This window comes from Haliotis rufescens, unplaced genomic scaffold, assembly GCF_023055435.1.
Source record: "Haliotis rufescens isolate VD_foot unplaced genomic scaffold, xgHalRufe1.0.p SCAF_2, whole genome shotgun sequence".
Taxonomy (NCBI): Eukaryota; Metazoa; Mollusca; class Gastropoda; order Lepetellida; family Haliotidae; genus Haliotis; species Haliotis rufescens.
The window spans coordinates 11,190,319-11,440,990 of NW_025963890.1; the positions used below are offsets into that span (position 1 = coordinate 11,190,319).

The 250,672-nt window shown below is 40.3% G+C and overlaps 6 protein-coding genes and 1 long non-coding RNA gene across 19 annotated transcripts; 4 read left to right on the forward strand and 3 right to left on the reverse strand.

Moving 5' to 3' along the window:
• The first annotated feature begins 89,951 nt into the window (after positions 1 to 89,951).
• Positions 89,952 to 95,784, forward strand: LOC124136126 (cytochrome c oxidase subunit 6C-like). The gene is made up of 4 exons (XM_046501934.1): positions 89,952 to 90,059; positions 93,139 to 93,287; positions 94,295 to 94,415; positions 95,677 to 95,784. The coding sequence occupies exons 2-3, from the start codon at positions 93,139 to 93,141 to the stop codon at positions 94,392 to 94,394; spliced, it is 249 nt and encodes an 82-aa protein (XP_046357890.1). The 5' UTR covers positions 89,952 to 90,059; the 3' UTR covers positions 94,395 to 94,415; positions 95,677 to 95,784.
• A 3,092-nt stretch (positions 95,785 to 98,876) lies between these two features.
• On the reverse strand, positions 98,877 to 121,290 carry LOC124136225. Of its 2 annotated transcripts, XM_048399635.1 has the most exons (5): positions 119,381 to 121,290; positions 109,529 to 109,713; positions 108,209 to 108,301; positions 107,745 to 107,803; positions 98,877 to 104,576 (listed from the first exon to the last, which is right to left on the reverse strand). In XM_048399635.1, the coding sequence occupies exons 1-4, from the start codon at positions 121,216 to 121,218 to the stop codon at positions 107,781 to 107,783; spliced, it is 2,139 nt and encodes a 712-aa protein (XP_048255592.1). In that variant the 5' UTR covers positions 121,219 to 121,290; the 3' UTR covers positions 98,877 to 104,576; positions 107,745 to 107,780. The 2 variants fall into 2 exon arrangements, with proteins under 2 accessions (XP_048255592.1, XP_048255591.1); XM_048399634.1 differs by lacking the exon at positions 107,745 to 107,803.
• Positions 121,291 to 132,409: 11,119 nt separating this feature from the next.
• LOC124136125 lies at positions 132,410 to 156,680 on the reverse strand. Of its 2 annotated transcripts, none has more exons than XM_046501932.2 (3): positions 156,071 to 156,680; positions 134,398 to 134,498; positions 132,410 to 133,614 (listed from the first exon to the last, which is right to left on the reverse strand). In XM_046501932.2, exons 1-3 carry the CDS (start codon positions 156,325 to 156,327, stop codon positions 133,340 to 133,342), a joined length of 633 nt encoding a protein of 210 aa, XP_046357888.1. In that variant the 5' UTR covers positions 156,328 to 156,680; the 3' UTR covers positions 132,410 to 133,339. The 2 variants fall into 2 exon arrangements, with proteins under 2 accessions (XP_046357888.1, XP_046357889.1); XM_046501933.2 differs by lacking the exon at positions 156,071 to 156,680 and adding an exon at positions 139,087 to 139,561.
• Positions 156,681 to 173,866: 17,186 nt separating this feature from the next.
• LOC125371673 (steroid 17-alpha-hydroxylase/17,20 lyase-like) lies at positions 173,867 to 188,835 on the forward strand. The gene is made up of 3 exons (XM_048399636.1): positions 173,867 to 173,922; positions 186,413 to 186,540; positions 186,867 to 188,835. Exons 1-3 carry the CDS (start codon positions 173,920 to 173,922, stop codon positions 187,075 to 187,077), a joined length of 342 nt encoding a protein of 113 aa, XP_048255593.1. The 5' UTR covers positions 173,867 to 173,919; the 3' UTR covers positions 187,078 to 188,835.
• On the forward strand, positions 182,241 to 186,161 carry LOC124136124. Its single transcript, XR_007222158.1, has 6 exons — positions 182,241 to 182,491; positions 184,077 to 184,666; positions 184,968 to 185,180; positions 185,324 to 185,442; positions 185,648 to 185,762; positions 185,943 to 186,161. It is a non-coding gene; the product is annotated as an uncharacterized LOC124136124 (long non-coding RNA).
• A 2,775-nt stretch (positions 188,836 to 191,610) lies between the features above and the next one.
• Positions 191,611 to 231,971, reverse strand: LOC124136123 (protein Hook homolog 3-like). Of its 9 annotated transcripts, XM_046501927.2 has the most exons (24): positions 231,822 to 231,971; positions 229,770 to 229,855; positions 227,261 to 227,333; positions 225,145 to 225,195; positions 224,809 to 224,860; positions 222,585 to 222,733; positions 221,927 to 221,983; positions 220,687 to 220,770; positions 220,318 to 220,412; positions 220,012 to 220,091; positions 219,175 to 219,239; positions 218,611 to 218,694; positions 218,288 to 218,330; positions 218,035 to 218,120; positions 216,994 to 217,158; positions 216,101 to 216,261; positions 208,010 to 208,150; positions 206,705 to 207,008; positions 204,337 to 204,444; positions 203,888 to 203,959; positions 203,087 to 203,223; positions 201,076 to 201,091; positions 198,305 to 198,330; positions 191,611 to 194,411 (listed from the first exon to the last, which is right to left on the reverse strand). In XM_046501927.2, the coding sequence occupies exons 1-22, from the start codon at positions 231,858 to 231,860 to the stop codon at positions 201,079 to 201,081; spliced, it is 2,145 nt and encodes a 714-aa protein (XP_046357883.2). In that variant the 5' UTR covers positions 231,861 to 231,971; the 3' UTR covers positions 191,611 to 194,411; positions 198,305 to 198,330; positions 201,076 to 201,078. The 9 variants fall into 9 exon arrangements, 8 of the variants coding, with proteins under 8 accessions (XP_046357883.2, XP_046357878.2, XP_046357882.2 ...); XR_006861304.2 differs by lacking the exon at positions 201,076 to 201,091 and having other exon boundaries at positions 198,305 to 199,750; XM_046501922.2 differs by lacking the exon at positions 201,076 to 201,091.
• A 2,164-nt stretch (positions 231,972 to 234,135) lies between these two features.
• LOC124136122 (E3 ubiquitin-protein ligase RNF170-like) lies at positions 234,136 to 243,589 on the forward strand. 3 transcript variants are annotated; one of them, XM_046501918.2, is made up of 5 exons: positions 234,136 to 234,212; positions 237,521 to 237,720; positions 238,366 to 238,439; positions 239,792 to 239,911; positions 240,563 to 243,589. In XM_046501918.2, exons 1-5 carry the CDS (start codon positions 234,151 to 234,153, stop codon positions 240,884 to 240,886), a joined length of 780 nt encoding a protein of 259 aa, XP_046357874.2. In that variant the 5' UTR covers positions 234,136 to 234,150; the 3' UTR covers positions 240,887 to 243,589. The 3 variants fall into 3 exon arrangements, with proteins under 3 accessions (XP_046357874.2, XP_046357873.2, XP_046357875.2); XM_046501917.2 differs by lacking the exon at positions 234,136 to 234,212 and adding an exon at positions 234,233 to 234,591; XM_046501919.2 differs by lacking the exon at positions 234,136 to 234,212 and adding an exon at positions 235,312 to 235,483.
• The last annotated feature ends 7,083 nt before the right edge of the window (positions 243,590 to 250,672 follow it).

The following is a 250,672-nucleotide window of genomic DNA, read 5'->3' on the forward strand; positions in this document are numbered from 1 at the left end:
TTACGCTGTGTGTGTTACGACTGTCCTAGCGCTACACGCGTCGTTATGCCATGTTACACTGTGTGTGTTACGACTGTCCTAGCGCTACAAGCGTCGTTATGCCATGTTACACTGTGTGTGTTACGACTGTCCTAGCGCTACATGGGTGTATGTGTTAAAGTGTATGTGTTATAATTGTTGTAGCGACATATATGTCGTTATTCCATGTTACAACACATGAGTATTCTTCTGTCCTAGTGCTACTTAGGTCGTAATTCCATGTTAAAGTATGTGTGTCACGACTGTCCTAGTGCTACTTAGGTCGTAATTCCATATTAAAGTATGTGTGTCACGACTGTCCTAGTGCTACTTAGGTCGTAATTCCATGTTAAAGTTTGTGTGTCACGACTGTCCTAGCGCTACTTAGGTCGTAATTCCATGTTAAAGAATGTGTGTCACGACTGTCCTAGTGCTACTTAGGTCGTAGTTCCATGTTAAAGTATGTGTGTCACGACTGTCCTAGTGCTACTTAGGTCGTAATTCCATGTTAAAGTATGTGTGTCACGACTGTCCTAGCGCTTCTTAGGTCGTAATTCCATGTTAAAGTATGTGTGTCACGACTTTCCTAGTGCTACTTAGGTCGTAATTCCATGTTAAAGTATGTGTGTCACGACTGTCCTAGTGCTACTTAGGTCGTAATTCCATGTTAAAGTATGTGTGTCACGACTGTCCTTGTGCTACTTAGGTCGTAATTCCATGTTAAAGTATGTGTGTCACGACTGTCCTAGTGCTGCTTAGGTCGTTATTCCATGTTAAAGTATGTGTGTCACGACTGTCCTAGTGCTACTTAGAGCGTAATTCCATGTTAAGGTATGTGTGTCACGACTGTCCTAGTGCTACTTAGGTCGTTATTCCATGTTAAAGTATGTGTGTCACGACTGTCCTAGTGCTACTTAGGTCGTAATTCCATGTTAAAGTATGTGTGTCACGACTGTCCTAGTGATGATACTTAGGTCGTAATTCCATGTTGAAGTATGTGTTTCACGACTGTCCTAGCGCTACTTAGGTCGTAATTCCATGTTAAAGTATGTGTGTCACGACTGTCCTAGTGCTACTAAGGTCGTTATTCCATGTTGAAGTATGTGTGTCACGACTGTCCTAGTGCTACTTAGGTCGTTATTCCATGTTAAAGTATGTGTGTCACGACTGTCCTAGTGCTACTTAGGTCGTAATTCCATGTTAAAGTATGTGTGTCACGACTGTCCTAGTGCTACTTAGGTCGTTATTCCATGTTAAAGTATGTGTGTCACGACTGTCCTAGTGCTACTTAGGTCGTAATTCCATGTTAAAGTATGTGTGTCACGACTGTCCTAGTGCTACTTAGAGCGTAATTCCATGTTAAAGTATGTGTGTCACGACTTTCCTAGTGCTACTTAGGTCGTAATTCCATGTTAAAGTATGTGTGTCACGACTGTCCTAGTGCTACTTAGGTCGTAATTCCATGTTAAAGTATGTGTTTCACGACTGTCCTAGTGCTACTTAGGTCGTAATTCCATGTTAAAGTATGTGTGTCACGACTGTCCTAGTGCTACTTAGGTCGTTATTCCATGTTAAAGTATGTGTGTCACGACTGTCCTAGTGCTACTTAGGTCGTAATTCCATGTTAAGGTATGTGTGTCACGACTGTCCTAGTGCTACTTAGGTCGTAATTCCATGTTAAAGTATGTGTGTCACGACTGTCCTAGTGCTACTTACGTCGTAATTCCATGTTAAAGTATGTGTGTCACGGCTGTCCTAGTGATGATACTTAGGTCGTAATTCCATGTTGAAGTATGTGTGTCACGACTGTCCTAGTGCTACTTAGGTCGTAATTCCATGTTAAAGTATGTGTTTCACGACTGTCCTAGTGCTACTTAGGTCGTAATTCCATGTTAAAGTATGTGTGTCACGACTGTCCTAGTGCTACTTAGGTCGTTATTCCATGTTAAAGTATGTGTGTCACGACTGTCCTTGTGCTACTTAGGTCGTAATTCCATGTTAAAGTATGTGTGTCACGACTGTCCTAGTGCTACTTAGGTCGTAGTTCCATGTTAAAGTATGTGTGTCACGACTGTCCTAGTGCTACTTAGGTCGTAATTCCATGTTAAAGTATGTGTGTCACGACTGTCCTAGTGCTACTTAGGTCGTAATTCCATGTTAAAGTATGTGTGTCACGACTTTCCTAGTGCTACTTAGGTCGTAATTCCATGTTAAAGTATGTGTGTCACGACTGTCCTAGTGCTACTTAGGTCGTTATTCCATGTTAAAGTATGTGTGTCACGACTGTCCTAGCGCTTCTTAGGTCGTAATTCCATGTTAAAGTATGTGTGTCACGACTGTCCTAGCGCTTCTTAGGTCGTAATTCCATGTTAAAGTATGTGTGTCACGACTGTCCTAGTGCTACTTAGGTCGTAATTCCATGTTAAAGTATGTGTGTCACGACTGTCCTAGTGCTACTTAGGTCGTAATTCCATGTTAAAGTATGTGTGTCACGACTGTCCTAGTGCTTCTTAGGTCGTTATTCCATGTTAAAGTATGTGTGTCACGACTGTCCTAGTGCTACTTAGGTCGTAATTCCATGTTAAAGTATGTGTGTCACGACTGTCCTAGTGCTACTTACGTCGTAATTCCATGTTAAAGTATGTGTGTCACGACTGTCCTAGTGCTTCTTAGGTCGTAATTCCATGTTAAAGTATGTGTGTCACGACTGTCCTAGTGCTACTTAGGTCGTAATTCCATGTTAAAGTATGCGTGTCACGACTGTCCTAGCGCCTCATGGTTCGTTATTCCATGTTACAGTTTATGAGTTACGATGGGATTATTTTATTTGTATTGTTAGGGAGGACACTTGTTCACATACCGGTATCAACATGGATTATGTCACAGTTTTCTATATCAATAAATTGCAATATTAATGGTACAAGACCTTACTTGCGTATTTCAACTTTTTGCTTGTTTGATGAATGTTTTAGAATCTGTACCGAAACGTGGCATTAAAACAAAAAAATGAAAGTTGAAGTCCATGATTGAATCCTGTCTTCATCATCGTTTTCCCTGTCCCAATGTACGCCCTAGTTTCTAATGTCTATATGATATCTGCATGTAACGTCGTGGACCGAATGATACAGTATGATATCTAAATGTAATGTCATGGACCATCTACAACAGCGTGACATCTACATGCAATGCCATGGACCATCTACAACAGCATGACATCTACATACAATGCCAAAAGCCATCTGCAACAGCATGACATCTACATGCAATGTCAAGGGCCATCTACAACAGCATGACATCTACATACAATGTCAAGGGCCATCTACAACAGCATGACATCTATATACAATGTCAAGGGCCATCTACAACAGCATGACATCTATATACAATGTCAAGGGCCATCTACAACAGCATGACATCTACATGCAATGTCATGGACCGAATGTTACAGTATGATATCTACATACAATGTCAAGGGCCATCTACAACAGCATGACATCTACATGCAATGCCATGGACCATCTACAACAGCATGACATCTACATACAATGCCAAAAGCCATCTGCAACAGCATGACATGTACATGTAACGTCATGGACCGAATGTTACAGTATGATAACTACATGTAACGTCGTGGACCGAATGATACAGTATGATATCTAAATGTAATGTCATGGACAATCTACAACAGCATGACATCTACATGCAATGCCATGGACCATCTACAACAGCATGACATCTACATACAATGCCAAAAGCCATCTGCAACAGCATGACATCTGCATGCAATGTCAAGGGCCATCTACAACAGCATGATATCTATATACAATGTCAAGGGCCATCTACAACAGCATGACATATACATGCAATACCATGGACCATCTACAGCATGACATCTACATACAATGCCAAAAGCCATCTGCAACAGCATGACATGTACATGCAATGTCAAGGGCCATCTACAACAGCATGATATCTACATGTAATGTCATGGACCATATACAACAGCATGACATCTACATGCAATGCCAAGGGCCATCTACAACAGCATGACATCTACATGTAACGTCATGGACCGAATGTTACAGTATGATAACTACATGTAACGTCGTGGACCGAATGATACAGTATGACATCTACATACAATGCCAAAAGCCATCTGCAACAGCATGACATCTATATACAATGTCAAGGGCCATCTACAACAGCATGACATATACATGCAATATCATGGACCGAATGTTACAGTATGATATCTACATACAATGTCAAGGGCCATCTACAACAGCATGACATCTACATGTAATGTCATAGACCATCTACAACAGCATGACATCTACATGCAATGCCAAGGGCCATCTACAACAGCATGACATCTACATGTAACGTCATGGACCGAATGTTACAGTATGATAACTACATGTAATGTCGTGGACCGAATGTTACAGTATGATATCTACATACAATGTCAAGGGCCATCTACAACAGCATGACATCTACATGTAATGTCATGGACCATCTACAACAGCATGACATCTACATACAATGCCAAAAGCCATCTGCAACAGCATGACATCTACATACAATGCCAAAAGCCATCTGCAACAGCATGACATCTGCATGCAATGTCAAGGGCCATCTACAACAGCATGATATCTATATACAATGTCAAGGGCCATCTACAACAGCATGACATATACATGCAATACCATGGACCATCTACAGCATGACATCTACATACAATGCCAAAAGCCATCTGCAACAGCATGACATGTACATGCAATGTCAAGGGCCATCTACAACAGCATGATATCTACATGTAATGTCATGGACCATATACAACAGCATGACATCTACATGCAATGCCAAGGGCCATCTACAACAGCATGACATCTACATGTAACGTCATGGACCGAATGTTACAGTATGATAACTACATGTAACGTCGTGGACCGAATGATACAGTATGACATCTACATACAATGCCAAAAGCCATCTGCAACAGCATGACATCTATATACAATGTCAAGGGCCATCTACAACAGCATGACATATACATGCAATGTCATGGACCGAATGTTACAGTATGATATCTACATACAATGTCAAGGGCCATCTACAACAGCATGACATCTACATGTAATGTCATAGACCATCTACAACAGCATGACATCTACATGCAATGCCAAGGGCCATCTACAACAGCATGACATCTACATGTAACGTCATGGACCGAATGTTACAGTATGATAACTACATGTAATGTCGTGGACCGAATGTTACAGTATGATATCTACATACAATGTCAAGGGCCATCTACAACAGCATGACATCTACATGTAATGTCATGGACCATCTACAACAGCATGACGTCTACATGCAATGTCAAGGGCCATCTACAACAGCATGACATCTACATGTAGCGTCATGGACCATCTACAACAGCATGATATCTATATGTAACGTGTAACGGGATTATATCTACGTGTACTGACATTGGCCTTTTCGGCGGCATGGTATCTACATTTAAGGTCATGGACCATCAATGATTACATCGCATCTATCTGAACCATCTCTGCATTCAGGACCGTGCCAATCATGATTCATAACTTGACAATTACAAATCAGATGACGATTGTTGTAACAGTTTAAATAAATTTCGGCTATAACCTAAATGTTTCTTAAATCTACAAATATGAAGTTGTCGCAGGATTGTATAAATTAGATTCAAGTATTATTTCGACACTGGAAAATACATTTATCAGGTTACATGTAACAATGTTATAAGATTATTAGTGGATTCTGTTGTAGATTAGTAGATATATCGGTTCTCATTACTGCATGATTGTCGAAATAAATGTTAGCATTAGGTGTCGGATGACCAACACGACTGACTAACTCAATGAAGGACGGCTCCGAAGAAATGTCTCTCCTCTATTACAAGGTCGTCGTTTCACAAAGCGATATTAGCAATAGGTCAGTCTTAACTCTACTAATAGCAAAGGCTTACGTTAGCGGTAGCTCAACAGTGGCTGTTAGGCCAAGGCACTGACTGTTGAGGATATCTTCATATCAGTCAATGCTGCGGTAGACAGTTAACCCATTTTATAAAGGGAATGTTTACTGCAGGTTTAACACCATTCCTTGTCATTGTGCTTACAGCCAGGCAAACCTTCAGATACAGCCCTCTATTGAGTACAGAGGCTCTGCAGGGAAAGAAGATATACCAAGTACCCGTGTATGGTGTGAGTGAGTATATTTTACGCAATTTCACCAATTTCCAGCAACATCACGGCGAGAGACACCCGAAATGGACTTCACACATCGTACACATATGGGAAATCGAACCTGGGGCTTTGGTGTGATTAGCGAACACTTTAATAACAAGGCTCCCTCACAGCCCCTATTATCTTAAACGCCGATTAAACTGGGTATAGGGCTCTGTCCTCGTTGACTTTGTGTCCCGGTAGCCCCGACGGATGTGATCGTTGCAGTGGTCAGGTCCTCCGTGATATTTACACCTGAAAAACGTTAAGCACTGGTTACTTTGGAGATAACACCTGATTTATCATCCACAACTGGCTTCAACGTGAGATATCGATTGGGTGAGATCAAGGGATATCTCCTTGGAGATAACTCTACAATGAAGTTGTATCACAATGCATTGCAGACTATCAAATGACATCGCTGGTCCCTCTGTCGGAAGCTCTTTAGCTTACCTTTTTACACTCAAGACACGAGTTATTATTGTTTACAAACTGAATTCGTTGAAAGTATGATTGTGAATGATAAATACAATCTTTCCCGCGTGTCTTTTGATACTAAGCCTCATAGTTTTAACTTTAATCGACTCGTGTTGATAGAATTGATATCAAAAGAAACTCGGATGAGAAGCTCTATGTGTTTTGCAGAGTTGCCGGTGTTATTCAGTATTCGATGCCCAGAAATTTCCTTTGGACACATAATGCTTATTGACATTGTGAAATACCAACGCTATCAGCGATTTTCCGTTGCACTCGTGAACTTACACATGTGTGAAACAGAAACAAAAGATGACGTCATAATCTTTCGAGAAAAGTACACCCCACTAGTCAGCAGAATTTTTGGGGAAAATAAATGCTGTTCCGATAAATATTGATCAAACTTAATATATAATTAATTTGGTATCCATTTTGTCAATCCGAATAATTCTTTCTTACAAATTTGGACAGTTTATTCGTATTGAAAGTGAAATATTCTCAGGACCCCCTTCCATTGAACAACCTTTAATTTGTCAGATTTGTTAGAAGTTGACAGATGATAAGTTATGGATAACAACAAATAATAAGGATTCATTATCCGTTGTGTCATCTTTGTAAACCTTTGTCTACCAATCAGATTACATCACACACACTATCTTTCATTTTATTTTTTAGATGAACATATCTGAGGTTGAATATTCAAATTATATTTGTAATTCACTTTCTCAAACCTTAAAGCTTTGAGGGACACGTTAAGAAAGTTACTTGTTTCGTTAATGTTGAAACGCGTTATTACTGTGCAATCCTTAAACAAAAGCTACGTTGTATTTACCGTCGACACTGACTTTCCCCAAGTATCCCCCCAACCATCTCCCCGAAAATTGTAAAAAAGCTAATGACATATTTTGTTCATATTAGAATTAATCAAATCAAACATCGTAAGTATTTGCATTACCATCCACTGTAATATTGGTGAAGAAAGTTCAGAAATCTTAACGTTATCACACTTTTACTAATCATCTAGACATTGCAAGCTATTCCTAACGACCTTATAATAATATTCCCCACACAACAAATGACACATCATCGATAAGTCATAAACAAATTTTAATGACTTGCAGAATTATACCACCCCTCTCATGATAGTTTTTCGACGACATGATAATTATACTAAATATCCAAAATGAGCTTTTTTCCTGGGAGAGGCAATGTTTTGTCATTAAACAGTTGGATGGAACTGGATACCTACCCCAGCCCCTCCCCAGTGATTTAAAATCATTTTAATTCGGGGTAGTGCCGTCCACCTTGAGGTAATATTGAAATTGATTTGCAGCCCTGGGACCACGAAAGTATTGTAAAAGAGACTATGTGTCTCCATATTAATGAGAGTTTAATGGACTTGAACGTCGCTGTCTCGATCTCCAAGGAAGCCTTTATTGGAATATCGTGGAAATAATATTATATTGTTTTACACTTCATATACAGTTGCCTTGATATACCTGAAAAAGATTAAATCAAATTTAAGAAGATTTGATATACGTTTTTAACATTTTATAAAATTAGAAACAAAAGCAACTTGCTTTTGGCATTAAATAAGTAGTCAGTTAGTAGATATTTTGTTAGCTATTCCATACTAACTCAGGCTAAGTAAATGCAATAACCAAAATAATTTGTCTAATAAATGAGGCTAAGAAAATGCAAAATCCAAAATTCTTTTGAATAGGCCCGTATACAGCTTCAGACGAATCCAGGCCAACAAACCTGATCTTGTCCTTTTTGATAAATCCAATGAAATCTTTTATATCATTGAATTTTCTGTCTCGCTTGGCAGTAATGTGATTGACAAGATACAGGAAAAACATGGCAAATACGCGGACCTCGCTTTCTAAATGTCACGCTTGCATCCCAAGTACCAAGTTGTCCGACTCCCCATTGTTCTCGGGGCCTTAGGTTTGGTACCTCCCAATCTGTTGACTGACATTGGGAGAGTACCCTGGTTTGCTACCCTTCTGACAATCTGGGTAATGCAGAAGGCGAAAAGGTCTGGGTGGGTTTGACAAGGCAGCTCTTCCTGGGAGAGGTCCCATTCGCTGTCTTCGCTGTGTTGAGAGGGGGCAAGGGCCCTGAGATGATGATGAGCCTAACCAGCCTGACTGTGCCAGGATCACCCAAACCATCCGTGCTGCATTTTTTATTTTAATCTGTAAATAATAATAATAATAATAATAGTATTAAAAAAAAGGGAATGGTGATGATGTTTACTACATATGTTTACTTGAATAATCCCAGGAAAGAGTTTTTCAAGTATCGCTTTAAACACGGGCCATTGGATCCTATAGAATACAAAACGCCAACGCCAGCTCATCCGCCAAAACAGATTTCACTGGGCGCTAAAAGCAAAACAGCGGTGTCAACTACATGAACGGATCATTGAAAATCAGCGATGACACCATGTGCTCGCGAACAATCGTGCAACTGTAGACATGAATGAAAAATCAGAGAAAATTCCTGCATGGTTTTCAGTTTATATGACATCACACTTGAAGCTGTTTGTGTTGTGCGTTTGTACCTTATATTATAATGCCAAAGCATTCTCTATTATTCTTTTGTCAATCATTCAACAGAAAAGTTTGGGTAACATAGTTATTGAAATATTTGCGCATCTCCCTGAAGAACCGGGTTCGGTCACAGGAGGGCTAGTATATTGCTGAAAGCTGTGTATACATGTAACAAGTTGTTTTTTCTCTGAGCGATGAAATGGACCTAACACAATTGATTACGTAGAAATCCTCATTTTAAATATCTTAGAAAATATCAAATACTATGAATTCAGTCCCGCGGACGTAATAAATATCATATATACTGTACTTAACATACGTTGATATATTGGGAGATGAGATAGGGCAATATCATTTATCGCACAGCATAAGGCGTACCTTCTCGATGAGGAGTCAATACAATGGTCAATGCTACCCTGACGTGAGATGGCAGACTCTCATATTTTGATCCCGGTCTTTCCTGTCTCTATCCAAAAGTATCTTTTAATAGACTGCGCGTCTCCCTTAAATGAATGGTTCTTAAAGATTGGCCACGGAAAAGTAATTTCTGTCCCATCGCTAGGAATGATTAAATGGCCATCTTCAAAAGGGACTGATTTCTAAACATCTCTTCGCAGTTGCGTTCTCCCGCTAAGATGCAAACCTTGGGACGTAATGAAAATGGGACGCCCCATGCCTAGATACCATTAGCAACACTAAGCGACAGGAAAAGCAAATAAGAAACCTAGAAAAGATGGCTAGAAAGAAAGAGAGACGTTTTCTGTCTTGAAATAAGCGTGTCCCGTAGACTGAATTAGTCTGGAGTCCATTAAGAGAAATAGGCAATTTTAAGTAATCCCAGTTAAAGTTACTAGGGAATAGAGAACATTCGCAGGTAAATATGTTCCAGATCGTGATTTGAGAATAGCGTCTACCTAGAGCGTTATCATTAATTCTGTCAATCTCCGCTAGAAATAATCCCTGGTATGAGGCTTGGGGCCATTGTGTTAGCATTGTTTACACTGGCTTAGCATTTATCTTCAAGGTCATTAAGCCCAATCAGACAGTCCAATAGAATCGGCACGGACAGGATCACAAGAAGTTAGTTACATCTCTTTTTCTTCATGCCGTTTTTCAAAGTCTTGATTTCAGGTGGAGGTTTATAGGTATTATACGGTGTGGTGTGATTATCCATCGTCAGATTATTTTATGTGACAAAGAAGGGAACATATTAATGTTCTTGGACATTAGCGTGAAGTTAAAAAAGTGTATGTTTTATTTAACTTTGATGACATCTTTCCAACCCAGATGCCACACCGTGTGTGTTTTTGAGAATAGGATTTGGTTGGGAATTCATGAAATGACATTCTGCTATTTGATAATTTATGAAATGATGTTCTACTATTTCGCAATACCAAATAGAGAATTCATGAAATGACGTTCTAATATTTCGCAATAGCAAATAGAGAATTCATGAAATGACGTTCTACTATTCAACAATGTTCTAAGACAGTGGGAAGTAATGTCGTTACATTGTTGGATATATTCCTATGAGAAGACAAATTACGCTTACATATACCCCATAAAAACATTCAACATTGAAGTGCGACACTGGGAATTTATGAAATGTACATTACTCTATAGTGTTTATATTTATCCCATTTTGGATAGACAAAATGATGTTATACTGGCTGATAAAGTCCTCTCTTAAAGTGTATTTAATAAAACCTCTGAAATAGAACACCTTAAAGAAAATCATCATTACCGATACCATAGACCCTACTAGAAAAACAAACAAATCCTTTGATAATTCTACACCATGTAAGACAACTTTCGACTGAAACATCCAGTAATATTATATACAGTAACACAACACACCCAGACAATCGTTGACCTCCCACGCGTGTCATGTGATCTTTCATGATCACGTGGACCACACAATATCCAAGGTCTCTTAAACAAATACACTAGCCAAGTGGACCAAGTGTTCTACATCATTGCAAACCAACGATACCAAGCTGATACCGTAACAAACCGCAATTGTGACTGATATAAGTTTATCAATGTGCAAGGTTTGATGATGCTTAAGAGGATAATATATTTGTTGGACAAATCAACAGGTTACAGGCGGGTACCATCTAAGAGATGGCGGATTATTGATTATAAATCAAGGCATAGGATGTAGGAGTATGGTCAGACCAATATCAGATGACAGATTGGCTTGTCTCAGAAGATTGCGCCCCCAATAGCAGCCCGGACTCTGGATACGTTGTTTCAAGCTTGGTTGGACAGCAGTTCTTGTTTTTTTACTGTAGATATCACAATACATTCATTAAACACTGCCTTAGCGTAATTACCTATATTTGTAGTTAGAAGGCATGAACTTATAGATCATGTATGGTAATAGAGGAAGTGGCAGAACATCTAAAGGTGGACATTTTGGTATAGATTGACGGGACGAGATGGAAAATGATTATAAGAAAAGGACAGTAAAGAGTAAAAACTATACTTGACAGACTGCTTCCTGGGGTTAATCAGTGTAATTTCATATCCGATATTTATGTGTAAATATTTCTCAATGTAAAAATTAAAGTCAGGAAAGTTCTTGAAAATTTGAAATATTGAATCTACATTGTGAAAAGGATAATGTGTTATCAGATAAAAAATACACATTTTGGAACAGCACTAAAATCTTAATCGTTAAAATCACGGATCGTTAAAAGTATGATAAGTATGGGGACATCGATTTTGAAAGTCTGGCTTGCGCCACTAGTACCAAGTTGTCCTACTCCCCATTGTTCTCGGTGCCTTAGGTTTGTTTTCCAGCCATCTGGTGACTGACATTCGGAGAGTAGCCGCGTTTACAGCCGGGAACACAGCCATACTGACTATCTGGGTAATACAGAAGACTGCAGTGTTGGGGAGTCTTCACATTATCCGAAAAGTCCTGAGTGGGTTCGACTTGGCAGTGCTTCCTGGGAGAAGTCCCATTCGCTGTCTTGGTTGCGCGGAGAGGGGGCAAGAACCCTGAGCTGATGATGAGCCTAGCGAGGATCACCCAAACCCTCTTGATTTTTATTTTAATCTGTTAATAATAGTGAGTGAGTGAGTTGGGTTTAACGCCGCTTTTAACAGTATTCCAGTCATATCGCGGCGTGTCAGCTTAATGTGAGAGGAAACCCCGAAGTGGTGTAGGTCTCAGACGTTTACCACTTCGGTGAAACCCACGAGCACGGGTATGGTGCTGACAAACCTAGAACTATAATCGGGGCGAACCTGGATTCGAACCCACAACAATAGGCAGAGAAGTCCCATTTGCTGTCTGGTCTTCGTGTAAAGGGGCAAGGGCACTGAGCTGATGATGAGCCTAACAAGCCTGAGCGTGCCAGGATCACCCAAACCCTCTTTGCTGCATTTTTATTTTAATCTGTAAATAATATTAATTTTACACGGGGAAAAGCACGGGATCATATGATACAAGTCAGAATAAGGAATTGCATCAGACGAATGTTCTCCCAATGGCTACCATAAATCGTTTTGAAAGCTTGACTGGGACCTTGACTGTTGTAATCCAGATCAAACAACTTCGAGCAAGAGTCATATGACGCTCTTTGAAATCCTTGCAGAAAGAAAATGATCAATTGTGTCTCTCAAGTTGTGAAATGTAGACACCAAAGTTAAGGCTGGAGCTGCAGGAACATTGCTCGATATGAAATGGAAAGTTGACTGTTTGAAACTTGAAGTCATCCCTCTTGTCGTAAAAGCCTTGTGGACAGTTTCTGTCACTCTGAATCGTTATGCATAGACTTAAATATGAAACAGATGAGGCGGTTTCACTGGACTCTTTTATTTCGAGTTGGAAATCTGTTGAAGGGAATTGTCAATTTGACAACCATTGAACGATATAATATCGTCGATATACCTGAAGCTTAAGTTATAATTATTGACCAAATTCCCTTGTTTTGATTTTGCCAGATTTGAGCAGACATTCTGACTTGTATGCATAGGAGGAAACACAATTTGTGCCCATGAGGATGTCAACTTTGCAAATATGTCCAATCTCCAGATTTCGCAAAGTTGTTATCTATGAGGAAGTACAGCATTTCGCATATTGTTTTCTCGGGAAACATCAGACGGCATTTTTGCTTTCATTTGTGACAAATTGTACCGAACCTTTGATGATATGTGTGTAACTGTGTCTATGGTCACGACGTTTAGAGACAAATGCACCATGGATCATATGGGCCAATGTGTCTTCATTGATAATGGAACTTCTAATAACCATACAAATAAAGTGTTAGGTATAATCTACACAAAGTAAATGCAATGTATTCAGTCTACAATAAATCTCGCTCATCATGCCGAGGGCACATGGATACTATGTCTGAAGTCATTTCTTGTGTCCTCTCCTCATTATATTGCTAGAAGTGTTTTGCTATAAACAGCACTAATTAACTCGTCTACATTATTTCATTCATAGTTCTTGTCACGTCGAATCTCCTTGAAAACTGGACATATATGCAGTATTAATCAATTGTTTATTATGCTGGGGTTATTTATCATCAAAATAGTTTTATATTTTGAACATCGTCGGTCATGAGATTATGCAATAAAACGAGTGATCATATTTATTGATTTCATCACGTACATTTCATCCGCATAAACAGAGTTGGTCATAATTAGGTATCTTGCCAAACACGACAATTCCTCTAGTAACGTGTATTTCACATGTAATATAATTTCAAATTACGATCTTCCTAAAACATTTTTTGTGTGTTCATGTGAGTAAGTTGAACGACACTATTTCTCATTGACTTTCTGGTCTGGTGACCGTTGATGTTCTTTTAATAGGAACTCATTTTATTGTCTGTAAAATGTAATAAAGCCTAGTTTTTAGGGCTTCGTACGTAATGATGGCAAGTATTCACTCAATGTGTATAGTTTTATACTGTCTGAAAAGTTACAAGAAAAACACGTACATACCAACTACCTTCCTGGCAGGCATTGTGGGTACAGTATGTTGGCAGCCACCCATGGTGAAATAAAGTCAACCGAAACCACTTTTAGCCTTATGATTTAACACAGGCGAATCGCGATGATAAACATGTCTCCGATGAATTGAATGGACATGAATTGTCTATTTAAAGCTATACAGATTACCTCAACAGTTAGGCTAGCTGTCCGGTGTGTGTGTGTGTGTGTGTGTGTGTGTGAGGATCGAATTGATATGTTTATTCAGAATCTTATCTTTCACTTTATATCCACTTTAATTTGAGTCAAATATGTTAGGAGATTTTGTTGCAGATTCTATCAAGTTGACCGTCGATATACAATGTATCTGTGTGGATAATTAATCATCTGGTCTTGTTCTGTAAAATGCAGTGAATCAAGATAAATGTGGCATTTGCCGATGATGTGTTTGCCATGTCATAAAATCTTCAACGACAACTGCTGTGTACGTTTCGTTAAACGGAAAAGAAATGCTATCATTTTTTCACATTACGTGAAGTTCTAATACTAAGTTGATGGTTAAGCTACTTTTGTCGTAGACACTTGTGAACATACAGGTAAATGTCACGAATGCTGCAAAAACTAGTTATAAATCCTTGATGGTATTTCTACAAAAGCAAATTAATTTGACAAACATTGAAACAATCGATATGCGTCACTAACATAATGTTTCGAAAGGTCACGATATAAATCGAGTGGTTACTCACAGCACAATACGTGTTGAAATAGTATAAAATAATTCATTATCCATGAATCAACACTGACTAAAGAAAATCTCATTTTTAAGCGATAGACAAAACTTGTCCATCGAACAGAATACACAATTTTTGTCAACGCATGCATTTATTATACCTCTTTGTCCTTTGCACTGAATGCATCGAAAGCATACACACCCAAACAAAACAACGAGTCCGCAATACATATAATAGCGTGTGACGAATACCCAAGGTACGCCATGTCCCCCGGTTAATTTTCTAACAATTAGATTATATGTGTAATTCTCTATAAACTCAATATAAGATAGAAGAAAGACATAATTACTTTAATTGTAAGCCTTTGAGACAACACGTTTACCAACGGCTAGGACGGTTGTTTCATCGGGGAAAACAGACTTCCACGCCGTGTCTGCTATAGGACTGTCGTGCAGTACACGGGACTAATGGCGGAAATAATTGTTTTTTAAAAGGTGGAAATGTTTCTCTGAACAGGAGCATTGGGTTAGCTTTATCGATTCTGGCTGTCAGGTTGTCCGTGTTTTGTAGTGCTATCGGTGTAGTATGCTGTGTGTCAAAAGTCAGTGAGTTGGAATGGCTCAAGCCCGCTTTTGAACAGTATTTCGGTAATACCACGTTGTGTTGGAGGTCCTCCCAAAGTGATGCAGGTCATTGACGTTTACCACTTTGGTGCAAACCACGAGCACGATGCTGACAAACCGGGAATAAGATCAGGTTGAATCTGGGATTCGAACCCTGCGAAGTGCGGCACCTTTGGATACTGGGCAAACCGTGACCGAGTGTCGAAATAGCGTTAATATGTTCATTCTGCTTGTTTGGCATGCTAATGCAATTCAATGAAACAAGGTGTCCTTTTCGTAATCTTGGGTAATAAGGGGTAGGTTTTGGGAATGTGTCTTTTCTTTTTCATATTTGGTCCAAATGTAAGGGTAGAATTTATGTACCTGAAAGGCACTTCCCAGTTGATACACACATTTATGTCAAAACACCCGTTATGTCGAAGATCACAACGAAAAGTGAAGTTACCCATAGGTATGATCACTTTCTCCAGGAAATTCGGCGGTGTTAACATTGGTATTAAGTGTCGGCTTAAATGTAATTGTACAGTCAGTCATGTTACAGAGTTTTGACATTGGATTGTGTTACCGTCCAATCAGTGTCAGCGACCGAGTGTAACATAGAAGCTGTTTTTCAATCTTTCTGAAGATTGTCGCCAGTTCCCCATTTTGGACAACAACATCCCACAAATGAGTATTTGTATTTGTGGCCTAATGACGAAGAGTTTGACGTTGTGACAGGGGCCAAAGAAAGGGAACAGAGAGACGGCTCAGGAAATGGCCTAAGAGAGAAACAGAGAGTCAGTTCAGGGAATCTATTTGGGTGAGTGAGTGAGTGGGTATGGTTTTACGCCGCTACTAGCAATATTCCAGCAATATCATGGCGGGGAACACCAGAAATGGGCCTCACACATTGTGCTCATGTCGGGAATCGAACCCGGGCCTTCGGTGTGACGAGCGAACGCTTTAACAACTAGGCTACCCGACTGCCCCGAATCTATTTGGACAGACAACAGAGAGACAGTACAGGAATAGATTGAGACAGGGAACAGAGAGAACGGGGAATGACCCAGGACAGAGAACAGGGAGTCAGTTCAGGGAAAGGTAGACAGAGAACAGAGAGACAGTAGATGACTGGATTGAGACGGAGCACAGAGAGTCCAGGGAATAATCTAAGACAGACAACAGTTCGACTGTAGATGAAATGGCCTGAGACTGGGAACAGAGAGACGGTACAGGAATGGACTGAGACCGACAACAGAGTGTCCAAGGAATGGTCTAAGGCAGAAAACAGAGAGACAGTACATGGAATGGCCAAAAACGGGGAACAGAGAGACAGTTCCGATAATGGCCTAAGATACATAACAGATCGACACTTAACGCGACGGTGGGGCGATCGACAATGTATAATACTAAGAGTCTTGAGAGTTTCCATAAACAAAACTAACACAGTCCAGAGATCGACTATGGACAAAGGGCCGAGCCAGTCCAGAGAACTTCCGTGGACAAAGGCCAGTGACAGTGTAGACAGGCAGTATAGAGAATAAGGAAGAATGATGCCATAGAAAACATATAATCAAACTAATGAATACTTGACGTTGACGTTGACAGGATAGTACAGAGATTACTAGAGCAGATAGACAGTCAGAAACCGACACAGAACCCGCTTGTGCCCTGCTGAGTATTCATGGTGTAGGAAAGGCAATGCAAAAACACAGTACATCATAAATACAACATTGTCAGTGCTCGGAACTCGTGGGATGGTTTTTACGGAGTCCTGAGACGACCGGTAATGCCAAACAAATATGTCCACAAATTTAAGCTGCTAATGCCTCTACTCAGTGTTCGTTCTCATTTGTTAGAGTAGTGACAATGGACTTTTCCCAAGGCCTAAATCCTTCTCTAAGCTTCTGATGGCAGTTGTCAGTGTACGGAGACCGGGACCCTCCCCGGGGATGCCTAATCCCCCCATCACTAGCTGATCAGCTGGAGGATGGGATGGCTCATCGTGGGACACGATCTGTCAGTACCATGTCCGAACTCCCTATTACCCCCATTATAACTAGTTCGCAGCGCAGATACTTCTCTCGTGTCACGCTCCCTTCTCGCCATGTGATGCGCTGCGCGTGTTTGTTTCGTCGGGCTTGATACGGACAACGGTTGGCGCTGGCAGGTTGTGTTTCGAGCTATGCCGGTGTGGTATTGACCACGCGCGTGATTGACAGTGCTTTGTTAAAGACATGTTCCCTGTCTGTCCTGGTGCTCGCGGTGCGTCTGACGAGTTTGATATATCACACTTTGCTCACTTGACTTCACATTAACTGTATGTGTGTGATTAACGACAATGTCCATTTGGAAGGAATCCACTGTATAATATTCATGGAAGTAACGCTCGTAAAAGAACGTTTAGAGTGGGTTGTCTATAGTCTGCAGAGTCTCTCAAACTTAATGCCTGCGAAGAGCTGAATTAGAATTGATTTTCAGCAACCCAGCCTTGTCTGACATGTCATCGTATCCCAACTGCGTAGATCGATGCTCATGATGTCAATCACTGGATTGTCTGGTCCAGACTCGATTATTTACGGACTGGGACCTTCATTTCTGTTGATATGTTCTGAACATTTATGTCATGAACTTCAGTTGCGGCTGCCTGACAAGCAACATGACAGTATATCTGTTATAACATCTGCTTTCTCCTGCTACAAAGATTCATTAAAATTATACCGTGACATGTCAACGAGGACTAGATTGATTTCACCGATAATCGCCCATCTTCCATTCTTGTGACTACTGCTAGGTGAGCGAGTGGTATTCAGTATGAGATTTTTGTGATTCATATACATTTTGCGTGTTAGTGTTTTCGGTGCGTATGAAGCGTCTGTAATGTCAATTCTCCAACCATGCTCTGGAAAAGAAAGGGCGACAAGTACACCAACACAACCTCCTCGCTTCGACATTGTATACTCGAAGGAAAGAGTAACTATTCTCCTGGTCTAATTATCGTATTGGTTTTTTTTAAACTTTTGAACACTCATCTTCATTTGTTTAATGACTTGACAAATTCATTTAAAAGTGTCAAATGTAACATTTTGTGTAAAAGCAATTGATATTTAATATCAAGTAATTTCTGTGTTGTCTACGCATGTTATAGGGATTTTCTTAAATTCCCCCGATAAAGATGCTCAGCGGTCTGAGATATATAACTTTTGTGCAGAGGGTTGCTAACATCTCCTCCATGAAGACCAAAACCAAAACTCCTTTAAAATCTAAATTTGGACGAGATTGTATGTTCATTTTGTATATGTTTGTTTGCTACAAATGTTGAGACTTTGCTATTAGTGCTTGATCAAAGTGTCTTACATATGCGCTTAGTCAAAAGGGACAGATGAGTCAACAAGTATTGTTCCATTTTACATATTCAAAATCTTTATCGAAACAATGAGTTTCCCATGTAAATAGCATGGTACGATATCTCATTTATGTAAGACCATACAAGCGATAGAACACTTTCCATATTCGAAAGAACTCTCTGCGGAAAGCAGAGTCGATTGTACGATTCCGACAATATCATTAGCATGTGCGTCGGACATTATTTCTGTCACTGATGCGTCAAACCTAGAAATGTCCTCCACATGTCAACCACAAAAAGCTTTACTGAGGCCTTGAGTGTTGTAAAATTGTTGTAAGACAACCCCAATCAATGCATGAAACAACAGCAGCAGCACCTCGCAGTTGTTTTCATTATTGTTACTTCTAATGTTGTTATCATTATTATCATCATGATCATCTTCATTAGTATTAGAAGTATTAATGAGCAGATATTTTATCAAGAGGGAAGCTATACGTGTACCTTACTCTGAGACCTAGCTACATAAAAACCGCATGAGAAAAAAGTCTTTAATGTCATCGAAAGGACAGTTCTCTGAAGATCCTTACATCCGACATAACACATTTAACTTTTTGCAATCTTTACAAAGGTAATATCTCATAAGAAAATCAATAATTTCGCCCGTATGTTCGAGTAACTGATATGCCCTACAAAAAAACTCTCCGTGCATGAATAGCACATATTCAAATATATTTGCTTCTTAGAATGTCTTTTTAAAATAAGATATAACTCCAGTGTAATAAATTCACTGGACGACAAAAGCGTTGTTTCCTTTTCACAGTACCTGAAATTCCAGTGTGCGGATATCGTGGTAAGGGATGGTACACGTGTCAGTATATATATATACCATCCCTTGTATAAAGAAGAGGTTTGTATAGGATTTTGACCTATGAAGTTCCGGGGTAGATTATGTCTTCAGCAACCCATACGTGCCGTAGAAGGCTACTATGCTTGTCGTAAGAGGCGACTAACGGGATCGGGTTGCCAGGCTCGCTGACTTGGTTGATGCATGTCATTGTATCCCAATTGCGTGGATCGATGCTCATGATATCAATCATTGGATTGTCTGGTCCAGACTCGATTATTTACAGAACCTGTTGGTCATTTAATCACAGGTGACTCCTCGATTGTTGACAATAACATTTGCCAGTTATTCCAATAGGACCAAAACATCATGAGCAACCTCCTACCAATCGGGATCTCAACTTTAAAATCATTATGGATGTGCAAAATTTGTGTTAAAGGAGAAGATGAACGTGTTTTTGAAATGTCTTTCAGAGTGGGTTAAGTCAGTGCGTATTGTTGTCATTGGTAGAATGCACAAATTAAAAACGAGGAAACATAATTGGAATTAACCCATTCTGTCCCAGCCAGCTGCCATCCAAAGTATAGCTGCCCTACATGGCAAGTTTGTATTTATTCCCACTGACAAAGCCTCAAATAACCTAATCATTATATGTAAGCATCAAGAAATTAATTTTTTTATCAAAGAATATGGTATAAGTGACACACAAAACATTAACACATATAAAGCCAATATGTTAACCGAGGAAGACATTTGTCAAAAACAAGCATCAGTACACAACTGTTGACTTGACTCATGTCCATTCCTCTTTTGTAATTGTTTGTCTCAGAAATGAACCAAGTTAAATTGTGTCAAAACATTAATTTTTCAACCATTTACACTGCGATCCCAAATGACAAACTTAAGGGAAAACTTCATCCCCAGATCCGTGGGTCAGTTGTCACTACACGTGTTAATCATGATGTCAATCACTTAATTGTCAGGTCCAGACTCGATTATTTACAGACCGGCGTCATATAGCTGGAATATTGCTGAGTGCGGTGTTAAACAACAACAAAAACGAAAACATATCTATCTTCGAAGGTTCGGAACAATTTGTCAAAAATGAAAGCAATTGTCATCTGAAGTTAACTGAGAGAACACTATGTGAAATACTTCCTTCTTGCTAACAAGTAAAAGTTAGGAATAAGACATTTAGGTAGGTATCCTTATATGTATATTTCTTTATGCATATGAATCGGAGCTTCTGCACGGATTAGCAAATTCAAATCAAGGAAGGCTATACTTAAGCTTCAGGTATATCGATTATCTGAAAGCGTTCAAAAATAGTGAAAAAGCCCTTCTTTATACAAGGAATGGTACACGTGTCAATATATAAATACTGACACGTGTACCATCCCTTGCCACGATATCCTCACACTGGAATTTCAGGTACTGTGAAAAAGGACGTATCAGTGACAAAACTTATATCCGATGCAGTTCCCTATTTTGACTTGTACCATAGGTACCGGTGTTTCTTCAAATGAAAAACTGATTTGCGTTTGTACGTGTATGTGACGGGTGCAGCAGGTGGGGCAGGATACACTCACCGTTTCGCGAGCACCTGTTATCATCACTATTTGAGAGTGATTCATAAACACATGTTTTTCATACAGTCGGAATCGTACAATCAAGTCCGCTAATATTTTCTTACGATTATGAAAATTGTTTTGTCGTTTTTATTCAGATAATCAATGCGGGGGTGTGAGCCCAATCCAATAGGAACGGCTTCGGGGAAATTATGCAGCTACTAACATTACGAATTTTTTCTTTTGTTTCGCATTATTCACTGTCATGTAGATTCAATTTGCATCGCCTTCCTTGTAAGCTTTTGTTTAGACGCAATACTTTTCCATCTTGAAGTTTCTTTTTCTCTGTAACTTTACTATATCGACATAGAAATTGAATCCAATTCCCAGTGAAAGTTTGCAAGCAATGTTAATGGCATACTTGCTTATACAATGAAACAACGCGTGTAATGTAAGACAGCTTCTGAATTAGCTAAGAATTTCTGTTCAAGACGTGATATTTTCTTTTACTTTAGGTTATTTTTGTTTGCAGTAACTGAACTAACACCATTTCTTGGCAATTCCCTTTTGTCAACTGTAAAAGGACCATATTTTCGTACGTACGTTAATAACTTTCATACAAAGTTAAGACAATGTTAGACAGTTTGACTATGACCATTTGTTTGTGCATGTTGATTTCGATACAGGCAGTTTGCACATGACGGGATACAAAGGTAACAAAATAATAGAGACACCAATGGACAGGCAATGAAGGGACAAGACGTAGCCCAGAAACGCCGTTAGAAAGTAAAAATACTTTAGGTCAGCAAATATTTATTAACTCTTTGAAAATTTAAATGTTTTATATACACTGATATCTGGGTTTGTGTTTTCCCCTCTACTGCCTATATGGGTGTATTTAAATATAATAATTTCCATCAATGTCAGTACCAGTTCATTACAATTCTTTAATCACAGTCGGGAAGAGTACATTTAAGTTTTATTTCTAAAGTATTTGTAGACATTGACAAATTCCTGATTTCAGCTATTTTCGTTGTACACAGAAATTGTTTGAGTTTATAAAGATTAGGCCACAAATAACATTTTCTGGTATATATCTACTACGGATTTTGTCGCAGGCTTGACATTCAAATAAATAGTGGAACTCGTCAGCAATAAGTGTCGAGTTACAAAGGGTACAGATTCTTTCTGCTCTGGGTATACCCAACCAACGGCCATTCTCTACAGGTAAATTATGGTTACATGTTCTTAAAGTTAGAAGAGGGAAAGACATTGTTTTTGAAAGGAGGTGGTATTTTTCTAAGGATTGGACAGATTTATGTTATTTATAGTAAGTTCCTTTGGAACTATTGTACATAGTAGCCATTGTGATAATTTAATAGGTTATCATGCATTTCCAGTTTGTGCCAACATCAATTACTCTTTCAGCTATGGTTATGTGAAGAGGGAAATGCGGGAGCAGTTTTTTTTATATTGTATGACCGGTTTTAAATTCAGTTAAATAATGGTTATAGTTATATGGAATTATGGGAACAATCAATGGAGAGAGCACGATTGTAGAGAATATAGTTTTTCGTCTAGATTCTTTTTCAAGTGAACACAAGTTAGCGGATATTTATCGACATGTCTATTTTGAACAGAAAGTGATTTCTTTTATACTTCAGATAAGAAATATTGTATAGTATGTTTACTACCATTTCATAAATGTTAACATACTACAATACTACAAGGTTTCGCCAATATGTTAGTCTACACATTACCAATATGTTTTTCTACATATAGGTTTCACCAATATGTTAGTCTACAAATTACCAATATGTTCTTCTCCATACATGTTCCAAACGGATGTCCTTCTACATATTACCAATATGTTCTTCTACATACATGTTCCACCAATATGTTCTTCTACATATTACCAATATGTTCTTCTACATACATGTTCCACCAATATGTTCTTCTACATATTACCAATATGTTCTTCTACATACATGTTCCACCAATATGTTCTTCTACATATTACCAATATGTTCTTCTACATACATGTTCCACCAATATGTTCTTCTACATACATGTTCCACCAATATGTTCTTCTACATATTACCAATATGTTCTTCTACATACATGTTCCACCAATATGTTCTTCTACATATTACCAATATGTTCTTCTACATATAGGTTCCACCAATATGTTCTTCTATATACATGTTCCACCAATATGTCCTTCTACATATATGTTCTACCGATATGTCCTTCTACATATTACCAATATGTTCTTCTACATATATGTTATACCAAAATGTTCTTCTACATACATGTTCCAACAATATGTTCTTCTACATACATGTTCTACCGATATAGTTCAATCCTTCAAAGTATGAGTTTGAAGTTAGTTGCTGACTGTTATGTGGTGCCATGTAAGTAAGTGTATTACAGTGCACCCGACACCGTACAATACAGAGACTGGTCGGAGTAACATGGTTATTGGGGAATAAGATTGTTATACAATCCCAGAAATTCAAGAAAGAAACATATTTAAGACGTATTAGTATCTGATGACAAGGGCAATCAAACGTTCATTATATGTCGTTACACATGGTCGTGTCATTACCCTGTTCATGTTATATCGGATGTCAAGAGTAATCAAGACACGATGGTTCATGTCATTAATATCAACGTGATCGGCTGTGTTAGAAAGGCAAAGCGTTGGGTATATTTTCCTTACTTTGTAACAATTTCAACCTAATTTGACAAGCAGAAACCTTAATTTAAATAAAGATTATTGTACATTGCCCCGTTGCATGTCTGATAGTATAGAAATACAGCCCGCGTTTTGTGCGTACATATCATGTGTATTTCAGTCTAGTTGGTGTAAACACATCTTACCCTTTATCGAAAAGTCTTCTTGTGATCGTTAAATGTCACAAGGATTTGATATCAAAGAACATCTTCGGTTTGATTAAGCTTTGTGCTCTGTTGATATCGGAGTAATGGCCATTGGTTATGTGTTATTACAGTCTTAACTTGTGCGGGTTAGCAAACAACGACAAAAGAACCTCCACACAACACAACACTTTAAAATCTACAGAATTTTGTTCTAAATCTTAACACAGTTTTTCAAATGAATGTTTCAGTGTTGAAATAACGAGAAATTACAAATTAACAGTCTCTTTTCAGTGTGTGGTGCTCAAACTACTTACTGGGTCACATTTTATTCAAACATATCTGACATGAATAGCTTCATATATCGGAGTGTGACATGCAACAAATAGTATAATATTGATACGGAATAATTGATAAGTAAACTATGCCTTTCTTTATGTTGCTTGATATAAACTCTTACTTTAGCGAGTGAGAATGGTTGTTTTTTCGTTTTGCTCTATTCCAGCAAAATCACGAAGTGGGATTTACACATTGTACCCAAAAGGGGAATCGAGTCCGGGTCTTCGGTGTGACGAGCGAACGCCCCCTTTACACGGCGTCCAGACAGCGAATGGGAGTTCTCCCAGTTAGCGCTGCCTAGTCAACCCACCCAGAACTTCTCGGAGAATGTGAATAATCCCCAACACTGCAGCCTTCTGCATTACCCAGATTGTCAGAAGGGCTGTATTCCTGGTAGCAAACCAGGGTACTCTGCCAATGTCAGTCAACAGATTGGGAGGTACCAAATCTAAGTCACCGAGAATAATGAGGAGTCCGGACAACTTGGTACTTGTATGCAAGCGTGACATTTCGAAAGCGAAATGTCAAAGGGGACAATGATAGAAAAGATTTCATTGGATTTATGTTCAGGGTTGTTGGCCTGGATACGTCTGAGGCTGTAAATGGGCCTATTCCAAAGAATTTTGGATTTATCATTTTCCATGACGCCCTCTACATATTCCGGGTCGTACCATGGGTGGACCTCTGTGTCAAAACCACAAGCATGGCGAAGACGGTAATAAAATGATCGAGCTACACCACCATGTCGTTTAAGATACTGTGTTTGTGCCAAAGCTGGGCATTCACTGACAATGTGTTGGACAGTCTCATTAAATTCATTGCAAATTCTACATTTTTATATTTACGTTTTGATGCAAAATCACACATTGACGGGTTCGAGTGGGAAGTGACTGGTCCTGAGCAGCAAACAGAAAGCCTTCTGTTTCACTTTTCAGGCCAGACGACTTCATCCAAGCAAAGGACTCTGCAGGATTGCTGATCTTCTCAACACACTGCCCATAAACTCGATGCAGTGGTCGTTCAGATAGCCTCTCCTTTAAAAACTGAGTCTGGGCCGACTGGATATGGCACTTCGCTTGGTTGACACTCATTTCTGTACCGTCCAGGAGTACAGAACCATCAACAAAATCAACACCGACATTGAGATTATGTCCCACATCCTTGGCTCGTTTTAGAAAACTGTGGAATACCTTGTTCTCATCATGAGTCTTGACATGCTTCACAAGAGGATCATCACACAAATAAATGTGTGCAAAAGTGCGCAAAACAGTTCTATCATGAAGAGCCCCAACGTTAATCAAACCTCGTCCTCCCATAATGATTGGTAAATATAAGCGATTGAGGGAAGAGCGAGGGTGGTAGGATCTATTGTCTGACATGATTCTTCGTGTGAGGGTGTCAATATCCCGAATTTCTTGTTTCGTCCAATCAACAACACCAAAATAATATGAAAGGTCGTGTACAGCAAACGTATTTGTGGCTTTTACTTTAATGCCAGCGTTCAGCTCTGCACTCAAGTCTACATTTGTACTCTGCACGAAGTTTGTCCTTGATATGGGCAGTCTGGAGTTTGTCCCTAATCTGCATCCCTAAGTACGTATAGGCCTGACCTTCCACGGAATGGTCAATAACTCCTCCTCCAAGTGAACTGACTAATCCTCCCTCTTCTACCTTTCCACGTTTCAGATGAAGAATGTTGCATTTGTCGAGTCCAAAGGACATGCCGATATCATTAGAAAAGGACTCGACAAGGCGAATCTGCTTGTTTAGTGTGGATCCTCCATTGGCAACAAGTTCAAGGTCATTCATGTAAAGGAGGTGAGTAAGGGGTGTTGGCGATTTTTATGCTGAGGAGGTCCAGGATGATAACCTTCCTCTTTGCTTAGCAAAAAGCTTAAAAGATTTAATGACAAACAGAAAAGCAAAGGACTGAAAGAATCGCCCTGAAATATTCCCCTCCTAATAGAAATGGGTTCCGATGTCACCACCTGCCCCTGCGAATATATCTCAAGTTGAGATGACCAGAAATTCATTAAAGACTTGAGTAAAACAAGTAGTCGCCCGGGGAGGTCAATACATTCCAGTGACCTCAAAATCCATTCGTGAGGTACAGAATCTTAAGCTTTTCTGTACGTAAGTACATTTTCTGAACCAGCAATTGATCCTTACAACCTTACTCCCTTTCTGGCTCCTTTCTGCTCCATGTAGATAATCTCATTCGAAGTGTAGTACGATGACACGAGATCTGTAAGACACCCTGTAAATAGTTTGTACTGTGTGTTCAAACAAGTAACTGGGCGGAAGTTTTTAGGGTCAGTCAGATCACCTTTCTTTGGGAGAAGTATTGTTCGCCCTTTGCAGAACCAAGGCGGAACATCCCCTGCATCCTCAAGAGAATTAAAACAGTGAAGTAATGGCGTTTGGTCACAAGGGAACAGTTTCCAATACAGGTTTCGAATACCATCAGCCCCTGGCGCCGTATTAGATTTGGACTTTTTAATGACATTTTTAGGCAATCAGGTGTAATGAAACACACCAATGGTGACCTTAATTTTTCATGTACACTAGTATTGTAATCCTCTACCCATGGTTCATCGAGGTTATAGTTGCCGGGTATAGACCACAACTGTTTCAAAAAGCTTCACTGGAATCCATGGTGGGTCTTGTCTCATCACTCTCATTCGTTGCATTTAATTGCCTGTAAAATTGTTTTTCATTTGATTTAAACAATTTATCTTGTTTTACGAAATTATTATTATTATTATTATTATTATTATTATTATTATTATTATTATTATTTGTGAAAACATCTTATGCAATTGGGATAGTTTCAAATGTTCTTTAAGAATATATTTCAGATATAGCTAAGTATCTTATTGCAAATCACCGATTACAGTAGATTGAGACATATGAAGAGTCTTACAAACTTTAAGAAAGAAATGCCTATGAAACCATTAATAATTCTCACATCATACAGAGTCGCTCCTCTCGAATATCTAATGTAATGCAATCTGAAACCTCACATATTCTTTCGAATGCATTAGTCGATGTGTGATCAGTTTCAAAGCATTTCTGCACCCTTTTTTTCGACCAATTCTAATGTCACATTTGTAGATTGCATTCAAAAGCTGTAGTATCCATGAAGACAGGATTGTCTTATGAATGTTAACTTCCTTTTTTCATTCGAATGCGACGTTTCGGCACAGGTGCTTCCTTGACAAAGGTAACACCTGAGCCAAAACGTCTTATTGAAACATATAGAAGTTGAGATTCATTAGCCAACCCTGTCTTCTATTCTACTGCCCCTATTTCAGCGATTCACGTGACAAGAAAGTAAAATTCTACTATAATAATGTCCTTCGTGGTATTTTAACACATATTTAGTCAACATACATAATGTCGACCATATTTAGTTTGATAAGTGTTAGATTCGCCATATCCCCTATTCCTATAGATAGATTATTAAACTCACATGTGTGACATACTGATTTTACGAAAAGAGTGTCAGAATTCTTATATTTCGTGAATACGTGAATTCTTACACGAGTTTCGTAAAATCAGTATGACACACATGTGAGTGTGTATATTTCTTTATTACCCATCATTTCTTAATCCTTTTGAGGTCCCATTTAGAACGATGCACTGACCACCAAAGCTTTCCTAAAAAAAACCACAATTTGACGTCAACAATCTTCAGCTTTGACATCGTTTTTAGTGTGACATCATTCCGACTTTACGTCAAAATAAGATGAGAATGACGTCAACAATGCCGTCCTTATGACGGAAACAATGCACTGTAGAGCGAGAAGTGATATTTGCACAAGTGTACATCCGATTTTTATGAACTCGGTTATTTCTAATCATATGGGTAATAAATCCTTCTATTAGTGTGTATGATAAGCCAATAAATCTATTCGTCCAACTTTTAGATATATAAGTGATTCTTCATATTTCCGATTATGTTATATCCGAGGTGTACGACATGTTCATGTAATGTTTTGTTTTGTTTGTTTGTTTGTTGTTCAACGCCAAACTCAGCAATATTCCAGCTGTATGACGTCAGTCTGTAAATAATGAGTCTGGACCAGACAATCCAGTGATTGGTGGACGTGTGGAGGACATTACAAAATTTGACGCATCAGTGACAAAACTTATCCAGTGATTGTCATCAAGGGTAGTATTCAGATAGCAGATAACAGATGTGAGTATTCACATAAATAATAACAGAACAACCAACGAGTTACGAGGAAATACGGAATATCTGTACGGATGAATGCAGGGTGTTAATCCCGAGTCTTTTGGATTATCTGAGTTTCAGGTAGGTTATTCTATATATTACTCATTGACATGAAAATAAAACGAATGGAATGTCACCCTACATAATCTTTACAGGCTGCCTTTGGTTCAGAATGTAATTAGGTCATGACGTCATGACGTCTAGCCTTATGGGTAATCAATGGTAATTGTGTACTGATACACCCGTTTTGAGCAAAAACCTTCTGTTGCCGACAATCTACTCCTTCAAAATGGATTCTATTAGGCGTAGTGTTGGGGATACAGTATGGACCATCCCCGTGGTCTGGTGGTCTACCCGGACAGGGGAGGGTCAGTGGTTCGATCCCCGGCCGCGTACCTAAAGACTTAAAACATGGTACTGGTCGGCTCATATACTGTGTCTGAGTGGGGTCTACCGTGATAATACCGGCAAGGTATCTCAATAGACTAGCACTATAAACCGGACATTAATCCGGACTTGTACAAGCACAAACAAGCACATGAATGCACGTCGCGTTATGAGTGCAATAAGTTTGAACGCGATGATTCACCCCATTTCACATCATCTGAAACAGTACGATCTCTACGTGTTGTGAGATGTGTTCCCTTCTTTGATACACAAACATAACCGTGATTCCCATGTGAATCGCTTACGTGTCATCTGTACATTTTTATAAGTTATAAATTTAAAAAATCGCAGGAAGTCAGAATGGTAATGTGAGGAAGGATTATGAACCTCGGATTTTTACTTTTATATATTTATCATGAGGAATTCCACGTGATGAATGTTAGGAAAGGCAAGTAAATACTTGGGAGAACACATTGCAAACTTACATCCAGATGTGTTTCACTTGAACAATCATTTAACCGCTACAAATCTATTATATACCTGAATAAAACCAAATGAAGGTGTGCTTGTATTATTATCGATAACATGGATAAATATAGCTATAATATAAAGTATAACTATATGAAATTTATTTTTAAAAGGGATATTTGTTAAGATGTGTAAATCATAAAATAGACAAACAGAAAGAATTAGATATCCGCTATTTTAACCAAAGGTGTCAATTTGCAAATCCTGACGTTTTTTTGACAAATTCGAAAATGTTGACCTGTCTTATGAACTGAAACCAAGCGAGAGATATTCGAATAAAAGAGATATTTTACAAATTAGCAAAATATTTATTTGTCCTATTATAATAAACGATGCCTAATTGTCATTTATTCAAATTATAAAAATATTATTTCGGTTTAATAACGGTTTCAGAACAAAATGTTCGGTTGTCTTATCAGAATAAGCGGTAATTCATTCTACTGTGATAAGACTGTCACTGCCATGGACATGTAGATGTCGTTTCGGGGGGTTGTTAAAGGATGTAAGCAACTATCTATTATCTACTCAGTGTTCCTCCAGACATGGCCGCACCCACATATCTGAAACAATTGTTTATAGTGATGCCTTACTTGTCTTGTCGACCATTTAGAAGCGTTACGTGTTAATATTTCTTAAAAGTGGAATAAAACGCAATTTTATCCCGTATCTTTTACCCACATAACACTAAATATGCACATTGGATATCTCCAAATATGTTACAACGTTCAGTGAACAGGTATCTCAGACATGTTTACACAAACCGTTTTAGATGTAAATAATATATTTAAGAAGTTATATATTCATTTACTTCTTCATCCCGCTGGTTGCCTTGCCAACATGGTTAAACACATTTGGTTTATCGTTTATTTACTTTTTGTTCGTTACATAATGATACATACTGGTTCACTGCACTGTAGGATATAAAAATGGTCAGGTGTCAATTGATCGCAACATGTTAAAAGACGAAAACGTAAAACAAAATTTCATATTGGCATTTTTGAAATCATCATTGACTATTTTATATGAGACAAGTAAGTTAACTGTTGTTTTATTTCTGTAATTTCTGGGACAGAGGTGAAATAAATTGAAATAAATTGTTTAATTGTAATTAGAAATATAATTATGCCGTACGTCTTTCCGTTTCTCTGTAATTATGATGTTATGTTTACCAACATTCACGGTAATTGCGACACCACTCTTTAATTCATATTTGAACTTCTTGCCATAATCGTTTTGCCACTGATCATTCCCACAGTAAATAAACAATCTATATAGTAAATACAGGTTAACGCATGCTCTGTTGATACATCCATACCGACCACTCTCAAAAGAATCCCCCTTTCAAATAGTTAAGGAAATTCACATACCCACAAACTACAACACACACAAATTTAGCTTTGTTGACGAAATATGCAAGGGTCATTATGTAGTAGGCAATATATGTTCCAGTATATTCATCTATACAGCATGCTTGGCACATAAACACCTGTTATAACTCTTAACGTTATGTCTGGTTCCACTGTGTCAATAATTACTTTCGAGATATGATATCCGAATATACTTGTCAAGATGAATTTCTTTAGATTGACATTATCTGACATTTGAAATGATGTCCCAAAGGTCGATCGTTCTACAGTTGTCTTCTTATAAAAAGGAATAAACCTATTATTTCTTGCGACTGCAAGAAGGAACTATGAACTGTAATTAATGTTCAGTGTAATTATTTCTTCTCTAGAAATTTTGTTCTTTCAAAATTCAAAGCCAAGACTTAACTTCATCTTTTAGTGCATTGTGTTACAGCTGTTGGGATTATAACCTTAGGCCTACTACTTTCAGGACATGAATAAGATCAATAAGTAAGCAAGAACAGTAAAACGTTACACTGAGAAAAAAAAGCCCAGTGAATTCGATTAACTTAATTAGTAAGGTTAGTAAATAGCGAATTTACTATCCTGCCTTGTAGATTGCACAAACATGCTGACGGTTAGTAAATATTTCTTAATAATTTAGTATAATTCACTCCTTAAACCACTCGAGCTCTGTACAACATGTGTTAAGAATGTAAACATATACAAGACATGTATAGGAATCCTAAACGGTATGCTAGTTTGATGTGTTTTGTCTAAAAACGTTTAGAAATGAGCTATCGCCTCATAGCCTAAACACAAAATCCCCATAATCCTATCAAGTTGAGAATTAAACACATTCAGATCTCGACATGTTTAGAATTTATGAACACCTTTAAACATGTTCAGAACTTAAACATGTTTAACATAGTGCATATCATCAGGGTATGTCAAATATGGATGTCAAACATTGTCTGTTTTGACTGCCGGAGTGAACAGAGTTTGTAATAAGGGCATAATTAAGAAAACATGTAACGTTTCTGGGGAGGACCTTCCAATTTTGTAAACTCTTTGATGTAGTTTTAGTTTCTGCCCTCTTGATTTGTCAGAGAAAAAAGTAATTGTCTTAGAGGCTTTCGTGGTCGCAACAACGTGATACGAACAGGTCATTGACCTTATGACTTGAGGATTGGGTAACTGCTAATTATTATCTCCTGTGTGCTAGACTATCCAGGTAGAAGGAAGCGAGTTAAAGATCAACCCCATATATCAATATGCCTGCGAATCTGCACAATACAGCGATGTAAGAATCGAATAAATGCCAACATATCAATACTTGATTATAAAGAAAAATGAACATCTCATTCTAAAATAGGCGCTTGAAGTCATGACATCCTCTGATCGTATTTCATAATCCCTTCATGTACTAGTATGTAATTCTTGCACAATGCATTCAATATGGCTACTTGCATTAAAAAAATATTTTCTCTATCGCATGAAAAGATAAGAGTCTCTTTTGTCAGAATACCAACACAATGATTGTAAATGGCGGAGATAGCTTTTTGAACTGTTATTTCCAAGAATACATGACAGGTCGGTTTAGCTATAACATTGCGCTCATTATTGAATGATCAAGTTGTAACAGAAGATGCATTAATGAGTTCTTGATGATACAACAAGTATCAGAGTCCTCTGGTTGAGGGTATTGGGTTTTACTGAATACTTGTCATCAACCTAAAAGCTTAAGACGCTGGAATATTAGTATGTATTACTTCTAATTTAGACAGTTTTTTTATTTACCAATGAAATCATACCTCTTACTGATATTAAGAATATGTTTCCAGAACATGATGACAATAGCCATTACATGCACAGTTGGAATGACAGTCTGAAAGCAGAGGTGGGCCGGTCATGTTTTCGGTCGATAAGCATGCACAGGTGAGAACTGCCAACAAAGGTTACCTGCTGAAGTAATCAATGTACATCTGAGATTTACCAGTGGGAAGCAATGTTAGCCATTATCACGACCCTTACAGGGAGAGCGGGATAACGTCTCTCCCAGAAAACAATCACTGAGCTGTGCGTATAATTAAAAGAAGTCCGTGTCCTCATCGTAGAGGAAATAAGGATTGTTTGTCAGACGAGTGTGGTGATCAGATACCAGTACTAGTTATCAATGAGAATCTTCCCGTACCTTTTTGTCGAAACTAATTTAAATATTTAAAGTTTGCTTAATAATTAAGAATTAACTTATCTTTGTGGCACTTTGTGATTTTAAAAGTTCATAGAGTCACAATCTCCAACGTTCATACAGTTTAGCTCTCATTCTGGGAAGGTTCATACGCCAATGAATTCACACAAAGTAAAGTCAATTCTTATAAGTGTTCATATCCCAATGTTGCACCTCGAAGGATGTAGACACAATTTCATTTAGTAGGTATGACTTCATGTTTACAATGTGAGCCATACAACAACCATCTGCATAACGGACAAAAATAGTTCCTAAAAAAGGGAGACATGAGCGTATGTATATCCTAATTGTTCAACGGAAAATATTTTGTAGTTTGGTAACATGAAATAGAGTTAATAATATCGTCATTATATGAGCAATGTATGTCAAGAAGTATCTCTAAGCCTGTCATAGTGACAGAGCGCAGTAATACATTTACTTCAAATCAAGAAGGTTAAAATGGCTGACACTATCAACACGACGGGGGACATCTCCCATTTGTCAATGAAGCTATGGCGACTAGGTGTTAGTCCATATTGATCAACTGGTCGATCATTAAGAGGTGATTATAAAGATGTGTGGAATAGATATTTAAGTAAATTCCTAGATTGCTGAAGAATATCAATGACTGTCACTGTCAGCCAAGGCCCGGATGGAGTCGATAGTTTTGGTGTGCATTTCTTCATTGTGTTAACTAGGATGGTACGTAGCGAGGACATTCCATTAGTTTAATACCTCTCCCAAGGCATTCTAAAACATGTATGCACCGCCGTCATATAGCTGGAATATTGCTGAGTGCGGCGTTAAACAACAAACCAACCAACCAACTAAAACATGTATGCAAGGATTTCCCAGGGTTTCCCTGGGAATATGGTCAGACAGTGTCCTGTGACCAATATATGAATGTCAAATATGTTGTTCATACGCTTATGGTCATGTGACCGGCCTCTCGTCCAATGGAAAAGTCGTATATCGTATGCACTTCAGATTTAAAATTTGTTTCCTTATCGTTGTATTTTTACCTATTTGCATATCTTACCATTTAAAAGCCATATAAAAGTACCGTTTTGCATCTAATTTTACTTATTACGATTTATAACCGATTAGATTGATATTTGTTTAAATTGATAACATCATGCATAAGCTACATAACAAACGATTATCGGGTTTTCATGCATGTAATACTTTATTTATGTAGCTGTGCATACATAATTTAATTTATTCTTTTAAAGTTTATATATGACAGCATTTTTCGCAAAGAACTGGTGTCATTGCTGATTTCTGCAACTTTCACCCTATATTGCATTTCACGCCCAATGAAGTTTCGGCAGATAATCGAGGCTGAATATTCTCTGGCGTTGACAATTTATATAATACACACATTACTGCGTTAGATCAAAATATGATTGAATGTACACGAACTTAATTCATATTTGTATTACTTCTGATCTATTAATGCACTGCTTAACCTAAATACATACTTTTCCTTGCATATATACAGTTTTCTTTGTGATCACTGTTATGAGGTATAATAAACTATTCATAACAAAACTAATTAATCATCATGTCTCTGTGTCTATTCCAATATTTCTGCATTGAAGATCTCAAAAGTTATCTTGCGAATTACTAGTCGGTAGCTCTTTAGCATAATGTAGTAACAATTAGTAATATTTACATGCTTGTCTGTTCGAATCTTTGATTCGGCCTGTTTGTGACCCGTGATTGGTCCTCTTGAATTTATCCAAGTCGTAAACGTCCAAGGGATTTACTCCCGCATCAAGCCGTCATATTATTGAAAGAGGCGTTGTTTAGATTCACTCATTTCACTCACTAATCATATCCATTCGAAACTAAACCGGTCACCTACAGGTCGTTGCGTCCTAACAAAGAATTGTTAATCTGGCATCGTATTTTCGCATAATGAGAATAACCAACTATAATAATAACTACCCAGTAAATAGATGGTGTAAGTCCCGAGCTTTTGACGAGGGATTAGATAATAACAAAGACGGAGGATCAGTCAGTTTACTTGGGGGAGGAGTTATTGACCATCTCGTGGAAGGTCAGGCATATACGTCCTGAGGGATGCAGGTTAGGGACAAACTCCAGAATGCCAAAATCAAAGAAAAACTTCAAGTATGAACACACAATGCCATTTAGACAGTGGTCAAATGTAACAGATGTTTTGTTTGGGATAACACTTTCTTTGTAAAGTACAGATTCTCGTACTTTTTGGGGTTGAACACACAATGCCATTTAGAAAGTAGCTTACAATGTCATTTAGAAAGTATCTTTCTAGTGAGTGAGTGAGTGAGTATGGATTTACGCCGCTTTTAGCAATATTCCAGCAATATCACGGCGGGGGACACCAGAAATGGGCTTCACACATTGTACCAATGTCGGGAATCGAACCCGGGTCTTCGACGTGACGAGCGAACGCTTTAACCACTAGGCTACCCGACCGCCCCAAGTAACTTTCTAAATGACATTATGTGTTCATAATGTGTTCATAATGACATTATGTGCTTTCGGCCATGGGAGCCGTGCCACTTTACACTTGTCAGAGGGGCACAAATTACATGATCTAGACTACCAGTTGTCGGACTTTCATTTTTGTGGAAGCCTCTGTGGCTGAGTGGGTTAGATCGCTGTCTTTGTGTGCTGGCGAATAGGTGCCTCACTCTGGCAGCGTGGGTTCGAATCCCAGACGGGACTCAACCCAAAAAGGAACGAGAATCTGTACTTTACAAAGTGTTATAACAAATATAACATTTGTTAAACTTCAAGTAGAATAAGCCGCAAATACTTATGATGTACCCTTCCTTTCGTATTCTTTTGGTGTTGTTCTTTGAACGAAACAAGAAATTCAGGGTATTGACAAACTCACACGAAGAATCATGTCAGACAATAGATCCCACCACCCTCGCTCTTCCCTTTTCGCTTCAATTTACCAGTTACAAAGGGAGGGAGTGGTTTGATTAACTTCGAGGCTCTTCGTGATTTTGTTTTGTGCTCTTTGCAGACGTTTATTTGTCTGATAATCCTCTTGTGAAGCATGTTAAGACTCATGATGAGAACAAGGTATTCCACAGTTTCCTTAAACGAGCCAAGGATGTGGCACATACTCCCAATGTCAATGTTGATTTTGTTGATGGTTCTGTACTGCTGGACGGTACAAAAATTAGTGTCAACCAAGCGAAGTGCCATATCAAATCGGACCAGACTTTTTTTCCAAGGAGAGGCTAACTTAACGAATTTATGTGCAGTGTGTTGAGATCAGCAGCCCTGCAGAGTCCTTCGCTTGGATAAAGTCGACTGGCCTGAAAAGTGATACTGAAGGCCTACTCGAAACCGTCCACGTGTGATTTTGCATCATTATGTAAATATGAAATATAGATTATGCAATGAATTTATTGAGACTGGCCAACATATTGTCAGTGGGTGTCCAGTGTTGGCACAAACACAATATCTTTTAAAAGCGACATGATGGGGTGGCTCGATCATTTTTATTAACGTCTTCGCCATGGTTGTTGCTTTGATACAGAGGTCAATCTATGGAAAATTAGAGGGCGCCATGGAAAATGATAAATACAAAATTATTTGGAATAGGACCGTATACAGCCCCAGACGTATCTAGGCCAACAAACCTGATCTTGTCCTTTTCCATAAATCCAGTGATAACATATAATTGAATTCTCTGTCTCTTTCTACACTAAAGTGATTGACACGATTCAGGAAAAACATGGCAAATATGCGGACCTCGCTTTCGAAATATCACGCTTGCATCCCAATACTAAGTTGCCCGACTCCCCATTGTTCTCGGTGCCTTAGCTTTGGTACCTCCCACTCTGTTGACTGACATTGGGAGAGAACCCGGGATTGCTGCCAGGAACACAATCTGGGTAAGGCTGCAGTGTTGGGGAGGAGTCTTTACATTCTCCGAAACGTTCTGGGTAGGTTTGACTAGGCAGCGCTTCCTGGGAGAAGTCTCATTCGCTATAGGGCTGCCCTGAGCTGATGATGAGCCTCGCCAGACTGTTCCAGGACCACCCGAACCCTCTCTGCTGCATGTATTTATATACAATAATATCTCTCCTGATGAATATGCGACCCACGATGCCTGTGAGGCGATAGAACGTTAACGGTCACATTTCCATCTCGTCCTACCTGTACCCATTCACCGGTTACTCATTCACAGAGGCATATTTCGAGCACAGTCACTTGCCTAAGGAGACACCACATGCGCTTCAGTGATGTGCAGAACCGAAGCCCTAGAAACTATTAGGATTCAAGCTATCGACTGAACCTCCCAAATACCGTGCACCCATCCCGCGACAACTTCACCTGATTTGTGACCTGTGTTCTGTACACATGACCACATGCATCCACGCAGTTATCGTTGTGTGTATATTGTATAGTTGTGTATATATGATTATTGTTTATATCTTTGCGTTTGGAAATACGCGATGTTTTATCGTTAATTATATTCCCATCTACCATACTTCGTGCCTATATTAATATGCTGTTTCAAGAACTATCGTCAAAAATATTGTATCAGTTATAATTATAATTATGACAAACCAAATTAGCTTTTAGCAATAATATGTATACTCCACTGACGTCTCTACATATGTTATTTTGCCAATCTGCATTCTGTAATCAAGTTTGTAATATTGTTTTATAGCTGAAGTGGTATTAATATAAGCACGTTGTGCTTGTTTGCCAATCTATTTTTTTCTGCAAATAAATGTGTTTAGATCAATAAGTTTGTAATAACCACTCTAATACGTGTACTGAGCTACAGCTTTTAGAGAAATACTGCCGCACGTTGAAACAAATTGTTTAAAATGTTGCCAATTTATACCACAGCTATGATGGATGTGTGTCAGTTAACGTGCTGACATCCCAGCAAGGCAACAATCACATGACTGAAGCTCTCCATATTGTTTCTTCTAAGCATCGGATTTAGAATGATTAATAATTATGAAAGTAGAGCTTTTGATCGAATCCATTATACCAACATGGGCACAGAATGGGCCCGACCAGCTTCTAGAATCCTAAACACTCTCGCCGATTGTGCATTCTAGGACAAACACGGGAAAAATCAATCCGCGTGGTTTCGGGCCATCTGCGCCCCGTCCCAGGACGGTGCCGACATTGTCTACGCTCCAGATGCGGGGATGGAGAAAGTTGCCCGACGAAGGGGAAGAGGAAAGCATATGGGGGACATTTGGGGGTCAAGAGAAAGGTGGTAGGTTGCAGGACCAACACTCAACATATGCAGGGGGTACGAGATGAGGTCGAAGAATGAATGTTGGGGCAATTAGACGCTCAAGAGCAGTGTGACGGTATAGGCATGGCTGGTTTGGATGGCGTTGATTGCTTATACGGACGAACATACTCTTGGGACGTGGTTAGGGGGTTTGTACAGAATAGGTCATTGTCAGGGCAGTGGGGAGGGTGAAGAGAGTTGGGTTTGGGAATCGATTCTGTCTGACAATATGGTTGAGTAAACCCCGAGTCAAGGTCACCTGCGGGGGTTGAGGGTTTCTTTGAAGAGCAGTGTGGGGCTCATTGAGCCAGGCCTTAGGCCCCTCGGGTGCTGAGTGCGTGAGTGAGTCAGTCAGTCAGTATGCCCAGGGTCATGAACAAGGATTATTTACGTATATATAGCTTTTGAAGAGGGCTTTATTTTCTGGGGATGTTTCCAGTTTCCGTATAAAGGGCCAGTGACAATATGATAGAGATATGTATGAAATATGCATATTTTTATCATATACAGTGTAGGATGCAATATTGTGGATGTAGGTATGCAATATGCATATCGTTAACCATATACAGGTACGATTCAATATGCATATCGTTAATCATATACAGGGTAGGATGTCAATATGGTAGAGGTAGGTATGCAATATGCATATCATTAACTATATTCTGGGTAGGATGTCAATATTGTAGAGGTACATGTAAGTATGCAATATGCATATCGTAAACTATATACAGGGTAGGATGCAATATTGTGGAGGTAGGTATGCAATATGCTTATCATTAACCATATACAGGGTAGGATGCAATATTGTGGAGGTAGGTATGCAATATACATATCGTTAACCATAAACAGGGTAGGATGTCAATATGGTAGAGGTAGGTATGCAATATGCATATGATTAACCATATACAGGGTAGGATGTCAATATGGTAGAGGTTAGTATGCAATATGCATATGGTTAACCATATATAGGGCAGGATGTCAATATGGTAGAGGTAGGTATGCAATATGCATAGTGTTAACCATATACAGGTTAGAATACAATATGCATACGGTTAACCATATACAGGGTAGGATGCCAATATGGCAGAGGTAAGTATCCAATATGAATATCGTTAACCATATACAATGTAGGTTATCAGTATGGTAGATATAGGTATGCAATATGCATGGTGTTGACCATATACAGGGTAGGTTATCAATGCGGTAGGGCATGTTGGTGGTCAGGCTCGCTGACTTGATCCCAAAGGTTCGAATATTTACATGCAGCCGCCATATAGCTAGGATATTGTTGAGTAAGGCGTTAAACAACAAACAAAATGATAATCAGAAATGAGCCGAATGGGCGTGTGAATTTCGATATCATCCGATTTGCTTTGCTTGCTGTAATATTTTACATTAGCCGCATCATGAATTTTCATCCATAAATACTAATCTTAATACAGAGAAAAACGACCCTTCAACCATCCATCTAACTGAACTGATCACAGTTAGAATTAGAATTCTTCATAAGACATGACGGGTATGTTGCTTTGTGTAGAGTTATTAGTAATGATAATGACGAGTATATATCGTATAACCGACCCTTGCCTCTCATCCATAATGCCCATTGCAATGAAATAGAACTATGTGGATAGGATGTCAATCAAATGTATACATACTTCAGCATTATGTAGTATAGCCGTATCATGTTGCCTTGTTCTTCATGTAGCAGCTTCCATACACAGGAATCGTTGGTTTCATTTTGTCACACGTATGGAGGCAATAAGATTCTTGTTACACTCCTACTGAAGAAAACTTCCTCGAGGGTGATATAATGAAGGCAACAGAAGAATATAAACTGTGGAGATGGTAACTTGCTGTTGATTTAAGAAGATTTAAGAAGAAAGTTAAGGATATATGATATGACAGTCTTTTTTTTACTTTACGTTCTTTTCTCGCGTTGACATTTCGTGGCTTTGTTTTTGAGCTGATTTTGAATTTAATGACTTCGTGAAGATGACGTCATTTCATGAAAAGTTATGAAAAGTGTTTTACTCATAGTCCTATGACCTTTTAAGCAAAATTAATGAAGGGATTTTGAATCATGTATACTCTAAAGGCCAGCGAAGACATCCAATCACACTGGCCCGCCAATACGAAATATACATGCAGTGCATTCAAGCTAACTATGGTAGTTTGTATCACTTTGCAAAACAAATATCAACATTTGTTTGGTTTATTTAATTTGTACTAATATATATTTGTTTCTCGCCTTGCTTATTTAAATGTTCCTCAAGATATCTAGAGATACATCACGTTTAACGAATCATGCACTATTGATATGCTATAATTGTTGTTAAATCTGTTGATATAAAGCAAACCTACTGTTCCTGTGGTAGTCTTGTTTCCTAATGAAGGGCAGATGGTTTAAGTAATGTTATATAAGCATAACAACAGAAGGCAATGACGATACGCCAGGCTATGTTTCATTTGATTACACAAGCCCAGATCTGAGGAGCAGACTAAACACGCTGATTTTCACACCCACCCTATCCCCCAACCCAACGGGAAAACCTAATGGATAAAGCGTTCGCTCGCCCCGCCGAAGTCTTGTTTTCGATACACACACATTGCTGAAATATTGCAGAATATAATGACACACAATCCTATCAACTCACTCCTCTCGCACTCTCTTTAACAAAGAAAGTCTAGTTCAATCAATGAATTGTGTGTTACATAACTAAAAAAAAATTAAATAATAATCCACGAGTTCAGACCGACTTTCTTACATAAGATGAACAATTTTATTTTTTTAAAGTCATTATTCAACCTAACACAGTTTTGTATGGCTCGGCTTTATAAAATCCCACACAGATTCTTAGACCAGCGCTGATATTACTGTATTTCATGGGCACTGATATGTTTACACATGAAGAGTCTTGAGCATGGGGTGTTCAGGGAGACTAACTTTTCTATGTTTTCATCAGATTATCCGCATTATCTCCTATCAAATTACCAGACACTGCCTTATCCCAGACTTGGAAGGCCGCGTAAGGCTGTCGGATGACGCTTGGCAGTGGTACTGTCAGTTGAAGTGATTTTCTATGTAATTATCCGGACCTAGGACATTAAATTATGAGTGTTGTGTATCACTTTATGGTGCTCAAACAATCACATCACAGTGTTTCTAATCTAATCGACCCATGCGGATAAATACCACAGAATATCACCCATACAGTTTTGACATAAACTGCTCTTGCTGGGGAAAAATGTGACTACGATTATGACATTTGGGCCAGATTACGGAGACAGTCAATGAGCTAATTGGTCGGCTTTCACCACGGAGTCTATGAACAAGGCCTTCTGTCTAGGGACGGCTACCACTTCGTCAGTTTGCGACGATGTAGCGGTGTCGGTGGTGTAGCTGGGCAACGTCTTCCATCAAGATGTCACGACTGTCGTTGACGTTTTCTGAGTAACATCACAGATATCTCCCATTTGCATGTTCACGGGATCTAAGACATGTTTTTAGTGTCAGATGTGTATAACGTCCTCCACAACACAGAGTCTCAAGTGGTCAAAGATTGTCAAAGACGTTGACGTCAACAATAGACCCTCTTGTTGACTCTAAGCCAAAGTAGATAAGTTAAGAAATGGCCATTTCCTGTAAAATAAATCACTCGACTCGATACTTGTGAGCATGTGTACCGCGGAGACAGAGATTCAGCCTGTTTGCATATTTGTCGAATACTTTCTTTTGTAAGGTGTTCAGGACGCGTGGAAAAGTCGGAGCAGGTTCTCGTCATGTCCAGTCACGACAAAGCGTTACCAAATACAGGGCAGTTAAGGAGAAGGTTTAACCATGCATTTTTGAGGAAGGTTATAAGGAAAGGGGCTAATAGGGTCGGGTCACTAAAACGTGGATAAGGACGTCATCGAAAAATATCGCATACCTCTTAGGAGAGTGTTGTGTATTTATAACGTAGTTTATTAGCGGTAGTGTGCTACGTATGCTTGTGTGTACGTATACGTTGAGTGTAATAGCATTAATGTTAAGTTATGAGGACTAGCGGGAGTGTATTTATTACGAGAACTTGCGGTGGTGTTTTAGTTACGTGGCCTAGCGGTAATGTATTAATTAAGGGAACTAGCGGTTTGTATTGGTTACGTGGACCAGCGGTAGTGTATTCATTACCCGTACAACTAGTAGTAGTCTGTCCATTATTTAGCCTGGGGGTAGTGTTTAGTTACGTGGGCGAGTGCTAGTGCCACCGGTGGGGCAGGATACGCTCATCTGTAGGCTAACACCTGGTATCATCACCATTTGATAGTGACTCATAGACACATGCTTAGGATATATTCGAACTCGAACAATTAGGTAAATAGCAGTGCAGTGATAAATGCTTTTAGTAGAGATTTCATATGATTATGAAAAGGGTTTTGTCGCTTTTATTTAATTACACGGACTATTAGGAGGTAGTGTATTAGTTACTTGGGCAAGAGGTAGTGTATCAGTTACCTGGGCAAGAGGTAGTGTATTAGTTACTTGGGCAAGAGGAAGTGTATTAGTTACTTGGGCAAGAGGTAGTGTATCAGTTTCTTGGGCAAGAGGTAGTGTATCAGTTACTTGGGCAAGAGGTAGTGTATCAGTTACTTGGGCAAGAGGTAGTGTATTAGTTACTTGGGCAAGAGGTAGTGTATTAGTTACTTGGGCAAGAGGTAGTGTATTAGTTACTTGGGCAAGAGGTAGTGTATCAGTTACTTGGGCAAGAGGTAGTGTATTAGTTACTTGGGCAAGAGGTAGTGTATTAGTTACTTGGGCAAGAGGTAGTGTATCAGTTACTTGGGCAAGAGGTAGTGTATTAGTTACTTGGGCAAGAGGTAGTGTATTAGTTACTTGGGCAAGAGGTAGTGTATTAGTTACTTGGGCAAGAGGTAGTGTATCAGTTACTTGGGCAAGAGGTAGTGTATTAGTTACTTGGGCAAGAGGTAGTGTATTAGTTACTTGGGCAAGAGGTAGTGTATTAGTTACTTGGGCAAGAGGTAGTGTATCAGTTACTTGGGCAAGAGGTAGTGTATTAGTTACTTGGGCAAGAGGTAGTGTATTAGTTACTTGGGCAAGAGGTAGTGTACTAGTTACTGCGACTGGTTGTGGTGTATTAAGAATTATAATTGGCAGTAGCAACAGTATTAGCAACAGTAGCATTAGTAGTAGCTGTAGTAGTAGAGTTTTATGCTTAGTCCTATTAACTGTTTAACTCTCTGAACGAGGGCGGTTGGGTGATCCAGTGTTTTAGCATTCACGCGTCACGCTGAATGCCCGGGATTGATTCCTCACATGCGTACGATGTGCGAAGCCTGTTTTTGAAGCCCCGTCGTGATAACGCTGGAATATTGCTAAAATCGGCGGGAAACCATACTCCCACTTACTCCTTTGGACGAATACACCATATATATCCCCAGTAAACCATGCACAATAAGAGCCAACTAATATGCGCTTTGAATAATGCGACTCTGTCTTAGCTGGAAGTTTGTTATCATGTCCGATGGCCTGGATCGTTGTTCATGCTTTCAGGCACTGGTATATCTGGCCCACACTTGAATACTGGACCAGTATATCTGGCCCACACTCGAATACTGGTATATCTGGCCAACACTCGAATATCTACACGCTGTTATGACATTTCTGCAAAATCAGTTCGACCTAATATATTTACCCATTCACTTTTATATGTCGCTGATATACACATGTGACAACGATGCTAATGTGAATATGAACGCAATTATTCAATCCTTTGTCTTATCCTTCTGTATTATATCACTGTAAGCCAAAACTATCCCATCATTCAATTTTAACAAAGTAACTGGAACCTTGTCATTATGTGTGATAAATTATACTCATTTGATTTCCAAAACGCAGGTTTATGAAATCCTAGTCGAACATGAAACACAATGTCTTGTTACCTCCTCGCGTCCTTCCTAAAAAGACATTTTTCATGTCACGGGGTGTGATTTGAAGTTAAAGCTATTACCATACACTTCGTGGCATTTTGAAAACTTGAGTTCCAGAAATTTATCTGGCTTCTTTTCCCTCGATGATTCTTAGTAAATCGCTTTCCAGAGTATTCATAATCTTCGACATCAGATCGTTCCAGAAATCAGTAATCACTTAACCTGCAATTTTCTTGTAACGAGGTAGGCGAGAAGAAAAAGTGAAGTTTCGGCGGGAATGGCGTCTCAGCGGAATAATTGTCTTTAAGGAAAAAAATCATTCGGGGCAAATGCAATGCGAGAAAATTCTATGTTGTTTAATTACTAGGTCTTATTAGGTCTAAGAGTGTCTTGGAGCCAGGGTTCCGTTCCAGAAAGGGTTTTCATTTTGCCATGACTCCCCCGAGTTAAACACATCCTGAAATTGAATATAATTGTGATCGGGATGGTACGAGGCTTGGCTTGATGGATCCCAGATGGGAGGCTACTACCCCGCCTGAATTTGCGTTCGGACTGTCAAATTCTGACATGCTGCGGAACAACTATATATCGATTTACTGGAATAAATGACATTATCATTCTCTCATTCTACATCTGTCCAAGAAATTCCACCCAAATATTGCAAAATTAGTAGCATACCGCTTTTTCGTACGAAATCTTACCCAAAAAACTTTCCTTCTCAAGCAGAGATTGTGCAAAGTCGACATTTTTTGGTTCTTGAAATTGTAGCAACCGCGACAACTTTGCCGAGTATTAAATAAGCCACCAAGTCCTAAACTAATTGAAATAACATGTCCTAGAAACTATGGCTGACAAAGAACAGAAATTAGTTTCTTTAAGTCCAGGAGGGCCGATGGTTGGGAAGAAGAGTCCCGCGAGCCGTGGGCTGCTGGCGAGAGAGCTGGATCAATACACATGCTTCGGGGCAGGTCTGTCCATCCCGTTCCGAGTCGGTCGGTTGCGACAGCTAAGTAAATAGGCGAAGCTCTTCAAGTGGAGCAACGTCATCGTCCATTACCCCGACGTACACGTCGCCTCCCTAATGTACCAACAACATGGGTGATTTTAGGCTGAAAGCCCCGAGTGACATGTTCCAATAGGTCACTCGGTTGTAGTGTTTCTCTGTGTTCTCATTACCAAAACTTTCCTGGTAGTCTCCGGGGCTAATTTGAGCCCGATTAATTTTGGTCAAATTTTAGGCATCTGTGCGAATTCTCTGATCCTTCTCTGTCCTTCCCCTGTGTTTTCCGGTCGTGTTTTAACAAGATTTTGTAATAGCACCCAATTTGCTGTTACCATAGCAACTGACAAATCTCCGGGACGGTAAAAAGTGCCTCGTAGAGTCGAAGGATTGATCCACCATTGAGGGGAAGGTGGACTCTGAAGACGCTTGCTAATGCAACACGAGCACCAAAGAGCAAAGCTGTACACATACACGCCTTTCTCGAGCTGCACGTGCAGCACGGGTCTCGGGCCGGTGTTCGGCGGACGAACATCTGCGGGATTAGCGTCAGTCTAGAAGAGACTCCATTATCGATGACGGGCCGGGAAAGTCCGACCATCGAGAAAGCAATTTCATTCCTCAATGATCGGATGATGTAGACAACTGGGGACATAATGGCAGCGTGGACGCCCGGGCGGACGACGGACAGCGGTAGGGCCTCGGGAAACCCTTCCTTCTCCGCTGTGTCGAAAACTAACGAGACGAGTGAAGACGGTGAAGCGACTCTGTTACAAGTTTTTCTGTTTCGGGAGGTTTCAGGCAATTACAATCAGCTTTGGAAGGCTTTTAAGCAGCTTTCCAGCTAATCATGTCTCACGATTTTTTTTATCAGTTATAGAACTGCTGCGCGTGGATATTAGTTTAATCTCTATAAACTGTCACAAACTTATCATCGGTGTGCAAATATTTGTCTTGTTATCAAATTGTAATTTTAGGGAGTATCATGTTTGGAATAAAATGTTTCTCTATTCAGGGAAGATATCATGAAGATCAATAGCAAATATTAATAATTTACTGACCGTTATTGCACAGCACGTCTGTAGGGGGAAATTCTATTGAAACGCATTCATTCAACTAACAACATTCGAAGCAGATCGCCAAGAATGACATCACCACATGGTTTGTATTAGGAAAAGAAAGCATAAGATTGTTATAATGCCGGCCCCTCTGTATTGCTTACAAGAACTTTCAACAAACGGTCATGCATGATAGAACCACAACATTGAGATTCTGGGTTAGGTACGGTGCCCAGTAACAAATGCTTGTCGTAAAAGGCGACCAAATCGACCGGGTTGTCAGGCTCGGTTTTTGCGCGTCATCATACCCCGATGGCGTGGATCTTTGCTCACAATATCGATCACTGGATTTTCTTGTCCAGTCCAGACTCGATTATATAGCTGGGATATTTTTTGAGTGCGGCGTAAAACAACACAGCATGATAGAACGGGAAAGCAGTCTCAGGTAGAAAAAGATACTTCACCCCGTTAAGCCCTAGTACCATCATATCAGCTGGGATACAAAACTTGAATTAATATGTTAGAAATCGAATTAAGCCGTAACTACTTGAATACCCCACTGCCCTGAGCTCATGAAGTCGGCATTGATCAAAGTCGTCACTGTCCAACGGCACATTAAGTAAGCCAGGTCAGCAACGAGAGTTATTCTCTCAAGCTCTCGCCTTAGCGTTCTGCCTATTCAGCCATTGTGAACCGCGTAGAAGCGTCACTTGGAGTAATCTTTGAAAGTAATTTCTTTCCTTGATAGTCGACTGCAGGTATTCGCACAGGCTGCTGAGGTGAAAACTAACTTCGCCCGGCCTGAGCGTACCATCCATAAACTCTGTACCATCCATACACATACAAGTTATGGATAAATTACGGAAGCGTTTTAGGGTCATTTGCTTTTATATTTTTTCTTGAAATTTCATGACACCAAATTGAAGTTTGAGGTGCTATGTTGAAATTGTCTTGAAATTTACGCTTATGTATTTTTAAATTTCAAGACAATTTTCACGATACTATTCTATTCTCTTGTTCTACTGCTGCTTGAAGTCCCGTGTCCTATCTACAGCTGTATGAAGTTCCATGTCTCATTCAACAGCTTCATGAAATCCCATGTCTTTTGCCACAGCTGAAGAAAGTCTCATCTCTAATTCAACAGCTGTATGAAGTCCAGTGTCTTATTCTACAGCTTTATGAAGTCCATGTCCTATTCTACAGCTGGATGAAAAAGTCCCATGTCTTAGCCAGTTCCCTTCGACTGATTTACACACCTGAGCAACAAATATCAGAGACCAGTGAAACCGCCTCATCTGTTTCATATTTATATGTATATACACAAAGTTTCAGAGTGACAAAGAATTATCTACAAGACTGCATGACAAGGGGGATAACTTCTACTTTCCAATAGTCAGTTTTCCCTTCATGTCAAGCAAAATACTCCAGCGGCTCCAACCGTTGGCGTCCACATTTTCACAACGATTTCTAAGACCGTTATGCGACTCTTTCTCAAAAGTTGTTTTATTAGGGTTACAACATTTAAGTCCTCAGTAAAACTTTCAAAACGGTTTAAAAAAAACAGTTCCAAAAATGGTGACCGATGCAATTCCTCATTTTGACTTGTGCGATATGTTCCCGTGTTCTTTCAGGTGAATAATTGATTTAGTTGTGTTTGTAATGGGTGCCACCGCTGGTGCAGGATACGCTCACCTAATCGCGAGCCCTGATATCATCACAATTTCATAGTTATTCATAAACACATGCTTATGATATAGTGGGAAGCGTACAAATGAATCTGTTTTCAGTAGACATTTCTTGTGATTATGGAAATGGTTTTGTCGCTTTTATTTTTTATTATACATCTGTATCCAATGTCTTATTCTACAGCTGTGGCCGCCATTGTTGTCTAGTTGATAAAGCATCTGCTCGGGGTGCGGAATGTCGGGGGTTCGATCCCCGCCCGCGTCTTTCCAAAAGATGTCAAAAGATGGCACCTGTTGTTTCCTTCCTGGAGCTCGGCATAAAGGAAGTTAACCAACAATTGGTTGGCTTGGAATCAGTATACTGTGTCTGAGTGGGGTATCCGTGTTAAACTGCGGCATGGTTTCTCAGTGGGCTGACACTCTAATACCAATATTATCCGGACTAGTACAAGTAACCATACATACACAGAGGTTTTGTTCTACAGCTGTATGGAGTATCATGTTTTATTCCAGTCAATTCTTATTCTACACTATTCATTTTATACCAGCCCATCGGGATCTTTCTACAATTATTTCAAGGCACCCTTTTCCAGATTCATCCTGCTCTTAAAAAAGACATACCATGTAATGCGCGACCTCTGTGCACCCATCACCCAAACCACCCCGCCCTACTCCCACCCCTTTTTGATCTCCATCAACCCAACAAGCACTACATACGACCAACCATGTCCTACTCACCCTCCCATCTCCACCCAAACCAAACCCTTCCCCTCCCTGGCTCGTCTCCCACAGTCTTCCACAAATACATCCAACCCACTTGCACTGTGCGACCACAAGCCCTACATTTACTCTAAAGTTGAACGTCGTGAGTACATCAAGTTCATAAACAATACTTGAATATGTATGTTTCTGAATCATGTCTCCGCCTACTGCCAACACTACTCACTTTCTATCTTCCCGATACCTACTCATGTCTGTAACGACGCTGTCTAACTTACCACACAATATATAGTTAAATGTATTGGTTATGACTCACACGTCTACTGATGTATGTCTTTTTCATGTTTTGGCTTTGCGACGACTAGATGAACTCATTGGTTTATGAATCATACAGTTCTGCCCCTCCCATGTGTTGCCAACATCCCCAGGGACGTCGATGTAGACCCCGCACTGATATATATATATATATATATATATCACATGTATATGTCATATGTCACTGAAATATATATCCATATATCAATCACAACCGTCTTATCCCCGAAACAACATTTCATCAGTCGGCCTAATACACCCATATCCACTTAGCCACCTAACCTCCCAACCCCCACACCACCTAGACGACACGTACACGCCATCCCCTTTATCCCCAACTCTCTACCCTCCCCCCGACCACGTTCATACACACAAACACACCCCCTCCTCAAGTCCTGAACTCCCACGTCGTTTAGATCACACGATGTTATGCATTTATGCAAAGATATGATACGTGAAAAGATACATACCTGTTACATACATGTTCCTACATATTTACATATGCACACAGCACATCGAAGCCACACCCCATTCTGCCTCACCCTCCCCTCTCCCATCCCTTCTCCCATCGTACTGTTGATCATCCTGCGGCTGTAATGTAGTGTACAGATCGTGGATGTGTGATTGCCAGAGACGGGAGATTGAAGGAGCGCGTCCGTTAAGTAGTTCTATTGCACTCCGGAGACGGCCTATCACTCACAATGGCCAGGCAATGATCTCTATCGCTCTTCCTTGCTGAATGAGTGATCACTGTGATCATAGGCTAGCAGGACTGACCAATAGGCCCTGAAACAATTCCGGAACACTTGGTTCTAATCTGCCATGAATGATACCTTTTGATTCAGATTCAATCCTTAAGGTTCCCTGGAACACTGGAAAATGAACGCCGTGACACAATATCATTGCAGATCTATCGATTCCATTCGGAAGATTTGAAACTCACTTTTCTGAAAAATTGTTCCGAAGAATTAAAATCGCAGGAATATAAATCACATTCTGATTTCTTTGTGAGGAGCACCAGCGGAAATGTAATGACATGGAATTAATAAAAGGGATGAGCACGGTAAAACAAGTCCTTATAATGTTAGCCTTCGGTTAACGTACTTGGGTTAATTCATTGTCGATATACTTTTATCCTGTGATTAAAAGAATATAGATGCTGGGCAGTTATTTACACTGCGACTGACCTGATGGTATTAACATGAGATATGAAAGGTCTGGTTTACCACGTACACAACTGTGAGCGACGTACTGAAACTCCTGATACATTATTGTCTCAGGTTTGTACCAGATACTGGCTTCTTTCTGGAATACCAGGAAGCCTCAGCCATGACGTCCGCTAACGTTGTGGTCAGCTTTTGGGCTTCTTGTCGCGACACGTAGTTTGTAGGTTATTGTCTCACACAGATTAATGTGGTACAACACGCCACAGCTCACTATACCATGACCGGTACATATGGGAATATCTAGGACCGGGTACATCTAGTTTCATCTTACAACCAGGTACATCTAGTTTCATCTTTCAACCAGGTAAATATAGTTTCATCTTACAACCAGGTAAATATAGTTTCGTCTTACAACCTGGTACATTTAGTATCATCTTACAACCAGGTACATTTAGTTTCATCTTACAACCAGGTAAATATAGTTTCATCTTACAACCAGGTAAATATAGTTTCATCTTACAACCAGGTAAATATAGTTTCATCTTACAACCAGGTAAATATAGTTTCATCTTTCAACCAGGTACATTTAGTTTCATCTTTCAACCAGGTTCATTTAGTTTCATCTTACAACCAGGTACATCTAGTTTCATCTTACAACCAGGTAAATATAGTTTCATCTTACAACCAGGTACATTTAGTTCATCTTACAACCTGGTACATCTAGTTTTATCTTACAACCAGGTACATCTAGTTTCATCTTACAACCAGGTAAATATAGTTTCATCTTACAACCAGGTAAATATAGTTTCATCTTACAACCAGGTACATTTAGTTTCATCTTACAACCTGGTACATCTAGTTTTATCTTACAACCAGGTACATCTAGTTTCATCTTACAACCAGGTAAATATAGTTACATCTGACAACCAGGTACATCCAGTTTCATCTTTCAACCAGGTACATCTAGTTTCATCTGACAACCAGGTACATCTAGTTTCATCTGACAACCAGGTACATCCAGTTTCATCTTTCAACCTGGTACATTAAGTTTCATCTGACAACCAGGTACATCTAGTTTCATCTTACAACCTGGTACATCTAGTTTCATCTTACAACCAGGTACATTAAGTTTTATCTTACAACCAGGTAAATATAGTTTCATCTTACAACCAGGTAAATAAACTGTTATCTTACAACCAGGTACATTTAGTTTCATCTTTCAACCAGATACATTTAGTTTCCTCTTACAAACAGGTGCGTCTTGTTTCATCATTCAACCAGGTACATCTTAGTTTATGTTACAAATGGGTACATCTGGTTTCATTTTACAACCAGGTATGTTTACTGGGGGGAGTCGCATTGATATTAAGTCGCATTTTTGGCTAGGGGTCTGCAGTCGTATCAATTTGGAGACATTAATTTCCATATTTACAGTAGTCCTTCTTACAACCTAGTGCATCTAGCTTCATGTTACGGCCAGGTACATCCAGTTTCATCTTACAACCAGGTGCTTCCATATTCATCTGACAACCAGGTACACCCAGTTTCATCTTACAACCAGGTGCTTCCATGTTCATCTGACAACTAGATACACCCAGCTTCATCTGTCAACCAGGTACATCTAGTACAACCGGATGTGTCTTGTTTCATCTTTCAACCAGGTATATCTAGTTCATTCTTACAACCATGTGCGTCTAGTCTCATCTTACAACCAGGTACATCCAGCTTCATCTTACAACCAGGTACATCCCGTTTCATCTGACAACCAGGTACATCCCGTTTCATCTGAAAACCAGGTACATCTAGTACAACCAGGTGCGTCTTGTTTTATCCTTCAACCAGATATATCTACTACAATCAGGTAATCAATTCAGCGTACAGCCATGTACTCTGGTTTCATTTTACAACTATGCACTTTCGCTCCTTCACGCAGTTTATCAGTGCATTACTGATAGAAGTGACGTCATGCCGAGGAATTGGCGACACATTTACACCATATATATGGCTCTGTAATATGCTCTCATTTTGACGCATTCATGAACTACAACATGATATTTGTTAACCACAGTTTAGTATTGGTTGATAGGTTAATAGGTTTATAAATAGTGACTATTTCTCTTGGCGAATTGACATCTGTAAATAGCTTGTAAAATGGGAAAAGTCTTAAATTCCGAACATTGGGATCTCTTATCAGGTGTTTATGTACAGTAACACGGTCCTTAATTCGTTTCCAGTTTCGCCAATGTAATTTGTGCACAACCGGTACAATCCATAACAGAAATCACATTTCTGCGGTACGTCATATTACTTTTAACCTCACATATGTTATCATTTTAGAATGAAAATATAGCATCCCCAATTATTAGGGACATGTGGTATACCACAATTGGTAACGGTATTTTCTAATTGAATAGATTTATAACTTAAGGTATACTTTTTACATTCTCGCACTTATTTAAACAACCTTTCATCTGTTCGCTTCGCTGACATATAAGAGCGCACAACAGGCATAAGATTGGTTTTATTATAAGTAGTTACAAACGGAATATTCCTGTAGTCCTTGGGGGGGCGGTCGGGTAGCCTAGTGGTTAAAGCGTTCGCTCGTCACGCCGAAGACCCGGGTTCGATTCCCGACATGGGTACAATGTGTGAAGCCCATTTCTGGTGTCCCCCGCCGTGATATTGCTGGAATATTGCTAAAAGCGGCGTAAAACCATACTCACTCACTCACTCACTCACTGTAGTCCTTGGTCTGCGTTTTCGTTTTCGTCAATTCTTGTCTTGGTGTTTCTTTATATTTTTCAATGGCACCTATTGTTAGCTCTGACGAGTATCCATGCAGTTTCACGTGGGAAGTTAGTTCCACCAGACGTGATCACGTGGTTCTGTACCTGGAGCAATATAGCATCTTCTCCTTGCCATACACTAGGGAGTCCTCATCCTTTTGCGGCGAGGATTGAAACTGTAGATTCTGACGAGAGTCTGTGTCTGTAAAACATATCAATCTTAATTGTATTATCAACTTAATAACCCTGTCTCTGAAAATGCAATCTCTTGTTAGTTCGTTTCCATTGTGAATTATATTGAAGGACGTAGTATTTGAGATATCATAAAACTTCTATATCTACTTGAGACTTGAAAGCCAAATGATAAAATAGTCACCAGTCTACATTGACCTCGAACATACTCTGCAAAGGAATCGTTAAATGTTTGGAGTACATTGTTCCTCGCAGGTAGCCCATGAGTAGGGTGACGTATGTAGGAGCCATGGTGGTGCCGACCGCCTCCGTGGTCTTGTGGTAGAGCGTCCGCCCGGAGAGCGGAAGGTCCAGGGTTCGATCCCGGGCCGCGTCATACAAAAAGACGTTAAAAGATTGTACTTGTTGTTACCCTGTCTGGCGCTCGGCATTAAGGGGCTAAAACAAGGACTGGTCGGCTCGGAGTCAGTATACTGTGTCTGAGTGGGGTATTCGTGTTAAACTGCGGCATGGTATCTCAGTGAGCTAGCACTATAAATCGGCATCAGTCCGGACTAGTACAAGCAGCCACACATACACGTGCATGCACGTCACTATATAAGTGCAATAATCTTGGACGCGACGTTTAACCCAATTTCACCTCACCTCACATGGCGGTGCCTTTTATTTGTTGATGTCCCGTTAAATGCAAATGTATTGTTCTGCTATATCAACTGCAAGAGGAATTCTTTTGAGAAACTTTCGTCAATCTCCTCCGGATGTTTTCGTATCCAGTATGAGATAGCATCTAACCCTTAATCAAGAGGAATATTAGTTATATAAACTTGCAACATCAAAGGTTGCCAATATTGCATTTTCTAGAGTACGTTTTGGTAGATGATACCGTCTCTCATGTTGCTCGGTACTTTCTTAGCTGACGGCGTCAGACTGATTTCCATGAGATTACTGAGGTGCTGGGTTGGGCAACTGGGTCCCCTGACGATAGATCGTATGGTCAGATCGCTTGGCTCTTCTATTAAGAAAGCCATAATATTGTCTACTATCCACAGTTATTCCATTTATAAATTTTAGTTTTGAAGTATTGAAGCCTTTTTCATCTCGTACCTAATGACGTTTACATTTCAACAACTACCTGTATCAAGCCACTCGATGAGATACATTAGATACATACCAGATTAGCCAAATGTCAGTTAGGTGATTTTTTATTTTGTTTGTTGTTTAACATCGCACTCAGCAATATTACAGGTATGTGAGACGGTCTGTAAATAATCGAGTCAGGACCAGATAATCCCGTGATTAACATCATGAGCATCGATCCACCCAATTGGAATACGATGACATGCATCCACCAAGTCAGCGGGCATGACCACCCGATCCCGTTAGTCGCCTTTTACGTAAAGCAAAGTCGCCTTTACGACAAGCATGGGTTGCTGAAGACCAATTATACCCCGGATCTTCACGGGTAGGTGATGTTTGAAGACATGCGTGCACGGTTACGTGATTAAGGATCTGAGAGTAAGCGTGCTGTGAAAGATAAATTATTTGAGGGTGGCCAAACGGGAAGATATGTTACGTTAGCTGGCTGTGTCAGTGTCATTTCCTACCCGGAACTCCAAGGTTATTTTTGATATTGATGACATGAGCGCCAACTCAGAGAGATAGTGAGCTTACATCGTTTAGTGCCCATATTCTGCCAAGGCCGAGACAGTATTATTGAAATCATGCGTGAAACCTTCACATTGTCTCGGTGTAATTAGTGTCACCATTAACTGCTAAAATGTTACATATAAAAGTTGAACCATCAGACCAAGAAACTGCTATTGGAGGGACATTAATCAAATTACCTTGGACTGCAATTAGGCCAGCCAAGTCCCTTTAATCCGCTATCAGTATTCCAGTTACAACACGACTTGTCAGCCTAATTTTGAGAAAGCCATAAGTTGAAATCCTCCAGTAGGGGGACATTATGTTGGTATCCCAAGGATCATAAACTGGGCGAATCTTGGACCATCGGATTCTGCCATGACTAATGAGCCCTACATGGAGAGTTGTAAAGACTTAAGGCCACTGCGCGCCCCAAGCTTCTGATGTAGAGGTGATAGTTTAAGGCGGTAGGGCAGGACATCCATACCCTTGTCGCGAACACCTGGTGTCATCACGGATTTTCAGTGATCCATTCATGTAATTGTCACCGCTACTTTGCCTTTTACACCCAATGGAATCAGTTTCGACGGATAAGCCAGACTGGTTGTTCTCTGCTGTTGGCGTTTTAAATCAACTGATATTATGTTAACTTGAAACAGGCATGTTGTTGGTATGTGTTTGATAACGTTTGACGATGCTATTTATCATCTTTTCCTTTCATTTTCTTAACTTTTGAAATAGATATACGTGGCACAATGTTAAAAGTATATATTTGCTAATAACAATAATAAGATACGAAATTCCAATATTTACCAAATTGTGTATTTACTTAATTATTTCTTCTTTTCTTCTCCTCTTGTTTCTATACAGAAAAGCAGAATAAAATTCAACGATATTTTCAAGGATTAGAACATTCAACTGTCACTCGATTTCACCCGATAGTTAGGGGCATAGTTGTCAAAAAACCTTGAAAACACCCCTAAACAAGCGGTACTGCATTTTAACGGATGTGTCACAAATTATTTTCCTCTCCTGTTTGGGAACATTCCTCTAGGACTAATCTGAACGTGTTTTTATTTCAACGTGTACCAAAAACTGCTCACAAACATCCTCGCTCAACTTGACGAATTAAAAGGTAATGAGTTGCGACCGAATGACTGGGCGGTGTTTCAGATGTGTTGTATTGTGGGCCTAGTGCCTGCACACGTTCGCCAGAATCTTCGACCACACATTTCTTTCTCTTCTTTTTTCTGTTGTTCATTAATTCCGTGGAGACATACATTTTTCAGCATTCTCTTTATTTTGGAGGTAAGTTGGCACTAAACGAAGAGGCTCGTCCTGCAAGATTTCCCCTCCCGTAATTGAACGTTTGAATGGTGTGTTAGTTTCTGGCAAACACTGGCTGGGCCTTGCATGGGGAGTAAAAAGCATGGCATTGACAGTGCATACCTATTGTGAGTGAATGAGTTGGGTTTAACGCCGATTTGTAGCTCAGTGATATCGATCGTCATGCTTATTATTGATGAGGGCGTATTGTCGATAACAGCGTGTTGTCGATAAACCATCATCAGTGGATCCTGTAGCTGTTGAAGAATCTCGTTCCTTTTGGGCAGAAATAGTGCCGATTCAATGTTAGATTTAATTCTTTATGATTATGGAAAGGGTTTTGAATTAAATATCCATAGATATGACAAGTATAGCGAGTCTTACCCTTTTCGCGAGCACCCAGTGTCATCAATGATTTTCAGTGATCCATTCATATTATATTCACCTTTATTTTTCCGTTTACACCCAATGAAACCTGTTTCGGCGGTTAATCGAGACAGGGCATTCTCTGGGATTGACTTTTTAAAGTGAGAGATATTGAGTGAATGGTGCTTAGCCCTGAAAATCAGTATACTGTAGACCAACTTAGCGTTGTTTACGTAAAAGAGCCAGACTCAGGGAGAAGGTAGCCACGCAGTCACGTGAGACACAGCAGGAGGTAGTCAGACTACGTATTATTCGTACACCGGAGTTACACTCATACACTCGAGTGTATTCGGGGACTATGCGCGAAAGCTGCATGCTAGTTTTATATATGTTTGTACACTTCTACGTCCCTTGATAAAACCATATCGGCACCATACCCGTGCTCGTGGGTTTCAACAAAGCGATAAACGTCTGAGGCTTGTATCACTTTGTACCACATTTAGCTGAAACGCCGTGACATAACTGGAATACTGTTCAAAGCGATGTTAAACCCATGTTTAGGACCGCCATCTTGTCTTCCAAATCTGTTTTCAGCAATGAATAAGCTTTTGAGAACTGTTTTTACCTGAATCATCTAAATGGGAATTCTTTTGTATGATATTATCAGATATGATAGTATTACTTCGGTGGAGGGCCCGTGAAGATCCGGGGTAGAATTGGTCTTCAGCAACCCATGCTTGTCGTAAAAGGCGACTATGCTTGTCGTAATGGGATCGGGTGGTCAGGCTCGCTAACTTGATTGATGCATGTCATCGTATCCCAATTGGGTGGATTGATGCTCGTGATGTCAATCACTTGATTGTCTGGTCCAGACTTGATTATTTACAGACCGCCGTCACATAGCTGGAATATTGCTGAGTGAAGCTTTAAACAACTAATAAACAAAACTTCGGTGGAGAATTACAATGTCATGTATTTGAAGAGAAAAATGGTTATCTCTTTCCCGGGCTGAAAGTAATGGAGTCTGAACAAGATAAAGCAGAGGCTGATAGCATGAGCAACGGTCCACGATGTCGGTGTATGTTGACAATAAATTAACCTGGTCACATATCGTGTCCATCTGGACATCGTTTGTGTTGACTATTTCGAGATGACATATCCCGGCCAGGAATCGCCACGTGTGCACTCTTTTACGAGAACTAAACTCATAGACTGAACAATGACGGCTGTTGTATCATCTCCCTGCGCGCATCGATATGTGCATTTCTATATATAGTCACATACATAAATAAAATCATCTAAATAATCTTCTATAATCATGAAAAAGCTCTACTTGAAGCCATTGTGCGATTTCGACTATACAATAAGCATGTGTTTTTGAATCACTGTCACATAGTGATAATACCAGGTGTTCGCCTACAGATGAGCGTATCCTGCCCCACCGGTGGCACTAGCACTCGCCCACGTAACTAAACACTACCCCCAGGCTAAGTAATGAACAGACTACTACTAGTTGTACGGGTAATGAATACACTACCGCTGGTCCACGTAACCAATACAAACCGCTAGTTCCCTTAATTAATATATTACCGCTAGGCCACGGAACTAAAACACCACCGCAAGTTCTCGTAATAAATACACTCCCGCTAGTCCTCATAACTTAACATTAATGCTATTATACTCAACGTATACGTACACACAAGCATACGTAGCACACTACCGCTAATAAACTACGTTATAAATACACAACACTCTCCTAAGAGGTATGCGATATTTTTCGATGACGTCCTTATCCACGTTTTAGTGACCCGACCCTATTAGCCACTTTCCTTATAACCTTCCTCAAAAATGCATGGTTAAACCTTCTCCTTAACTGCCCTGTATTTGGTAACGCTTTGTCATGACTGGACATGACGAGAACCTGCTCCGACTTTTCCACGCGTCCTGAACACCTTACAAAAGAAAGTATTCGACAAATATGCAAACAGGCTGAATCTCTGTCTCCGCGGTACACATGCTCACAAGAACGAGTCGAGTGATCTATTTTACAGGAAATGGCAATTTCTTAACTTATCTACTTTGGCTTAGAGTCAACAAGAGGGTCTATTGTTGACGTCAACGTCAACGAAAAGGTAAGCGCATCCTGCTCCAAGGAGTGGGCCCCGTTATAAACACATGCAATGGCATGTCAGTTGTTCACCTGAAACAAAATGACACAAGACACAAGTTCTTTCAGAACATTGAGTTAGAGAATATTGGTTTCGGTCGCAGTCAGCAATATGTCCCTGCGGCCTGTAAATAAATAATCGAGTCAGGTCAACCAGTGGTGGAAAGTATGAACAACGTTCAAATCCGTCGGAGTGCATTGACACATAATCGTCCAGGTCAGACACTGCAATAAACGAAGTGCCACACAAACATTTCCACAATTACTTTGACGAGAACTAAACTCATACACCGTGCAATGACGGCTGTTGTATCATTCCTTGCATGCCTATATAAACGTAGTTCTATATATAGTCACATATATAGAAAAAAAGCATCCAAAATGGGTCCAATGTACGATTCCGAGTATATCATAAGCATGTGTTTGTGAATGACTGAATTAATGACCAAGTGTTCGTGAAAGTCGGTGGCACCCGTTCCAAACACATGCAAAACTATGTCAATTGTTCACCTAAAACACAGCACGTGAACATAATGGTACAAGTGAAAATTGGGAATTGGGACATATTTTTTTATTGTGTGTGTGTCTGTCTCTATGTGTGTCCGTCTGTGTGTGTGCGTGTCTCTGTGTGTATATGCGTCTGTCTGTGTGTTTGTCTGTGTGTGCGTGTCTGTGTGTGTCCGTCTGTATATATGTGCGTGTCTCTGTGTGTATATGGGTTTGTGTGTCTGTGTGTGCGTGTCTGTATGTGTATGTGCGTTTGTCTGTGTGTGTATATGTGCGTCGGTGTGTCTGTCTGTCTGTGTGTGCGTGTCTGTATGTGCATGTGTGTCTGTCTGCGTGTGGATACTCACGCACCAATAACCAATGATCGGAAATAAGAATAACTTATTATAATTTTGACAATGGTAGGTGCTGGTTTTGGAAAAAGACTACACAGACCTTGTCGGCAGAAAGATCCTAGTACATTGTAATTTAAAGATGACGTCTTAATTCCAGGTTGATGCGTTTTCAAAGCTCCGTAATCCAAGGCGCGGTATTCCGTTGACCTACTGGCGCTACGGTTATCAAAACTCCTGAATGTTAACGTAGACTTAGGACTTCTCAGCGGTAAGATAGCTTTGAAGAACGAGGCTCTTGGTGGCTATTGTTTGGAACAAGCTCTTTCTCGGTAGGCGCGGGAGGGTGGATAACATTTCGCAGTTTCGAGGTATAATTATAACTGTTACATTCCTTCCTTGTCCGTATCGCCGCGAATAGCTGCATGATTGATGACGCGTCGTTAAGCAACAATTACTCACTCCTTGACCCCACCAGGATCCAAGGATCATCCCGATTATAATCTATGATTTGTCAGCACCATACCCGTCTCGCAGGTTTCACCCTAAGGTAAACGTCTAAGACCTACGTCACGTCACTTTAGGATTAACTCCAGTAATAATCCGCACGACATGATGTAACTGCATTGATGTTCAAAGTACGGTTAAATCTCTCTTTAAATCAGATGAAAACCAGTGGGCAGTTTTTTATGGGTGAAGCATTCCAAAGAGTGAGAACAGATCCATTCGGGGAATGATCTCCGAGGACAACGATTTTGTCAGGTGTTGCTGTGTTGGGGACGAAGGACAGAAAACATCTAACAAGGAGAAGAAAACATCGTATGGAAAAACTGGAACTTAATTTCAAAACAATCTGACTGGGGAAAACTGACAAGTTTTATTTGTTATATATTTACTTGAAAAAGTATATACAAATTATCTAGAGCAGAAATATTGCTGAGTGTGGCGTTAAACAAAAAACAAACAAAAACACTCCTCCACATACAGATCATGATGATGCATGTCATTGTATCCAAATTGCGTGGGTCTATGCTCACGATGTCAATAACTGGATTGTCTGGTCCGGACTCGATTATTTACAGAACGCCGTCATTTAGCTGGAATACTGCGGAGTGCGGCGTTAAAGAACAAACAAACAAACAAACAGATCATGATGAACAATCTAGACCCGGTGGAGAATCCAGTGCAGAAGATGTCCCCATTGCACTATGCTAGTCACTAGAGCTGATTGAAGCGGAATGGGTTAAAGAGCGTCATACGACTCTTGCTAAAACATGTTTGATCAAGTTTACAACATTCAAATACTCATCAAAAACTTTCAATGCAATTCCCAATGCGAACAATTGACATGCCAGTGCATGTGTTTGTGACGGGTGCCACCGATGGAGCATGATGCGCCCACCCTTTTCGAGAACATCTGTTTTCACTATTTGACGGTGATTAACAAACACATGCTTATGAATTAGTCGGAATCGTACAATGGACTCTGCTCCTAATAAAAATTTCTTCTGATTATGGAAAAGGGTTTTGATGCTTTTATTTATATAAGAGACTATATACAGAAATACGCCGACAAGGAGATAGAATGATACAACAACTGTCATTGTACGGTGTATGAGTTTAGTTCTCGTCAAAATGATTATGGAAATGTTTTTGTGGCACTTTGTTTATTGCAATGTCTGACCTTGCCGATTGTGTGTCAATGCACTCCGACGGATCTGAACGTTGTTCATACTTTCCACCACTGGTTGACCTGACTCAATTATTTATTTAAAGCCCGCAGAGACATATTGCTGACTGCGACCCAAACCAATATTCTCTTACTCAATGTTCTGAAAGAAAGACTCCTTCGTTCCTCCTACCACAATAAACAATATAAAGCCTAATCAAAGCTTTCAATGCAATTCCCAATTTTCACTTGTACCATTTGTTTCAGGTGAACAATTGACATGCCATTGCATGTGTTTGTAACGGGTGCCACTCTTTGGAACAGGTTGCGCTCACCTTTTCGAAAACACCTGGTTTCACAAATTGACAGTGGTTCATAAACACACGCTTATGAATTAGTCGGACACTGCTTCTAGTAGATGTTTTCATGATTATGGAAAAGCGTTTCAATGCTTTTATTTATATATGTGACTATATATAGAAATATACATATTGACGTGAGCAAGGAGATAGGGGGCGGTACAGTGTATCAGTTTAGTTCTCGTAAAATAGGGGGCGGTCGGGTAGCCTAGTGGTTAAAGCGTTCGCTCGTCACGCCGAAGACCCGGGTTCAATTCCCGACATGGGTACAATGTGTGAAGCCCATTTCTGGTGTCCCCCGCCATGATATTGCTGGAATATTGCTAAAAGCGGCGTAAAACCATACTCACTCACTCACTCGTAAAATAGTGTCCACGTGGCGATTCCCAGAAAGAATATGTCAGCAGTACCATACATCTCGTAATAGTCTCGAATATATATTTACAGGCCGCAGGTATATATAGCTTGAATAGATTGCTGACTGCGACATTTTTTCTGCATTCTCTCACTCAATGTTCTGAAACAGAAACGCCACCATACCGACTACTACAATAAACAATATAGGTCTGATGCTTAGCTCTCGTTTGTTTGTACAACTTGAACAACGTGTTGTATGCTCAGAAGCGAACAGATCCCCTGTGTGCAACACAAGATCGATAGAACAAGTAAATCCACGCGGCACATTTGAGAATGTTGTCCTACACGGGAACTGCTCTCACTATATATGAATGTTCGCGCTCACAGGCAGTGTACAGTACCTTTCGTGCTGCAGCAGAAACTTGTCCTTAAGTCATGACACTGTGTGTTCACAGAAGCATGGTAAGAATGGACAGCCATGAATGTACGGTACCTGACGCAAATTATTCCTCAACTTGGTCAAAAGAAACATATTGCTCCACCACATAAACAGTCCTGGTCCCTACACGAACAGAGGTAGATTTAGATGTAGTTCATGACATTTTTTAATGCACACTACACTAATTTCTGTCTTCTGTCTTCTGATGTTTTGCTAATGATATAGCTAGCTAGAGTTGCATCATTTTTGCCTGGTTTTAATTAAATGTTTATATTCCGCGGGACAGGGCCGTATGGTTGGTTGAAACGACCTGCAGGTGTTATGTGAATGATCGGTTAAAGTTCGTATAACAATTGAAACAATTGTTCAGGGGTCCACTATGTCACTTTTACACAAACACATCGTCTTTTACAAGTTGTTAACCTTGTCAATACGTTTTCACAATATTACTGCAGTGAAAATTTAATCCGCACCATTTGACCGTTTAAGTTCGGATCAGGAGGGACAAATGGTCCGGATTAAAACATTTTTTAGAGTAAGGAATCATAAGGTGTGTTTGTTTGTTTGTTTGTTTGTTTGTTTGTTTGTTTGTTTAACACCGCATTCCGCTATATTCCAGTTATGCGAGGACGGTCTGTAAATAATCGAGTGTGGACCAAGCCATCCAGTGATTGATATCATGAGCATCGATCTACGCAATTGGGATGACATGCATCAACCAAGTCACCGAGCCTAACAACACGATCCCTTTAGTCGTCTCTTACGACAAGCGTGGGTTGCTGAAGACCAATTCCAAGCAACCCATGCTTGTAAGGGGTGACTTACGCGACAGGGTGGGGCGTAGTAATGTGTCTTTCATCATATACAGATGTTTCGAAAAGTAATTATCTGGATTTCCAGAGCATTAACGGAATTTCACTGTTTACTCGGAATAAACTGTCAGTTTTAAAACGATATATTGTCATATTGTGGAACTGTTGATTTTCTCTTAGTAAGAGCACCGGACAAACACGCCATCTTTGTAATGCTGACAGAAGCACCCCACAGACCTGATGAAATGAAATCACAAACTTTCGGGAGGCTAGAAGTTCAACGATGGCTCGTCACATTGACGACCCGGGTTCGAGTCCTAACATGGGCATGTAGAAATCCTATTTTTGGTGTTTTTGTCGATCTTGTAAAGCAGGATGCGTTAATAGATTTATAACATGGTGAGATTTTTCTATGTTTATGAATAATTTATAAGACTCCTCTTTAATGTATTGCGGTTGAGTGACAATGAGAAACAATTAATTTACATGAAAGAAATCGACTATTATGAGCGTTTCTTTTAAGGGCAGGTTTTCCAATAGCTCTCTGCTTTTCAATAGTGTTTGTTAAATGGCTCGGTTGGGGAAAATATTCAATTTGAATTTTATCCCACGTTTGAGAAATGATAGTTTAGGCCATCGAATGAGTAGACAATAACAACGAAACGCCTAAACGAACGTGACGCCTCGTGCCAATCAGCCGTAGTGTGCTACCTGTGTAATGGGGTGTCTGAATGTTGTTGTTTGTAGGGTCCTAAATAGATTGCTACATATATATTTTAAATCAGGTGTCGGTTTATGTTTTTTAAAGCATTATGATGGCAGCAAGTGTCAAGATGAGCTGTTAAAAGGAAAACTTTTTAGAATTTCTGATTTAATGTATTGCCGTATACGGGCATAGCAAGCAAACACACTGAGTTAATGTGCCAACTTTGTGATAGAAGTGTGATGACTGAATATATCATATATATCATGTTTGCCACAAAAACACAAATGTGGTACACATATCAAGTTCCAACAGTGAAATGATAAGTGTTGGATTTTATGGAGGTTTCAAATAGAGAGACTCACATTTAATAAATGAGTGAGTGTGGTTGTTCGCCGGCTTTAGCAATATTCCAGCGATATCACGACGGGGACACCAGAAATTGGCTTCACACATTGTACCCACGTGGGGAATGGACCCGGCGTAACAAGCGAAAGGCTTTAACCTCTAGGCTACCCGACCGCCCCATCAAGTTAATAAAATCATTTACAGCATTCTGAATAGTCATATACTGTTACAACTATGAAATACAGTGATACAGCTAGAGTGAGATGTCACACCTATAGTATATAGTTGTAGCGATCCAGAAACCTATGATCGTAGGTTCGAATCCCGGTTCGCCCCGATTATGTTTCTAGGTTTGTCAGCACCACACCCATGCTCGCGGGTTTCACCGAGGTGGTAAACGTCCGATACCTGCATCACTTCGGGCTTTCCTCCCACATTAAGCTGACACGTCGTGATATAACTGGAATACTGTTAAAAGCGGCGTTAAACCCAACTCACTCACTCACTCACCCATGATCGACAGTGTTACAACAATATTGTTATGTTACATCTATAGCACCGTGTAATATAACACATATACTCTCCAAAAAAAGAAACGCACAGGTAGTATGTAGTTCATTGAACCTGACTACACAAAACATCCAGTATATAAACTGGATAAATGTTATTGGAAAATTTTGGTGGTCTGATATTTGGCAAACGGTGCTTGAAAACGCAGCCATTGTCGATATGCAATGTCTTAAACGGCATTGTTTTCACGCTTGTTAAAAAATATCATGGAGGAAAATAGTAAAGCAAAATGCACGTGCAAGGTATGGCATTCGTAACTCGTGGTAGTGTCTATAAAAAGGCAAGCAAAAGTCAATCAATTTGTCATTCAATTATCAAAGGTTCGAACATGCCGCTGCCGTTCGGAACATCGCCATAGGACGAATCCAAAGAGGCGAATCGCAGTCTTCTGTTGCACGTCACTTCAACGTCCATCACAGCACCATTTGCCGCCTTTGTGACCGATACACACAGTTCAATTCCACTGCAGACCGTCCGAGAACCGGCCGTCCAAGAGTTACCACCCCTGCACAGGATCTCTACATTCGACTGTTCCACCTACGTCATCGCAATTCCACAGCTACCGAGACCGCAGGACGCATCCCTGGTTTGAGGAGGATATCGGACCAGACTGTCAGGAACCATGTTTGCGAGGCTGGAATCCGACCCAGAAGACCAGTTATCGTCCCTGTTTTGCAACAGATGCATCGACAGCGACGCTTGCGTTGGTGTCATACCTTGCAGCCTTGAAATTTGATAAACTGGAGACGAGTGTGGTTTAGCGATGAACGATTTCTTCTTCACCGGCGAGATGGAAGACAACGTGTTTATCGTCGTCGAAATGAGTGTTTTGCCCCACATTATGTACGTCAATTGGACAAATTCGGTGGCGGTAGTGTCATGGTGTAGGGGGCATATTCTACACCATGAGATCTGACTTGGTTGTGGTACCGGGACATTTGACAGCAAATTGCTACATGAATCAAATTTTTCAACCTCACCTCTTTCAATCATTGACCCGCACACAGCTCGTGTCACCTTAGACTACTTTCATAATGCCAACATCAACGTCTTGTCCTGGCCGTCGAGATCTCCAGATCTCAACCCAATCGAACACCTCTGGGATGACCTGGATCTGGCGTGTATGTCAACGTCATAACAAGCCGCAGACACTCCCACAACTGGCCAACGCGTTACAGGCCGAATGGCGCAGAATTCCGCAGAACAGAATTCGTACACTTATCCAGTCAGTGCCGAGGAGATGCAGAGCCGTGATTGCTGTCCGGTGCGGTCACACGAGATACAGAGTTCAGCGCCACTTCTCAATGCCTTTGTACAATGACAACATGTGATTATCAAGTTCCAAAATTTCGTATTTGTTTCAATGATGTTTAATTAAATATATCGACTTTATTAGGTACAATAAATTTACTAAAAATCTACCTGTGCGTTTCTTTTTTGGAAGAGTGTATAGAGTGGTATCCTCATTGAATACAGTGTTACATCATGGCACACCTTTTCATAGATAGCATACAATGTTACACCTATTGTATGAAATGTTACAACAATAGTATCCCGTGTTACTGCTATAGTATAGTGTTACATCTATAACCAATAGTGTGTCGGTTATAACATAGCGTAACACCCACAGTTTGCAGTGGTTTTGTTTGTTGTTTAACGCCGCACTCAGCAATATTCCAGCCATATGACGGCGGTCTGTAAATAATCGAGTCTGTACCAGACAATCCAGTGATTGAAATAAAGAGCATCGATCCACGCAATTGGGATACGATGATATGCATCAACCAAGTCAACTAGCCTGACCACCCGATCCCGTTAGTCGCCGATTATGACAAACGTATTGCTGAAGACCTATTCTAACCCGGACCTTCACGGGTCGTTTTCAGTGGTACATATATGTTATGCAGTGTTACAAGTGAAGCAGACAGTGTTACACCTTTAGTATCGGGTTACGTTATTTGGTGATGCACTCAGCAATATTCCAGCGCCAAAATGTATAGTGTATACAAAACATATTATCATTCCTAGAATAATCTTCCGTATCATCTTTTGTACTTAAATACCATCATTAAATCAATTACGGTGTGACGTAAAACATTAACGACACGCAAAAGAAATAGTTATTTATTTATCCCGTTAACGAAAAAACGTATTTACTGTAAGGATGGTAATATTGTAAAAGTGTCATTTTTAATCTAATCGGAATCATTTTTCTCAAAACTGTCATAACGCCGTGCAATATGATAGAAGTGTGGTTTCTACATGAGTTCCCAATTCTGTTGCTTCCCATTAAGCTCCCGATCTCTCCACTAGCCTTCATGGGCGTGACATTGCGCATGATCATAGCGGAAGTTCATCCGTTAATACATTTGCACGTGGCGCGCATTTCCGGTCGTCAGACGTAAAGATAGATCTGAAAAGGGCATAATTAGCTGTCTTGGAGTGCAATTCTGAAAACGTCGAATTAATCAAAGAAAACACGGTGTGTCATATTTTGCGTGTGTAGTAAATATTGTTTCCGATAGAACCACTGTGTTCATTAATCTAAACGAGAGCTCTAATGGCGTTGATTACACATTCAAACAAAATGGAACTACTATACCAACTACAATGTACATGTTGTTTTATGAAGGGACCGGACCTCTGACGAGACATGGAGTATGTTGCGTTCGATTTGTAGTGACAATAAACATGGTTACCAATTTTGTTGTGTTTTGTTAAAGACGTACACAAATTATCATTCATGAAAGCTAATAAATCGTACGGTTTCCTCTCTCAAGTTTCTTCAGTCCCAAAGCACTATTATGTCACAACAAAGTGACGCCTCAAACGGCGGCCCTCAGTGTGACGGGCGAACACAATGCCAGAGAAAGGACACACCTTCGTTATATCATCTAAATCCATACCTTGTCACATGTGAAGAAGACCCAAAGACGATCAACATTCTGAGCGTGTAAGTTGGGTTCGATACCGCTTTCAACTGAACAGAATTGTGGTCTCAGCATCCCTCTCCAGTGTTCGTTTGTTTGTTTGTTATTTAACGCCGCACTGAGCAATATTCCAGCTATATGACGGCGGTCTGTAAATATTCCAGTCTGGGCCAGACTATCCAGTGATTAATATCATGAGTATCGATCCACGCATTTGGAATCGATGACATGCATCAACCAAGTCAGCGAGCCTGACCACCCGATCCAGTTAGTCGCCTTTTACGACAAGCATTGTCACCTTTCACGGCAAGCATGGGTTGCTGAAGACCTACGGGTCTAATAGGGTCAGGGATTTACCGGACACATTATATTGTGTCATATACACATAAATATTGAGAGCGAACGCAAATATTTGAAACTACGACTGACACAGAATGCAAGGATTCACAAAAGCCAAGTTTTTTAAGAACCATGCAAGTATATATATCGAAAGGAAAGCAAGTTACCTACTATCGTTATCGCTGAGGTGGATGATGTGTACATGTACATCATTGCCGCAACAAGAGATTGTTGCAATAAAGTTTCAACGTTCAACGCCCGAGATCAACCAGTCGCATTTCATGTACAACAATAGCCAACTTCTTTCTTTGTTAAGAGTTTCAGATATCTGATATTGTAGCTAAAATGGATAGAATTATCATTAAAACGCCCGTACATGAATGTTGTCAGAAATGAGCGGGCCACTGTAACTTGATAATGCCCTCATATTGCTTGACGACGGGCCATTTTCACGCCCGTTGTTAGATGACGTGAAAGGATAGGATAGGTGACGTCACGTTCAATAATGACATCATCTGGTTTGTTCTATGACGTTTCCATAATTGTAAAAGTGGGTCAGTGACATGCGTGTTGATTGCAGTAAATGTTTCAAAACCGATATTGTTGTTTCTTTCCATCCATGTTAGCTATAATAACGGTAACGCTATTTTTCAGGGCATTATCATTTGCAGAAGCCCTCGGGCAGTTAATGGAAGACCTCGGGCTTCTGCAAATGATAATGCCCTGAAAAATAGCGTTACCCTTATATCAATACCACTACCTTAAAGGTTATACACAAGAGTGATAGTTCTGGAATTTATGTATATTTCTTCTCGAAAGATAAAAATCAGCATCTGTCGAAACAGTAATAAAACACATTTAAAACAGTTGAATTGACCTTTAAATACGGGGCGGTATTTTGGGGAGCGAGATTCAGGCAGTCGTCAGGGAACATTTGTGGTAAAGAAATGACCTATTCTCCCTATTCAAGTATCAATTGATAAGCCAATTTATGATGCACCAAATTCCATTCACCCAATTGCGTAGAACGATGCTCATGATGTCAACCACTGGATTGACTCGATTATGTACAGACCACTGTCATATAGCTGGAATATTGCGTTAAAAAACAAACAAACATTATTATTATACACCGGTCATGGATCAGTGTGCAATCGATTTTCATTCTCAGCTCCCTCTGGAGTACCTAACCCAAGCTTGCTATGAGGCGCTAAAAGGTTACCAGGTCACATTACCCTATCATTCTACCGGGTACCCATTCACTGCATTACGTGACACAATACTTGTATATTAATCATAAATGTTAGCGTTTTCTTTCTTATGCAAATAAGGAAGATATTTCAGAACATGTTTTTGAGGTAGGAAGCATACCAATTAATGTGTAGAACAATCAGGTTATACTGTAAAATTAAAATAAAAATCATCTCGTCTTAACAAAAATTATTGATAACTAAAAAATTATTTTGATGTTGGTGATATGGCTTTATTAGGTTTGTCAGTGTTTCAAGTGTGTACACAGGATTCCACAGATGTATGTATGTATGTATGTATGTATGTATGTATGTATGTCGTACATTAACATAGAAAATTTCAGGATAAATAAGGTTACCTGATACGTGACACTGTATATTGTGTTCTACCAATGCATTTCCAACTTATCATGCATGTCTTCACAACATTAAATCGCCTAGATGCTGAACTTGTACTATGACCTATGTCCTTTCAGAGATATACATAATCGCTTCCTGTCAACAACATGTAATATTATAAAAAACACGGATTCTTTAAGCATTATATGCGAAGGCAGTGTAAAAATCAAACCTGACTGCATTATTATCCCAACATGCTAGAGCCATACTTATCCTTCCCTCGGAGAGCATCAACTATATGTTCTGAAGATCACGACCTGAGTCCTCTAACTAAATAAGCATTTCATGTCTCTTTACACAAAATACCTAAAAATGTCGCACGTGGGTTATTTTCGCTTTCAGCGACCGTTCGATAAAAATAGAAGCTTGCCGACTCGCTTTCAAGCCGTAATGGTGGCTCTGTTTTGTCTAAACGTAATTGTTGGTCGTCCTGTTCTTAGGCATTGGAACAGTGTTTCTCCCCGGACACTGCCATCCCGCAGGCTGTCCTTTCAGCTGTGTAACTCTATTCCCGCCCGATGGTAATAAGCCACGTCTACAACTCTCGGATTTGCCGATTTGCTGCAAATGAAAGACCTTACTCCGAATTACTAAATGACGTGTGTTGAAGAGGTGGGAATTAAACCTCTTGGACGAGCCTCCACTAGCTTTTTGCCTTCCGTCCTTTTGATTAGAACCAAAGCTGGGTACTTTACCGTGGTCCGATGGTCTGAGTAGCTCGCCCCACCTCGGTAATGACCATGCGGGCAAGTGAAACCCTTCACAGCCATTGTTTAGAAAGGCGACACATAAGTTTACAATTATTGGTCCTGGGAGAGGGCGAGGAGTCACGTGGCCGGAGGACAGTCTTGTATTGCCTTCATTAGTGCAACCCCTCACGACGACAGACCTCTCTTGCGATACTCGATGGACCAAACCATGTTTGTCGTTTCAACATTTACACGCTGTATAAAGTATGATCGAACTTTATTTCTCCAATACGTTGCTTAAATTCAGTTAAAAGTATAAATTTTACATGACGTCACTTCCTGTTAAAAATGTGGCTGTCACATTTTCTCGCGAGAATTGAAACAACATTCGTCTCGTTTACGAACTGAAGCGAAAAATGTCCAGCGCCTTTACTGTTCAGGTTTTGATGGGTTCTCTGAATACATCCAAGACGACTTTTTCAGAAACATGATGACAGCAGAGAAACCCAACTCGGTGTCGTGATCAAGAAATGTTTTCTCTGCCATGAAAAATAAGGTAACCATAGTAACGACTAGGATCGGCTACTACTAATATGCTCCAAGAAGGTATCAAAGATGTGGTCCAGGGCGGCCGTAGAACGAATCGATTAGAACCGGATAAAGCCGTGGGCTACCTTTAACAGTCAGAGCATGTTCGAGAAAGTCAATATCCCGCTCGCCAACGGTCCCATCCTAGGTCTTCAACGCTCCCCGCCGCACTTCGTAGGTTTCCTGCACGGCCCGTCAACGTTGATGGACGAGTCGGCAGGTGGAAGTCCGTCTACAAACTTCGGTGTTGTTGGGGGAAAATAGGGGTTTATTTATTCATCAACTTGCCTCGTTTTTCATTGTATTACTTGACTAGCACAAGTCACTGAGTGTCAGGACTTGGAAATCCAATTACCGCCATGTTCCTCATGAGCTGAGTTTGATAAAAATGTCCAAAATTATTTGGCAATAGTTTTGTGGTCGTGTCGTCATTTTAGCCTCGATGGTCTTCAGGTCGATCTGGCTGTGGACGAAATGGTTGAACAAGACCCACTGAAGATGGTGATGACAGAGGTTATTGACGATTATTTTCCAAAGCCGTATGTTTTGTATATAAACATCAGCTGATGGTATTTCGAAGCAGTTAACCATACGTTAATACAGTTCAATTAACTTATTCCAGCAAGGAATATAATATTGTCTTTCCTTAACTCTCTTGGTTTTAATGTTTTGTTTGTTGGTCGCACTCAACTATATTCCAGCTATATGACGGCGGTCTGTAAATAATTGAGTCTGGACCAGACAATCCAGTGATTGACATCATGAGCATCAATCCACGCAATTGGGATCTATGACATGCATCAGCCACGTCAGCGAGCCTGACCACCAGATCCCGTTAGTCGCCTCTTACAACGAGCATAGTCACCTTTTAAGGCAAGCATGGGTTGCTGAAGACCTAGTCTACTCCGGATCTTCACGGGTCATGAGGAAATGAAGTAATAATAGGTGCAACTTTGTAATGGAAGTAACATATAATACTACTACTAATCTGCCATGACAATTGAACTGTAGTGATATGAAAGAAACGGGTGTTCTTTAACTTCTTTTGAGTAGCGTGTGTTGTAATATAAGGTAAAGCCACGACACGTGGGTGGCTGAGCTGTGTTTTTTTTAGCTTTGTTCTAGCCACAGCGCGGTAGGGAACACCAGGAATGGGCTTTACGTCATTGTGCCCATGTGGGGTATCGAACCGGGGCTTTTGGCGTGTCGAACCACTTGAACCTCTAGTGTGTCCCACTGCCCAACCTGGACAGTGTGTGCTACAGTCACACAACTGGTTCTTCCTGCATATCAGCTCTAACAGGGGACACAGGTGGCCCTGTCGTCTGAGGTGACGCAATTCGCTATGAAGAGTTGCGGCCCGTTGACAGACCAGAAACCTATTCGCTCCGATTATGTTTCTTGGTTTTTCAGCCTCGTACCCGTTCTCAAGGGTTTCACCAAAGAGGTAAACATATGAGACCTGCATCAATTCGGGCTTCCTTCCCACATTAAGCTGACACGTGGTAATATAACTGGAACATGTCTTTTTTCTAAATTCAGTCATTCCTGCATGTAATGTAATTGACGTCAGCTATAAAAGCTTAGAAGTATCGATTGTTGTCCTTAGGACTATAGACCGCCTCCGTGGTCAAGTGGTAGAGCGTCCGCCCGGATAGCGGAAGGTCCGTGGTTCGATCCCCGGCCGCGTCACACCAAAGAAGATGGTACTTGTTGTTACCCTTGTCTGGCGCTCGGCATTAATGGGCTAAAACAAGGACTGGTCGGCTCGGAGTCAGTATACTGTCGGGGTATTCATGCTTAACTGCGGCATGGTATCTCAGTGTGCTAGCACTATAAATCGGCATCAGTCCGGACTAGTACAAGCAGCCACACACACACACACACACACACACACACACGCACACACACGTGCATGCAAGTCGCTATATAAGTGCAATAATCTTGGACGCGACGTTAAACCCCATTTCACCTCACCTTAGGACTATACAGAAGCATTAAATCTGTTTCACACCTTGGAAAATAGATACGAGAGTTGCGTTTTGGTATGTGACCGAAACTGAAGTTTCATGTATGCTGTTTCTATTTAGTTAGATGTCGCCACAACTTTGGCAGTTCTGAAACCTCAACAGCTTCTCTTCACATTAATTCACACATCCTCCCACGTGACTCTGTTTGCGTTTGGAAACTAAACATGTTTCGTGATAATTACAATGTGGCCATATATTGGGGTAATTAGGCGCGGTGGGGTAGCCCAGTGGTTAAAGCGTTCGCTCGCCACACCGCAGGCCCAGGTTCTAAGCCCTTTGTGTGTATGCTCCTTCTTGAGTTCCCCGTCGTGATATTGCTGGAATATTGCGTAAAACCATACTCACTCACTCATTTATAAGGAATTAACTAATATTTTGAGGGACTTTGGTATATATTTATACACATATATGATACATATACAATATATCAAATACATTTATTACGAATAACTATTGTATTATGCGGGAGAGCATAACAAATATGTATTTATTCCCCAACATGTGATATTCAACAAACAGAAACACTTAAGGCTTATTATATTTTTATCACGCATCATTTTTTTAATAAACAAATATTGTGACTTATTTTCATTCACTTAAATAACTTTAAAGAGCTGCGTTTGAATACATTGCCCAGGTAGACCGCCCAATGTCTCACATAGCGCCAACTGATTTGCAAAATATTTGTTACAGAAGCACTCGCACATCAGGATACTCTTATCTAAATTTATTATGAACGTTACACAATTACAGTTGATTGAGCAAGTTGGGATCGCATCGTTGTATGCAGCTAATAAATAACAATCCCTCCGAGGGAACCTCATATGTACATTCATCGTAACGTGATATATATATATATATCTTCTTTATTCGTCCCAAGGAAAGTTACATAACTAATTGGTAAAAGTTACATTACACAGTATATAGTTTCATGAGATCCCACGATGAGTGAGTGAATGAGTTGGGTTCAACGTCGCTTTTAACAGTATTCCCGTTATATCACGGCGTGTCAGCTTAATGTAGGAGGAAAGCCCGAAGTGATGCAGGCCTCAGAAGTCTACCACTTCGGTGAAACCCACGAGCACGGGTATGGTGCTGACAAACCTAGGAACATAATCGGGGCGAACCGGGATTCGAACCCACGATCATAGATTTCTGGCGTGCCTAAGGGACGCAACTCTGCAAAGCGAATCGCGGCGCCTTAGACGATAATGATAATGCATAGTGAGTGAGTGAGAGAGTAGGGTTTAACGCCGCTTTTAACAGTATTCCAGTTATATCACGACGTGTCAGCTTAATGTAGGAGGAAAGCACGAAGTGATGCAGGTCTCAGACGTTTACCACTTCAGCGAAACCAACGAGCACGGGTATGGTGCTGACAAACCTAGAAACATAATTGGGGCGAACCGGGATTCGAACCTACGATCATAGATTTCTGGCGTGCCTAAGGGACGCAGCTCTGCAAAGCGAATTGCGGCGCCTTAGACGATAATGATGATGCATAGTCTTGGAGAACACTGCCCATTATATGACAAAGGAGGCTACCCTGAGTGGGCGAGTGAGTAAGTGGTTTGGGTCAGCGGGAACTATCCATCCAAGAACTCTTCATAGTACTGGAATACTGGAGACCTAGTCTGCCCTAGTTTCCCCTTGGGCAGACACGCTTGGACAAATAAGGACCTAGTCTGCCCTGGAATCCCATCGGAATGACGAGCACGGAGTAAAGGAGACCTAATATGCTCTAGAATCCCCTCGGAAAGACAAGTACGGGGCACTGAGACCTTTTCTGTCCTAGAATCCCTCGGAACGGCAAGCATGGACCGCCGAGGATTTATTCTGCCCAAAAGGCCCCTCGGAAAGATAAGCATTGCCCTAAAATCCCCTTGGGCAGACAAGTACGGGATACTGAGGACCTATTCTGCCCTAGAATCCACTTGGAAAGACAATCATGTACCACTGAGGACCTATCTGTCCCTGAATGAGGCTGACAACCCTCTCTTGTTACGCGGTATTCTGGACGCAAATAAATCGTTTTTGTACGGAGATTCAGCATTTAAAAAAATATCAATAAAGGTGTACGTAACATTTTCCTAAATATATTTTCGATATTTTTCAGCAATGCTACTTCAAATCTACTTCAGCATCTGAAATCCCCTCAGAAAACAATGGCCAAAGATTGGTAACCTACCTAGGTAGTTGTTTGATTCAGCTTTCACGAAAACGCAATGATTCAAGTAATAATTTACGAATTTCAGGAACAAGACCAGAACTAAACATAAAGTTTACATAGCACGGGTTGGACATATATCCGGTACTGACAATGTGTCAGAAAAATAATTATGCACACTGTATGTGGTTGTGCAGCTCAACTCCATATTATATGCAACCGTGCATCATATCATTCAAGTTAGCTTCTAAATGTCAAAATGATTCTTTATAATTTATGGGAAGCAAACTGCATAAAAGTATCATGTGCGCATGCCAGCTGAAACAGGTTATGATGTATCTGCCTGACGGCGATTCCTCCCATGTCAATATGGGCGATACAGGTGAACACGTCGCTCTCAACATGCGTGCGGTCAAATAACATCGCTCGTTTTTCATTACTACCGCAGTTATGTGTGCTTGACAAAGCTCGACCAGATTTTTTCAGCAGAGATAAATCTTTTTAATGTCGCGTCATTACGGTAAACATGCTTTTGTTGAAAGATGAATACATTAGAATCCCACCTGAACTATCAAGTAGATAACGATTAGCAGTTAAACATCAGTTGCTTACATGAACGAAAACTGAACCGATGGTCGCAAGAACGCTATACATTTCCAAGTGTTTTATGCATTCTCGGTGTTGCCAGTGTTTGGCGAGCACCTCGTGCAGCACGTGAATATCTGTCTGACACGCATGCTCTTCAAACACAATGGGCTTGTTAGTTTTGAATCAATGAATAATATGCTTATTGCATGAATGGAACTCATGGTGCTAGATAGATATAACATTATAACCTACTTCAACACGTCTGCTACGTATGACCCAATACACACAAGTTCGTTATGCGAGTCATCGTTCTTAAGAAATTAAATACATACAGGTACACGGCGCTGAGTATCTTTTACGCCGCTTTTTGCAATATTCCACCAATATTACGTCGGGGACACCAGAAATTGGCTTTACACATTGTACCCATGTGGGGAATCGAACCTGGGTTTTCGACGTGACGAGCGAACGCTTTAACCACTTCGCTACCCCATCGCCCTGTGTGTGTGTGTGTGTGCGTTCGTGCATGCGCGCACGTGTGTGTGTGTGTGTGTGTGTACTGCCTCTGAGCTTTTATTGTGTTAACTCACTGAGATACCATGCCGCAGTTTAATATGGATAGACACTCAGACACTGACTGACTATACTGACTCCGAGCCGATTAGTCCTTGTTTTATCTCCTTAATGCCGAGCGCCAGACAGGATAACATCAAGTACCATCTTTTATCGTCTTTTAGTGAGCCAGAGGATCGAACCACTGATCTTTGCTCTCCTGGAAGGCGATCTATCCACTTCACCACGAAGGCTGTCTTTAAAGCAATGCTATAATATGTGTTATACGAGTCAGTTATATTGTTTTCCCGGACAGAATCCGATAGGTATTCCGGTTCAGAATAACCTCAAATTCCTCGGATGATAAGGGTCGACTGAAATGGGGATTGGGTGTTCAGTCTCGATAACACTGTGGGTCGTTGTACCTATGTGTATTGTTGGTCATGGGTTTGCCTAGTCCACACCAGCTTACGTGCTGCCGTGATAGAGCTGGACCGTCGCGTCGTCATTGAACATTCGCTGTCTTACTGGACATAACTTTAGACTTTAAAGATGGTCTAAATACTGTTAAATTGAAAAGTCTTCCATCCCCTTTTGAATAAGTAATTTGCGGTCATAGCCATGCAATGTTAGGAGAAGCAACGTGTATACAAGCAGGATAAATTAACCTTAGTTTACTGAACTAATTTGACTTCAATACAAATATTTCATTATTGAGTCGCCGTGATATAGGTTGAATATTGTCGAATGTGGCGTTAAACAAAAAACATACCAAAATTTCCTTATTTCGCGTGATCTTTAGTTATTACGGGTAAACACCATGCTGCAAGCATATATGTTTAAAACTTTCAAATAAATTCGAAATGTTTTGGCACATCATAATTCAATAGACGCAGGCGCAATCAGGATCAGGCCAAAACAGTAGGTGTTTGAAGCTGTCGGACAAGCTTTGTCCTGAAACAGAATTAGAAGATTTTCTCAAATGAATTTTACGGAACAATCATAATTTTGGCAAATGTAGCAGCTGTTTTTTTTACTACTGTCGCCCCTGGCCGTCATCTTTGTTATACGCGTATACCAATCCATATACAATGGTGAATCTCACATTGATCGGACCCTAGCGTTGGTTTGGAAACATTATGAAGAAAATATAAATAATACAATAAAGCCCGTGAGGATGAAGGGGAAGACAAACTCCCCATCTTCCCATTGTTATAAGAGAAGGTTGGTGAAGAAGCGGGTGGCCAGAAGTTAATGAATCCTTAAATAACTCTCATGCTTTGAACATTGACTTACTGTAGTCGTAGCCAACCTTCGAAATTCACGCTAGCCCACTAGCCCGAGGCTTCTAAATTGTGCTGAGGACAAGTAAAAAGTCAAATGATGGTAGTCCTCATTGACTAGAAGCATTTGAGGGCTATAATCCTGAACCAGGGCCCCGTTCCACAAATTTATCGTAGCGCTAGGACGATCCAACAAGTATACTTTAACATAAATTTATGACAGTCTTAGTGCTACAATCGCTCTGTGGGGCGGGGCTGAGGTATAAATGATTGAATATATACATAGTAAACATGTGTGTTGCCTCAAACCAGACAATGTACAAAATTCTTAGTACCAGTGAATAACGTTTACGCGTGTCCTCTGGACTAGTCTAAAAATATTAAGGCCGGTAGCACAAAGATCGCGTTGTGGGACGCGCCCCTCGCTGTGAGCTAGTCATTGTACCAGGACGTTGTGAAATCCTTGTGAGCCTGGTCGGGGAGTATAACTCACAAAAAAAACTGTGGTACACCTTATATATTGTCGACAGAGGCGCAAAACGTGACTCTTCAATATAATTATTGATTTGTTTGTGTTTATAGATATAAAAATTTATGTTAAGTCAACCACAATCTCATTAAAATCAGATCTCAGTGCGGTACCGGCTGCGAGCACAAACATCTTATGTTAATGAGAGGGAGTCAACCATCAGTTGGTTAGAAAGGCTTGTCGAAAGAAATGGAAAATATTTTTTTAACTATGAAACAATACGGTGTACTTACCGTGCCGTTAACCAAGCACCGTCAACAATCCGAACAACAGTTTTCTGTTGAAATGTTTAGACGAAGTATCGCATGCATGAAACTGAAACTGACTGACAACATGCTCTAAATAATACGACTGTAAAAGAGTCGAACCTGCGCGTTTTCCTTGATATGCAATAGTTAATTACCTTGCAATCGATGTGATGAAACGAATTTCTTTATGTATCTCATTAAAAACATGTAGAATATTTGCAGAAATTTGAGAAACTCATGTGATTTATGTTTTGGTTTCTTTATGTTTGGACTATGAATGCGTGTAAGCCATACCTTTAATATGGATGGATTGTGTTTCCAGTTTATTGTTTTGTTTATTTCTGGAGATCACGATATCACACTATAATATGTCGCTAATGGTTATTCCTTTCCAGTGGTTTATGTGTTCAGTTTAAAGTTACCTTTGCGATCTGTGTTTTCAACTACACAACAAACAAAAACTACACAACTTAGTGTGGCACTATTAAAGCACTTTGCATTTTTCTAAATAAAGGAACGATTTCCATTGATTACACGAATCAAGGTACACTGATATTTAGGTAAACATGAGATACACAAATCTACGAATTGTGATAAATGTAAATATATTTGTTTAGAAATTGCAGGTAAAAAAATCAACAGTGTGGATACCTAGTGTTATTGGAAACAATATGTTCGTTTCAAGAGATAGCTAAAAAATGTATTATTGAATATCGACCAGGACAACATCGGCTCCAATCAGGTAATAAGTGAAGCCGGTGTACTTTGTTGTAGACGTTACTGTTTGAGACAGCACCGACTACTGCAATGAGAATGGTGTTCACGCTATTGTTCAATAATTGCTCCAGGTCCGAGATGTTTTTTTCGGGCGTGGAAGAGTCCATCCATGAGTAACCTTGCTTCCCACTGGCTACTGTGGGAGAATAATCAATCAGTTTCATCTTGTGCATCATGTATGTTTGAACATTTTACGGATGCTTCAATCACTAGTCGTTCTCTCAATAGTCTGACAGATATTCACAGATACGAAAAAAAAGTGTTGAAAATAATTATGCTCCATTTCTGAGCAAGCAGCAATATCCCAGCTGTAACGGCGACCTGTAAATTTTCGAGTCTGGACCAGACCAACTAGTGATTGATACCATGAGCGACGTCCTACCAAGTCATCGAGCCTGACCACCTGATCCACTGAATCGCCTCGTACAAGCATAGGTTACTGTTACGGGCGTTAAATAATGAAACGTGTGATATAACTCACACTTCATGAATAATGCAGTGTGTGTGTTTCACTAGGAGAGCTTTAAAACCAAGAATAATTAATCAAGGAGAATCTTTGATTCGAACCCCGGATCCTGGTACAGCGTTGGCAATGTATATTGAAACAACGTGGCCTATTTACACCAGATTCGGCATGTATACACCATGAATGTGGATATCCCAAGTGGCACAGAGATGTCACATCGTGCAGGTACCTCTCTAAAGAACCCGTGAAGATCCGGGGTAGAATAGGTCTTCAGCAACCATGCTTGCCGTAAAAGGCGACTATGCTTGTCGTAAGGGGCGACTAACAGGATTGGGTGGTCAGGCTCGCTGACTTGGTTGATGCATGTCATCGTATCCCAGTTTCGTGGAACGATGCTCATGATGTCAATCACTAGATTGTCTGGTCCAGACTCGACCGCCGTGATATAGCTGGAATATTGCTGAGTCCACAAATCCTCTTTGCTTAACGTATGGGCCAATGAGGATCGAGTGGTTACAACTTGTGATCTGGGTGATTGTGTGTCATCGTGATATAGCTGGAATATTGCTGAGTGCGGCGTTAAACAACAAACAAAACACACACACAAACTTCTCTGCAACAATTGCTCAGGACCCTTTGGAACCTCATAACCATCAAGTTTAAAGTACGGAAGCAATATCAAATAACAACAAATGTTTCCCTTAATTGGAAAATGTTCAGTCTCGCCAGGTTTCCAGAAAATGTCAGATTAGGTACAAACATTTTACATATCGTTTACTTCTTCAATCTCTGTGTTTTTCTCCTCCTTGTATAGTTTCTGTGTGAAATGGATGACGTCTAGACAGACCACTACACCCCGCCTGTTGATGAAACATATTTGACACTCGCATTGTTATTGAACAACTGCAGTTTCATATATCACAGTCAACAACAGTGGGTAAATAAATTCAGTTTGAAATCACGCGTGGGAGTTTATAAAATGTGTAGGTGTCTTCAACTCCGCACTCAACAACATTCAAGGTGTATTGCGACTGTTTGTAAAACTTTAAGTCTCGACCAGATGTGTCAGTCCGATCTATTGACAAGTATGGTTGCCAGTTCTTCCCCTACCCCTGTGTGTGGGGGGTGGGTGTGGGTGTGGGTGTGTGTGTGGGTGTGTGTGGGTGTTTGTGTGTGTGTGTGTAGGGGGGGGGGGGGGGGGGGGGGGGGGGGCGCTCAACTGCTGATTTGTATTTTATTGGGACAATAAGTTGAGTGAGTTCGAGACAATAGGTAATTCGTCACTTCCAGTTCGACAATTCTGTGATAATATAGTGATAAATATAGTGGGAGTTTGGCGAGACCGGGGGCTGGGGCCGAGACGAGTGGCATAAAACCTAACGAGGGACGCATAAACCCCCATGTACCCCCGAGTGATCCTGCTACAACGAATTATTTTACCGACATGTAACATTGTGAAATAATTCAAACAAATTCAAAATTGATAGAAAACAGCTGTTCGATTGAGCTAAGCTTAGCTTGCGCTATGACACGTGACTTCAATTGACATGGGTGTGTGTGTGTGTGTGGGGGGGGGGGGGGGGCGGCTTTTTGCTTTGGAGCGGGGTACAAGGGACTTATTCTGCCTCTCAGAAATCGATCCACGCAAATGGGATACGATAGTCTGCATCGACCAAGTGAGTGAACCTGACCACCCGATCCCGTTCGTCGCCTCTTGTGACAAGCATGCGTTCCTGAAGACCAATTCTATCCGGATCTGCACGGGATTCAAAAGTCACTAGGGCATGATTATGTCACAGTGTGACACTGTTTTGTTGAGATGTTTCTTATGTTAAATGTATTTGTACTGTAAATTGTTATGTGGGTTCATGTCAACTTTTTATGGCGGAATGGTAGCCTAGTGGTTAAAGCGTTCTCTTGTCACGTGGAAGGCCCGGGTGTGTGAAGCCCTTTTCTGGTGTCCCCCGCCGTGATAGTGTTGGGATATTGCCAAAAGCGGCGTAAAACAATGCTAACTCATGTCTTTTATATTGTTGTATTCTTTGTCATTCAGCCCATTGTTACGGAACCAGCAGTTAAGTCAATAGCGGGGTCCCGTGCCATTGTTATGTGCTTAATCACCAACATCCAATATCCCCAGAGATGACTTCCTCAGTCTTCTACCGTTAGATGAACCTTGCAATTTATGTATACGTGTTAATTTGTAGCTGTATAAAATGTACAACTTCGTGTAGATCATATTGCAGTCTGGTATTGCGGCTGCTTGTGTGGGGGAGACGCTGGCCAGGATGTATCGCCGGGAGGAGACGGCGGAGGTTGAGCTGAAACTCCGCTCCTCTAATGAATGCTGGGACGGACACTTGTGCGATCTCCGGCCGGTATTGCGCTCTCTGTGTATTTGTTTGTGTATTAGTTAAATGTTTATTAAATGTTCCCGAACACGATTCCAATTTTTCCTTCATTCCCCTAAGAGTTAATTCCGTGGACACAACATGGTGTCACCATGAATACGATCTCATAGCGTACCGGTAGCAAACACAAAGCTCTGATTTCAATGAGATTGATTTGATAATGATATGGCTGTTGCATGATAAGACCTGGGCTGGTACATGAGGATAAGGATTGATATATAACGTATATTCATGCTCAAGAAGGTTATGAACAACCAAGGAGGTTGGCACGTCACGACTGTGCAGTGTCACCAGACCACACATCCACACTGTACGTGGCACGTATGACAAATCTCCCTTTGGTTGTGAAACCATTAATCCAGTGTATGCAGAACTCTGCCACACGCCGCCTGGACGCCGCTCTTCCCACAAGCCAAAGTATAATCTATTGCAAGAGTCGTGGCGACTGGTGTCTAGCGGGGGATGTCATAGATTACAGAAACCCGTCGCAAGCTGAGTCAACAGTGGACGCTCTGTCACAGTGATCTATAGGAGAGCGGTCAGGAGCCAGGTAGACACGCATTACTCTCTATGCGTCTTCCACACAGCCATGCTTCTTCCAGCGCTTAAGGGCCATCGCAGGAGTCTCAACTAAGGGACTCGTATGACTGATTGTATGTTGTGTCTACATACACGTGTATGTGCGCGTGGTCAAGAATATGCGTGTGATGTGTTTATTAAACTTCGTTATTCTTTATGATTGTGCATGGCTATTATGCATGATGTGTGAATATGTGAGACTTATGTGTATGTGGTCCGTGTGTAAGAAGTGAAGTGAATGAATGTTGTTTTATGATGCGGTCAGCAATAGTCCAGCTATTTTCAAGGCAGCTTGTGAATAAATTGAGTTTTAAGGTGTATCTCTTTTTAAAACAAACAGGCTTATAGTCTTATGTAGATGCAGCTGAAACATATATCATCTCGGTACAAAATCCCAGATCCACCCACCCACCTCACCTCGCTCACCCCGCTCACCCCCCGACAACCCCCATCCCACCAACCTCCACACCCCCTCCACACACACACACACCAAACAAACACACCCTACAGACACAGACCCTACACTTACACACACATATCCCCCCACACACACACACACACCCTACACAGACACACACACACATCCCCTACACACACACAAACACACACACAGAGACCCTACACATACACACACATCCCCTACACACACACAAACACAAACACACCCTACAAAGACCTTACAGACACAGACCCTACAGACACAGACCCTACACATACATGCACCCCACCCCACCCCCCACCCCACCCCCACCCCGACACACACACACACACACACACACACACACACACACACCACAGAATATATAATGGTCGGTCCCCCATATGTCTATTCACTTGCGTGGCATAGTAAACCTATATTTTGAATGAGTGAAGCTGGGTTATGTATTTTATAATCGTGTTTCGTGTTAAAGAGTTTGTCTACTCCAAGGTCGTGATTCTATTTGCGGTCTGGGTCTAGACGTTGTAATTATTGTCCTGTATGAAACTGAGACACCGTCTCCGAGGAATTAGACTGGTCATTATCGTTTAGACTGATACACAATAAATTTTGAGTTGGATGACAAACAAAGTGGCATTTTAACGACTTGAATCAAACTAGGACTCCAAAGTTCCTCGAACCAGACCAGCCTTTTAAAGGGCAGTTTGGCAGTCCAAGCATAGTTGTCTCAGCCCTTGAAACAGTACTTCGTTTGTCCACTAACTCCAATTGCACGACCGCCTCCGTGGACGTGTGGTGGAGCGTCCGCCGGAGAGCGGAAGGTCCGGGCCGCGTCATACCAAAATACGTTAAAAGATGGTACTTGTTACCCTGTCTAGCGCTCGGCATTAAGGGGCTAAAACAAGGACTGGTCGGCTCGGAGTCAGGGAGTCTGAGTGGGGTATTCATGTTAAACTGCGGCATGGTATCTCAGTGAGCTAGCACTATAAAGCGACATCAGTGCGGACTAGTACAAGCAGCCACACACACACACGTACATGCACGTGGCTATATAAGTGCAATAATCTTGGACACGACGTTAAACCCCATTTCACCTCACCTCCAATTGCACGATGTGCATCAAACTAACAGTTAACGATTGCCTTAATTACATGGAGACAGTGTCTTGGTTGCACACAAGGCACTCATTACAACATCTAGTCCTACACTGAAAATTGGCACCAGACCATTTAGCAGAGTCACCCTTTAATTCTGTATGTGGGTGTGTTTTCCTGTGTCTGCCAAACGCTTCGTTTAGGTCGAATCTTACCATGGCGCCTCTATAATATGTAACAGGTGCAACTCCTTCTTATATGGACTGTGGTGCGTCAATTCTGTTACACACATTGATTGAAAACTATTCACTCTATTATTTCTCTTTTCCAAGACTACCTCAGTCAAACCAACACCGAAAACAGCATGGAAGCTCTGAACTGTTTTAAAATATTTTCAGAAACAATTTGATCAGTTCCAGCCTATGCGTTCAGCTGCTTAGTTGTAAAATTTGGATCCATCTTAAAACGATTTCTTTTCTTCCCGGCTCCCTTCGCTGTTAAATCAGAATCAATAGGAAACGCCGAGGAAACATCGGAAGGAAACGGGTGTTTAATGGGACATGGCAGAAGTAAGCTCGTTTTATCAAATGGAGATTAACTCAATATCTTTGAGCCTCTCGCCATAGCCCGATATCGGACCAAGGCAAGACGTCTCAGACAGCCATCCCATCCCAGCTTCAAAGCCGCCGCCATCAGTCACGTGACCTTGTCAGACTCGGGGGTCGGGGAGCCGCTACCTTCAAACGTGAGACGGCAAGACGTGGAAGACGCGCGTTCGCTTAGCACGCCTGGAACCCGTTAGCAACCAGTCGAATTAGATTCCGGGCAAATTAATTCGAGGATTGAGAAATTAATTGATTCTTTTCGCTCCCAAATCCAAAGTGTTGGAACCACGGTTAAGAAATCTACATTTGGGACCGCGGCAGCAAAGGGGTCCAATGCGATTACCTCTGCGGCATTTGCATAGTTATTGCGGTAGTAACAGACAGGTCTGAAATAAGAGGTCGCCGTGGTTGGACCGAAATCTCCGCAGCATTACAGCCCATATCTTCTGGACGTTGGACTGTGTCTAATTTGGCTCAAACTCACTTATCCCCATGTCATAACCAGGGTAGAGACGCGCGGTAGCAATTATTACTTTATATAGCTGCTCCCTCAAGACTATTTCAGTATTGCTTTACCGAAAGTTGGCACTCCGTCTGCCTTACTAGACAGTGTCCCAGTTTCAATTGTATTAATAAATTGGTTCAATTACCATAACCGACTTTGAATTTTATTCTTTGTTATTTCCAAGGCCACGTGTAATTTTGGTGTGTGTTGTTTTTCATCGATATAAAATTGCTTCGGGGTTAGAAAAAGGACATTGGCGTGTATCGCTTTATTATTAAGAACTTTATTACGAATATAACATATAGAGACATATGTGACAGATAGAATGATATATAGACATATATGACACATTGAATGATATATGGATATATGACCATAGAGGGACATATACAATACGTTTTAGCCATTCGGGTATTTGAATTCTTCTGCACTTTTGCCCTTATATATCACTAGTATAGTTATTGGGTAAAATGATATTCCTGACATTTTTGTAAATATAATCAGCCCCGCTTCCTATGTTTTGTGTTTATTTGTCAGCTATTAATTTAAGATAATTAAGATAACGTTAATCATGTTAATGTGCATTTCATCGTGAAACAATTATTTTAAGGATAAAACACAAACCCGACGCAACATACTCACGTAAACACTGACGAAAAAGTCAAATTGTTAATATTTAAAATAAAGACTAATCGATTGAAATATGTTTATTATTTGAGATCTGGATATGTAAAGATATGTTAAAATACATCTGTATAATTGATGTTTGTGTATCTCTATATTTGGACCAGGCATATGTATAACATTGCTAAGTTATTCAATTTAATGATAACCAAGACATATTCATATCAAAATTCAATCATATAATAGTGTTAAAAAACCATTTTAAGTAGTGTAGCTTTGCAGACCACTGTGGAGATTCCGGGGCTGAAGTTAAAAAACACCCGATTCATTCATATTACTATAGTTAAACTTCGTGCCATTACAAATTAACTATATTAATAATTTGAAATATGTTGGATATGCTAAGCAGCTTTGAATTCGATTCTGGATGTTAATTCTAAAAAAAAGAAATGAGTGTTCTTTGACTTCTTTTGAAAGGAAAATAATTTCATACTTAAGCTAACCCGAACCTACAATAAAGTGAGTGGGTGAGTGAGTTTGGTTAAACGCGGCTTTGAACAGTATTCCACTAACATCACGGCGTGTAATGTTAAAGTGGGAGGAAAGCCTGAAGTGATGCAGGTTTCAAACGTTTACCACTTTGGTAACGAGCACGGGTATTGGTGCTGACAAACCTAGAACCGTCATGCAAGAAAGGGATTAATTGAACAATAGGCAAGTGTATAAACTGTTTCCAAATAAGTAGTTTAACCTTAAGGTGATTAAAATAGAAAATTGGGTTAAGATAAACGACTTGTTGATTGCTGTAGCACGTGTCTCAAAAATACAGTTTGTTAGTATTTATATCATTCCATTTTTAAAATCAGTAGTTATTGTTGACGTTTTAAGTGAGCTACTGAACATATACAATGACCGGGTGTTAATGGTTGTAGCGGTCATTGTCTGCACTGCCCTGGACTCCCCCATCGCGCTGATATAGTCCAGAAGTGGCCTCGGATCCCATAGGAGCATGCAGCGTTCTTCCCATGAAGGGGGAAATTGACGTCGCGATCGTCTCATTTGCACATGGGCCTGGTTTGGAGCATGGGCAGCTGATCGGAACCGTAGATGAAAGGTTGTAAGAGCTACCGTCCATCATCAAAATGTGCCCCACGAACGCTGGCTCGTTTTTCAAAGACAGACCGTGCGAAGGCGGGACCCATGCTTCTTACGTTTCCCACCTAACGTAATTAAGGCACCGCCGCGGATGGGATAGCTGGTGACAAGCGGTTTATGCGAAACGTTAGTCGCTCAAAGAAATCAACCCACATGTTCATCGTCAGGTTCACAGTTGTCAATTAAATAATTTTTTCGGCGGATATCAAAATAAAAAATACATGCCTTGGGACAAATCGACTTTCTGTTATTTTCCTATTGATTAAGAAAAAAACTTTGGGAGATAGGACATAAAATTAGAGTTATTGAAGCCTCATCGGGCGATATCTCACAACCAGTCCATATTACGTCTGCAGGTTCCTGGAACTCGCATGAATACCTCGATAATAGGGGAAAGTGACAACGCAGAGATCGATTTCAGCTCTGAGTGACGTGATTTAGTGGCTAGCTGTACACATCATTGCCAGTCTTCGTCTCATGTGCTCTCGTGAAGTATAGAAACTTGCCATTTTGTTGTGAACATTACATGCGGGTTTGTAATATTTTTTTACAAATTTCACCCTCGTATAATTGTCTCCTGATACTTTTATACCGAGTTGAAACCCACATACAGACATTATGCCGAGACGAAGAGACTCGTATCTTCTCTGTGATGTTCTAAACTGATGCTGTAACTGAATGATCTACAGATGAGTTTGGTCGAGTTACAGCTTGCCGCCCTGTGCAGCCCGACTGTAACTACCGTTAACTGATATATCATCATTCTGTTTTTTTAAAAAAAAGTACCATCTTCTTTTGTTATTACGCAATTGCCCTTTACAGTTTTATGCCATACGATACAAGGTATGTCGTAGCCACACAATACTCCCTGGGATGGTTTGAGGTAATTTGACTCCACCAGTCATTGGCCCTCTCCAAGAACAGACAATGCTCGTATAGTTGTACGTTTACATAATAACAAGCTGTAGTCCTTTTTTTATGTTGATTTTGTTTATTTGACATTTTAATGTATCGTCGGTACAAAAAGGTCCTAAGTTCCATAATGATCATAACTCTCGGACTTCTCTTTAAAAAATAAGTGTAAATGATAAATGATGGACATTCCGTATGACACGAAGGGGTTCTTTTCTCCGACACTGGGCATTTTGTCTGAGATCTGTACTTTGGGGTTGTTGTTTTTTAATATTTTTGACGCTTTTGTCTTTAGTTTTTGGTCTATAAAGATAAAATCGCGTCAGTATTTTGGCCCTAATGAGGTTGAACTTTGATACTGGCGCCTCACAGATTCCTCGTTTGAAATGGGATAGGGCAGACCTATGATCTCGCGAACACAGCTGGGATATACGCTTTCACTCCATGATACCGTTGATGTTATGCTCTGGCAGGGGAGACTCGTGGATTAGGATGGATTGATCGGATGATGAGTGTGTGAATGTTGTTTTACCCCGCCGTGGATCAATAGCCCAGTTTTGTCTATCGCGTCGGTCCGACAATAATCGAGTTCGGACCAGACAAACTGGAAGCTAATAACATGAGCAAAGATCAACAATGTCGGACTACGATGACACACAATCAGTTGTAACCATTCGATCCTCATTGGCCCATACGTTAAGCAAAGAGGATTTGTGGACTCTGGCACTCAGCAATATTCCAGCTATATGACGGCGGTCGAGTCTGGGCCAGAAAATTCAGTGATTGACATCATGAGCATCGATCTACGCAATTGGGATACAATGACATGCATCAACCATGGGTTGTTTAGACCTAATCGAACCCGGATCGTCATGGGTAAGGTGGAAATGAACGTATTCATTGATAATTTAAATCCTATTTTTTACCAGTTAGCATCCATTGGCCACAAGGAATGTTGTCTGGCAACACGACCAAATTGTCCTTGAGGATCAAGAACATGTAACGAATCATCATGAATTTCTTCTTCAGACAATTTCAGTTATCAGGAATCAATTAATGGTGAATAAGGTATGGCTCGGGGCCAACTTTGTGCTAAGTTTTTATGCGATTGTTTTCCCAGTTAAGCATAGTCTAGTTAACGACAGTCGAATTTAGACACGAAAATATAGTGCCTGGCAACAGAAACATGAAACAGAAATGGTTATTCGATGGTGGTGCATTTGATAAGGGTATCATCCTTGTGCTTTTTACTTTAAATTCCCAGTGTTTCAGCAACTGTTTTCAGTCTAAATAGTGACGTTTTGATAACGTTATTAATTTGTTATTGAGAGCTAATTTTTAAGTGTACATGTCCGATGCCTTTCATAAAGTGTTCATATTAAATTCCGTAACTTGTGGCAAAGAAACACCCTTTTCAAAACTTTAAAATATTTAATGCTTACGTCTTAGTCCAGAGCTGCCCCCGGAGCAGTTTAAAATATAGGAAGCTTTCGAGATGTGCTTCGTAAAACATCAATACGGTTAAAGAAAGCGTTATTTTTAACCGTCAGCACATGTGAGTGAGTTTGGTTTAATGCCAATTTAAACAACATTTTAGTTACCATTACGTCTCGACAGCAGTAGAAGGGGGCCCCAAACTGACAAGGCGTAGACTCAAACCAATGTATATTTAGGTAAGATAGTATAAAATATAAAAGTTTCTGTGAATGATTTTAAGAAGCGTATTAAAATGCTCCAGAGAGTCTCCAGGGTTGATTTTAGTGGTTTCTATAATGGTTATAACCGGAGTTACGTCCCTTCTAAAGTCACGTGATCAGCGGCCATTGACGATAACATTTTGTTTGTGAAGGTCAATCACGTTTCTTCGCATACAGGGTACGATTTTAATTCAGTTCTGTGTTATCAAATGGTTTTGAATTGAAGTAGATTCATCAATGGTCATAGATTATATGTTAATGATAATTATGTCGACAACGTATTTCTGTGAACTTATTTCACCATTGAAGATCTTGATTGTCGTGTGTCTTTCAAGGTGCATGCTTTTGCGGCAGTGCGTAGACCATTGTCGTCTTTTCCATTTGCACGTACTTTTCTATGACCCTATTTACAAAGTGCAAACAGTATAAAAATAAACATTTGATATAAATAGGGCATATCTGTTGACGGTGACAACAATCTACGAAGGCTGGCATATTAACAAGTATGATCAAATCGGACGCCTCTGCATCTGAGCAAGGTGGTGTGTACAGGTATCGCATTATTAAGAAAGGCGATTTTAAAAAAAATAGAAAGCAGAAAGGGGTCTGTTTGACATCGGAAGCATGTAGTGTATCGATTAGTGCTCTGCCAGATTTATTAAAAAGTTATCTAGACTTATTCACCTTGTGAGTTTTCTGTGAAGGACAGACAAGGAAATCGGGGTAGGCCTTTCTCATTTCAAAAGTGTGACTAGCTACCACTATATGAAGCCAATTTAAGTGCTCATGCAAATAAGCCACAGGATTGTCTTGCCGAGAAACCCAAACGCAAACTAGAAATATTGCTAACTGTGGAATAGGAGCAAAATCATTGATATGTATATCGTCATGTCCTGTGTTTTTTAACAACACCTGTTTTCGAACAGCCATATTGATAGTGATTTGTTGCATTATAATAAGAGGCGTGATTTCATCAAAGCTGCCGTCTTGACAGTGCACACTTCCAGCCTGTCAACATTGGGTTCATGTGAAGTGCTGAACACCTATCAGAACAGACCGTCATTATTGAATTTTTTTGTTAATAGTTGTGCAATCTCATTAAAATCAGATCTTAGTTTTCGTTACCGCTAAACAAAGATTTGAGGACATCCCATTACATGTCACGTCAGAATGACCTTTCGCGAAATTTGACCGACCAATGGAATGACTGACAAGAAATCAACATTGGCCAATCAGAGGGCAGCTTTCTCGACCTTACAACACTAGTTTCAAACTGGCGACTACGCTTCGAAACATATTTTGACATATTCTCCCTTACAAATTTTAAAACAGATAAGAAGAACATTCTGGAATGGCTTATAGATGGCCTAGATTGTATGGATATAATCATAATACCTGTAACTATCGTTCGGAATACCCTGTTTTAAATATTATCATGGTTGCATGATTAGAAAACACATTACGACTGTCACTTTCATGATCTGGTAAGCGACTCTGTGATTGGTTGGATGAAAGGTCGTTCTGACGTGACCAATAATGGGATGTCCTCAGATCTTTGTTTAGCGAAAGCAAGAACTGAGATCTGATTTTAATGAGATTGATAGTTGTGAAACTATAATTCAAACATTCATATTTTGTGAATCGGTTTCAAACTTTCATTTACTTTATCATAATACCAAGTTGAGAACTATACAACAAAACACGGCTGTTCATTCAAGGAAACCTGCTAAAATACCTAAAACAGGTGATGTCACACAAGTTCATTGCAAGTTTACAGAAAAGGCAATGGAAATCTTGCCTTTTATCTAGGATTTTGTTTCTGTCCGAATATAGCTGAATTCTATTGTTAAAGATATCCCCTACCTGTATAAACACAAATTTACGTTTTGATTCAGTAGGTTCACTTATCCCTCGAAATATCAGCAATGTTGTTTTAACTGTTTTAAATAGGGTACACAAGGATACTGCTCCCAATGTCATTAAAACAACACGATATGGCTGAACTACTGCCGATGTGACGTTAAATAATAACACACTCATTAAAACAAATCTTTATCTCCTTTTCGATACCTGTCTGTCTTCACAGAAGTTTGCCTCAGGGGAACCCCAACTGAGCATTTAGAATTCTACGAACTTCGACCACCTAATCACAATGAGGGATGTGTGGCTTCTTGGGACAATCAGATGTCAGCTTTCTAAAACAATTTAGCTTCATTTATCTACCTTTTTCATTTGATAATATCAATCTCTGCCAAAGAATGAATTCAATAGCTAAAGGCAGGATATATGAAATATCCAGAACACAAGAACAGCACTCCTATGGAGAAATGTTGTCCTATATTCACGCTAAAGGTATCAAAGTAAAAGATCTGATTTTAACGAGATTGGTACTGGTACATAGCTACAGGGATGTATCAAGGTTTTGAAACTAAGTGCCCTTGGAAGGCAATTTGGGAATAAAATGATTTTTCAATTCCCAGCTGCTTAAATTCAAATGTATTTTAACATTGCATTCAATGCAATAATTAATGCAAGGCCAAGCATTATAACCTTTTCTCCGTTATTGGTCTCGCTATCAGTTAAATATGTTTACCAATCTCATAAATTAATTCATGCTATAAGTGGTAAAGTTGACTTTCATTTCGAGATGATGTGATAGAGGTGAATACCTTTCGAAGGCATGTTAAACAAGTTAAACCCATTCAAGCCCCAATTGGGTTTCATTTGTCCCTCATAAGTTACCATTGTGAGACACTTGCGACAGACTCAGGATTTGAATTCTGTATTAGATCCTGGTGACTTTTTAATTGTTTTAGTAAAACCAAGTAAATGCTCTTTCTTTCTTTGTTGTGTAATGCCATACTCAGCAATATTCTAGCTATATGACAGCTGCCTGAAATTAAGAGCTTTTCCAAGGCTAGTAAAATTTACCTCGGATGAATTAATTTTATAATTGTACAAATACTGTTATTTATCCCCAGCCATGCTGTACGTTGTCACCTTTTGAGTCTTTAAAGGTAGAAATTTGAAAGTTTTATTCTAAAAGGGCTAGCAAAAAAAAATCCACTCTCCTTGTGGGCTTGTATGCTTTTTGAGTTCAGTTCCATCCCTGCTGATGACACGCTATCAACCAAGTCACCGAGTTTGACCACCCAATCCATGTAGCGGCCAGTTAAGACCAGCATAGGTTGCTGGGAAGCAAGTCAGAATCCCCATGTAGAAAACGCTTGTTAAAATGGTTAAATTGTTGGCTACAGATGTCTGCAGTGCCTCAACTCCGCAACCTTCTGAGGACAAAGGTGAAGAAGGACCTGGGCATTGGGATTGCTCTTGCTATAGTTGCAACTGCTGTCTACAAAGTTACCATAAACGATGTCAGAATTAAGAAGTATGAAGAATTCCACAGGTAAGTTTATCATTGCCATACTCTGCCCCAAACCGTTATCTCATATTCTATTTGTCTTGACATGTTGAATGAGGCAGTTAATTTCTTTGTTGTTGGTTTACAGATCTGTCGACATGAAAAATCCAATTTCATTAAAATTAGATCTTGGCTCTCGCTTCTGCTCAATAAAGATATGAGGACATCCCATGATAATGGGTCATTTATTTTTCCATCCAAAAATCATAGACTCTAGACTCGAACATGTTTTTGTTTACCATTGTTGAGCATAAACCTTTATCTTTCATCATCAGCTTGTCTCCCTTTTATCATGATGCTCCTTACTGTCGTGATGCTAATGATATCATGACTTTGTGTTTTGTTCCGACCCAATCATGATCGGTTAAAGAAATGAAAATCTTACATGTCTTTCAATTAGTTTTTTAACTTTCATGTGTTCATCATTTGTTCATATTCTTATGGGGGCGGTCGGGTAGCCTAGTGGTTAAAGCGTTCGATCGTCACGCCGAAGACCCGGGTTCGATTCCCGACATGGGGACAATGTGTGAAGCCCATTTCTGGTGTCCCCCGCCGTGATATTGCTGGAATATTGCTAAAAGCGGCGTAAAACCATACTCACTCACTCACTCATATTCTTATGTTAGTTTGTATTAAATAGTTAATTATCTTGATTACATTTGCTACTTCCATGATAACCGTATTCCATCAAAGAACATGACACATTGTTAGAACATAGATCTCTTCAGTCAGAGGGATGGTGGTTCATATGTTCAGCATGTTCAAACGTGAGACCCAGCTAAGATTCTAAATTGTTTGTTATAAATTATGTGTGAAACCTATTCCTGTCGCCTCTGTTGTAAATATTGTTCACTGTTGTAAACAACCACAACTCGCTCACTCAATTTCTCAAGCTGGAGGTTCTTGTGAGCTTATTATGCTGTGGAGCGTCATCGGTCATCTGTAAGCAATGTATGTGGGCATGATTTATTGTGATGACCTATTTATTTCAGGACCTATGACGCAAAGGCCCACTACCAGAGAATGATCAAGGCCGGAGTGTTCCAGTCAATACGACCTGACGGAAGTGTGACAGCTGAAGACTGGAAATAGAATTATACAGGATAACTGGACGTAGGTTTATGTTTCGGTTATCTTGATCTTAGTTATCTTTCATTTTTGAAACAAATGACATGCTAAAGATGCTTCCTGTTGAAATACCTAGGTTAGAAAGTTTGATTGTAGTTTCTCAAGAATTAGCAACAGGGGACTGCAATGTTTTTGTCTTACATACCAGGCTGCTAAGTACAGCGTAGTATGTCACACCCTTGATGTCGCATTACAGGGCCAGAGTTGTCTATGCATCCCTTTGCCAAACACTTTTGAGACTACTGGCCCGAACTTGGGAAGTAGCATTATTATACCGTCATTAATTTTGAAAATAGGGGTATATATCGATTAGCATGTCCATCCATCCAGACTGAAAATGAGGGTAGTGTTCGTTTCTGGAGCAGAACACCCCAACTGTTGAAACTTTCATGATGAAACTTGCTATACAAACCAGTTTAGTGTTGAATTGGTGTCTTTTGATGATTTTGGACATTGAAAAAGTACTGAACAGCCTTATTGTTTTCTTCACTGAACTGAAGGTATCCAACGGCAACGAACCAAAAGTGGGGTAAATCTAGCCAAACTTCATTTCCTGATTGCACCAGAAGGGGAAATACATCATCTGACGACTCCATGTTTTCAGTAGAATTTAGCATGTTTAGTGTTTTTATATGTACTATTATCATGATTATCAGCTGAGCTTACAAGACGAAACAGAACTTTACTAGACTTGGGCTACTGATTAGTGGCTTAAGTTGCAGACCTTTGTATTATAGTAGTGCCAGCATCCACTGATTGCAGGTGTTTGTCTTGGATTCAAACTAAGTTCCCTTGGCCGCTAAATTGGGAGAAATAGTTATTTTGTTCAAAATTTGGATTTTGTTCAAAAGTTCTTTTCCTAACTTCAGAGGTACATGTATTTTAACATTGAATTTAAACACTAAGCATTCAAACCTCTTCCTCTATAGTGGTTCTGTAACTATAACAGCATGACTTGGGAAATGTTTTTACCAATTTGGGAATTTTTACTGACATTTGTTGCAGACTTCTGAGAAGTCCCTGGAGTGTAGGTTGGAATCACAGATTCACCCTGCGTATGATCTTATGTTTATCATAGCCATGCTCATGAGGTTCACTAAAGAGCAATGCTGAGTCTCATTCCCTCTTGTTAATGATTATGTGCATATCATGACATTACTGTTATAATCTAGAAGCGGGTCTCAACCCAATTGACCGTTCTCCCAGTGAGAGCTGTAATAATGGACTTTTTATGTGTTTGTTTCAGATATGTAGTGTGAACAATTGGTACAAGTGTGTGAGTCACTCCGGAAAAGCAGAGAGCTTGCTGTTTTGTTGTTTAAAAAGATAAATTAAATCGTATCGACTAGAAAAAGGTGTTCGTTTTATTTTGTGTTCCTCCTCGAGTGGAGAAATGAAGGATCCAGACTATTTATAGCTCAACATGCTCAAGTAGTCAGACCATTAGAGTTGTTATAGCAATTAGACATACAGTCCTGTCCGTCCACCATCAGTCATGTCCTTCCACCTTCCTGTTTGAAGGTTTTTTTTCTAAACTATCCATGCTAACAGAGATCTATATTAACAGAGATTGCTCAGATTCGTAGCATATTTTAGTTCATCATTTTCGTGTGGCCGAGTCACTTAGGCACTGCTGTGCATAGTTACGTCCCTTTGTCAAATCCCAGATTTGCCCTGATTCTGAACATCGTTTTGGTCATCAATATGCCAGTGCTTGTGGATGTCACCAAATTGGAACTGCCTCTGTGTTGTATTGGATAGAGGGTCTGCCTGGAGAGCTGAAGGTCTGTGGTTTGATATCCTGGCCTCTGTTGTACCAAAACATGTCACAATATGGTACTTGTTGTTACCCTGCCTGGCATCAGCATTAAGAGGATGAAAGAAGGACTGGTCAGCTTGGAGTTAGTATAATGGGTCTGAGTGGGATATCCATGTTAAATTCTGTCATGTTATCTTTGTGGACAAGCGCTAAAAAAAAGTCCAGACTACTACAACCAGCCTATTGGATGCAAGTCGATATGAGTGTAATGATATTTTATGTGACATTAATTATTAAACCCCATTTCACTGTACCTTACAAAAATGTTCCAAACCTGCATTACTTTCCTCTCACATTAAGTTGACACACCGTGATATAACTGAAATACTGTTCAATATGACACAAAACACATCAAATTCTCTCATGAAATTGACCGCCTCCATGGTCTACTGGTAGAGCGTCTGCCAGGAGAGTGGAAGGTCCGGGGTTCAATCCGTGGCCGTGTTGTACCAAAAGATGTTAAAAGATGGTACTTGTTGTTACCCTGTCTGGCGCTCGGCATTAAGGGGCTAAAACAAGGACTGGTCGGCTCGGAGTCAGTATACTGTGTCTGAGTGGGGTATTCATGTTAAACTGCGGCATGGTATCTGTATCTCGGTGTGCTAGCACTATAAATCGGCATCAGTTCAGTCTAGTACAAGCAGCCCCACATACACGTGCATGCACGTCACTATACAAGTGCAATAATCTTGGACGCAAAGTTAAACCCCATTTCACCTCACCTCTCATCAAATTAACGAAATAGTGTGTTGTGGCCTGGCCTGTTGAATGTAATTTGCAAGAATTTTGGCAATGACCTCAACCTTTTCATCCAAAATATCTTTATATACATGTAACCAAACATACCTACTGTACAGTACAAATCCAAATATCTGCATACTCGGATGATACTGATATTTTCCCATCAAGTGTATGGTGGGAGTTAATATCCTGCCATAATTGAACTCTGACCCTCTGATTAAAAATACCTTTTTCCTGGGTCTCAGTATGTAAGCATTTTAATTTCTGATGCTCATTTCAATTTACTATTAGGGAAGTTTATAGAGTTTACTAACAATTACTCCTATTTTGACTCAAAGTCAGTATGTAGTGAAAAGTATCTGGGGTGCTCACTAAACTGCCTCAGAATAAGTGGCTGTCATGGCATTTATGGCTTTCTATGGGGCATGCGTCCCCTTTTATCAGTATGCTTCTTAATATATTCTGCAAATTGGTGCAGTTGGGTGACCTTGTGGTTTAAGCATGGGTTTAATATGTAGTCATTAGTTTGATTCACATGTGTGAACCGGAATATCGCTTAAGACTGTAAAACTTCACTGGCTCCGATAATTGTTCCTGGTACCCCTAGAACCAATGGCCTTGTCATGGTTGTTGCTAGACACTCTAGAAGAGAACTGAAGTACACCTTCGACTATTCCTTCAACCAGTTAATAAGGAAATAGCACAACACAGGCAGCATAATGTGCTCTCTCCATGCTGAAAGGTGCAGGAGAGGAGGATAGCCAAATTACTGTTATCACAATTGCCTTAATGTTACTGGTAATTCTGTGTGTAATATCACCATCACTAATCCTGAATAAGTGTTTCTACAAGGCATTGTTTAATAGTGCTAAATAGATGTTTCACCGAGTCAAAGAAATGTTTAATACAAGCTGAAGTTTGAGTATCTTATTGATAGAGCAAATTATACCAAGTCAAACTGATTCAGTATAGGGGAGGTAACTCGACATACTACCACAGAAAACTTTGCTTCAAAATGAAAGACTATTCAGTGCAGTATATAACATATTGATGGGATGTTGCTAAAACAATATGTTAAGTAGACAATTATTTAATTGTTTAATATTTAATGTTGATTATATGGTGATGTAATTCTAATTATTTTTTCCGTTCATGTTCGCAAATAGCATAGGCTCATCCTGAAAACCAATAAATTGCCTAACTTGTGCTTCAATCAGGGATTGTGGAAATGCATTCGTTTTTATTTCTGACTAGGTTACACAAATAACATTGTCAGTTGATTTGATGTGATTAAAGCAGACATGGTATGGTGGTCTGAAAACTTCCATCCTGTCTATATGATGTGGTGACAAGTTAAATATAATAATGAAACAACAATTAGGTTTGTCCCAGCTGATAATACATTGTCTTGAGTTTGGACCCAATCGTGGCTCTTGGATATATGTACCTGACTAATGTTTTCGAGTGAGTGAGTGTAAATTGATCATGTTCCATCTACTAATGTTTATGAACGTGATGAATGATGTGTGGCTATCGTGAAGTTTGATCAATCCACACACCCGCTAGAACAGCTCAACAGGGTCCACACTCGATTACCAACAGGCCACAGTGATATCGATTGAATAAAGATGACTGGCGTTCGACATCCTTCAATTTACCTCACACCCAAATCCGAACAGTTACAGACGTCCTGCCAACGGCCCTTCCGCACATTTCTCTGCAGACTTTTTCGACGTCTCCACAATGTCATCGGACATAAAAACGGTGTGGGTATTTTTGAACCCGAATACATATTTTCATACTGGAGTGTTGGTTTGAAAGGTTCTGTTCTAAAACAATAAAACGTTTTGGGAGGTCCAAATTATATACATCACAAACAAGTACTGTTTCATCAATCATTAAGTTTTATTTGCTTCAGGTAGTAGCAACATTCATTCGGCAGATTTGATTTCAGATTCATGTTATTTTTAAACAATTTCTCTGTTAAAATGTTGTTTCATACCACCAGTACAGAATAATATACACGAAAATGTATATAGACAAAAAAACATAACCATGTTAATGTTCAATATACAAAGAAGGGTATACAATAAAGGCACTTAGTTGCAGAACACGACCGTGATTCTGATACAGCCGCTAGCAATTTATATATCCGATGACACCAATTTTGATTGATAATGGTGCTTTAAGAAGGGTTCTATTATGCGAAAGCAACACATTTTGCTCCATATGTATTTCCCTACCCAATTTCACAGACATTTTCAACATCATTCCATTGCAATGTGCGGCTTTCAGTAAATATGCATCCGTCCAGATAACTCCCCTGAACCCTGAAAAATCTGGAAGAGGAGCATATACCATAGTTGTCCAAGCTATGTACTGTCCATCTTTTATCATCTGACATGGACTGGTCGCAAATACGACTAGACCTTCATCAGTTAATCTGACCTGTTGTGATCAATGACCTGAATATCCTGGAATCAAACTATTCATTCTTCCGAACTCAGTTTACAACAGCCATGGCTTAGTCATGCATGTAAAAACTCAATTCTCCTTAAAAAAAAAAAATGATTATCACGCCAAACGTCCATGACCTGCATCACTTTGGGCTATCCTCTCTCATCAAGTTGGCACACGTGATGTAAGTGGAATACTGTTACAAGCTGAGTTAAACCAAACTCACATGCTCACTTGATTACAATGTGATGTATGGGTTAACAGTACCCCCGGTATACAATAAATTATATAATGCAAGCATGGTGGATAATCTACGACTTAAATTCAACATTGCCCTGCCATTCTATCTGAGCATTTGTTGTGTGACTATCTAGAAACATCAACTACGTTTGCAGTAATATTTAACTTAAACAACCATGTTTGAGATGTGGGTTTTTACAGTGGTGACCCGGTGTCTGACTCCATGACATGGAATGTTGCATGTCGACGTATCCCGACGGCATGGGACGTTGCTCACATTATAAACCACTGGTTTGGCTGGTCCAAACCCAATGATATACAGGTCTTTGTGATATAACAGGAGACTGCCGAGTGCTGCGAAAAACACCTAACAAACGACACCTGTCATACATACTGCACGTGCAAACCATGCTCCATGACTGTATGTCTTCATTACAAGGATTTGAGTTGTCCGTGCACGGGATATGTGTTCTGTCATACATACTGCACGTGCAAACCATGCTCCATGACTATGTCTTCATTACAAGGATTTGAGTTGTCCGTGCACGGGATATGTGTTCTGTCATACATACTGCACGTGCAAACCATGCTCCATGACTGTATGTCTTCATTACAAGGATTTGAGTTGTCCGTGCACGGGGATATGAGCAACAGGCTTGACCAGAGTGTGTGCACTTGCCAGTTCTTCCTCTTCAACCTTTTCACACACATGCTTCGGAATTGGGCAAGAAAGCTGCATTACTTGACTGACTTGGATTATTTGGGCAAGTGAAAGGCAACAGACATTTTCATCCCGAAGATCTTCGAGCCTTCTTATACTTTCAGAATCCTCTTCCAGGCTGAGAACTTACACACGATACACACGTGTTTATTAAGTCGACAATCGGGCAGGACTAAACGATCTTTAGTTTGAACACGAGTGTTGTATGAATGCTCTTTGATGGACAAGATTGGCTTGCTTAAATAACACTGGTACAATTAGATAAATCAACATTCAATGAAAATAGTTCTAAAATCACAGCACAATCGTCTGTAAACTTTAATGATAGCCTATAGGTTGTTTACATGAGAAAACGCAATGGACCACATATATATTTTCTTCCTGTTTCGGATCACCGACCGACCCAAAACATCGGCGAGATTATTTTGAATTTATTTTTGCATGCTAGCTTCTGTTCCAGTTTCGCCTGTTACAGTTATTTCCCATCCGGATTTTCTGGAACCCGCCTACCATTGCTGTTCGTGATTTTCTAATAATTGGCACTGTTTATGTTAGGTACACTTGTGAATTTAGTTTTTTGTGGTTGGGAAATCGAAATATAATCAAATCAAAATTCGACCTACCTACCCAATTATTTTTAAAACGTAAAAGGAAACAAGAAAATGTCTTATATGTCCATCACATCCACATTTGCATAATCACCGGATATATACTTGTTTACATGTATATATTGTACTCGACCATCGATAAGTATTGTGGCCATTAGAATTACGCATAGGCGCTATTGTTATTAGTTTACAACAAACCAACATTACTCATAACGTATATTCAGGAGTAATGCATATCTTCAGAACACAAAAACGACTGTGTCTCAGTGATAAGACATAGGACGTGTATGTACATGCCTCATCTTATCAACACAAACATTCACCATTATACAGTAACAATAACAATCAGTACACATATATAAAGTTCATAACGTTGTTTGTGACTTTGTGAAATATAACTTAACACATCTCGGGTAAATGTAGAAACTAATATTATATCGTCTTTATGTCGAGTAGAATAGTGACCTTGATATTAAATCGTCTACGTCGAGTAGAGAAGTGACCTTAATATTAAATCGTCTATGTCGAGTAGAATAGTGACCTTAATATTAAATCGTTTATGTCGAGTAGAATAGTGACCTTAATATGTTGTATGTCGAATCGTGTAGTAACATAAAAAAATAATCGTCTTTGATCCATTTCAGTTTTGAAAAGTTCCATTGCATCGCTATAACATTTCAATGTCATTAACGACAATGTCACACAATCCTGTGTTAATGATACAATTTTAGGATTGGAGGTACAGATACAACAGACGTCTTACATTTAATTATGCATGTTTATACATAAGAGAAACGATTAATCATTGATTAAAATACGAAGATATGTATCGGGGTTAAATAAAGTGTTGAACTAAAAAGTAAAATGTTCGGGGTACATACAAACAGTATATTGTATATATTATGTACAAGTTGTTACACCATAGTATCAACATGGTAATATATTTATCTATGTAGTTGAAAATAAGTTGTTGGATATGAACGTGATATAAGTTGTGACAAAAGTCTTGGAAATAAGCTGGCCATAATATATCGTGTACTAAATGCATTTCTGTAAGATATTTGTCGTGCCTAACCAGATCACTAGTGGATAAACATTATGGATTAACACAGCGGACAGTTGAAAGACGTGTACACGGTATTTCAATTGTAACTTAAGTTAAGATCTTAACTACTTTGTCAAGATCTTTAATTGTTCACAGACCGCATACTCTCAAATTTATTCGAATAACGTTCACCTGTACAAGGTATTCAGGGTCAATTCAGTGTGAATGACGTTGACCTTCACCCCTGCATGTTGCATGCTAGGTCTATATATAGCATCAGTTGATAACATAAGCCTTCAAACGTGACCATGATATAGACGATCCATACATCATCATACGACCTTGACATTTGTCGAGTGTACTATTGGACGTTATATGTGCCATATAGTCTTACAAATGAACGTTGCTAACCCACCTTCTCTTTTGAGGAAGAAATATAACTACTTGAAACGACTCCATATTTTACTAATTACAATTTCATGATGTGCAATGATAGATCCTTGAGAGATGTGAAAGCACTCTTCAATGTCTCATTCTGGACAACCTTGTCAGCTCCACAGTGTTCATTACATAGGTGTTTGCTTCTCATTGACACAGCTAGGGTACAGAGATAGATGTGCAACGAGAAGTAATTAGGTTTCAACACTAAATCATCTTATTTCACGGTTGTAGAGCCATTTCAATGGACAAAAATATAGTGTTGTGGGTCTGGCGATTCAGGATGGGCTTGAAACTGACCCGTTTCTGATTCAAAGTGTAAGAACTATCCGTTAATTTAATAAGAATTGTTTCATTTGACAAACATCTTTAATGTTGAAATAGTTTACCTATTCACCAACAGTGCAAACATGCACACACACTATGAACTACTACCAGAAGCTCATTGTTGAAGCTAACTTACTATGTCAAATCAGCATTTATCAAATCAATCCTGTGCAATCTGTACTTTTTCCTTCAATGAAAATAAACGATTCAAAGATATATAGTCCACTTCCGGTAATATCGCGTTCACTGGTAAAATCATGGTCGAGGTTCATTCAGGCACGATTAATTTGTCTCACACTTAACAAGCTCTGTTCTTTTTCTAAAGTTAAGTAACAATGAGTATGTATGGCTTGATACCTAACATTGCCAGCATGCTCCTCTTGTAACCCGATGAACCACAGGAATCTGAACTTCTCATTTAATACGACGAAACTCCACTAAACACACCTCGCTATGTATACACTATTATTCGAACTTTCTCTATATTATAAAGAGAGGGGTGTTTGGCATTAAATATGCTTCCAATTTTGTTATTTTGATCAGAACTCCAGATGACCCTGGTAGAAAACAAACGTATGATAAACTATCAGATAAAGCTCGGTACCATTCATATGTTCACTGCGTTAACCGAGTTGACAGAACTATATTCCAAGTCAACCGAGGGCTCATTAGACGGAATACTTCAACATAACAATGCTATCATCTCCCATTGACTACCTTGTAATTTGTCATCCACTGTTCTCCCGATTCTATTATGAGAAGTGACGAAAATGAGGATTTCTTTAAAATGCAAATACAAAATAATTCTATCCTACTTGTTATGGCTGTTTTTTCGTGAACACGGACTTGCCTTTGCATGTATTTGTGACAGTGCCACCGTTGGGACAGAATATGCTCACTTTTCGCGAACACCTGGTGTCATCACTATTTCATAACGTTTCATAAACACATGCTTATGAAAATGGTTTAGATTACTAAAAGGTAATGAAAATGTGTTTATCTTATATTTTCCTGTTATTGAGCCTCAATTTCAACATGTGGCAAGTCTAGCCAACTTGAAACTGAACCATTTACACTTCTTCGGAGAGATATGGTAACCTCTTCCTTATATCTCAACAATAAACGGGAGCGGTCTGGGAGCCAGGTGGTTAAAGCGTTCGCTCGTCACGCCGAAGACCCGGGTTCGATTCCCGACATGGGTACTTTATTTGAAGACCATTTCTGGTGTCCCCCGCCTTGATATTGCTGGAATATTGCTAAAAGCGACGTAAAACCATACTCACTCACTCACACAACAATAAACGGATGGTGGAGACTGAGAAATATCATGTGACCTTTTACGATACACCATACAATAAATAATCTACTCAAACCATAATAAAAGCCTACATTGAAAAAATAAAAAAATAAACCAAAATGGGATGTAATAAATATGCTATTGTAACCAAACAATTTCCATCACTCAGAATTTAAAATTAACGTTATTAGTATGAAAACAACGAAGTTCGCATAAAACGAATTGGTAGAGCCTGTAGGTGTTCGCTATATCCGAACCTGACTATATCACACTGATTGGACAAACACACATGCCAGCATGGTGTATGTGCTACTATTATAAGGACAACTCCCGACTGACGGCCAGGCTACAGATGCTGTTACGGTACAATTTACATACAAGTCATTATTTGCCCACAGGGAACAAGTCGTCATATGGCGGTTGTTCTTGGGATTCCTCCTCTGTGGGATATGACTGAAATAAAATAATAAAATTATACAAAATAACTAACCCAGAAGAAGCAACACAAACATTGCTTATTGAACTGATCAATACAAAAATTGCAATTCTTTGAATTATCTGTGACATAAACAATCATGGACTATTTTGAACTCATCATTACCTATTTTTATCAAGTTCACATATTAGTTCACGAGCACGGGTATAGTGCCGACACCTATAATCGGGGCGAACCGGGATTCGAACCCACGATCACAGGTTTCTGGCGCGCCCAAGGGACGCAACTCAGCAGAGCGAATCGCGGCGCCTTAGACGACTGGGCCACCCGTGCCACAGAATGGACAAGATATACAAAGGGTAATTGTAATAGATTGTATAAACCTTGGCATATTTTATAGTGCCATGCTTGGTTATGAAATGCATTCATCTAAACATAAACAAAAGAACATTTAATATCGGTCATTTAAGAATCAAAACAATGGTTGAAATTTCTGAATATTATTATGAAACATATCATCATTTATGAATACTAGAATTAAAGCATGCATTAAATAATTTCACATGATAATAATTAAGCTTACACCGCACCTTGGAACAAAAAGACCTTTTTCAACTTATTTCTACTAAAAGTGAACATGTTTAAGATTAATATTTAGGTAGACAAAGACTATAGCGAACAAGACGTTGGGAGAAACAGGCAAGGCGGTATGTCGCATGCGACTGTGGCTGTCCACTGTGTTGGACGATACTCGCGGGGACATGCTGGGGTGGTCAAGGGTGGACAAGGAGAGGCACAGCACATGTGCAAGAGGACAGTATAGGATATGTGGGGGAGGACAGCATGGCTAGGCGGGGGAGGACAGCACAGGATATGCGGGGGAGGACAACACAGGATATATGGGGAGGACAGCACAGGATATATGGGGAGGACAGCACAGGATATGTGGGGGAGGACAACACAGGATATATGGGGAGGACAGCACAGGATATGTGGGGAGGACAGCATAGGATATGTGGTGGAGGACAGCATAGGATATGTGGTGGAGGACAGCATAGGATATGTGGGGGAGGACAGCACAGGATATATGGGGAGGACAACACTGGATATATGGGGGAGGACAGCACAGGCTATGTGAGGGAGGACAGCAAAGGCTATGTGGGGGAGGACAGCACAGGATATATGGGGAGGACAGCAAAGGATATGTCGGTGAGGACAGCATAGGATATGTGAGGGAGGACAGCACAGGATATGTGAGGGAGAACAGCACAGGATATGTGGGGGAGGACAGCACAGGACATGTGAGGGAGGACAGCACAGGCTATGTGGGGGAGGACAGTATAGGATATGTTGGGCAGGACAGCACAGGATATGTGGGAGAGGACAGCACAGGATATGTGGAGGAGGACAGCACAGGCCATGTGGGGGAGCACAGCACAGGATATGTGGCGGAGGACAGCACAGGCTATCTGGGGGAGGACAGCACAGGATATGTGGGGGTTGACAACACAGGCTATGTGGGGGAGGACAGTATAGGATATGTGGGGGAGGACAGCACAGGATATGTGGGGGAGGACATTATAGGATATGTTGGGCAGGACAGCACAGGATATGTGGGGGAGGACAGCACAGGCTATGTGGTGGAGGACAGCACAGGATATGTAGGGGAGGACAGCACAGGACATGTGGGGGAGGACAGCACAGGCTATGTGGGGGAGGACAGTATAGGATATGTGGGGGAGGACAGCACAGGATATGTGGAGGAGGACAACACAGGCTATGTGGGGAAGGACAGCAGAGGCTATGTGGGGGAGGACAGCACAGGCTATGTGGTGGAGGACAGCACAGGACATGTGGGGGTGGACAGCACAGGCTATGTGGGGGAGGACAGCACAGGCTATGTGGGGGAGGACAGTATAGGATATGTGAGGGAGGACAGCACAGGATATGTGGAGGAGGACAGCACAGGCTATGTGGGGGAGGACAGTATAGGATATGTGGGGGAGGACAGCACAGGATATGTGGAGGAGGACAGCACAGGCTATGTGGGGGAGGACAGCACAGGATATGTGGCGGAGGACAGCACAGGCTATGTGGTGGAGGACAGCACAGGATATGTAGGGGAGGACAGCACAGGACATTTGGGGGTGGACAGCACAGGCTATGTGGGGGAGGACAGTATAGGATATGTGGGGGAGGACAGCACAGGATATGTGGGGGAGGACAGTATAGGATATGTGGGGGAGGACAGTATAAGATATTTGGGGGAGGGCAACTCAAGACATGTGGGGAAGACAGCACAGGAAATATCCGAGTTCTATGATATTTGTATAAATACATGCAATTTGAGATTGAACTGATGACTATGATTCTTTTAATAATCGTGTGAGTGGCGGTGCGGCCGGTATGTTCACCTTTTCGCGAACACCTGGTGTCATCTCAGATTTTGAATTATCTATTCACATAATTTTCACCACTATATCCATTTTACGTCATTGGAATCATTTTCGACAGATAATTCTGTTTATTTTCTGACGTTAACGTCTTATATTCATATGGTAAACTCGAAATTGTCAGGATCTTTGAACATATATGTAGTTATCAATAGTTCAAGACAGGCGGGGTGCCGATAGAGAACACAGTGATTGTACCGAGGTCATACAAATATATCGTCCTAAACGATATATAAAGTTCGACTTAACCTGGTAATACTGTATATGTATTTGAGCATGTTTGTAGCAGGATCATAGCTGACAAATACCAAATACCAAAATACTTCAGCATGCATGGTTTATCATATATCTATTATGAGTTGCAACTTCTTGCTAACCCGTAGCATACATGTGGGCAATAAATATGAAAGGTTCTAGCGAATGCTACTGTACTGGAATACAATGTATTCTACAATCTGCGTGCAGTGAAGGGAACATGCAGGTTTACATGTGTAACCAACGAAATGTACTTATGAACTTAAAATAGATCGACTCATTTTCTAAGGAAAATAATATTAACGAGGATCCATAAGGGGAATGATATATTATAAATAATTAAAAATTCTAGATAAAACACGATGTGAATACTACTAAAAGGAATTTTTTTTCGTTACACATTGACATCCATCATCCACCTAAACACCTTTACCACAACCACGAACTCATGAATTTCTGGTTACGCATGCAATTTACCATTGCTAGTGTCTCGCGACTCCTTGACGCGTATCACTAGAAACTGTTGCGTTTTTCGCCTGGAACAACAATTACAAAAGTGACAGACAGAAACAGAGAAAAGGTTTAATTGTTTTACCTTGAGAAACAAGCAATAGAAATGTACATTTAAGATGTTTGTGTAAAGGAATATACTCTTGTTTCAAGTTTATATGCTTCGGGGGCGGTCGGGTAGCCCAGTAGTTAAAGCGTTCGCTCGTCACGCCGAAGACCCGGGTTCGATTCCCGACATGGGTACAATGTGTGAAGCCCATTTCTGGTGTCCCCCGCCGTGATATTGCTGGAATATTGCTAAACGCGGCGTAAACCATACTCACTCACTCACTCACTTATATGCTTCGCCAGAACAAAGTGGATCCTTATTACTATAACGACCGTGAGCTGATAATGCGAACAAGTTTGATGACATCACGTTGTATACTCACTTGCTGAGGCAATGTCAGTGTGGCTGTACGTTTGGTTGGCTGAGGCAAGACTGGCTCCGATCTGGATGTTGATTTGTTCGTAGGGGTCATCCTCTTGAAAAGCAAAAGGTCATTGTATACTGGGCATCACCGTTCTCAGGGACGTTCGTACCGTTATATTTATACGTCTAAATATCAACTACAAAGGGGTATCCGATACTTATTTCACTAAGATTGGTTAATATGAAGCATTTTAATACGTCAAACACGAACCAGACAGCAATAACAACGTTCATGTTTATAACGCGTCCAATCCATACCCGAAAAATGCTCCAAGCGCTCCATTATTACCCCGGTCAATCGATCAGTGTCACCTGAATTTCATTCTCAGCTCCTTATGGAGTATACAGCCTAATCTGCCTGTGAGGCGTTAAAAGCTTCTAAAAATCACATGCAGTGGCGTAGCTACCACGTAGCACAAAAAACCAAGTGCTTACACTTTAAAATCGTTACAGAAATAATTAAAATATATATTTTTAAAAAGTACTTTAGTGTGTTCTTCTTTCAGTTGTTTGTTATAGTTACATGATCTTTTGTTATATTACAGGTTGACCCGACTACCAGTGCCAAAAATTGCCTTTGATGAGTTGGTTCGATGTTGTTGTTTGCTTGTGACATTTCATTTACCCTTTTCGCGAACATAATTGATTTTCAGCCGTCCATTCATTAATTTTCATAGCTATTTTGTCATTTACGCCAAATGGAATCTGTTTCGGTGGACAATCTAGAGTGGTAATTCTCTTGCATTGACAATTTATAGTTTACGATTTTATGAGGATATAAAAATCAACCGTTTTATTAACTTAAAATGTGTTATTACAGAACGTGGTCAGGGTATTTCGTGATATCTCTGTTTTAGATATGTTGCAATGGCTTGCTTGTGTTTGTGTTTGATAAGCGTGATGAGTGTTTAAGGAAAATAAGTACTGAAATATGATTGCCTACATTTTAAGTTCCCCTTGCAACGCCCATGACCTGTATATATTTGTTGATATATTCGCGGTAGGTACACTATGTCATGTCATAACCATACGTATCTTTATACATGTTTCGTTATTAATTTTCACCAGTATATACAGTTAGCAGCAAAGAGTAGGTGCATGGATCATACAGCCTGTTATCATAGGGTAGTATTAACAGTGGCTTGCGGGTCTTGATAAACAGTTTTATCTTCCACTTGACCTGTCGCTATCACCTGACTCAATCAGTTACCTCTGATAGCCTGTGTAACCTGATCTACATAAATGCATGACGGTGATACCGAGTGAAATGATGAAGTACCTGCATTGCTGCGGGCCCCGGGGCTCTTTGGTGGTTGGTCGTAGTCGTTGGTCGGTGTCGGGGGTTCCTGGGAGAGCCGACTGAGGGTGGTGGGGGCGTGGCTACGTCTCCAGTTTATCGGGTTGAGGGCGCGACTCAATCGCTGCAGGGGATTCTTCTTCCGCTTTTTCACTTTGTCTAGGGCACTGTGGATAGATATAAGAAATTTTGTTGTTTTTGTTTTGTTTTGTTTTTTTTGTTTTTGTGGCTTCTTTTGAACTTCACACTAAGCAATATGCCTGCTATGTGCCGGCCGCCTGTAAATAATTGAGGCAGGACCAGACAATCAAGTGACTGATATTATGAGCAGCAATCCACGACGTCGGGGTACGTTGACACGTCATCAACCAAATGCCAGAGCCTGACCACCACGTCCATTCAATCGCCTCTTACTACCGGCATAGGTTGGGACCAATTCGAACTCCGATTCCCCATGCAGTTGTCATAGGGCGATCATGGCTAACAACACATCTATTTTAGAGGTCATGTACCATTCGTAAATGTGAAAAAAACATCACAAAATTCGGATAATAATAACTCAAATCAACGCCAGAGAATAATCAGCCTCGATTAACTGCCGAAACAGATTCCATTGGGCGTAAAAGGCAATATAGTGGTGAAAATTATTGATAGAAAATGATAAAAGGGACTGAATATCAGTGATGACACTAGGTGTCACCCTCAAAGAAGTTTCTCCACCAACACATTTGCGACTAGCGGAATGTGATAAGATTATATTATTCCAAAAGCTAAACAAGTATAATCTTTCATCTGTCTCTAAACCTACATCCTCTTTGCAGGCTTAGCAGGTTCGCGTAAAGTTATGAAACCGTATTGTTGCTGCAGCTGTGTCAAGAGCTTTGAAAAGTGCTTACCACCTACAACACTTAACCCGACAGGAACTCGGTGTATCGTTACGTTATGTAATCCCATGTAATCCTCTTGTCATGTCTACAATTGCTGTTAAGTAATAGGATAATGTAGAGAGAAGCACATAGGGGTCAGGGCAAAGGTCAAGGGTCGAATGCCTTCAGCGCCGTGCAAAGTATGTAAGTTATGGCGTTCAGTGGAAGGACAATATAAACAGCGCGAGGAGTATGTGTCCCTGCTCGCATTTATCAGAGCAAAATAAAATGTAAGAATTAATCAAGAGTCCTCGTGTAATGCTGCATCGACTGTGACGTTCATAACAACCGTTTGACCACGACGCCGTTATGTAAAGTTGTGCGTATGGGCCTGTGGTCTTTGCTGAATTACGTCCCTTAGATGACTTGACAGTGATCAGTTCGAATCCCTAATACTATCCGATCGTGATGCTTGATTTGTCAGCAACATACCTATGCTCAACGAATTCTGAGCGAAGCACTTCAATGAGTCACTCACTCACACACCTACTCACTCAAACACGTTGATGTTCATTTGCTGCTGCAAGCTGTCAGTCCTTCATCCATGCATTCAACACTAACAAAATCGAAACCAGGATCCATTGGCACATGCAAACCTAGCGCTACGATTGTCGTAAGTCTGTGGTAAATATTAGAATTAATATGGTCTTAGAGCTAAGAACGCTTTGTGCAATAGGACCGAAGTTAGATGAATGTTCTGGTGTGGTCATTAGAATACAGGGTCAGATATAAATATTTTAAAAAAAACCATGGACTCATTTGACTGCAGTGTCTATGTTGTATCCGGCTGACAAGCAAGCCGAGTTTTCCTATTCTACGTGGGTGTTTCGCTCATTAATAAAGTGAGTGAGTGAGTGAGTATGGTTTTACGCCGCTTTTAGCAATATTCCAGCAATATCACGGCGGGGGACACCAGAAATGGGCTTCACACATTGTACCCATGTCGGGAATCGAACCCGGGTCTTCGGCGTGACGAGCGAACGCTTTAACCACTGGGCTACCCGACCGCCCCCATTAATAAAGAACAGAAATCATCGCCATACATGTAGTTTCGTTAGTGTGGGTATAGATTGTACCAGAAATCTTCCGCCAAGTTGCGGCGAGATGAGCCAGGATAATCTGGGGGTAATGGCGCTCAGTTTTAGCAACACAAATATCGGTACAGGCCAATGTAATTGACAGAGTCATGTCACCGTAATCCTCCCTGAATTTCAAATGTTTGCAGGTATTGTGGAGGCGTTAAATGCTTGTGTCCTTTGACGCTAGTTTTCTAAAGCCCGTGAAGAAAGACATCCCCATTTGTTTGTAACACCAGAGTTGTATTTGAACAATATTCTCATTCACCCGTGACGGTTACTACAGACTATTCGGGCATATGAATACGCCTAGTGTTACTGTTCACTGAACTGACTGTGTTCGCCATGGACAGGACATTATTCACCTCAATACAAAAACAACGATAAGAGATTATCCCTTCTCCGAAAATTATAGACTAAGAGATCAGGTAACCCTGACGTAATGCGTGGGCCCATAGATGTGCGTTTTGATAAGCTCAATATGGTTAAAAGGTGAACTGCGACATTATATCCAAATGTAACCATGCATAATTAAATACCGTTGAAGGATTTGGCATTTGTAGGATCATTTTGTATGCTATATATTCTGTACAGAACACGACGGCGAACACCCGGCCTCCTACGTACACGGGTGATCTGAGTTAAAACGTCGTTGTTCTTGTTGGCGAGAATCCGGCTACAGTAATGAATACAGTGTTCTTGTAATGAACGCGCATGACAGTGTCCCGCAACGCAGATATGGCTAAACTACGCCAAAGATTGTATTATATTCAAGCAGCAGGTAGAATATCCGTAGGTCAAAGAAAAAGGTCTTACTAAACACGCAACAGTGTAACATGAACTCCGCATAAACACAGCGTGACATGCATATATATCACATTGGCGAGAACAGTTGGTATAACTTGAAGATAATTTCAGCAGCAAGACATGCTTACCCTTTTCGCGAATACAGAACATCACTGAATTTCAGTCATCCATTTATGTAACTTTCACCCCTTTTGTTCCTTTTACACCCAATGGAATCTTGGTTTTTTTCTCTGACGGCACCTTCCGCCATTTTGGTAAGGGATGTGCAGGAGCTTATTCCTTAGTAACGGTTCCTATGGTATTCAGACGCCATTTTTTGTCGCCTCGCTAAAACAACAGGGGGTTTGGAGGGCTTGTCCCCCACTCAACGGTTTGAATTAAATGCTTCGTAAGTAAATGAATTTTTTAATTACCAAAGTAGATACAAAATACTTTATTAGTAGCATCATACAAAGATGGCGGATTGATGTCCGGTATAATGCATGTGTACCTTGTCTGATGTTGACGTTTTATATTTGCCAGCATTTTAACCGTTGCCGGTTACAATACTGATGACAAGTGTATACGTGAACGATATGATGTATTGTTAAGTCCTGAAAACTACGATACTTTCAAGTTTGGTGTTGGTTTGATTGTACGCTTAGTGTAAATTTCCTATCTAAGTAGGTCACGGACCTACATTTAAACAATGTTAACAGGTTGATAAAATAAAGGACCGCTGACATGGCTTGATAGAGGCAAGCAATTAAAATGCCACACAATCCTACCTGTTACCACAGAATATATAAGGAGGTTATATGATTATCATTAAAGAATGTGTGTAACGTAAACTTTGGGTAACACAGGACTTGCGTAAAAGTGTCCTGCCACTGACAGTGATATTGTTTCAACTTAGTACACACTGATTCTTACACACACCCTTAATACACACTTCTAGTACTACACAATCGTTCCGAGGCAAGGGAGTTAACTGACTATACAAGTCCAGTTTCTACCCTTGCTGAACAAGTACCAGACACATCCAGACATTGCACAACACACATCCAATACTGTACTACTACACACGCCCTTAATACACTTCTAGTACTACACAATCGTTCCGAGGCAAAGGGAGTTAACTGACTATACAAATCCAGTTTCTACCCTTGCTGAACTAGTACCAGACACATCCAGACATTGCACAACACACATCCACTACTGTACCACTACACACTCCCTTAATACACACTTCTAGTACTACACACGCATCCACACTCATATATAATTTATATCCAAACATTGTACTGCATACATCCTAAAATTGTACTACACTCACCACAAACTGTAATCTATTGTAATACACTTGTATTCAAGCAAACATATTCACTCATTTCCTCCATCTAATCATAAAAACTGTAATATATTGTAATACTCTTGTATAAAAGCAATTAATTTCACTCATTTTCTCCATCTAATCACACAAACTGTAATATATTCTAAAACACTTCTATACAGGCAAACATTTTCACTCATTTTCTTCATCTAATAACCAAAACTGTAACATACTGTAATACACCTGTATACAAGCAAACGTTTTCACTCATTTTCTCCATCTAATCACACAAACTGTAATATATGTTGATACACTTGTATACAAGCAAACATTTTCATCCATTTTCTCCATCTAATCACCAAAACTGTAACATATTGTAATACACCTGTATACAAGCAAACATATTGACTCATTTTCTCTATCTAGTCACACAAACTGTAATATATTGTTATACACTTGTATACAAATAAATATATTCTCTCATTTTCTCCATATAACCACACAAACTGCAATCTATTGCAATACACCTGTATACAAGCAAACATTTTCACTCATTTTCTCCATCTAATCACACAAAGTTGTAACTTTGTAATACACTTGTATACAAGCAAAACATAATAACTCATAACTCCTAAGCTAATCACCCAAACAGTGACATTTTGTAATACACTGCAAACATGCATGTTGCGATTTTTCTGAAAATATCAAGACATATTAGACACATTTTACAAATTGACTGTTTTTACACATTGACAGTAACATGTATATGCAAGCATATTAACTCATTTTCTACATCCAGTCATGTACATATTGTGTCTACACAATACACTGTATACATGCAGACCGCCTCCGTGGTCTTGTGGTAGAGCGTCCGCCCGGAGAGCGGAAGGTCCAGGGTTCGATCCCGGGCCGCGTCATACAAAAAGACGTTAAAAGATTGTACTTGTTGTTACCCTGTCTGGCGCTCGGCATTAAGGGGCTAAAACAAGGACTGGTCGGCTCGGAGTCAGTATACTGTGTCTGAGTGGGATATTCATGTTAAACTGCGGCATGGTATCTCAGTGAGCTAGCACTAGAAATCGGCATCAGTCCGGACTAGTACAAGCAGCCACACACACACATACACGTGCATGCACGTCGCTATATAAGTGCAATAATCTTGGACGCGACGTTAAACCCAATTTCACCTCACCTCACCTGTATACATGCTAGGATGTTAACTCATTTTCTACATCCAGTCATGTACATATTGTGTCTATACTATACACTGTATACATACAGGCATGTAAACACCTCTCCTACACCCAGTCATGTACATATTTTGTCTATACTATACACTGTATACATACAGGCATGTTAACTTCTTTCTTACACCCAGTCATGTACATATTGTGTCTATACTATACACTGTATACATATAGGCATGTTAACTCCTTTCCTACATCCAGTCATGTACAGATTGTGTCTGTATTATACACTGTATACATACAGGCATGTTAACTCCTCTCCTACACCCAGTCATGTATATATTGTGTCTATACTATACACTGTATACATGCAGGCATGTTAACTCCTTTCCTACACCCAGTCATGTACAGATTTTGTCTATACTATACACTGTATACATACAGGCATGTTAACTCCTTTCCTACCCCCAGTCATGTACATATTGTGTCTATACTATACACTGTATACATATAGGCATGTTAACTCCTTTCCTACATCCAGTCATGTACATATTGTGTCTGTACTATACACTGTATACATACAGGCATGTTAACTCCTTTCCTACACCCAGTCATGTACAGATTGTGTCTATACTATACACTGTATACATACAGGCATGTTAACTCCTTTCCTACACCCAGTCATGTACATATTGTGTCTATACTATACATTTTATACATACAGGCATGTCAACTCCTTTCCTACACCCAGTCATGTACATATTGTGTCTATACTATACATTTTATACATACAGGCATGTTAACTCCTTTCCTACACCCAGTCATGTACATATTGTCTCTATACTATAGACTGTATACATACAGGCATGTTAACTCCTTTCCTACCCCCAGTCATGTACATATTGTGTCTATACTATACATTTTATACTTGCATGTTAACTCCTTTCCTACACCCAGTCATGTACATATTGTCTCTATACTATAGACTGTATACATACAGGCATGTTAACTCCTTTCCTACATCCAGTCATGTACATATTGTGTCTATACTATACATTTTATTCATACAGGCATGTTAACTCCTTTCCTACACCCAGTCATGTACAGATTGTGTCTATACTATACACTGTATACATACAGGCATGTTAACTCCTTTCCTACACCCAGTCATGTATATATTGTGTCTATACTATACATTTTATACATACAGGCATGTTAACTCCTTTCTTACACCCAGTCATGTACATATTGTGTCTATACTATATACTGTATACATACAGGCATGTTAACTCCTTTCCTACATCCAGCCATGTACATATTGTGTCAATACTATACATTTTATACATACAGGCATGTTAACTCCTTTCCTACACCCAGTCATGTACATATTGTGTCTATACTATACATTATATACATACAGGCATGTTAACTCCTTTCCTACACCCAGTCATGTACATATTGTGTCTATACTATATACTGTATACATACAGGCATGTTAACTCCTTTCCTACACCCAGTCATGTACATATTGTGTCTATAATATACACTGTATACATACAGGCATGTTAACTCCTTTCCTACATCCAGTCATGTACATATTGTGTCTATACTATACACTGTATACATACAGGCATGTTAACTCCTTTCCTACATCCAGTCATGTACATATTGTGTCTATACTATACACTGTATACATACAGGCATGTTAACTCCTTTCCTACCCCCAGTCATGTACAGATTGTGTCTGTACTATACACTGTATACATACAGGCATGTTAACTCCTTTCCTACACCCAGTCATGTACATATTGTGTCTATACTATACATTGTATACATACAGGCATGTTAACTCCTTTCCTACACCCAGTCATGTACATATTGTGTCTATACTATACATTGTATACATACAGGCATGTTAACTCCTTTCCTACACCCAGTCATGTACATATTGTGTCTGTACTATACATTTTATACATACAGGCATGTTAACTCCTTTCCTACACCCAGTCATGTACAGATTGTGTCTATACTATACACTGTATACATACAGGCATGTTAACTTCTTTCTTGCACCCACACATGTACAGATTGTGTCTGTACTATACATTGTATACATACAGGCATGTTAACTCCTTTCCTACACCCAGTCATGTACAGATTGTGTCTATACTATACACTGTATACATACAGGCATGTTAACTTCTTTCTTGCACCCACTCATGTACAGATTGTATCTATACTATACACTGTATACATACAGGCATGTTAACTCATTTCCTACACCCAGTCATGTACAGATTGTGTCTATACTATACACTGTATACATACAGGCATGTCAACTCCTTTCCTACATCCAGTCATGTACATATTGTGTCTATACTATACACTGTATACATACAGGCATGTTAACTCCTTTCCTACCCCCAGTCATGTACAGATTGTGTCTGTACTATACACTGTATACATACAGGCATGTTAACTCCTTTCCTACACCCAGTCATGTACATATTGTGTCTATACTATACATTGTATACATACAGGCATGTTAACTCCTTTCCTACACCCAGTCATGTACATATTGTGTCTATACTATACATTGTATACATACAGGCATGTTAACTCCTTTCCTACACCCAGTCATGTACATATTGTGTCTGTACTATACATTTTATACATACAGGCATGTTAACTCCTTTCCTACACCCAGTCATGTACAGATTGTGTCTATACTATACACTGTATACATACAGGCATGTTAACTTCTTTCTTGCACCCACACATGTACAGATTGTGTCTGTACTATACATTGTATACATACAGGCATGTTAACTCCTTTCCTACACCCAGTCATGTACAGATTGTGTCTATACTATACACTGTATACATACAGGCATGTTAACTTCTTTCTTGCACCCACTCATGTACAGATTGTATCTATACTATACACTGTATACATACAGGCATGTTAACTCATTTCCTACACCCAGTCATGTACAGATTGTGTCTATACTATACACTGTATACATACAGGCATGTCAACTCCTTTCCTACATCCAGTCATGTACAGATTGTGTCTGTATTATACACTGTATACATACAGGCGTGTTAACTTCTTTCCTACACCCAGTCATGTACATATTGTGTCTATACTATACATTGTATACATACAGGCATGTCAACTCCTTTCCTACATCCAGTCATGTACAGATTGTGTCTATACTATACACTGTATACATACAGGCGTGTTAACTTCTTTCCTACATCCAGTCATGTACAGATTGTATCTATACTATACACTGTATACATACAGGCATGTTAACTCCTTTCCTACACCCAGTCATGTACATATTGTGTCTATACTATACATTGTATACATACAGGCATGTTAACTCCTTTCCTACATCTTATTGCCAATTACATCAGTTCGTAGCTGCACTCTGTTACAACGATAGACATAAACTATCGATCTGAGACGCTAAATAATCCAGACAATTCATCTATGCGTAAATCGGATATCATGTGTACATAGAAGCGGACGGAGTCACATCTTAACGATGACAATGATCACGTCCTAGGACTGTATCGATTCTCTGATTGTGATGGCTGTGCCAGTCATTGGTCTATTACATTTTTGATCCACTGCACACATCTATCGCATAGTTCAACGACTTTGGCGAGTTTCCCATTCCTTTCAAACACACGTGGACGACGATCGATAATAAGTGATAAAGTTGACACAGTGCATACGTATGCGTCACTGGTTAGGGGACAGATGTATTGGGATGGAACTGTTTGTTTTGGTATGTTCACTACTTAATGATGTTATTATGGCTGTTAGGAATGTGTTATGTTCAACCAGATGAAGTATAAGGCTTGTTTAGATTGTCTGTCTTCTTTATTTACCCTGAAGAATCAATCAAATTCTGTATGAAGGTTTAATGAGACATTTATATTGTGTTAAGAGTTGTGTTCTAATGACATAACGATAAAGTGATAAGGTTAATATACTGGATATTATCACATATCGAAAGGTATAACATTCAGATATAGGCGGAATGAGACTGTAATCTAGCATACACAAAACACGGTGGATGTGTGAAGCTAGTTGCTTTGTTAAAATGAGTATGATTAATGGTTGAATGAGTGAGGTAGACAAACCGGTAGATGTGTGGTAGAACAGGGATTATGATATATCTTAGCGGTCAGCAGTTTTTTATTACATTTTCAATTCCCAAATTGTGAAATGACTGACATTTATTCAGCTCTGAGGACGGCTATGGTTGAGGGGAAGTGGAGATGTAGGTTCATGCGGTATAGTGTGTTGTGAGGTGGGATACTATCTACATGTTTGCAAGGCATACGTATGCGATGCTGGTCGTGTAGAGTACAGTGTATAGAAAGAAATGGCTGGCGAGGTAGACATATGCGTTAGTAAAGTACGAGAGGCATACATATAGGTAAAAATAAGGACGGGTGGTAGTGAAATAATTTAGGAGACTATTTTAAAGGTATTTGTAGATTCTTACCCCGCGGATAAAGACCTAGGAAGCCTCATTGGTGTTTGGGTTGGATTGTAGGCGACATCTTCATACGGGTTTGATTTGGTTCTCATTTCATCTGTCATTTCCTCTGTGATCTTCTCCACACGGATGGTAATAGTATGGCGAGCCCTTGGAAACACAAAATAATTATCAGGGAAACTCAGCTTTCGGGAATAGGCAAAATGCACCATGTGTCTCGTTGGAATTTCAATGCAACTTTCCAGGATTGGACTTATGGCCTGAGTTTGAGAATAATCCAGAGGGGATATGACTAGCACCTCATCAGAAACGACTGTCAAAAGGCGAAACCGGCTTGGCAAGGGGAGACTACTCTCGCTCTCCTCTTGCAACACAGTTACCGTTCTTGAGGGAAGGTCAGCACCTGAGATAATATCTGCCAAATAATGAGGCCTGTGGGAATGCACACTTGTTATCTCCATCGTTTTGATTTCAAGATCTGGTGGCAAGAGCATGGGAACAGAATACCCATTGTCCGCTATCCTTTGAAATCTGATAACCTCACATTCTTTGAAGGAACTTTTCTTCATCTTAAACTTCTCTGGTTCCTTGCTGGCTAGTCGGAGGATGTCTCCATATCTTAAACAGAATGGTTTGGGAAAATCAGAGAAAATGTCCCCCATTACTCGTACTTCCGTACCAGCTTGGCATTGTAACAAATCTCGAATGAATCTGAAAGATTTTGGAAATTCAGAAAAGGATGCTCTAACATTGCTATCAATGCTGTAAAACCTGGTCCTAGTCCTTGCTAGAAGACGCTTAGCGCTTTTCACGTTGTGCACTATGACATCAGACACATTCTTTAAATGGTTTGTCAACTCTGTATGAATCTGTGGATAATTCACAATCGTAGCCACCACTGGGAAATCCTCTTCATATGTTCCAATGAAGTCGTCAATTTTCATAGAAACAATTTTCTGCTTCACTGGCACTTCATAGTCATTCTGCGAAAATTGTCTCACTTGCAAACTAACACTGACAGGTACTTTCCATCTCGTATCCAACTCCCCCCACGGCGAAACTTCCAACATCTCCTCGGGCTTCCGTAAGTGTATCACCCCTTTAAAGGTTAATGGAATCTGAACCAAAGGGGAAGGAGGTGGTTCATTGTGGGGCAAATTCGGCTCTGAATTCTCGGTAGAACTGATTCTCTTCAATCTTATTGGCTGGAGCTGCACGTTATCTGTGGACAGCCGAAGTCGTCTGCTCACCCGGGCCTGATTGACCAGTTCCCGCAAAGTATACACTGACCGGTCCTCGAGGACACGGAAGTAGCCCTTGCAATCACTTGACAATCTGATAACATTGCCACTATTATCCTTGCACTCCAGGCGAACTTTGTCATCTCGCGGGTCCTTGAATGTACGCAAAAAGCGGAACTTGTCTCCTTGTCTAACTGAAAACCCAGGTAAATAGGGGTCATCGTAATCCTCCGTGGCTTGAAAATAGGTCGGACAATCCTTAAGTAGGTCGCTCACTGATGTGTACAGAGATTCATGACTGTCGCAAAGCTGGCCCTTGTTTTTAGGAGGTAATACAACGAACTTCAAGCACGATTCAAGGGAACACGGTATTTCCTTCCGAGCGCCTGTGTCCTCGCTGTGAAACGCTAGAGTAACTTCTTTAGGTAGGTGTGACCTGAGTAACAACACATCTCCGCGTGAGATACGTACATGACTGCCTGTGTACCCTCCTCCGACCACGGAGACAGTTGTGGGGAGGTCTGCCACGTTCACAAAGTCCTGTAAAGTATGTATGGACCCATCCTCCACCTGTCTGCTCACATGCGCCCCACGGGCCGCCATTACGCGACTCTTGTCATTTGAACTTCAGGTAATCTGTTTTCCATAGCGCAATATTTCCTGTTGGCTCGCTGTTTACCTGGGCAAAAATGCAAGTGGATTATCTCCCTTGTTTAAGTAAGGTGACAACAGGTTGGATCGATAGGGGATGACAGGTTACTTGCTGGAGGCGGTTTGAAACGTCGTCTGTGAAACAAGGCTTTCGAGTAGGTTGCAACAGGCTTAGTTACAGCCTCCTTGGTAACCAGATGATTTATACGAGTTGTCATGATTTTTAATGGGAGATCGAAATGAAATATCCCTTTAAAGGTGTAGTGTATACCACTCGGCTTTCTATATCCGTTTGATAAAGGTGATTTTCTTTCTATGAACATAACGTATTCAATCTTTAATTGGTTGAGAACAATTTTATGATTAACCGCGTTTGCCGTTTTGGAAGTATTGCAAACAGCTGAAATAGGTGAGGTGAGGTAAAATGGGGTTTTACGTTACGTTCAAGATTATTTCACTTATATAGCGACGTGCATGTGTGTTTGTGTCTGTGTGTCTGTTTGTACGTCTGCTTCCACTAGTCCGGACTACTGCCGTTGTAAGAGTGCTAACCCACTGAGGTACTTTCCCTCAGTGTGACACTGTGGATACCACTCAGACACAGTGTACTGAGTCAGATCCGGACAGGCCTTGTGTTAGTCCCTTAATACCGAGTAGCGAGTAACATCTGTCAAAGTATTATGTTGTGATGCGACTAGGGATTAAACCACCGACTTTCCGCTCCCCAGGCAGACGCTCTATCCACAAGACCATGGAGGCGGTTCGAGAAATGAATCATGAATCTATGAAAGCTACATAACAATATGACTTGATGTGCGTATTGTGAAATATAACTGAACCATATTGATTTGTTACTGCGTCTAGTGACATATTACGACCCACAAAGAAAAATGTATGTATGTATGTATGTATGTATGTATGTATGTATGTATGTATGTATGTATGTATGTATGTATGTATGTATGTATGTATGTATGTATGTATGTATGTATGTATGTATGTATGTATGTATGTATGTATGTATGTATGTATGTATGTATGTTTGGATCGACCTGTGAAGATCCGGGAGAGAATTGATCTAAAGCAACCATGCTAGCCGGAAGAGGCGACTAACGGGATCGGGTGGTCAGGCTCGCTGATTTGGTTGATGCATGTCATCGTATCCCAATTGCGAAGAATCGATGCTCATGACGTCAATCACTGGATTGTCTGGTCCAGACTCGATTATCTACAGACCGCCGTCATATAGCTGGAATATTGCTGAGTGCGGCGGTAAACAACAAACCAACCGTGGTCGGATCGGGTGGTCAGGCTCGGAGGGTTATGTTTCATAGTACCCTGACGGAGTTGAATGTTGCCCACAACGTCTGGGTTGTCAGATGCAGAGTCGATACTCAACAAGCCCCCTTCATGTCGCAGAAATATTGCTGCGTGCGGCGTTAAACGTCAAACTCACTGTGCATCAAGAAATAAATTAGAAGTTATTATTTTTCAAAATTTCATTGTACATGTATATCTCATTGTGCAAGTGTGTGCATTTCAAAAGTACTTCTCAGAACTCTTATAAAGTTTAATAGCTTCTCTGTGAACTTGCTGTTTACCATGTTAATACTTGCACACAAATGTGTTCCCCGGTAAGTGTTAATTATCAATAAATCGTGGTTACCGGTCATTTAACAAGAACCGCCTCCGTGGTCTAATAGAGTAGAGCGTCCGCCTGGAGAGCGGAAGGTCCGGAGTTCGATCCCCGGCCGCGTCATACCGAAAGACGTTAAAAAAGGTACGCTCGGCATTAAGGGGCTAAAACAAGGACTGGAGGTAGGAGCTAGCACTTAGCACTCTAAATCTCACTCGCTGAAACACTTTCGATGACTTTCCATCTACCGACCATAGTGCCACAATACACAAGAAAAATTGTATGCGAGTCATCAAGACGGCAGCAACTAATTGCCATGTCTTTATTAAATTTAAACTAAAATATTTTTCCAACAATGTTTAATCAACACAGGCATGTTTACACTCTTATAAACAATGATAGTTCCAATTAATTCCATGTTTTTTCATCTTACACCATGTGTTTGTACGACTATGCGATTTCCCTCTCACATGCTGAATTTAGTGAGCACGGTCTTCCCACGGTAAATGAGCACAGTAGCCTATTCAGGCCAAATGGTCGCCGAGCTAACCACTGTTGTGATGAACCGGCACGTAGGCCCTGTCTCCCTCCCATTATTGCGGTAAACTTTATGTTATATATTTCAGGATTTAAATAAAAACAAGCTGAACAACTAACAACATATCGGGAACTTTAATATAAAGAAGACAAAGATATGACATGTTACGAACAAAAGTTTAACAATATATGCATGCACTTTTTATTCAATTACCGAAAAGTCCCATAGACTTTTCAAAAAGCTATTATTACAAATAGACCCCGGAGGCATGCCCTGCAGCTGTGGAATTAAGCATTTCAATAACAATAAATCTCCATCTTCCATTACAGCATCACCGTGCCTTTCCACCATCAATCACCATGCACACCACAGAGAACCATCAGCTCTCGGGTCTGACCCCCATCCATCAGCTTGTCTGTGGATGTCGTACAAGCTATGGTTGGCATGACCCGGCTGCACGGGCCATATGTACAGTGCACATAACCTGCGTCAACATAGCTGACACGCCCCTTGTTGATTGGTGTGACTTATTAACGGGCATACAGCAAGCAGTCAGTCCTGGGCTAGCGTCACTGTGTTATCTGATGTGTTCATAGAAACTATATCAGTATGTTATCAAGGGACATACGTGCCGTGTTTGTTAGCCTTGTTAGCCTATATTTGATTCCGTTGAATAGCTGCTTCGTTATTGAAGTGAGTGAGTATAGTTTTACGCCGCTTTTAGCAATATTGCTGCAATATGTAGGCGTGGGAAACCAGAAATTGTACCATGTGGGGAAGCGAACACGGGCCTTCGGCGTGACGATCTAGCGCTGTATCCACTAAGCTAGCCGAGGCTCCATGTTCTTATGATAACGTAATAACGTCGAATGTTTGTTCATGAAGAGATATTTGATCATGTCTATGAAGACTACCGGCAAGTCCGCAAATCGTACAGGGTCACCTAGTAACATATGGTGAACAGGGAATATATAACTTGCAAACTGAATAAACACACAGTGGAATTTGTCTAAACCGGCCTCTAACTAATCCGGATCTCTTTCAATACAGGACCAAGGATTTGAACTAGGGATCTGACTCTTGTATAATTTGAAGTATTTTAGTCACGGCCTTGTGTGTTCATACCGCGACAGCAAGGGACGTAAATCCTACTAAATCTGAACCATTGTCTAAACCGGACTAAATTGTCTGTCTGGTTTCCGCAGATTCGACTATATGTGGTATTGTGTATTGTGCATTACAATGTTAATTGAGCCCATATAGGTTGATCCGGGTGTAAGCTTTACGCTTGTATATAGATGGTTGAGTGGAAATTGTTTAACATTCCACCTATATCACAGTGGCATAAACTTATCGAGTCTGAACCAAACAAACCAGTGACTGAAAGCATGAGCAACGTTTCATGACATCTTTCGACAAGCAAGGAATACTATTAATTACAGACGGGTCAGCGTTCCCTCCAGAGTCTCGGTTAACTGCCGGCTGCTGAGTTGGAAAACTGCTGACTGCGGCGTTAACCTTCCACTCCTTCGTTGCACTTGGTGACAGCACGCACGGTAGGACAGCGTGGGAGAATCACTCAACCGATTCCAATCGTTACTATAATCAATACAGCATTCCAAGGAAACCGTTCTTATTGATTATAGATTATGACTGACAGTAATGAGTCATGTAACAGATATATCTGTTTAGATGATGTCTTCAAGACTAATATCATAATGACTATGGTTTAATGTAATGTTAATGGGCATGGATGGCCAGTCGTATAAGATGCCGCAATTCGCTGTGCTGAGTTGCGTCCCTTGGGCACGCCAGAAACCTATGATCGTAGATTCGAGTCCCGCTTCGCCCCGATTATGTTTGTTGGTTTGTCAGCACCATACCTGCGCTCGTGGGTTTCACCAAAGTGGTAAACGTCTAAGATATGCAGTGGTTCAAGGTTTATTCACAAACAGTTTGTTCTAAAGTTTGACAATGTCCACTCAGATGGATTGCACTGTCGCTATCTGGTACATTAACACATACGTATTTTATAGAAAAGATGGTAGTGTATATGAGTGTGTCACTTCATCAGTATTGCAGCTACATCACGGCGATTCATTGAACTAATAGCGCGGTGGCATAGCCGAGGGGTTCAAGCGTTCGCTCGTCAAGCCAAAGGCCAGCGTTCGATTCCTCACATGGGTACAATATCTGAATCCCACTTCTTGTGTCCCCCGTCGTGATATTGCTGGACTATTGCTAAAAGCGGCTTAAAACTCAACTCACACTTTCGCTTTAAATTCATTAAATCTGGACCAGGCAAACCAGTGGTTGATAACACGAGCAACCATCCACGCAGTGGGGTACGATCACACACGATCAGTATCTTACACACTGTTGCCAACCAAACCCCACTTTAGCCTCGAAATGTTTATTAATTTCTGATAAATGTGATAATATCATATCTTTATACTTACTGTAAGTGTTCGCGATTTGGAGAAAGCATATAGTATCGGTTATACTATACTACTCAAAAGAAGTTACGTACCACCCGATCCTTTCATATGACTGATGTTAATTTGTTATTTCATATTACTATAGCATGGCATGGCAGTTTAAATATAGTAATAATAGAATCGGGAGGTTCTTAACTTCATTTGAGTAGTATATATAGGTTGTCCTATTGAATAGCAATGGCTCGCTGATTTGGTTGATGCATGTCATCGATCCGAATTGCGTGGATCAATGCTCATTATATTAATCACTGGATTGTCTGGTCCAAGCTCGATTATTTATGGGCCACCGTCATATAGCTGGAATATTGCTGAGTAAACAACAAACAAACAAACATAGAATAGCGGCGTAAAACCACACTCACTCTAAGCTCACAGCCAACCTGTAGACAATGGAAGAACTGTGTGTACGGTAGTCATCTATCTTTTAGTTCCATGCATGTTCGAAAATAGTTTTCGTAATCATATGACAAATTATGAGGGAAATACATTATATATCTGCCAGTGTTTTAGGCCTAAGTGGACGTAATACAAGTGGATACAGACAAATGTACATATACATGGACTAGCAAAGGGTTAGGGCCATCCTCCCATTGCTCTCGTGTTGTCTATAGCCACTGTACCTTGATATGTACATACAACTTTCCATGTACATTTCAATGAAATTGACATCCGGGTCCTGCCTTGAACACGTCATGCATTATACATGCACATTGTCATACCCGCTTTGTTCTACCTGCACAGCGGGGGATAATCAATAACTCACAATGAAGATGTTCTTACTGCTGTATATTTTATATAAGCATTCCTCGGAATCACATGGTACATCGCTTTCACAATAGTAAGCACCTGTTGAGAGTTCGGGTATCTGTTATTAACATCGTTTATCGTCCCACATTATTTAGAGAGTGAGTGAGTGTGGTTAAACACCGCTTTGGGCTGAAATTTCCGTTGTCACGCCGTGTCAGCATGATATGAGAAAAGCGAAAGGGATGACTACATTGAAACGGCTGGTATCATTATATTGATTAGATATAATCATTGGCTGTAGCTCACTCAAACAAATAATGGATAGTTATACTTTGCTGGAAGAATTTTCTGTCAATCAGGTCTCCAGATAAGGTAAGCTTTTTCGTCAGGTTTCATATTTCATTTACATGTATATTTTATACGGCCAGTTAGCTATCAAATGTACAAAACGAGATTCTATGCAACCACTTGAACTATAAAACGTAGAAACAAGACTTTATGCAACCCGATAAGCTATAAAACGTAGAAACAAGACTTTACACAACCACTTCAACAATAAAACGTATAAACAAGACTTTATACAATCTCTTCAGCTATAAAACCTAGAAACGAGTATTTATACATCCACTTAAGCTAAAAAACGTACAAGAAGAATTTATACAGCCACTTGACCTATAAAACGTACTAAGAATTTATGCAACCTGTTAAGCTATAAAACGTAGAAACAAGACTTTATACAACTACTAATGAGTGCGGCGTTAAACAACAGACAAAACAACCAGTTCAACAATAAAACATAGAAACAAGACTTTACACAACCACGTTAACAATAAAACATAGAAACAAGACTTTACACAACCACGTTAACAATAAAACATAGAAACAAGACTTTACACAATAATTCAATCTAAAAAACGTAGAAACAAGAATTCATACAACCACTATAGCTAAAAAAAAACGTTAAAAAACGCTTTACACACTTAGCTAAGACATACAAATAAGACTCTTTTCAGATATAGATTGTGTACAAGATTGTGTTATACAAGAGGTAAAGCCCAGAAGAGCTACTGATTGCAGTGCTACACACAATTACTAAATCCACTAAACATGGATCTAACACTGAATATATTCACCGTAACAACCTCACCCGAAGGTACATGTAATACACGCGCTCTTAAAATATAAACGAGTGTGCCTTCGGACGATGGTTCTCGCGGACCGCGTAGCTTGTGAATGAAAGGGTATATTGTATTGAACTGTATACAGAGTTATTCCCCTTTAGTTAAAGCGGGAATATGCGACCTTACACACCGCTTTCGTGGATGTGTGGGCTTATGTCTAACACTCAACTCTGTGTGTTTCCACTATGTCCTTTTGACCTTTCAGAGATTGTTTCCAGATACATGTTTTTGTCATAGGGGATCTTAAGAGGCTCTAAAAAAGCACGCCGTGTCTTTTACTGTTAATGTTGGCATATTCGTCTTTGTAATGTCACAGTAACATACTACTTCATGAGTATGCTACAGCTGGGGGTGCGAGTAGGGGTGGGAGTAGGGGGTGGGAGTAGGGGTGGGAGTAGGGGGTGGGAAAGAGGGGCTGGGAGTAGGGGGTGGGAGTAGGGTCGGGAGTAGGGGGTGGGAGTAGGGTCGGGAGTAGGGGGTGGGAGTAGAGGTGGGAGTAGGGGGTGGGAGTAGGGGCTGGGAGTAGGGGTGGGAGTAGGAGTGGGAGTAGGGGTGGGAGTAGGGGGTGGGAAAGAGCGGTTAGGAGTAGGGGGTGGGAGTAGGGTCGGGAGTAGGGGGTGGGAGTAGGGGTGGGAATAGGGGGTGGGAGTAGGGGCTTGGGCGGAACCAAGCACTGGGAAAGATGTATATTACTCTGGAGACAAATGGATCTGTCAATGCAATACTATTTAATATGTATGGAAAAAACAATTTTTCACTATTGTACCGTGAATGAATTTATACACGCGGGCAAATATGCATTTGAAGTAAATTACATCAGGTATATTGATTGTGCAAAAGTGTATTTGTTGTGTTGGGAAAGATTCAACTTTTAGCTTCATATGACCGGAAGGTCTATGTCGAACTAATACACAATCATCCTTGTGATGCCAGTCTTGTATATTGTCTCATATTCCCATGTGACCCCATCGAATCATTAACTGGTTGTTTTGCACCCTTCCAAATTAGTTTCTCTAAATATCAAAGACAAACACCACTTACAGAAACAGAGTGAGTATTTATTTATCTTTATCAACATTTTTTATTCCTGTGCATGCGTATAAGGCTAAAGTGAGTGCGTTTGGTTTATGCGGTTTTATATATATATACATATATTTATCACTGTATGTCAGTTTTGTTGTGGTTGGAAAGCCCAAATTGACGCAGCGAGTTGCGATGTTTTATACCACCGCTAGAGTGAAAAGAAAGGAAAGAAACGCGTGAAAACACGGATATACACTGGAAGAAACTGTTCCACATAAACACGTACAGATACGGATTTACACTGGAAGAAACTGTTCCACATAAACACGTACAGATACGGATATACACTGGAAGAAACTGTTCCACATAAACACGTACAGATACGGATATACACTGGAAGAAAGTGTTCCACATAAACACGTACAGATACGGATTTACACTGGAAGAAACTGTTCCACATAAACACGTACAGATACGGATATACACTGGAAGAAACTGTTCCACATAAACACGTACAGATACGGATATACACTGGAAGAAAGTGTTCCACATAAACACGTACAGATACGGATATACACTGGAAGAAACTGTTCCACATAAACACGTACAGATACGGATATACACTGGAAGAAAGTGTTCCACATAAACACGTACAGATACGGATATACACTGGAAGAACATGTTCCACATAAACACGTACAGATACGGATAGACATCGGAAGAAACTGTTCCACATAAACACGTACAGATACGGATAAACATCAGAAGAAACTGTTCCACATAAACACGTACAGATACGGATAAAAATCGGAAGAAACTGTTCCACATAAACACGTACAGATACGGATAGACATCGGAAAAACTGTTCCACATAAACACGTACAGATACGGATATACTCTGGGAGAAACTGTTCCACATAAACACGTACAGATACGGTGAGACATCGGAAGAAAGTGTTCCACATAAACACGTACAGATACGGATAAACATCGGAATAAACTGTTCCACATAAACACGTACATAAACGGATAATGATTGGAAGAAACTGTTCCACATAAACACGTACAGATACGGATATACATTTAAAGGAATAGTTCAATATACATGTTTGAAGATATGGAGTGTGTGAGTGACAATGGTTCTACGCCGCTTTTAGCAATACTCCAGCAATATCACGGCACGGGACACCAGAAATGGGCTTCACACATTGTACCCATGTCGGGAATCGAACCCGGGTCTTGGCATGACGAGCGAACGCTTTAACCACTAGGCTACCCGACCGCCCCTGCAGATACGGATATACATTGGATGGAACTGTTCCACATAAACCTGTGCCCTGGCACAAATTTTACCAACAAGACCGGCGAGTTATTTGTTTCTCTCTGGCTGGATTCTTTTTCTTTTTAATTATTTTGAACACCTTTTCAAACTGTTTCCAAATGCACCTTCTCGTATGTTTGCGGGAACAGAAGAAACAGAACATTCCAGTTTTATCACCAAAGACAGCGTTGACGTTATAAGTCAATATTTTGTCAACGCAGTACTGCGCACTTAATTAAAAAAACACAGCAATCAATCATGGCACAAACTGGTCCCACGTGGAGGTGTGCGGTGATGCAACTCCCATTGTCAACACTAGAAACACCCCCATGTCGTCACCGCATACAGCTGAGCTCTTTTGTACACATCCAATTAACGCCGTGAGATTCACGTCAACGCTGCTGAGTTATATAATGAAGCTATTCCAACTGTGTACAGGGCTCAGTTCTCACTGTTGTAGCATGTTGATGTCAATGAGTTCACGAGACAGCTGCCATGATGAGGTGAGTTGTATTGAATTTGTGCTGTGATTAAATCTACATATATGTCAACAAAAGAAAGATGCTAAAAATTTAGGATCCGTGTTATTGAATTCATACTAATTATGAATGATGATATTAACTAAAGAACCTAAGTTAGGAAGATACCGTAAAATACCTTCAATGCCTGCTGGTATCCATTCTCGTATCTGTTTTAAATACAGTAGATAACATGGATGACATTCTTTGTCGTGGATGTCAATTCACAGTTGGTTCTGGAACAAAACCTATCACTTCAAAGTCTTGGGAAAGGGCTTATTTGACGTTATGGATGGGGTAAATATTTTATCTTTGTTGGCAGGTGTGTCATTTGACCTTCTATGATAAATGTGGTCCCTAACACTGGCATGTGATCAAAAAGCCCCTTCACTTGAAAGACTTCCTTGAAAGACTTTGCAATGCCTAGCCTCAGTCGTAATGTTTCGAAAAGAATACAAATTCCATGTTTCTTAACAATTATTCTATTACCCATCAATACAACACTGATGCAATACTGTGGTAACAATCAATTTGGCCTGGAGGAAACAAGTACCCCGACGTCGGGGATATAACGCTAAATATTAGTGACCTAAAAGTCTCCATAATCATAAGGCATCTCTACTAAGGGAACGTCTGTGGAACGATTCCGGCTGTATCATCAGTATGTTTTTTGTGAATCACAATTATAAATAGTGCTGATACCAGGTGTTCGCGAAAAGCTGAGCGTATCCTGTCCCACCGATTGCACACGTCACAAACACACGGAAAGGCAAGTCAATTTTTCACCTGAAAAAAAACACACCGGAACATATGGTACAAGTCAAAATATGGAATTGCATCAGGCATAATAATGTTTGTCACTTACGCGTCAAATTTGAAAATGTCCTCCATAAAAAGTGTTGAAAGCTTTGCTGATGTCTGAATGTTGTAGCGCCGCAATGCGCTGTGCAGAATTGCGTCTCTTGGGCATCGTAGAAACCTATGATTGTGGGTTCGAATCCCGGTTCGCCCCGATTATGTTTCTAGGTTTGTCAGCACCATACCCGTGCTCGTGGGTTTCACCGAAGTGGTAAACATCTGAGACCTGTATCACTTGGGGCTTTCCTCCCACATTAAGCTGACACGCCGTGATATGACTGGAATACTGTTAAAAGCGGCGTTAAACACAACTCACTCATCCTGAATGTTGTAACCTTAATCAAACAACTTTTGGTGTGCGTTTTCGTGAGCAAGGATTTTCAAGATGTAGATTCGTTCTGTATAAAGGCAGTCGGAGATGTCAAGTCCGACATGGATCATGTAAACCAGTGATCGATAGTATAAGCATCGACCGGGGCCATAAGAATACGAGATCATACTTATACAAGTTACAAAACCGAATCTCTGCATACAGTCCTCCTTCCACGCTGGTAGACATTTTATTCATCAGATCCCCGTTTAAGTCGCCAATTACAAAAATCACGCAGGAGTTGTGATGCCACTACAACGTGTTTTCATCATTGATGATGTAAACTAGAGGGATCACTGTGAACAACAACAAACTACCTTTTGAGGTACTAATTATTGGTGCTATTGGTACTATCAGGGAGAAGGCGGTAATAAGTGTCGCACTTGTGCCCAATCCCTTTGTCTTTTTGGAAAATAAAATATGTTTAATAATAATTAATTGTGTAAGACTAAAGACTGTTCAATGAATTTTGTATTTAATGAACGGAAGCGTTTTGACAACGATTGGTACAAAACCAAGACACAATTGAACCAGCAATGGTAGAACAGTCATATATCGCCCACTGGAAGGGTAGAGTCATGTTTTCTCGTTTCACAAAGCAGTTGGAACGTTGGTCACTTTCAATCACTGACCGCTGACCAATGTTGGATAATCAACGAAGCCTTCCCTGTGGTGACAATCGCTTGCGCCTTTGAGTGTCTGTTTGTTTTTTGATTGGTAAAAATGAATTCATTAATGAAAATGATATATTCTCGATAAATACAATACATACATAGATTACACTTTGTCACGTTCATTCGAGGTTACATATCACATTATGTAAAGGGGATTAATATCATTTTGATTTGAAATTGCATATGATCTATGTACAGTTCAACATTCAATGCTATGGTTCCTGTAGTTAGGGATTAAGTGCTCAGAAACGTCGCTCGATGTCCTTCAATAACGCCATATAATCTCACCATTAGACTAATTTGATGGACTATTTGATGGACTTTTGATATTTGCGTACTTTGAACATACAGAAACACAAGGGATTTATGAAATGAATTGATTGAAATCCCTATTTTATGAATTATAATGTGAAGGGACATTTTCACGGTATCTGATGGTTTTGTTATGAAAATATGACTTAATATAAACATATATGAAATAAATCCAGATGGCGTTTAGAGGTACACACATAAACAGTTATGTGGTAGGTATCACCAAGTGTCAACACCCACAAATTTTCTTTCTCCCAGTGATGAACACAACATTTGTGGTTAAACTGGTCATTTCACCAATGTCCTGAGCAAGAACATGCGTCGTGTGGTTCCCAGTGATATTGCCTAACTGCGCTATTATTTTCATGTCCTGAGTTTTATTGTCCTCTGATTCAAATCATAGCAGAAACGGCATTCTCCCTTTGGTCCTTTTCATGCTCTTTTCTCTAAAGTATTTGATGATTGGGTTATTTAGGCCTAACCCGTCCATTTCGGAATCTTTGAGACGAGAGAATTTCTTGCCGTCGAGACCTTTCCGATGCATGTGGTTGATGAGCCTGTCTTCGACGCGCATGTACCGGAAGAAGGTGGCCATCTCGTCGGCGGTGAAGTTGTGGAGGCAGCCGTCGTTTGGTATCGTGATGTCTTCCTCTGGTATTGAATCCACAGGAGCTGAAAGACATATTGATAATTTACAACTGTGCCCATTACGTTGTACTTGTTAACTTTATTGTTGATCTTATTGCAGAAATTCTGCGACCTTTCGTAGATCTATACTGATTAGTATGATACACTAGGCATCTACCTCATTAAGTGGGGAACGGGTTGGACAGGCGTCTAAAGCGCCGCAATTCGCTGTGCAGAGTTGCGTCCCTTGGGCGCGCCATAAATCCTTGATTGCGGATTCGAATCCCGGTTCGCCCTGATTATGTTTCTAGGTTCGTCAGCACCATACCCGTGCTCGAGGGTGTCACCAAAGTGGTAAACGTCTGAGACCTGCTTAACTTCGGGCTATCCTCACACATTAAGCTGACACGCCGTAGTGTAACTGAAATACTGATCAAAGCGGCCCTAAACATAACACACTCACTTATTAAGTAGGTACAAGGAATGAGGTTTATTTAACCCCAAAATATCTTATCCCGAGATTAGCTTTTGCAAACCCGGATCTCTTGCCTGATATTCTACATTACACTACTGACCCTGGATTCGAACCCACTGATATAGATTTCTGTCAAGCCCAAGGGAAGGAACGATTCAAACAATTACAACTCTTGGGATAATGTTAAAGAAACCTGACCTTTTGAATGTGTCATTTAGTTTCGTGGAGTAATTTTAGATATTAGCTCTCATTTCAAATGGAGGATGATGATTGTAGGCAACCGGAACTCAATAACCCGATGCAACAATGCATGGAAACGTATTGTTTAACACCACGTTGCCATGGAAACTCACATGTTATAATGGAAGGCACACTTGGAGCAGGTTTCTTCATCTTGCCGGTGATGATGGGGTCCTTCGGTGGAATCCGTGGAGCCGACCCGTTGGTGTTGATTCTGAAAGCAGACATAGCTGTTGTTAAGTATTTGCACGACCGTCTACTGGGTACCAAGATGTGTAATGTTTTAACCAATATGGTCATGCATATTCTGACCGTGTCCTGGTGGCTCTGCTAGTGTGACAATAAACAACTGTAAATGTCACTTATAGCTGGCATGGTCACAAAAAGATCGTGTCGTGCCTACTGTTTTACTGAATACATTGTTGGCAAATCATAACTCATCCGTGGAAGTCTGGGGCAAAATATGTCCCCAGCAACTATACTTGTTGTAAGGGGCGACTTTAAGGGGAATTGGGTGGTCACAGTGTAACGCCTGCCTGAATGTGTCATCGTCTTACAGTGTGAATCGTTTATCATGTTTAATTTGTCATGATTATAAATATTCCACGTATATAAAACTTGAATATTGCTGACTGAGGGTAAAGTAATATTCACAAAACATAAGGTACTGACAACCATTAAAACATTAGACAGTTTCGTGCGACAGCGAACAAAGTGCTTTGGAAATTGGCAGTAAGTTCCCTCTTTTGGAGGTTCATAGAAAACTATGTTTTACGAATCCCTCCCAGGCGAAGGCATTTCAGTCGTGATGTTTATGTTTTATAACAGCCCTGGGGCTACGGGGACTATGAATACCATCCATTTCACACGTCTCTGCACATCTATATTAATATTTTTATCAAGTGTAGAGACAAACATGCGGGGTAATGAATAGCTGAACCTTTTTTAAGAAAACATTAGCATGCCACCATGATGTTCCTTAACCTAGATTTATCAAGTTGGCGATTCAAGTAGTTTAAAACCCCTTTACATAGGCGGTGAAACTGGGTCAAGTCATTCTGCTCGTACATAGACACTATATACTTCATCTATTGTGACAGTCATGCCCGTGCTCTTCTATTTCATGGAGATTCGGGACTGCAGTAGATATTCAAGGGGAAATTACAGGTTAAACTTTATCATTTTTGCAGATGTATTGTGTTTCGCCACGCCTGTTTTCAAACGAAGTTGAAATACTTGAAATACCTTGGTAGTTATGTTAATATATTATACAAAGACAATTACTGAGCGTGATAGGGCTCTGACATTTTTATGTAGGTAATAACAAAAGCAAATAAAGAGGAAGATTATCGCCATGTACAGAGCTGACATGGGTTAGTTCTTTTTTGTGTATGCGTAGGCGTTTGAAGCTGCGATACCTATTGTGTTCAACATATGTCCTGACAATGCAAATATGTGACCTGGGTATGCAAAAACATCAGCTAATATTAAAAATATGCGCCTTCAGGTAATCTGAAAATATTGTTCTTGGAGACCCTATTAATCTTCATCCTGCGTTAAAATAACACAAGCGGTGGGGCAGACATGTGTATGATGACAAGCTTGACAGGTGCACTATTATGTAGTATTCATAAACAAATAGAGTGTTAATAATATCATTGGGAATTACTAGTCAGTAGTATATCGATGTTTAACACGTATATATGTCTTTCATCCTGTTGTTTGTAAAAACAATAAAACGTCATCACCAGAGAACAACCAGCCCCGTCCATCCAACGAAACAGATTCCCCTGGAGTAAACGGCAAAAATGCTTTGAAAACCGTATGAATGGATCGCTGGAAACAGCGATGACAACAGGTTCTCGCGAAAAGGATAAGCATGCCCTGCCCTACCGGTAGTTATCTCAGTATCGAAAGTAAGCCGTATCCGTGTTCTATATTCACATCGCTCACCTATTCGCGAACACCTGTTATCATCACACTATTTGATAGTGAATCACAAACATATAGTCGCAATCGTATAATGAAGAGGTTTGTGGGTTGTATTGCCCTCTTATCAGTGAACAGCGAACAAAGACCATTGCATGGCACTTTCTTGTCTGCACATGCACCAGCACTCGATGGAGACATATTAAAGAAATTCCCCAACACCCAACCCTCATGTCACTCCATACCAATACATCATACCGATATCTCATACAAACTACCAAAACTACTAGGAATTACACATATGTTCCAGATCATTATGCGTGGGTATTATTCAGATGAAGAAGAATTACAAAACCAGAACATCATACACAAGCGATACGTATCGTACCTAACCAGTTCTCTCATCAAGGCAATACCATAGACCTGCTCGTGGGTTTCACCAAAATAATTGTCTATCATTTTGCTGACAGGCCCTGATATAACTGAAATACAATTTAAAGATGTTTTAACTCATTAAACTGGTCATAGCAGTAGAATAAAATAAGCTTCTTTTCATAAAGCGACACAACCCTTTCAATATTCATAAGAAATATCTACTATTAGCAGGGTCGACTACTAGTATATAATGAGCATGATAAGCCATGATAAACCAACCCAAAGATGTATTTTCATGGACTTTTAAGTATCCTGATGATTAAACAGCCCATGTCATGCACCAATAACGGATGAAGGCCCAACAGATCACATAGTCTGTGGACTCGGAGGAACAGGTTCCCTTCAACAATGTCATCCATAGATTGCCACCAAGTTAACCATTGTATCATAGACTGTTGTCGGTTGACCAAAACATCACATAAGATTACATAATCCATGTATTAGCCGATAAATACGTCGGTGAACCCCGTTAAGCTACGTTACAATTACTTAAACATTCACAGTTGTATACACTTTGGAATGAATCCTTTAGCATTTGTATGAGAATTAGTTTCTCCCTTTAATACTATATTCAAATAAATTGTAATGACGCTGTCTGGTTGAATTCTTTCTAAGGATCACCCCTCATTGAAACGTTAATTGTTGTAATGTTGTTGGAAAGACAGGAATTGCTCTTGTTCACACGTCGTATAGGACATGATGACCAGTTGTCAGTATAGACGTAAGGTGCTCATCCAACTCCAGTGTCAAATACATACCATTTCCCGTCGTGATGAACGTGTCAGTAAAATAAATGAGTCTGAGTTTTAACAAGGATAGGTCAGGTGCATGTAGAGGGGGATATTCAAGCTGACGTCAACACGACCTGTTCCCATTAATATACGTTCTTGCAAATCTCTTGCTAATCCACGTCGTCATGTCCGGTTTATAAGCACTAATATAGGCACACCGACATTATATTATTGACGATTTCGCTCATTATGACGTTGGAATGAACATGTTTGAAACCCATCTCTCTGTATGCTTCAAATGTGAAAGTAGGTATGTGCATCTGCCATACTGCTACTGTAAGAAAATATTTCCCCGCATCACACTTATTTCCGCTATTTGCGATGACATCTCTTTGGGAGTGGTAGCCTAGTTGTTACAGTGATGACTCGTCATGCTGACTACCCCACATGGGTGTATTGTGTGAGGCACATTCTTGGTGCCCTTAAAATGGCATGACTGGGTTATGGCTAAAGCACTCACACATGTACTGTTACTGTAAACAAAGCTACACTACCTAGTTCCCATGTAGTGTAGTTGCAGTGAGGGGTGTGTACACATGTAGCTGTATTCAAATAAATCCGGAAAAGGAATCAACTCTTAGTTGAAAACATCACTGCACACCATCACGTCAAGGTGTCACCCTTGATACAACGTCCCGAGAACCATATAGTTCTCTGCTTGTCACATGAAAAGGAATTGACATTATCTATAATCTAAAACCGTGTAGATAAAAAGCACTGTTGATATCCACATGTTCTCAAGCACATACGGATAAAAGGCGTTCATTGAAAGGACACCATAAATGCCGGCTTCATAGGTTGAATACATATCAATAGGTATAGAGCCATACATCAGAACTATTATAAATAGGTTGTGATAAGGGGTTCTACATCAGAGCAGCGCACAAAAAACCTCTCCGGGTCACTAAGCATGCATTATGGACTATGTTTGAAGGTCTCATTCAAAACCAGTTTTGTCAGAAAAATATCTCAGATGAAATATCACTTTGAAATGTTTTTTCCCGAGAAACATATTCATATCGTTGCCTATCTACTTATAAATGAAAGCATGGATTGCTCTGGGTTGTCTGAAGTTGCCGTCAAGTGTTAAATCATAACCGAATTTTATGCTACTTTGGTTCCATGTCAAAGGTTAATCTAAGTATAGATCTATGTGGCAGCTAAACATCTTATTACTACGCCATGTGTACAAATAAGAACATGCTTCTTAGTATACGACGATAGAACCGGCTCAGATTAAGGATAAATCATATACCGATTTGATTAAGTGACACATAAGCTGATGACGTGTCCTCCATAAGTAATAAACATTTCTACATCTGACTGGAAGCTGCCCAACATAGTCTAACCCAAATTGTGTACAATACATATGATACATGAAGTAACGACAATAGCTTAAAACTGTGAGGATAATTCCTGTAGTCACAGAATAAATGACAGGATTGTAGGTGTAACCATCGTCATGTTATGGATGAATGTGGCGACATGACTAGGAACGTGAATACCAATGCTGTCCATATCTCATGACAAAAGATGTAGAGCCAATACAAGATAGGCCTCAGTCGAAGAAGTACAACACAGCGAAGGTAAAAGCAGCCTTACATCGACACCTAATATCTGGTATAAGGTATAAGCCTGTCGTCTCACCTCAGGTCGTCCATACTTCTGCTGTTAGCGTGGAAAGGAACATACTTTCTGGATCGTATCGCTTCATAGCTACTCTCTGCCCGTCTCATTCCTGTTAATCCACGATGACCAGATACTGTACGTTTGGGTCCATTTATAAAGACAACTTTTCCAGATTCGGAATGAACAACTCGCAACAAAGTAATTCCACCGCTCATATTGTCGTCTGCTCGAGAGGTGTAAGCAGACGAGAAGAGCAGACGTATGAGCCGGGGCTGTACCGCTTACCGATGAACCCTGGTAGGGTCTAGTAGGCACGAGGGTAAAAACCCAGCTGACCAGAACTGTTCTTTGTTCCCTGAGCAAATACAATCTCATCCAGGGTCTAGAATAACACTCCAGTTGACATCAGCGGGTGTTGGTGTCGGTGGATAAACTTAGAGTTATGCAACTTGTTTGAGCCACTGGACAAAACATATATAGCTCAAGATGTAATAAATCTCTGCACAATCCCTTTTGGTACGGACCTGCAACCACTCACGTCATGTATGGGACAACTACAAGAGACTATTAACTTTAGATAATAAGGCTTGTGGTGATAGGTATCCACATATGTGACAGTGTCACAAGAGGCTGAACTAGAAGAGTTACGCTACGATGCATTGACTAAGCTGATGCTGGGAAAATGAGTTTGACTATTCAGCAGTGGAGGCAATTTACTAACACAGGTAATTTAAAACGTGAATGATCAATGACTTCACATCATTGGAATGTATCAACCTCCACAATTTCTATGGGCGCAATATGTCCAGAGATACAAAGGTTGAATGACTTAATGTTTAAGTATGATCATTTGTATCCTGTAGATGTGACGGCTGACACAAGGTCGTAAAGGTTCAATACATAATTTATAAAACGTTATTGACCCCAAATGAAAAGTTGGTCTCAAAACCATTAGCATCAGAAGATGAAGGACGCAAGATGCACTGGGGGACATCAGGAACGCGTATGGCAGATAGTAATATTGACATTGCTACAAATCAGTAAGGATGGAGAACATAACCTTACAGCATTCAGGAGAAGAGATTACCCTTAAACTTTAAAGTAGGTGTACAAAATGTCGACTCTTTTTCAGAACATATTGCTGTGTAATTATCTGTCATGGCCTCATCGGTAATAGTGCATTTTGTGTTTACTTTTAATTTTATAATTATATATCACGCACCTATATTTAGTTACAATTACACCAAAGGTACAAAAAACATTGGGAACAATAACATTTAAACGGGCAAATGTCGATATGCGTACACTGCCTTTTATCTGATCACTTGCTGATAGTACTGATATGAGGGTAAGCAATCTTTTCAATCTCTATAGTGAGGGCAAATCAGAAAAATATTATGTTCATCTTCAGTCGTTCTGTAGTTGCTTTTGTTACAAATTGATGCGGCTTGGTGAATTCCATGGCGGTTTCGATATTCGTTAACATTTACCTTGTGTAACACACAATTTGCAAAATAAATATCTTATTGCGGAATGAGACTGCATAATGTTGCTTGTAATCACTCATGATAGGTGTCCTCAATTGAAAGTTAAAATGATTTTTCTTCAAACTTCTTATGCAAATAACAAACGTTGTTCTTGTGATTATTTTAGAGTCGTTTGCTGTTGGCTTAATGTACGCGAGAGGTCTACTGTTAAGAGACTTCTCTTCTAACGCGTAAATATATCATCTGTTATATCAGGAGCTATATACATGTATATAAAAATACTCCTTATAGGAAACTCAGATGAAGCATATGTAAATATACAAAACTGATACGCACGATCATAGTTCATTCATGTTATGTCTGTACACATTTCAAGTTTCAACATGGGCACTGGAGACCTAATGTATAACCAGTCAAGCAGAATAAACGTTTATTTCTTTCGGAACAATACACCCACTTCACGGTTGGAATAACACGGTCATGTGCACGATTTAATACAGCTTATACTGTCCTAATAAGCATCTGTCCTACATATACATACAGCATTTACAGATCTCCCCATCATATAGCTAGGCTAGGACTAGTGGATGGTACTTTCGTACTTATCCATGTTCTTCCGTTTTTGATAAATATGAGAAATATTTGTCAAAATTTAATATGAAAATAGAATGTAAAATAAATTTTACATTAGATGATCAATGATCTTTTCAAAATATGTATATCAACAAATTCGTGTGAAAAGCATCTTCAAGAGGATGTCTTAATATTGAGAAATATGTCTGTTCCAATAATCATGTGCATATTTATGTTTTGTACAACGACATTCCATTGTTACTAAGCAAGAGTTACGTCATAAATAAAACCAGAATCAATATATCCCGTCAGACAGAATAACACCCTGATAAAATTCCACTGTTGATAGGTTGAATGTCTGAGGTCAGGAAAGAGCAGCTGTGTGTGTAAACTGATCTATTTCAGGCAATTTTCCTTGTCTTGTTAAATGTGCAACACATGTTGTAGCAATCCATTCTACAATAACAGGTAATTTCAACTGCGCAGGCCAGAATACGTGTTAATTACAAGAACGGTAGTACGAGAGTAAAACAGTGGATCCTGGAATGGCTATGGACGCAACTACGTAACTTTTAAAACGCCAGATTGGTTATCCAGGCAGCGTTGAATAGAGCTATCTAAGGTTGAGTAGTAGAACACATGTTGTAGCAATCCATTCTACAATAACAGGTAATTTCAACTGCGCAGGCCAGAATACGTGTTAATTACAAGAACGGTAGTACGAGAGTAAAACAGTGGATCCTGGAATGGCTTTGGATGCAACTACGTAACTTTTCAAAACGCCAGATTGGTTATCCAGGAAGCGTTGAATAGAGCTATCTAAGGGTGAGTAGTAGAAACGGTATGCATTACATCTTGTCCTTTTGATAGAATACCGTATCAGATAAGTTAAAACCCACATCAAACAATATTAAGTTAAGTGAGCTGATTGTGTTCATTGTTCTTTCAAAAGGTTTTATGGTAGGGGTATTTTCAATTTTAACGCATCACTGGGTTTTTTAGGTGAATAATTGACCTTCCTTTGTATGTGTTTGCATGAGCCACCGGTGGGGCAGGATACGCTCACCTTTCCGCGAACACCTGGTATCATCACTACTTGACAGTTATTCACGAACACATGCTCATGATATACTCGGAATCATACGAAGGATCCTGCTTTTAGCACTTATTTCTTATGCTTATGGAAAAGGTTTGGACGATTTTATTACTACCAATCTGGCAGTTGATTATAAAGGGTTTTTTTTTAAATATCCCCCCATACTAGTTCGGACTTAATGCCGATTTTATAGTGCCAACCAACGGAGATACCATGCCGCAGTCTAACATGGATACCCCACTCAGACTCAGTATGGTGACGCCGAGTCCACCATTCCTTATTTTACTTCCTATATGCCGAGCGCCAGGAAGGGTAACAACAAGTATCACATTTTTAAGTCTTTCCGTATGAGGTGGCCAGGGCATCGAACCGCCGACCTTCAGTTCTCGGGAAAACACTCTATCCATTATACCACTTGTTAGAAATAATGAGCATGCTACATGCTTATAAAAAAGGAAAGAATATTAATGAAGATATTGCACATGATTACATAGTATCGGAAGTGTTACATGTTAATAAAAATGTTACATATTTATGAATGTATTTAATATAAATACAGTTGTTCACAGTGCAAATAACGTGGTTTAATGTAAATCCAACTGTTACACATCTATGAAGATGTTAATGAAGATGTTTATGAAGATGCTAAACATATTAATGAAGATGGAACAAACGTATCTCAAATGTTAGAAGTTGTAAGTATTTCCTGGTGTCTATGCATACGTTTTGCTTCGGTACACATTTTCTTTCGTCCTTGTTCCTCGTATGTAGAGGACAACGTGGACGTTTATTGCTTCAGCGGTATGATGGATGGAAACAGGTTTCTAGAGAACTGCCGTGAATATTAGATTTATGTAGCACAGTCGTGAATGATGTATTATAGGCGTGACCTAGATCTAGTCTGTGTAAACACTTGCTGAATATACCCCCGCCTTTATTCCGGGATCGCTTTCAGGGTAGTTGTAAGCACACTTTGAAACCCTACAATTAAATGATTAGTTACCTGAACATACATCAAGAAGGTAATTAGACGGTAACGAATGGTTTCTCCAATGGCTTTGCACAATAATTCGTATTTCTATTTTGCAAGTATTTTTGTTTTACAGGATTTGTTTATGCAATACGGATATGATAAAAGTGATTTGACGCAAATGAAATTTACAGTGGGTTTTACAGGTATGACATCATATGTGACGCTTGAAATCAGTTGTTGATAAAGAGATACATATTAAGCACATATCATTAATATAGGGAGAGGCATCTCGAAATGTGGCAAACTACGATCATATTGAATATGAAAAAAATACCAAACAGTATTCTTTAAAGAAATAATACAACATATGAAATTATTGGAGTACTAATCTATATGAGCATCCATAAATATATTTAGTTTAGGGATTAATTATGAATAATGATTACAATGAATATGGCAGAAACTGAATCTTAAAATCGAGCATTTAACAATTTTAAAGTCCTCACCGTAATAAATATTTCCGAGCCATCTTGACCTCTGACTCCTACCCACCACGAGAAAATCCTCCTTATCAATATGCCTTGTCCCACACGTCTCGATTATTCAACATATAAATTCACGGGAGGCGGCTTCGATGACGAAGTAATGCGTGAGGAAAATGTCAGACTGACAGCCTGAGGGTTCCGCCTTGTTATTAGATCCCTAACATCGGAGGGAGACACATTCCTACGTGCGGCCTCTTTAACAATAACCAGATGCTCAGAAAGTAGTATGTCAACAGAGGATTGAGGCGCGGGTCGTAATCAGGTGTAAATCGCCACATACACGTCATTGACTCTATTATGCTGAGAACTGTTTCAATCTGTTTTCATTGAGGTGAAGGAGCATGGACTAAATTGCTTCTGTTTCTCTCGTTACCATGACAGTATGATTTATTTGCAGGCATCTATTTCAAGCTAGGTACATTTTATAAAGGACACAGTGTCGTTCTATTTGCTTTTCGTTTGTATTTCAAACATCTGCTTTAAACCGTCAGGGTGTCCTGTTTGTAGATTACCTTCAGATGTTAAACACCTGGATCTGTTTCATGTATAGGATATGTTTGTCACCAAGTTTGATGTAAAAAAGCGTTGTATGAAAAAGGTTAAAATTATATTTAGTATGCTGTGTATAATACATTTTTGCGAACCGTTAAACACATTTATATATAAACCAATACGAATCTCAACATTTGTACATGTAGTTACCTTTGCCCCATTATGAACGTCAACAGAACAACAGTTCAATTCCCAAGACCATTTCCAACCGCTAGCTGAAAGACACTGGCACTGACACTTTCCAGGGGGCACTGTGACACCGTTGCTTCAGAAAAGACTTATATGACCCAACCAATGAATAGGACTGTCAACACTTTGTACTGCCGGCTGTTCAACACGGAGACTGAGATAATGCGAGATCATGTATGGCTGTCATGCTTGAAATCCTTCCGAAAGAAGGGTATGTCTTCTTTGATCCGCACAATCTCTCGTTCTCAAAACCAGATTGTAATCTGTTTTTTGATGTCATAGTTTAGTTATTTCAGAAATGGCATGATGAATCACATGAATTAAAACGTCAAAACGTCAAACAGTCATTGTATTATTAATGTTCACGTCTCTGTCACGTGTGTAGTCTGAACAAAATAGAAGCTAAAAGACCTACGCTCAGTAATCTCTTTCAGTCTTGAATAAATTAAACCTTTATGATCAGCAAATCCCACCAATCTCCGTTGTTTACACATAAAGCAGGTTGACAATGTTACAATCATAAAGACATAAAGAACAGGAATATTTCCATAATTTCTTGCCAGCATGAAAACTTGCATAACGGCTTGATGATATCTATACCGAAACATCCAGTTTAATACAGAAGTTGTACATCCATAGAACTATCTCCCTTGTCCAGTCGAGATTTGGCAAGTGAACTTTATAATAAACATTTATGAACTGGAAAAGTGTGGTAGCCTAGTGGTTAAAGCGTTAGCTCGTCACGAATAAGGCCTGGGTTCAATTCTCCAAATCGGTACAATATGTGAAGCCATTTCTGGCGTGCCCCGGCGTGGAATATTGCTAAACGCGGCATATAACCATACGTACTAACTCACTTGTTCTGACTTTGTTTCCTTACCTGTCGTCTTCATCGTCGATATAGGTAATTGTTATTTCTGTAGTGTCCCCTGTGTATATGTGGGGGAATATCGTTCCTACACACCCTCCAGTGTCCATTGCCAACACTCAAGTTGTACATTTCAGCCTTGCAATAGACACTTATTATGCCACAAATAATTCACATTATAATATACATAATAGCAAACGGCTAACATTTTGACACTAATGATACACATTATTACACAAATCATATACATCAATAGATAAAGGCTTAGAAACCTACCTTGTCAGCTCCAAAGAACAGTCGTTACTTTGGCCTATTCCCACAACCTTGTGTCTAAACTTAACAGGTTCTCACAAGGTAGGTGTAAATATATGTAAATTGACGTATAGGAAAACGGTTCGTATTTCATATGAATGGGTACAAATCGCCTCCGCAAACAGATAACTATTATTCTATTATAACGGTGACTAACGGGCTTTGTATGAAATAGGTGGCACTTTTCTTTGTCAATATAGCAGAGGACAGTGTGTTCATTTCACATGTGGGAAGTGGGACAGGTAGATCAGTAAATACTTGGTATTAAATTCTCTGTTTGCATGTTAATGTATAGGCTTTGTAAGAATGACACCCGCCACTGATCACACAGAGGGGGTAGTGAAGGAGTGCCACACTCCAAATGATGACGCATAGTTTCTTGTGATGTTGGTACACCGATTATTGTGTACAGTGAAGATGGGTGTTTTTCAAGTACAAATACATAGATACTTTACCAATGGTTTATTGTAGCTTCTAAGAAGATTTTGTCTGTATATGAGTGGCCGGTTGTACGAATGTACCACATGGGATCTTTACTTTATCATAAATCCTGAGATCGAAAATGCCAGAGAAAGAGTGAGGAGTTACCGCTTTGAACGGTATTTTATATTGCTCAAAGCCCACTCACTCACTCACTCACAACTCACTCACTCACTCACTCACTATTTTGCCTTAGACACATGGAATCAGTTTCGGCCTATCATGGAGACTGATTGTTCTCTAGCGTTTCCGTTTTATATTTACCATCAGGGAAGTGCAAAAACACTTTCCAAATGGAACAGGTACCCTATGTCCACCCTTACTGTGTACATGAGGTATGCACTAGAAACTGCATTGTGTTGTCAAGGCTTATAGTCAACGTGAGTATTTGACGCTGACTTATTATACCTTGTCAACAATCAAATCTGAAACGTTTTAACAAACCTGATATGTAAAACATTAAAACACATGTATATTAAGCCTCGACGCCTGGTTCTTCTTCTTCCATTTCCACACCTAATGCCGGTAAGCTGTCACACCACAACAGTCTCAACTAACTTGATATTCAACAAACATATCAAGCGTGTAGTGATCCTAATATATCAAACATGACACCCCGAAATCTACATGATATTGACATTTGTCACGTTTGTGTCAGTCCAATTCAAAGTAACTAAAACCTGCCTTACACATTAAGGCAAACGGCGCCATTAGCTTCGACAAATAGGGGTATCAATGCCTTAGGGTATTCATATTCGTATATCAGTCAAAAGAACATGAAAAGACTCCTAACAATAGGGAAAAGACAAATTCTATGACACACTGTCATCAATCACTGTATAGTTACAGTTATGACACCAGGTGTTCCCGACTTTGGGCCCGACATACGGTACGGTTGTCCAAAAAGCAATGCTAGTCCATTTTCAATGTCAATAACGTCGTAAACATTATACTTTTCTCATTTTAATGAAGTCTCTTGTTGGATTATATTCTATTGAAGACCAAATATATGCAAATACAGCACACAAAGGTATTCTTGGCAGTATATGTACTTGCTGTAAACTCCATTGTAAACTCTTAAGAAGCAGTATGTATGCATATTGTTGACCCTCAGGCCACAAACATTAACATTTCAACACGCGTACATACAAATAGGCGTACTTTAATTCACAGCATATTTAAGCATAGAGTATAATGAGAGATACATTGAGTTTTTAGCTGCAAATATCGTGATAGCCCACTGACGGTGAAACAGGTGAAAAACATTAATTTTCTCTTTGCAAAATCCACACGTGTATACCAGTATTTAATATGCTGGGTTTTTTTCATGATACCTTTCTTCTTCTGCTTATTAGTAATATATTACTATTTGTGAAATTGATGTTTAAACAAATGTTGACACCCACTGTCCCCAGTGTAGGTAATCATACAATAATCTTCAACCTATATACAGATGTCGAAATGTAGCCGTTGAACATATGAAGGTGCCTCTATATGGTCTTCCCCTTGTCTGCATCGATGCTTCAGAAACTTAGTGGCCTCTTAGTTTTCAAACGCTATTGACAAAACTGGTATACCAACTGTATGCATTCTACAGTGTGACTATTGATATTACGTACCATATGTTACATGTGGAATGTGGTGTTTGAAATGGCAAAAATTAACACAAGACAACATTCCTTTTTCTGGCATGTCTAAGTATGCTTAACACAACTATATACTACTCCGCTTTTGAGAGGGATATTTAACTCTTTCCACGAGAGGCGGTTGGGTAGCCTAGTGGTTAACGCGTTCGTTCGTCACGCCGAAGACCCGGGTTCGATTCCCGACATGGATAAAATGTGTGAAGCCCATTTCTGGTGTCCCCCGCCGTGATATTGCTGGAATATTGCTAAAAGCAGCGTAAAACTATGCTCACTCACTCGCTCACACACTCTTTCCACGATACAAAACTGATTCTCATAATGTCAAGTGTATATTTAAATAGAATGGCATGTCTGATGATCCCTATCAAATGTTGAGTGGTATATATAGCTATATACTCTTATTCGTTTTGGTTGTATTGTATCCAGGTTATTCATCTTCGGTCACGAACACCACGCTCAGTAAAACTAACCATCTCGCAAACGTTTCATCTCAGTTAGCATTACAATAACCCCATACATTTGCAATCCAAATAAAGAGCACCATTCCATATTGACAAATACTGACCTTATCTGACCCCTGTACTTGTTTAATACAGCTAGTGGTCTACCGATGGGGGCAGGTTGCCTTAATCAACACGTCGTGCGATATACCACCAACCAGAACAGTTGTTAGGCATGCATCACCAAAGAAGCAGGACTGAGACCACAACCTTGTCTAACCAGCCTCGCGAAGACACGTACATGTATTGTATTATTCATGTTAAATCAATCGATGTTCAACTGGCATACCATCACCAATGAGAAGCTAATGTTGCGGTGTCTTTGGATTCTTGTCATATCAAGAAACAGAACTACTTCAATACCACCAAAGAATGTTAAGGGTCTTACACATTGCAGTGTACTCGCCCAAAGCAAATTTTGGATTCGTAACCATAACATACATTTTTGTACCAATATTGAAATTCTTAATATTGTATGTGTATGTTAAAGGGAAAATGTGCATTACCCTAGCGTTAAGGTGGGAGACGCCGTTAAAATCAATATTCAAGCAATATCGCGGGAGGGGGGTATAGCTTAGAAGACATGAAAAGTTTATGTTCACATTCTTACCTTGCACGTTAACCAACGTCATACCTTAAGCGCTTCCAATATCGTCAATAAGCCGGTGAAGCCTTTAAAATCAATGCACCTACTAACCTTCGACTTTGCATTTGGTGTTGTGCGTTGATTAACTGCTTGATGAACTGATAAATTGAAAGCGGATAGGATATAGACCTAGCATTACACATAAACAAGTGACAAAACCCTTTCCATAATCATAAGAAATTTGTGCTAAATGCAGAGTTTATTGTACGATTCCGATTATATCATGTGTTTATGAATCACTATCAAATTTTCATGACACTAGGCGTACGCGAAAAGTTGGAAGTATCCAGCTTCACATGGTCAATAATTCATAAAAGTAGATCTGCCGATACCAATAGATAACTATGTGTCGTTTTACTGGCGCAAGCAGTATTTTCTTCCTGGTTTATAAACAGAGATTCCATTGGGCTGAACAGGCAAAATAGCGCTGAAAATTATATGAATGAATCATGACACCAGTGATGATGCCCTCACACAGTAACTTGGATGTTTTTAGGCTGCTTAAAAAATGAATGTTTCTCAGGCACATTTTTCTCAAAAGTGTGGAAGGCGGTAGAAATTTATTTTAATGAAAACAAAAGTGAAGCGGGAGGAACATATATTTCTTTGTTACAGATTATACCAACAAACACAATTTGCCACACATTGAGCTCAGCTCTTTAATACAATGTCAGTTGTCAAACATTTTATAGTATTGATAAAAGATTGTGCTTTATATGACGCGTTATATTTGAAAATTTATAATTATCAAAATGAATATTACTCGCAGTATTTAAAGTGACGCGCCGATGCCCGAGAAACGTTTCATTGTTTAGCCTAAGCAGTGCCGTTAAGACAGTTTCAACCAACACTCCAATAAAAGGGTGATTTGCTGCAACGTGAATATTGGTTGCCTTGGGAAGATATTTGGGCTTTCAAGTCGACTGGAATACTACGCGTTTGAAGCTGATCGAAAATATACTTCTTGTACATGATAACATGTATGGTCAAATCTAAAGCAGTCGATAAGATCCTTCATACAGTATTAACGTTTATGTGCAGGCTGAACCAGCAACAAATCTTGGTCCTGTAATGACTCGAGACAATTGTTTCCACGTATCATGTTGTACAAAGGGCCTTAATTATTGATAAGGTCGCATGTAGTGCTACTATAATGTCATAGTTCCCAATAGTTAAGTTGAATATTTCATAAATTGTACTGCGATATTCATATTCATGTGTATACATCTTTTTTTTATGGAAAACGAAAGATGTTTGAAGTTCAAGGGTATAGTAAGAACGGTTCAGCAAGATGTATATGTCTTCTTGTATACAAGTATCGGTGTCCTAGAAATATTGAGATATGTATGTCTACATTTCTACAAGTACCAGTGTCATAAATGCGACAAAACCATTTCTATATTCATAAGGAATCCTTCAGTGTACGATTCCGACTATAACATGAGCATCTGGTAATGAATCACTATCAAATAGTGATGATACCAGGTGTTCGAGAAATGGTGAGCGTATCCTGTCCCACCCGTGGCACCCGTCACAAAAACATGCAAAGGCAGGTCCATTATTTGACCTGAACAAACAAGGGAACATGTTGTAAAATTCAAAAAGGGAATTGCATAGGACATCATTTTTGTCACTGATGTGTCAAATTTGGAAATGTCCTTTACATCTTTACTATAAAACTTTTGAAAGCTTTACTGAGGCCTCTAATGCTGTAATGTTGATCAAACAACTTCTGAGCAAGAGTTGTATGAAGCTTTTTTGAAATCCTGGTAGAAAGGGCATGCTCGATTGTACCCCAAAACAAGACAGGAGCTGCAGGAATACTGCTCGACATAAAGGGAAAGTTGACTATTGGAAAGTTGAAGTCATCCCTCTTGTCATACAGTCTTGCGGAGAGTGTTTTGTCACTCTGAATCTTTATGCATAGATCTGAATATGAAACAGATGAGGCGGTCTCACTGGTCTTCTTTATTTCCAGTTCAGGTTGATAAACAAGTGGAAGGGAATTGGCTATTTGATGGTTAGTGAACGATATCAGATAATCATATATCTGAAGTTTAAGTTAAACTTCTTGGCCAAATTACCTACTTTTGACTTTGCCAATCCGAGTATAAATTCTGATTCATATGCTTAAAGAAACAGATAAGCAAGAAGGGGGCCGCAATTAGTGGCCAGGGGATGCCTAGACCTTGCCTAAATGTCTTACCCCAAATATTTACATAAATCTTATCAACGAGGAAGTCCAGCATTTTACATATTACTTTCTCAGCAAACTTCAGATGGCATTTTGGACAAATTGACCTGAACCTCTGAAGATAGATATAATGGTCACTACGTTTTTCCTTAAGTTTGTCATGTGGGGTAGTGTTGTACAAAGTTGAAAAATTAAATGTTTTGACAGAATTGAACCTGATTCTTTTCCGCGAGTTTTTAAGAATCCACATGGTATTAATTCACTATGAACATAAAGAAGGGCGCGGGGGCACGGGTTGCCCAGTCGTCTAAGGCGCCGCGATTCGCTGTGCAGAGTTGCGTCCCTTGGGCACGCCAGAAACCTATGATTGTGGGTTCGAATCCCGGTTCGCCCCGATTATGTTTCTAGGTTTGTCAGCACCATACCCGTGCTCGTGGGTTTCACCGAAGCGGTAAACGTCTGAGACCTGCATCACTTCGGGCTTTCCTCCCACATTAAGCTGACACGCCGCGATATAACTAGAATACCGTTAAAAGATGTTTCAAGCCCAACTCACTCACTCACACTGTGAACATAAAGAAAGTCCTTCCTTGATTGTATCAAGGAGTATGGTTAATCGTTGAGGCAGAGATTTGAGGGTTCATTTGCTGGACCCAGCAACATGTATCTCTTTGTACGGAGCTTTTTATGAAGCTTTGGGATGTCAAGATATGTATCCCTGCCTCTCTGCAAGTAACACTGTCTCGTAACCAGTGGGATACGTTTGCCTGCCTCTCTACAAGTATCAATGTCCTAGAACCAGTGAGATATGTATACCTGCGTCTCTACAAGTATCAGTGTCCGAGAACCAGTGAGATATGTATGCCTGCTTCTCTACAAGTAACAGTGTCCTTGATCCAGTGAGATATGTATGCCTGCTTCTCTACAAGTAACAGTGTCCTAGAACCAGTGAGATATGTATGCCTGCTACTCTACAAGTAACAGTGTCCTAAGACCAGTGAGATATGTATGCCTGCTTCTCTACAAGTAGTAGTGTCCTTGAACCAGTGAGATATGTATGCCTGCTTCTCTACAAGTAGTAGTGTCCCAGAACCAGTGAGATGTATATGCCTGCTTCTCTACAAGTATCACTGTCCTATAACCAGTGAGATGTGTATGCCTACTTCTCTACACGTATCAGTGTCCTGGAAACAGCGATACATGTACGCATGCTACTCTTTTAGTAACAGTGTCCTAGAAACAACAAAAAACTTATGCCTGCTTTTCTACAAGTAGCAGTGTCCTAGAAATAGTGACACCTGTTTTTACTGCTGCTTTACAGGTAGCAATGTCCTAGGAACAGTGACACATGTGTGTCTGCCTCTCTGCAGGTGGTAGTGTCCTGGAAACAATGACACATGTGTGTCTGCCTCTCTGCAGGTGCTAGTGTCCTAGAAACAGTGACACACGTGTGTCTGCCTCTCTGCAGGTGGCAATGTCCTAGAAACAGTGACACATGTGTGTCTACCTCTCTGCAGGTGGCAATGTCCTAGAAACAGTGACAGCAGTGTTCACTGCGCGGCATTTCTAAGGAAGAGGCACCTGCGATTTAACAACCACCATCAGTAGCCAGCTATGTATAACATGTCTACACTGTAGGAACCTATGCTTGATGTACGATGAATGGGGGTTGGGGAGTAATGCTTGGCCTACAATGGCGGTGACATTTAAAACAGGGCGAAATTGAGCTGGTTTGTCGATGCGGAAACTTAAATAGTAATGGCGGTTTTGTATTGCAATTTTATTTGTACTTAAACAGAACTGGAAGTAATTGAACCGTTTTCATACTGAACTGTACATCTATATTCTCACTTGTTCATACATTATGAAATGTTAAATATAAGAGACAAAACCCTTCCCACAATCATACGAAATCCACCCACAAGATTCCATTGTACGATTCCGAATAAAGCATGTGTTTATTAATCACTCTCAGACAGTGCTAATGCCAGGCGTTTGCGAAAACGTGAACATATCCTGCCTTGCCTGTGGTACCCGTCACAAACACATGCAACGGCAATCATTTTTGCACATGAAAAAAGAACAGCGGAACACATATCACATGTGCTTTGAGGCAGCATATAATACAAAGTAAATGTTTGAAACCGTACACAAATTCATACTGTGCCTCACAACACTACTTCATGGGGCATATCAATTTTGGCAGTGTAAATCACTGCACCTATAGCACAGAGACCATGACATAAGAAACTGTGAGTGAGTCGGGTTTAAGTCCGCTTTCAACAATGTTTCAATCATATCACAAAGTGTCAGCTTATTGTGGGCGGAAAGACTGACGTGATGCATGGCTCTGAGTATAGAACTATAAAAAAAACATTTTTAAACACATGTTTTTGTTACCATGTTATATTTGCGGTTGTTGTATTTGTGATTTGCCTATCTGTATTACCGATGTGTTTTATTAACCTGTCATAAACATACGGCTTGCGTCAGTAAAACGACACAGGTTATCTATTGATCTATCGATAGATCTACTTTCATTAATTATTGATCATGTATGTCAGGATATGCTCATCTTTTAGCGAACACCTGGTGTCATGACTATTTGATAGTGATTCAGCCCTTGGTGTATACATGTCACAAGGTTTGAGGAACAATCTAACATGCTCTACCAAGATGTCCAAGAGCCTCATACAACCCTTACTCAGAAGATTTTTTATCAAGGTTACAGCATTGAAAGCCTCAGTAAAACTTTCAAAATGGTTTTATGGTAGACATGAGGAGGAAAATTTACCACATCAGTGACACAAATGTCCGGTGCAATTCCCTATTTCCACTTGTACCATAAGTTCTCGTGCTCTTTCAGGTGTACAATTGCCTTACCTTTGCATGTGTTTGTGACGGGTGCCACCGGTGGGTCAGGGTACGCTCACTTTTTCGCGAACGCCTGGTATCATCACTATTTGATAGTGATTCATAACACATGCTCATTATGTTGTCGGAATCGTACAATGAGAGAGATTTCTTATAAATATGGAATGGGTTTTGTTGCTTTTATTTATTATGATTATGAGAGTGAGTTTTTCGCCTATATTTACAGTTACTCATTTTGCTTAAAGGGGAACTGTGCTACGCATTTAAGTGCCATCTTTTAGACGAAATGAAGTGTGTTCCATGACTGAAACAATGTGGCTCTTCAATTTACATGGAAGAGAACTATAATAATGATATTAAAGGTGTTTGAATTACTTGAAGTAAACTTGCTGAAAACAATTTGCCTGAATTTGTCCCGCTTTGTCAGTTACTGTATTTAGTCCTCGATGTATGCTTACACGGTAGAATACCACAGATCCAAAATACGACCATATATTTTATTGTATTTTCCAGGCCAGGCCTCGCCATGTGACATCTTTTGACGAGAAACCCAGTGGATGTACACTGCTCACGTTACAGGCATGCTTCAATAATTATCAAGTCGTGAACAGATGCATGAATCGCAGGCTTAGATTTCACAAAGAAAACCGCAAACTAAAAACATTTTCTTGAAAACACATTCATAATACATAAAATATGTAGTTAACCATTTCTGAAAACATATCTTAACAAATATAAGATTAATAGGCCTTTAGGTGCTGTGAGCATAAACCTTAACCCTCACAACCTTTATAACTTTATCTTTACACGACCATCTTTTGTATAGAGACTGGTATGTCGTGACTGAACGTGGGTGTCACGGGTTGGGGTGTGTGTGGCTCGCAACAAAGTGATCCTATCGCGATACTGTCAATATCAAACATGCGGTACGTCAGGGTTCATGTTTTTCTACTATGTTATTATGCGTAAACGATAACGTTTCTGATGTATTTTACAACATTGAGACGGTTTGTGTGTGAGGTCAATCAGTTTTGCATATAGATCTCGATACTTTGTTATGTTTAATAGAAATGCACTATATTTACTTTCTATATATTACCTTATATATGCTAAAATAATGTTGGGAGCTATACTTGTCTGACATTTTACTTTTACTTAAACAGGCTGAAATAACCTCAAACAGTGAAAGCACGATATTGGGATAAGAAGTTTTTCATAAAATATGTATTTCGGCCAATGAAGAAGACATATCAATATTCGTTCATTAAATAATTGTATCGCACTCAAACATCATATGAACGTCAAATCATAAAACATATCTTGTTAGTCGTTTACTCGTACACTGAGATACATTTTTGAAGAAATAGCTTACTAGCTACATCTAAATGACAAATATTTCCCTAAACCCACAACAGTTTACATAGAAAGTCCCTGTCCATGCCCATATTTACTCAGGCATATGTAAATTCATAGGGTATTGTATTTAGGTACTGGACTTGCTTCAAGGACATGCCATGCCCAGAATATAATTGAATAACTTGTTTTACCGGCACTTAGTAGCTTTGACTCCCGACATCTATTGACTAGTCACTGCTCCTGTTTCCCTAGGGGCAAGTACCATTGTGTGGGGTCATTGTGTCGAGAGTCAATAATACCTTTCTTTCACCCCCCTTTAATGTTGTCGCGCTGCCTCAAACCGTGTTCCTGCATGTTATTTGGGAATTTAGAAGTTCCCCACATAAACTACAGATTAGTTGGCTATGAATATCTATTGTGAACAAAACCCAAGAATACTTACAATATAGTTGTATCTCATATTTGATTACATGGTTATAATTTAATAACTAAACGTTTAAATTCAATTATACCCTAAATAGCTATTGAAAAGTATTACTCACATAATATTTGTGAATTTTGTAATCGCGTGTGTATGAACACCATTGGGCAACTGTGAATCTAAATTAATATCATCCTTTATAAGAAACCAAACAGAAATAGCTATTTCTCGCTACCTTGATAACTGTCTCTCAACATGTTTCATATATTTACAGAACACCCAGTACGTACCCGCTGTATCTGTCTGTGAGACTCTCTTCTGTCAACTGTCTGCCACCTCCCAGGCTGATTCCTCTCTCGCTGGAAGAAGCACTGGCCCCACTGCCTATTGATGCCCTGTCCAAATTCTCGTTCTCGTCTGCTTTAAGTCGGTGGTCCCTCCTCCCAGAAGCTCCTTCGCTGGACCGTCCACTACTGGTCGAGCTGCTCCTGCTGAATAAATGACCGTTTTCATACACCCCGGTGTCGTCTGCTACCCAATCCGCCATCTTGGAGTCTGGACCAACGATTTGTGACAGGTCGTTAATCCGTCGTCTGCTAGTACGAACCGTGCCGTCTCTTGAATGAAATCTGCTGTTGGTTTTTATTCATGCACATAATTAAGTCGCGGCGGGACGGAACTCATTCATGTAGGTCTTCAGGCAAGCCTGTCAACATTCCCAATGATTAAGTCCAGTTTCTTACGTCATCCGCCACCCCCTCTCTGAATCCGGGTACCCGTCGCACGATTGTTTCAGTCGGATAAGCCCTCAGTGGTTCTCGGTTAAAGTCTTGTCATAAATGTCGGGCATTTTTCTATCTATTTATGCAAAGTAACCGGTTTGACGAGTCCGCGAGACGATTGTGAACGGTCCCCCATTGAACCTGACAAGTGTGTGTACACAACAGGCTAACGCCTCGCCAGACTTTTCAATCGGGTACATGCGCTTATTAAATCAATAGATGAAACACCACCCTGTATTTTCCTTGCTGATGGACCGAGTCGTCTCACAACCAATTAAGCTATAACAGCGTTTAATTTCTATATGAACTATCTCGTGAAATACGTTACTGTCATGGCGGTTGTTTTATTAGACATATTGTAATCAAATAAACTCATCCCACTATACAAATACAATTTTTCTACCAGCTGCATTTGCCTGAGGTTACTACACGCCTAAAAGACGTATGAGGGTTTAATTTTAATCTCTGACTGGCTTTTTGGATGGGCGAGTATATTGATACTGCAATAATACATGTTTATTTTGGAGGAATCAATGTTATTGTCAGGAGAGGATGAGGGACTTCTTTATGGCGACAAATACTTATTTACGTCACTTGTTTTTAATTTATTAAACAAAAGCCACAAGTACAATTTGATAAAATTTAGGAAATGTGACGAATACATTCGTCATTCACATAAACAACAATATTATCAAATTATTTAATTGTTGAATTGGCTTTGAAACCAATATTCCACTACATCTGACATAAATGATACAATATTGACCGTCTATGTAGTCTTGCTGTGACGTAATGACATAATGCGGGGACACTTTTACCGGAGCTAAAAAACACATGTGTCGCGCGGCAAGGTCGTGACAACGAGTGAAGACAGGTAGCTCCCCTTGCACTACATGACCCCGCGCTCACTCGAGCAAACACGTTCTAAGTGCTACCAGGGATCTTTGTAACAACAGAAACACAGTTGGACATGTTTGCGGCATCGTGGGCAACGCTTGACCTCTGTCCAGACAGATTCGCCGAATGTATGTCACCTCCAGAGATTTGGTATCCAGCTGAGTACAATTACTGGGATCATATAACGACTAACGATTAAAATCTCCATTTGAATTTGGTTGGTTGGTTGGTTTGTTGTTTAACGCCGCACTCAGCAATATTCCACCTATATGACGGCCCTCTGTAAATAATCGAGTCTGGACCAGACAATCCAGTGATTGATATCATGATCATCGATCCACGCAATTGGGATCGATGACATGCATCAACCAAGCCAGCGAGCCTGACCACCCGATCCCGTTAGTCGCCTTTTACGACAAGCATAGTCAGCTTTTACGGCAATCATGGGTTGCTGAAGACCTATTCTACCCCGGAATCTTCAAGGGTCTTAAATCACAGCGTATAACTGTGCCTCACAGATAATGAGCACGTTACATCGATTCAACAGTATCTGTTGATTGATATACAATATAATTGGTTGGTTAGATATTTAACGCCGCACTCAGCAATATTCCAGCTATATGACGGCGGTCTGTAAATAATCGAGTCTGGGCCAGACAATCCAGTTATTAATATCATATACAATATAAAACGCCAGAGAATAACCAGTCTCGATAATCCGCCGAATCAGATTCCTTTGGGCATAAAATGCAAAATGCCTCTGAAGTTATATGAATGGATCACTGAAAGTCAGGGATGACACCAGGTGTTTGCGATTAGGGTAAGCCGTTCAACATCGAAGTGTCCGAAAAATATTAACAGGCCATTCTTAAACGCATATTACATATTACATACGCATATTACATTTAAATATCCTCAAGTAATGTTTTTCTTTACGACCTTCCACTTGCAGAACCGTTGTCCTTAGCTCCAGGCATTTTGATGTCACACACACCGGTTTGCTGCAAATTAGAATGAAACACAAGAGAAAAATAGATTGCCTGAAAATGGATTGATGTGATCTACCAATTGAACTTACCATGAGATATTTCCCTTTACATTCGACCTTAGTTCGTGTGACACCACCTTCCTTAAACTTTTTTCTCGTGACATAAGTGGGGCGGTCGGGTAGCCTAGTGGTTACAGCGTTCGCTCGTCACGCCGAAGACCCGGGTTCGATTCCCGACATGGGTACAATGTGTGAAGCCCATTTCTGGTGTCCCCCGCCGTGATATTGCTAAAATATTGCTAAAAGCGGCGTAAAACCATACTCACTCACTCAGTCACATAAGTAAATTTGACCTTTGCTATACTCGTATGTTTCACGAACAACCGTGACAACCGTGAATGGAGATTGTTATTAATGTGTTATTTTGTGTGAACTGATCATAAGGCTAATTCGACGCGCTTGATCTTTGGCCTAAGAAATCTTGGAATATTTTCTACTGATGTGGTTTATTTGCTCATTGTACGTTTGAGGTACAATTGAACATGTTCTTTCTACAAAGTTCTAAAAGAGCGGTATATCACACCTGACTAATGTTGTTTGATCAGGATTACAACAGCCAAGGCCTCAATAAAGGATTCAAATATTTTCTGGTAGATATTGTTGGAAATTTCAAATTTGACCCATCAGTGGCCAACATGATGTCCTGGGTTTTTTTCCAGGTGACCAATTGACTTACTTTTGCATGTGTTTGTGACGGGGGCCATCAGTGTGTCAGGATACGCTGACCTTTTCGTGAATACCTTGTACCATGACTATTTGATACTGATTCATAGACACATGCTTATATATATGATAATGAGACTTCTTATGATTACGTTATTGATTTTTATGATTAAGTAATCATAATTTAATTAATGGTTGATAAATTAGTGAAATTGTTTAAGTTAATTAAAGTCAGGTCTATATCTGGCTTTATCAGTTGCCAAGGAAGAGGTGACAAAAGCTTGATGGGACCTACATGTTGAAGTATTATCAGCAGCAGTAATGGCAGATGTGATTCTTATTCCAAGTGATGGAATAATAGCTGATTTCGCATTGTAAATATCTTCCTAAAGAGGATAAATACTCAGTCATAAATTTACTTAGATTTATTAGAATACAATTTTGTGATGTATTGTAAAGACATTTTCAGTCGGCGTTGTTAAAGAGATGGTTCAGCAGAAGGCGTTGTTTAAGAGATGGTTCAACAGCCTCCTCAAATAAACTATTTTCGTTTTACATAGCCCGCCAGAGCTGTAATCAACTTTGAACGAATCAGTGACCTGTACACGTGCAAGAGGGTTGTTTCATCTGCTCCCTACTTTGAATAGGAAACCACTTTCAACAAATCGAGGGCCTCGGGCATTTGGCTTCAAGATATCTAATGTGGTAGTGGAAAGTTTTATAGTTTTCAAAAGCAAGTCTAAAGAACTTTGCCGCCTTTACAACTTTGGTAGGTGTAACATCCCACAATAGCTCAGGGTCCTTATGTATACAATTGTATTGTTAGGGTAAATCGTTTTCAAGGGACATTTTGTGATTTTACATGTACTCCAATATTGAAAACCAAACTTTACTTTTTGAAAAATACACTAAAATATTGGTGTCACAGGAACTTTTGTTGTTGAGTATAGATTGTAAGTTTATTTCTGATAATTGTTACTGCTTCAGATTGAAGCGCTCGTAACCTCCCTTAGTTGTTAACAGTGAACGCTCAGTCCAAGCGCTTGACGCCATCGATATCCTTCCGTTATAGAGAATTCCTCAGTGAGAAGCGTCTTCACAGACATTAATTCCCTTCTGGGATATATAGAGAATCTCACCCGAGTGTCTTTTAATATCAAATATATCAACACGAGTTGGAGAACTCCGAGGCTTGTCGAGGATTGTTTCCACCTTTATCAACAAGTGTTGAAATCTTTGATATCAAAAGACACGAGGGTGAGATTTTATTTATCATCCAACATCATTCTTTCAACTTTTTCAATTTGTTGACAGTAATAAGCAGTGTCTTAAGTGTAAAACGTACTGCTAACAGCTTTAGTATCAGAGCCATTGATTGTGACGTCATGGTAACCAATGACGTCACAATGGTCTGCAAAGCATTGTGATGCAATTTCATTGCAGCGATATCGACAGTGTAGATATCGCTTGATCTCACCCAAGCGATATCGCCTGTGGGAGCCAGTTTTGGATGATAAATTACCTTATTCAAGCAACTTCCTGACATAAGTTTCAAGAAGGTAGGTTGTCCTTTTACAGAGCCAGACAAGGTAGGTTGTCCTTTTACAGAGCTAGATAAGGTAGGTTGTCCTTTTACAGAGCCAGACGAGGTAGGTTGTCCTTTTACAGAGCCAGACAAGGTAGGTTGTCCTTTTACAGAGCCAGACAAGGTATGTTGTCCTTTTACAGAGCCAGACAAGGTAGGTTGTCCTTTTACAGAGCCAGACAAGGTAGGTTGTCCTTTTACAGAGCCAGACAAGGTAGATTGTCCTTTTACAGCCAGATAAGGTAGGTTGTCCTTTTACAGAGCCAGACAAGGTAGGTTGTCCTTTTACAGAGCCAGACAAGGTAGGTTGTCCTTTTACAGAGCTAGACAAGGTAGGTTGTCCTTTTACAGAGCCAGACAAGGTAGGTTGTCCTTTTACAGAGCCAGACAAGGTAGGTTGTCCTTTTACAGAGCCAGACAAGGTAGGTTGTCCTTTTACAGAGCTAGACAAGGTAGGTTGTCCTTTTACAGAGCCAGACAAGGTAGGTTGTCCTTTTACAGAGCCAGACAAGGTAGGTTGTCCTTTTACAGAGCCAGACAAGGTAGGTTGTCCTTTTACAGAGCCAGACAAGGTAGGTTGTCCTTTTACAGAGCCAGATAAGGTAGGTTGTCCTTTTACAGAGCCAGACAAGGTAGGTTGTCCTTTTAAAGAGCCAGACAAGGTAGGTTGTCCTTTTACAGAGCCAGATAAGGTAGGTTGTCCTTTTATAGAGCCAGACGAGGGCGAATCGAGGTCGTCCTCGACCTGACTTGCACTTATCTACTTGTTCAGGGCGAACAAGATACCTATCTGAAAGCGCCGGTATTTCAGCCTGCTTCCAACATTGTTTCGTGGATTTAAAAACAGAGCACGTGTTCCATTCAAGACAATCAACTGTGAATAATTGTGGACATTCGTTTGTTTCTTTGTTGTTTAACGCCACACTGAGCATTATTCCTGGGTACAATGTGTGAAGCCCACTTCTGGTTTCCTATTGATGGACTATCGCTAAAGGCGGCGTAAAACCATACTTACTCACTCACTCGGCAATATTCCAGCTATATGACGGTGGTCTGTAAAAAAGTCAAGTCTGAACCAGACATGATTGACATCATGAGCATCGATCCACGCAATTGGGATATGATGACATTCATCAACCAACTCAGCGAGCCTGACCACCCGATCCCTATAGTCGCATCTAGCAGTCCACTGCACAATTGCGACTATATCATAAGCATGTGTTTAGGAATCACTTTCAAATTGTGATGACTCAAATGTATACCTAAAGAAACACAGGAACATACGGTGCAAGTAAATACATGAGGAATTGGAAAGTCACTGAATAGTCACTTAATCACAAAGAATTATGACGTTACAATGAACATTCAAACTTATTCGTTAACACAACTTTATGTGAAAGGTCATGTTATTTGTGTAGGATAAATTAGCAATTGGAGATAACTTACAGAAACCTACAGACAACTTGCTGTATTTATCTCTGTATTTGTGTTTCTGTCAACTACGTATATGTTACAGCTTTAAGAATATTTGAATGGAAAATTCCTACATGTAGAAGCCTGAAACTAACAAGTGCGAGGTCATATGCAAGCACACATGCTCAGCCAACCTTGGACTCGGCTACGCAGTTGCGGTTATGGTACTTCTTTTCTTGATCCTAATGTGCATGAACCAAGAAATGTGCCTTGAGGTTCGTTATATACTGACTATATAATTATTTTATGTATATTGATATATGTAGGAAACGTCATCACCGGTTGGGCAGGATACGCTCGCCTTATCGCAATCACTGTGTAACATCACTATTGATTCATAGATAAATGCTTCTGATATACATGTACTTGAATCGTGCAAAAAAGTTTATTCTGCTTTGAGCTTATGATCATGTATCTTGGATCTGGATTTGATTAGTATACTCCATATAAAATCAAGATCATCAGCTCTTCTGTGAAACACCTTTAGTTAGGATAGACGCTATGGTGTAGACATTTCATAGTTTTATGCCTTGGGCAGAGGTTGCAATGGTCAGTGACGTGTATGAGTTTTTAAAATCTTATTCATAGAAGTCAAAAGGAAAAAGGTTTTTTTATAAGGATCTATTCACCGAGTTATTTTACAAAGATTTGATCACTGAATTGTTTTCACACACGGATGCATTAACATTCAATTTAATCCTACATTACTATTTATATGGTTTCTTAACAACAGTGAAACGCAAATAAAACACGGCTCGAAAATACTACTACTCGTAACATCAAATGTAGACTTTAATGCGCACTAAACACATCGATCAACCATTATTATCTTTTTTAAATTACTAAACGATGATCTTCTCTGAACTATATCTACTCTCAAAATTGCATTTCCTTCTTACAAGCATGGGCTGGTTTATGTATATGGTGGACAGGGTTACCGCACGTGCCTATGCAGAAGCAACTGCTTGACACACAGGTGCTCCTGTTTGAAATCGGGTTTGAGATGCAATAGCGCAGGCCAGAGCCACAAATCTTGTGCAGACTGTGACTAAACTGAGCGGTGACGTGATTCAGAGACTCTATATATGCAGAAATGTGTTTTGATTCAGAAAATAAAGTTTCTTAATATCACATATTTGTTTGATTGTTATTTATTACAATTTATTCACCTAATAATAGAGTTTACTTTATCAAAAACGAAACATCTAAAACAATACAAATTTCAATTGCGTGCTTTAGGCAGGACAATTACCCGCCCATTGCGTGAAATGGCAAACTGGTTGCCCATGTTGTTAAATATTTGGAGAATTATTGTTCATTCACAACTATTGCAAATTGCATGTACAATGAGCAGATAATTGTTTGCAAGCTGTGTTGCCCATTGTATGAATTGGGCAAACCGCCTGCCCAATGCACGCAATGGGCAATTGCACAGATTGGGTGTAACATATGCGCCCACTGTCCGTCATGTTCAGCAGAGTAGTTGTGCACCTGTATCTAGATGGAAACTAATTGCAGTAATTATAGATACAGATCTAGATATGACTTTAAAAACATTTTTAAAATCGAACGATGTGACAAGATGTTTTAACGTGAACTAATTTCCAAAAATGGATTTGATTTTATTCAAGTATGTTTTGTGAGTATCATCTTTTATTTCATTTGTATAGACGGGTCAGAACACATGCTTTCTTGAGGAACTATCTTTGAATCCAGACCAAAGTTACTGCTAAGTCCGGGGACACGGGTGGCTCAGTCGTCTAAGGCGACGCGATTCGCTGTGCAGAGTTGCGTCCCTTGGCCACGCCAGAAAGCTATGATTTTGGGTTCGAATCCCGGTTCCTCCCGGGATTAGCATTAAATGACCTTCGATTGCTGGTGTACAATGCTTCCATCTGTGCGTGACTTTATAGGTTTTCAATTGTGCAAAATATTTTCAGTGTCTATGTAACAATGTGTACACATAAATCTGTATTTACCTGTAATGTGTGTTTGTTTGTTGTTTAACGCCGCACTTAGCAATATGACAGCGGTCTTTAAATAATCGCGTCTGGATCAGACAATCCAGTGAATTGACATCATGAGCATCGATCAACGCAATTGGGATACGAAGATATCCCAATCCCGTTAGTCGCTTCTTACAAGGAGCATGGGTTGCTGAAGACCAATTCTAACCCGGATCTTCACGGGTCTACATGTTGGTAATGTTCTCATAAACATCAAACATTTGTTTGTTATTTTAAGAAAGTGGACGATTCTCCGTGTGGGGATTAGCAATGAAAACAACTGAGATCAATGCATTTAGTTTGTTTACTTAGACGAGGGAAAAGATTAACTACATAGCCACGTTGGGAACACCTCACTGTGCCCTCACCTATTGTTATAGGGTACAGGTGTAGTCAGCCGAATTTAAGTGGGTAACAAAAGGTGGGATTACCTATAGTCTGTTGCATGTATATATAGAGAAAATTATTCTCTGTCAGATTCATAAAATTTCATATACATTTCAACAGTAAATTCACTTTACAGAAGCATATATTTCATAAAATTTCATATATTTCATATTGATATATTACGTATTGCATGAAAAAATATACATTTCAAATTCACTTTCCAGCTGAAATATTCAGTTCACAATCCAACATATTCATCCACAGCGTCAGCATATTCAATCTGCCAGTCAACAAGTTGTCCTTCTCTGTCAGGATGTTGTCGTCAATTTGGAGATATTACCTTCTCTTTGGCGGCAGTCTTCCTCCGGCCTGAATTTGCATCACTAATGTCTCTGAACGTCTTGATAATGTCAATCAATGTAAATATTTTTGGATGACTTGGCCCCGATTTCTTCAGCTTGGAGTGCTAGCCTTCTAAGATATTGGCTGTCCTGGAACCCAGGGTCCCAAAATGGTTTCACACATCTCTCCTGTCAGTTTCCACCCACTGTTCTGTCACATAATCCGCAAACTTAAGGACTCTTGCATCTTCAAGATCATGGCACGGGTTGTGTAGAGCTGATAGAATATTTCTGGACAAATGTTGAAGGTGCCGTCACTGAAGTAGGTGTCTGCAGTGGACAGGCGTCGTAGGTTCTCACTGGTGGTGAAAATCAGCATCTTGGTGTCTTGGTGTAGAAGGAACTCATCCCCGGCAGATGTCCGGGTGTAGGCTGGTGGCAATTGCAGACCAGCTGAGGTGCGAGGAAGTAGGGGGAATTCTTTCGACCTGGACCTATACAGGCTCGCTTGGAAACTGTAGTACGTTGGGACTGTGCGAATAACTTCGTCATCTTCAATGGAACGCAGTCCTGAAAAAAACATAATATAAAATTAGCATAGTATGTCTAACAATCAATACTTTCACATTCATTATATGGAGTGATAAGACTAACTGGACTACAATAATATTTGTATATTTACCAGTCAGCTCTTCTTGGTAGATGGTAGGAACAGGTGTGCTCTCTGTCCGAACTCTGTCTTTCAAATTTGCCAGGAACTCTTGAACGACAACATCTTTGTTGTCTCCTGGGTGGTTGTGGACGTCACGATAGGTGGGGATGATGTCGTGTGCAGTGTTGATTGTCGCCGGACAGTCCTTCCTGCAGCAACGCAAATGTATGGTGGTGTTTCTTCTGTTCTTAATTCGGAAACTGTGTCCGTTGAAAACTAAGTTCTGTCCACCTTGGGAGTTAGCAACAAATCGAACATTAACTCGAGCATTAGCTATTTTGTTATGGCAGTATGACTTGCAAATGCCATTTTATACACTTCCAAGATTGACATCAATCACTCATATATAAACAAGCTGGCATTAGTATTATAACTAGGAAATTTTACACGCTGAAATCCGTACTGAGAAAAACATGGCATAACAATCAGGATATTATATCAAGGGAGAACGGTACATGTACTGCATTGGTGGTAGTAGTGTGAGTGATATTTATGTTGATGTTTCAAACAGTTCATATAAAATTTTGTCATGTAAATAATTTTATTAACATATACATTGCAATTGTAGATTTTTTTTTGCATCTGAAAATGAAATGATTTTTCTGATACTTTAGTATCACATTTTCTGACTGTAAACCCACTCGGGACAAGACTTGGACGAGGCAACAAAACTGTCACCACAATTCGCACATTTCATGCCTTTTTGGACAATCTGAATGTTCATGGTTGTCACCACAACGATGACACTCCACAGAGCTGTGACAGGATTTAGACCCGTGTACAAATTGCTGACATGTATAGCATCGGAGTGGATTGGGGACATACACTAACCAGCCTTAATGGACCGTGGAACGGACGTGCAGTCAAACGTTAACAGACAGGTATTTGTATTGTTGATAATACCATCAATTCTGTCTTACACCTTGATCTTCTAGCTCTGCTTGTATATCCTGTTCAGACATGCCGGACAAGCAACGAGGTGTGTCCCGAACAATGTCCAAAAACGAGTTAAATGTCCTATGAACGGACACAACGAACTCAACATTAGCAAATTTTGTCACAGATTCAGAGATTGTTGTTTTCGGTCACACTCCACAAAAAGGGAGCCAGTCCGAGGACGAGTAACATTTCTGACTTCCTCACATATTCCAGATATATCTTTCGAGACAACAAATGGATTTGTTCATGATCAGAAGCTCAATCACCAGGAACCGAGACCAGGAATCTATATTTTGTGATTTTGCAGATAAATTTCATTTGAACTGTCACGTTCAAGACGTCTCATTTTTCGTTTCGAGTTGAACCAGGATGTGGTAGTGAATCTATATATTGCGCGGACGTCAGCGAGGAACATCGCTCCAGGGCCCCGGGGAATGCAAAAACCAAAGCCAAACACGAATAGCAAACTAACTACTGTATCTTTACCGAAGATGTAAGTATCAAAATAAGGCGCCGAACATAAGCTATCCAATGGTATCGTTAAATATTTACAACAAGTAATGTACAATTCTTGAAGTGTCAAATGTTATCATAAATACACGATTATACATATACTAAACAACAAAAGTTCCTGTGACACCAATATTTTAGTGTATTTTTCAAACAAGTAAAGTTTAGTTTTCAATATTGTAGTACATGTATGGAATCAAGTCACAACAACGCAACTGCTACAGAAAAGCATGCATTCCATGCAAAAGTGGACTTTTATGCAAGCCCAATGCATTTCACAACCCAAGAATGGGTATAAACATGTGCGTTGACGGGATTCCATATGCATTGTTTAGCATCGTACTCAGGAAAAACACTCAGAAAAACAACAAAATTACGCAGTTATTCAACATTACGAAATGCCACACCTGTCCGAAAATGAGCGTCTGCGAGCCATTGGTATGCTTGAAGCAGGATCGAGTCAACGTGATGTTGCAAGACAATTTAACGTCCACAGAAACACGATTTGGTGTTTATGGCAACGTTGGCAACAGACGAATGCAGTCAGAGATCATCCTCGGAGTGGCAGGCCACGCGTAACCAATAATCGACAAGACAACTGGAATCGGACAACACACCTACGAAATCGATTCCAGCCAGCAACACTGACTGCAAGAAGCATCCCTGGCCTTCGACGAATATCTTCACAAACCGTACGTCGCCGCCTCAGATGTGCAGGGATTGTCGCCAGAAGACCCGCCAGACGTCCCATTTTGACAGGAAACCACAGTCAAGCACGTCTACAGTGGTGCAGACAGCGTCTACGCTGGACGACCATGCAGTGGGGACAAGTTCTATTCACTGACGAGTCTCGTTTTCACCCCAGCCACAGAGATGGACGGATTCGAGTGTACCGACGTCGAGGTGAATCTTACGTCAATCATTGTGTCATGGAAGAAGATCGGACCCGTTTGATAGTTTCAGAGGGAAACTCAATGGACAGCGCTACCGCGACGAGATAATCGGCCCTGTTGTTCTACCGTTTTTGCGTCGTCATGGCCCAGGCATTACCTTTCAACATGACAACGCCCGGCCTCATATTGCTCGACTTTTTCAGGATTCTCTTCAACAAAACAAAGTGAATGTCATCCCCTGATCTCTCACCAATCGAGCACATGTGGGATGAGATGGATCGGCGCCTTCGACGTCAACCACGTGTTCCACAGACACTCTAGGAACTTCGAAACATGCTCCATGAGACGAAGATGTGTTGCTTGCATCGCAACCAGAGGTGGACCCACACGCCTTTGATTTGTAAATTGACATTTTGGCATGTTCATGGTTTTTTTTATGAAATCACGCATTTTCTGAAGTCAGTATGGCAAATTAAACCATTTGAACACTTACAGGTGTCTTTTATCTGTTGCAAACCGAAATTGTTTCCGATTTGGTAATAAACATAACTTTGCATTAAATCTTATTCAACGTCACATGTACTTTTGTTGTTCAGTATATTTTGTTTCTTTGTTTTGTTGTTTAACAACGCACTTAGTAGCAGACGGTCTGTAAAACAATCCAGTGATTGACATCTTAAGCATCGATTTACGTAATTGGGATACGATGACATGCATCAAACCAAGTCAGCGAGCCTGACCACCCGATCCAGTCAATAAATAGGGTGCACATTTACACCCTGTACACTTGGGGCCAGTCAACGAAGCACAGTCTGTGGGTCCACCTTCACAAGGACAGGGACAAACAACGGAACAAACTAAACTTAAAGAAGTGAATTCTTGTTGATTATCACGAACAAAGATATATGCAAGTGTTTGTATTTTATTGTATGTGTATACGTTTTACTCCTCTGACCCAAATCTTGATACTATAAGTTTTAGCATTATCACGAGCGTATGTGTGGTTTATGCGTCCAGCATTATGTTTTATATTAATATGTTTTGAACCACTGAACATGCGAGTACCGGGTGACTTACACTGTACCACACAAGTTGTAAAAAAATGATTCACTCAAGACGTATTTCCTCACGGAGTTTGCCTCGATCATCTTAGTAAATAGTTCATAAGGGGTGTTATAGGGAGACATCATTTGTTCAGTATTGACAAAGGTGAAAATGTACCAGATCTGGATGCTATTGTTTTATTGCTAGATGAGCTGCGCATGCAGTATTTTGAATGTGGATTATGCATGTCTTTTTGTGATGGACCTTTGGAAACTCGCAGATTCACCGCGTGCTGGATGGGCTGCGCATTATTTTTTGGAATGTGGATAGTACATGGTTCTTTATGATGCACCTTTGAAGACTGAACACACTCTTAATCACTTGATGCTAGATGCGCTACGCGTGCAATATTTTGAATGTGGATTATCCATGGTTTCTTTATGATGCACCTTTGAAATCTGAACACTTGGTCACTGGGTGCAAGATGGGCTACGCATGCAATACTAGTATTTGGAGTGTGCATAATGCATGGTTTCTTCATGATGCACCTTTGAAATCTGAACACTGAGTCACTTGGTGCCAGATATTCTACGCATGCAATATTTGAATGGGATGATGCACCTTTGAAGACTGAACACACTCTTAATCACTTGATGCTAGATGCGCTACGCGTGCAATATTTTGAATGTGGATAATGCATGGTTTCTTCATGATGCACCTTTGAAATCTGAACACTGGGTCACTTGGTGCCAGATTTGCTGCGCGTGCAATATTTGGAATGTGGATTTTGCATGGTTTTCCTTCTGATGCCTCCTTTGAAAACTGGGACTTCCCCTGGGACCAAAGCCCAACGTTTATATAAACGTCAATGTCAGAGAATAACAAATCTGGACCATCCAACAAAAGAGATTCTATTTGGTGTAAAGAGCAAAATAGCTCTGAAAAATATATGAATGGACCACTGAAAATCAGAGATGACACAAGCTGTTCGCTAAAAGGGTAAGAACCGCCTCCACGGTCTAGAGGCAGAGCGTCTACCGGGAAAGCAGAAAGTTGCGGTTCGATATCTAGCGGTATCAACTACTACAAAGATGGCACTTGTTGTTACCCTGACTGGCCATCAGCAGGGAATAAAAGAGGGACTGTTCGCCTCAGAATCAGTATACTGTGTTTGTGTGGGGTACAAACGGTCACACACACAGCGAGAGGTACCAGATTTGGTCTTCACAGATTGTCACGGCATATTTTCGTTCGATTGCATTATTTTGACGAAGTTTCTGGGGTTAATTCACCTGAGCTATTTAGTTCGACCAGGTTAGAGAAACTCATCATCACTGAATTCTGCCAAGTCCGGACAATATATAACGAGAAGTATTCCGATTTAAAAATGACCTAATCCATCACGTGTGTTATGCTGATGTCAGCGATATTTGTGGTCAGACGGAAGTAGCAGGATAGTGTTGTTGGTTGTATATTAGCGCAGTTATGTGGTGATACAATTACTCGCGTAATCAATGAAAATTGATTATGTCCAATTTTATTGTGACTTTATTGATTTCCAATCAAATTCACATAGTCATGGAAGAAGAGCACATAACTGAAGCGAAGATTTGTTTGTGTGTGGGAAACGAATAACACTTGGCTGATGATGCAGTTGGGTATCAGGAACAGTAGTAATTGTCACGGAACTGTGCTCCAATGTTCAGGTGTGTAATTACAAAGTATAAAGTAATTATCGAAACGTGGTAATAGGTTCACAGCTTTATTATTAACAGCTAATTGTACTAATACATGACAATAAAAGATAAGATAAACCCTATCTCCGCTGACACAGATCCCCGATTAATTACATTAGACCAACGATCCGGGGTAGAACAGGTCTTCAGCAACCCATGCTTGCCGCAAAAGGCGACTATGCTTGTCGTAAGAGGCGACTAACGGGATCGGGTGGTCAGGCTTGCTGTCTTGGTTTATGCATGTCATCATATCCCCAATATACTGACACTGTAGCACGACGACCGACGGACTTTGCCGAGAGGTGCCGGAAATAAAGCAGAAGGAGAAGAGTGGTCACCAGATCATATATATATAGATATAGATATAGATATATAGATATAGATATAGATATATATATATATATATATATATATATATATATATATATATATATATATATATATAAATATATATATATGTGTGAATATTGACCAATCATAAAGTAGGCACAATAATGAAACTCTCTATCATTTATAGGATTATTATGCCTCAATTCAGAAAGTAAGTGGGTAAATTCATGTTAGTATCTTACAATCTTTACTGTTTAACTTGTACCTCATCTTTCCTTTCTTTCTTTCTCTTTTTTTAACAAACCCAACTGCAACATCGCCGTTTCTACAGCTGTATATACAATGTGCATATAATATTATATACATACTGTACCTCTTATGCTGCAGTTTGCAGCCCGAGTGTAATAGAGTTCAGTTCAAATGTGGGTCAACACGGTGACACTAATCTAACCGACCTATCGCTGCTAAAAGCCTAGTCAAGTCCAAGGTTGACAGTGCTTGTTTTCGTCCTATTTGCAGGAGACAAACATGCATGTGTCTGCATGCAAGAATGTTCAATTAAAACGTTCTTAAAGCTATAAGATAAACGTAGATGACAGAAAACAGAAAATACTGTAATCAAATAGCAAGTTACGTATAGGTCTCTGTACGGCATCTCCTAGTCCTACTTCATCCGATATAAAATAATATGACTTTCACTTACATTTGGGTGTTATGTCAAGAAGACGTTTTACTCTTCATTGTAAAGTCATAATCCACCGTGATTCGGTGACTATTCAGTGACCAAAATGATGTCTGATGCAATTCACTATTTTCACTTGTACCATATGTTCCCGTGTGTTTTTTCAAGTGAACAATGCGCTTAGCTTTACATGTGTTTGTGTGTGCCACCTGTCCATTAGGATAAGCTCACCTTTCCGAGAACACCAGGTATCATCACTATTAGATGGTGATCCATAAACACCTGCTTATGATATAGTCGCAATCGTACAATAGACGCTTTCAGCAGACATTTCTTGTGGCTATGGTAAGGGTTTTGTTGATTCTATTTAACAAATACACTTAAATACGGCCATGGATGGTAATAGAAGGTCTCATTTATTGGATTTTATATAAATAGGGTGCACATTTACACACTGCACACATGAGGACAATCAATGAAGCACAATCTGTGGGTCTACCTTCACAGGGACAGGGACAAACAACGGAACAAACTAAACTTAAAGAAGTACATTCTTGTTGATTATCACGAACACAGATATATGTAAGTGTTTGTATTTTATTGTATGTGTATACGTTTTACTCCTCTGACCCAAATTGTGATCAGTTGTAGCATTATCACGAGGGTATGTGTGGTTTATGCGTCCAGCATTTTGTTTTATATCACGAGCAGGAGGCAAGTGGAACAAAACCTAACGAGGAAACATAAAACACGTAAAAAGCCAGAAGGATACTGCCACAAAGAAATATCTTCAATCTGCCATGGTAAAGGAATTAAAACAAATTGAAAATCGATAGAAACAGTTGATCGTTTGAAATGAGGTTAATTTATGCTGTGTCACGCGTGACTTTCAGTTTTCGAAAACAACGTGGGGCATTTGCTTTTTGGTGTTGTAGTGGGCACGGGTGGCCCAGTCGTCAAAGGCGTCGCGATTCTCTCTGCAGAGTTGCGTCCCTTGGGCATGCCAGAAACCTATGATTGTGGGTTCGAATCCCGGTTCACCCCGATTATGTTTCTAGATTTGTCAGCACCATACCCGCGGTCGTGGGTTTCACCAAAGTAGTAAACGTCTGAGACCTGCATCACTTCGGGCTTTCCTCCCACATTAAGCTGACACGCCACGATATGACTGGAATACTGTTAAAAGCGGCGTCACTCTTGGTGTTGTATAAGAGATTTATTCTCCCGCTCACAAATGTACCCATGTCACGGGTGCCATCTTTGAGAAAATGCACATGTGAGACTTTACAAAAGGAATATGCATGCCTCTAACCACCTCCACAAGAACGTTATATGCTATTACGGTGGAAATATATCAATTCCGGTTGTCATGTTTTCTGAAACTTACATTTGTCCGTCATAGGTTTTTTTCCTTATTTCCGTTTTAGGCATACACAACAATCTGTGTACATTCACTGATGTTGTTAGCAAGATGTTGACTGAGTTGATACTTGGGACAGCTTTTTGTGCCGTTTCTCGCCTACAAATATCAATCGAAAAGGAAGTATAGTAAGATGCCCCCGGGTCCGAAACCACTGCCAATACTGGGTAATTTCTTCGAACTGAAGGAAGCGACAATGATACAAGATCACACTCACGTGGGTTCGCAATACAATGGTATATTCACCGTCCATTTGCTAATGACGCCGGCAATCGTACTGGACAAATTCCAAATCATAAGGGACCTCCTTTATTCTCCTGAATATGCTCATATCTTCAGTGGAAGAGTTAGCACATATTTTGGCAAGCATTTGCTTCCGCATGATATGATTTTCCAGACGGCCAGTGACAGTGCCTTTCGAGGAATAAAACAATATGGAACCGCATTGGAAAATGTTGAGCATCATGCTCAAGTAGAACTGCAAGAAATGATTAACAGATGCAGAGAACTAAATGGCGCCTCCTTTGGTTGGGAAGACCGACTTACGGGTTTGGAGGACCGGAACAAAATGCCCTACACCAGGGCAGTGGAACTAGAATCATATCGCTACTTCACTCCTGTTGTTACGCCTGGTCCAAGGAACACTACGCAAGACTGTACCTATAATTGTCACAGCATCCCGAAGGGCACAATGGTACGTTTCTGTAATAATGAAAGGCCACATATCTGTAAATAGTTTCCTTCACAACAAAATTATTTCCCCCCTGCTTGTTACCGACTGGTTATCTAAGATGCCCTACAAAGTCATTACACCTTGCAATAATAACCGTTTTGCTACTGTCCTTCGCTCTTTAAAACAAATATACATAAAATTGCTATGCATAATAGGATTAATCTAGAGTACTGTTGTACAAATATATTCTTTGTCATTAGGACATATTGCAATGTAAACAAAATTAATTTGAATCTGTCTTTTTGAAGGTTATTTACAACGTATGGCGAGTACACCATGACGAATCATTTTGGGAGAATCCCTTCACATTTCATCCAACCAGATTCTTGGATGAACATGGTAAACTGCTGCCACCGGAGGATGAAACACGTCAGAGGTAAACATGCATAGCACTTAACGTAGTTATGAATCAGGTTGTAAAGTTTCACAGTAGTGAACAGTATTTCAGTAAAACTAAGGCTCAGAAATAGACAGAACTTAAATGTTTACCAGACATACCAAGGAGGATAATAGGGGCGAATATTGTAATACAGATCGTCGGATCCTTACAGACAATTTCCGTAGTCATGCGAAATACCGAAATCATATATGACAGGTATTTAATTGATTGTACATAATTACAAGAGTTTTTTTCGATTGCAGACTGTTGACGTTTGGCATCGGAAAGCTTTCTTGTCTTGGCGAGAAGCTGGCCCGAGTGAGGATATTTCTTGGACTAACGTCCATACTACAAAACTTCGTTCTGACTCTTGATCCCTCGGAACCTTTCCCTTCACCCGATCCCCGTACATACGAGATTAAATTTCTCTTACAGCCACCTTCGTACAAGCTACAGTGCAAACCCAGGCACTGAGAGCCACAATACGCCCAGTTTACCATCGTGTATACGGCCACCTTCGTACAAGCTACAGTGCAAACCCAGGCACTGAGAGCCACAATACGCCCAGTTTACCATCGTGTATACGGCCACCTTCGTACAAGCTACAGTGCAAACCCAGGCAATGAGAGCCACAATACGCCCAGTTTACCATCGTGTATACGGCCACCTGCGTACAAGCTACAGTGCAAACCTAGGCAATGAGAGCCACAATACGCCCAGTTTACCATCGTGTATACGGCCACCTTCGTACAAGCTACAGTGCAAACCTAGGCAATGAGAGCCACAATACGCCCAGTTTACCATCGTGTATACGGCCACCTTCGTACAAGCTACAGTGCAAACCTAGGCAATGAGAGCCACAATACGCCCAGTTTACCATCGTGTATACGGCCACCTTCGTACAAGCTACAGTGCAAACCTAGGCAATGAGAGCCACAATACGCCCAGTTTACCATCGTGTATACGGCCACCTTCGTACAAGCTACAGTGCAAACCTAGGCAATGAGAGCCACAATACACGCAGTTTACCATCGTGTATACGGCCACCTGCGTACAAGCTACAGTGCAAACCCAGGCAATGAGAGCCACAATACGCCCAGTTTACCATCGTGTATACGGCCACCTTCGTACAAGCTACAGTGCAAACCTAGGCAATGAGAGCCACAATACACGCAGTTTACCATCGTGTATACGGCCACCTGCGTACAAGCTACAGTGCAAACCCAGGCAATGAGAGCCACAATACGCCCAGTTTACCATCGCGTATACGGTCATTGTCCTTCATGTTCAGCAGAGTAGTTGTATACCTGTATCTGCATACGAACTGATTGCAGTGATTGTAGCTATCGATATGCATATTTAAACTTTTAAAACGTTTATTTTTAACTTGGACTAAGTTCCAACATGGGATGTTATTTAAATCAAGTATGTTTTGTGGGTATCATCTTTTACTTCGCCTGTACAGTTTATACAGACCTGTAGCTACATAGTAACTGATTGCAATGGTTACAGCTAACAATATGCATGTGACTTTTAAACAAGTTTATTTTTAACTTAGACTGATTTCCAAAAAGGGATAATATTCAAATCCAGTGTGTTTAGTCAGTATCAGTTGTCATCTCGTTTTTAAAGATGGATCGAAACAATCCTTTTGGGGGGAGAACTATCTACAACAAAGATTTTTTTTTTTCTAATTAGTCCTTTTGTGGAAAGGTTTATTTGAAATATCCAAATCAGTTATTTTGCAATCAAGTAAACAATTGTTATTATGATGTGATATTATTGTTTGGAGCCTATATGTAAAGATCACGATATCAGGATGCATATGCGCAGTTTTACTTCTGCGCATGTCAAACCAAGGATTTGTGGTCATATCATTAGCTATGCGTTGTAAGGCAGCACTGGGTCGCCTGTCTCACCTGGGTCTATGGTACAAGAGGAGCGGCAATGCTAAATTCTGTTTCTCACACTCAGAAGAAATTATATAGGTTATCTGCTTATTGTGAAATGATGTATTGGTGTATTCGTTGTGTATTTTAGGTGTGTATTCTATTCTGGAACAAAGACCCCCACATCTCTTATCAGCAAGTGATGGGTGACAGGGTTTTATGAGAAGTATTTAGTCAATTTTTGAGAACTCTGTTTACAGCCAAGGTTATCAAGGTCACTCTGGAAACGGATGGATATTGTGAAACAATAGCTCCTTTTGCCTGTTAAAATGAGGGTACAAATGCGCAACAACGCCATAACTAAGGTTTCAGACATTGTCCGAGCACAACATTAGACCAGTTCCATGTTATGGGTATAACTGCATGTCAAAGCATAACGTTTATAATCATAACACTCCATACATGTATAGTTCTATTTTTTTAACTTATCCTGCATTACTCCGTATTGCATGTACTGCTGTCTTTTGTCAGAGAGACGAACTGTGTGAGATCCAGCTGCTGAAGAAAGTTGTCCCAACCAATACAGGAAGCAGCGCCCTCTCACAGTCGGCACGTGACCCGGAAGTCATGACGTCACATCAAAACACATAACTGCTTTGTCACCTCCACGGACGAACGTATTTTGTATCCCTTGTGGAAATTAAAGCTTATTGTTTCTATATTTTGCGTGTTTCTACATTCATCGTATGCTGCTACATTGTTTCTTTCCGGCCGCCATTTTTGCCATTCACCAAGTTGCCACGTAATTTCGTGTTCTGCGTTTTGAATTCTTTCTTTAGCTTAGGTTATACATTAAATTTATGTATCATGTTTTATGCTTAAAGCTTTGCCTTTTCGCTACCTTTTAGCGTAATTGTTTGCTCTCAATAAAATACAAAGTTTTTTAGTTACATTGTGCTTCCCGTACTTCGTGGTTTTGCCATATACAAATGTAGTTATGTTTTGCTTGAATTCCAGATTTTCTGCCTCGCTGCACTTGTTGCCGCGGGAACAAATCTGGTCGGGGCCGCCCATTCTGCCGTGATTGTACGACGCCCTGTACTTTCACAACGCAGTGCCGATGTTGCAGTCCTTCGTCACTGTGCTCTTTCAACTCCTTCGACACACCTCACTCAACGACCCCCTGATATGGCTTACAACTCGGAGACTGCGGTCTTTCTACAGCGGCGTCGTCGGCGCTCCCGGCGTCTGAGTTTCTCAGCCATGCTTCCCTGCGCCTCAAGCTCTCCGGCGCCTCAAGCTCTCGGGCGCCAAGATCAACAAGCTGAATATCTCAAACGATCTTCTGCTTCGGCATAAGGGACGCAATCGGCAATTGCCTCTCCGGCGCCACTGACATCTGCTACTATTATTGACATCTCATAGATCGTCACACGGTGAAACCACGTCTTTCAATTGTCGCCGCTCCTGTAGCTGCTCTCCTGTTCGTCTTCGGGATCGTGACTATCGTTCAATTTCCTGGAAGGAATCTTTTCAACCAATAGTCATTTGGTCTGATTCAAATTGCCCACTGGCGACGTTCTCCTTAACCCCGACGTTTAAAGCGCCATGCTTTCGGAAAGATGACCTTCGGGTTTCCATCGAAACAGAGCTTCTGGTCGACAGCGTCTGTATCAGAACTCGCAGATCTTCACTGTTAGGCTCATTAAGCCTGTTTGACCCCTTCGTCATAGGCTACCAGGTACCCACTCGGGATTATAGTTAACTGGCCTCGCATATCACGGTGTATCATATCGCTCTGCACCGGCCCCGCCATTCGACGACGACTGGGGTACACCACTTGTTTGTCTACCACACAGTTCATTGAGGATTGTCTGTGTGTGAAGATTGCACCTCATTTCCGGCTCCAATGCGGTTTTCTCGGCTACTGCGCAGAGTGATTTACATGTCACGTGTCAAGTACGCCGACTGTCAACAACTCCGATCGGAATATAGGTCAACTGACCATGGCGAGAGGTGCAATGTATTTCTACAGATTGGTTTGCATGCTTACATGTATGCATGGTGCAACCACTCAACCAGACGCCTGTCGCAGTCCATCCATGCACAGATGATGGAAACGATAGACCTCCGCTGCCAACACGGCTGTAGCGAGGTACCTCGTTTCAACGCCCCCTCGCTAGAAGAACGATAGCGCCTATACGGCGTTCAAGGGATGAAAAAGATCGCCTTCCTTTGTACGGTTTGATCTTTTAGACTACGACATCTTTATATCTTCAGACTTGGCTACCAGATACAGTGTCGATTTTCTACTTCGTCCCACGACCGTTCCATCGACCCCTGTTGATAACATGCCTAGTATCGTGTTTGTATCTAGTTGTCCTTCATCGGCACCTCGATATAAGAACAGGAGCGCTAATACGACTCTCAGGGGATGGAAACGATCATATTACTTCGTGCAGTACGGTGCGATCTACCCAAACCACAGTTTTACAGACTTCCTCATTCTCTTATGGACACATTGCCTGGACTTCCGACTACCCGGTTACGTCGATGCCTCGGCGGTCGATTGTGGAGCTGGTTTATTTCGCCTACATGGGATATGGGTCGCAGGCGAGCACACCTCTCCATGTATCGTCCCGACGGTACACGATCGAAGACCACTGTTGCTTACTTTTCAACTTCTTGTGGACGACCTCATTTACCATGACTTCCCGCTCTTCCACTGCCACTTCAACCTTGTCAGTGGCTAGTGTTCTCGGATTGCCCACACCAGCCCACGCTGTGACCGACTGTGATCCGGAGATCAACACCACTGGCACAGCAACAGCCTCTCGATAAAAGCGCTTATCCAGGACGTCACTTGCTGGCAGAGAATTCTCGGTCACGCCCTGTTGATCATGTCCATTGACAACATCACCATGGTGTGGTGTTTGGGGAATCAGGGTACTCTCCACTCTCCATCCCCGCTAAACCAGACCTTCCGCTTTTTCGACTTGGTGGTCAGCCTGGACCTGTAATTTAAGAAAAGGTTGAGAGCATGTTCTGGCACAGGTTCTGTCCGGGCCTAACTAGGTGGTTCCCACCGAATGGAAGCTCCACCCAGAGGTCTTCGCCAGACTATGTCAAACGATCGACACCCAAAACATCGATCTGTTCGCCACTTCTCTGAACTGCCAGCTTATATTTCACCGGTGCCGGATCCGGCCGCTTTGGCAATCGACGCCTTCAGTTTTTCCTAGGAAGGAATACACGCGTACGCTTTTCCGCCTCCGGTTCCCTCTCCCACGGTTCTTCAAAGATCCAGGCCACTCGGCATCTGACACTTATTTTGGTCGCGTCTTGGTGGCCGGCCAGAAGTTGGTTTATCGACCCCCGAAACATCGCGAGAGACAACCCCTGGAACTTCCGGTGTGCTCCATCCACACAGTCGGTTGCCACACCTTAAAAACCGAACGGTTTCGTCTGCACGCCTGGCACATCTGCAGAAAGCCCCATGTGCCAAGGGCTATTTGGCTAGAGCGGCCAAGGCTATTGCTTCAGCCCACCGTCCATCTACACGGTGACTGTATGATGATAAATGGTGCTCGTTCCAGGTATTCTATTCAGACAAACAGCAGGATCCGATGACCGTGTCACCGCAGTTCCTTGCGCAGCCCCCGTCGGTTGAAGGGCTCTACCATCTCCACATTCCTGGTCGCAAGCTCCGTTCTTGCCATTCCGGACGATCGGAGAATGACGAAAATTCCCGAACTACAGGCCTGGTCGTTCCGTCTTGAAGACCAGAAGGCCAAGTTCGGACCGCCTGCGTTAGGTCTGAATGTGGTCTTAAACGCTCTTCGGACGGCTCCCTTCGAACCACTCCACACGTCTTCCTTCTACGACATAAGGAAGAAGACGGTGTTTCTACTGGTTTCGGCTACTGCCGGTCGGGGCAATGAGCTCCACGCCCTCGACGTCTCCCGTGTCCGGTTCGAACGCGGTACCCAGGGCGCCGTTCATCATGGACCGTGCTGGTACTTCGTAGTAAAGAATCAACTCCCAGGACAGTCTGAAAGATCATTCATTATCCCCTACCCCCTCGTCCATTGTGGGTGCCGAGGATGAGGAGGCTCGTTATTATGCCCAGTAAGGGCACTGAAGGTTGTTCTACGACGATCTTAAGCCTGCCCCAAGGCTATCAACCCACACGAAATCAGGGCGATCGCATTTACGATGGCTCTTCACAGTATAACTGTTCCATCCATTCGCTCATGGAAGCCTGTTCTTGGCGATCGGACACCGCCTTCGCCAACCACTACCTCCGTGATGTAGCCATGGAAGATGTCGCCGGCGTTCACAGTTTTGGTCCCTGGTTGTAGCCCAACAGGTCACCTATCACCGACGCCACTGATTCTCCGATACCCTGAGCGGGGCCCGTCGACCCTTCTGGTGTTTATCACCCCAGACAAGACGGCTCTCTTGCGTTCCGCATTCGCTCTTAGGTCAGTTTTAGTTTTTGGCTAACCGCCTCATTCTATTTCTGCCAGCTATCCGTGTTTTACTTTTTGCATTAACTCTCGTTTCCTGACGGCAGGAATGGTAGTAGATGTTGACACCGACGCAGACGCCAACGCCGCTGATTTCCCGATACCCCGAGCGGTGCCCGTCGACCTCTCTGGTGTTCCTCACCTCCAGACAAGAGGGTTCTCCTGCGTTTCGCATTCGCTCTTGGAAATGGTCGTAGATATTGCCTCCGACGCCGCTGATTCTTCGATACCCCGAGCGGGGCCCGTCGAACTCTTGTGTATATCACATCACATTAGAGGGCTCTACTGCGTTTTGCTTTCGCTCTTAGGTAAGTTCTAGTTTTTGGCTACCCGCTTCATACTATTTCGGTTACCTATTCGGGCGTTTCCTTTTTGCATAGACTCTTGTTTCCTGAAGACAGGAATGGTCGTAGATGTTCCGGTCATCACTTGTATGCGGTGCGGATTCATCGGACTTTGACGAGGCTTTATTATGGATCACATCTGAAGGTATGCCCACCGGAGAAATCATCACTATTTGAAAGTGATTCATAAACACATGCTTCCCACAATGGGACTTTTTATTTTAGCAGATTATCTTATGCTTATGAAAATATTGTTGTCGCTTTTATTTAACAAATATAATTAAATACGGCCATCCCAGGTGCTGGATGGTCGCCCAAATACCCACCGGCCGCCTATAATACCTGAAAGGTCTCTGCAGCTCAGGTACAGTGGTTTCAATAACACATAACAGTTAATAACTAACTGTTCCGAAAACTCTAGAAAGGTTATGATCCTCTGTTCTATGAAGAGAGAATCACAGTCAGGCTTGTTTTGCTAGGCTGTGTAGATTCACCCATCACAAGGAATAAATATGTATTATGTCTCATGTTTAAAGGATCGTTTAATGATATAAACCCTCATCTTATTATTCTACTTTTTAAAGAAACATAATTAATTGATAAGTTTTGAAACATATGTTAAGAAATTATCGTTGGTAGAAAAAAAAGTCATAACTTGAGATTGGCTGTATCCTCGAAGGGTGTTGAAGTAGTGTAAAATAAATGATATGTAAGACAATGTCATTCAAATTATGCTTATTTCTACCACTATTTAACCGCTGAATATCTGTGTCCCTTAATCTATGGCTAATTTTGTCAACAATCACGAGCAGTTGAAGAGATGGTGTAGATCCTGATGGGGAACCATGCGGGATGCATAAGTACTGTAAGTCCCCATGGTCCCGAGTGTGGTAACCTAAATTTAGTTGTTGATGATCCATAGCTCTTTATGTGTTGTGTCTTCTGTCATAATCTGATAAAAAGTAATATTCTATAGCTAGTTTGAAAGTAAAATTTGCGATCTATTACTTGCTGTTAAAACTATTCTTCGACGACATTTCTTTATATAATTTTAATGCATGGCTTTTTAAAGTCACGATATGGCTGAAATATTGCCATGTGACTTTAAATTTTAACTCACACAAGCACTCTAGTTACCTTAGGCATGACTAGATAAGCCTTTGTCAAAACGAAAAGTACACGTGTGTCCTAACCTTGAAATTTTATTTCCCTCCCAGCTCTGAGGTTTATAAATAGGGTGCACATTTACACTCTGCACACTTGGGGACAGTCAACAAGCACAGTCTGCTGCGAGTCTACCTTCACATGTATTAGGGGCCAAACATCGGAACACAAACAAAGCTCAAAGAAGTTCATTTTGTTGGTTGTCACGAACAAAGACAAAGACAGGTAAGTGTTTGTATTATGTTGTATATGTATGCATTTGACTCCTCTGAGCCGAATCATGATACTATATTTTGAAGCAGGATCAGAGGGATATACTTGGTTGTATGCAACCTGTGTTAGGTTTTGTGCCACGAGCAGGTATTAACCTAGCGAGGGACGCATAAACAACATACACCCCAAGTGGTATTGCCACAACGAATTTATTATACAGACATGTTTCAATCTACTTCAGTCTTATTTGTGCCACGTGACTTTCATTGAATCGTAACAAATTTTACTAACTCACTCACGCGTGGCAGGGTATAAGATTTTTATTCTCCCGCTCAGAAATCCAGCCTGTTTTCTTCGTCAGATGGTATAAGGGATATATTCTCTCGCTCAATTATTTATTTTCCTCCCAGGTCTAAAGCAGTATAGTCGAGCAGCATCAAGAGTGATACATGTCACAGTAATGAATGCGTCCCGCGTTAGGTTTTATACCATGTGCCGGAAGCGAGTGGTATAAAACAACCTCACGAGCGACGCCAAGCTCCTCACAGCAATAGCCCGTGAGGAGCTCTCTATACTATCGCTGCCACCAGTCAAAACTCCCCACTGTGAATAGGTGGCCACAACCATGCTTGGGTTGAACTCGCAACCGAACGACCGTTATGTTTACAAAGTGACGACTGTCGTGACGCCGAATACACATATCGCTGCTAAATTACTTTCTTCGTTTGTCAATTTGAATTTCTGTTTCATTTAAACTATCGTGTTATTGATATAGTAAGAATGTAAGGGAGAAGTTGGTTGATTTTCCGTTAGTCTGCAATCTCGAACCAATCTGATGATACAAACAACAAAGTAAATTCATCTGGAAAACATGGTCAGTCGCAAACCTTTTCAAAATGAAATATGATGGCATTCCCAAAGACATAAACAAAAGTATCAACGTTAATACATTTGGGGTGAGAGGGCAAATTTCAAGATTCTTGTAATGGCCGCGCCCACACTGGTGGCAGCGATGTTACCGAGAGTGTAACGAAGGTGTCACGCGCTGGGAAGGACCTTGGAGCGACGCATGAAACCCCATTTACGATACTGCATCAACAAACTTATCTCCCTGGCATGTTTTAATCTGAGCTGAGTGTCACCGGGTCGTAAAACCAAGCCCGTCATGGTCCAGTGACCTTAGCGCCCTCAACTCACTGCTGCCCGGTGTTCAGTTCGGCCCAGCTGGGTGTTTTTATGTTCATGAGGGTAAAGTTAGAGGATTTGATTTCGTTTTATTCTCTAGCAGTGTAATCTCATACTTTTTTTCATGTATTAATTTGTTTTGTGTGATCTTATAAATGCATACAAGTATATTCACGTATGGAAATGTTTTAAGAAACCAGTAGGTCTGTGAAACTGTAAGTTTGTATCGCTGGACCAAGTAATAATATAATTCAAAGCGTACAGTGACACTTTACAAAAGAATGTGTATGCCTCTAACCACCTTCATAAGGAAGTAATATGTTCTTACGGTGGAATCATATCACTTTCAGATGTTATGTTTTCTGAAATTTCAATTTGTCCGTCATGGGTATATTTCCGTTGTCTGTTTTAGGCATTCACAAGAATCTGTGTACATTCACTGACATTGTAAGCAAGATGTTGACTGAGTTGATACTTGTGACAGCTGTTGTGCTGTTTCTCGCCTACATATATCAGTGACAACGGAAGTATAGCAAGATGCCTCCAGGTCCAAAACCACTGCCAATACTGGGAAATTTCTTCGAATTGAAAGAAGGTACAATGGTACAAGATCTGACCCATTTGGGTTCGCAATGCAATGGCATATTCACCGTCTATATGCTAATGACGCCGATAGTCATTCTGGACAATCTTAAAACTATAAACGACCTCCTTCTTTCTCCCGAATATGCTGACGTCTTCAGTGGAAGGACTAACACATACTTTAGCAAGCATTTGCTACCGCATGATATGATTTTCCAAACGGCCAGTGACAGGCAGCAGTACTTGAGAAAACTTGCCTTTCGAGGAATAAAACAATATGGAACTGCACTGAAAAATGTTGAGCATCATGCTCAAGTAGAAATACAAGAAATGATTAACAAGTGCAGAGAACGAAATGGCGTCTCGTTTGACCCGTGGGAGGACCTGAATCAGTATGTCAGCAACGTGATCTTGATATTGGTAAGTTGTTGACATATTCTGAACAATCCTCAATAGTATCTGTGAAACAATGTAATGATAAGCAATTAGGTCATTGAATAAAGTAGGCTACTGGAATCACAGAAGCCACTGGAAAGTCCGTTTGATCTGCTTCATGGTCATGTGAACTGGCATAATAATGATCAGTTGGATAAACTCTGTGAACTGCCTCATATTGTTTGTGTTTGTCCACAAAGTCTTGGATCACTTCTGCAACATCTCATTACATAGATGACTGTAACAGTCATCCGTGGCCACTCACAACGTGTATATATAATTTCAGATTTGTGGAAAAAGATATGATCCTGGCCATAAGGCACTGGAAGCTTGTTAGAAAATTGCTGCTGACTTTGAGTACCTCTTCAACTTCAAGAATCAGATTTTCATGGACAATGTTCCGTTAAGTACAAAGTTGATGCCGAACCTGAGACGGGCTTGTCAAACTATAAAGGACGGTTACCACTATTTTGCTGAGACTGTTGACAAAATATCAAAGGTAATGCACACAAAACAATACCAAAAATGTTCAATTAATGTCAAGTGAAAGATATTTTAATTTGTATTTATACAATGTACTATGAACACAGGTCAATACAGATATACATTTAAAAAAGCTATTATGGATTAAATATATTTTAGGAATCCAAAGGTACAATGTCCCATTTAGTACAAAGTTGATGCCGAACCTAAGACGGGCTTGTCAAGCTATGAAGGTCGGTTACCACTATTTTACTGAGACTGTTGACAAAATATCAAAGGTAATGTGCAAAAAACATTAGCAGAAATTCATAATTAATTTCAAGTAAAAGATGTTTGAGTGAGTCTGTAGTACAACTAATACTGTAACTACACTGAGAACACATGTAAATACAGATGTTCATCGAATACTGTAATAAAACAGGCAAAGTATGCAGCGCTTTTGGTGATTTCACACTGCTGTTATGGATTTAATATATATTTTAGGAATCCAAGGGTACGATGCCCGACTGTCTGTACACATTGCTTCTGAAAGAGCATGAGGAGGGAAAGATATCAAAGGAAAATGTGAAAGGACTTCTGATAGATTCCCTGATTGCAGGTAATACTTTATAAATAATATTATGTATAGATGACTTTCTAAAATTATATCTATGTTTGTACCGATTGAAATTTGTATATTTTTCTTTTACTGAAGACAGATCATCATAGCCAGTCACATTTAGCAGTACACAGGTGCCAGGTTCTTTAATTCAACTACCATTTTCTATTGTGTGGATAGGTATCTTCACAACAAAACCAACCATGTACACTGCCCTTATGGCAATGGTAAGCTTCCCTGAGGTCCAGAAGAAGATCCAGGAAGAGATCCAGAGGGTGGTTGGGAAGGACCGACTTCCGGGTTTGGAGGACCGGAACAAAATGCCCTACACCAGGGCAGTGGAACTAGAATTATACCGCTACTTCACTCCTGTTGGAGCAGCTGGTCCAAGGAACACTACGCAAGGGCATCCCGAAGGGCACAATGACACGTTTCTGTACTAAATGAAGGACAAAATACGTGAATTAGTTTCCTTTATGACAAATATAGCTTTAACATACACCTTCCCATTTTTTTATACTTTCCTTTGCTCTTGTAAGATTGATACACCTAATAAGATTACCCCGGAATAATGTAGTACAACTATTTTGTTTTTACATTAGGGCATATTGTATTGTTAACAAAATTAACTTGAATCTTTCTTTATGAAGGTTACTTACAACATATGGCGAGTACACCATGACGAATCGTTTTGGGAGAATCCCTTCACATTCGATCCAACCAGATTCTTGGATGAACATGGAAAACTGCTGCCACCGGAGGATGAAAAACGTCATAGGTAAACACGTACAGCACAAGACGTAGTTATGATTCAGGCTGAATGAGTTTGGTTTCACGGCGGCGCTATGAACAGAATTTCAGTTAAATCATATCTATGGGGAAATGAAGGCTTACACACGGACAAGTCCTAGGCGTTTGCCGCATTGATGACATGACTATGCGTATGATGCTGACATACCAATGGGCGAATATTGAATATTCCAACACAAGTTGTTTCTGGCAGACTTCTTATACACAGTCCACTCTTGGACATGCGAAATAACAGATTCATTTATGCCAGGTATTTAAATGAATGTACATAACAAGTGTTTCATTTCATTGCAGACTGTTGACGTTTGGCATCGGAAAGCGATCTTGTATTGGCGAGAATCTCGCCCGAGCAAGGATATTTCTTGGACTGACGTCCATACTACAAAACTTCGACCTGACTCGTGATCCATCGGAACCTTTCCCTTCATCCGACCCCCGTACATACGAGATTACATTTTTCTTAAAACCACCTTCTTACAAGCTACAGTTCACACCAAGACACTGAGAGCCACAATACGCTCACTTTATCACATATCCTTTGAGATTGATCGTAAGTGGTGGAGTTCCCATCGTGAATGCGCCCATTGTCAAAATATTGACAGATGGTCACTTCTTGCCGTTTGTTATTTTCTCGAAAATGTTTCGTTATAAACTGTAAATTTTTCATTTAACTCGTCAATCGAGACTGTTCGTTTCACATAGTGCCATTTTTGTTACTTGACCAGCATGTATTCTTTCGCTTTCAACAGCGGTCTCCAAGTTTTTTTGTTACATTTTTATTTGGTATATAATCATATCTAAATGTATGATAAAGAATTTCCATGACCCTAAATAGTTTTGGATACTTTTGTTTATATTCTTTAAGATTTTGCAAACACGAAAAAAACTACTTTTTAAAAACAAGCGGTAGTGAACCGTCCCTGTGTGCTAGGTAGGGAGAATTTACTTTTCAAGGTTTTACATTTGTAATGAAATAATTTAATTTTCCGGAAGACAACTACACAATAAGTATATAATAATTAGGTTATTCCATGTGTGTCGTGAAATACCATGTTTCTCTCATCTCGTGGCGGGGGAAAAGGAGATACTCCACTCGTGAAAATATCTCCTCCGTCACTTGGTGAGAGAAACATGATATTTCACTTGACTCATAAAATAACCTCTATGACCTCGTTCATATTTATGACATACTTCAGCTGGAGGACTTAATATAAACCACAGTGCTATTCTGTGCAAGTGGTCCATGTACCGGTTATATTATTTCTATCCTTTTCGCAGATCGATGTAGATACGTCTCAAAAGAACACCAAAATGAATGGTTATTGTAACGAACATGATATGAATCAGGTCATCCATCCTAGTTAACAGAAGTAGGAGAAAGAAAATTGACCATTGGATTGATCCGTTTATTCTTATTTCGAATTGAATATATGACGGTAATAGAATTGAGCTATATATAGAGAGAGAGTGTGTATTTTAGAGATGGAGTTTTCATACAAATGCTTTATCTTGATGGACTATATGTATATACTTCTTAAGGAATGTACTTGGCAAATTAACTTGACGTAAATAAAAGCATAGTAATAAGGCAATAAGAAAATATACAGGTAAACTAAACCTGAGAAAAGCCACGTTCCAGAAATCAATTTGATAGCACATACTATAAATAGATTGTATATTTGTCACAGAGCTAATTTGGCTCTTGCCATTTTGTAACACGTCATGTTATAGAGAGAATAAGAAAAGAAATCTACTTTTTACCAACAAGAATATATCTATTACGAATAAAAAGCAAAAAGATCCATAAGAAATGTATTCTCAAAGCAGAGTCCATTGTACATATCCAACTATATCATAAGTATCTCTCTTTAACATTGATGATACCAGGTGCTAATGAAAAGGTGAGCGTATCCTGCCCAACCTGTCGTATCCGTCACAAACACATGCAAAGGCGAGGCAAATACTCGCCTGGAAAAAGACAACATATGATACATGTCAAAATAGGGAATTGAATTGAATTATATTGATCAGTAATGTGTCAAATTTGGAAAAAAAATTACACATGTCTACAATAAAACACTTTGAAAGCAGTACTTGAGGCCTTAATGCTGTGAACCTGATCCTGATCAAACAATATTTTAGCAAGTCATGTGACGTTCTTTGAAATATTCGTACAAAGAACATGCGCGATTGTACCTGTCAAGACACCTTTAGATTGGAGTTGCTGTAAGTTACTTACATAATAAACATGAACAAATTGTCTTATTTTCCTTTTACCTTGTGAACTCGATCATCTCGGCAAAGAGTTGATACGGGGTGTCATAGTGCGCCACCATTGGTGACATTTGTTAATTTACTATTGACAAAAGTGATGACAAGACTAGAGCTGGATGTTGTTATTCTATAGCTAGACATGCAATATTTGGAATGTGAATAATGCATGGTTATTTATTATGCACCTTTCAAACTGAAAACACTCTGAGTCACGGGGTGCGACGTAATGATTATAGCCCAAAGTGACACAGGTCAGAATTGTACGAATTTGGTGACAAATACAAGCACAGTTATAGTTAGGATGCACAACAGTTAATACTTTTTGCGAATGTGGGATCTGAACCATCGACCACAGGATCCTGGCACGGCGTCTTGGCGCTACTATTGTCGGGAATTTCGGCACCGTGTTGTTTTCTGTCTTATGCCCAAAATAAGTGACCTCTTGGGTACCGGGTTGGATTAGATCCACATGTGTGTAAATTGGATCGGTCGGTTAGGCTCAGTGTCTGCGTAAGCATCATACCCCGACGGTTTGACATGTTTCCATGGATGTAATTCCACTTCACTAACCCTTATGCCCTCATTGAGTTTTCATGAAGCAATTACTTATAAAGGTGCATGGCGCCAAATGCAATAAGATGCATTGCACTTTATTGGTCAAGGTCTCCTTGAACGATTAATTTGGCAATACAAATATAAAACGTCAATGTCAGAGAATAACCAGTCTCCAGTATCTATCGAAACAGATGCCATTAGCGTAAAAGGCAAAAGGTGGTGAAAAACATGTATGGATCACTGAAAACAAGGGACCATTCCCTTATCACTGTGTGACGTACGATCCTTTGTATAATGGGGCTACAATTAATCAAGTGACAGAGAGTACATGCATTTAGGCTGCACATGGATTACCATTACCAAGGATACTGTATTGCAATATATCTCAGGGGGCACGGGTGGCCCAGTCGTCTAAGGCGCCGCGATTCGCTGTGCAGAGTTGCGTCCCTTGGGCACGCCAGAAACCTATGATTGTGGGTTCGAATCCCGGTTCGCCCCGATTATGTTTCTAGGTTTGTCAGCACCATACCCGTGCTCGTGGGTTTCACCGAAGTGGTAAACGTCTGAGACCTGCATCACTTCGGGCTTTCCTCCCACATTAAGCTGACACGCCGTGATATAACTGGAATACTGTTAAAAGCGGCGTTAAACCCTACTCACTCACTCACTCACTCAATATATCTCAACTAACCTATGTTCGTTTGTAAGAGGTGACTGAATAGAAGCGTGGTTTTGACAGATTTCTTCATCAGTTAACACACTGTTCTTATACGAGGCATATTTGATATTTGCTGTGCTTACATGCAATGGGTATCTTATTTGGGGCCTTGTCAGTGGGACCAACTTCAAACCTATCATCTAAGGCAGCAGGCTTTGGATCACAGCTGGCTGGGGCTGAATACCTTTATTCCAATTCCGGTTCCTTTTTTCCAGTTTGTTCCTTCTACCAATGACAACAACGACTTACTTCACTCTAAAAGCCATTCAGCGGTTCATCTTCTCTTTGACCAATTTGTTTGACAGCATCCCAAACTAATTTAAAGAAGTGATCCGAGTTGGTAGGAGGCTGCTCCCGATATTTTGGGCCATACCTGAATAACTGACGAAGGTTGTTATTGTCAACAATAGAAAGTCACCTGTGATTATATGTCCAACAGGTTAATAGCAGCATGATGAGTCTTGGCAGCCACAAGTTGTGAAATTTACATCATGGACTACCAACCGCAACACATTCACATAATTGAACATGAGAGAGTGAGTGAGTTGGGTTTAACGCTGCTTTTAACAGTATTCCAGTTATATCACGGTGTGACAGCTTAATGGGGGAGGAAAGCTCGAAGTGATGCAGGTCTTAGACGTTTACCATTTCGGTGAAACCCATGAGCACGGGTATGGTGCTGACAAACCTAGAAACATAATCGGGGCGAACCGGGATTCGAACCCACAATCATAGGTTTCTGGCGTGCCCAAGGGACGCAACTCTGCACAGCGAATGGCGGCGCCTTAGACGACTGGGCCACCCTGCCCCCAAATTGAACATGGTGAAATGGTATTTGTATATGTTGAAACTGTTGGTGGTTCCTGTTGGTGGTTCCTGATATTTGAAATATTAAGACAATTTGTAAAAATAAAGTTTTCTGCCTTCTCCCTAGCTTTTTGAGCATTGTAAAACCATGGTTTACGGATATGTGGACTAGTGGAGGATGTAGGAATAAATTTATCAGCAATTTCATTTAATCCATCCACAAAAAAATACATTAGCATCCGAACCATTAATGGCGGATTTTAATGTATTATTACATAATGTTGCAAAGATCCTTTTTCTTTTGAATAAATCGATCTTGAGGAAAAAGTAGCATCACATGGATTTAGGGATAATTGGAAAATGGCCACTTCCACGTGGAGTATGTAGGTGTCTGTGAAGGATAAATCTAGTGAAATACTAGTATATGCGCCAGTGAGGATGACCGTATCCTTACAAATGCATAAATCATTATTAGAAAAGAATCCCCAAGGAGGCATTAGTGGTACTAGTATTCTCTTTTTGAATTAGTGATAGTACCACTCCAAAATCATCCATGATGACACAGTGCATGGGGAATTTGTCATATACATGTAGTGCTTGAAGGGCAGCCTGCTGAAGAGATATCTTCATGAACAGTTGAACATCTGGATAGATAACCTTGTACCACAGCAAGACAAAACATCATTCATGATCAAAATATTTATTGGATAAATATATATACAAATAATGTACAGTACAAGAAATATGTTACATATAAATGCATATGTGACAAGGGGCCTTCTATAGTAGAGGTGTATGAAACTCCCAGTCATGACATAATAACAGCATCCCATTCAGAAAAGCTAAACTACATTGCATTCAAAACAAAACAAAGTACCATACTCCCATTTACAAAATCTTGTCATAATAATCATAATAATCAAAATCTTTGTAAAACCTTCCATATACAGTCAGTTCCAAACAATCTTGAATAGTACCATAATTTATAGAGGACTGTCTTGTCAAAAGACTATCATTGCAAACAGCCACAGATACAGCCAAATTTTCCATGGCATATTTCCTTTTGACTTGCATTCAAGAGAACAATCCTCACTGTAATTCATGGTTAAGATGGTAAACCTTCACTTTTTCGTTGTCCTTATTTTTTACCTTGCTTTGTATATGTCATAGTTTCATCTTATCAAATGATACTCTTACAAATGGGATCTGTAAATGAGTGGTAGTTAAGACATTCAATCCTTCATGAAGACAGACACAAAATATACATATTTTCACAAAACAAAAGCTTGTGTTTAATTAATGTCGAATATGATTTCTTGCATAGACCATATTTTCCTTGAAGCTATCTAGGTAACGTTCATGCAAGGTACTTAAAAACTTTGACAGATTAGAAGGATTTATTCATATGTTCACTGAGGAAATCAAAGATTCAAACCCTCAAAATACAAAAATAAAGCAGAATGGAAATAGGTTACACAAGAACATTTGCTTGATGATGATGAAATAAGTTTCTATGACAAAGCTACAGTTGAAACAAAGTAAAAACAATAAAGCAACAAGGATGGCTAAATGAAACAAGGAATCAGTTGATGTAAGGTGTATGGTGCTGCAAGACAATCACTTATGTCAACACTTTACACAACCTTAATGCAGGACAGAACCTAACGTCTTCACTTCTTTAGGTCAAGAACAGAGGTAAGGGTATTTCCTAAAGTGACGTAAAAAGAATAACAGACTTAGTGCCACATCTAACAAGTGACCTTTTTAAAGTTAAAATGTTGTTTATATTATTTTGTAACACTCATGTGGCAGTTCAAGTTTGAACTTTTATTCTGTGATATTGAAAATAAAGACATCCAAGTTGATTGAAACCAATACTTACGTAGTTAGTTGCATCATTATAGTGAGTAGGTATGGTTTTATGCCACTTTTGGCAATATTCCAGCAATAACATGGCGGGAGACACCAGAAATGCGCTTCACACATTACACCCATGTGGAGAATCGAACCCAGATCTTTGACGTGATGAGTGAAGGTTTTAACCACTAAGCTACCCCGCCGCCCTGCATCATAATGAGGTAAATAGTATCGTTAGAACTATCTAATAGAAGGTGTTTAACTTTTCCACAGCAAATAATGTATGAGACATTCTTCAGTGATTTTCAATCTTCATATGGTGGCCATTGTGTCTGATTTGGCTTACCCCAAATATATATTTATTGAACAGGATTCATGAATAAATTTCATACAACATGCATTTGGTTTTAAAATGGAATATATGTACAAAGATTATAAGCATTAATAGCATAAATAGCACTAGTATTTTTTTACAATCTAACAGTATAAGGAGAAATGTACACCTGTTGTCATATATTGCAGGACATTGCCATTTCAACATGTGTTCAGTTGCTTGTTATAGTAAATTTATGATTTAACATGTTTAATAACAACACCCTCGGTTTGAAAATATAGACAGCAAACAAATGTGAAAAGGATCTCAAATCTGTCCCTTAACAAGAAATCTTAAATACAGACAGATATTTCCCATACACTGAAAAAGCTGCTGAACAGTTGTAAAATCAAAGGAGAAAGGTTGTAACAGGCATGGAAGAAAGACATCGACAATGAACAGTAATATACCTATTTAGTTTTCCTCCCCCCAATAACTATGCATGTATATATTTTCAAGATACAAATGCATGATATATGAAATAGAATAATTCACATGGAACTGTAACGCGGAGATCAAGTTTAGTCTGTGATAAATATTCACTGCATTAAGCATCACATTATTAAAATATAAACTCTGTGAACAACTAATCAACATATCCAATCCATGTCATACCATCCTGGAAGATTTTGCATAACTTTGAATAAATGTCTGCCTCGGGTTACAGTCTGTTTCGATAACAAATGATAAAACCCATATTCCCCACTTGACTAAGAGATTATACACATGTAAAAAAGTACAGGGGTAGAAATTCACATGCCAGCTAGCCTGATCAGTTCATCTATTGTAAGTAAGTATCCTGATGACTAGCAGAATTTCGTGATGTTAAGGGGTTGTCATGTTATTCCAAACATTTCAGGTTAATTTCTGTTGTTGAAGTGTCTATGATTTGTAATGGCACATCTCTATGTATAAACTATACTGAATGGTAGTCATACTCCCCATGAGATTAGCCTTATTGCTGGTATCCAAAGTGAAAAGGATTTGTTTTTCATTTAATGCCGAAGTCAGCAATATTTCAGCTATATCAATGCTGCTGATAAATAAGTCTGTCCAAACCATTGATCAATAGAAAGAGTAACATCCAACACCACTGTTACGATTACTCTAGCTTTGCAATGTCTTCTGGTTTCAGTGGCTCTTCAGAATGTTCAGTTTCAATTTTTCTAAATGATAATATGAATTTCTTCAAAAAGAAATATAGGTGCTCAGTATATTATCCTTCCACATGGCAAGTTGGCATCTTCAAGTTAATCTGTAATAAATATCATAGCATTTACATCACAGGTAACACAAACTTGAAATCTCAATAGCTCTTCAGACTTATAAATTAAAGGTGTGTAATACTGCAGTCATTTACCAAACTAGGTGTATATTATAACACCAAATCTTCAATCTAAATTGAAAATAGAAACATTTACCAGTCATCCTTTCTGACAAACTAGATACTGTACCACTCAACCTATGCAAGAAGGATATCACTGCAAAGTTTGGCTTCAACAACTAGGTGTAAATACATCACAACAAATCAATACTGAAAATGTCCACTATACATCTCAATCATCCTTTAGGATGCATCAGATATATGGCATGCCAATCATTCTTTAAGATGGCTGTGATATATATGATGACATTCATTCTGTAAGATGGCTCTGACATACTGCAAGTGAATCATTCATAATGGTTGAAACAGCTACACTATGTATATACAGGTATACGGTATCCCTGATAAACCATCATATTGAAGGATAGGTAAAATACATCCATATGTAGAATACATGCATGTACACCCTTGTCAGTGAGCAGTGACTGTGTATCACATACATGGTATGTATATCTCTGTGACAGCGGTATATCAATGCCCTGATGTGGACTGATGCCCAGTGGTTTGGATTACAGGATTAACTGGACATACATTGAGTAATCAGACAAACTCTTTGTGGTTATATGGGAACAAAATGAGTACGTTAAGTACTTTCTATCAATATTTTAACCTAAATGATAGGAAAATGACTACAAACACATTGGCCAGATCATTAATATAAAGATCCTGTGTTGGGGCTATACAGCTTACAGGAATCAGTGCCATGCAACTGTATGACTACACCCAACAACTGACAACAAGCTGCTTACTCTGAGGGATACCTTTTCAAAGTTGGCTTTCAAGTGTGATGATTCAATGTTTTGAGGAAACACAAGTTTGGTAAAGACATGTGTTCCACTTCTTTGCTATCAGGGAAATGTTAAAGCGTTTGACAAGCAAAGAATCATCATGCTGAATCGAAAGTATTTATAAAAACAATAATGTAAATTCCAGAATTATCATATAACATAATTCATGTTCAAATATCATGTGAATAATGTTTCACCTGACCAAGGATAGCTCACACGTCATTGTCATGTCACTACAACCGATGGCAACTGACAAAGGTCAGAAAGATAATGTTTCAACCAAGACAGGTCAATACCAAACCAACAGGACCAATGACACTGCCTGAATGTCAATACCAAGTCACCAGGACCAATGACACTGCATGAATGACAGTACCAAGTCACCAGGACCAATGACACTGCATGAATGACAATACTAAGTCACCAGGACTAATGACACTTCATGAATGTCAATACCAAGTCACCAGGACCAATGACACTGCATGAATGTCAATACCAAGTCACCAGGACCAATGACACTGCATGAATGACAGTACCAAGTCACCAGGACCAATGACACTGCATGAATGACAATACTAAGTCACCAGGACTAATGACACTTCATGAATGTCAATACCAAGTCACCAGGACCAATGACACTGCATGAATGTCAATACCAAGTCACCAGGACCAATGACACTGCATGAATGCCAATACCAAGTCACCAGGACCAATGACACTGCATGAATGTCAATACCAAGTCACCAGGACCAATGACACTGCATGAATGTCAATACCAAGTCACCAGGACCAATGACACTGCATGAATGTCAATACCAAGTCACCAGGACCAATGACACTGCATGAATGACAATACCAAGTCACCAGGACCAATGACACTGCATGAATGACAGTACCAAGTCACCAGGACCAATGACACTGCATGAATGTCAATACCAAGTCACCAGGACCAATGACACTGCATGAATGTCAATACCAAGTCACCAGGACCAATGACACTGCATGAATGTCAATACCAAGTCGCCAGGACCAATGACACTGCATGAATGTCAATACCAAGTCACCAGGACTAATGACACTGCATGAATGACAGTACCAAGTCACCAGGACCAATGACACTGCATGAATGTCAATACCAAGTCACCAGGACCAATGACACTGCATGAATGTCAATACCAAGTCACCAGGACCAATGATACTGCATGAATGTCAATACCAAGTCACCAGGACCAATGACACTGCATGAATGTCAATACCAAGTCACCAGGACCAATGACACTGCATGAATGTCAATACCAAGTCACCAGGACCAATGACACTGCATGAATGACAATACCAAGTCACCAGGACCAATGACAACTCTTGAGTGTAAATACCATGTGAGTAAAACAAATGACAACTCAATGAATGTCAATGTCAAGTCCCCAGGGGCAATGACCAATCTGTTGATATTTTGTTAGAAGAAATGAAGAGAACCTCAAGAAAGTATCTAAAGGAAATAAAATGGTTGAATTACTATGATAGTTTAGGAAATTTGATAAAGGTAACAAACCATTAGTGGTTTTCATAGACATGTTAAACTAAGTGGTAAAATATAATATAGGTAATAAAGTATAGTATGCATACTGATCTGCCACATGCTTAGATTATTTCTACATTCTATAAATATATATATATATATTTCTTCTGATTTAATCAGCATGGGAAGCATTTTGACACATTACTTACACATAAACAGAATATCAGCTAAACAGGTTCACAGTTTGCTTACCTAACCAACATAGGAATCTGAACTTACCAACACAACACAATAACATTGACTGCTGAATTACTATAAATATTTCTAAGATAATGTAGCCAAGACAATGTCATATTTCAATTAAAATCCAGATTCAAATGTGAGTATACATCAATATCCTCACCAGACAAGCTGACAAGAAGCATGATTAAGAATTCCCAGCTTATACCAATTTCGATACACATGCCAAGTCTGATAACTCACTGCACCATGCAAGTTACATCATGTAACTGTCTTCAGTTGTAACAATATATCAACCAAAAACATTTGCCCACACACAAAAACATGCCCACACGTGGATCAGGAATCCTTTCTCTGACCCATGTGCAATGAGGATAATACAAACCCATGCTGTTTAAATCACCAAGAAGCCAACCTCTGATAACAGACATTTCGCGAACACCTGGTGTCATCACTGATTTTCAGTGATCCATTCATGAACTTTTCACAGCAATTTTGCCTTATACGCCCAATGGCAACTGTTTCAGCAGATAGTCAAGACAGGTTATTCCCTGGCATTGAAGTTTGATATTTAGATGAAGAGATCCACAAACAGCTTAATCATACAATGGAGGACTTCCAACAGTGACAACTGATTTTATTTAGTTAGTTTTAACTACTTTTTAGAAGAAAGTGAAAGGAACTATTTTCTACAATTACTTCTACAAAAATCTTATAAACCATCATAATCACTTGACACAACAATTACAATGATAAGCTCAATTGTTTTGTGTATAATAAGGGCTCAACATTAACATACATCCACTAGTCTAAGACAAGTAAAATTCAGGGAGGATCAGCAGCATTTCCTTGTGGATTATCACTTGAACCACTTGGTAGATGACAATGTTTTGCAGACTAGTGAAACAGTCTATTTCTAATCCTGCTTTGTCTCCAACATATCCTGTTACAGTAACAGTCATGGTCAACTCATGATCATGATGATATCTATATATTGAACAAAAACAGGGACCATGAATAATTTGGGGGATATTTTTTCGTAGCGAAGACTTACTTTAAATGTGTATTGTATATAAAAATATTTCATGATCTCCTAACTTTTTTGTTCTGTATATACTATTATCTGCATGTTACATGTCTAAGACTGTCTGTTATCATGGTTATTGGGTTTACATAATCAGGTAAATATGGTCAGACTGCAAGACAGCTCTACATACCCTGATAAGATGTTATAGACACAAAACTGCAAAGTAAGCAAATAATTCACATGAAAATACAAATACCAAAAGCAGAGTAACCACTTTAAGACTAGGATGAAATGTACATACAACAAATGATTCACTGTAAAATATCTGAAAACCAAAGCACGGCAATCAAAGATGAAATGAAACATAACTGCTTAACCCTGGCATGCAAATATAATTCAATGACCACAAAGCAAGCCCACATAATAAACCAAAGAAATGCCATGCAATGAAACACAAAAAACATCATCTTAATATCTGAGACAGTAATTTTCTTTTTATTCTTATAAAATGGTTTGAGGTTTGGTGCCATGACCATATACTATCATGTTACAAACATACAGAAAAAACATCATCTGTTACTTTAACATCATCTCAAACACATGCAGTCAAACATTCTCACATTCATCTCCAAACATCACATCATCAACTAACCTACCAATCTTGATCACTAAAGTTATACATTTTCAATATCTTTTTAAAAGATCATCAAAACACCTACTGGGCTCACTTTTAATGAGATGAACTGAGCTTGTTTTCAATGTAACATTTATTAATGGGCTGACAAGACAATGACCAATGTAACCCTGATACACAAAGGATGTGAGTAAGGCCCCCATAGCCTGCTGTTAGTTTTCTGATGTTAAGGCAGTTAGTGTGTTGTTACTCAGTGATGCATGACTTAACAATATACATCTCATCATTATGCTCAGCATGAGTGTAGGAATTCTTATGAAGCAGACCCAATGCTTGAGAGCTTGATTCGTTCAGTTCTCATGGATGAGAAATGATAATTTTCAATCAAGCAATTCTCCGTCAACATAATTAGTCAAATGTACTGGAACTTACTAATTTTCAAGATACTTGCATATAACAACTTCTTTATTGTTGATCCTGATGATGTTTCATGCTCAACCCACTTAAAAATTCCAGCCAAGGACAAATAGATTGAAAACACACACACCCATCCCATGAGCCAGCATCATGAGCATTCACTAAGTAAATCTGGCATATTATAAATAGACATATTATTTTTATGAGAGAATAATGTCACATTATTCTGTCATGGACTATGTGTCATAGAACCCAGCTCAGGTCTCAGCTCCACTAGAATGGTTTCTGTTATCAGAATTTTTCATGATAATTGCCATCAATATTCAAACTTTCTGAGTCGAGTTGTCTCCCTTCAATTTCCGCTGCATACGAATGCATATACTCATGCTAAACATATTCATCTTGTATGCTATATAATACATATAATACAGTCTGCATCTCACTGATACAGAATAATATATGAGTGTATGAAACACAGCCAGCAATAGTGTGCACTGCCGCCACTGTCAAGCACCAATCCCATGATAGCGATGATGTCACTGTTGTCATGACGACGGGATGTTATTGCTAGTGCCAAGTGAGACACTGCAAAGACAACAAAACAGGGTTAGTAGAAAATTGTTAACAACATATGTAAAGAGACTAAAGAAACACAAGTACGAATGTCAAGATCAAGGGTGTATGATAGGCATCATTTAATCACTCACCCAAAAGTAAAGCTTGTTAACTTGTCACTTAATCAGAAATAATCAGAAATATGCCAACATTTCCATCATGTCCATGTCAGTTTCAATAAAAAGAGAAACTCCTTCTTCAAATGTTCAGTATGAAATTGCATGCTAATAAAACCTTCTGCTACAAGCAACGCATTTAAATTACAGTAAACATGGTAAAACTTCAACCCAACATATCATTTAAGACAATGCGATTTTATGTTATGTTTTAGTTATACGACTATCAGAAATGTATCTTAAAGTATGGCAAATACAATCATCTTATAAGTGTATGTTAAAGTATGGTTGCTACGATCTTCTTAGTACTACGACAATCAGAAGTGTATCTTAAAGTATGGCAACCACGACCATCTTATAAGTGTATGTTAAAGTATGGCTGTTATGATCATCTTAGTACTACGACTACCATAGGTATATATTAAAATATGGCAGCTAAGATCCTCATATTGCCAAGACTACTTTCTGGAACGGGGCCAACGACTACTGATTTGTTGGTGTGAAACCACGGTGCAGTGAACCTTATATCCCCCGAACATGCAGCAGTAATAAGAGATCATGCATACTTTAACCCTTGTCCTTCCTCCATAGTGAGAGTTTATCCTTCTCAGCAATACAAGATTAAATATGTCATGCTGTTTGACTCCCTTCTGTCAAATCTAACACAGAAATAACACTTGAACACTTCATTTCAAAAGCATAGATGTAGATGGTATAAAACAAACATGATAAAAAAAACTTTACCATGTTTACCAAGATAAAATTGTTTGACGAAGTGAGAACATCTGGTCCCTTTCCCCAAACGTGTGCTTTTCTGATTAAACTTTTCATTATTTACATCAAAAGATTACGAACTAGTGCATATAGACATACATTCAGTACTGAAACATTTCTTAAAATCAAAAGTGTGAAACAATTAAAATCTTGCTCAAAATAGGAAGCTTTTATTGTAGATAGTGGATAGTTTGTAGTAATTCAGTGTTAACTGAGGTATGTTGTTGGACTGAAGGAAATCCCAGTGCAAATGACAATGTTGTGAAATATTGACCTCCTGTCTGACCTAGATGTGACACATGACACAGTGTGTGTGACATAGATTCATCGTGATACAGTGATGCATACAGAAGCAAAATGTGGCATAGACTGAATATTCAATGAGTACCTTCGTTGAACACTTACAGTTTAGTTGAATTGACTGAGATGCCACAAATAAGACAAACACACGCTGATTACAATAACATCACAATTATTAGCACATGCACTGCTGGCTAGCACAATGCCACCACAAAATACATGTTACTTCAAGTGCAGTGATGATTACTGGGCTACCATTGTTTTCAATCATTAAGTGCACTTTATACAGTTTCCGTAAAATGACTGAGTAATCTATAGAACACTGGTAACTAAACTCAGAATGACAGATTATCTGCCTCGAGTGAATGAAGGGTTTTAAGTCCCATGTCAAAGACTCAATACTTACATCCATTAACTCTGAGCATACAGTAAGTAATTCCTCAATAATTATTACCTCTTCGTGATTCCAACGACATTTTACTCACTTCCAGTCTCAACAAGGAACAAAGAGTTCCCTTTACAAGTTTCCACTGAGGAACATGATAATGTAATGACTAGTTAATGTCAATCAGGACCTGAAAACGTCACTGAAGACAAGCCTATGCGGCTACTTAAGTTTTCAAGGTAATTATCTCTAGAACTAGCAACCACACCACTCCTGACAATGCTGACTCCATATGTCCACACAGGCTCTGAATCCCCTCAAAATGACATACACATCCTCCTCCCCACCCCAAACACACTCCTTTTGAAATTCCAAAATCCATCACTGCTCAACATGGGTTAAGGGATGATCATGACTCAGTGTATGGATGGTACATTCTACTACTACAATTAGTGACGCAGAATTAAGTATTGTTATATGATAGGGTTGTCACGATGCGACCATCTCCTGATACGATATGTATTGTGTTACTTTGTTCACGGCAATTTTGCATGAATTCTTATATTTCACTGCACATAAACACTATTAAAAAGACTTGAAACTTTTTTAATATCTGGTTTCATATTTGAACAAAAATATGTCTCATTTCAATCAATACTTTATTTCAGATAAAACTGGAGGGTCAACACAGATAGAAAAAGACGAGAAAAGAATTTTGGTCTTAAAACTTAGTATACTCTATATTAATAATGACAAAACTGTTAATAAAATGAAGGTAGGACCCATTTTGCCAACAAAGACATTTCATTGCTGTTTAAATATTGCATGTGTGATTTGATACAGGATTGAAATATGAACCGATATGGGAATTAATATATAAATTAATACAGTTATGTGTATCGCGTATCGTATCGTCTGACAATATTATCGCCATATTGGTAAATTGTGACATCCCTACTATATAAATAATGTCCATACAATCTGAAACACTAAAACAGTACTACATCCTACAAGATTCTACCCAGGTGAAAATACACAGACATGCTTGTTTATGACCATGATGACGGGATGATGTCACGATAACTGTACACACATCACTAAAAACAACATCCAATGTACAAGTAATGTACCAGTTGGATAACCATAGTTCAGAAAGCTTTGATCAACAAGATATTCTAGGTTAAAAACAAGATAAAAAATACCATTCAATATCATTCTCGAAAGAAATCAGAATTATCTTGTAAAAAAATTCAAAATATTTATTCTTTGAAAGCCTTGCTGGTAACTGTTAACAGCTGATCAATGAAATAAAAAAGCTGGTTGGTGTTAAAGTCCATTCACATGCAAACTGTCGTTCATTTTAAGCCTAGTTTACATAACCTATTTTCCCTTTAGGTTAAAAATAATTGCTCCACCTATCAGTTGGGGTATTTAACACCCTGGGGTATTTAACACCCTGGGGTAAATATAAAAACATGATTATATGACCCTCAGGGTACATTATTCCCCCTTGGGTAAACGTGTGCATGTAAACCAGGCTTAAGTTAATCAGCTATTTTACATCATTTCTGTCCAGTACTGAGGTAGGCTGGGACTGACATGAAACAGACAATCCTTTCTTTGTTCCTGAATTCTAATATTGATGACTATTTAGTGTGTGTGATACAAATGATATTTACATGACTGATGATATACAACAGTAAAGGTTGTGCTATATATGTGATATTTCACCTTGTAGAATTGGGACGGTTGGTGACTTGTGGCTGGCCCTGACGAGTGCGAGTCTGACGTTGGCGTGCTAGGAATGACTGACCCAGGGAGCTGTTGACAAGTCTCTCTTCAGCTTCTTTCCTCTGGATTTGCATACCCTGCAAATAATAATGATGATGATGATGATGATGATGATTCGAACATGCGCTCTTGATAAGATTGTATATTGGACGTTATTTTAGAGAGGAGAGTGTCTAGGAGTTGTTCCCCATAGATGTAGCGGGAGAGATATGACAATAGGTATTGAGAGAAGAGGTACAGGTAATCGACATGAGGATTGTGAGAATATGCGGGAAATACCCAGCAGTGCATAAAATGGACTTGTCCGACATTGCCAAAGACAGATTCTATTGTGGGAGTCATCATTAAATAGGGGTAAATATTTGTAAAGCTTGTAGATCTTATCATCCTCCTTATAGAGGCTGAACATAATGTTGATATCTCATATAAGAAAAAAACGAATTGTGGTCATTGTTTATCATAAAATAAAACACTCCCACTCGTTGCTTATTTCTTAAATATAAACTAGACCGATCCACTAAATGTTCAAAATTCAATTTTCGGCAATTTTTTCTCAACAATTTACTGATACATCAATATCAAAATATACAATGACTTTCCTACTGAAGTGATCTAATATTGTTAAAAGTTGCATTAGCAATCTTGCAGTTATTTGTGGCGAGACTCCTGAAAGGCAGCCTATTTCTGGTGATTACACAACAGGTGACATGATGAGAGTATGTTGAGAGAGTCAGAACTCACCAGATTGTACCAGGCAGACACCATCAGCTTCTGTTCCTGGTCTCGTATGTTCCTCGTCTTCTCACTCTCCTTCTGCAATACATGAAACATGGTCATGGTTTTCTCCATCGCTGTGGCTTGGTGTGTTCATGATGTAGGGTTGTACACCACTTTTAGCAATATTGCAGAAATAACACAACAAAGATGCAAGGAATGGGCTTCAAACATTGTCACGATGCATTTTTAACATGACAAGAGACCACATGAACCAATAGGCTACCCCCACAGTTTTCTCCCACACAGGTATTGGTTCAAATATTTTCATCATTCTGTGAAGCTTTTCACTTTTTGAAACAATACATGTTCTGTTTTTCCGTGTATAATCGTCAATTATAATGAACTAAGAGCATCAGTACAAAACCTATTTTAAATCCAATTCCCCCTGTCCTTATGAGAGTGTTGCTACACACCTCCATCTGTGATATCTGCCTCTCCTTTTCTATCAGCTGGTTCCTCAGCAACTGAAGCTCAGGAGCATCGCCATCCATCTTCTGCATGCTGCTCATCTCAGACACAACCTGCAGCAGACACACACCATCACAACAATCTAGAACCAGACCGTATCTGCAGCAGACACACACCATCATAACAATCTAGAATTGGAATGTATCTTCAGCAGGCACACATCATCACAACAATCTAGAACCAGACCGTATCTATAGCAGACACACACCATCACAACAATCTAGAACCAGACCATATCTGCAGCAGACACATACCATCACAACAATCTAGAACCAGACCATATCTGCAGCAGACACATACCATCACAACAATCTAGAACTAGACCATATCTGCAGCAGACACACACCATCACAACAATCTAGAACCAGACTGTATCTGCAGCAGACACACACCATCACAACAACCTAGAACCAGACCGTATCTGCAGAAGACACATACCATCACAACAACCTAGAACCAGACCGTATCTGCAGCAGACACACACCATCACAACAACCTAGAACCAGACCGTATCTGCAGCAGACACACACCATCACAACAACCTAGAACCAGACCTTATCTGCAGCAGACACACACCATCACAACAACCTAGAACCAGACTGTATCTGCAGCAGACACACACCATCACAACAACCTAGAACCAGACCGTATCTGCAGCAGACACACACCATCACAACAACCTAGAACCAGACCCTATCTGCAGCAGACACACACCATCACAACAACCTAGAACCAGACCCTATCTGCAGCAGACACACACCATCACAACAACCTAGAACCAGACCCTATCTGCAGCAGACACACACCATCACAACAACCTAGAACCAGACCGTATTTGCAGCAGACCCACACCATCACAACAACCTAGAACCAGACCCTATCTGCAGCAGAAACACACCATCACAACAACCTAGAACCAGACCCTATCTGCAGCAGAAACACACCATCACAACAATCTAGAACCAGACCATATCTATAGCAGACACACACCATCACAACAATCTTGAACAAGACCCTATCTGCAGCAGACACACACCATCACAACAACCTAGAACCAGACCCTATCTGCAGCAGAAACACACCATCACAACAACCTAGAACCAGACCCTATCTGCAGCAGAAACACACCATCACAACAACCTAGAACCAGACCCTATCTGCAGCAGACACACACCATCACAACAACCTAGAACCAGACCATATCTGCAGCAGAAACATACCATCAAAACAAACTAGAGCCAGACCATATCTGCAGCAGACACACACCATCACAATAATCTAGAACCAGACCATATCTGCAGCAGACACACACCATCACAACAACCTAGAACCAGACCCTATCTGCAGCAGAAACACACCATACCAACAATCTAGAACAAGACCATATCTGCAGCAGAAACATACCATCACAACAACCTAGAACCAGACCCTATCTGCAGCAGAAACACACCATACCAACAACCTAGAACCAGACCATATCTGCAGCAGAAACACACCATCACAACAATCTAGAATTGGAATGTATCTGCAGCAGAAACACACCATCACGACAACCTAGAACCAGACCCTATCTGCAGCAGAAACACACCATACCAACAATCTAGAACAAGACCCTATCTGCAGCAGAAACACACCATCACAACAACCTAGAACCAGACTGTATTTGCAGCAGAAACACACCCTACCAACAATCTAGAACAAGACCGTATCTGCAGCAGAAACACACCATCACAACAACCTAGAACCAGACTGTATTTGCAGCAGACACACACCATCACAATAATCTAGAACCAGACCATTTGTCTTTGTGTGGACACATGATGTTCTTCCCTCAAACAAGTGGCAAACGATCAAAACTGGGCCAGACAAAGTAGCAGTTGGGGTACAATAACACAGAATTAGCTTTGACTAACATTATACACACTTGACCCTTATTATCTGTTGGTAGTCACAAGAAGTACTTGGGACGACCTATTTGGCCCCGGAAATCTCAGGGTAAACAGGCAAAGACAGGCTTCTTACAATTTTGGTAGGAGTGCTTGATAGTTTGAATGCTGTGTACATATTCTGAGCAAAATTTGTTAAAGATCATAAAACCTTTTACAAATATTTTGAAGACCGAGCACACAATTTCATATATAAATATCCTTACTTTTTTTGGTTCAGTATAGTTCAAAGCAGTGATAACTCATTACCTTTATCTATAGGGTATGGCTACCCAGTATCACACTGGACACACTGACCAAGGTAACAAGTCCACTTTCAAGTTTTGACAGATCCAGAATTCCCTTTTCACAAAGGTTGTCTACACACCTGTTTGGCCCTCTCGAGGTATCTGGTGTATCGTTCCTCCATCGTCTTCATGTCGTCATCCTTCTTGTTGAGTTGTTCCTGGAGAGACAGCACCCTGTCGGCGCCAGCGCTGACCTGTCCCTGCAGCTGTGCCAGCTCACGGTTACGCTGACCCAGCTCCGTGGTCTGACTGTCCACCTTCTGCTCCAGCTCGTTGATCTTCTTATGCAGCTGTATGACCTCGGTGTTGGAAACACTGGACAGCTTGTTGTCCTGGAGGTCCTCCAGCTGCGCCTCAAGCTCCAAGATACGCTGGTTCCCTATCCTACAAATAGTACAATGTCAGATTATCATATCCACTGAGATAAGACACTGGCAACACACTTACGCAATATGCCACATTTATTACCCAGAGGGTTAAAAATAAATGAATTCATAACAATCGTATGTGCACTTGTGCAAATATCACTTCTCACACACAAGTGTATTGTTTCAGTCATCTGAACATCATTGTTGAAGTCATTCGAATCTTATTGTGATGTAAGGTAAGACGTAAGGTCACACTAGAAATGATGTCAAAGCTGAAGATTGTTGACGTCATTCGACAAAATGTTGTTTGCTTGGACAGCGGTGGTGATAAGTGCATTTTTCTAAAGGGGAGCTCAAAAGGATTAAGAAATAATGGATAACAAAGAAATTATTACACTCACATGTGTGACATACTGATTTTACGAAACACATGTAAGAATTAACCTTCATTCTTGCTTGGGAAATACAAGAATTGACACTCTTTATGACACACTTGCTCTTATAATAATCTCTATTTAGCACCTTCAGCCGTACATGTATCAAATCTATATGACAATGATCACAGCAACGTATTATAATTATGTCTGGATATGAACCCGGTTCCACAAAGTGACCTTAGCACTGAGGTGATCAGAACTCCCATACTTTAACACAGACCTTCGGCAGTTGTAGCACTACCATCACTTTGTAGAAATCTACACAAGCAGCTGATAAGCACACAATGGCAGGTCACACACATTACTGGACACCAATAATACCCTGGAACCTGGAGGTTCTGTACCTTTATTGTAACATTGCACATTTTATTGTAGCAGGTAGGTTAGATAATTGATCTGTTACCATGGCTACTGATACCCACTGACAGCCCCCTGGATAACATCTTAGCCAGTCATTCAGAGCCAATATCTAAATAATTCTAATAAGTGTAAGTGCTGTCAGTATCTTGGGAAATACATCAACAGGCAACATCAGTTGGTTGAATGTTAATCTTGGATTCATTTCCCTTGTCAGACTCACCTGACTTCTGTCTCTAGCTCATTCTTCCTGGCATTGGCATCGTCCAGCATCGTCTGTATCAACTGTGTCTGCTCATCCTGCGTCCCTGCCGACCCCATCGTCAACATCCTGTTCTCATGCTCTAGACGAAGTAATTTCTCCCTGGAAATTTTTACAAACCTGTAGAGGTTATGAATTCTCTGATGAAATCCTCCTTGGGGCACTTATTGCATTTTCCTTGCTCAAGAAAATCTATATGACATAGTTGTAACCATTTTCCTTAATAAAAAATGTTACCACACAAAAAACTTCGTTTTTGTATGATATACGACCACCCTTACGGGGCCTCACCCCCAACGGCGCCTCACGCCAGGGGGAGCAACTCTCACCCAAATCACTTTCCATATGTCAAATGCTGACGGAATGTGGGGAGGTGGGTGGCCGTGCCCCAAGGAGGATTTCATCAGAGAATTCATAACCTCTACAGGTTTGTAAAATTCTCTTTCTGATTAAATCCTCCTTGGGGCACTTATTGCATCAAGACAGACTCCCAAAGATAATCTAGGAAGTGGCATCCGTCAGCAACAGGCGTAAATAAATACATCGTATTTGATTATTCAACAGAATAAAATATTGAGTTCAATAAATGGAACCAACCTTATCGTGAGGCACCACCGTCGAAAGGCGGGGGCTAGAGACAGGGCGTGGTCGACCATATATTATGATAAAGCCTGTTTTTGCGGCTTGTCATAAGTTGAGAACTCGAAACACCTCCCACCCCCCCCCCACACTTTTTTGAACAAGTGATATAAGGGCGTAGATCACGAGAGACCATAACCAGCGCTGAGCTAGGCCAGAGGGTCCCCGAGGATCGAAGGAGTGCGTGCGCAAAATACGAGTATTATCGAGTAGTAAGGACTGATATTTATCGACCGCAGAAGATAAAATCCGGACCATTACTGAGCAGTATAACCGGAAGACTGTCTAAAATCTCGAATGCTCAATCAGCTAGAGATTAGAACTTTGCCCAGTTCGGAGAACTGACTGACCAAACCGAGTACGCTCGCTTGAGTGTTTGTCGAGTTGGTAAGGTTTGATGAATCGTGCTCGGCTGGCTCCAAATAGCCGCGGAGCAGATCTGCTCAATGGGCAGAGCCGCGGCGTACGCTTTTGACGCAGCCACTGCTCTAACCTAATGAGCCTTCAACCTGGTAGGGGGGTCCCTGCCTGTAAGCGTATACGCTGTACAAATGTTTGAAACTATCCACCTCGAGATAGATTGTTTACTCGCAGGTGAGCCAACCTTCCTACCGCAGTAACAGCAAAATAGTTGGTTATCCTTACGGACACCCATATTTCTGCTGATATAGGCCTTGAGAGTCGTGCGGACATCCAAGACATGAGCATGTCTTGCAGTGGTCCCCGACGAGGAAGGCTGTGAAAGAGCGGGTAGCTCAATAGGAGCCGTTCACGTGGAATCGTGTGCGACCCTAGGACGGTAATAGTCCGGTAGACGAAAACTGACTGTCCCGGTGATATTTATCGACCCCATGGAAGACAGTTATTTTGGGATCGGCTGACATAACACGAATGTCGCCTACCCGTCTGCCGGACGTTACCACCACAAGGAACGCCGTCTCCCAGCTCAACAGCTGAAGAGAGAGAGACGACAGATCCCGAAAGGAAGGACCGGACAGCCAATCTAGAATGATTGACAAGTCCCAAGGGGGACTGATCCGCCGGACTGGCGGTCGGATCCTGTCCACACCTGCTAAAAAGCGCTGCACTAATGGGTGTGCACCCAGAAGTGCCCCGTCGACAGGGACGTGAAAAGCTGCGATAGCTGTAGAGTACCCTCGGACTGTTGATGCGGCCAGGCCGTCATCTAGTCGCGACTGGAGAAACTCAAGCACGGATACGAGATCTGCAGAAAAAAGATCTGCAATCCCTCTATCGACACACCTGGGCGCATAGCAGGCCTATCTATCGTACTGAACGTTTGTCGAATCCCTCCGCGAAGCCAGTATTGTGTCTGCAACTCGTGCAGGAATACCGCTCTTCTGGAGGCGATTCCTGACAGTGGCCAAGCCACCCATTGAATCCTGAGATTCGGGTGGAGGGCCCCGTTCTGGGATAGGAGGTCCGGACGTAAAGGTAATATAACAGGAGGCTGAGCCAGAAACCTGAGTATTACTGGAAACCCACTCTGCGCCGACTAAAGAGGTGCCAGGAGCACAATTAGTCGCGCAGGCTGAGTGCCTAGCTGAGACAGGACCTTGGAAATCAGAGGTACTGGGGAGAATGCCCACAGAACTGTCCGTCCAATCTAGCTGAAAGGCGTCCGGTGCCACCGACCTCGGGTCGTGGACTCGGGAGCAGAACGTTGGTGTCTGGTTATTTAACCCAGACGCAAACAGATCCACCTGTAACGACCTGTATAACAGGGAGAAAATCCCGAATATCCCCGGGTCGAGCCTCCACTCGTGAGGAGCGAGGATCCGGCAAGACAGAGCGTCCGCACGGACGTTGTCCACCCCCGGGAGATAAACAGGTAGCACCCTGATATCGTGAGAGTCGCACTATAGTAGGAACTGCCACGTCTTTCGTCGAAGCGACGGAGACGCCGTTCCCCCCTGCTTCCGGATGTAAGTCATCGCCGTTTGGTTGTCCATCTCTAGACGAACCACTTGGCCACGAAGCAGATCCGGGAAGCGTTGGAACACCAACCTGACCGCTCTCAGTTCTAGCACATTGATATGCAGTTTGATCTCCTGCTGGGACCATAGTCCCGAGGCAGTGTGATCATTCAGAACGCCTCCCCAGCCGGAGAGTGACGCGCTGTTTGAACTGTGAGAGACGGAACGGGAGTGATTCCCGACCTCGGTCCACCACTGGAGGTGTGTAATGAGCCACTACGGAGTCTCGAGCACAGTCTCGAGATCTTCCGAGTTCGCCCAAAGTCGACGGAGTGCTTGTTGAATGGGACTCATTCTCAAGCGCGCCCGCCAGACCAAATCCACTGTCGCCGCCATGTTGTCCAGTAACTGGAGCCATGTACGAGCAGTGTGACTTGCGCTTAAGGGACTTGATATCTTGTGACAGAGATACACGTCCTCTCACCGTGTTGAAATTAGCCACTAGATTCTGAGTGGGGCTCAGATCTGACTTCTTGAGATTGACCATCCACCCTAGAGTGATCAGAATATCTATCACTTGTTGTGTAGCTATCTGACTCAGGGATTGCAATAGAGCTCTTAGTAACCTAGTCGTCGAGGTACGGATGGCAGAACCGACCTTTTGACCTGGCCACTTGGGCGGGAATCAACATCGGCTTGGTGAACACCCTCGGGGCCGTGGAGATCCCGAATGGTAGAACCCTGAACTGATAACACCTCCCGTCGAAAGAAAACCTCAGGTATTTCTTGAACTCTGGATGTATTGGTATGTGGAGATTGGCTAACGTCAATAGACTTAAAATACGCCTTTCTCCTGTCTCGACAGTTGAGATCACTGTTTGGTGACTAGGAAACAAGTCGAGTAGAAGCCCTCGCTTTCCTGTCCCTCGGGACCCGGTTCGATCGCAGCTTTCATAAGAAGTGCGTCGACCTCGGCACGGAGGAATTCCGCCTTCTCTCGGGTAGCAGGCACCGGTGTGTGCTTTATCCCGGAAAAGTGGAGGAGCGGATGAGTTTTCCCGATAACTTGCGACTATGGGTTCACCCGGGGCTCTTCGGGCGCTAATGGGAACCCATCGTTCCCAGCCCCGCGAAAAAGCTGTTGGCCTCGACCAGCTGCCTTGCCCCGGCCCGTGCCTCTCTTGCTCCTCACGGCGCCCTTATACCTGAAGGAAGCGGCGGCTTCCAAGCAGGTGTGGACGTCTGACCCGTGCGTTAGCGTAGGAGGGGACAATTGGAGAGGCCCGCTTACGCGGTTTTAACGCTTGGTACCTCCAACAAGGCCTTATGAGTCTTTGATGGAAGTATACAATTGAGCAGCCTCTCGGACCGCCTGCTGAGCCCCAGGGAAGAGGGTGGCACCCTCTTATACGGCAAAGCAAGTAGGTCTTGGCGTGTGTAAGTCGAGTATTTAGATACCGACATCCACCGCCTGCGCATGCACATAACAGCGCACATCATCTGCGATGCACAGCTACGAATAGCGTCCCGCGCAAGATAATGTTAGTTGCGCGGCCAACTCCGAAGAGTCGGCCGGCCCCTCTCCCGCTAACTCCCTCTGTACAGCCGACAGATACGCGGAGTGTACGGACACACGGAGCTGTTGGCATGCATTATGATATTGCTCCTCGAAGCATATGTAAGCAGCCTTCAACTCCGCACCGCACACGGGAAAGGGGGGGCAACCGCCGGCCCTGCTTGACCTTAGTCAAGTTGGGTGTCTCCGACTCTGGCATGGGCGCAGCAACCTGAGGCAGTACATGGACAATCCTGTCCCGCACGTGTCTCTGCACCCGGCCCGAGGCCGAGTCCCGGTGCCGAGGTGCCGGAGGTTCAAGGGAACCCACCTGGCACTGGGCTAGGTATCCACTAGTGAAAGCCTTGGCCTCGGAAGAGGCGTCTGGCTCCGCTAGGGTAAATTGTGCGTCGGTAGTGCACGGGCCGGTGCCCGCCACCACTACGCTGGGGAGCGACCTCGAGCCGGAGCCGAAGCTCGGTCTCGGATCGTCCCCGAGACAAAGGGAACCAACCTGGCTCCGGGCTAGGTATCCACTAGTGGACGCCTCGGCCTCGGAAGAGGCGTCTGGCTCCGCTAGGGAAAATTGTGCGTCGGTAGTGCACGGGCCGGTGCCCGCCACCACTACGCTGGGGAGCGACCTCGAGCCGGAGCCGAAGCTCGGTCTCGGATCGTCCCCGAGACAAAGGGAACCAACCTGGCTCCGGGCTAGGTATCCACTAGTGGACGCCTCGGCCTCGGAAGAGGCGTCTGGCTCCGCTAGGGAAAATTGTGCGTCGGTAGTGCACGGGCCGGTGCCCGCCACCACTACGCTGGGGAGCGACCTCGAGCCGGAGCCGAAGCTCGGTCTCGGATCGTCCCCGAGACCAAGGGAACCCCCCTGGCTCCGGGCTACGAATCCACTAGTGAAAGCCTCGGCCTCGGAAGAGGCGTCTGGCTCCGCTAGGGAAAAATTGTGCGTCGGTAGTGCACGGGCCGGCGCCCGCCACCCCTCCGCTGGGGAGCGACCTCGAGCCGGCGCCGAAGCCCGGTCTGAGATCGTCCCCGAGACCAAGTTGCCTGCCTCGGCCGACGCCGGGCATATCACAAGGTCTCGAAGCCGCGTCCGGCGCAGACAACGGGGAAGGCTCGGTCCGCATCTCCTCTCGGAGCTGAGACTTTACCTCCTCCATCATCGACGCCATCTGCGACTTAAGTAACGCAGAAAAGTCTGCCAAAGACAGTGCAGGAGAGGGTGCAGTGCTTACTACGGGGACCCTCGAGCCTTCTCCCCCGGCCCCCGGAGAGGGAGCGGGGGAGACAATCTCGGCAGCTTTTTTACCCTTTTTAGATGGGGAGGGGGGGGATGTCTTAGTAGATCTGATATCTACCCCCGCCTTTAATAGACCTCTTTAAAGTGGAACAAGTCAACTTGTCTCTTTTGGGGGCCCCGGGGGGTAAAGGCAATGTCCTCCGCCAGACATATTCGGCAGCGTTCGTGCCTGTCTTAGAACAACCCGTACACAGTTTGAAGGTCTTGTAAACAAGACCGTAATTTCTGAGGTGGGCGGGAAGGGTATCAACGTGTATCAGTGCGATATAAAGATCGGAAAGAAACGTGCATAAATTGTGAAACTAGAAGCAAAGGCGTAATGTAGAATGCGATTTGTAACGCGATACTAATAGCCAATGTGTAGTATAATTATAACACCAAAGGGGCGTGTTACGCGCTAAGGTGTAAAAACCCGTAAAAAAGGTAAGTGTAGTTTATGAATTAACACACCACCTTGGGTTTTGTAAAGGAAAAAATTGTAGACCAATGCTGTATGATATAACAAAACCCCAAGCCGTTTCTTAATGGCCTTGGTGTTACATGTATCAGCCCGTGGAACTACAATATGGACGCCATTACGGCCATTTGAATTCAAAGGTACCGTGCACGTGGCGTATTATTACAACTCTATAACTTCACAATGCGAGGTATTACGCCTTTGCAAAGAAAGAAATGTACCATACATACAGTTTGGTCAGCCATGGTTCTTGTCGAACGATAGATTTCTCTTATTTTTGTCTTGTGTGAAAAATCAACACGTCTGTCTCTTACAGATGACATAAGGAAAGTGATTTGGGTGAGAGTTGCTCCCCCTGGCGTGAGGCGCCGTTGGGGGTGAGGCCCCGTAAGGGTGGTCGTATATCATACAAAAACGAAGTTTTTTGTGTGGTAACATTTTTTATTAAGGAAAATGGTTACAACTATGTCATATAGATTTTCTTGAGCAAGGAAAATGCAATAAGTGCCCCAAGGAGGATTTAATCAGAAAGAGAATCATAAGTATTAATTATGCTAGGCTCCAATTTCAATGGTCAATGAACATGTCATCATACTCTATCACAACAAGTTGGAGGCTGCTTTTAAGCTACATTCACCACTACCAGAGGAGTCTAAGTGTATGACCGAAACTGTCTGCAAGGTGCTTAATGGTTTGCATTCACATTACCATCTCAATATTATACAGTATTCACAGATAAGAGACAAGAAGCACAGTTTGGACAATGTTTTTAAGAACACACCACTTTTACACTATTGTTCATTGTCAGGCATGGACACATTAGCCTTAGAATCTCTCATGAGTCAAAATTTCTGAGGATGGTGAAGAGAACAACCAACAGCAAGGAACATCTCATCACAATAAATGAAATCCTGAATTGTATCCAGTGACATAACACTTCAAGAATTATTCTAATTCCTATGGCCATGGTCACTGTTTGTTTTTTGTTTGTTTTGTTTGTTGTTTAATGCAGCACTCAGCAATATTCCAGCAATATGACGGCGGTCTGTAAATAATTGAGTCTGGGCCAGACAATCCAGTGATTGACATCATGAACATCGATCCACGCAATTGGGATACAATGACATGCATCAACCAAGTCAGCTAGCCTGACCAACCCAATCCAGTTAGTCACATTTTACAAAAAGTATACAGTCGTGCCTCGTTTATACGGACACTTGCGTCATTTCACAATTCGTCTGTATAAATGAATTTCCGTATAACTGAAACCAGCTTCTTACTGGAAGAGTTACTTCCCTTCAATTATGCAACTCATGACAGATGACAGAGCAAACAGATACATCCACTCAATCTTTACTCAAGACATACACGTTTCAAAAAATCTGTCATGGAAGTTAACTTAACTTTCACAAAACCGTCTGCATTCGCACACAGAGCCACACTAACACGCTCCTTGGATCGTTTCGTACCACTAACAGGCTTGGATTACATGTACAATAAACAAGCTCGTCTCAAACGTAACTCAGTGTCACTTGGTTACTTGACTTCTCACGAATCAAAGGATTACCACCAACGGAAGTGTATTGTCCGGGTAAGTGAGACAATTTTGTGTGCATTTCAGTGTTTTGTGTATGAAAATGACCATTCGGTTACGGAAACTGAATTTCCGTATATACGGGTAAATATATATAGTAATTATTTCGTTTTGAATGAAAATCGTCAGGGAACCGAGGTTTCCGGATATCTGAAGTCCGTATAAGCGGGGCATGACTGTAGTCGCTTTTTATGGCAAGCATGGGTTGCTGAAGACCTATTCTACCACGGATGTTCACGGGTCGCCATGGTCACTGTGTAGTTGTAGTCAGCATATGGCATTCATTAAAACCATTATTATTAGATCCATACAATGTATTATTTTGATGAAACATGTCAGATGCTAATTTGAAAAAAATAAAATATTTTTATCACTACATAAAAATACTTTAAATCATGAATCTTTTAAAGGATAACAACTTCTTTAATCTTTGTAACAAAGTTTCAGGGTTCCTTCTTGCCCTGAAACGTTACAAAGAATAATAAAAATATCATGACTTTTGGTTTGTGTTGTAAACACTTCTAATGACTATCATGGACTTCATCACTACATTCTTACTTAATTTCTGGAGGTATTGAAAGCATTTCCATGCGATGCGGTGTGGATGCCAGGTCTGGTAGCTCATTATTCCCGGCCACGATGTCCGGCACCTGGAACTGGGTTGTACATTTCAGCTCCTCATTCATCTCTTTGAGGGAATCCCGCTCAGTCGCTATTCTCTGGAGGGGAATGCATGTGAAGGTTGAACAGTAACAATCATCATTCCATTATCTACATTTAGAAGAGAAGTAACAACAACGGATTCATAAAGCATCTAAATTCCATGAAAAAGGTGTTTGTTTGTTTGATTGATTGATTGATTGATTGATATTCCAGACATATGATGACAGTCTGTAAATAATCGAGTCTTGTCCAGACAATCCAGTGATGGACATCATGAGCATCTATCTACATAATTGGGATACAATGACATGCATCAACCAAGTCAGCAAGCCTGACTATCCGATCCCGTTTGTTGCCTCCTACGACAAGCATTGTCACCTTTTATGGAAAACATGAGTTGCTGAAGACCTATTCTACCAGGGATCTTCACGGGTTCAAAAAAGTGTTCAAAATACATCAATGTCAAATTTATTATTGTCCATTAGTTGTCAAAAATTCTGCAGAAAGAATATTTAGCTTGTACTAATAGGGTGACTTGCAGCGGTGGTCCTGAATGAAATGGATTTTGTGTAATACAGTATACTGTACAAAAAGAAGTAGATTATCCATTCAATTTTGTCCAACACTTAAAAACTGTAAATCTAAAAATTAATGCATAACCAAATTAATGTGTGTGTCAAACCCTAGCCTAAAACGTGTAAATAACAAAGTGCTATATGCCACTCTGGAAGATGTTGAACTAAATGAAAGACGAAGATTGTACAAATGTACAGTCGTCAACAACTCACATCTCTCTCACTCTGCAATGTAACCATCTTCTCCTGCACCCTCTTGAACTCAAACTCGGCCTTGTCAGCTCGTTTGATCTCATCTGCCAACTTGCTCTGCAGCTCATGGGTCTGGATCTTGTACATCTCCAGCTGCTGCTTCAAGGAGGACGCCTTACGTGCATCCTGACCGGCAACACAAACAAGTTCCTTCAACTCATACAGATAGGCTGGAAGCTGTACATGATCATATGGCATTTCACGATCATAGCTTATTGTCATAGTATCTCAGGGAGTAAATGAGTGATGTCAAGTATGCTTGAACAATATTCAGGTGGAGCACTGAAAGTGAAGGGACACAACTCTGTATGACGAATCATGTTCCTGGGTATCAGTAGGAAATCATTTTTGAGAGGAGAAATTGATTTTGTTTTAATCAATGTACTGTATCTATTTCTTGCATTGATGACATCTTTTTTTATAAGAAATAAGAAAGGCTGGTCCAACCCCATCATTTGCATGACTGCAAAACATTATGATATATCATGTTCGTTTATTGAATGAATAGACTTTTGTTATTATATAAGACAATAAGAGTTATCTCCTCTTGTTTCAAACACTTGGACTAAATGATCAAATGATCACGGCCGTCATATACTTCTCAAAAGTAGAAAAAGAACACCATATGTCTTCATATGACTATAGTAAATCTCTCTGTGTGTCTGGGAGGTGGGGGGTCTGGGGCAAGGGGGTCCTTGTACTCCGGACTTATGCCGATTTTATAGTGCTGGCCCACTGAGATACCATAACGTAGTTGGACATGAATACCCCACTCAGATACCCCTGACTCCTGACATCCAGTCCTTGTTTTTCCCCCTTAATGCTCAGTGTCAGGCAGGGTAGGGGCAGGTACCATCTTTTAACATCTTTTAGTATGACGAGCCCGAGGATCAAGTCCCCGACCTTCCATCTCACGGCAGACGCTCTACCACTAGACCCGGAGGCGGTCAACAAGTTACATATATTGCATAATGACTGAAGACAACGCCGACTGTAACCTACCTCTTGTAGTTCTAAATGCTCTTGCATATATTTAGTATTTTTCTCTTCTAACATTTTTATCTGTCCTCGTAAATCACTCATGTCCTCTGAAAGTAAAACAAAGGTCACAAATTATTACATCATCAACCTGGTCGATATACATGATATAGTTACTGCTTGCAACAAACAATACAACATTCATACCAAGGAAGACAAAGTGACTAAAGACAATAATCTTTTTAAATAATACTTTCATGATAGCATGAATCCTTACCCAATTTCTTTTTATAGGACTCAATTGTTGATTCGTATTTGGCCTGAAAATAAAATAAACATCATCAATGCATCAGCGGCAGCATTCATTAAATACGAACAGACTGATGAGCAGGATAGGAAATGGAACAAGAGAGTGAATTTCTGATGTCTAAGGCAGCCAGCTACCTCTATATTCATGAAACAACTAATGTTTGTTTGTATACACATATCAATATTTTGGTTGACTTTTTTCTAGTTTTCCTGTTAACATTGAATATTCTTAACCCTTTTAAAGACTTTTGCAGTTAATGCCTAAGGTCCAATTATTCCAACTGCTCTCACCACTTGTTCTGATGTATGTCTAAGAATGTCCAGTTCATCTTTTAACGACCTGGCTTCATCGGCTAATGCTGATAACTCAGCATTCTGAAAAGAGAGTAAGAATCAAATTTACCCTTTAATAAATCCAATATACAATGTATCATGTTTGATGGAGATTATGCCACCACATACTGGCACACATGGAGATGTATGTGACACACAGCTGACAAAGGGAGGTAACCTGTGCAGGCACTCTACGACATTCTGTACTTATACATAGGCTTCATATCTATAGGCTTCAACACACAGTGAATGTTGTTTTCTACCACAGTCAGCTACAGTAGCAATCTCAACATTAGTTGATAGCATCAGCAACACTGTTCAGCTCACACTGTTGGAGTACAATGACACAATCAGCCAGTTCAGAATGCTCTAAGTTCATGTCAGTACTACTCCATCCATTTACCAGCTGAGTCCACACTATCTAAATTAGTGATGAAATACACATGTATCAGAAAATGTATACACACACATAAACATAACAGTACATGAACTGTACCTAAACAATGCTTAAGAATACATTACCTTTTCCTTCTGTTCTGCAAGTTCTTTTGATGCCACTTCAAATTTGATTCTGTAATCATCCTTGCCTGGTAAAACACACCAAAGATGGTCACTAGGACATCCAGTGCACCACACAGTATAGACAAGACAACATGACATTTATGATGTCAAAGAATTAATATATATGAGCGATTGTAAATGTTTAGTAGATCACTGTGTATGTAAAAACTAACCCTCATTATAATGCTATCATGTAAGACTTAAAAAAATAAAAGAATTGGTACTCTGGCAATGACTTGTGAAAATATAGTGTGGGCAGGCGGGCGGGCCGTGTTTCCTTTTTTTTTTTTGGTGTGTGTGTGTGTGTGTGTGGGGGGGGGGGGGGGGGCTTAAACTAGTATGTGACCAAATAAATACTTGTGTACCATCAACCTGGGAAAGGGTCTCCCTACATTAACTAGCATACAAATTCCTATTGCTGCTATGACCATAAAACGAGATGCACAGTAAAGCACTACGCATGCAAAGGGAAGTAACTGTGTGCTATATTGGATCGCATTGTTTTTAGTAGTAGGATTCTTTTATTTGTTTGAAAATGGAAATAAAAATGAAACATGCAGCAGACTTTATGATGATGCGGGCGGTGCCTGAGAACCAGGACTATTATTTTTTTCAGCCTAATTTTGACAAATTGTCAAAGAGAAATACTATACGAAAGAATTGGGGTTAATTTACAAAGCTTCTCAAAAATCACTCTTACAGCCACATGTACTTTGATCCAGGCAAAAACATCATAGAAAATAGGTTAGATTTTAAGTTTTCTATTACATTTGACAGATCTTATCACAAATTCAGTACCTGTCTCCAGCTTATACACCTCTTCCTGTAGTTTTTCTATCTGACTAGATAGGTGGTGGTACCTCTTTCCAGCAGGGGTACTAAATAACACACACAAGTACTTGTCATCTCAGTAATATCATAGTAACAACTCAAACAGGAATAAATGTCTGGAACAAGAAGAAAGCAATTGAGATATAAATTATTTATTTACATGAAATATTTGCTGCCAAAATCACATGACATCATCATCAACCTTACAACAAAACAAATCGAAATGCAAATCCACATGTTCCAAAGGATATGGGGTTGTGCGTGTGGACTGACCTTGGATCGTCCATACTCTCAGCTTGATGGAGTCTCTCCAATAGTCTCTCATTCTCCACACTGAACATTGTCTTCTCCTCTGACAGTGACGCCACCTGGGGGATAGCATGGAAAACAGTACAGAAGGGGGGATAATGCTGCTGAGCTCCATGCTACACTCTCTCAAATTAGTCTTGACACTTAATTCTGACCTGTCAAATTGATGGAGACCTTCAGCATTTAATATGCAGGTAGGTAGTCTCTTAAGGTCAGCTTACCTAAACGTTGAATGAGTCCTTTTTATCCTAATACTGTGCAGTACACATTCAAAGAATTAGTGTCCAAACCTATCTGAAAGACGTGTCCCTGTAACAATAACACAAGACTAACCTGCATATCAAGTTCGTGACATCGTTGCAAGAGTTCTTCTTTAGCTTCTAAGGCACTATTCAATTCTTCCACCGTCTTCTTCAGCTAAACACAGATGCATCATTGAGCCTTTGTTTATATTTTTGTCAAAAAATACAAAACTACCCTAACTGCTCAAAATCATCTGCTCTTGATCATGGTTCATTCCTGAGTGAGTAGATTTTAAAGCAGCTTTGAACAGTATTCCGTGGCATGTCAGCTTACTGTTGGAGGAAAGCTTGAAGTGACGCATGTCTCAGACGTTTACCACTTTGGTGAAAACCCATGAGCGTGTGTATGCATGGTGCTGACAAACCTAGAAACATAATCGAGGCAAACCAGGTTTCGAACCCACGATCATAGGTTTCTGCTGTGTCCAAGGGATGAAACTCTGTACAAGCAAACTGCAGCACCTTAGACAACTGGGCCACCCATGCCTCCGGTCTATTCCCGAAGCTAGTTATTTAAACTTTTACAAAGAAACTTAGAAACTGCTTATTTTAACTACCTATCTGAAAGAAATGTGAACACATATGCAGTGATAGATGAACACTAGTATCCTGACTAGAATGAATGTGCTGTGAGTAAGAATGCTTTTATTTGGCGTAACAGTTGCATGAGAAGATTTGCATTTGTTTTCTACAAACATGTTCTGAGGTCAGGTTTGGCTAGTCTGTTCCATATATATCTTGTAAATATATTCTGATACATAATTCAGGAAGCAAAAAGTTTGAACAAAGAGTATGTTTTAATCAATGATAATGAACACCAAGTAAAACTACCATCATTGATGAACCAACACTATCAATGGCCATGATGGCAACATCACAGATTTGTGGGTATACAGATTTCCCCAGCTAGAATCATCCATCAAACACGCTACAGAGGGGACCAGGGATGTCTGATACTAGTGAGTGAGTGGGTTGGGTTTAATGCCGCTTTTAACAGTATTCCAGTTATATCACAGCGTGTCAGCTTAATTTGGGAGGAAAGCCCGAAGTGATGCCAGTCTGAGGGGTTTACCACTTTGGTGAAACCCCCGAGCATGGGTATGGTGCTGACAGAAAATAGAAACATAAGCAGGGCAAACTGGGGTTCGAACCCACAATCATAGGTTTCTGGCGTGCCCAAGGGACGCAACTCTGCACAGTGAATCGCAGCCACCCAGTGCCCCCCTGTCTGATACTAAGGCCCAACAAGTGGAATCACAGCCAACATGTACCTGTTCTGCCATTTCTGACTCGGAATCTGCCGCAGAAGCAATTTCTTTTGTCATCAACTGCAAAAGCAAAAGAATAAATTTCAATCAAGATTTTAAAGTTTAAGAAAATTCAAGCTGCAACACAGATGGGTAGATTGAAATTCCTTGCACACTTCAGCACATAAAAAAAATTAATTTCTAAACATGCTGAAATCACAGTGGCAACAATAGCACTTGCCTAATAGAGATTTGTTTGTTTGTTGTTTAGTGCAGCACTCTGCAATATTCCAGCCATTTGACAGCAGTCTGTTAATAATCAATTCTTGACAAGACAATCCAGTGATTGACAGCAGCAATCCATGCAATCGGGATATGGTGACATGCATCAACCAAACCAGCGAGCCTGACCACCCAATCCTGTTAGTCGTCTCTTATGACAAGCATGGGTTGCTGAAACCCATTTCTAACCCGGATCTTCACTCGTCTCCCACAAACGAAACAACAATATTGTGTACCACCAACAAGATCCTTGTGGTGTAATTAATGCTGTAGGCGGTAATAATCCAGCCACATCACAGCAGCCAATAAATATTCAAATCTAGGTCAGGCAAACTGCTGGTGGCATGATAACGTCCCCCACAGCCGTAGTTGGATGTAACATGAAGTGAGGAGGCCCTACCTCCTGAATGGCGTTCATGATCATCTGCTGCACTGACTCCTCCATGGCCATGATGCGCTGGATGTACTCATGCTTCTCCTCACAGTTGACAGCACAGCCCAGGATCAGCTGCAGCAACCGCCCCAGCTCAGATGCATTGTTGTGTTCACCTGGATCCAGCAACGGTTTTAACCTCACACTCAACTCACTACAGTATGATGCAATAAAGACAGTCTAGCACAGATACCTTGTAAACATTATTCAAACATGTCAAAGAGCAAAGACAAAATAAAACAATGTTTATCTCCATAGTTTGTTTCCTACTGAGCATGCTGAGAACAATGTAAGTCAAGGTGAAATGGGGTTTAACGTTGCGTGCAAGATTATTGCACTAATGTAGCGACATGCATGCATGTGTCTGTGGATGCTTGTACTTGTCCAGACTAATGCCGACTAAATAGTCCACTGAGATACCATGCCACAGTTTAACATGAATACCCCACTCAGACACAGTATACTGACTGAGCAATCTTGTCCTTGTTCTATCCCCTTAATGCTAAGCGCCAGGCAGGGTAACAACAAAGACCATCTTTAAACGACTTTTGGTATGATACAGATGGGATCAAATCCCCAACCTTCTGCTCTCTGGGCAGATACACTACCACCAGACCAAGGAGGTGGTCTAAACAGAAACATAAACAGTGCTTACCTACTTATAACAATGTGAGAGTCATGCAATGTAGATGTTTTCATATGAATGGTTCCAGGTCTGTATGTTTTGTATCACTTTTGCAATATGAAAAGACAAACTTGTTTCCCAGTCTGTTTAAAGAATCTATTTTCAGCTGACAGCAGTTTGAGGCTGCTACTTACCCTCAATGTGGCCAGCCAGCCAGTGAGATATATTATCTGTCTGAGTGAACACAGCAATATTAATGGTAAGTATCAAGTCTAGACCAGACAAACCAGTGATTGGTTATATGAGCAGCGGCCCAGTCTGTTTGAATACAATGACTATACACACTCTCAGCTAGACAACACCTCCTTATTCCAAGCTTAGTCAGTGCTTCTGACAAGCATTGGTAACTTGGAATCTATTCCACAGCAGGAGGTGGTGAGGTGAAATTGGGTTTAACGTCTCGTCCAAGATTATTGCACTTATATAACGACGTGCATGCACGTGTGTGTGTGTGTGTGTGTGTGGCTGCTTGTACTAGACTGATGCCGATTTATAGTGCTAGCTGACTGAGATACCATGCCGCAGTTTAACATGAATACCCCACTCAGACACAGTATACTGACTCCGAGCCGACCAGTCCTTGTTTTAGCCCCTTAATGCCGAGCGCCAGACAGGGTAACAACAAGTACCATCTTTTAACGTCTTTTGGTATGAAGCGGCCGGGGATCGAACCCCGGACCTTCCGCTTTCCGGGCGGATGCTCTACCACTAGACCACGGAGGCGGTCTCCACAGCAGGATTACCCATGGGCAGATGATACATCATATAGTGCAATATCCTAGTGACAGGCAATGGATGCTCAGAAAGTAGGAACTCCCATGAGGAGAAGATATAGTGCAATATCTTAGTGACAGGCAATGGATGTTCAGAAAGTAGGAATTCCCATGAGGAGAAGATATAGTGCAATATCTTAGTGACAGGCAATGGATGCTCAGAACTATTCCACAGCAGCAATTCCCACGGGGAGATGTTATCAGTGCAATATCTTAGTGACAGGCAATGGATGTTCAGAAAGTAGGAATTCCCATGGGGAGACGATATAGTGCAATATCTTAGTGACAAATAATGGATGCTCAGAACATATTCCACAGCAGCAATTCCTTAAGGAGACGATTTAGTACAGTATCTGAGTGATCTGACACAGACACAAGCCAGGTTAGAGCGAAGGGATAGTACCCAGCCCTGCCCGGAGTGCCTCAGGTCAAGTAACCATCTCCAATGACAAGCTTGAAGTAATCTGTCTAAGATCACCCACAGGGAAATTATGACGTGAATTTTTTCCCTTCCTGAACCAGTCTGACCAAGTAATGTTGCAGGAGTGAGTTGAGCCATCTAGCTGGCATTTGAACAGTGAAAATGGCACAAATCCATAACAGTATTCTAGGGACTTCTTTCAGCATTCTTAAATATGTATAAACCCACGCTAACAGCTGGGAAACATGGTGAAGTAGACATTCTTCTAATTGCAAACACATTGCTCATTCCACATAACCAACTGTCTCTCACCTATGGCATTTATATCGGGCATCTGGAAACCTTGAATCTGTATACCAAGCACCTGCAAGGGGAAAGTACAACAATATCAGGTCACTGTGCATTACAAATGGATAACATGAAATGGACGACTTCTTCATCAGTTACACATTCTGGTTTACCAAATGAACCAAGGGGTGTGATTGATGACATATAGTGTCATGTACAACCAGTATAAGTGCACATTTTCATTCATGAGATCAAATATGCTTCTTACCCTTGGTACTGCTGTTATTGGAGCACTTTGCTACATGTTAAAAAAACACACTCTAAAACATCTCTTGAAACATGCGATTTCTTTTTACCCACCTCAAGATTATATTCCAGTATTCCTTTCAATATTTTCTTCAAGTTGCTGACCTGAAAATAGCCGTTAAAACATGAGAATTTGGGTAAATATCATAAAACAATTATGTCAGTCAAAACTAATCATGCTCATCTTACTAAATTATCTGAAACGGTGTAGCGATTGACAAAGACAAAGAATGTTAGGATGATTATACATTTCTTTTTCCAGAGATAGAACATGAGATACAACTAATACTTTCCTATCTACATGTCACTTGTTCCTGTCCACATGTCACTTGTTCCTGTCCACATATCACTTGTTCCTGTCCACATGTCACTTGTTCCTGTCCACACATCACATGTTACTGTCCACACATCACATGTTCCTGTCTACACATCACATGTTCCTGTCCACTTGCAACTTGTTCCTGTCCACAAGTCACTTGTTCCTGTACATAAGTCACTTGTTCCTGTACACGTCAGTTGTTCCTGTCCACACATCACTTGTTCCTGTCAACATGTCACTTGTTCCTGCCCATACATCACATGTTCCTGTCCACATGTCACTTGTTCCTGTCCACATGTCACTTGTTCCTGTCCACACATCATATGTTCCTGTCTATACATCACTTGTTCCTGTCCACATGTCACTTGTTCCTGTCTACATGTCACTTGTTCCTGTCCACACATCATATGTTCCTGTCTATACATCACATGTTCCTGTCCACGTCACTTGTTCCTGTCCACACATCACTTGTTCCTGTCCACACATCATATGTTCCTGTCTATACATCACATGTTCCTGTCTACATGTCACTTGTTCCTGTCCAAACATCACTTGTTCCTGTCCACACATCATATGTTCCTGTCTATACATCACATGTTCCTGTCTACATGTCACTTGTTCCTGTCCACATGTCACTTGTTCCTGTCCACACATCACTTGTTCCTGTCCGAACATCATATGTTCCTGTCCGAACATCATATGTTCCTGTCTATACATCACATGTTCCTGTCTATACATCACATGTTCCTGTCCACATGTCACTTGTTCCTGTCTACATGTCACTTGTTCCTGTCCACACATCAGTTGTTCCTGTCCACGTCACTTGTTCCTGCCCATACATCACATGTTCCTGTCCACATGTCACTTGTTCCTGTCCACACATCACTTGTTCCTGTCCACATGTCACTTGTTCCTGTCCACATGCAACTTGTTCCTGTCCACATGTCACTTGTTCCTGTCCACATGTCACTTGCTCCTGTCCGAACATCATATGTTCCTGTCTATACATCACATGTTCCTGTCTATACATCACATGTTCCTGTCCACATGTCACTTGTTCCTGTCCACATGTCACTTGTTACTGTCCACACATCAGTTGTTCCTATCCACGTCACTTGTTCCTGCCCATACATGACATGTTCCTGTCCACACGTCACTTGTTCCTGTCCACACATCACTTGTTCCTGTCCACATGTCACTTGTTCCTGTCCACATGTCACTTGTTCCTGTCCACACATCACTTGTTACTGTCCACATGTCACTTGTTCCTGTCCACATGTCACTTGTTCCTGTCCACATGCAACTTGTTCCTGTCCACATGTCACTTGTTCCTGTCTACATGTCACTTGTTCCTGTCCACACATCAGTTGTTCCTGTCCACGTCACTTGTTCCTGCCCATACATCACATGTTCCTGTCCACATGTCACTTGTTCCTGTCCACACATCACTTGTTCCTGCCCATACATCACATGTTCCTGTCCACATGTCACTTGTTCCTGTCCACACATCACTTGTTCCTGTCCACATGTCACTTGTTCCTGTCCACATGTCACTTGTTCCTGTCCACATGTCACTTGTTCCTGTCCACACATCACATGTTCCTGTCCACATGTCACTTGTTCCTGTCCACATGTCACTTGTTCCTGTCCACATGCAACTTGTTCCTGTCCACATGTCAATTGTTCCTGTCCACATGTCACTTGCTCCTGTCCACACATCACATGTTCCTGTCCACACATCACTTGTTCCTGTCCACATGTCATTTGTTCCTGTCCACGTCATTTGTTCCTGTCCACATGTCATTTGTTCCAGTCCACATGTCACATGTTCATTTCTGTACAACGACTGACCTTTAACCTCCAGTTTAGGGTGTCATCTCTCTTCATCTTAGACATCCAGGATTCACTGAAGTAATCTGGAGCTCTGAAAAACCCAAAGAATCAAAATATATAACAATGAGCATGATGAGTCCCTGTCACGTATGTTAAGCATACATTACAACCCCTCACATATGAGGTTACCTGCTTGTATCATGTGTAATTTGTCAACAAATTCAACATTTTAGGTCACCAGGGTTCAGGATAATGTCTTTAAGCCATTGAGTTTTCACTCACCTGTTATCATTCACTTTTAGGATTTACCATTTTCTTTGGTTTCTTGTTTATTTGTTTGTTGCGGGCATGCGTATTTGCACACAAGCACCTCAAAATTTATTGGTCTTTATTCCAATCAATGCTGCTTATCTGGAGCTCTGTGTCACTCTCTTCTTAATGATGCTTATAATTTGTTATTATACAAACAGCTCAGCATTTGGAATTGGCACTAATCCTATCATGCCTCATCTTCCCGAGGCAAGAGAGTTAACTGACTTTAAAAGTCCAGTTTCCACCCTTGCCGAACTAGGCTGGAATTCCTGGGCTCGATCGTAGCGCCACCAGTGGCTATTAGGAGTTATGTCCTTTCTCTGCCTCTCCTATTGACCAATCAGATTCATCCTCTCGTATCACTTGTATTTGCTTCAAACAAAACGGTGGCACCCAGTCAAGACGATCGGATTGATAATCAAGATCTATATTGTGATAAAACGAGTCTTACATCGCGAAGTGCATCAAATCACGTGAGCACCTTGATTAAAAGCATGAAAAGATTTAGAAAATATCTGTTGACAACGAGTTAGCTGTGCACATGCTTTGCAAATCCTGCAATCGACCAAAATCTGCATGACACTTTACGTACCGGATTTCGATTACGGTGCGCGATTTTGATTGGACTATGCATAGACTCGTTAGTCCAGCCAAAATGTAACTCCATAATAGCAGCCTAAGTCGGCAAGGGTGGAAACTGGACTTTTATAGTCAGTTAACTCACTTGCCTCGGGAAGATGATCATGCCTATAGTCCTTGCCAAACTGCCCAATAGTTAACATGGTTAATGAATCATAAGCATGATAAGGAATAGTAGAAATTGACCTTTTTAAGGGTTTTGCTATATGTTATCCTTGTAAGGACTAGCAGAGCTCCAGATAAACTTTTGGTGTTGTGGGTATTTTACCCATGCATTTTAAAATCATTGGGTATCAGTAATTCTATCTGCGTATTCAAATTTCTGTTACCCACTAGTTTTTACACGTGGGTATTTTAAAACACTTTTCATCTAGTCCCTGCAAACTGGTGTCGTGTGGGTTCGAGAGCTTTATAGGACTCAAAAATACCACGATACTTGCACAAGAAAGTGTGATGGCAAATGATCATGGTGTTACTGTCATCGTGGAGTTTGGCAAGGTTGACGGAATGCCCGTTTATAATTTCAAAAAAAGTTGCTGATTTGCTAATCGAATACGCAGGGTTACTTCACAATATTTTGATGATACGCACAAGTTTGATTTTTGTAGCATATCTGTAATGTTCGTTGCGTATTTGATACGCTTGGATTTTATTTTACTGCGTATTTCACGCAGAAACGCAGTTTATCTGGAGCTCTGACTAGTGGACTACACAGGGTGTTTCTATTGCTCCATCTGAACACATTCATGATAACACCTGACTATAACTGTCTTCAACATGTTCAAGACAGGCTACATAGTTTCCAGTCTAACAGTGTGCCAAATGTCCTCATTATATTCATCATCCCAGCTCAGGAGCATGGGCTGAGCCAACATTAACTGTGCCCTGTTCCACAAAGCAATCTTAGTGCTAAGACTGCGGTAAGTCTATGTTAAAGTATTGGGGTTATGAATATGATCATTTTAGCGCTACGATCGCTTTCTGGTAAGGTGCCCAGGATTATCATAAATAGTATGCTTGACAGCAATTGAAATGAAGCATGAAGGTCAAGGGGTCTCCTAACATTGCCTAACCATGCTAACCAAGAATGCAACATCACCTAAAACATTTACTAGCCTGAATAGGGGTAACACATACTGAAAAACCTGAAATAGTACTATATGTTTTGCTTGTTTATTTGTTGTTTAATGCAGTAATATTCCAGCCATATGACGGCGGTCTGTAAATAATCAAGTCTGGACCTGAAAATCCAGTGATATCATGAGCATCAATCCACGCAAAAGGGATACGATGACATGCATCAACCAAGTCAGCGAGCCTGACCACGCAATCCCGTTAGTCGCCTCTTACGACAAGCATAGGTTGCTGAAGACCACCTCTAACCCGGATCTCCATGTTGGCTATACTAGCTCTCACTGTTAAGATTAGATATTCTGCCTCAGGTTAGTGCCCATTTTAACTGGGCTGATGTGGGGGTCTCTAGATTCAAGTATTATAAATATGGCAGCAAACATCAAGGACCACATGACCACATTTCATAATAGCAACTAAGAATAACCAGAGGGAGATAACTCACATCTGGTGAAGTACTTGTGCCATGGCTATTCCATTACTAAGCTCATCAGCCGTGCTGCATGGCACATCTATATTGAAAGTCTTCAGCTGAAACATAAAGCAATTTAATAATAACCATCCCCAAACATCATGCTGTAAGTTTCATTTATATGAATGACACTAAAACAAAATAATATAAATCTCTTATCTGCAAGTAGTGTTTCATAATGGTAATATTAATTCAAATCCACTTAACATGCTTAAAAATTAAGTATAATTGTGTGTGTATGTATAAGCATTTAATGTAGTAACACCATATTGTCAGCATATGTTCATTAAAAAAAAACAGCCACGATATAAAAGAAATGAAAATGTTGAATTATGAAATTTCAGAGAAATCACTAATATTCATTCTCTTCAAACATTTGCAGGATGTATACAAGGTATACATGGTGTAAGCATGGAGAGGAAGAAAAATAGATAAGACTAAAAAGAATTATATAATTAAACGGATTGAGCGTCAATGCATAGGACATACAACCTTTGGAGGGGGATACAGTCTTTCCGAAAAATAAATTATAATCATGATAATGGCTTTTCATATCTACTGCATTGTCTATGATCAGTTTATAGCTAAAGCGGCACCTCAGCAAAACGTCACTTAGCGCAAACGTGACCGATTGGCAGAAACGGCACCTCGCCTAAAGCGAAAATGGCTACTATTGCCTGGCGAAAACAGCACATTATTATTTTTTTTACCTTGGTACTGAAATACATGAAATTGAACTCACATGGTCACTTGCAAACACAAATAACTGTGAAATGTTAAAATAAAGTTACATTAGAAACTAGCCTCTACTCGCCGACTGTGATTTGAAGGGGCAACTAAACTTATTGTGAAAACATTACATGCTTTGAAGTAAAATAAACAAAATTAAACTCACATGGTCACTTGCAAACACAAATAATTGCGAAATGTTAATTGCCTTAAAACAGGTTTACATTAGAAATTAGCCTCTGCTCCAATTTACTCACCGACTCTGATTGGGAAATGCAACTAAACTTATCATTGAAACATCACATGCTTTGACGTTTTAAGTACCTTTACTCAAATTAACTCAATCAGCAGCATGATCAGTCAATGTCAAGAAATTGGGCTACAGATATACTATATATTTATCATGTATTTTAGTAAGTAGGAAACCGACATCACAAGAATGTTTCTTCAGATAACAAACGGTGTCCCCAGCCAAGGAGTTAGTGAGTGAGTGAGTATGGTTTTACACTGCTTTTAGCAATATTCCAGCAACATGACGGCGGGGGACACCAGAAATGGGCTTCACACATTGTACCCATGTCGGGAATCGAACCCAGGTCTTCAGCGTGACGAGCGAATGCTTTAACCACTAGGCTACCCGACCGCCCCCCCCCAGCCAAGGAAAACATATATACTACGACATAACATAATAAAGTACGTAAATAAAGCATCTATACTTCTACATAAATCGGTCTTATCGTTATTAAAAATAGAGGTGCCTTTTTCGCCAAATCAGCAGCTGTTTTAGCCTTAGATCGGTGACATTTTGCTGAGGTGCCGTTTTAGCCTGCACCCACCCAAACATAGTTGTGGTGTGGGCATACATGTCCATGATGTCAGCACAATTCAATGCTTGATATGTGATTTGACGATAAGACCAATTTCACAAAAACAATACTCGAACGCAAAATATAACTACAGAAAGAATTAACTGTGATCTAATCACACGTTTTACTAAGACCTGGGCCATCCGGGTCTCTGCTCAGACGCAGGAAAAATATTTTGACAGCTTACTTTAGGGGGTCATGCATCGTCACCATTTACAGCACACCTCTGATTAAACATGAAGACATGGAAAAAACGATGAGGATTCTCAGTATAAATCTCAATAAACGTGCCATTAACTGCACACGCAGCTTTAATGCATGATGAACCTTTAAATCACCATGGAAAGTATGTGAAAGTCCACTCCCATCATCTGTTTCGAATCAGGTCAGTGTTTTGACGACCTTCCAGTTAGTTTTTTATTCAACTCACCCAAGTGATAAGGCTGGTACAAAGTTTGTCTCTATCCATTTTCGCGAAAATCAAATCAAACAAACTCCAATGAAAATAGAAGTGATTAATCAGCCCATGAAGAAAATATTGTTTGATCTTGGTATTTTTGGTTAACAGGGGTCGCAACTCGCAATCTGCTTCCGGTTAAACAACTACTGTAACAACTACTTATATATTCACGTGCTCTCAGTAAAACGTCTGTTGAGAATGACTAAAATTTAATGTAGTTGCTTTCGAATATATATGTATTTATGCATCGACACAGGGCAAAACCTACACTTGAATTGGTGTAGCCATATTCTGTTTTGACAATGTTACGTTTGATATATGTTAGTCATAATACTTATCATATCTCAATCTTCATTATGTTCTCATTGATTCGGCAATGGTCTGACCGACCACATTGCGAAAACATCTGAAAGTACTTATTAAGTCTGAACCAAACTAGCAATGAAGGAACAGTTGCAAAATATTACATGAAATGGCAATGAAAATGTTTGAAAATACTAAAAGATCGTCAGCTTGAAAACATCCGAGTTTTCGCGGAATACGCTTTCCTTATGATCCTTGTGATGCCGTTCTGACCTGCAACTCATAGTTGATCTCCATTTTTTTGTACCACAAAAAGACAATGTTCAATACATGATACTTTATGTTATTATGATTTCATATTTGGACTATGTGATCAATAACACTTTCTATAAGTATAATAACTCATATTTATATTAAACAGTAATGTTGATGACGCAGAAGCTAATTTTTGGTTTATGTCTCTGGGACAAGGGCTAGATAATATGATGGGTTCCAGATAATTATTTTAGCCATTGAGTATTTACTCATGTTATTATTCACATTGCTTATTGATAGTCTTCTTCGGGTAGTCAGTATATACTCATCTTCCCGAGGCAAGAGAGTTAACTGATTTTAAAGTCAGTTAACTCTCTTGCCCCGGGAAGATGGTATATACATGTACTCTCATGGGTCCATTCCATTGTGTTTTGTAAACCGATTAGTAGTTTGTTTGTTTGGTTTTATAAATAATTCTAATATTCTGTTGTTTCAGGTAACTTCTAATTACTTTATGTCCGTGTTCTGCTCCAAGTGAGTCAAGACCTTAATCTCATAACAGTGATACTTGTAGTAAGTAATAAGTAAGCGAGATGTCGCATTCAGTGCGTTCACTGCAGTAGAGTTCATGTACACGTGATGCATGCATTCAGCCAGTAAGAACAGATCTGTAAAGATATATATACGTACGTGTTCTTTAGCTGAAGAAGCTACATTGGGTAGGTTTAAAGAATCTCTTATGCGTATTCACCATTAATTGGGTTACTACATTTAGTTTTTGTATTGATCAGGAGCTCTGTATGACACACTATTGCTGGCTGGTGGGCCATGTGACCACTACCTGGACAGAGTTAACCTCGGACAAGGTGACGTGGAACCATTTAGGTAACGACGACCACCGCACCAAGAACCTGTCTTGGGAAGATTTCCTCACAAGATTACCCATGTTGCCCAGTTTACTCACCCCAATACCTATGCAGTCGTAGGTTCACTGAAAGACGAACTTTGAACCAGGCAATGTCAGATATTGAACATAAGTACTGCAGTAAGTTGTAATCGTGAAGAGATGTGTTAGTGCTGTCACGTTTGTTTGTTTGTTTGTTTGTTTGTTTGTCGCCACACTCAGACATATTTTCCAGCTATATGACAGCGGTCTGTAAATAATCAATAATCAGAGTATCCATTGATTGACAGTGGTGTCATGTAAACAGACAAATTATCATATACATTAGTTCTGAAATGTATGATAAGAAATGAATTTATGATCATCAGTGATACACTTCAAAATAACAATTTAACGAAAGATCAGAAAAAAAATATAATAAATGTTAGTGCTTCATGACTTATCAAATAGATTTGTGTTGTTCCCCTATATATGTTACATTTGCTATCACTTTCCAAAACAATAAGTGTTCGCTATTTAGTGTGTTTTGATTGTCATTATCGGTTCACTAAGTGTCGGCATGAGTTCACTGAACTGGGAAATTCCGTAACTGTCGACACTGATTTCCCTTACCAAAGGTTTGTTTGTCGACACTCATTCAACGTGGCTAGACACTTTCCACAACACTATATTTATCTGTCGAGATTTCCTTCTGCTTTATTTTTCATCCTTCATAAAAATAGTTGTAAAGAAGTACTACATATTATCAGCCCTTTGACGTTTATAAACTGGTTCTAATGTTGATACGCACCGCAATCTGACCGCTTTTACTCGTTTTGGTAGACAGGAGCCCAGTCTATGACGTTTACCACTGGAGATTTGTTTACATTAATTCGAGTAAATGTGGTCTGTTTAGATAGGTACTGCAACCATTTGCAATATTTAATGGACAAACAGACATAGTGACATTTCGAATCATTTACGCGTGGGCAATCTCTGCTCTGGCAAGATGATGGCAACTCAAATCACGTGACCTATACTTCCGTGTCTATTTTTAGCTGTCTCTCAAGAAGGACACGTTGAGAATGTAAAACTAGACATGCAGGCGCTAAATGAGAACATTTGACGCACATTTGAAGATTTTAGTAGATGCCTATGATTTGTCAACAAACCTGTCCAAGAAATGGCATCATATCTTAGAAAGGCGAATATAATAGAGGGAATAGGAAATGAAGTTGTCTATGGTCTTGGAGCATTCCTGGGAATATTGGTACCAATGATAGCATTTGTGTTAAAAAGGTAATGTCATGTACAGTATCTGTTTTCTTGACTGACATGGTAGGTATGGATATATCTTGTACACATTAATGATTCAGTAGGTGTTACAAGTGAAATCAAAGGTCAAAAGAAACTAATTTATATTCAGTCATGTATTATGTGTTCATGGGTCAGTGTATGGTGGTGATATAGGCCTACCTGTTACATTTAGCCTTTATACGAGATTTCTCACAATTCTGAATTGATGTATCTGCATTTAGTTTAGTTTACATCTATATATGTTAATCTCTGAGTATATCAAAATGTCAATTGGTCGATACCAGTAAGTAGTAACAGATTGGTTATTAATCTTTTGTTGGTCTAACATTGTATTCTTGGCAGTTGTGTTCTAGGTGGTTCTTACAGGTTTGATATGACTTGTTTCATGGCCTATTTGATTACAAACATGTTTGCCATTCAGAGTCAGGAGAGTTCATAAATGAATAAATGATATACATTGTTATATTCCTTGATCACATTACAGCATCTCACATGCATTAAAAGTCTCACCTGAAGACTGACCATTTTAAAACATGATAAAATGTCAGCAGAGAAGATAACTGGTAATGTGTTCTCAGTTTGAAAATGTTGTTAGATGATTCTCCTTCACCAGAACTGTCACTGAGAACAGAGACCATATAATCGATCTATTATATGGTCTCTGCTGAGAATCACCAATTTGCACTCAGTAGTTTTTATGTGCCAATTTGATTGTATGTTTGTTTGTTTAACACCATGCAACCAGCCAAGTCACTGAGTCAGACTACCTGATCCATTTTGTCGCCTTGTGTGACATGCCAAGGTTGCTGGGGACCTAACATGGAAATATTTCCGATATGATTGCAAATGGACAACACTTTCAAAATGTTCAAAGGTATTCTGCTATTTCATCATCTGTAATAGTATATAGTAGAGTGTCACTGAAATTTCTCATATTTGGTTGCTATGATGTCAGATGGAAGAGTTTGCAGTCAAATTAAAAATTTACGAGTATATTTTTTTGGTCCCAAGTTTATGACAAACAGACTGTTTGGTAATACTTGTCAAAGATTTGTTATTCTATCTTGTGTTTTGTGCATATTTGAAGTTCCCATGGGGATTTTGGTTTAGAATAGGTCCATAGCAACCTATACTGTCGTAAGAGGCAACGACTAAATGGATCATGTGGTCAGGCTCATTGACTTGGTTGATGAAGTATCAAATTTCCTCGACAGCGTGGATTGTTGCTCCCAATATCGTCTGGTCCGGACTGAATTATTTACAGGCCGTAGCCATACAGTTGGAATAGGGATGAGTGAGCTGTTAGACAACAAACACACACACTCTGTGCATTTCAAGGTCAATATTTTTGGTAATTGTCAGTTCAACATTTTGCTGGTGGGCATGTGTTTTTCCTGTCTACAGAGAAGTGTGACTTCCTAGCCGAGTTATTTTTATTGATCATCAATCTCATTGTGAACCCGTTAGCTAAGTAAAACCAACCCAGATTTGGTTGCCCTTATCATGTTCGTTTGTTTGTTGTTTGTTTGTTTGTTCTTTAACACCACACTCAGCAATATTCCAGCTATATGACGGCGATCTGTAAATAATCAAGTCTGGACCAGACAATACTGTAATTGACATCATGAGCATTGATCCATGCAATTGGGATATGATGACATGCATCAACCAAGTCAGCAAGCCTGACCACCCGATCCTGTTAGTCGCCTCTTACGACAAGAATAGTCGCCTTTTACGGCAAGCATGGGTTGCTGAAGACCTATTCTACACCGGATCTTTACGGTTATGATCAAATCATAATTTGGAATGTTCATAGTTTGTGGATAGATTTGATTTTATTTGATGATAAAATTACTCCTATCGTAGAAGTACATGGCCTCATTGCAGTTTTACATGCAGCAGTTATCAGTGACAGTTCATGGTGAAATGATCGCAGTACTTCCAAAATAGGTTGTCAGCGCAACAGTGCTTTGATCATTGTGTCGAAATGAAACATCTTCAGACAGAGACTGCAAGTTATAATCATATTATGAGACTTAAATCATGTTTATTTAGCAATTTTACTTTTTAAGTATGATCAAAATATTATTTTGCAGGGATTTACCCTAGACCTGCTTAGAGGCTGCTATTTTGCCCAAAGCCTACAGCAATTGTCAGTAAAGAAATTCAAACTGGAATTACAAATTTCTAAATTCATGTTATTTAAGATTTCACTTCCAGTTTTTGCATGTATGGATGTACAAATGTAAAACCCCGAAGTCCACTGTGTAAATGTGCAAAGTGTGCACACCAGTCTTCAGGTTAATAAGACCATAAATGCAAAACCATATTGAAGTCAATACTTATAAATAAATAAGTCATCAATAATAACTTCACAGACTGTTTACGTGATTGTTAACACAAACATCAAGACACAGCCCAGCTTTATGTAAATGTCCAAGATCAATTTTGGAAGGTTTAAGTGTTCAAAAGTTATTGCAGTGAAATTAGAGTATAGTCTTTGAATCTGCTAAGGTGAGGTGAAATGGGGTTGAACAATGCACATATTATTGCACTAGTAGTGATGCGTTGGTGTTTGTTGGAGGGAGGGGGGCAGTTTAACATGGATACCCCACTCAGACACACTGTACTGTCTCCAAGCCATCCAGTCCTTGTTTTTTTCACCCTAATGACGAGTGCCAGGCAGGGTAACATGAACTACCACCAAGTACGTCTTTTGGCATGTTTGGTATAACACTGCCAGGGATCGAACCCGGACCTTCCGCTCTCCGAACAGACTCTGTCCACCAGACAACAAAGGGGGTCTGAATCTTCTGAAGTAGATGTGGAAACAATAGGATGATGTCATAGATTTGTCATGTTCATGGAAGCTGATTGCTGTTGCTGTAAAGTTTTATCACTCAAATTTCAGGCAGCAAAATCGGAATCAGACCATTCACCCGGAGAGTGCAGCCAATGTAGAATCAACACGAACACGTCTTCGCAACGAGGCCGGCACCGCAGACAGACCATCGAGAGCCAGACGGGACAATAACGGCCAACTCACATGTCCGATATGTTTGGCCGATGCTGCTTTTGCAATAGAAACAAACTGTGGCCATGTTTTCTGTGGTACGTTTTATGTGAAGTTTATTATAGAATTCTAGAACACTGAGCCACAAATATAAAAACTTTTGGCTAACCAGAGGCTGGTGCACTGGGGTCAACACTGCCCTCGTTTCAGACACGTAACATGTCAAGCTCTTTGTGTGTTTTTGTTCACTTCAAGACTCGGGTGTAGTGTGCACCAACTTTTTGGAAATTAAGTATGCTCATCTGGAAACAAAGTCGTGTAGGTGTAGCAATGACTATGATCTAACCTACCTACATTCATCAAGCATTGTATGGGTACCAGGTAGGAAGAATAGTTGGATGACCAGATTAAAATACAGTGATCTACATATGACACGCTTGAGAATGTTTGCACAACAGTTATATGATATCATTCTTCAGCAAGTACAAATTGGTTTGTGATAGCAAATATTTCATTCCATATCAGAATGTGACTATGATAAGAATCTAGTTTAGTTTGATAAAGTAAATGTAGGTGCTGACTTTAACAAATTGCATAATTCCGACAATATTTCAACTTTTTTTGGAACAGATATGTCCCAATCATGTAAAACAATGATAATCATCCTCATTATGATAAGCCTGTAGAGTGGATCTAAAGGTGTGATTATGATGATAATGATCCATGTATTCTGCCTATTACAGGCCACTGTGTGATCACCTACTGGCAGCATGGTCAGTGGCTGGGGGCTGTCCGCTGCCCTGTGTGCAGACAACAGGTACGTATACCAGGGGTCCGGAAAATTTAAAATCCCAATCGGACATTTGCATTTAGGCCACGCCCCCTTCAAATAGCGTATTTTAGTACGACTTTTCACACACATTACAAGTTGTTACGCATTCATAATATGATGAATTATTTCAATCTTAATTGTTGAATTCAACGGACAATTAATAACAAATAATATCATTTTAGATATATATGGAAAACATACGTTTGTTTCTGTTATATACCATATATATACCAGTGCTTGACACTCACCAAAATTTGTCAGTGGTCCAAAGGACCAATACCAAAAGAATCTACCGGTCCTGTTGGATCTCTACTAGACACATTGGTACTTAGAGTTTAGAATTGACTTGTCGCCGATTTCAATAGTCGTACATACTTAAATTATTTTGTTTGTCCCTCAAATAACACTAGACCACCAGACCACCATTTATATAATTTTAGTGGCCCTCAAGAAAATTTACTAGACTCGGACCAGCGGACCAGTGTTAATGTTGAGCACTGTACACCAACTGTTTCAAATTGTCATTGTTCATTGGACATCATCAATCCACCCTCACTTGCATGCTCCAGAATGTAAATGACAAAGCTAAGAATTACTATGAATGTCACATATTACATTGTTTGTGTTTTCCGTGATATAACTGGAATTCTGTTAAAAGCGGCGTTAACCCCAACTCACTGACTCACTCATTTGTGTTTTAGACATGAACACTTTGAGATATTACATCTCTACTCTTTATGTACACATGGCTGCATATTAATAATGTGTGTGGGTGAGATGGGTTGGGATGGATGAATGCATGGGAATGGTGTGGATTGGATGGATAGATGGGTGAGTGGATGTTATGCGTGTATGTTCGGGAGGATATGTGTGGATGGGACGTTCGTGCATGGATAGAGTGTAAGAGTGTGCATTGCTGATGTCTGTAGGACATACATGTGTTTACATTAATGTATATAATTTGTTGTTACTGTACAACTAGTGACATGTAATAGTTCTCTCTGTCAGTAGGGGCGGTCGGGTGGCCTAGTGGTTAAAGCGTTCACTCGTCATGCCGAAGACCTGGGTTCGATTCCCGACAAGGGTACAATGTGTGAAGCCCATTTCTGGTGTCCCCCGCCGTGATATTGCTAGAGTATTGCTGAAATATTGCTAAAAGCGACATAAAACCATACTCACTCACTCACTCACTCACTCACTCACTCACTCACTCACTCACTCACTCACTCACTCACTCACTCACTGTTGTTTGGTTGCAAGTGTCAAGCATGTCCACTGTTTGTCAAATATGATTTGTGTTCCTGCATATTCTAGTTTTGTTTTGTTCTGACTTGCAGATCACTCTCCTCCTGCGTAACTTCACTGAGGGGGAAAACATCGACGACAGTGCAGAACGAAGAGTTATTTTAGACCAGATTAGCAACTACAACAGGCGATTCTCAGGGGAACCCAGGCCAGTACGTTCCAGGAAAATAAACATAAACCATAAACTAATATGTAATTTATCTCAAAATTGTACTTATCAGTGATATATTGTTTGACAGTCTTGGTTGAGGGTATCCCATGTTTAAGCTGTTCTATAAGGATGAAGAAAGAGATAAGCTTGGTGTTTAAGGGCAGGGAGAAAGGAGTGATGAATGAGTATACCCAGCGGGTCATTTCAGCCAATCATGATATATTATCCATTTTGCATCCTTTGGAACTATTTATATTATTTACATTTCTTCTGAAACCACTGGACTTGGATGGTGAAAGTTTACATGAATTGTGACAGGAATGCCGTCACTAGGTAGTGTAGTAGTTACAGCGTTCAGTTGTCACATCCGAGATCTGAGTTCGCTTCCCAACATCGATAAAATGTGTGAAGCTATTTCTTGTGTCCCCTGCTGTGATATTGCTGGAATATTGCTAAACGTAGTGTAAAACCATTGTCACTCACTCTAAAACATGCTCGCAGAATTCCAATCACATTTAGAACAGTGCTGCACCAGCCATATCGTAAACAAAATTCCACCATCTTTGCATGTTCATTTTAAAACTTTGGAGAAAATTTTGGAGAAATTTTAAATAACAGCAAATTTCTTATGCATATTCAATGTCACTTTCAGATCACCGACTATATCCGAGACCTGCCTGTCCTACTGCGACACGCATATACAGAGTTCTTCTCAGTGGGAGGGCTCATTTGGATGTTCCGACTGCGTGTGATAGTGTGTTTCTTTGCAGCCTTGTTATACTTCATCTCCCCGTTAGACATCATTCCGGAAGCTGTGTTCGGATTGCTGGGATTCCTGGACGATCTGTTCATTATTCTGCTCCTCGCAATATATATTACTATAATATACAGACAAGTTGTCCAGGCCAGGTCGCAGAGGACCGTCCCCTCAGCGCCACCTCCTGAAGGTCAAGGACAGACGCTAGGTCAAAGTTGAAGAGTTTTGTGAATGTTTTTGAAAGTGCATACTGCTTTGTTTTGAAGAGATACCCGGTGTGTCATCTCTTTTGTTAAAACAGCAAAAGTGATGTGTGTTTTTATGACCATTTTTCAAGGTCTGAGCTTTTTTAGGGCCATGAAAATATTAGGCTAGGATATGGACTCTCTTAACCAATATTTATTGCTCTGTGCAGCGCTGTAACTGTCAGAAGACTTCAAATGGACACCCATTCTAGATCTGTTGTACCCTAAGCATATCACAAAAGACAGTTCTTGTGGAAAGTGTTAAGATGGCTCAGGGAAGTAGGATTTAGACCTATGAATCTAGATCATAGCAAGGTTGCAATTGCATGGCACCGTACTGCCATGGACCAAACACCCTCTCTCACCAACTTTATTGCACTAATACAACACACAGTTTATAATTGACTAAAGTGGAGATTGGGTGTTCACAATGACTGCTGTGCATGAATAGTTCGTAGAGGGTGACCGTCGTTGGAGACCAACTCACTCACAACTGATCCATGCTCACATTATTGACTTTTGTTTGCCTGGATGAGCTTCAGAGACTAAGCATGGCCATGATATATCTATTGTATTACTGCCTGCATTATTAAACCTCAATTACCTTGCTTTTCAGTCAGAAATATTGTTTCTTGTAACATTTAAAATGCCTCACAGAAGTGCATGTTTTAGGTTCTTTATGAGCAGGTATGAATGTCCATGGTGAAGTTACTTCACAAGCAGAATACTGAACTTACATTCTTTTCAATCAAAAGTCACAGACTTTGTGCTTGCAGTACCATATTAAAGCTTATTGTGGTATATATTTTACACATGAACATTAATTCTTTGTTGTATTATTGTATTCAATAAGATACCTGTATGTGTCATAGTTTTTCATGGATGTCAACTGATCTGTTTTAACTGTTCTGAGTATTTCGATTAATCATTAATTTAAGGTTTTAATTACATTGCGCAAATGTATACTTTATATAGGGACATATACAGGAAAACCAATCAGTCTGTTGGCATTCTTGAAAAGAGCATCTTTGTGAGGTATGTTTACAACAAATGAATAGAATATAATTATATTGAAAGAAACATGTCCTTATTTCCATGTGGCTGTATGATGGGCAGAGTTACTTCCCCTAGGCATGCTCGTATCCTGTTATCATGGGTTCGAATCCCGGATTTGCACCTGAATGCGATCCTTAGTTTTTCAGCACTATATCAAAATCTTAGACAAGGTTTCCTCCAGCTGCCAACGCATTATATTACTGATATGTGACTGAAAGCACAGTTAAACCCAACTCACTCACTCACCTATATGATAGATCCGTCTGGGAAGTGGGCCCACGAGAAGACATCCAGATCAAGATGTCAGAGGGAGTATTTCCCAATTGTCTGTTTTGCAAAGTTTATTTTAACATTTGAAATATTTCGCTACAGCGTGTTATCCTTATATATAACATTTATATATTATCGATCAAACTATTTAGGGTCAAGTTATTTATATTGCACTGTATAAAGTAAGCATCTGTTTTCTCACATGCAGCAAGCTTCCCTGGTTGTTTGCCCCAATTATCTTCGCAACCTCTACATCTCTAGTTCGGCACAGATGGCCCAGTTGTCTAAAGCTGTGTCACAGTAGAAGTGTTCCTGCCTGCTGTTAGAATGCTCTACACATAGATAGCCTGTTCCTGTGCAAAGTTGGGTTCCTTAGGCTTCCCAGAATCCTTTGATTGTTGGTTCAAATTCCAGATTTCCCCTGATGTTTCTAGGTTGTTCAGCACCATACCTGTGCATGGGTTCCTCCTATGTCAATCTGACACGCCATGATAAAACTGAAATACTGTTTAACTCGGGCATGGGTGGCCCAGTCATCCCAGCAATTCGCTGTGCAGAGTTGCGTCCCTTCGGTCCCTCCCACATTAAGCTGACACACTGATATAACTGGAATACTGTTCAGAGCAGTGTAGAACCCCACTAACTCTCTTATTGAACCAAACTCTCTTACTCTCTATTGACTGAGGGTGGCCTGCACACTGATCCTTCCTTTGTCAACTTAAGTGGGGTAATTTTTTATGAAACTATCAATGCGTCCCAAGTGTCCATGTCCCCACAGTAATAGGTCAATAACAAGTTAAAGAGTAACTTGTTAACACCAGGGGTAGAATAGGTCTTCATGGGATCGGGTGGTCAGGCTCGCTGATTTTGTTGATGCATGTCATCTTTTCCAAAATTTGTGTGGATTGTTGCTCTTGATGTCAATCACTAAGTTGTGTCCCCTAGGTATGCCAGGAGCCAATGACCGTGTGTTCAAATCCCCGATACTCCCTCATTATGTTTCTCGGTTTGTCAGCACCACAAATGTGTTCATGGATTCACTGAAGGAAACATCTTTAACCTGAATCACATCACGATTCCTCCCATGTCAACCTGACACAGCTGGATAACTGAAATAATCAAAAATGTCTAAGACCTGCATCCACATGGCAATAGTTTCAGCCATGCCATGAAGATGTACTTCCAGATGCTGTCCATCCACCCTCCAGCTCCCCCTACTTATGTTAACAAGTTTATCTGATTCTCATCCCAGCTCAACTCTCTGTGTCTTTCTTGCTGTGACAGGTGCTTTTGAATATTCTGTCATTATTCATGAAATAACTGATTGCCATTAAACTTGTATATTTATTAGCATGACTGTTGGTGTTGTATTTAATTACCATAGTAATATGACTATTTTTGTCCTATTGGAGTACAACATACAGGATGTACATTCAATGTCCTGAACACACTACAAACAACACAGACAATGCAATGGTATTCGTTAAAGAACAGGTAATGGCTGTTCTCACTGATGAAATAAGGCACAGGTGCAATCGGAAATACAGTGTTGAACGACTGTCCAGTTATTGTGTTCTGTGTAAGTTTTGCTGCCTGATTTGTGTCTTTATTCGTAACAAATGTTCAAATTTGGGATTACACTTTATCAGTAAAGAGACCGCCTCCATGGTCTAGTGGTAGAGCGTCCGCCCGGAGATCGGAAGGTCCGAGGTTCGATCCCCGGCCGCGTCATACCAAAAGACGTTAAAAGACGTTACTTGTTGTTACCCTGTCTGGCGCTCGGCATTAAGGGGCTAAAACAAGGACTGGTTGGCTCGGAGTCAGTATACTGTGTCTGGGGTATTGGTGTTAAACTGCTGCATGGTATGTCAGTCAGCTAGCACTATAAATCGGCATCAGTCCGGACTAGTACAAGCAGCCACATACACATACACACACACACGTACATGCACGTCGCTATATAAGTGCAATAATCTTGGACGCGACGTTAAAGCCCATTTCACCTTACCTATCAGTAAAGAGTATATACTATAAGCACTTGTCAGCAAGGATGAAAATTTGATAGAATTTGGATCAGCATAATGGTGATCCGGTGCATATATTTTGAACTCAAGAAGAAAACGGTACTCGTCTATTATTTAGACTTCATATTTGGCAAATTTGGTTTTCTTATATCCTTCAATAACAATCAAATCGCCAATTCCCTTCCACTGATTTACCCACCTGAACTAGAAATATAGGAGACCAGTGAGACCACCTCATCTGTTTCATATTTAGATCTATGCATAACGATTTAGAGTGGTAAAACACTCTCCACGAGACTATGACAAGAGGGATGACTTTCCAATTGTTTACTTTCCCTTCATGTCGAGCGGGGCGGTCGGGTAGCCTAGTGGTTAAAGCGTTCGCTCGTCACGCCGAAGACCCGGGTTCGATTCCCGACATGGGTACAATATGTGAAGCCCATTTCTGGTGTCCCCCGCCGTGATATTGCTGGAATATTGCTAAAAGCGGCGTAAAACCATACTCACTCACTCACTTCATGTCGAGCAATATTCAAGCAGCTCCAGCCTTTGGTTTTTTAAATTTTTTAGCAACTTTTGAGATACAAATGAACCTGTTCTTTCTACCCAGATTCCAAATAGCGTCATACAACTCGGCCTCGGTAAAGCTTTCAAAAAGTTTTATGGTAGACATGTGGAGGACATTTCCAAATTTGACGCATCAGTGACAAAAATGATGTCCTTTGCAATTCCCTATTTTCACTTGTACCATATGTTCCCATGTTGTTGTTTTCAGGTGAACAAATGACTTGCCTTTGCATGTGTTTGTGATGGGTGCCACCGGTGGGGCAGGATACGCTCACCTTTTCGCGAACACCTAGTATCATTAATATTTGATAGTGATTCATAAACACAGGCTCGTGATATAGTCGCAAATGTACAATAGACACTGCTTTATGCAGAGATTTCTATTGGACATGGAAAGGGTTTTGTCGCTTTATGTATTTGGAATATCTACATATGGTCCAGTTTGAATAAATAAATCATGTGAGTTTGTCATTATCCACTTGATTGTCCACAAGCTTGATCAAAGTTAGATTTGAATAAGGTTTATTAGACCATAAAGTCTTATGCATGTGGCCCCATGGTCTATGAAGTCGCTATGACAGGGAGAAGCCACAGGTTGGAGTTTCTGCCCAAATAGAATGAATTGGGCGAAAAACACCTGATTGGTAGACATCAATCTCCCAAGTGGTCAGTCTCCACTATTTGGCACACTTGGTCTTGCTAGCTCTCATAGCGAACTGACACACTGACTGTCCCTGGCCACACTACCATCTAGCAGCAGTCAGCACCATAGTGTACATGTTGAAGGTGTTTCCCCACATCGGCTTCAGTTGTCAGTGGTGTAGGAAAGCACCACATTTTGAGAAATACTTTAAATGAGGATATAAGCTTTAGCTTTAATAGGAATATTCATATGGTGTTGGCCATTTGAAAATTCTAGATGGCTGTCAAATTTCAGGATGTCAACCCAATTTGTCAGTAAAAACCGAAATGAAACGTCTGAGGTGTACTGGAAAATATTTCAGCATGGAAGTCTAACTGGGCTGGTTTAGAAGCAATGTGAGAAATATATGATTGTAATAAGGGACCGACCTTTTGATATTCTAGGAGGGGGGATGAGGGCTGGGATTTTGCTAGGCGACTGGATATTTTTTCACCTACAGCTGTAAAACCAGATAAGAAGCTTTTTAATTGCATTCAGAAAAGACACAACATCGTATCTATCCTATTTACATGGCAACTCTTCCATTGAACTCAATCTTCGTGACCACATAACCTGTGAGTGAGTGAGTATGGTTTTACGCCGCTTTTAGCAATATTCCAGCAATATCACGGCGGGGGACACCAGAAATGGGCTTCACACATTGTACCCATGTCGGGAATCGAACCCGGGTCTTCGGCGTGACGAGCGAACGCTTTAACCACTAGGCTACCCGACCGCCCCCATAACCTGTGACGATGCATGCAACATAGTGTATGACCATGCATGCAATATACTCCAATGGTGAGTTGATATGGATAGAATATGAGCCCATTTCAGATGCTTTTGAATTGAGTTTCATAACACACCAGCTTTTTAGTAGAATGATCATTGCTAAATCCTTTGAGGCATCCGTGTTATACCGAACATACAAATTGAGCCTCAGATTTAAGTGATCTTGGTGTGAGATATTGACATGGGTTTACAAAGATAGCTTGCCCAGCATACAACTTAATGCTATAATCAGGACTTTGAACTCGACCCTTGCTGCTACAGACAACCACTGCAGGTCATGTATTATGTGAGAGAGACAGCTCTGTAGTATTCTGTATGCCTTGTAGTTTTGAAGTAGATTATTGCGATGCTACACAGCATGATGTTACAGTAGTCCAGACGGGGAAGTAGGAGGGTTCGTTCGAAGGCGGTTGTAGGTTCTCTTGTTATTAGATGCCAGATAGGTTTTGCACTTGATAATGGCACTTCCTGCACAGTTCGTGGACTTGGCGATCCATGCTGAGGTTCTTCAACCAACATGGCCCCAGTTTTGTCATGTTTCAGCCTTATTTTGCCACCATCCAAGACCCATCGGATCTGTGCATGTCTCAATACTGCTACGACACCTTGTGGTATAGGATCATACAGTCCGCTGGCTGTGTATCATCCGCGTACATGTGGCGCACTCCTGCGTCAGCTTACCAAGTTGTTGTTGGTGTAAGGCGCGGATTGTACTGGGTTCAAAACACATCCCTGTGGTACCCCATATGTCATATATCGATAGCTAGATTCAAAACTCCTTAGAAATAACAGGCTGGTATCCTGTTAAATAGGAAATGTTTAATGCGCCGTCAAGACAAGGTGAGGTGAGGTGAAATGGGGTTTAACGTCGCGTCCAAGATTATTGCACTTACGTGCATGTACGTGTGTGTGTTTGTGTGGCTGCTTGTACTAGTCTGGACTGATGCCGATTTATAGTGCTAGCTCACTGAGATACCATGCCGCAGTTTAACAGGAATATCCCACTCAGACACAGTATACTGACTCCGAGCCGACCAGTCCTTGCTTTAGCCCCTTAATGCCGAGCGCCAGACAGGGTAACAACAAGTACGATCTTTTAACGTCTTTTGGTATGACGCGGCCGGGGATCGAACCCCGGACCTTCCGCTCTCCGGGCGGACGCTCTACCACTAGGCGGTCCTGTCAGGACAAAATTTCAAGATATAGCCTCTGAATGAGTATCGAATACCGCATATCTAATCGAATGAGAATACCCATACCACCACCAACAGTTAAATGTAGACCTCCTCACATGCAAGTAGTGTCGTCTCAACACTGTGTCCAGCTATATAAGCAGTCTGAAACTTATAGTTCAGCTGATTTCAGTGAAAGTGCTCCTCCGATCTTACATTCACTGTTTTTTCAAGGATGTTAGGATAGATTTGAGGTAGGGTTATCGCGCTTTATAAACTGGTCACAGTCCAAGTAATTTTATTTAAATAAGAGCCTGACAAACACCCTTTTTAATCCGAGTTGCACAGTTCTTGTGTCGAGACTAATGTTTATGATTCTTGTCACCACAAGAAGGACACATGTGTTCCAAATACAGTTTTGTGACAATCGGATCCAAATCACAAGTTGTAACTTTGGATTGATTTATCAAGTTCAAAACCTCCGTTGGTGGTCTAAAAGACTGAAAAGGAATACCATCCAACCGATCAGAGTCAGCGATTGAGAAAATGTGTCATCAAGACCATATAGGTCTGTCATGACAGTAATCCCTGAACTGGTGCCTAGTCAGCATCATCCTCGGACAGAACAACGATTGCAGTATAATGCATAAACAATAGTCGCTAGGGCTGTGTGATCGCTGCACCATCCATTCCTTTGAGTGTTCTAGGGAAGTGAAACAAAACCTTCATGTTTGATAGAATCACGGCAGCGTATTTGAGAACATCTGGATGTGCACTTACAAAAGTTTAAAATAAGAGGTGGCGGCAGCATATTTCAGTGCTTTAACAATGCCAATGACACACAAATGCAGTAAATGTCCACAAATGTTGAAATCGTATACAAACGTTGCAATTACATGACACTGCGTACAAAAAATGGCAACAACACATAATACATACAGTAAATGGCACGAACACACAAGACTACATGCAGTAAATAGCAACACCACATGAGACTACATGCAGTAAATGGCAACACTACATGACAATGCGTACAGTAAATGGCAAGACCACATAACACTTCATACAGTAAATGGCACGAACACACAAGACTACATGCAGTAAATAGCAACACCACATGAGACTACATGCAGTAAATGGCAACACTACATGACAATGCGTACAGTAAATGGCAAGACCACATAACACTTCATACAGTAAATGGCAACACTACATACAGTAAATGGCAACACCACAAAACACTGTATACAGTAAATGGCAACACCATATAACACTACATACAGTAAATGGCAACACCACATAACACTGCATACAGTAAATGGCAACGCTACATACAGTAAATGGCAACACCACATAACACTGCATACAGTAAATGGCAACACTACAGACAGTAAATGGCAACACCACATAACACTGCATACAGTAAATGGCAACACCACATAACACTGCATACAGTAAATGGCAACACCACATAACACTGCATACAGTAAATGGCAACACCACATGACACTACATACAGTAAATGGCAACACCACATAACACTGCATACAGTAAATGGCAACACAACATAAGACTACATACAGTAAATGGCAACATCACATAACACTACATACAATAAATGGCAACACCACATAACACTGCATACAGTAAATGGCAACACCAAATAACACTGCATACAGTTAATGGCAACACTACATACAGTAAATGACAACACCACATAACACTGCATACAGTAAATGGCAACGCTACATACAGTAAATGGCAACAACACATAACACTGTATACAGTAAATGGCAATGCCACATAACACTGTATACAGTAAATGGCAACACTGCATACAGTAAATGGCAACACCACATAACACTGTATACAGTAAATGGCAACACCACATAACACTGCATACAGTAAATGGCAACACAACATAACACTGCATACAGTAAATGGCAACGCTACATACAGTAAATGGCAACACCAAATTACACTACATACAGTAAATGGCAACACTACATACAGTAAATGGCAACGCCACATAATACTGCTTGCAGTAAATGGCAACACCACATGACACTGAGTACAGTAAATGACAACACTACATACAGTAAATGGCAACGCTACATACAGTAAATGGCAACATCACATAACACTACATACAGTAAATGGCAACACCACATAACACTGCATACAGTAAATGGCAACACCACATGACACTGAGTACAGTAAATGGCAACACTACATGCAGTAAATGGCAACACTACATACAAAAATGGCAACGCAACATGAGCCTACATGCAGTAAATGGCAACGACACATAATACATACAGTAAATGGCAACACCACATAACACTACATACAGTAAATGGTAACACCACATAACACTGTATACAGTAAATGGCAACACTACATAAAGTAAATGGCAACACCACATGACACTGAGTACAGTAAATGGCAACACCACATAACACTACATACAGTAAATGGCAACACCACATAACACTACATACAGTAAATGGCAACGCTACATACAGTAAATGGCAACACCACATAACACTACATACAGTAAATGGTAACACCACATAACACTACATACAGTAAATGGTAACACCACATAACACTACATACAGTAAATGGTAACACCACATAACACTACATACAGTAAATGGTAACACCACATAACACTGTATACAGTGAATGTCAACAACACACAACACTGTATACATTAAATGGCAATGCCACATAACACTACATACAGTAAATGGTAACACCACATAACACTGTATACAGTGAATGTCAACAACACACAACACTGTATACATTAAATGGCAATGCCACATAACACTACATACAGTAAATGGCAACACCACATAACACTACATACAGTAAATGGCAACACCATATAACACTACATACAGTAAATGGCAACACCACATAACACTACATACAGTAAATGGCAACACCATATAACACTACATACAGTAAATGGTAACACCACATAACACTGTATACAGTGAATGTCAAAAACACACAACACTGTATACATTAAATGGCAATGCCACATAACACTGTATACAGTAAATGCCAATACCACATAACACTACATAAAGTAAATGGTAACACCACTTTACAATACATAAAGTAAATGTCAACACCACTTTACTTTGCACACAGTCAATGACAACACCACGTGACACTGCATACAG

Coding starts and splice junctions, on each gene's coding strand:
- LOC124136126 (XM_046501934.1), top strand. CDS start 93,139: ATGTCTGCAGTGCCTCAACTCCGCAACCTTCTGAGGACAAAGGTGAAG. Junction 93,288..94,294: donor AAGTATGAAGAATTCCACAG/GTAAGTTTATCA, acceptor TATTTATTTCAG/GACCTATGACGCAAAGGCCC.
- LOC124136225 (XM_048399634.1), bottom strand. CDS start 121,218: ATGGCGGCCCGTGGGGCGCATGTGAGCAGACAGGTGGAGGATGGGTCC. Junction 108,302..109,528: donor CGGGGCCCGCAGCAATGCAG/GTACTTCATCAT, acceptor TTGCTTTTCAAG/AGGATGACCCCTACGAACAA. Junction 104,577..108,208: donor CACTGACATTGCCTCAGCAA/GTGAGTATACAA, acceptor ATTTTATTTCAG/TCATATCCCACAGAGGAGGA.
- LOC124136125 (XM_046501932.2), bottom strand. CDS start 156,327: ATGGCGGATTGGGTAGCAGACGACACCGGGGTGTATGAAAACGGTCAT. Junction 134,499..156,070: donor CTCACAGACAGATACAGCGG/GTACGTACTGGG, acceptor GTCTGCTTTCAG/AATCAACACCAACGGGTCGG. Junction 133,615..134,397: donor TGTGCCTTCCATTATAACAT/GTGAGTTTCCAT, acceptor TATGTCTTTCAG/CTCCTGTGGATTCAATACCA.
- LOC125371673 (XM_048399636.1), top strand. Junction 186,541..186,866: donor GAGGATGAAAAACGTCATAG/GTAAACACGTAC, acceptor ATTTCATTGCAG/ACTGTTGACGTTTGGCATCG.
- LOC124136123 (XM_046501920.2), bottom strand. CDS start 231,860: ATGGATAGAGACAAACTTTGTACCAGCCTTATCACTTGG. Junction 218,331..218,610: donor GACATACATCAGAACAAGTG/GTGAGAGCAGTT, acceptor TTTTATTTTCAG/GCCAAATACGAATCAACAAT. Junction 199,751..203,086: donor AACCGTCCCAATTCTACAAG/GTGAAATATCAC, acceptor TTGTCTTTGCAG/TGTCTCACTTGGCACTAGCA.
- LOC124136122 (XM_046501917.2), top strand. CDS start 234,476: ATGGCATCATATCTTAGAAAGGCGAATATAATAGAGGGAATAGGAAAT. Junction 237,721..238,365: donor CTGTGGCCATGTTTTCTGTG/GTACGTTTTATG, acceptor TGCCTATTACAG/GCCACTGTGTGATCACCTAC. Junction 239,912..240,562: donor TCTCAGGGGAACCCAGGCCA/GTACGTTCCAGG, acceptor TGTCACTTTCAG/ATCACCGACTATATCCGAGA.